The 288358-nt window shown below is 36.1% G+C and overlaps 1 long non-coding RNA gene across 1 annotated transcript; it reads right to left on the bottom strand.

Moving 5' to 3' along the window:
* Positions 1 to 99495: 99495 nt before the first annotated feature.
* Positions 99496 to 189760, bottom strand: LOC131482133 (uncharacterized). Its single transcript, XR_009246772.1, has 3 exons — positions 189657 to 189760; positions 101099 to 101154; positions 99496 to 99663 (listed from the first exon to the last, which is right to left on the bottom strand). It is a non-coding gene; the product is annotated as an uncharacterized LOC131482133 (long non-coding RNA).
* Between the last annotated feature and the right edge of the window lie 98598 nt (positions 189761 to 288358).

Raw genomic sequence — 288358 nt, forward strand, 5'->3', positions numbered from 1 at the left:
ATTCACTCCCCAAGTGAGTGCAACAGCCGGTGCTGCGCCGATTCGAAGCCAGGAGCCTGGAGCTCTTCCGGGTCTCCCACACACAGGTGCAGGGTCCCAAGGCTTTGGGCCGTCCTCGACTGCTTTCCCAGGCCACAAGCAGGGAGCTGGATGGGAAGTGGAGCTGCCAGGATTAGAACCGGCGCCCATATGGGATCCTGGGCGCATTCAAGGTGAGGACTTTAGCTGCTAGGCCACGGCGCCAGGCCCTAATTCTTCTTTCATGCTTTTATCACAGACAATCTACTTGGTCATCATTCTCAACCTCTAATCTCATAGGATGTTATTGCACTTATTCAGGATTTTTTATTTCACCTAGGAAAGAAGAATCCTTGAAGGGAATCAGTTGTTTATGTATGAATTGTCAGCCCAACATGCAATATCCTCTTCCATTCACCATATCATACTAACAATCCTCCTCATGTCTACTTTTCCACTTTTAAATTATGCTCTGTTCCTGTTTCTTCCTTGTCTTGTCTACTCCCAGCTTTATCACAAATAAGTATTCTATAAAAACCAAACTTTCTAATTTTCTTTCTCAGAAATTGATATGTATGAGTGTAGTGTTGTATCATTTGAAGACTTAAATCTCTTGATATCTTAAAGTGCTACCATATGATTTTTCTCTTTTAAAAGAGATACTTTATATCTTGATATGATATTCTATTGTACAGTTCCTCTAGATGACTATATGTTTACATATATATCTATTAATCTTGCATTTTGCATGAAGGTTGCCTTATATCAGAAAGAACATGTAATTTTTGTCCTTTGGGGATTGGCTTGGTTCATTGAGCATAGTGGTCTTTAGTTGAGACCATTATGTTACAAATGGTAGAATTTCATTCTTTTTAATGGCTGAGTAGTATTTCATCAATTAGATGTGAAGATACAATGCAGTATGCATCTGTACTTTCAAATCAAAGATGAACTCCCAATGAAACTATTAAATCTATCTTGACAATAGGATGCTGGACTCTGCCATTGTCCATACCTATAATGTCAGGATACATTTAAATGGCAGAATGATGGACTTATGACTGATTCTGAAGGACTATATTATTGTAATAATACAGGGGTAATCAATGCAGGAAGGGGGTTTGGGGAGAGGAAGAATGGGAAATCCCAGAGCCTATGAAACTGTATCATAAAATTAATAAATAAAAGCCTATCAAAATCACAGACTTGAGAATTGTGTAGTGGATTGTTATATATATATATATTTTATTTTAAAGCTTGACCACATTTAATGGATATGTTTCCATGTCAGGAAAAAATATGAGATTTTTAATGGTACATAACACATATTGTACTGCTTAGGCTTTTTGGGTAAAGCATTTTTTTGTATACTATATCACTTATTCATGAATAAAAAGCAACATTAATGAAGCATTTATTGAATACTGCACTCAGATTCTGAGGGTAAATAGTAAACAAAAAATGATAAAGTTCCCCATCTTGAAAATCTCATGTTTTGGTATTAAAATCAGCATGTGTAAAAACCTTTATAGGGGCAGACATTTGGCAAAGATGACAACATCACTGGAAGCTCTCACATTCAGCATCACCGTGCCTTCATTTAGGTTCGGCTGCATTTCCTGTCAGTTCCCTGGTAGTGCACACCCTGGTAGGTAGCAGGTAATTGTGGCTAAAGTAAATGGGTCCCTTTCAGCCATATCAGAAACTTGGATTTGGTTCTAGGCTCTTGGCTCCCTCATCCCAGCCATGCAAGTTGTGAAACTTTGGGGAGTGAAGTAGTAGGTGAAAGATTTTTCCCCACCTGTCCCTGTTTTTGTGTCTCTCTGCCCTTCAAATAAATAATTAAATTTATAAAGCAAACAGATAGATTCTCTTACTTCCCCAAGTAACTTTCATGCTAATTATACAAATGTGGTCAGCCATTTAATTATGCCATTTTTTCTCAAATACTGTATCTTTATATGTTGTTTTGAATGTAACCTATTCCTTCACATCCTAGTGAAATCTTATACATCCTTTCAAAAATGTTTCGACTTCTTTTAAAATTCTTCTTAATTTTGAATATGAAACCTTTCTTTATTCTTCCTAACCCCTTCCATAATTGAATTTGGTAATTTATTTTACCATTTTCATAGCCTCATATGTGCAAAAGTTTGGTAGAGTGTTCCTCAACCCTTGTGGCCGTTTTGTTTTACATACCCTTATATTCAAATACCTAATATAGTGCAGAAATATATCAAGAGCTTAGTGTATATTTGATTAAGTGATTAATAATTTGGTAAAAGAAAATTACCTTATTCCTGCTTTAGCATAGAAAATAATTAAACATAACAAAAATCTAAATTGATGTGAAATATAATATAGTTAATCCCCAAAGATTAACGGTTTCTTGATAAAATACATTTATCCAATTGTTCAGGAGCAGTAGGAAAGTAGTGGTATTTTTAAATAACTTTGTGGGAAAAATTATGGGAAATAAGATCCTCTAAAAAATATACGAAAAATTGATATTTAACACTAGAATCAAATTAACATTAGATGTCATATGGTTTTAATCAAATCAATCAAAATACATGTGACATTGTGCCTATTTGGGCAGAAAATTGTAGAAAGAGTAGGAATATGTAAATGATTGGACTGATTCAGAGGTGAAGAATTACAGTAAATATTTTACACAGGTAGGAATCCTGAGCCCAGCACTATAGCCTAATAGCTAAAGTCCTCACCTTGCATGCGCCAGGATCCCATATGGATGCTAGTTCATATCCTGGTTGCCCCCCTCCTCATCCACCTCCCTGCTTGCAGCCTGGGAAAGCAATGGAAGATGGACCAAAGCTTGGGTACCTGCACCCACGTGAGAGACCTGGAGAAGCTCCTGGCTCCCGGCTTTGCATCAGCTCAGCTCCAGCCACTGCTGTCGCTTGAGGAGTGAATCAGTAGTTCGAAGATCTTCCTCCCTGTCTCTCCTCCTCTCTATATCTGCCTTTCCATTAATAAATAAAATCTGTAACAAACAGGTAGGAATCTTGTAAATTACAGTATTATATAAATGGATTAAATAATTGTTTAATTTTGAATTATGGGAATAAAGTCAAGTAAAAAAAGTGATAGAGACCTAATTAAAATAAGGGACACATGCAGAACTCTGTGACATAAAATATTATGTTTGAACATGGAATGGAAATTTCTAGACAGATGTAATGTTTGATCAAACTGTAAATTTTTTTCTTTTATTAAGCAGAGCACAGCATATGTTTCCAGGATCATGGCAGGCAAAATGTTTTGTAACTTTCCCAAAACAATGCCACATGGCTTTAATGTTTTTGAAATAGTTTTGAGAACAGTGCCTTTCCCCAACCCTCAAACATTCAATGGTTATTTTAAAAAAAAAAATCTTACACATACAAAACAAGACTCATCCAAAACCTGATCTTATTCATAACAGAACAAACACATCCAAAAGAAAATAAAAACCTGATGTTGCAACTCAGATTTAGAAAATACTTACAGCCAGGACACATTATGCTTTTGAAAACAGGTGATAATGGTAACCCTTTGTTAGAGAATTTATCCTTTGGATCAACCACAAAATAGGAAGCATGAAACTCAAGACTATTGCCATAACACCATGATTTTAGACGGATCTATTTTCATTTTGAATTGAGGAGTATCCACATCAAAAAGAATCAATCAAAAAAAATAGAATTAAATTGGGCTATCAACCAAAAGGAGGTAATTCATTGTCGAGTTTTGAAATTAGTAACGATAGGCACTTAAAAGCTGCATGTTTTACAAGCATTGAAATTAACAGAGGATGAAGTGATGAATGAATAGGAGCATACCATGAAAAGTTTAATTATAATTGTCAGATCTAATGTTAATCTAACAATTGTTGGTGAAATCTAACCTGATCATTGAAACAAAATGTATATACATATGTTCAATAGCAATATAAAACAGGATAGATTAAAGAAAATAAATATAAGTTAAGATGCATTTTTAATGTCAGTCAAGAGAAAAAATTGAATATATGAATGGTAATCTAATAGATAAAAAATACATGGTATCTTATTGTAAAGCTAAAACATCAGAACTGAGGGAAGGCAAGAAATGAATAAAATATCTGAGAATTTTCTCATATTAAAATAAGTCAGAATTATCAAGAAACAAGATATATAAAAACAAGAATCATTTTTAAATCCATGACTAAACATACAATAAAAGACTCAAAAAACAAAGCAATATTTAAAGTGAAAAGATATATACTTACAAAAATGAATATTAAGTGAGCAGGAGACATCCAAGTGATAACAATGGCAACAACAACAAACAAACAAAAAAATTAGAATTATCTAGAGTACTGAAGTAAAATAATCAAACTAAAGTTGTGTTACCTGGTAAGAAGTGGTTTCTTGGTGATAAGGGTGAACTAACCAAATCTGGCAAAACCAAATCTATGGTCATAAATGTCCAGAAAGGATAATTTTATTTTATTGCATTTCATTTTATGACATCATTTCATAGGCTCTGAGGTTCCCCCAACCCCTCTCCGTGTCCTCCCCCCATGGTGGATTACTCCACCTTACTGCAGTATTACAGTTCAAATCCAGTCTTATTTCGTTCATTGCAAACATGTACCATGCAGAGTCCAGCATCTTATTGTCCAGATTAGTGCAACAGTTTCTTGGGGAGACCATCTCTGGTCTAAAGGCAGAGCTGGCAGAATATCATTCTGACCAATTCAAAGTTGTAACATATCATCAACATCTGTTTACAACATTATGGGGTTAACTGACATGGTGTTGAATGACTGGTATGTTAGAAAATGCAGGTTCTTAACCACATCCTGTGACTACTTCATTAACATTTCAGTTTTAGTTTATATACATCCAGCTTCTATCCACCTTAACATGGCTACAGGATACTATTCAGCTGTCTCGCGTCTATTTTCATTTTTGTATTTAGCAATTTATTGTATTGAAGCATAATTTTTACTGAACTTGGCAGATTTTAGGATATTCCAAACTGACTTCTAAAATCTGGCTCAGAAAGGATATTTTTAAAAATAAAGTGGTTGCTTATAGGAATTAAAAAAAAAAACAAAAACTACTGAACAAACGAAAGTGTGGAGTAAGTTTGAAGTAAACAGAAGCGTAAGTTTAATTACGGCATTTTTTTCCCCTTCCAAGCAGTGGCTGAATCTGTTTCTTGTTTGTTCATTTGTTTTTGCTTTGCTTTGTTTTTCACTCTTTTGCTTGTTAAACTCTGTTTCATGTAGATTATGCCTTTGACTACAATGTAAGTTTGAAGAGGTGATCTATTGGGGCCAGTACAGATGCCTAGCACATTAATCCTCGCTTACCTTCAAGGAAAAAGTTACCCTGTTGTTGGAAGTCCCTCAGGATTGATTCCTCACCCATACGCACAATGACCTCAATTATCAATTGAAGTATTTCTTAAATGTCTGAACACTAAACTTCATCATATAGCCCTAAATAGTTATGATATAAAGCATTGCATAATTGTGAAGTTTCAAGTGTTTATGAATTCGTACCAGCAATTAAAGTTAATATAATGCAGTGTAACATACTAATGTGTTCATTTGCTAGATTTGCATATACTAAGGATTCCTAAGAAACCATATTACTAGCTTTTAAAATGAATTAGCTGATCCTTATTCATTATGATCATATATAAGATATAATATAAATTTCTTTGTAACACTAATAATTGCAGATTTATGATGTAAAAGGTAATTTTGATAATTTGTTGTTCAACTCACTGGTCTAGAAAGGCATTTTCAAAAAATAAGACGTCTTTTAAGACACTGGCTTCAGGCGCTTCATTGGATTTTCTGAATGTTCTACCCTCTGATCTCTCGAGAGGAGTAGGAGAAATTTCTCAAAGACAAAGGGATACTAACTTTCTATTTGCTTTTGGATATAGTACAGTCCAATTTGGCTAATTTGCATCCTTTAACTAGATTCACTTCAATTTATAGTCATGTTTACTTAAGTGAAATAGATATTAAAATGTGAATAATTTTCTATAGTATGATATTCACATTTTTTTCTCTGAAATAATGAAATCCTTCCCATTGCTCATTGAAATTCCTTTTAATGCAAGGTATTTTAAAATAAAATTTCTTAACATAATTTATCATTTTCCTCATTACTAAAAAGATAATCATACAATAATATGATGATACATTCATTCCTGGTGAAGAACAATTAATTTCTGTGCTATATAAACTGAAATTTTCATCTCTACAGGAATCTTATTTTACGCAGTTAATTCAAACTAATCTTATTTAGGAAATCTAGAGTTGCTTCTCTCTTCTGTATCAGAGGCAAATCCTGACTTTTATGTCACCCTTTGCCTCAACGAAATATCCAAGAAATGAGAGTTAATTCCTCACTCTTGTCGCCCTTTTTCCAAATAAGCTTGTCATCCCTTTTTCTCACCCCTGACTTACATCAAATGGTTCCAGATCGAGTATATCTATGTCTGTAGAACTATAAAAAAATCTTACCATCATTGGATTTTAAGTTCCTCTGCATAGTCTAGCCTTTTTAAGAACATACATTTTAATTGATTACCTTTGCTTCACACATTCCAATTTCAGTTCTCTTTTAAAAAAAAACTCAGTCTAAGAAACATAATAATATCTATATATTATGGCAATACAACACTGTTGTCATTTTGGCAAGTCACTTGTCTGTCATTCTTTTCACTTTAAAATCATTTAAAAACAGTAAATCTACAAAATGACACAAATATGTGCATTTCTTTAAGATAAAATAAGTAGCAAAAGGCAGTCCTTTTCGTAAGATGGAAAAGAGGAAGTAATACTGAGGCAAGGAAACTGAATACTTTAAAATGCATTGCATTTTGAAGCTGACATTTTAATAATACTTCTTTGCCATTGCATTGTCCTGATTTTCTTTGCAGTTCCTACAAAGAGAGATTATTATCTTAATTAGAGCTGTTAGATCTGGGAAGAGAAAAATGTGTGAGCAAGCTCTTTGGTTTTCTTCTTCAAGGAAAATAAGACTCCTAAGTTATGAAGATCAAGTCAATAAAGTTCTTCACAGAAAAGATACTTTTTCAGAAACTACTTCAGTCTTTAACATAAAGCTCAAAATTGCTATACCTTTAATACTTGTGTTTGAAAGCTGGCTTTGTCTGAAGCCCAGAAATCATCCACCATTAGATCGGCCCTTAAGAACATACAGATTTAGTCCTCCATGTTGGCAGGCTACTCATCAATGAACTGAAGCAATCTTGGATCAAAAGATTTGTAAATACTGAAAGTCGCCAAGACAAAGCTTAACTTTGCAATTTGTGGAATATTTTATTGAATTCACATGAATGAACTCAGGTAGGCATTGCAGGTCATTTATAGAGGTTTAAAGTGCAATGAGAATCATGCACAGGTTATTTTGCAAATGCTTTGCCACCTTATTTTATGGAGCTGAAGATTTTTGGGTTGTGGTATCTATAGGACGTTCTGGAACCAATTTCCCATATGTACAAAAGGATCATTGTATTCTTTAGTGTTTATTACATTTAAACACATGGACCATAATTAAAGGCTGACAGAATCACTAGCATTCAAACTTAGGGATTGGACAAAAAAAAAAAAAAAGTACTGTCATTTTGTACTACTAACCTCTACTTCAATGCTCCAACATAACTTACTACCTATACTATGTAAATATACACTGCTGTATGTACACATGTGCCATATCAGGCTGTGGTTCTCTCAATATCATATTCAGGATGGTAATAAAAAGATCAAAATCATTTTAGATACCAACAGGTTACTTGCTAGTCTTAAATTCATTTAAGTTTTTGACTGTCTAATCTACTTATTTCTAAAAATATTGTTTAGGTTAAATTAAAACAATTCTTTTATATTACCAAATCTGGAATCATATTTTATTCTTACTTCATGTTTAGCTCATGAACAAAGTTGATCTTTTACCTCTCTGCTATGGATTGAATGCTTATGTTCTTCAAAATGCATAAATTTAACTTGGAATTTTCAAAGTGATGGTATTTGGAAGGACAGTCTTTGATCCTAGGCTATGAATGAGCAGCCCTCGTGAATGGGAGCAGTGTTCCTCTAAGGAGAGATTACTCACTTTCTGCTATGTGAGGCTGCAAGATGAAAGCTCTCTGCAGAGTGCCTCCCCAGAACTGAATGAGCAGGCAGTTTATTCTCCAAATCCTAGTTAGTATAGAATATGTGTGACTATTACTTTAGTCAGTCAGTCTAAAGCAATTTGGTATAACTCAAGATATTCAAAATATCAGTTTGGCCATGAAAACTTTGACTTATTTTAGAAATTTGAAATCTCTGGTAGATTCACAGAAAGCAACATAAAATGTGATCTAAAAAGCAAAATGTACAGCCTATAAACTAAATGAGACTAAAACTGTTAGCAAAAATTTTTATAAATTAGCAGTAATAAAGGAAAGACAACATATTTTATGATCTAACATCTGTAGTCTTTAATAATGTATATTTAAAATATTTAAAATATTTTACTTAAATTTTCCCACTATTAAATTTTCCATTAAATATGAACTAAAAATTAATTCATTAGATATGCAGGGCAAATAGAGATTAACTCATGATGTTCTACAATGGACCCACCATCTACAGGATTTAGCAAATTATTGTCACTATGAAGTCTTATGCATTAGACATGCATTTAGTTAACTCTTCTGTGACCTGCATTTAGTCAACTGATTGTTTGACAAAGTAATTTGTCACCATTGAAAAGTGACAGCCAATTACTTTGCTTTATAAATAAAATTTTCCCACTTTTGAGAAAAATATTTGTTGTGTGGGCATTTGAAGTGTGAGTTTTGTCACAGTGCATTGTTTAGTAAAGCCAATTTGTCTTCTGCCACGTAACTGTTTCAATATATATTCAGCATGCTTAGTTCTTTAATTGTTCATCAAGACTGTATATGTTTATTGTGTAGCTGGAATAAATATATACCTTTAAAGATACTCAAGATTTGAAAATGGCTCTGGTCCAAATGGGAAAATAAGTAAAATATAGATTGATGTAACTTGGTGTGAATATTATAAAAAATGCAAAAGGTACTTAGAAGTTTTGGTGTCCACTAAGCCTTGAAGCAGGTTTGAGAAATATTTGGGACAATCCTTGAAAAGTAACATGGTAGAAGTTGATAGAAGAGTGTACTCCAGGCAGAGGAAAGAACACCTGGAAGCCTACCCTGGTGCTCCCAAAGTTTGTGGGACACACATTCCTTGTATTACACATCTCTAAAGTAGCTGCTAGGATTTCTATTTGTGAAACTAAATCCAGCAAAATATTTGAGACTAACAAGTATCAACCATAGAGTTAAAGGCATGTCATAAGGCAGAAAAGAAGATACTCATAATTGGAGCCCAGGACTAGATATGAGGTAGCAGGTCTTTGAATAGCACATTGAATTATGAAGGAATTGTACGTTCAAATACAGTGTTAAATTTTGTCTTAGCTATGAGAATATCACTGAAACATTTCATAATATAAGCAAAAAATAATTTAACGTAAGAGCTTTGGAGGTGATACAGTATATTTTGTAGAGGGAAGCAAACCCAGAATACTGGAGTGAAATCCAGCTACCAGACATTGAGATGGTCCATATGGGAGAATGGTTTGCTAATGGCATTATAGGATTATAGAGAAGACATCTAAGATATACACCAGAATTAAAAAAAAAAAGACAAAGTGAATGTGAGTGATGAGGAAAAGCTGTATGTGCCTACAAAATGTGTTTCTTCTCAGAACATGGAGACGGTGATTCTGGATGCTTGGGTACGGTAGGAAAAGACAGTTTACTGAAAGGACAGGGATAGCAGCTGTGCTTGGAAGAAAGGATCATGGTTCCAAAGGGATGGGAGGATATTTGCAGATAATACTGATGAGTTCAACTTGGATAAGGATTCAGCATTGATTCCTCTTTTATCCATGATCTATAAGGAAGTTGTCTGTTACAGAAAATCAACAGCTGGACTCTTCCAAAAACTCCAATTCACATCAAAGATTTCCATATCTGTTTCAGATCTTAAAGAGTCACTTTCCACTGTAGGGTCTGGAAGCATGTATTGTATGTTCCAGCATACAATATTCTCTACTTCTGCACAGTACCACACACAATTTGCACAAGAAACTCTGGGCCTGACGTAGGTACACCTGACACATTTACATTACAGCTTGCCATCCAAATGAAAGTGAAAGTTTTGAGGGCTATTGAACACCAAATGTTCCTCATGAATCACATTACAAAGCACAGACTTGAGTTAAAGAATTTGATGCTAACTTACTGTGAAAATGTAGTGTTCAATGGCCCAACAAACTTGCAGTTCTACCTATAGTAAGATTTTTCTAGTGCTTGCACAATGAATTACACAAAACAGGCAATACAGACACCAGTGGAATATATACTTAAGAATATACTTAATACCTCTGAGTTAACACATCATTTCTTCTGCTTGGATTTGGTTTAATATTACACTCAGACATATTTAAAGAAAACTGAGATATCTTAAGGCTGTAAATGTTTTGGAAAAAATATAATATAATAATTAGCCACAATTTATGTACCAATTATCTGCTAAAAAATGGTTACTTTTCCACTTGAAAGCATAGGATAAAGAGAGAAAAGAGATGGAGTTTAGTCTTCATTCTAATTGTTTTCTGCTTAATTTTATCCATTTATGACTCCACTTTAAAAAACTGTTTTGTTTAGAAATGTTTGGCGGCAGTATCTCCACTGCTTCAGAACTCAGCACCAACATAATTATGCCAAGTGCCCAGATTTTGCCACACAGAAATGAGAGAAATTAGGTAATTCAAAAAGACAAATAAAACTCAATATTCAACCAAATCTGTGAAAGCAAGGTTACAGGATCATGAAGAAAAAAATCTACTTAAAATGCACAGTCACAAATGAGTGTAAGGGCAGTACAGTGCTGTAACAGGCTACTCCTTTGCCTGTTGGCACCTGCAATCTCTGTGGGCACCAGTTGTATCCTGGCTATTCCACCTCTCAATCCAATTCCTTGCCTGTGGCCTGAAAAAACTGAGGTGGCTCAAGCTCTTGGACGCCTGCACCCATGTGAGAGACCCAGAAGAGTGTTGGCTCCTGGCTTCGGATCTTTGGATCAACTCAGCTCTGGACACTGCAATCACCTGGAGAATGGACCAGCAGATGGAAGATTTCTCTCTATTTCCCTCTCTCTAAGTAAATTTACAAAAAATTAAAAAACAAATGAGTTTCAGTATTATGAGATTTGGATTAAAGGGTTACATTTTTTTCAGTCTGCTTTTTGTAACATTGAATTTGCTTCTGTGAAGATATGTACTAAATTAAACTCCAAATCATTTTTTTTACTTCACATGTATTATGAGTAATTTATGATAAGGAATAATATGTAACCATTCTCATTAATCAATGGAATTTGTGTTTATATGCCAGTCATTTAAATAGAACATTTTGAAGTAACCTGTAATTACTATTACCATAACTATATTGTGTTAACTAATGATTAGATTAAGATCAATGATGTCAAACTGATAGCCAATTTTAAAGAACATGGACTCTATTCTTTTCAAGACTTATTTTTATTGGAAAAACAGATGATATATAGAGAGAAGGAGAGACAAAGAGGAATATCATCTGTCAGCTGATTCACTCCAAGTGGCCGTAATGGCCAGAGCTGAGCCAATCCGAAGCCAGGAGCCAAGAGCTTCCTCCAGGTCTCCCACAAAGGTGCCAGATCCCTTGATCCACTACTGCTTTCCAGGCCACAAGCAGGGAGCTGTATGGGAACTGGAGCAGCTGGGATTTGAACAGATTTCCACATGGGATCCCTGGTATGCAAGGCAAGGAATTTAGCAACTAGGTACGGCGCCAGGCATGACCTTATTTTCAATGTCAGATATACATTACTGTAAAATCCACAATGTCCTTATTACTTCATAAAAAAAATAAGCAATCAAGTGAAAAGATAACAATATATTTACCTAATTATAACTACATATTTTGTATTTAAACGATTCTCTTAGAAGACTTGGATTTTTCTCTACAACATATTTCATCTTGAGGGATCAATTTTTTCTAATCTAAATTATTTATAGAGAGAATCAAGATGGAGGAATAGGGTAAGGACATGCTTAAACAGATGGAGAAACATTAGTTAGTGTGAAACAGAGGGCACATTTCAGGAATGGAGAGGACAGAACAGCAGCAGAAGGGCACCTGGAGACTGACATGGAAAAGCAACAACAACGGTGTGGCATTGCAGTGACCATTACCCAAGAGGCATTCAGTGAGTGGCAATCAGAACTGCACCAGCAGCTGAAATTCTACTAACAAGGTGGAAAGGAACATTAACTGGGAGCTCAGGAGGTGAACCCAAAGAACTGCAGGTCCTGCTGGTCTGTTTGATTTGACCAGGAGTAGAGACAGAACAGCAGGTCCTCCACAGGTTGTGAAGGAACCAGGTGGTTTTCACAGGCCAGTCTGCCTCCTAGAGCCAAATCAGGTGTCATTTTGTGTAGGGAGGCAAAGGCTATGGAACAGGACTGCACATGCACTAGCTGGGAGTGAACTCATTTCTGGCTCAGTGAACTACAACAATGTGACATCCTACAGGTTCCACCCAAGTTAGGTCCAGATAGCCCTCAGACCTGATGAGCAGCAGATCAAGAACTGTAGTAGTGGTATATCAGGCAGCATTTTGTAAAGTTTGGCAAAGGCTTTAAAACTGCAGGGACAACAGTGAGCTGTGTATGCGATGAGCAGGGAGCAAACTCACTGAGTTCAAGTGCACTGGTCACACAGGAAAATAATACCAACTTTGGCATTGTATGGGTCAAAATAGGTCCATGTGGCCCTCAGACTTAACAGTCAAGAGATTGCATTTTTTGTTTTTTACTCTAAATTATCGCAGACCAAGAAAAGCCTAAGATATTTTCATTTTTGTGACTGGCTTATTTCACTAAACATAATGGTTTCCAATTGTGTCCCTTTTCTTGCAAAATAGAATTTTATTCCTTTTTAAGACTGAGTAGTATTACATAGTATTTACATATCACATTTTCTTTATTTAGTCATTAAGTGGTATCTTGGTTGATTCCTTATCTTAGCTATTGTGACTTGACACTGCTATTAAATATGGGAATATAGAAAACTCTCCCATATGCTGATTTTATAAGGTATATATAAATTTCCAGGAGTGAGATGGTTGGGTCATATGGTATATCTGTTTTTAAGCTTCTTAAGTATCTTCATATTGTCTTTCACAATTGATGTTGTAGTTTACATTTTCTCCAGCATTATATTAGGGTACATTCCCCCACCCCCCAACATCCTTGCAAGCTATTATCATTTTCTTATTTCTGAATGACAGTCATTCTAATTGGAGTTAAGGTGAAACCATACTATGGATTTTTTAATAGTTATTTTAGATTTATTTAAGAAGAGAGAGAATATGAATCATTCATTCATCCAAAATGGCAACAATGGCTGGAGCAGTACAAATCTATATCCAAGTTTCTTCTAGTCTCCCACCTGATTGAAGGTGCCCAAGCACTTGGGCCACCCTCCACTGCTTTCCCAGGCCATAATCAGGGAGGTGGATCAAGAAGTGGAACAGCCTTGACATGAGCCAGTGCCCATGTGGGATGTCAGCCACACAGGCAGCTTGTCCTACTATTCCATGGTATCAGCCCCCTCACTGTGGTTTTAATTTGCATTTCCTTGATGGTTAGTGGTTCTCAACATTGTTGAGTTTTATTCTTTGAAAAATGTCTGTTCATGTCCTTTTCCTATTCCTTATCTGGGCTCTTTATTTTCTTGTGGTCAGCCCAGAATACTCTACCCTGCAAAGTTCTTATTCAAAAGTGAAAGTGAAATAAAGACTTCTAAAGCACGCAGAAGTTGAGACAAATTTGTAAACATCTTTACCACCTAACAAATAATTTTTAAGGATGTGCTACACACAGGAACAATGATACTTTGGAAGAATATGAAAAGCAGAAAATCTCCTAGTAAAAATACAAAGAAAATCCAAAACAAATGTTAAGAATATACATAGGAGGGCCCGGCGGCGTGGCCTAGCGGCTAAAGGCCTCACCTTGAACGCCCCGGGATCCCATATGGGCGCCAGTTCTAATCCGGGCAGCTCCACTTCCCATCCAGCTCCCTGCTTGTGGCCTGGGAAAGCAGTCGAGGACGGCCCAATGCATTGGGACACTGCACCCGCGTGGGAGACCCGGAAGAGGTTCCAGGTTCCCGGCATCGGATCGGCGCATATCGGCCCGTTGTGGCTCACTTGGGGAGTGAATCATCGGACAGAAGATCTTCCTCTCTGTCTCTCCTCCTCTGTGTATATCTGGCTGTAATAAAATGAATAAATCTTTATAAAAAAAAAAAGAATATACATAGGAAAATGTCAGGGCCAAGTCATTATTTATGAGTAAACACTTAGAATGTAAATGACCTAAACTGCCCTAGTAAAGTACACAGTTTTACAAAATAGATGATAGCACAGAGCCATTTGCTGCTTGAAAGAAATACACCTCAATAACCAAGATATACATGAGTGAAGGTGAAGAGATGGAAAAAGATGTTCAATGCTAATAGAAAGCAAAGAGGTGCAGGAGTGGCCAAGCTAATGAAAGACAAAACAGACTAACAAAAACTGTGAAGCAACGAAAGACCTAATGTCACAATTAAAGGACCAATTCAACAGGAAGAATGACCATGGTAAGGGCACATGCATTCAGCAGTGACTCCAAAGGGACACATAAGATCAGGACTTCATCACCGAGCATTCTTCGGTTGTTAGGTAAATTAGACAAATCAACAAAGACACAATACAATCTATAACATGGACCAAATGAACTCAATTGATATCTAAATAACATTTTATCACACAGATGAACACATACTTTTTGCTTCATCAAAGTAAATTTCTCTAGGATAAACCATATGCTAAGCCATAAATCAAGTCTCAACAAATTTTAAGAAAACTGTTATGTATCTTTCTGACTGCAATGAAATGAAGCAGGAGATTAATAACTTACTAAACTCTGTAAAACAGACAAACACACGGGGAGTGAAAAACATACTCCTAAATGAACAGTGGGTCACAAAAGAAAAATGGAAATCAAAACATCTCTGAACAGGAGTAAAGATGACATTTCAACATGTCAAAACACACGGGATGCAGCAAAAGCATTGCTAAGTGGGAAATTTATATTAATTAGTGCTTACATAAAGAAATTGAAAGGCATTAAATGATCTATTATTAAATCTCAAGGATCTAAAAAAGGGAAAAAAGCAACATAAACCTCAAATTATTAGAAAGAAATAATCAAGATTCAAGATTACAACTGATATAAAATATATAAAAATAACATGGAAATGAAAAGGCAATGCTTGAAAAACAGGACTAACACAATAGTGGCCCAACTGGAAGAAAATGACCCAACATCACACAAAGAAAAAGAATCAACACGAATTACTACAAATAGCTATATTCCAACAAATTGGAAAATCAAGAGGAAATGCAGATCTCTGGATCCTGACAATCTATCAACACTGAATTGTGATGATACAAGATCGAAATAGAAACCCTCCCACAATTCTATGAAGACAGCAGCATCTTCATTTCCAAAGCAAGAGAAAAGTATGGATCATATCCTTGATTAATGTAGATGCAAAAATGCTCAGGAAGCACTAGAAAACCTAGGAACACAGCAAAAGTATCATTCACGCAGCCTAGGAGAGGCTTTTCCTGGTATTCCAGGATGGCTCAACACATGTTAATCAATAGGTATAAACATTACAGTAACAAAATGAAGAATCTTAAAAATGCATTTGAATAGATGGCAGAGAAAACACTTGATAAAATACAGTGCCCTCTTAAGAAAAAAAAAAAAAACTTAAGAAAATTGGGTATAGAAGGAACATTCCTTAACACAACCAAGACAATATATGCAAACTCACAGCAGCACCACATTGAATGGGAAAAAACTGGAGACACTCTCATTAAGACGCAGAACAGGAAAAGGATGCCCACTTTCACCACTCCTATTCATGAAAACTTCCAGTCAGAACCATTAGGCATGTAAAAGAAATCAAAGGAAAACATTGTATTTCTCTTTTAAGATTTATTTATTTTCACTACAAAGTCAGATATACAGAGAGGAGGAGAGACAGAGAGGAAGATCTTCCGTCCGATGATTCACTCCCCAAGTGAGCCGCAATGGCTGGTGCTGTGCCAATCTGAAGCCGGGAACCAGGAGCTTCTTTCCGGGTCTCCCATGCAGGTGCAGGGTCCCAATGATTTGGGTCATCCTGGACTGCTTTCCCAGGCCACAAGCAGGGAGCTGGATGGGAAGTGGAGCTGCTGGGATTAGAAACCGGTGCCCATATGGGATCCCGGGGCGTTCATGGTGAGGACTTTAGCCACTAGGCCACGCCGCCAGGCCCCAAAGGAAAACATTTTCAAAGGAGGAAGTCAAATATCCATGTTTGCAGATAACATCATCTTATAGTGATGTCAACAGGCTTTACTAAGAGAGTATTGGAATTCATGAGAGGTTGGTAAAGCTGCAGGACATAAAATCAACGCACAAAAATCCTCAGGTTTTGTATACATAGATGATGAGATTTGTCTTCTAAAATTCATAGTGAAGTCTTAACTCCCAAGAAAAGTGTATCTAGAGTCTTAGAAAGTAACCAATGTCAAATAAGGTTATTAAGGGCCTTGTCCTACTCAAGTAAGATTGTGATTTTAAACAAAGGGGAGAAATATTCATTCATTCCCTCTCCCGTCTCTCTCCCCACATCCCTACTCCCTTCCTCACTATGTGAGCTAACAAGAAGGTGGCAGTCTGTAAGTCAGCAAGTAGAGATTAAAACCTGTTGGAATCTTTACCTTGGATTTTGTAACTTCCAGAACTGTGAGAGTAAATCTCCCTCCCCTCTAAGTTTTATTTATGGAGGGCTACTACTACTACTACTACTACTACTCACACACACACACACACACACACACGTATACACACATTTACACAATATAGAAACATGCTTTTAATTAGAGGCTACTCCAAAAAGCTATCATTGGCATTCCTATGTATTTCTGTGCTTGGGAAAGAAGTGCACCAACTTCTATTGATTATACAACGGAGGAATACAGATATGTTCACATATGATATAACCATTATTCTCAAGACATTTTTATTTTTTCCAGCAATGGGCTTGTGTTTCAGTTCAAATTTAACTACATTTTTATCAGAACCTGTCACTTCTAGTTTTTTACTTTCAGCTGTTTTGGTGTGTGTGTACATGGGTATGCATGTGTGATTGTGTTTTGTAGTGGAGTCTTCAATGATTAACAGAATGGGGGACTTTTTCATAATCATTAGTACTTGGATAATATTTCTGTTTGGTTTTCATTTTATTTCTTTTTATTGGAAAGCCAGATTAGTAGAGAGAAGCAGAGACAAATCATCCATCTGCTGATTCACTCCCTAAGTGGCCACAACAGCCGGAGCTGAACCAATTTGAAGCCAGGAACTAAGAGCTTCCTCTAGGTCTCCTAAGTGGGCGCAGGATCCTAAGGCTTTGGGCCATCCTCAACTGCATTCCCAGGTCACAAGCAGGGAAGCAGAGCAGCCAGGACATGAACCAGCACCCGTACGGGATCCCAGTGTGGACAAAGCAAGGACTTTAACTACTAGGCTACCACACACGGGCAAAAACTCAGATAATACTTTGAGATATTTATCCGACCATTTAATATTTTTCTATTTGGTCACCTATGTCTTTGCTCATTATTTATAATTTTTAATATTCTTTTATGATTTTTTGACAAATTATATCTTTTTTGTAAAGACCTTTTGATATTTCTTCATCTATTTTAAGGCAGTGGCTCTTTAACGTACATAGTAGCAGTAATTTTGTGAAAAGAAAATAGTTTATATTTGAGAAATCACAAAGATTTAGAATACATAAAAATAGATCAAATTGCCCTTATTCTTTAAAAATAATTCTAGAGTCAGGCTTAATGGTGCAGTAGGTTAAACTGCCTCTTGTGCAACCAATGTTTGAATTCTGGCCTAGCTTATGGTTTCTTCACTGCATATTGGCAGCTTCCTGCCAACGTATCCTGTGCAACGGTGGGATACTTCAATGTGATTCCTGGCCCCTGGCTTCACACTGGCCCAGTTCTGGCTAACCAGTGCTGCACCTATGTCCACAGATCAAACACTAGAAAATTACAAAGACATCTGAATTATTTAAAAAAAGGAAAGGAAAGGAAAAGGAAAAGAAAGGAAAATGAAAGAGAAACAGAGGGAAAGAAAGAAAAAACGTAGTCTTTGGATACATTATTCTTGTCTAGCATTCACTGTAGGCAAGGTTTATTCAGTTTTCTTCAGGAGAATTCTTTGATTGTCATTACACAAACTCCAAGAGATAGTTTGTTCTTTTTTTTTTTTTAAAGATTTATTTTATTTTTATTACAAAGTCAGATATACTGAGAGGAGGAGAGAGAGAGAGAGGAAGTGGAGCTGCCGGGACTAGAACCAGCAGCCATATGGGATCAAGGTGAGGGCCTTAGCCACTAGGCCACACTGCCGAGCCCTGATAGGCTAGTTCTTAAAGGTACATTATTTCAATTATTTTGTAATGAAATAGTAGGAAATGCATTTCTGTAGAAAAGTTTATTGACATATCAAAAGTCTGGAACAACAAGCTGAAACGTTGTAAAGATTTTTGCTTTTCTGTTTTTTTTTTTTTTTTAAGGGAAAAAGAAAAATCCTCTTGAAATAGTAGACAAAAAGGAGTTCATTGGCATGCTTATCTGGGTTTTAGATATGATTTGATCCAAGTCTTGTCAAAATCATTATGGATGTTCCTGAAATAAGATCTATTTTCTCTTAGCTGTAACAGTGAAAGGTAAGATTATGGATAGAAAAGCATGCAAAATTTTCAAAATTATATGAATTACCTCTGTAGGCTGAGGTTGAGCATGACAAAAATTTGTCTGTTTCATTGAAGGCTGAAATTTTCAGAGTATTTTAAACACTTCAAAAGTTCTTTTGCAGGTACATCTGTTCTGATAAACTTACAATCATCATGAGTAATTTTTAGTGTTTTTTTTTTCAAAGCAACCAATATAAATGAAACAATATGGATTGAGGCCAAGAAAAAAAAATGATTGAACCTATTTGATGGCTGCCAAGGGCACTGGTAGGGAGGGGCTGGGTCCACTCCAGACCAGACATGTCACTCCGGCTTCAACTCAGAGCAAGGAGGGGCTACCGGAACCTGGTGGGATTCCAGCTGACCAATGACATACCTGAATGGACATTCCTTACCTAACCAGAGCAGGAACAGCCCCTTCACCAACTCCCTAACAAGTCTGATGTTACGGCCCAGTGCCATGATTACATTACATCAATGAGCTCCAAAGAGGAAGAGGCAATTTTAATAAAACACCATTTGTTTTGTAAACAAAAAAAAATATCATGTGGAGGAATTTAAAGCTACAAGTAACAGAGAAATATGGTCTTATATAGAATTTCTGGGATTATGTATGACTAACATGAAAAAAGAGACTGCCTTTTAATTTGATTCTGGCATTTTACCAGTGGTAAAGCAATGGGTGGGAATTACAATGTCAGTTTGATCTTGAACTATACTGTTAGAGCAAACACTATTATTAGGATAGAATTAGAATATCACAAATTAAGACTTTTAATGATTAATTTTATTAGAAAGGGAGATATACAAAGAGAAGAAGATCTTCCATCTTTTGATTCACTCCTAAAGTGGCCCCAACAGCTAGAGCTGAGCTGATCCAAAGCCAGGAGTTTCCAGGTGTCCTATGTGGGTACAGGGTCCTAAGGCTTTGGGCCATCCTCTACTGCTTTCCCAGGCCACAAGCAGAGAGCTGGATGGGATGTGGAGCAGCCAGGACAGGAACCTGCATCCATATGGGATGCTGACACATGAAAGGTAAGGACTTCAACCACTAGGCTATTGTGCTGGGTGCTGACACTGAAAGAATTTAAATGGGAAGAGGGGAGTTATAACAAAACATTGTACATGTTATATTACATTGTATTTTATTGGATGAATAGCAAGTTAAACTTCAGTTCAGCTAAAAATATTTGACATTCTTCACTGCCTTTTATTTGTTCCCACACCCCCCCCCAATCACAAAGTGATATTATCCCTGCTAACCTGAAGATATTTTTATGAGCATAAAATTTGAGCAGCTGGTGTGGTGGCTCTGCAAGCTAATCCTCTGACACCAGCATCCTTTGTGGGAATCAAAATCTAATCCCAGCTGGTCCCCTTCTAATCGAGCTCTGCACTAACAGCCCAGGAAGGCAGTGGAGGATGATCCAAGGACTTGAGCCCCTGCACCCACCTGCTTTCTACTTGAACTATTAGTGTAGAGTATACCTTTGACTAAAATGTAACTTTAAAAAGATTATCTCTTGGGGTTAGTGAAGGAGCTGATAGTGTCTGTGAACTAGAGGCTTAACACAAGCCAAGAACATGGGGTATCTTGGAGCAACCAAGTCCCAGTGCTTTCTCTGCTTCATGTCTCCCTTCAGTTATAAATGAGTTGTAAATGATGGAAGATTCCCAATCCCAAGGCTGTCTCCTCCTCTCTCCCTTTGTTCAGGTTGGCTATGTTGCTCTTCCTTTTTGGCTTTCTTCAGTAATTAACATAGGGAAACCAACCCTAGAGACTCTTAGCTCCACCCAAGATAGTGATTAACAAAAGCCTGCATATCCTGGCCTCTGTAAGAAGAGCTCTGTCACTCTGGCTTTTGGGGATATAAAAGTCTGTAAGTTCCTAAAAACACTGATGGCCGCAGTATAGTTTAGTAAAATCATTTCTCTGATCGATCCTGACAGGTCAATGAACCAGCAAGTGTGGCACTGGCATCCCACAGAGGCACCACTTCCTGTCCTAGGTGCTCCATTTCTGATTCAGCTCCCTGTTAGTGGCCTGGGAAAGCAGTGGAGCCATGCACCAAGTCCTTGGACTCCTGCACCCACTTGGGAGACCAGAAGAACTTCCTGGCTTCAGATCAAATTGCCTTGGTCTTTTTGGACATTTGAGGAGGGAGCCAGCACGTGGAAGCTGTCTGTCTCTCCAATTCTAATTTTCAAATAAAATATGTATTTCTAGAAAAGTAGGTATTTTGAAATCAGTTTTCAAGGTTAATAATAGCAATGAGTGAGCTGCATGCTCAGCTCTGGGTGGGTCTGTGTACAATTAGACTATAAGATGTTGGACTCTATACTTGGCATATGCTTGCTAAGAGGGAATCTCAACTGAACTTGAACTATGGTTACGCAACAAGGTGGAGGAACCCACCATAGGGGGAGGGTGTGGGGAAGTGGGGGGAGAATCCCAGTTCCTATGAAATTACAACACAATGTAGTTAATGAATAAATTAAAAAAAAAAAAGAAAAATAAATACTATAAAAAAAAGAAACATAATTAATTCAGTGAGCCATTTGGTTGAAACTTTCTTTCACTTAATTCTATTTCTTTTTTAATCCTTTTGAAACAAAAGACACTTCACAACTCAGACATTAAGGGACTTAATAGTAAACCTATTTACCCCTCAAATTTATTCTCCCCTTTCTCAGTATTTCCAGAAGTTATTCTAAGGACTCATGTCCTAGGAGCTCCTAACCCAATCTGGCTTTAGCAACAGCACTGTTTCTGGGATTTTAATCTTCAAGCAGGTACCAGGTCAAGGCTACGACTCTCCCCATCAACCCCACATTTTCCCTCAGATTTTCCCTTTAATCATAAATAACATTTTAAGACAATGCTGTTTGAGGGCTATTTCCTGAGAATTTACCATAAAGAACTGAATCACTGAAATCCTTTCACCAGCCTGTGCTGCATGTACTGTTAACTGATCCAGCCAGGCATGAGAGTGGGACTTCTCTTTGTTTTATATTCTTAAATCCAATGCCCTTACATCTAGTTCCAAAATTTTGAACTGTCAGTGGCTCTGAGCTACTCAGGAAATGACCTCCAACTCATGCTAATAGAAAAATGCTCAGACTATCTCCAATTGCCACCTCATTCTTAAACTCACCAGTCACGTCTCTACCTTGTTCTCAGCTCAGTCAGTGCAAAATTGTGAAAAAGAGAACTGGGCATTTTCTCTCAAATTAAAAGTTGCATGGGAACATGAATCTAAACACCTAAAAATGTATGTTTCTGTGATAAGAATGGTACATAATTTCTTGAATTATTAATTTTAAATTATATTTTCATGACCTTTTTTTAAAGTATTCCCTATAATATTTCTGTTTTTGCTTTATTTTGTTTCTATTGCCCTCAAACTTTAAAAAAAAATTGCTAGTTATATTTTTAGGCTCTCAACATTTCTTATGTTGTATTACTCTAAATTAAAAGAAAAACGTCTTGACATTGATATACATTTATTTGATGTTGTCATACTATATTACCTTACATTTGCTGCAACAAATTATAGATTTGGTGATTCATAAACTCGTTCTCCTACAATTCTGAGTATTATATCTACAGTATCAAGATTTTTGGCAGTGATCTATTCCTTAGGGAAGATTAAGGGGAAAAGTTATTACTTTTCATTTCACAGCTTCTTAAAAGGTCACACATAAACCTTGGCCAAATGTTTTCTACCTCCATCTTCAAACCAACAAGGGGGTTAATTAAGTCTTCCTCTTACTGCATCATTTTGACATTATATGTTTATCGCTCTGCTCTACTCCAATAAGGACAATTGATTACCTTGAAATCTTCTGAACAGAACAATGCAATCTCTGCACTTTAAGAACATAAGCTAGTCACTTCAGCAAATTCTCCTTTACCAGGCAGTTATACATTCGTGGGTTCTGAAATATCTTTGAGGGTCTTTTTTCAGCTTACCAGAATTGCCTTTATAAGTTATTTTTATCTTCATCGTACAATAATACATTATGAGCTATTTCTAATTACAATTAGAAATCTGAAATGTAGTTTTGCTGCTTTCTTTTTAAAGATTTGAAAGGTAGAGTTGCAAAAAGGGTTGGAAAGGCAGAGAGAGAGACAGAGATGAATCCACTGGTTAGTTTCTTAAATGGATGCCATGGCTGGAGCTGGGCCAGGCCAAAACCAGGAGCCAAAGGTTCATTTGGTTTTCCCCACTTGGGTGGCAGGAGTCCAAGCACTTGTGCCATGTTAAACTACTTTCCTGGCAACATCAGTATGGAGCTGGGTAGAAACTGGATTGGTTGCAATTTGGACCAGCATCCATACTTCCTTTTGTTTCTGTTCCTTGGAAGAGAATTCTACATTATGTGGCATTTGTACATTGGTTGAGAAGGCATTGGGATGCCAGCATCCCCGTGTCCAAGCATCTCATTCAATCCTAGTTCCTCTATGTCTGAGTTTTCTGTTGATGTGCACTTCAGGAATCAGCAGGGGTGGCTCAAGTACTTGAGTTTCTGTCACTCATTAAATAGATATCAGTTAAGTTTGGGGGTCTTGTCTTCAGCCTGGCCCAATCCTTGCTGCTACACACATTTGGGAAATAACTCAGCAAATTTTAATGCTCTCTCATTCCCTCCCTCTTATAAATTAGAAAAAGTTTCACATCATTTTGTATCTTAGTTCTATTAGCAAAAGTTTCCATCTCTAAATCATACTTTAAAAATGTCATCTTGTTCATAATTTTCTAACCTTAATATGGCTTATTTTTAATATGGATCTATAGTGTTTAACATCCACTGAGTGTCCTTGGATCTGTGATTTGATATATAACATGTGCAGCTCTTGCAATTTTATCTCCTTTGTCTTATATTACCAAGACACATACCTTTTCATGTTTTAAAAATGTTTTTATTTGTTTTTATTGGAAAGTCAGATTTACATAGAGAAGGGGAAACAGAAAAATCTTCTGTCTGCTGGTTCACTCCCCAAGTGGCTGTAACAGGTAGAGCTGAGCTGATCTGGAGCTAGCAGCCTCTGAATCTCCCACACAGGTTCAGGGTCCTAGGGCTTTAGGCCATCCTCTACTGCTTTCCCAGGCTACAAGCGGGGAGCTGGATGGGAAGCGGAGTACCCGGGATGTAAACCAGCAGCCATATGGGATCTTGGCACATGCAAGACAAGGACTTTAGCCACTACACCACTGCACTGGCCCCCACATTTTCATTTTTAAATGACGCCATAGTTTGTGGATATTTTTTTTCTCCCAGCATTTTATTTGGCTTGGTTTAGATTGACATTTTAAGATTTATTTTTTAAAGATTTATTTTATTTTTACTACAAAGTCAGATATACTGAGAGAAGGGGAGACAGAGGAAGTGGAGCTGCTGGGATTAGAACCAGCAGCCATATGGGATCAAGGCGAGGACCTTAGCCACTAGGCCACGATGCCGAGCCCCCTTTTTTTTTTTTTTTTTTTAGATTTATTTTTTTATTTTTATTACAAAGTCAGATATACAGAGAGGAGGAGAGATAGAGAGGAAGTGGAGCTGCCAGGATTAGAACCAGCGACCATATGGGATCCTGGCGCATTCAAGGCGAGGACCCTCTTGGGTCACTACTCCCGCGGGAGGGCATGAAAACTTAGACGGGGGTTGGGGTGGCTAGACAGAGAGGCACTCAACAACATCCGTGAGGGCTGGAGAGTTGAGTTGGTTAGATGGAACTAAGCTTTAATACCCACTGACAAGTACAAGAGCCAAATAGGATGTGTAGCAGACTGGACTAATCTGCTACACATACTGGCAAACCAGGGTAGGGGGCGGGCCTGGTGGGGGTTACTGTGGGTCGCCCTGACTAGGCTGCAGCTCTCACTGGTTTGTGTGAGGGCCGAGTACGTGCTGGGCAGAACCAGACTGGACTGCAACACCCATTGGTTCCAGTGGAAATCAGGACTGAAAACAGAACCAACCCAGCAATTGAAACCACCAGCTGAACATGGTGATGGACTGTGCCGGGCCCTGTGCTTGCTAAAACATACAAGAATCTGGTCTGGGAATACCTCAAAGTTTCTTTTGAGATCTCTCCAATCGAACTGCTGGACTCAGAACCTTAGCCAAGAAAAGACAGAGGACAGAGCAAGTCAATCAACCACCTCAGCTATATGTTGGCAGCGAAATACTGGGCAAATGAAGACTCTATGAAGACACTGTGTCAATCAGTGGACAACCTCATCGAGTGAAGCTGGCAGTGATTCATAACTGGAGAACTATTAAAACCATTTGAGCAAGGATCTCAGAGCATGCCCCACATCCGGGACTTGGGGTGGGTGGGAAACTGGGTGGGGCTTCTCCGTCAATATCCCCCTTTAGCTCAAATACATGATGGAAACAATATGGACATAATACTATTACCCACTTCCCTATACCCCCTGAACCTTTTATTACCGTAATTAACTATGTAAAGATCGTCAACAGAAATACAATAAAAAAAAAAGCAAAAAATAAAAAAGATTTTTTATTTGAAAGGCAGAGAGACAGAGAGGGAGAAAAGCTAAATGATATCCAGTTGCCTGGCCCTCTTCCCCCAGTTCATTATGAGAATTGATGCTTTTTCAGTGTTTGTTCTCTATTCTAGCCCTTACAAGATTGGACTGGATGATGCCCACCCATAAGGCTGGGCAAATTACTCTATGTAGCCACTGATTCTAAAGACAGTCTCTTCTGAAACCATACTCAGAGAAACCTAGAAATATGTTCTGTCAGCTCTCTGGGTATTTTCTAGAAGGAATCCTTTCTAGAAGGAAGGGTATTTTCTAGAGAAATGTCATGGGTAGAAGTATTCTCTGCCTTTGTGTCTGCTTCTCATGATTTTTTTTCAAATAATCATGACATATCCCTTTGTAAGTGAACTCTCCTAATTGCTCACATTTGCATGAGTCTACCTTTCTGTACTAAGATCTTCATATTTAGAATGTACAGAATATATTTCTCATGAACATGATGTACCATGTATGGGCAATCAATTGTAGATTAAGAAAAAGTTCCCATGACAATACTAAAATATTGCACTGAGTGTAGGTTAATCAAACATCTTAGTAAGAAGCTTTGAGTGAACATACTTCTAATTAATTTTAATATAACATGTTTCTGAAAATAACTTTGGTTTTTTTATGATTGTTATCTGTGCATTATTAAAGGGAGAGACAAAGTGTGAAGTCCTTAATAGACCTGCACGTTTTGGCCAGAGCTATTAGGCAAGTAAAAGAAATCAAAGAGAAGCAAATTGGAAAGCAGGGAGTAAAGCTAGCTCTTCATAAATGACATGATTTGCTATATAAGGGAACCAAAAGACTCTTGGACTGTTGGAATTCTTAAGAGTTTGGGAAAGTTGGAGAGTGCAATCATAACATAAAAATCAAAGTCTTCGTTACACATATAATTCCATGGCTGAGAAAAGACCCATTCACAATGGCTATGAAAATTTATATTCTTTGTAATAAATTTAAGCAGAGATGATCTCTATTATGAAAATTATAAAATTTAAGAAAGAAATACATTATCAAAGCAAGGAAAAATCTTCCATGCTTCTAGAGTGGTTGAATTAACATAATCAAAATGTCCATACCATAGAAAGCAATTTGCAGATTTAATGTGATGCAAATCAAAATATCTACAACATTGTTCTCAGATCTGGAAATAATGATGTTAAAATTCATATGAAAATAAAATAGGCCATGGACAACTAAAACCGGCATAAACAACATAAACAAAGCTGGAGGGATCACAATAGCAAACTTCAAAATGTACTATAGGCATTTCTAATCAAACAGTTTTGTGTTGGCATAAGACAGTCATGAAGACCAATGAAACAGAATAAAAACCTCACAAATGGACTCTCATAGCTACAACTAATTTTTAACAAATAAATAAATCCAGGGAGACAGAACAGTCTCTTCAACAAATGGTTCTGTAAAAATTAGACCCATGTATGTAGAAGTATGAAGCAAGATCCCTTACCCATACTTTATATAAAAACCAATGATAGGACTCGCAAGATGGCCGACGTAGGAGGAAGACTGTGAGAGAGCTCACAGACAGAGAGGGCTAGAACGCGACAAAAGCGTAAGTGGAGCAGCATAGAACTACAGGGAGAAGAACGTGAAGTTCCCTGGACAGTGTGGAGCCAAAAAAATCCACACAACTCGGAAGAGCAACCAGGGAAAAACAAAGCAAAGGACAGGGAAGACGACTTTCCGCTCCTGACCTGCTGAGTCACCTCTGAGTGCAGACGCTGAAAGCCGCCGAACCCACCCAAAGACTGACCTGAAGACGCTGTGGCCGTGAGGACCGGAGGTGATTGGGACCCGCTGGCATCTGCTCACCCTGGTCACCAGGACTCGCCAGGACCTGCCCCGCTGCGGACACCAGGACCCTGAATCACCGGGACCCGCCGGCATCTGCCCACCCTGGTCGCCAACCCCCGGGACCTGCACCAGCCGCAGCCTCCAGGCTCCATTGCGACCCGCGGAGACCAGCAACGGACGCAGCAGTCGGGAGACGCACTGGCGGCCAGGATTCCCACCAGAGGAAGAGGCAGACTGCAAGAACCTGAGGTTTGAGTGAGTTGGGTGGGGACAGTGGTGGGTTGGAGGCTTCGGGAGTTGGCCCCCCAGGGGCACGGACAGAGCCTGAACACAATTGGTCTCCCCGCCCCTCCCCCCCCCCAGGCTCCAGCCTCTAGAGACACAGGGCGAGTGCCTTGAGACTGCCAAAACTGTGTCTGGGAGAAAGGCAAAAGGCACACTGGATACTCCCCTGTGCCTTTGCGGTGTGGCACTCAGCTGGGCGGTGCTATCCCACAGGAACCCAAGCACGCCTCTGGGCTGGGCAGTTCCCTGCTAGCGCAGGGGCGGTCGGTCCCCTGCAAGTGCTGGGGTGGGCGGACCTGCGCAGGAGGCGTTTCCAGAGAGCACCTGGAACACGCCCTATAGTCCCTTGCTCCGAGCCCTGTGATCCAGTAAACAGGGTGCGCGCACAGAGAGTGCCTTCACTCCCCCACGCCCTGTGGTAGCATACCTGTAGGGGACGAGCTGAGAGTGCACTTTGAATCCTCTGGACCCTGGAAGAGGCGCCCTGAGGTCCAGTGTTCTGGAGACGCACCAAAAGTGCCTTGAAAATTCCCACACCCTGCTACTCCACGCCTGCAGACTCCGATCTCTACAGGATAGTGCTTGGAGACCCCTCAGCACACTGGTGCCTAGGTCTCTCAAAAAAGAAACACTAACACAATGGGAAGAAATACCAGAAAAGGTAATGATCCAGATGAGAGTGCCAACACCCTACCAATAAAGGATCGAAAGCCAATGTCTATTTCGGAGATGCGAGATGAAGACATAGAAGATCTACCAGACAAGGAATTCAAAAAAATAATGTTAAAATATGTCAGAGACAATGAGAAGAATTGGGAGGACTTCAAGGAATTCAAGAACCACATAGCCTCAGAAATACAACAAATGAAAAGTAAAATCCTTGACTTAGAGCACAAAATTGAGAGCCTAACCAACAGAACAAATACAGCAGAAGAGAGGATCTCTAAAACGGAAGACACACAAAACGAACACACCCAGTTCATGAAACAGCTGGAGACAAGTCTGAACAAAGCCAATAAGACCATACAAGAAATGAAAGACAACCTCAGAAAATCAAATATTAGGATTATTGGCCTTCCTGAAGGAGCGGAAAAAGAATCAGGAATGCAAATGGTGCTCGACGAAATTATACAGGAAAACTTTCAAAACACTTGGAACATGAATCCAGCTCAAATCCAGGACGGTCAGAGGACTCCCAGCAGATATGACCCAAAGCGATCTTCACCCAGACATATGGTGCTCAAGTTCCACTCCAACGAAGACAAAGATAGAATCCTGAGACAAGTACGAAGCAGAGAAAAGATCACATACCGGGGAAAACCAATCAGGATCACGGCTGACTTTTCTGAAGAGACCTTACAAGCAAGAAGAGAATGGACAAAGATCTTCCAAATCCTGAATCAGAACAACTGTCAACCAAGACTATTGTACCCAGCAAAGATCTCATTCGTATTTGAGAACGAAATCAAATACTTCCACAGCAAAGAGAAATTAGAAGAATATGCCAGCACAAAACCAGCTCTACAAAATCTCCTTAGAAATGCACTAATTCCAGAAAAAAAGGAGGTGAATCATAAGCAAAGATGGCAAACAGGAAGATCTCCCCACTAAAGTCCACACAAGGAAGGGCAATAACACAGATATCAACACCCACAAAAACAAGTATGGCAGGGCAAAATCACAACCTCTCAATTTTAACTCTCAACACAAATGGCCTGAACTCACCAATCAAAAGGCATAGATTAACAGAATGGATTATCAAACAGCACCCAACTATCTGTTGCCTACAAGAGACACATCTAACCGGAAGAGATTCAAAGAAGCTGAAAGTGAAAGGTTGGAAACAGATATTTCATGCCAATGGACGAGAAAAAAAGGCTGGGGTAGCTGTCTTAATTTCAGATGATGTGGACTTCAATCTGACACACATCAAAAAGGACAGGGAAGGACATTATATATTGGTGAAGGGACTGATCCATCAGGAAGTAATTACCATTGTGAACATATATGCACCAAATTCAAACGCACCTAGCTACGTGAAGCAATTACTCACGGACTTAAGGGGAGACATAGATATGCACACAATAATAGTGGGTGATCTTAACACCCCACTAACAACTATAGACAGATCAACAAAACAAAAACTCAACAAAGAAACAACAGAACTCATACAAACAATAGAACAACTGGACTTGGTTGACATTTATAGAATTTTTTACCCTAAGGCCACAGATTATACATTTTTTTCAGCAGTGCATGGCACCTTCTCCAGGATCGACCACATGATAGGACACAAAGCAAACCTAAATAACTTCAAAAAGATAGGAATCATACCATGTACCCTCTCAGACCACCACGGAATGAAGCTGGAAATCAGCAATTCAAAATGCCCCAGGAAATACAGAAACTCTTGGAGGCTGAACAATATGCTACTAAACGAACAATGGATCAGAGAAGAAATTAAAGATGAGATCAAAAAATTTATGGAAACCAATGAAAACTCTGACACAACGTTCCAAAATTTGTGGGACACTGCCAAAGCAGTGCTACGGGGTAAACTCATCGCAATTGGAGCTCATGTCAAGGCCCAAGAGAGGCGCCAAATACAGGAACTAAACACACACCTCCAGGAACTGGAAAAACAACAGCAGAAGAGCCCCACACACAACAGGAAACAAGAAATCATCAAAACAAGGGAGGAAATCAACCAGATAGAAATAAAAAAACCATACACAAAATCAATGAATCAAAAAGCTGGTTTTTTGAGAAGATAAACAAGATAGACACTCCACTGGCCCGATTGACAAAGAAAAAACAAGAGAAGGCAAGAATTAACAGCATCAAAGATGAAAAAGGCAACATAACAACAGACACCGCATCCATTAAGGCCATAATCAGAAATTACTACAAAGCACTGTACTCCAACAAATCAGAAGATCACCAAGAAATGGAAAAGTTCTTAGACTTCTACCACTTGCCAAAACTTAGCCCAGAGGCAACAAACGACCTGAACAAACCCATAACTGAAGTAGAGATTGAATCAGTGATTAAAGACCTCCCAACAAGGAAAAGCCCAGGCCCAGACGGCTTCACTCCAGAATTCTACAAAACATTCCGAACAGAGCTGACCCCAATCCTCTACAAACTCTTCAAAACAATAGAAAAAGAGGCAACCCTTCCAAACTCATTCTATGAAGCCAACATTACCTTAATCCCAAAACCAGACAGAGAACTAACAGAGAAGGAAAACTACAGACCTATCTCTTTGATGAACATTGATGCTAAGATTCTCAACAAAATCCTAGCCAACAGAATTCAAAAACACATCAGACAGATCATTCATCCAGATCAAGTAGGATTCATCCCTGGAATGCAGGGATGGTTCAACATTCGAAAATCTATAAATGTGATACACCACATCCAAAAACTGAAAAACAAGAATCACATGATAGTATCAATTGATGCGGAAAAAGCTTTTGACAAAATCCAACATCACTTCCTACTAAAAACCCTAACCAAGGTAGGCATAGATGGAAAAATCCACAACATAATTAAAGCAATATATGAAAAACCCAACGCCAGCATCATACTGAATGGAGAAAAGCTGGAACCCTTCCCACTGAGATCTGGAACAAGACAGGGATGTCCACTTTCTCCACTACTATTCAACATAGTCCTAGAGGTACTCGCTGAGGCCATAAGACAAGAAAAAGAAATCAGAGGAATCCAAATGGGAAACGAAGAAGTCAAGCTCTCACTATACGCAGATGATATGATTCTTTATGTAGAAGAGCCAAGAGACTCAATACAGAGACTGCTAGAACTTGTACGAGAGTTTGGTAGAGTGGCAGGGTACAAAATTAATGAACAAAAATCAACAGCCATAGTGTATGCGAACAGCCCCAAGATGGAAAAAGACTTAACCAGCAAGATACCATTCAAAATAACAGAGAAAAGTATGAAATATCTGGGAATAAATCTAACCAAAAATGTAGAAGACTTATTTGAAGAAAACTACAATCTGCTTAAAAAAGAAATTGAACAAGACCTCAAAAGATGGAGTAATATCCCATGCTCCTGGATAGGTAAAATCAATATCATTAAAATGTCTATACTGCCAAAAGCAATATATACATTCAACGCAATTCCAATCAAATTGCCCAAAATATTCTTCATGGAACTGGAAACAATGATCCAAAGGTTCATCTGGAAGCACAAAAAACCACGGATAGCTAGAACTATCCTGAAGAACAGGAAGTTAGCAGGGGGAATCACAGTTCCGGACCTCTGGACATACTATAGGGCAGTGGTTATCAAAACAGCGTGGTACTGGCACAAAGATAGAGAGGAAGATCAATGGAGCAGAATAGAAACGCCAGAAGGAAACCCACACAGATACAGCCAAATAATCTTTGACAAAAAGACAAACGACAACCCAGGCAAATGGGAAGGTCTGTTCAATAAATGCTGTTGGGACAACTGGTTGATAGCCTGCAGAAACAAAAAAATAGATCCACATCTCTCACCATACACTAAGATCAGATCTAAATGGATAACAGATCTAAACCTACATCCAGAAACCTTCAAACTTTTGGAAGAAAATGTTGGAAACACACTGGAACACTTAGGGGTAGGCCCTCACTTCCTAAAAAAGACTCCAGATGCAGTAGAAATCAAGACCAAAATAAACAATTGGGACCTCATCAAACTAAGAAGCTTCTGTACAGCTAGAGAAACAATCAACAAAGTAAAAAGGCAACCCACAGAATGGGAGAAGATCTTCGCACACGACATAGGTGATAGAGGGCTAATATCCAGAATATACAAAGAGCTACAAAACAACCAAAATGTCAAAACAAACAACCCACTCAAGAAATGGGCACGGGAAATGGGCAGACACTTCACAAAGGAACAAACCCAAATGGCAAATAAACATATGAAAAAATGCTCAAGTTCCCTGGCAATAAGGGAAATCCAAATTAAAACATCAATGAGGTACCACCTAACGCCAGTAAGACTGGCCCACATGAATAAAAGCACCAACGACACTTGTTGGCGAGGTTGCGGGGAAAAGGGAACCCTACTCCACTGCTGGTGGGGCTGCAGGCTGGTACAGCCTCTATGGAAATCAGTATGGAGAATATTCAAACAACTCAAATTCAACATACCGTATGATCCAGCAATAGCACTCCTAGGAATATATCCAGAACACTTGTTCTATGAGAAACCAACATGTACTCCTATGTTCATAGCAGCACAATCAGTAATTGCAAAAACATGGAAACAACCAAAATGCCCATCAAAAGAGGATTGGATAAGAAAGCTATGGTTCACCTACTCCATGGAATACTACTCAGCTATTAAAAAAAACAAAATGCAGTTCTTTGTGGCCAAATGGGCCAAACTGGAAACCATAATGCTAAGGGAAATGAGCCAATCCCAAAAGGTTAAATACCACATGTTTGCCTTAATTTAAGATGATATGATGTTATGTATAACATGTTATGTTTTGAATGTTATATGTTGTGTATAAACTAAAATTGAAGTATAGGTGAGGTGGTCACAGAAGGTGGCTGGGAACCCGCATTTACTTTTAACATATTGGTTACTCATTACTATGTCAATTAATTCCATAATGATGTAAATTTTTGCTGATGGTATGTTGGAGCTTTCAATTGACTGGGATGATACTCTGCTGGCTCTGTCATCAGACCAGAGAGGGTATACCTAAGAAACCGTTGAACTTGACGGGACAATAAGATGCTGGACTCTATGTTTGGTATACGCTTGCAATGGGGAAATCTCAACTGAACTTGAGCTGTGGTTATGCAATAAGGTGGAGGAATCCACCATGGTGGGAGGGTTTGGGGAGGGGTGGGGAGAACCCAAGTATCTATGTAACTGTGTCACATAATACAATGTAATTACTGAAGTTAAATAATAAATAATTAAAAAAAAAAAAAAACCAATGATAAATGGATTAAGGATGTAAACATACGTACTGATGCTATCAAAGTATTAGAAGACAACATTGAAACACTCTAAGACACAGGCATGGGCAAAAACTTACTGGAAATGGCTAAGAACAGGCAATTAAAGCAAAAATAGACAAATGGGATTACATCAAGCTAAGAAGCTTCTGCACTGCAAATGAAGGCATAAATAAAGTGAAAGAGGCAGCCAACAGAATGGGAGCAAATGTTTACAAACTGTGCAACTGATAGAGGACTAAAATCCAGGATCTAGAAAGAGCTCAAGGAACTCAATAAAAGAATCTAATTAAAATGGGCCAAGGCAATTTTCAAAGGGTGAAACTTAAATGGCCCACAGACATCTAAAAAATGTTCACATCCAGTAGCCATCAGGAAAAGGCAAATAAAAATCACAGTGGGGTTTTATCTCATTCAAGTAGATTGTCTATCATATAGGAATCAGAAAACATATGCAGACAAAGATGTGGGAGGAAAAGCACCTTAGTCCAAATGCTGATAGAAATAGAAACTGATGCAATCATTATGGAAGACATTATGGAGATTACTCAGATACCTGAAAATAGATTACCATATCACCCAACCATCCCACTCCTAGGAATTGATCCAAATGGCCTTAAATCAGGATATGAATATCCCCATGTTTATAGCAGCCTAATTCACAATAGCTAAGATATGCAATCAATCTGGACATCGATTGATGACTGGATGAATACATCATGGGCTGTATATTGTATGGAAGAAAATTTGAGATCTTGTCTTTTGCAACTAAATGGAGGCGATTGGAAATTATGCTTGGTGGAATAATCTAGTCTCAAAATAAACAAATGCTCCCCTGATCTGTGATAAGTAATACACAGAGTGCAAAAATTGTCATCTATAGGAATCAAATCAGCATCCTGGAATTTATTATTTAAAGCCTATGTCTATTCTGGAGATCTAGTGGATTATTTTATTGTTCTTTTTCTAGCTTGTTTTTTGTTGATATCTTCACCTAATGGAGTTTTAATCCTGTGACTGCATAGTAAAATGAAAACATGCCATCATGAAACTAGGAAAAACAAAGAAAGAGAGTTAAGTGAGTGGGAGTGGGAGTAGGACAGACAGAGGGTAAGGTAGGAAGTATAGCTGTGCTCTTAAATCTGTGTCGTAGAATACATGTAATTTGTTTTTGTTCAATAAATTAATAATGATTCAAAGATTTTTACTTTTAAGCAGATTTATTTATTTTGCAACTCTGACAGGGAGGGAGGAAGTGAAGAAGGGGAAGTGCAGAGAGAGAGAATGAATAAACCCATGTGCTGGTTCCCTCCCAAGAGGGCCACAACATCCAATGCTAAGCCAAGCAAAAAGAAGCCAGGAGACTTCATCTGAGTCTGCTAAGTGGGTGGCAGGGGCCCCAATACTCGAGTCATATTGGAATGCTTTCCCTAGGCCTTTTTCAAAGAGGTATATCAGAAATAAAACAGCCAGGTAGACCTTATGGAATGCTGGTGTCACTGATTGTGGCTTTACTGGACATTCAACACTAGCCCCTGGTAAGGTCTTTTTAACTTATAGTTACAAATAATATTACATCTAGGAATTCTAATACTTCTAATACGCTGATATTTGTCACTTCCTCCATACATGTAAACTCTGTATTTCTTTTTATAGAACTAATTTTGTAAACGTTAGCACTCTTGGATTGCTTAACATTTCCCCAATATTTACCATTTCTGATCTGCTCAACCTTGAGGAATTTGAGCTTTGTTATTACGACATTTTATTTTTATGACACTTCTAAAATTTCATCAATTTTAATAACTTTAGTTTTCCCTTTTATTGCTAGTTTTAAAAATTACTGCATTTGATTCTTAAACATCTCTGAAGACAGCAATCTAAAGATAAAAATCATTTAATAATTTCACAAATATTATTCTACTTTTATATTTTCCACTTGATAATAAACTGGTCATCTTTTTTCTGCTGTATTCTGTTCTTTTTCAGAAGACTTAAATGTCTGATCTGAAATATTAGCAACATTTATCATTCCAAATTTGTATCATAATATTTGTACTAATTTATTTCAGCCATTTCTTTGAATGACAGATAAGAACAAGAAAATGAGGTATCTTCTATCTGTTTATTCAATCCCCAAATGGCTACAATGGACATGGCAATACCAGGCTGAAGTCAGGAGCCTGGAACTTCATCTGGGTCCCTTGCATGAACAGCAAGGGACCCAGAAACTTGAGCCATTATCCACTGCCTCCTCAGGCACACTAGTAGGGAGCAGAATTAAAAGCAGAGCAGATCACACTGGAAATAGTGTTTTGGTGCAGTATGCTGGATTAGCAGGTAGGACTTGGCAATCTGCACCACAACTCCAATGCTACTAAATATTTATGGCCATAGATCTTAATATGTATGAGTATTGTGATATCTACACATTCTTAAATATCACTTCCGTGCATGACAGCACTGCTGTTTTATCTAGTCTTCCTTCCTACCCTTACTACATAGCCACAGTGGCTGAGTAACCAATACCCAGGAGATCAGGACCTTCCTGTACCATCTGGTTTGACATCTCAGTTTTCTGCATTTATGTGCCTGCAACCCAGAGACTAATATTCCAATGTTACATGCGGAGGTGGGATCTTGGATATGCTGCTGTTTACAGGTAGTACTTCTGGCAGCCGTCTCACCATCACCAATGCTTGCTTCTATTCTCATGGCTTCATATGATCAAAAGCACTTGTAAATGACGCTTTCCCCCCACAGCAGGAAGTATCATAACCCTGTCTGTCCACACTACACTGTATGATCCTTCTGTGTGAAGTACTATTTATCATCTGTGTATCTCAGCAAACTCCTGCCAAATGTTTACCTATTCCCTGTCCTCTCCTTCTGAATGAGTGGCAGTTGTGAAAACTGTAAGAGAATAAAATAGCCTTCTCAAATCATCTTTATTTAATGTCTTAGATTGAGTCAGCATTATGCTATTTAGATACAAAGAGCCCCAAAGCAGGTTTCTAAGAAGAAAATAATTCATTTTGAGTTTTGTCCACCATGATAAAGCAACATTATGCAAAAACAAAACCCCAAGATTTAGTAGTTGGAGGGAACTACCTTATAGCTTCAATCTTCAGTCCATTTCAAAGATTGTATTTTATATTTTTCAATAGGAGGAAATAATATATAACTAACTAGAGAATTAAAAATAAGGATCAGGAAGTAACTACACGAGTTAATTTACACAGCCTCAATCTTCACAATGCAGTGTTTATTTTTTGAATCCTAATGAAATATATACGAAATATATACTATAAACTGAATTTGCTATTTCGCAGAAGTTTTGATGGGAAACTGCAGAAAATCAGGGAAAACAGAACATCTGATAATTTATTGTCTCTTTGAAAATGTTTGTTCAAAAAGTTGAGGCTCTTTGCCTCCTGTCAGTCAGTTGGGTGATCCCAGCGTGGCTAGAAGGCAAGTCTCTGCCTGTCTAGTGGAAATTGGAAGCATAGCTAATCATATCAGGAAGTCTCAAGACAGACCAGATTTTTCTAAAAAAAGAAGTTGCAAAATACATTTCAGACACACTGTGCCCAAGAGAGAAATCACACACCTATAATGAAAAAGTTTTGTCTCAACAGTAGCACCATTTATCCTTTTTATTAAAATTGATTATCTTTTTTTTTAATGTGAATGAAAAAGTTTTAGATATTTTCTTACATTGATTCCTTGGTCAAAGTACTTAGTTCTATTAGATCTTCCCGAGTTGTTCTTACCGCTGTTGATCAATAAATACATCGGAATGAAGTCAGTCATCTGAATTTCTTGGGACAAGTATTTAACAAATTGCGCAGGACAAAGGGATTTTAAATGATTTCAAAAATTGCAGTTTATCATATTCAGCAATATTGACTAGTTTCAGGGTAATATACAGTAAGCCTTTCCTCATTTCATTTTAAATCTCATCACTTAAACATAGATTTAGATTTGTTAAGGTAATTCTACTTTTTCTTAAAAACAAAATTTAACTTTGAGTTCTGCTTCATTACACTGTAATTAATTGCAATAAAAAGTCAGAATGTGGATTCAAAGTTTGGAATGTTTTTTAAACAAAAACAATTTTGAAGGGAGAGTAGTTAAGATTCTTTTATCTTCATAAGTAATACTAGATCAAAGATTATGAATATTGAAAGCTAACATCTGTGTACTGCTTAATTGAATCGTAGCCACTGTATTTATTTGTATAAAGTAATCTGCAAATAAAATACATTAATATGAAGAAGTTTTGTAATTATCTCTGCTTTACAGATACAAAAACAACCCAGAATGGTCACATGTGCTACTGCTGTCAGAATTAATCTGCATCTGATCTCAAATCTGGTGCCTCATTCGTTCTTTATCTCTGTTTTTCCTTCTACTTACTGATGTGTATGTATACAAATATACATACATATATGATAAAATGAGATTATGACTCAGATCTCTGAGGTTAAAAGCAGACAGTGTGCAATCATGGACAATTAGAATTGTGGTGCTAAATCATGATCTGGCTACCCCCTTAATGTAACAGAGGAGAGGACAAGGAAAAGAAATGTAAAACAAATGCATTGTGAAATAATGTGGCTTCCTGGATTCATGCTGCCTTAATCCTGGCTGCTGTGGTCATTCAGGGAGTGGACCAGCAAAGAGCAATCTTTCTCTCTGCACCTCTATCAGGCAAAAAAAAAAAAAAAAAAAAAAAAAAAAGACAACTAAGCTGGAGTGATCTACCTGGAATTTCCTCAAGAAGACCTAGAACAAGGGTAAGCATGTGATGACAAGTATTGAAGATAAATCCCTGAAAAAGTGACCAGAGAGTAAAATGTAAAAACAAAGCCACAAAACAAAAACAAACCATCAGCTGCATGCCAGAACTACAGATTGCTTCCATCCAATCTAGAGAGAATTCCTGAAAAATTCTCCAAATCACATGTCTGGGGATTAAACTGCTATAAAATCTTTAGATCCAGAGACAGGATCTGACATCAAGAAGGGTCAGCCCTTTCGGTATGTCTAGCCATTTATGATCCATCTTTTAGCTACTAAGCCTTCAAAGGACCAAAAAGGATGCGTGATGGTCAATGACAAGGAAGTGACCAGCACAAATCAGGAACAGAGAGAAAAAAAAAAGCAATCATATCCCTGCTTTACATCATATCATTCCCACCAGCCCAGGCTGCAGTCAGAGGAGAAGGGTAGGTCTAAGTTTGGATTTTGATTTAGTTAATTTAATTTCTCAAAGTGAACTACTGTTGCTAAGAATGAGGAAAAAAATGATTTAACTGAGTGTTCCAAAAATTCAACTTAGCTCCAAATTTTTCTAAACCATCAGTTTTATAGATTGCATTTGGAGAAGAAAATTGGGGCAGAATAGTTTCTTTCTGCTACCACTTACAACCCCACTAAACACCAACCCGGCATTAGATATCATCCAGTAATTTTGTCAATCTTGTGTTATCATATATAATTACTTATTGAAAGTACTGGATAATTTTCTGCCTTGTGCCAGGTAGTATGCAAGGCTCTGGAAAGAGAAGCATGAGATGCAAGCAAATAATAATGAAATAGACACACAATCAATATGAAGGTGTAAGCATATGTGTAGTTTGCCTGTAATACAGGAGTTTAACTTGTGTCTCTTTAGTTAAGGAATTTCTTTATATTTAGTTACAAAAGAATCCACCTTTTGTTAATGATACTAGGAAGTTGGCCATTTAATCAAGATATGGTGTTTCAATTTAATCTCTTCCCAAAGTGCCTCACCTTGAATCAGCTCCTTGGAACTGATACTGTGGTATCATAGGTTAAGCTGATCCCTGCAGGCTTAGCATTGCATAAGGGTGCTGGATTGAGTCCTAGGTGCTCCGCTTCTGTCTAGTTCCCTGCTTATGGCCTGGGAAAAAGCTCTCGGCTCCTAGTTGTGGCCTTATCACAGTGCTAGCATTTATGGCCATTTGAGGAGTGAATCAGCAGATGGAATCTCTCTCCCAAACTCTGCCTTTCAAATAAACCTCTATAATTAACTCCTTAGGGTAGATCCCCATGACTGAATTCCGATGGCTTTATAAAGAGCACCAGTTGATAGATACAGGGATGCAATGCTCAGACCGTGAAGTGCTGTGGGTAAGGTAGACCCTGCCAAAGCCTACTTCATGCTGTTTCTACTCTGAACTCCCAGACCCGTGACCAACATAAATTCAATTTCTCTATAAAGTAACCTCACATTTTTTTTAATGAAAAATACTGAGACTCAAGGAAGTGACATGGATTCTGAAAGCTCAAATTGAAGAGGAAAGAGACGAGAATTTAGTGTACAGTGTTAAGGCAGAGCTGGTAAAGTGACTGCCTGTGATACCTGGCATCCTGAGAGCCAGCTTGAATCCTGGCTGCTCTTGCGATTCAGCTGCCCATTGATGACCCGGGAAATCAGTGGAATGTGATCCTAGCACTTGGACTCCTGCATTTAGACACAGGATTTCCAAGTTGTTGGTCATTTTGAAAGTGAACCAGTGGTTGGAAGATCTGTCTAAACTTTTTCCTCTGTATTTGTGATGTTCCTGAACAAATAAATCTTTTCTATCCTTAAATTCTTTTAAACAAAAGAGCAACTATAAAATGTGTGTTGTGGTAGAAACAAGGAGGACAAAAAGAACTACAGGAAGATCTTTTAGGATTGGAGCAGAAAAAAGTTGAAGTTTGTAGAGGTTGAACCACGCAATTCCCTATAGATCTAGTGCAGGATTTTATCCTAAGAAAAAGGCACTGAGCAGCCACTGAGACCTACGTATCAAACAGTGCTACATAAAGCATAGCATGTTTCCTCTTTCCCCAGTGAAGTGGCGGTTGGACAAGATACTGTGAAGGACATTAAATCCAAATCCTTCATCTTTTTAAACGCATCGCTTTTGCCTAATAGTTTCAGAGGGTACTCAAATTATACCATGTACAAAGGTCTTTCTAATCTTTTGATAACTTCAGCAAATACGACTCTGTAGTTCTGGCATTTAAATTCATCTTTTTATTTTTTTCAAAAATGAAATGCTTTTTGTTCTTGTCCAATTTCTATCTGTTGATGAGGAACATACAAGATTAAGTCATCTAGATAGAGTGTTACATAAAGGAGAAAAGGGTGAAAGGGAGTTACTATTTTTCCTTTTTGTATATACATCTTTAAACTGGCAAGAAAGAATTTAGTGAAGTTTTTGAAGGGAAGGAAACTATGCTATTTGCAGAACTTAGGAGATTTATCAAATGAGGAGGGAGCTATTTGAGGAGTAGAAAGAAAAATGTTTGTTGTCTGGGGAGATCTTTAGAGAAGATCCTCAGAGCGCAAGGATGCATGCATCAAATGCATTGATAGCTTGGGAGTTACTAAAAATAGAATTTTGCAACTATGCAACCAAAGATAATAGTTTCGGTGTATGAATTGTCAGTAGGACAGAATTGTGTTGTATTGTCCCCGGATGTGATATTAAGCCTACTAATTTCTGTTTAATCTACATAATCAAGTTTTTAAACTCTCACCACTTGTTTAAGGCATATCTAATCTGTACAAGTTTAGGGAATATTCAATCACTGAGCTGCCCATTTATCACTGCTTAAGGAAAAAATCTTATAGAAGATTCCTAGTGTACTGTTAGAAATAAATCAACAAACTCAATTACATTCTCAGATATATAAAGCACAATCAATTCACCAGGAATGATATAACACCATTTCATGAGTGATTCACTTCTCATAATACACACACACACACACACACACACACACACACAGAGTATATTCACAATTGTTTACAGAGCTATTCAATACTTGGCAAATTAAGAAAAATAGATCAACCTCTTGAAACTTACTGTTACAGACCAAGTGCCTAGCCCCTAATGATTTTGAGAACTCGCCTTTTCTGGTAAGTCTCCTCCAGTTTAAGGAAATGAGACACTCCGGAGAGGAACACAGGGCAGATTTCATTGCCTTCATTGCATTATCACAGACTGAAAAAACTCCTTGTCAGTCTTCATATAAGAGTGCACTTTTAAATTTATATATAAAATTTAGAAGCAATGTACATATACAGTAAATTTTCAAACAATTCCATACTAATCCCTGAGAGCATATAAACTTTTCAATAAATTTGTATAGAACAAAAGAGAATGTTTGATTCTTAAATGTTAACTAGTTTGGTGGATTTAAACAAATGTTCCAATACAATGCTTATAGAACATCAGCTCTTGCAGACATTTCTATAAGGATGTTCGTCTATGTTGTCCACATAGGACAGCCTAGTTTTGATAAGAGTTTGAAGAGGCTATTTTAAAAAGTTCATCTTCATTGGGGATCCCTTGATCTGGGAAGAAGAGGTGGGGTGAACCTTCTTGAGGAGAAATCCCATTGACCCCTATTGCCTGGCTGGACTGGAAGCAGGGCTGGTCTGAACAGGATGTTAGTGCAGAATAGGTCATGTGTCTTTAATGGAAATTTACAGTTCTAACTGCCGTGTTACTGACCCTAGGCCAGCCCCTCAGTAGCATGGTTGTTTTGGAAGCTGAACTGAGTCAAGTGCTTTTTAGCCCGAGGCTTATGGCGTCTGATTCAAGAATCCTTCAACCTCTAGAGCAGTTCCATTCCTAGTGGCCTGACTCGTGGCAGAGCTGACAGGATTCTCTGAAATCCAGTTTCTGTCATGGGCAGCTGTTCGCCCAATTCTCTCACTTCCCACATCACAAACAAGTGCCATTTGAGGGTGGACTGGCCTTGCTGGGTCTCCTGGACAGCAGATAACTGTGCAAGGCCATATTGACCAGTCTCCTGTGGTTGAGCTTTCTACTTTCTCTCCTGGTCACAGTAAGAGACCACAGAGCAGGGCTTTAGGATGTCAGCCAGCTCTCTCTAAATTTTAGTGTCCTGAGCTAGAGATCTGTAGTCACAGGCATGTTAACAGTGTTTATTTCAAATGTACAAAGGGCTATGCCCATGAAGGGAGCAATGTCCTTCTAGGTAACACCAGGTTAGAATGATCACCTTGTCCGTCTATACATTTTGAGTCATCTTTCCCTTAGTTTGGTTAGAAAGAGGGGGGTGCCTATGGCAAAATAAATTTGCTGAGAAACTATAAAATTTTTCAGATTTTTTTTGGAAAGGCAGATTTATGGAGAGAAAAACAGAAAGGATCTCCCCTCTGCTGGTTCACTCCCCCAGTGGTTACAATGGCCAGAGCCAAGCAGATCCAGAGCCAGGAGATTCTTCCATGCAGGTGCAAGGTCCTGAGGTGTTGGGTGGTGCTCTATCACTTTCCCAGGCCACAAGCAGGGAACTGGATAGGAAATGGAGCAGCGGGGACATGAATTAGCACCCAGATAGGATCCTGACACAGGCAAGGTGAAGAGTTAGCCACTGAACCATCATACCAAGCCACAATTTAGCACTATGGTTATTCTCTGACAAAATTCATGACTCAAGATGACCATGTTTACCTGATCTTAGTAATTTAAGTGCCATTTAAGTTAATATAAAAGATTAATGCTCCCAAATACATGCACTCTTTTCTTTGAAGCTATATAAAAAGATTTTAGACTTTTATTGTCTTCCAAGATTGTTGATATTGTACTGTTAAAACTTCTAAGTTTTCACTCGATATTGTTAGTGAGTGAACAATCTTTGGGGGTCCTGACATGTTTCTTCATTCTCCTGTGCTCTAAGATGGGAAACTAATTGTAATCCGAAGGACTGTCAGTTTGATCTCTGGAACTTATAAAAGAAATGGCTATGTAATGGTGAAACGAATGACCGAGAGTTCCATTACTTGGGAACATACAGGGAAGAAAGAGGGGGATAGAGGAGAGGAATGACGCTCCTGTGCAAGTAGATCTGTATGGAGAGGGAAAACAAATAAGTATTTAAAAAAAGAAAGAAAAAGAAGAAAATGATCAAACCATTTCCGTAATAATGCTTGGCCACATATAAAATACCAAACAGGATAGCAAAAAGTAAGAGCTTAAATTGTGATACGAATTTGGGCGTGGTGCACTGGCCTAGTGTCTAAATCCTTGCCTTGCATACTCTGATCCAAAATGGGTACCAATTCATGTCCTGGCTGCTCCATTTCCCGTCCAGCTCCCCGTCTGTGTCCTGGGAAAAGCAGTGGAGGATAGCCCAAAAAAAGTCTTGGAACCCTGCACCCACATGAGAGACCCGGAAGTAGCTCCTGGCTCCTGGCTGTAGATTGGCTCAACTTTGGCCACTATGGCCTCTTGGGGAATGAAGTAGCAGATGTCTGTATCTCCTCCTCTCTGTAAAATCTGCCTTTCCAATAAAAATTTTTTAAATCTAAATTGGACTTTCAAGGGACTAAGGGCCATTTAACACAAGTATAACTGATCTGAAAAACAAACTTTAGCACGAATATGTCAATGACTTCACAGTTTAGGTTCTATGAAAGAACAAATTTAAAGCAGCTATGTGACTTCAACCAAAAAGTTAGTTTGCTAATGTAGCATACTTAATAACGGAGCGATCTTTTACCCATACGCCATTAAAACGAAGCTTTTTCTCACCAGACATTTAGTATGCAATACCTAACATAAAAAATGCATTGTAGGATGGAACAATGAAACAGTTTCAGTAACAACTCTTTTAATGTGTATCTTTACAGTTTTGACTACTTTTTAAATGAGTATTAATTGCTTAGACTTGTTTAATAACACGTGTTAAGGATAATTTTTCAGTTTGCTCACAAATGATTGTAAGTGCTTTTACAGAATACAAAATTGCATATGATTATAGCTCCAAACAATTTGGGCTGGAACCATGAAACTGATTAGCTAACCAGAGGCTCTGGTGACGAGGCTTTTACAAGTCCAGACTTTAGATACTAAAAAAAAAAAAAAAAAAATAGGGTATTATTCAGAGAAATTCTGGTACCCAATTCCAGTTCTTCTTGAAGAAAAAGTGTTAGTGATTAATGTGCCTGACTCTTATAATACATTTTCCAGATATCAACTTTCATTATTTGCATTGTTTTTTGAATATCGCATTCCCTTTCTAGCCCTTCATTAAAACTCAATGTCTGCATCTCCTAACCCCGTAAGTTTATTTTATGTAATGATTAGCCAGTCAATATATTTAAGAGTTTGCTTATTTTACAAAAATTCTGTTGAATATTGATTGCCTATTTTATTCATTAACTAAAATAATTCCCTAATATTGGAGGTTCTTTGTAATTCCTGACCTGAGTTAACCGAGATAGTTTCTTATTTTCAAACATCCCTAGTAGTAAATTTTTTCTTCATACACATATAGAATCAAAACAAAAATTGCAGCATCATGGAGTTCTTTGAGTGAGATCACTAAACATCTGCCACATTTTTTTTTGTCTTTACTCATATAAACCCTACAGAATTATTCAACACATGAGCCCCCTTTTCCGTAGTGCATGTATGTATGTGTGTAAATGCCCAAGTGCGTTTAAAATAATTATACAGTAGCATATTTTAAGAAATTATGAGTGGAATTAAAATTTTCTAAGTTTTGAGAAGCAATAAAGTAGTAACTCACATCAAACATAACCAAGAATGAAAATTTGAATTTCTAACTATTTGAATCTAATGAAAGAACCAAGCTATAATGATATGCAAATACACATGATTAAATGTGAAAAAAAGCAAAGGTTTTAAAAGATGAAAAACAAAGATCATAAAATATTTTAAGAAAAACACTGTCCTCATAAATATCAAGGAATAAAGCCCACATTTTTTAGCAAACTCCAAAATTGACCCTCACAGTAAAATCTCCTCATCTATGAATTGACCAAAATATAATTCCCATACCACAAATATTCATGTATTAATGTTAGCCAGTACACAAACAATAGTGATTTCTAGAAAAACAGGTAGGAATGTAATGTTACATCACACTGTATACAACTTCATTCATGATTTTATAATCCTAAGGACCACTGTATGTTCAAATACATCCAAGTGTGCAGTTGCAAAAGTGACACTAACTTACCCTAACTGCCCAGAGTCAGTTGTATGCTGAAAGACATCAATGCAAGAGTAATGATTGTTTGGCCCATACTCTTTGCTGTGTTGGAAGCAGATGCCTTGTTCAGTGGCTTCTTGACAGACTGCTGGGTTTCTTGGTGCCTGGAGAGGGAGTCTGGTTCCCCCAGGCCTACTGCTGGTAAACTGCCAGCAATCAATCTTCCTTTCCTATTTTACCATCACTTTTTATTATACTGAAGTCTTAACTTTTTCTCAAGTTTCCTATTCATTTTTTGGAAATGTTTCTTCTCTCACAGAGTTAAAGACCATTTTTTTTTTTTGCTGATTTACTTCTTTTCATTTTAATACTCTTCCTGTAGCAATTCAACACAAAAATTAAGAAATTTTTTACACATGAGATTTTTTATACATACCTAGGAACCCATAAAGCTAAGCAAATTCAAAGACTATTTTAAACATTGCTCTCTTTGCTTGATTTTCCTATCTTATTTATCAATGTAAAACAGTGACTACTGAATATTATAAAATTATAAGGTAAACAGATGTTCAAGAATTTGCATATCTAAATATTTCATCTTTCAACATCAAAATGGCTGTCTATGCATTTCAATTATACCACTTCTATTTAAAATATTTAACTTCATTCTGTCATTTTGTATTGTTATTTCTTTATATACACCATGGGAGTCAGCAGGTGATGGCAGAAGTGGTCACGTCTTTGTCAACCATTTAGCAGGCACAGATAGCATTTCTGACTCCAAGACATTGAACATTCCCCTTGCCACCAACAGATGGGCCTTTGAGAAGTAATCAATCATTTATGAGTATTTTTCTATCTCCTTCTCAAGGATGATTTAATGAATTTTTTAAGATTTTTTTTTTATTGTAAAGTCAGATATACAGAGAGGAGGAGAGATACAGAGGAAGATCTTCCGTTCAATGATTCACTCCCCAAATGGCCGCAATGATTGGAGCTGTGCCGATCTAAAACCGGGAGCCTGGAGCTTCTTCTAGGTCTTCCATGCAGCTGCAAGGTCCTAAAGCTTTTGGACTGCTTTCCCAGGCCACAAGCGGGGAGCTGGATTGGAAGCAGGACCGCCAGGATTAGAATCTGCACCCAAATGGGATCCTGGCATGTGCAGGTTGAGGACTTTAGCTGCTAGGCTACTGGGTCTGGCCCCAGAATTATTTTTAAAGGAGCAAGTCACTAATTGTTTTGTTACTCCTTTGTGTTTTCCTTTGCTCTACCTGTTGCCTCTCAAGAAAGCAGAATGTTCTAGTCCTTAGGGAAAGTGTGTGGCAGAACGTAACTAGCAGTAATCCATAAGCTTTATTTCCACACTCATTTGGAAATTCTGAACCTATAAATGGGAATGATGCTTGAAAAGAGACTTCCTGCAGATAAGAAACATACCATAAATTTCACTAATTTGGGAGGCTTAGAAAATTCAGTAACTCCAGGGAAAAAATAACAATCAGTTCTTTTATGCAGTACTCCCAAGCAAACTTTGGACAGAAAATGACCATATTGTGCCTCCAAGAGAGACAGAAGCACATCCAGAATTATCAAGGTTATCATAAATCCCTGAATCCCAAACTTGACACGTATCAATGAAACAAGATCCTGAAATTTCTTGAATGTGTATCTATTCACTCTAACTTCTCTAAAGTAGTTATGTAACTTCCTCTACTTGGAAGGTAGAGCACTGCCTAGAGAAAGATTTCCCATCCCTTGTCATACTCCCTAAATACATGCAATAGCAACATTGGGCTGGGCCTAATCCAAGAACACAGAATTTCACCTGTCTTCTCAAGTGGATTCCAGGGGCCCAAGGATGTGAGCCATCATCTGCCACCACACAGGATACATGAGTAGAAAAGCTGACTCAGAATAGCAGACATTCGGTCTGGCACTCTGATATGCTACAAGTGAAACCCAAACAGTGGCCTGATCTCCTGTAATGGAAGACCAATTCTGTGGCAATTAAAACTTCCAATATTAGAAATCAAATTTCTAATCAAATGAAAGTTCATATTCTTCTGTTCCATGTAATGAACTAATATTCAGAGTGGGGGCTGTATGTTAACTGGAATATCAAGTCAGGTCAGTTGTGGAGATAGTTGCAGTAATGGCCTTGATTTATTTGTTTCTACTACATTTGCCCTTGAGAACTTCCTTTATGAATTCTTTGTCAGGCTAAGTGGCTTGTATTGTCCAGTGACAGTAAGACAAGCTGGAATAACAGCCGACTTGAGAAGTGTGTGCCTGTGCTTGGGTTTTGCCTCTTATCACTCACTTTTGTAAATCTGGGCCATCCATGTACAAGTGGCTAGGACAGCCTATTGTACAACATAAGACTGAATTGAGAAGAGGTGCACTAACTTAGAGGGGTTCAACTCACATCAGCTATGAAGATGAATGCTACCACCTTGCATCATCCAGTCTCAACTGCCTGGAGTATAAAAACTGCTGAAGCCGCAAGAAGTATCCAGTCAATACACAGAAGGTGAAAAAGTATATTATTCGCCTTTGAAGTCATCATATTTGAAGCAGTTTTCATGCAGCAAAGCTAACTGATGAAATATTTTATCGTTACTGGAAAGGATGGTTAATTATTGATAGTTCTTGTCATTTTCAAATATGCAGGCTTAACTGGTAAATTATGTGGCCACCCTAATTAAAAACCAAGATCTGAGATCCCAAGATGCAATCAAGAGCAATTTGGAAAGTGTGGAGTTTGAACAGTCCCTGTACGAAGCTCTCCTCTTCATGAATTAAGAACTAATTAAGAGGTGGATGTGGATATCAGAAACATCAAAAAGTATTTTTAGAATTGTCAATAGCCAATTCCTTACTTTGCAAAATGTGGCTTAGGAAGTTGGAAGCAATGTTCTGGCTAACCCCTCACCCCAGAATTAAATTTACCCATCATGTTGAGAAACTATAGAATCACAGAGCTATAAAGTAAATAAAAAGAAAATCGAAGAGAAGACACAGCTCATGTTTAGTTTTTCATCAAGAAAATTAATCCACTTAACTCTTTGTCCAACTAAAACTAAAAAGAATTATAGTTAGAGATAGACCTTAATATATACTACTCAGTACACAGAAAACTAATTTTATCACACATCTGTTATACCTCCTAAAAAGAACACCTCCTTTTGAGGCAAAAACATTGGAAAATTCCATAAAGTGAACAATGGAAATGCTAAATAGACAACCTATATAACAGCAGTTTTACATACAGGACTTGTTCTTGCTTTAATCTGATCTATTGGCTTACACAGTCCTCATTCTTGCTTACACAGGACTAGCTCAGTGCTCTTTCCAGTCCATGATGTTTGCCTTAACCTTAATGATCTTGAACTTCATTGGTTTTCTTTAATCCAAAACAACTGCATGAAACCACTAGCACCTCAGATGATCAATTTCCAAAGCTTTGAAAATAGAAATAAAAAAAAATTGTTACTTGAACATCAAGTTTCTTCTTTGCTTAATATCACAGCCCGTTTGTTTCTTCTTTCCTCACACCTTTTAATCTACTTTTCAGCCTCTTTTTTTTTTTTACCAAAACCAGACTAGAATTCGCACAATCACTCGATTCTTGAACCAGCAATGCTAACAAACCGCAGTCACTCTTCTTCCCCAATATCAGAGCAGCATCCATTATCATTGGTATTTCATTCTATCTTGAAGCCTTCTATGCGTAATGACTATGCAATTAATTATTTTCTAACTTATATCTGTGACTTCTCACTTTGTATGTTTAAGCTGTTTTGTCCCATCCTTAAATATTACTATTTCTTAAAGTTTTGTCACGGGATATCTCTCTTCTAAGCAGGCTTAAGCAATTCCCTTTATGCTTATATAGCCTTACATTGAAAATCTCCAGATTTATTCATCTTTCTAGACTGCTGGGCTTCTAGTTCCTATTAATTAAGTTTCATGACCCTCTAAAGTTCCCCAGTTCACAGGCACACATTACCATGCAGTGTGTTAAGCTGTTGCTGGAGACACACCCCCACTGTGATGTCTGGGTCTGAGCTCTTCCTCTGCTTCCAGTCCAACCTAAAGCTGAAACAGCTCAGAAGGCAGCTGAAGATGGCTCCTACTGTGGAGTTCATATTACTGATATAGGAGGCTGAGAGCACCCAGTCCCTGACTTAGCCTTGTTGCTGTGGACAACTGGCTGGTGAACAAGTTAATCTGTTGCTCTTCCTTGCAAATCAAATTAAATAAACATTTTAAAATTGTACAAATTGACTAATACTCTAGGAATTAAATACTCCTTTCATAATTTCACTCAATTTGAAATTAAAAATATGGCCAAAGGGCCCAGCATGGTAGCCTAGCAGCTAAGGTTCTTACCATGAACGCCCCGGGATCCCATATGGGCACCAATTCTGATTCCGGTGGCCCTGCTTCCCTTCCAGCTCCCTGCTTGTGGCCTGGGAAAGCAGTGAAGGATGGCTGAAAGCTTTGGGATCCTGCACCTGTGTGGGAGACCTGGAAGATGCTCCAGGCTCCTGGCTTCAGATTGGCTCAGCTCCAGACAAGCGGCCACTTGAGAAGTGAAATCATCGGACGGAAGATCTTCCTCTCTTCCTCTCTATATCTTATTTGCAATAAAAATAATTTCTTAAAAAGAACATTTTATCTCTTTTTACATTTGTGTTTAAAACAACCCGACGTCTAAGTCCATTCATTTTGCTTTTAAGGTTAGATCCTTTTCCATTCTATATATGAAACACTCAATGGATAATCAGTTGATTCCATTTCCTAGTGATTGTGAATTATCTCAATGAATATGAGAGTATTTCTGAAATGCTGATTTAATTTCCTTTGTATTTACACCCAAAAGTAGGATAAACAGCTCTCAAGATGGACCAACTTGCTCTTTGATGAACCTCCATACAGATCACATTGCCCCTGACAGTGTAGATTCATTGCCATTTCTCCAAATACTCACCAGCATTTATTAAGCTTTTTTCTTTTTATATCATTCTAACAATAACTCCTTACAATTCGGATTTGTACTTGCCTAATTGCTTATGATAGTTGACATTATTTTTCATGTATTTGCTGCCATTTTTCATCTTTTGAGAAATGTCAATTCATATCTTCCCATTACTTACACTGAATAGTTTGGGAGTCTGTCTTTAGTTTTCAAAGTCTATGTATGTATTTAAGATGAATCTTGTCAGAACAACTCTTTGCAAGTATTTAATTTTATCATTTAGTTTTTCTATGACTGCCTGACTCGTAACACTCTAATTCAATATCAATTACAAAGTATTACTTCAAAGTTTTAAACTGTTCAAGTGATTCTAAGTGGAGTGCTATGATTCTGTAACATAAGATTCTTAGCCTGTACACAACTCCCCCTTCATTGTATTCATGACCTATGGCCAGTAGAATGTAGATACCTAAAGTATTTTGTATACATAAGGATCTTAACCAGAATTATTTTAATTAAGAGGAAGAGTCTTGCATTGCCTACCTTAATTTAACAGGACCCCCGCTGAAGGGAAATTATGCACAGTAGAGTGGTTAAGATAGTGTGCATTTGTTTGTTTACAAGTTCAGCGAATTAAAATACTATGCCAGTGATGTACATTTAAGAAAGAAACTGTGGACATCTTCTAAGATCCCAGAACTGCTTTAATTTGATAACAGGTAAAAACAACCACAAACAACTTTTAGTATTGAAACTTTATGGGAAAAAATTTTCCCAACAATCAGAAGACCCTTGCTAGTAGAATCTTTCATTGTCTAGCCTCCAAAAGTAAACATCCTAAACTTAACTTGGTTGCAGTTCTTGGAGATCCTGAATGAAGGACCCAGCTACTTTTTGTCTACATTAATTTAGGCTCCTGAGTTTCTTTTAACTTCCAATTCATCACAGCAATATAACACTGACTATTTTTCTATTAGCAAGTGGGTCTGAATAAGCCAGATGTGCTTGCAAAACAAGCAATCATTAATGTCATGGATTTAACACAAGTTTATTTTTGTCCATATTCACTAGTTTGGACAATCTGCACCACATATTGATCTTAAACAGTAGGGTCAACTATTCTATTTATATAAAACTCATAATATGCACAGACAAAAATTAGCAGTACAGTTGTTAAAAATAAGTTATCTCTAGATAACTTTATATTTCACATGGGAATTAGAAGTAAGCACAATAAAAGTTAAGATTTGCCATAAGTTAGTCCGGTAAGACAGTAGTATATGTGTTACATTGGGAAGTGTAGAATTGATCAACGAAATCCTTTCACTGCACACACAAAATCTCACGAAATAGAAATGTTCACATTGATATGAACATTATACTATATAAATATCTACTTAATTTTTATTTTTCAGTTAAAAATAAAATTTGTTTTTCTATAGCTGCTTTCAGCTACTTAAGTGAACACGTGGAGTAAGTAATCACACGTTTAACCATACCCACCATTATTCCATTAAAGAATAATAACACAAAAGGGAACGAAGATGATGGTGCAATTTTAATGATCTGACATGAAGAGCAGTTTTGTTTTAGATGACAAAACACAAAGATATGAAGGGGTAAGTGGAGGCCAAAAGTGCCAAAGGGAAGTAGCAGCAGAGTTGAGGAATCTGGGTCTGAGTGGTCTCGGAAACACTATGCCTTAATTTTAAGAAGCTGTTCCTAGAGAGTTGGATGTTTATGATTGAGATTTGCAAAAGTGACATCTGTTATTGGTCATCAAAACTTGGACAGCATGGTTGTGATAACCACGAGGGAATGGAGTGTAACATTTTTTAAGTTTAGGAAGTCACAATGTATTTGTATGGAACCATGTGATATTTCAATACACATGTCAACACTGTTTAATATGTTCACATTAACATTCTGATACAAGCTAGTGCTCTAATTATGCTGTCTAATCAATCATCAGTTTTCTGTGACATCAGTTCCTTGAATGTGTCATCCTTTTTTATGCCCCAAGTGCCATTCTCTTTCTTCTTTTGAAAGCTTAGACTTCCCAGGGAGCTCTAATGCATAAAGTGACTTCTTGTAATTGAAAAAAAAAAAAAAAAACAATGAGTGGCTTCTCTACATTGACTTCTCTGAAAACAGGGTTTTGTTTATTAACATTTTGAAAATCCCATTATTTTTATCTTTTATAAACATTATGAGTATTCAGACTTAGCCTATTGTCTCATTGAGTATCAACAGTTCTAAGAAAAGCATCTGGATTATAGTAACTGATAGTTACTAAAAAAGTAAAAGTCGACTAAAATATGCACCAAAGAAGCTTTCAGAAGACAATCTAGAGGAACAACTGACTATGTATAGGTGAGTATAAAGACGATGACAATTTTCCTTGAGCCTTTTGATCTGTACAACTAGGTCGATCATGGCAGCACTCCTCAAAATAGAAACAGATGATTTGGTATATATTAAGATTAAGCCATTGAGATACAGAAAACAAGAATTAAGTGTATTTTATAAGATTTGATATATGCAAGTTATTTCCTGAGAGCAAAGGAATAAATTAAAAATTAACCTAAAAGCAATAGGTTGGAGTATGAAAAACAATGTAAGAATCTGAGACTGAGAATAAACCTACTCTTTCAAAAAGATTGAAGAAAAAGATAAAACTCTAAAGCAATAAGAGTTGGAGACAATTGTGAGGCTTAAATGTATTTGATATAGTGCATAAGAGACCAAAGAACGGCGGGGCCGGGAGGAATTCACTCTGCATCGACTGCTAACCTAAGTTAGAAAGTGGAGAAAATCTTTGCATCTCTCAATGTGAGACAGATGAAGTCTGATGATGAAGAAACAACTGCTGGCTACTTGGAAAAGTTTGGAACAATATTATCAGTGCATGAAAACTACAATGATCGCAAGACATGTCTGATGGCCACACTGTCAAAAGTGATATAACAAATAGTCATTTTAAAATAATTTATCTCCAGACTTCAAGTAGTTTGTTATTTAAGCTAAAGTGTAATGTAAATTTTATTTGAAGAATACTGAACAAAAAGTCCAAGCAGAGTTGGGACATTTAATTCAAGTTGATTATTGTGGATACCTGCAACTAACTATAATATCATTATCATTTTACATGGCTGACATTTCCATCATGTATCTTATACCATGATGCTTCCCAAAACAGGTGAGGAAAGGGGTGATACTCAAACCTCCTCCCAAACACGGACCTCAGTGACAATTCACTTGAACCTCGCCCCACACACCAACCCATATGCCTCACAATATAAAGGAATGATTTTGAACATTGTTGGGCACAGTGCATTCTCAACTGTTCCCACATGACCTCTCAATTTACTTTTACTTTTCATGAAAGTAAGTTTTGTTCCTATGCTGATTCTGTTTTTTGCTTCTTGTCCTCAAGTTCTTCGTGATGGAGACAAGAAACTGGGCAGTAGTGGTCTCACAATAATTTCAACTTGATCTCAGTCATTCACAGTTCATTCCTAAAATGCCCCATTTAGACGTTTTTTTAAAAGATTTATTCATTTTATTACAGCCAGATATACAGAGAGGAGAAGAGACAGAGAGGAAGATCTTCCGTCTAATGATTCACTCCCCAAGTGAGCCGCAACGGGCCGGTACGTGCCAATCCGAAGCCGGGAACCAGGAACCTCCTCTGGGTCTCCCACGCGGGTGCAGGGTCCCAATGCATTGGGCCATCCTCAACTGCTTTCCCAAACCACAAGCAAGGAGCTGGATGGGAAGTGGAGCTGCCGGGATTAGAACCGGCGCCCATATGGGATCCCGGGGCTTTCAAGGCGAGGACTTTAGCTGCTAGGCCATGCCGCCAGGCCCCCCCATTTAGACTTTTAAAGATGAAGTAATTGGAGGCTATGAGGTTAAAAAAAAAAAAGCATAAACCAACTTTCTGGGATGTCCAAGAGAATAAAGGGGGTAAAGAGACAAAGAGAGAGGCGAATGATGTTGGAGTGGAGAGAACTGATATGAACCTATTATGTTCCAAGACTGGATCATTTTCCCTGGAAACAGCCTGCTTGTGGACAATGACATTTTAGAAGGGAGGCTTCTCCCAACTAGCCACTGTTATACTTAATGAAATAAGTTAATCCCCAAAAGACAAATACCATCTGTTCTCTCTAATATAAGGAAACTATCATGCAAATTGGCATATGCAGTGACTGAGTAATGGAGATGACCATATCCAGACGTGAGGACACAATGCAACATGCATCTCTACTTCCAAGTCTGGGATGGACTCCCAGTGAAACTGTCGGACATGTCTAGACAACGGGATGATGGATTGTCTGACACTGTACCAGCAATGTTGGGGCACACTTAAATAATAGACTGATGGAATTATAACTCCTTATGAAGGACTATGCTACTGTGATGATATGGGGAAAATCAGTCGGGGGTGGGAATTGTGGGGGAGGGTATCCCAGACTCTACAAAACTGTACCATAAAATTCAAAATTAATAAAATTAAAATTAAAAAATAAAAATAGTAATAATAAACAAATCTTACAAAGGACAGAGGGGGCATAACAATGGAGTAGGGTTAAAGATTGTCTTCAGCCTTCAAGTTTCTCTGGCAGATAGAAGTAGTAGACAGAATGATTCTCTGGGTTAGATTATAGATTACTCCTTTACCTGAAACATGGAAATACATATGACTGAGGTTAACATGTATAGATTTTATCTCAGATATTATAACTTGTAATTAACAACAATTTAGTAGTATCTACCATGGATACAGGAATATGAAATGATGAAATATACATGTACAGTTCATTTGAGAGTATGGTTTTGAGAAAAATGCATAAAGTATCCTCTGTGCTGTTGGTTTATTATATGTGTATCCCCAGCATAAAGTAATCCAACCTGCGTAACTCAAAGGTGGTGTGAAGATTGAGCAAAGTAAACAGTCTAAGAAGTGTGAGGGCTTTACAAACTGTAACACTGTCAGATTAAAATTTTCTATATATTATAAAATATTAGAAGTTATGAAGCAAAGATGGACAGAGGGAGGAATTTTGCTTTCAATTTCAAAATTCCAAAATTCATGTGTTACATTCTAAAATGTTTATTGAGAAATGAGAGAGAAAGAGAATGAATGAATGAATATATTTCCATTTCTTATTCATTCTCCAAATGCATGCGGGTGGGGGAGCAGGAAAGAGACTCCTTTGGTTCACTTCCCAAGTGCCCACAGATGCCAGGATTGGGCGAGCTTGAAGTCAGAAGCTGAATAATCAATCCATAACTTCCATATTGATGGGAGGAGTCCAGCAACCTGAACCATCACTACTTCATTCCAAGTTCTATTTGGAAATACTAGAACTTAGGCACTCGGATGTGGTACATACGTATCTTAACCCACGTTTTTCTCTCTTTCAAATAAATCAATCTTAAATAACTCACCTAGAAGATACTAACAGGAATAGCATATGGTTAATCTCTCTGAGCTGCTGTATATACTGTTATCCTGAACTTTGCCTCTACAAGTGCTGCTGAGCCCAGAGCCCAGGATGAATACAATCAGTCCAGTGTTAGGAAGACAATAGATGTCAGAACTTCAACAGGCCTAAGAACAATCCTTTAATTGAAATTGACGCACATCACACTGAGTTGGCAAAAGATTGGTCATAAAATGGTTAGTGAGGAGGAAATTCAGAATTTTTTTAGCTAAAAAAAGAGTACATAAATCACCAATACACAGTGAATGGTGAAATGATGCTTTTGAGGCATTAAATTACTGAGTATTCGGGCAGAACTAAGAAGAGTGATCTTTAGGTGTAGCCCTAACACTTACTTCACATGATTCAGAATATGCATTTACTATCATTAATGTGAAAAAATACTGATAATGGAAAGGATGCCAGTTAAACATTTTAAGAGAAGCTTTAAAAAATTACAGGAATCAAATTACACTTCAAATAATTCAGATTTGATCACTAAATAGAAGTAGCTATAAGATGTAGTTTATACCAAGTTATGCAATTTTTCCATTAACTATAATGACTATTTTTCTGAATAGTTTATCAAAATTATGAATAGGAAATTAGAAAATGAACTAAAGGCTAATCAAGATATAAGGAAATATTTTAGTAATTTATCTGATGACAAGCATTTTGGGATCCTAATTCACTGTCATTTCACCTATAGAATAAAGAAATAAAAATGCATATTCTACATCCTCTATTATTAATTTTTCTGTTTTATTAAAAATTACAGAACTTGTAGAACTATAGAAATCACTTCATGTGCAGGAAAGAAAACTTTCCCTGGTAGATATTGGCTAAAATGTCAGATACACTTCTGAACATGTGGCATACACAAAACTCGATTAATAGCGGACAAAGAAACGCCAATTTTTTTGCTGACACTGAACTAGAATTACTCAACCAAGACCATCTCAAAATTTAAAATGTTGAAAAATTCATGACTGTATTTGTATCACAGTTTATTGCTTGCAGATGAAAATTTGACACTTTTCAATAAATCAGACAAAAACAAAATTGCTGTACAATACTGCATGACTCCACTTAAGTGAAAGACTTAGTACAGTCAAAATCAGACAAAAAACAGAATGACAATTTTCCAGGGTCTAGGCAGGTGAATTTGGGGACATCCTGTACAGGGGCCATATAAGGCCTGCAAAATTATTTGGTCAGGTTTGCAGGCAGGATTTGAAATTCAATAAATCTAAGCAGACTAATTTTTAAATCAATATGTTTGTAAGGGAAATGAATGACAAAATAAATATTCAACGGCCAGTGGCAGAACAAAGTTCCCCACCTCTGTGAGAAAGGGGATTGATTGTTTCTTAAGTACAGAATTTTAGGTTTACAAGATTAAGAGTTCTGGAGGTAAATGGCAGTGATGTCATAGTGGGAATTTATTCAGTATCACTGAATATTGAGCTTACACCATTTGTATGCCTTTTGTAAAAACCAATTTGGACATTATCTTTTGGATTTTAGATGTAATTAAATATCTGCAATTATATACAGTATTTGCAATTTACAAGGTTAGTGAACTTGTACCCCATCTACTGTGGCTGTGGGGTCTTAATCTGACCAAAGGCATGTTTTTTTCTGAGGAATTATCACTAGCCAAAGAGGATATGCCCAATTGTCTATCTGTAATGTTATCTGCCATAAGTGAGTCATTGACAGCTCACTACCCTCTTAACATGGAGAAAATCTGGATCTTCCTTCAAAGTGGAAGTCACCCTGTGCTTCAACTGGCACAGCAGGTGTTTCTGTAAGTGAGATCTTAAACAAGTCTGCAACTAAAATCACATGGTTACTATTCTTTTCCTTGTATCAGATATTTTTCCCCTCACTCCTTTACTCTGAAAGTGTTTGCATAAGTAACTTACTCAACTGTTGTCTCTGACTAGCGACACAATCCCTAAAAACACACTCAGTGTTTAATTAAACAATTGCTGGAAACTCAGGATTTGAAAAAAAACTCAGGACCTGAAAAATAGAGGTCTGTTTCATTAGACCTCATTTTCAGGAAAACATTGGAAGTCTGGATATTTCAGACCATGAAAACAGATTGTAACCATTCGTGAAATCCTGCCTAACACAGAAGCCAGGCCAGCTGCATGGCACAGAAAATAACCATGGAACCGATATGAACAATGTATTAATTTTATTGTAAGTAGGTTGGCTGAAAAAGTAAAAGAAACCTCATTCTCCCCCTCCTCCCAAAAAAGGCTTATGAGCATATGGGAGTATCAGGGCATAGCTCATAATGGTGAATGGTGATTTGCTGAAAGATGATTGCATAGCTGTTTCCAATAACCTTTGCCAGACAACATTAAACTGAATCCATCATAGCTATTTGAGCTCTAAAATGGTGAGAGGAATAGCATAGGCTACACTACACTGGCAAGAATCCAATGAAGAAATTGATGAAAAAGTAGCTTCTTGTTTGGCATGCCAGCTTTCATAACATGAAATTATGAAAGAGATATTAACCAGAAGGCCATAAGCTGTCAGACCACGCGAACAAGCTGGCAGGTGAAAAAAAATTGCTATTAGAGCTATTAGAGATTTGGAATTGTTATTTCATGATCTGGAACTACCAACACAAAAAGAGGCGAGGATGAAATGCAACATATTCAACAGATAATATTGCCCAATTTAAAAGTAGAATATGATTTTTTAACAAAATGTACTGAGGTCATCCACTCCTGTTTGGATCTACCACATGGGATGGAAGAGGCCCAAACCCTTCCTTGCAGTATCCAAGGTCATTGGAACAGTAAGCTTCCTTCAGGACTAGGGAGAGGAGCTTTCTCTGGTCTTCACTTAGTTCCAACTTTGGATCCCCACCCTATCTTGCAATGACCCTCAGGGTCACTCAGGAGCCCCCTACCCCAAAATACACACTCACACGTGCACACGCACACACACAAATTGGAATAGACAGAACAACAAGGAAAGCTTGGAACCAGACAGGAAACGATCAGCATGGACTCACAAACACCTTACTAGGTAGGACACAAAGATTAGTTACTCCTCACTAAGGTATTGAAGATTTCTCTGCACACCCCTCCTAAAACTGTTCTGCACTTCAATTGTTGACATATGCCTTGTTAGAGTTATAAGCCAGTTTAGACTATCCCAAAATCTACCAAGTTCAGCAAAAGCTTCAACACTATAAACCGCTGAATGCTAAAATAAAAATATTCACAAGACAGCTGAATAGTACCCTATGGCCGTTTTAAGGTGTATAGCAGCCGGTTCTGTGTATAAACTAAAATTGAAATGTCAATGAAGTAGTCACAGGATGTGGTTAAGAACTTGCATTTTTAACATATTTGTTAACTCAACACCATGTCAATTCCATAATGTTGTAAATTGATGTTGATGTTATGTTGTGGTTTTTACTTGATCAGGATGATATTCTGCCAGCTCTGCTTTCAGACCAGAGATGGTCTCCCCAAGAAACTGTTGAATTTATCTGGGCAATAAGATGCTGAACTCTATGCTTCCAATGAAAGAATCTTGACTGAATTTGAACTGTAATACTGCAATAAGGTGGAGGAATCCACCATGGGGGGAGGGTATGGGGAGGAGTTGGGGGATTCCCAGAGCCTATGAGACCATGTCACATAATGCAATGTAATCAATAAAAAAAAAATAAAGCAAAAAAAGTAGAATATGATTTTTTAACAAAATGTACTGTTCCTGGATACAACTGTAAGATTAAAATGTGAACAATTTACAAATTATTTTATGTAAACAATTTAGATGGCAATATTACTTAAATAGTACACACTGCAGAATATTTGCTATCAAGCTTTTTTCATTAATAACATGTAATATGTGCATTCCACTAAATGAACTATAAATGGCAGTTACATCCTGACAAATATAGCAAATTCCAGGAAGAAATACAAAATTAGGAAATACTGAATCTTTTAAAATATGTAGTATCCCAAAATTAAGATTCTCAACCAAACTGAGAATAGATAAAATAATGGAACATCTAAAACATAAATTTAGGCTAATAACTTTGACACAATATTTGGAAAATTGATTTTTTTATTACACTGTGGGAAAACTAAGTTTCATGTTTTTCAAAAATTCACATATTTCTTTGAGTAAAGAGCTCCCATCTGATCTACACATCTGGAAATGGGGTAATTTATCTGCAGGTGAATTATAGGAAGCCCTGTATATTGCATATCGATGTTCATGTCACATTTTAGGATTAATTTTGCCATGAACATAAGATCAATGTTTACTTTTTACTGATATTGCCAAGTAAATTCAAGTAGTTTCAAATATGGCACATAAATGGCATTAAAATCCAATGTCACCTCTTTTTTGATTAAATAGACAATAAAACCGGACAATATTCATTAATTCTTGTGACATAGTAGTTTTTTGCTTACTGTATATTTTGAGAATACTACATGTAGAATACTGCTCACATGTTTCTAAGTTTATAAAATAAAACATTTCAAGTGCAACATGAAGTAACAATACACTATATAGTATTTCGTCACAGATATTTCGATAGTGACATATTGGAATTAACCCACTTTAAAAAATCTGTCAAAATAGTGCTATTCTACATACCACAGAATCCATTATAAAAGTACTGAAATTGGTCTTGTTTTGATGATAGGATTTTAAAAATGATACTGGACAAATCATGTATTATTTGTGTTTGCAATAAGAAAATTTGCAGTTGTGCTCTCCCTCAGCAGTGTGAACACCCAAAACATAATAAATGTGACTTAACTTATTAGCATTGTTAGTGAACAAAAGATTAGGGCACAGCATCAACTAAACATCTGATGATTCCCAATGACTAATTATAATGTTCTTTCTATCCCTTGGAGCATTAATCTGATACCACTAAATCATTTTCTCCATGTATCTCCTTTGTTTAATTCAAAATTCAAATTGAAAAAAAAATGAATGTCTAAGAAACAGAGCTGATAAACAAAAGATGATAGACAAGTCTAAGCTGTTATGTTTCTGCCTTCCAAATCATTCCCCCCCTGAAGAATAGTGGATATTTGGAATGTGAAACAGCTATTTCTAATCATCTTTCCAAGATCTAGCATTTTCTCATTAGAAATCATGTGTCACTGAAGACCTAGCCAAACCCACAAAAACAAATCAGATATTTTGGAAAAATATCCATGACCAAAACTAACAGGAGAATATAAACTTCATGAGGGCAGAGATGTTTAAGTATTTTCTGATTTTGTTAATATCTGCAACCCAAATAGTTTTAAAAATTCTAGTATATGGCGGGATGTGAAAATAATTTTGGTAATACTTGGGCTCAGACGCAGCACACTGAACAGCCAAGGAACTATAATTGCTCTTCCTCTCCTCAAAGGAAGTGAGAAAGCCAAGAAAAGATGGCTCCTCAGTTCTCTTCCCTACTTCTGTAATGGATGTCCTACATCACCCAGGAACACAAGCATGCTCTCCTGAGTTACTCCCAGAGCTTACACTATACTGGTCTTTGTCCAGTCTTGTTTCTCCTCTTCCATCCAACCCTTAGTCAGGCTTAGCATAAAAACACAGCTTTGAATCTTCATTTGCAGAAGCCTGCTTGTTACGTCAAATTTTGATTAACTAAAGTTGTTCCACTTTCCACTTGTTCAACTGTCTTTTATGATGGTTGCCAGCCATCAGTCTTGTTACATGCAAGAAAAGGATGTTTTGTCTCCTCTACATCTTACAAATGAATTACTTATTTACATTTGAGTTGCATTCAGACAGTATCTAAAAACTGAACAAATTCTTGAGAAAAGTGGATTAGAGTTATCAGGGTTCGGAGGAAGTAAGAATGAGGATATCGTTTTGGAAATGGTGGTTGTATAACAATGAATGTGATGAATGGCACCAAATTAAAAGCATAGGAAAATTATATATTACTAATAGTAAAATTTCTGAAGGATTTATAACTAATCTGGAAATAAACATCTGAAAACAGATAAAATTACTCAACAGACTGAAGAAAACAACAGCATTTATGATCATAATGTGTCTATGTTTCACACATACTAGAGATGATGTGTTTTCCAGGTGAGAGTTACACAATGAAAATGAACATATCTTCAGCGGATGACCCTATGGAGCCATCATTCCTGACAAATAACATTGCTAGTAGCCTCAAAAGTTCCCTCTTTTGAAGGTGTGCTGAGGATGGCTCACAAAATCTTATAAGAGCAGCTTGATCAATTTCAGGTATTTTTTTATTACTTAGATGCTAAGCAGACACTGTTAAAAATTAAATTATATATTCAATTAAATATTTAAAAAGTTGATATATAATTAAAAATCATCTTATTTTACTCTTGTGCTCTTGGAATTATTACCTATGAATAATAGAAATCCTGGGTTGTTATATGCTACTTTATTTCTGATTCTGTGTTCAATGACTCCATAATGGCCTTAAGTATAGAAATTAAGAATATTTTAAATAAGGGCTTTTTTTCCCCCTACAGAGAGACTGTCAGATACAGGAGGGTAATTCAAAACGTACGTTGAAATGTATGTTATCAGTGATGTAGGGTACCTTTCTTTCCGCATCCACACCAGCAGGGAATAGATTTCTCAATGTAGGCCAATCTCAGGGGGGCTAGGTACAATCTCAATGTGGTTTTTCTTTATATTTCTATGATAGCCAGAGAACCTGAGCATTTATTCATATGTCTATTATCCATTTAAATTTGTACTTTTGAAAATTGCCTGCTAATTTCCTTTGCATGTTCCCACCCCCAAGGGTTGTTTTACTGTCATTGAGTTTCTGGAGATCCTTTGCAAATTCCCTATCTGTTGAGTAATGTGCAAAGACTTTCTTGCTTACTATTGGTTGCTTCACTTTTTTGATTGTTTCCTTTGCTGTACAGAACATTCTTAGTTTGATATAGTCCTATTTGTTTATTTTGACTTTGGCTGTCTGTGCTGTTAGTGGGAGTGTAGGCTAGCACAGTCACTATGAAGTCAATATGGAGAATGCCAAGACAACTGAAAACAGGTATGTCATATGATCCAGTTATCAGACTTCTGAGAATATATCCAAAGAAAATGGAATCACATATGAAGTAATAAGCTAGCTATAAACCTATATTTACAGCAGCACAATCTATAATAGCAAAGCACAATCTATACTAGCAAAGGCATGGAAACAACCCAGATGCCCATCAAAAGAGGAATGGATAAATAAATGGAGTACATCTATTCTATGGAATACTACCCAGCCATTAAAAAGGAAATCCTACCATTTGCAATAAAATGGTCCCAACCAGAAACTATTATGCTCCATGAAATAAGCCAATACACAAAGGACAAAAAACATGCTGATATAAGGCAACATTAATGCAAAATACATGAGCAATAGAGAAACATGTATGTACACATACTCATCTAGAGGAACCGTGTTAGCATGCTGAGAAGTGAAAATTCGTTGCACTATGAATCTCTACTTCCAAATAAAAGATGGACTCCCAATGAACTTATTGATTATATCTTAACAGGATGTTGGACTCTCTACCATTGTCTATACCTATAATGTCAGAATACAATTCATTAGCAAAATAGTGAACTTGTGACTACTGCTGAGACCATTACTATTGTAATAGTATAGAGAAAAGCAGTGGGTGGGAGGGAATGTGGGAAGAATGGAAGTGGAAATCCCTGATCCTGTGGAACTGTATCATGAAAAAAATTAAAACAAAAAGAAAATATACATTATCTCTTCATTCCAACTTCCAAGAATTTTTTTTCAAGTTTCCTCTTCTTTCCATATTTTTGTTGCTCAGGCACCTTCCCACCCATTCACTATACCTTAGTGGGAAACAATATATTTCATATCTAAACTGTAGCTTACTCTTGTTTTAAAATTCCTTGAATTTCACACAAGTGAAATTGTATATTATTATGCACCTTTTTACATTCGAGATTTTTCCACTAATATCAGTATTTTTATGATCATTGCAGATTATATATTTCTATTTTTCTAAGATTCTTATACCAATAGTGAAATTACTTGCGACTTCATGTTACTTCGAATTACGCTGTTGCATGTTGCTTGAATGGAGACTTCAACAAGGACTCCTATTGTGGATACAGGGACCCAGATGCTCAAGTCACTGCCTGCTGCCTTTAGCTTTGCATTAGGCTGGATCAGGAGCGAGGCCAGTATTAGCACCCAAGCCTGTAAGTGTGGGATGCGCACATTCCAGGTTGGATCTTGACAACTATGACAAATCCTTGCTCCTGAATTCTTGTTATTGTCTAAAAGTGTAATGTTCAAATGATGTATAGGTAGAATTTTGAATGTGGCAGTTTTGCAAATATGCACCGTGCACATTTCAGTATATGAAAGCTGCGACAGCTCCAATTTCTAAAACATAATATACCCAATTGTTTTTAAGTTTCAGCAATTCTAGACAACTTAAAATGATAGCTCAGGGTCCAGTGTGATAGCCTAGTGGGTAAAGTCCTTGTCTTGCATGTGCCAGGATCCCATATGGATGCCGGTTCTAATCCCGGCAGCTCTACTTCCCATCCAGCTCCCTGCTTGTGGCCTGGGAAAGCAATCAAGGACAGCCCAAAGCTTTGGGGACCCTGTACCTGCGTGGGAGACCTGGAAGAGACTCTGGGCTCCTGGCTCCTGGCTTTGGATCAACTCAGCTCTGGGTGTTGTGGCCACTTCAGGAGGGAATCATCGGATGGAATATCTTCCTGTCTCTCATCTCCCTATATTTGACTTTCAAATAAAAAAATAAATCTTTTAAAAAATGACATCTCCTTGTAGGTGTAATTTGATGAGTAATGATGTAGAGCATAATTTCATGTGATTATTATCCAGCTGTATATCTTCATTTGTAAAGTCTCTGCTGATGTCTCTAACTCAATTCTTTCAAATTGGGTTAACTGCCTATCTCTGGTTTATGTGAGTTCTTTATAATTGTTAATGCAATTCCTTTGTGAAATACATGCATTATAAATACTTCCTGTGTGAGGATCGGCCTTTCTTTTTATAAAAGTGTTTTTGTGAAAAAATCCAAATTTGATGATTGTTAAAAACTTCTTTCATAGTTAGTGTATTTATCCAAGTAGTCCTTCACTTCCTGAATGTTAAGATATGTACATTCTTGGGCCCAGTGGCGTGGCCTAGCAGCTGAAGTCCTCGCCTTGAACCCACCGGGAACCCATATGGGCGCCGGTTCTTATCCCGGCAGCTCCACTTCCCATTCAGCTCCCTGCTTGTGGCCTGGGAAAGCAGTTGAGGACAGCCCAATGCTTTGGGACCCTGCACCCACGTGGGAGACCTAGAAGAGGTTCCAGGTTCCCGGCTTCGGATTGGCGCATACCGGCCATTGCGGCTCACTTGGGGAGTGAGTCATCAGACGGAAGATCTTCCTCTCTGTCTCTCCTCCTCTCTGTATATCTGACTTTGCAATAAAAATAAATAAATCTTAAAAAAAAAGATATGTACATTCTTGATAATAGGATGCTGGACTGTTTGGCATTGTCTGTCCCAGCAATGTTAGGATACACTTAAACAACAGAATGATGGACTTATGAAGGACTATACTGCTATAATAATTTGGGGGAATCAGGCAAGGGGAAAGAATTTGGGGAGGGGGTAGGGAAATCCCTGACCCTATGGAATTTTACTATAAAATTCGAAAAAAAGATACATTCCATTGTCCTTTAGAAGCTGTTTCACCTTATATGTTGAGTCTTCTTCATGTTTTGAGTTTTCTGAGGCAGTTGCTAAAGTTATTTTTTCCACGTGTCCACCCAACAGGTCTAACATCACATTTTTACATTTTACATGTTTTTCATAGCTGTTATGGCCATTTTGGAAATGAACCAACAGATGGAATGGTTCTAATTCTGCCTTTCCAATGAAAATAAATTTTTTTAAGATTTATTTTCATTGGAAAGTCAGATACACAGAGAGCAGAAGAGAGAGAGGAAGATCGTCCATCCGCTAACTCACTCCCCAAGCGGCTGCAATGGTTTGAGCTGTACAGATCCAAAGCCAGGAGCCCAGAGTCTCTTCCAGGTCTCCCATACAGGTGCATGGTCCCAAGACCTTGGGCCATCCTTGAATGCTTTTCCAGGCCACAAGAAGGGAACTGGATGGGAAGCAGGGCCACAGGGATTAGAACTAGCGCCGATATGGGATCCTGGCACGTGCAAGGCAAAGATTTTAGCTGCTAGGTTATGGCACCGAGCCCAATAAATTTCTAATGTTCATTTGCTGATTTGCCTCCCAAATGGCTGCAACAGCTAGGCCTGGGCCAGGCCAAAGACAGGGGCTCCATCAAAATCTCCCACATGAATGGCAGAGGCCCAATCATTCAGTCCATTTCCCACTATTTCCCATGCATGTTAACTGATAGATAAATTCAAAGTGGAACATCAGACACACAAAATAGTATGGATACTGGATGCTAGTATCATAGCTTGTGGCTTAGCCCATTATCGCACAAAGGGAGGTCTGTTGTGTTAACAAGTCCTAAAAGTACAACCCTAACTCCCCTTGGGAAGCCTCTCTAGCCTGAAGAGTGCTATGGAGAGAAAGTTAGTGCAAGATAGTTTAGCAATCAGCTTTTAAATTTAATCCTTTCTATCTTCCAGAAGGAGGATGTCATAGAGTGTGGTGGTCCTATCTAATATCCAAGCTTTCCATAATCCTCTTTAGTATCATTGATGTAAAATGACTCTCATTATCTAAATCAAGTTACCTTTCAAGGCCAAATAGATACAACTGTTTTCAAATATCAGTCCTTCTACATTAGGCATTTCTGTAAAGTATAACCAAATACTTTCAAATCTCCTTAATCCAGAGGGCCTTCCTTATTTATTAATTATCCTGACTTGTAACACAATCCCCACACACCTGCTTTACTTGAAAACCTCCCACAAGACCCATCAACATTCCTTTCAAATGTAGAAATAAAAATTGTTTTAAATGTGGAAAAAAGAAACAATTACAGGTTTCCCAACATCCAAATTTCCTGGAGATTGCATCACACACAGCTTGGGGACACAAGTGGCTCTCATTATGCAATATAGACATTTCCCTCATAAGTACAACATCATGTTATAACATTACAGTGCACTCTTAGAGATTCAATGATTTGGCCAAAGAAGATCCAAAGGTTAGTTAGTTTTTGCAAACAATCAAGATCCAACACTAGCAACTGGAACACACGTGAAACCTTTACATATGTTTTTTACCAAAAGATTACAAACCCTAGAAATCTCAGAAAACGTTTCAATCTAAAAGACAAAACCTTTAGTTATCCTCTTTAATAAACAGGGTACTTCTGTGTTCAAATTTGTTTAAATAAATTTTAAATCTGGATTGAGAGCATGAAATTCACACGTCAGAGCTGACCATTTGCTACGTCCTCAGCCACCTTCACATAATGATCAAGCAATTGAATGAAATGTTTTTAAACCCCTTTCTGCTGATTTCCATTGGTCTTTTGTCTACTCTGAATCACAGGACCCGTTTCCTCTATCTGGGCTCGTTTCTCTCACAGGAGAATGAACACACAGATTGGGACTCCACAACTGCTTCACATCTAGGACACGTCTGTCACACAGACACACTTGACTGGCCTCTGAAAATACCCAGCCTTGAAAGCAGCACTGGGAGACCAATTTTTCCTACCTTGGCTTGAGCAAGAACGAATGGTTGCCACCATGTCTGCTTTTTCTTTGCATCACCGCCGGTGTCTTCTAAGTGTCTTTCTTGGGCCTTTTTGTGTTTTCCTGTGGCTTTCATGGCGATGTAAGGCACCTGAATAGAGCAAACCACCAGACCTCATACTTGGATCTTGCCCCAGAAAATTCTTAACTCAGAAACTTACAGATGGCCTCCTAATTTGTTCTAGTCCTAGACTGATGAGGCTACTTCTTTTTTTAGAAGTATTGGAACTTGGAACCCCTCCACTTTTACCCCAATCAAACAGCCTGTACCCTTTGGATAATTTGTCAGGGAAAAATGAGATCTAACAACCACCAAATTGTTCTCTTTAGTTCTCCCCATAAATTATGTCCACACCTGTTTCCATTCAATCTCTTTAACTGCCTCTTCTACAGTCGGAGCCATGATTTTTTTTTGTTTGCTTTTCTCTTTTCACAAAAAAACAAACTTTTTATGTTTCCCTAAACAGTTCCTCAATTGATTTCTTCATTTTACCCATCAGTCTTGTGTAATTTCTCTGTGATATCAGGGCAGCTCTTAATTATATAATTAGAAATCTTTGATGCACCAGATTCCCTGAATCTATTTCAGAGTACTTTCTCAGTTAACCTCTAACTCACTAGAGAAGCAGAGAGGAATTTTTTTCCTCTGTTGAAGTGCAAGTGCCTTGGAGACATTTTGTAACCTGGAAGCAGACTCTTTGCTTCATTTCAGTATTAACTCTGAGAGTTTACATTCATGTCTTATCCCTGGGATCATCACTACACACAAGATCTACATTTGGTAATTTCTGTTTGGCTGATAAATTGCTCCCACCCCTTCCCAGGAGGATGCTCTTAAAGATTTCAGGGGATGTTAGTCTTACATTTTTATGACCCCCGCATAATCCTACTTCCCCAATCCTATGGCATTCCCTTAATTTTCTTGTCCTCCATTCTAATCTTTATCTGAGCCAAAGTTAGGTCAAAAATCAAAGAAGCTCATGAACTGGGTCTCTAGGCCAAACAAAACAGCAGTACTTGACAACTGTGGTCATTGCATTTGCCTGTCTTCATTCCTGGTCTGAGGGATCAAAACCCCCAACTTTCTCCCCAGTGGATCATGTGTAGGAATGTCAGAGGGAGACTCTTCACGCCCTTGTTTCTTAGGCCCAAAATCGTTTTCCATTTTCAACCTGTCTCTGTCCAGGTTTCCCCAGGTGCTCAGTCTCCCAGTGGAGACTGAATTTTACCCACTAGAGTGGAAGATTCTTGCATATTCCAAGACCTACTTCCTCAATCTCCAGTAGCTTCCCTCATGGGAAAATAAAACCACAGATTGAGACCCCACAATTGCTTCACATTTAAGATGCATCTTAGTCACATACACACTTGGCCTCTGAAATACACCCAACCTGGAAGGACTACAATTTCATTAAGAGTTCAATTTTTCCTACCTTGGCTGGTGTCCGATATACCTCACTGCCGCTGTGTCTGTCGTGTTCGTTTGTTGTACAGCCTCTCGGGTGTCTTCCAGATATCCGTCTCAGGCCTTCTGTGGTTTTTTGTGACTTCAGCAGTGATAAGGTACATTGGAATAGAGAAATCCATGAGAAACTGGGTGGGACTCCCCCTCCCCCATATTTGGGGTGCTCCCAGGAGGCAGAGTTCCAGGACAAGCTCTCAAATTGTGAGAAACACCCTCACGCATCACCTAAAAGCTTAGGCTCAGGCAGCGCTGTGAAAGCAAGACTTTATTAGGCTCTTGCAAGACCAGGTGCCTAATGGACCAGCACACCTGATACAGGCTGTTTCAAGCTATTTATTTCCTAGGACACAGGGCCCTCCCCCTTTCTTCATTGGCTGGTTACAATCTTGCCATATTTGTTGCAGCTGTTTTGCCTGCTAACCTCTTGCTTGCCTTTAAAGATTTCAGGTGCATGTAACCTAGCTATTGTATTAGCTGCTTGTAAGCAGCTTGCTTTGAAAATGAACCAAGTGTTAGCTTCTAAAAAAAACGAAACATTTCATGTCTTTAAATGAATTACAATATTAAGTCATTTAATTCATGATATTAAGTTGTTTGATTCATGAGGAAAATGCAATTTCACTTATTGAAGCCATCTTTAATTTTTTGTAATGTTGTTATTATTATTATTTTAATCTTGATGCCTACAGAACCCCATAATCCCAGGTGGTACTCCATCCAGCTGAAGACTGGTCTAACCCTACTTAGTTAACAAGATTAGATGAAGATTATGTTTAGGCTGCTATGCCTACAGACAGTAAGATTTTTTTGCAGCTTTTCACAAAAATAGATGTTTTGTACATATTTTTTTAAATTTATCTTTATTCTATGTATTTGGATGCATATCTTAATCATTAGGTTACAGGATTTTAGGTTCTGAAGAACGAGAGGAAGCCAATTAAAGCAGGTAAGATTTCATTTTAGAGGGACACAATGGAGGTGTGGAGAGTTGGGCAGAGCCGGTCCAGACCAGAGCGTTGGGGGTTTGAAGCTGCTTCACCTGTTAGCCCAGCAGGCAGAGTCTCAAGCTGCTTGGGGGACGTGCAGATCTCCACATGGCCCGTAACAATATGGGTGGGGAAGGTACAGAAAGGTAGCCTAGTGGCTAAAGACCTCTCCCTGTATGTGCCAGGATCCCATATGGGCTCTGGTTCGAATCCCAGCAGCCCCACTTCCCATTCAACTTCCTGCTTGTGGACTGGGAAAGCAGTCAAGGACAGCCCAAAGCCTTGGGCCCCTGCACTTATGTGGGAAACCCGGAAGAAGCTCTGGGCTCCTGGCTTCGGATTGGCGCAGCTTCGGTCTTTGCAACCACTTGGGGAGTGAAATCAACGGAGGGTAGATCTTCCTCTCTGACTCTTCTCCTCTCTGTGTATCTGACTTTCCAATAAAAAAGAATAAGGAAAAGAAAAGAAAAGATCCTTGATAAACTGTACAAAACATTATTTAGGCAGCTGGGAGTGTTCTAGGTACCAGGCTTCTCAGAGCAATTAGCATTCCAATAGTCTTTAGGTTATCTGAGTCCAGTTTCATTAGGCTTCAGTAGCATAATACATTGTAGCATTACTGTATTAAATGGTCTAATTGCTCTAAGTATATAAATGTAATTAGTTTTAAGCTACATAGCTATGATCCTGTTATATTGATCATTCTAGAAATAATTAGTAATTTACAAATTTCTTGAATTGTATTTGTAAGCACTAATGTAATGAAGAATAAAGAATATTTTTACTTCTTCTCTTTCAATGTCTATGCCAATTATTTTTTCCAGTTATTACTTTGATACAATGATTCATTAAAAGGCTAAAGAAAAATGATAAGAACAGGTATCTCTTCATTATTTGGGAGCACTAATACTGAAATATAATACTGAAATACTGAAAAGTATTCAGTATTGCACCAACAATATGTTCCTCATTACAATAGAGGATTTGTCTTCTATCCAATATTTTCCGCAAGTTTTTGTTGTGAATCGATTAAGATAATACTTTTTCCTTTTACTCATATAACATATTGATTTACTATGATTGGATTTGAGTGTTAAATTGTTTCTAGGGTTTATGTTCACTTTGATAGATGACAAGCTAGCAAGAAGTTGTTAAAAAATTTTCCTATCTAACTTCATGTAAATACAAGGGTGTGATTTAATATTCCAACATTATCTTTTTCAAGTTTTAATGCTTGTTAATATGCTATGAATTTCACATTTTCTCTTCCTCATATTTGCAAAAGAATTTGTGTATTGTATTCATTCTGTATTTAGTTGAATTTATCAGCAAATTGATTAACCTTTTCTAAATGTTTGTGCCAATGAGTTGAATTCTTAAATGAATATGTAAGAGTTTCATCAACTCTTTCATATGAAGACTTGGGAAATTTTCTTAATATCCCTTTGCATTTTCTAGGATCTATATGGTGGTCTTTGTTTCACTTCTAAGAACAACACATTTAGGAGTTGTCTTCTCTTTTTTCTAGAGAGGTTTAGCCAATAGTTAAACATCTTCAATCATATTTTCCAAACAGAAAATTCTTCACATCGCTATTTTCTTTTAATGATTCTTGTATTTCATTTCATTGAATTTTGCAGTTACTTTTATTATCTCATCCCATTTGCCTATTTTTGAGCCTACTATGTTTTCTTTAACTTTGAAATTTGAAAATTGATTTTTGGTTAAAATTTTTGCACAATGCATACCTAAATCAACGCATTTAAAATGTGTCATAAGAAATAAAAGAAGATGTAAGAGCAGGCAATTAGTCTGATGGTGAAAACATTTAGTTCCCACACTGGAATGCCAGAGTTCAATTCCGAGCTCTCACTCCCGACTCCAGCTGCCCAGCAGTACTCCAGCTGCCCTGGGAAGCAGCATCCATGGCTCAAGTAATTGTGTTTTTATTACTGACCTGGGAAACGTGCATTGCATCCCCAGCTGCTTACTCTCCCCTCAGCTCCGTTGCAGCCACTGCACGCATCTGAAAAAAACAAAAAACAAACACACACAGCGGATGAACTGCTATCTCTCTGTCATTATGCCTGTCAAATAAAATAAAAAAGGAAGAGTAGGTGTTGAGCTTTAAAAAAAAATTTTATTATGCCTCCTTCCTGCTTGGCTTTGGCAGAAACTAAAACCTCTTCTTTCAGGCTGCCAGTTCCTGATGCTCGTTTGCTTTTGGTTCTTTGTAGTTTCCTACATGTATGTGAGATTGAGGAGTAAGTCATGGCTTCGGGAGGAACTTTGAGATAACCTCCTGGAAGGCCCTGTTTGACTTCTTCCTTTCTTGGATTCACTTGCTTGATTTCCATTCTGTTCGCCTAAAATTCTGTTCCATGAAATCTTAAGCGCAGAAGCTTTTTGCTTGAGGTGTAGCTTTTATTCTCACTAGGCTGGGAATGTCATCAGAAGAGAGCTTGCTTTCCTGGATGTCAGACAGTCGACTGACGATGTATAGCACTGGATCCCCTGAAGTTTATTCCTGATTTGGATAGTTCTGTAATACTTTCATAATTTTTTTTGTTCCTCGAGTTAATATTTATTAGTTTTGAATTGTTATTTTAGTAGAAACTAGTTCATCTCTTTTGTAACAGGAACTCATTGATTTCCTTTTAGTATTATTACAATCTCATTCACTTCCTAAATCTCAAACTTGAATTTATTTTTCAAGCACTTACATGTTGATAAGTCATAGGGAACATATATTAAGAAATCAATTTCAAGAAAATGCTCAAAATATGTTTAATTTTAATGCATTCAGTTACTATGGGATATGTATGTAGTTAAATTTGTCAATTCTTCTAAAAGAATGGCTTAAAATTCATATCTTATAGAAGCTCAGTCTTTGGAATTTATGAGCTGAGATGTAATTTTCAAAAGACCACCAAAGGACAACAGGTGTTTTTCAGCATTTAGGATTTTTGCTGTCTCCTTTGTTTCTGATCCTTAATGTTTATAATGCATCAGAAATGATCCCAAGCAAGTGGACTGATATAAAAAAACAGGATACCACAAATAAGTTTGCTAAATACATCATAACTACTTAACATCAGTCATATCTATAAGCAAATTTATTGTATTTATTTGTCTTATATAAAAAATGAAAAAAAAAAAAAAACACATTTCAGCACCAAAAATGCAGGCCTCTAACACTTCTTTACATCTTAAAAAAGCCAATAGTTGTAGTCAAATTTTTTTATGTAGTAACTGCACTGTCAAACCTAAACATTCTTCTTTTTCAAGACCACAAAGAAAGCAAAAAAAAGTGAAAAAACTGGGCCCGGCAACATGGCCTAGCAGCTAAAGTTCTCGCCTTGAAAGCCCCGGGATCCCATATGGACGCCGGTTCTTATCCCGGCAGCTCCACTTCCCATCCAGCTCCCTGCTTGTGGCCTGGGAAAGCAGTCGAGGACGGCCCAAAGCTTTGGGACCTTGCGCCCGCGTGGGAGACCTGGAAGAGGTTTCTGGTCCCGGCTTCGGATTGGCGCGCACCGGCCCGTTGCGGCTCACTTGGGGAGTGAATCATCGGACGGAAGATCTTCCTCTCTGTCTCTCCTCCTCTCTGTATATCCGGCTTTCCAATAATAATAATAAAATCTTTAAAAAAAAGTGAAAAAACTTAGTTTTCGAAAAATCTTATCTTGGTATAACTCCAAATTGACTTGTCACCCAGACTTTTCTCTCATTGCTACAAAATTGCTGCAGAAGCTTCAAAACTAAAAACATTTCACATGTTTTCGGGTAGAAAGACAAAAATATCCATAACCTGAAATTCCAGAAGTCATTGTTTCTGATCGACTCTAGCCACAAAAAGCATCCTGATTTAGTTATAGAAATCAGAAGTATCAAATGGCTACATTTCAAGTGATATTGTTCATATAAAAACCTTTCTTCTTGAAGATGACTTCAACGCTTCCCTCCAAAACACAGCTTTGGGTAGATACACATATGCTTGCCTTGAAGGAAAGTGGCAGGATAACTTCTACTGGGAGGCCACAGGAATGTTGTCCACTGAATGGCTCATTCTAGTATTTTTCACCTTCAGACCCTAAGGTCTCTATCACCAGTCACATTACAGATATGGTTTTAATTGAAACACATTCTCACACTACGAATCCTACAAGTAAGTTTAACATGATCCAATCAAATTCAGATTAATATTCCAGACAAACAGGAAAATAAAAAGGAAAAATTACCCCACTCTTATAGCCCATAAGGTAAACATTGAGACATTCTAGTAAAAGTGGGGCAGATTTCATTTTAGTTAAGCTGTTTTCCTTCTTTCATGCATATTAAGCTTTTTGCACTGTGCACAACAAAAGATCCACACAACAAAAATGCAGGTAATAACCAATATGCAATTCTCTCCTGTGTTCTTTTTCTTTGATGTGTACAGGTTGGACTAAGGGATGCAGAAGCTCATGGTAAGGTTATTTCGAGGCACTTTTGAGCTGCTTATTAGCAGGTCCTTATTAACAGCGTTTTATTACCAGCCTTCTCAGGCGGTTGTGACATGTTTTGAAGATAACTCTTTTGTTCCATCGAAACCATAATGCCTACTTTCATCTGCAGTGAATTTTAAAAAAAGAAGAAAAGGCCAATTAAGTTATAAAATACTTCAAAAGTTCCTGCTATACATCACTAGCTTTTACACCTTCGACAATATTAAATTATAGAGACTTTAGTGAAAAATTATATTTTGCTTTGAAATCAGTCTGGCAGCGGTAATATGTGCCTTCAGTAATGATAGGCACCAGAAAAGTAAGCAATGAAAGAACATTAGAGAGACCAGTATTTACTATAAGTATGTTAATTAAATGAAAGATCAAATATTGATGTGTTAAACAATTTAATGACAACTTACCATGTACAACCAGTTCACCAGGTATTATGGAATCTTATTTTCTTTTTATTGGTTAATTTAACTATTGTATAAGGCTAACTACATTCCACTGACTGCTTTACAAGTGTTTTGTAGAATATTACCTTTAATTCATACAATGGAGAAAGTGCTATTATTGAAAGACTACCTAGTGTTATACGGCAATTTCAAAATATCACCTGTATGCAAAAGCAGACAGTTTACATTGTGCTTCCTGTCTAGGCCATTAGCCTCCAGGCTGCATTAATTTAAAGGGTAATATATGTATTTTTGAATCTTCTTTAGTAAACCTTGCCATCTGTTTCCTTTCTGAATCTCAAGTAATATGCATTTTTTTCCCATTAATCTATATGACTCTTTAACATGGTCAGGCTTCTTACTGCCACCTCCACAGAAATTTTATCGACTTTTCTCCCCTTGTAATAGTGCTTTGGTTGCTCGATTCTCTACTACTAAAGTATGTTTAATTTGGCATGATTCTTCTAAATGTGTTTATTTTTCACTTGGTTGGAAAGACACAAATATACAAAGAGAGGAAGAAATAGACATCTTCCATGTGCTGATTCATCCCCCAAAGCCCTGTTTCGCTCTCCTTCTGCCAGCAGCTGGGGGTTGGCCAAGTCAAAACCAGCAGTCCAGAGCTCCATTTATGGGTGTTCACCTAGCAACCAGGGCTCAAGTACTTGAATCATTTGGCCTTCCGCCTCCAAGGATGCTTTAGCTACAAGCTGGAGCAGAAAAGGCGAAGCTGGGATTCTAAACCAGCCACTTCGTGCATGGGATGTGAATGTGCCAAATGTCAACCTTACTGACACTGACAGTTACTATAGCTGATACATTCCTTCTTTTCACTGAAAGTTTATAAATAGAATAACTTAATTCATGGGTATACTTTATATGACCCTATTTTATAGATTCTAGTCTTAGTACCTCTTACCTATATTGCCACACCTACACTGCCTTCAACCCACACCTATATTGCCATCAATATTTAACCAGTCAGTTGCAATCAGCCATCCGTAGTCATAAATCAGTGTTATTTCAGCCTGGCAGACAGTTAAGGGGGACACTTTGTTAACTTTAGTTTGGTTTGTAAATTAGTCTCAGCTGTCTATATCAGAAAGCTGACGAGCACACTTTTCTAAATTGGATAAAGCAGTGATCCGGGCATCACAGCTGCTGGGCTGCTTTTCCTATTTCTCTTCTTCATTCTTATTGCCCTTCTTTATAGATTTATTAAGCTAAAATTGCTGCACATCAAATGGTGCTCATTTAACATACTCTTTTTTTTGTCTCTGACACATATCTGCCAAATGATCAACCTTATCAGTCCCTTTGTTGTGAATCCCTCCCAACACAATTCCTTTGTGTCTAGCCAATCACTGACCTACTTTCTATATGTGGATATATACATATTATATGATATATGATATTTTCTAGAATGCATCCCAAACAGACTATGCTACTTCCTGTTTGGTACATTCACTTAACCAAACTTCCTTGGATTTATTCATATTATTGTAACAATTATTAGCTAACTTTAATTTTGGGTACATGCCTTTTGCATAAACATGCCATAATTGGCTTATCCATTCATCTGAAGATAGCCAGTAGTGATGATTTTAGCTTTTAGTTAATAGAAAGTAATGTGCAATAAACATTTGCATGTATTTGGGGGATCACATACAATTTTTAGTATTTATTCATTTATAAATTTTGAAAACCAGAGTTACAGAGAAATGTGGGGAAGGGAAGAGAGAGAGAGAAGGAGATACAGAGAGGGGTCTTTCAAAATTGGTTCAGTTCCCAAATGCCACGTGGCTGAACTTAAGCTGGAAACCAAGAGCTTTTTCTTGGTCTGCCATGTGGTTGCAGGAGCCCAAAGCGTTGGGCCACCCTCTGCTGCTTTTCCAGCCATTAGAAGGGATGTGGATTGTTAGTGTTGCATCCAGGACCCAGATGACTGCCCAAAGTGTGGCGGCTTAGTTCGCCAATACCATTGGCAGTGGCCCTTGGGAATTACTTTTTTGAAAAACAGCATCAACTAATACCATAGATATTTTATGCTGTATCTAACATTTCAACCAGCTACAATATTTTCTAAGGTTATTTTTTGTAATTTTGACTCACATTTAGAATCAGAGTTCTTAAGTTCATCCTGTTCAATTTAAGCGGCAAGAGAAGAGTTGCAGATGTTTTCCTGTTGAGGAAAGAATTATAGTTTATTATCATTTTTCTTTGAATGTTCTGTTTTCTAGAATGACTCATTATAGAACACTTTGAAACAGGTAATTGTTAAATTTGATTTTGTCAACAAGCTAAAGAGTATTGATTCAAAGGATGGACTCTGTGGCAAGACTTGCATATTCTGAATCATGTGTCAACCAGTTAGTTGTTATATGAACTTGACCTATTACTTAACCTCTCCATACTTCAGTTTTTAATTAAGGGAAAACAATTAAATCATTACGTAGCTTCTAGGGTTATTATAATTTTCAAAATACAGTAGTATATGAGTCACATAAATGGTGTATTGTGACCATGACATGAATAGTAGGGATTTTGTGTTTCAAATTTTTTAACTGAGTTATCCTGTATTAAAAATATACACTGCTCAGCCAAGTGTGGTGGCCTGGTGGCTGGAGTCCTTGCCTTGCAGGCGACAGGATCCTGTGTCCCGGCTGCTTTGCTTCCCATCCAGCTCCCTGCTTGTGGTCTGGGAAAGCACTTGAGGGTAGCCCAGAGCATTGGGACCATGAACCTGCATGGGAGATGCGGAGCAAGCTTCTGACTCCTGGCTTCATTAAGATTGGTTTAGTTCCACCCTTTGGGGCACTTGAAGCATGAAGCAGCAGATGTATCTTCCTCTCTCTGTCTTCGTCTCTCTGTAGATCTCACTTTCCATTAAGTAAAAAAAAAAAAAAATCTTAAAAAAATATATACACACACAGTTTTCATGTGTTAAAATAGAAGTAAATAATAGTACTTAATTACATATTTTATCTAATGAGATACTGTTTGTTACATAGCTTACAAGTATATGGTCAATAGGTTAAAGCCATTTTTATTATTTGTATTACATTATTCATTCCTCTTTAAAAATAGTTGTATTTATGTGTTTCATTTATCTGAAACATGAAGACAGAAAGCGATCTTCTAGCTGCTCATTTTCTCCCCAAATGTTCAAAACATCTAAGATGGAGCCAAGCCAAAGTCAGGACCCTAAAACTCATCCCAGCTCTCCAGCTATGTATGTCATCACCATTCATCTCCAAGGGTGTGCATTAGCAGGAGGCTGGAATAGAAGAGTTGGGACTCAAAGACTGGGCATCTAAAAAGGATAAATCATATAAAGCCACAATGTGATTACTATGCCAAATGCTCACCTGATATACTTTTTATTCTTACAATTATATTTGAAGAATGAATATTCATCCAATTTTTCACAATTTATGTTAGCCAATACTAATGGGAAAATATAAAATTTTTTTGAAGAATTATATAATTATATAATTATATAATAAGAATTATAGATAATTTTTAAATGAAAAATTGCTTAATAGTATTTCATTGTGTTCAATATCACATTTTCTTTATCTGACCATCAATGAACAGATATCTAGGTTTATTATCTATCTTAGCTAATGGGAATTGGTGTCTATAAACTTGGGAATGCAGATATCTCTTTCTTATGCCAATTTCAATTCCTTTGGATGCATTTCCATAAGTAAAGAAGTTGGGTCGTGTGTGTGTGTGTGTGTGTGTGTGTGTGTGTGTAAGTGTAACTTAGCCATTAAAAAGAATGAAATACAGAGATTTACAGCAAAATGGCTGGCAAACAGATCATTTTGCAAGTGAAACAGCCATACACAGAAGACAGGCATGCTTTCTTTCATGCATATAGGACATAAAAATTGCGTATCTGTCATATAAGTTGGTATATAGACCATTATTAATATTATCTCCAGTAAAAAATAAAAATGAAAGATTGCCTAAGTAATCGATGGCTACATTTTCCTTGGGCTAAAGTAAGAGTTAGGAGAAGCTCTCTGGAATGAGCTGTACAGATCTTCCCTGTTCTCAACGAGTCGTATGTTCACAGAGTGGCTGAATGAGAAATCATACCTTGAGATTATTCTCTTTGGCACATAAAATCACAGCAGGTTTTCTTCCTATGTGGCAGCATATTCACCTTTTTAGTATGTATTATTTGTGCGAGAAAACGAAACACCACAGTTAAATTCCAGCAAATCACTGGTATTTTGTGAGCAAGTGATTACAGCACTATTGACTGCTACATTCTCACAACGATTCATCTATGCAACTCAGCACATAGCTCGCAGGTGAAAAGACACATTTCTGGAAGCTGAGTCATTGCATGCCACCTCTGTGTGCCAGGATTGCTTGCACTGTATCTATAAAGTTTTTCCACTAATTTTCTTTCACTATTTATCTTTCATGCTTTTGGTCTTTGACATCAATAAATATGCCCAGCAGCAAGTCCATAAGTAGAAGGAACTCTCCTTAATACTTGTGAACTGGCTTAATCTTCTGGCTCCTTAAATCATTGTTTGTAATTTCCAGAAGTACAAATTCCTTTTTGCTGCTGTGTTATGAATACTACTACATTTTTACTGTCGACTCCGCTACTCCCTGAATAGCCTGCTGCTGGTTAATTTTGCTGTGCCATGCTGCAATCCCATTCACTTGCTCTGTGCTTCCTGAAACCTCTACCTGATGACTTCCTCAATGACCTGTACCCAGAGATAAATTTACACAATTTTACCAGAACTTCTTCACAAGTTTAGATTCTTTTTTTATTTGAAACACAGTGAAGTGTTTGAGTATGACTTGATCCACAACTTCATTTCTTACAGTTCTAGAGGCTGGCTGTGCCAGATAGGGTACAAGCATGGTCAAGTTTTTGGTAAAGGTCTCCTTTCTGGTTTGCAAATATTTTCTGATTGAATTGTTATTGGTGGAGAATACAGAAAGGATGGAAACTCTCTCATCTTTCTTCTTAAAAGTCCTTTTTGTTTGCATTCTAGCCCAAAGAAAGTGGTGAAGTTTTTTCATTTGAATACTCCACTGCCAGGATAATCAGATTACGTTATGGTAAAACAGGTAAAGAACTGAGTTATATGCTTGAATATTATCCATTATTTTGCTTTTGTAGCATAGGTTTAAGTGCAGATAATATATGGCCAGTTTCATAATATAGCTATTATAATTAGCATTTTAACATTAATTTTAAAATTAATTTGGAAGGTTGAGACAGAATAAAATAAAATGGAAAGAAGGAGGTGTCTCATTCACTGCTTAAAACCCCACATGTCTGCAACAGTTAGGGCTGCACAGCAGGCTGTACCGCTTGCATTGTGAAATCCATCAGTCTCTCCACAACCAATACATTCTCTCCTGCCTGAAGTATTCTTTAGACTCCTCCATCACAATCAATCATTCCTATAGACCTTTTTTTGTCTAGATTTTAGCTTTAAAATTTCATTTTGGGGGCTAGCTCTGTGGCATAGGGAGTAACCTTGCTCTCTGTGGTGCCAGCAGCCCATAAGTGAACCAATTTGAGTCTCAGCTGCTCCAACTCCAATCCAGTTCTCTGCTAATGTCCTAGGAAAGCAGTACGAGAGAATCCAAGTGCTTCGGCCTCTGTATGCAAGGAGACTTGGGAGAAGTTCCTGGCTCCCCGCTTTATACCTGTCCAGCTCTAGCCATTGCATTGTTCATCTCCACATGGGCACGGAAAGCAACCCAAATTTCATCGAGTAGGTAGCAGGAACCTACTTATGTGAGTCATCACTGATGGCTCTCAGGCTTTACACTACAGGAAGCTGGAGAAATACCTGGAACCAGCAATCAAGTCCAGGTACTGTGAGTTAGATGTGGACATCGTAAATGTCAGGCTGTAAGAATATCATCCCAACATTCTCGTACCATTTTATAATGAATCTCAGTTCACTCCACACCTTTACCTTCACACTCACATTCACACTCCACAACCATCTACATTTAGTCATCCCTTGTTATCTATGCAGAACTGGTTCCAGAACTCAGTGGACATCAAAATTGGCAGAAGGTCCCAATCCTTATAGAAGTTTACGCACTCTTTAATAAAACTACATATAATTTTATAAAAATTATTTTTATAATTTCCCTTTTTTGTAAGTATAGAAACTCCCCCCTTTCCTTCTTTCTCCTCCCATCAATTTCTTCCATATTATTAAAATAGCATAGTCCTTTAGTAACAGTTACAAGATTAACATTCTGCTATTTAAGTGCATCATGGCATTGTAGGTATGGACAAAGGTGGAAAATTTAGTCTCATATTAACACGGTATATTTCACTGGGAGTCCTTCCTTTATTTGGGAGTGGTGATGTCTACTACTATATATTTTCACTTCCTGGTATGCTAGTCTCCATGAAACAGTGCATATAACATACATAGATCATCTTGGGTGTTACAAATAATCTCTGAATGACTTAAAATAGCTTATAGAAAGTAAATTCTGTGTAACTAGGTTAAACTATATTGTTTAGAGAAAAAAAAATCCCGAAGAAAAGGCAATACATGTTCAGTATTTTAAAAAATATTTTTGACTTATAGTTGGCTGAATCATTAAATGGGGAGTCCACAGTTTTAGAGCGTCAGCTATCTGGATTCTATCTCTGATTTTCAGCTCGTACGCAATTCATACAAACAACATTGTATATTATATAGCCTTTGATTTGATTTCTCTAATTTAGTATAATAATGATAAATGTGATTGTATGCACTAATTTTCTTCTTTTTGTTAAGCAGTATTTCTTTAAAATAATGTACCACACTCTCGTTGGTTTTTAATAGTCTAATTCTGGTGTGTATGAGACTTAGTCTATAGGTCAAAGTTTTCCATCAAATATTTGAGGCCAGTATTTTCTGAAATTTTCTTCCCATTTTCTGTCTTTTCTCTTTTTCAGAAACCCTCCATCACATGCATACATTAAAATATCTAAATTTGCTCCAAGATCTCTAGGTATGTCAGCTAAATGCTATAGCTGTAATCACTTGCAATTGACCTATGATAATCTTTGTCCCTCAGCAAACAACTTAAAATTTCATAAATACTTATCAATGTTATTATGTTTAAGTATGCTGAGCTTATAACCTTAAAGCATTTCTACAACACTTTAATTTATACTGTATACTGTCTTACATCATGACCAGCTACAAACATGTCTCTTTCTTTTGTATTAGATTAGTTTCCTAAAGTCAAATATGTTCTGTTACTCATGTATTTCCCCATTTTCTATTAAAGTAGCTTTCAAAATGAAACACCTGACAGTAAAAATAAAAAATAACTACTGAATATGTATATTCCACTAACCCTTCAACATTGGTCAAAATGGTCCTTTGAAACAACACAAAATAAATTTACACATTATTAAATACTTAAAAGTCTATAAACTGTTCAACGGGCAAATATATTATTCAATCTGCAGGAAGATGTGAGATCTTCAAATATGTGGTTTGCAAATATACACCAAGAAGAGGTAGAGTTTCAGATTAATACTTTTTTTTTAAGAGTTCAGCTTAAGCATGAGGACAGGTAGGAAAAGGGAACATTGTGGCAAACAATGAATTTAAAACAGCATAAATGACTATTTTTTAGAGAATTTCTGCTTCACATGTCCCAACTACATAAATATGGAAAACTGACAAATTCCAAGTATATTCCAGTGTTCTTTCTTGCCTCTGGTCCTTTATTTTTTTTTTTCACAGTGATAATTGTGGTCTGCAAGCACAAGAGGCAAAATATGCAGATATGACAGAACCATGATTTAAATAAGGACATAACTACTTAGCCAATTGTGGTTTCACAAACATGTATTTATAATTTTAATCTGTAATACTATATTTTTACAAAACCTAAAGGCAACTCTGAATGAAAATTTTTTTCCCACCTGCAAAAATGTATTTTGGGTACAATGAAGATTTGGCATATAAAAATGTCACAGATCCAAATACAGAAGTACATATCCACCTAAATCTTAATAAGTAAGACCACACTAAAAACTAATTTGTGTAGTTTTCTGATAACTATTAGAGAATCTTCCCAGGCACTGTAGCTTGTTAACAGGTGTTATATTTCCCAGCCAGCTGTCAATACCAGCTGTCACCACTGTAGTTACAAAATATACACAAAAATATTGCAGATACATTCCCCAGATACCCTTCACCATAACAATTTGAAGTTAGACAATGGCAATTTTGCTTACCTGTCATCCTATTTGTTCCAAATGGAGATGTTCAAGATCCACATTATTTAAAGTTGATATTTTTCCCAGTAATTGTTACTGTTAACAAAAACAGGCAAAATGTATTTGTAGACAGATCAAAAGATGTTCCTTGCTCCGTAAACAAAAGCTTTTAATGAGTTCTTCCATGGGTTAAATCATGGGGAAAAGTATCACAAAATTGCAATTATTTTCACCGTGTGATTTCTTTCTTTTTCAGTTATAGACTTTTCTTTGATCGCTGCTTCTTTTACAGGGATGAAAGTCAACTCCATCCTCGCCTTTTATCAATCCTCAAGAGAGTAACTTTGGGATAGACATACTAAGAAATAATTAAATATAGAACTCTGGTGAATTTGTTGCCCTTCTAGCAATTTAAGTTACAAAGAACCAGTTAGGATCTTAAACCTCAAGACGATTTTATTATTTAACACTGACTCACATATTGTCCAACCTGCTAATTTTCCCGGAGCTCTTTGCATTTTTGTTAACTCTCCCACAAGGAGTTTCTTCCGGTATATCTTTCAACAGGAGAGTGCTCATCTTTCTGAATTCTTGACATTTAAACTAAACATTATGTCTAGTATTACTCTACCAATCAGAATATCCTCTAACCAAATCATTAAATTCATGTCTCCCAAAGGGAGAGACTGGAAAGTAATATTGGTATAAGTGATGTAAATGATAAATGCATACCAAAGTCAAGTTCTTTGTACAAATTCTGGCTCCTGAGAGTCGAGTTCTGTTTGATTGGTCATTCAGGATGCACAAAGTTTCAACAACGATATTTGAACAGAATACCTTCCAAGCAAGATCTTAGCAAATAGTCCCATCTACTTCTGGAGTTAAGGTCTTTTCCAAGTTAGACCATTCTTTGAAAGACTTCATTCAGGGAACAAAAATAGGTTTGCTAAAAGTATTTTGACCTTTATCTTACTCTATCTGATAATTATATATCAGAGATCTATGTAATCACACATCTGGAAGAGATTTGAAAACTACTTTAATGTTTTTTGTTGTTGTTGTTGCTTAGTCTCCCAGTGATTGAAAAATAAGTAGTCTCTGAAATGACAAGCTATGTTTCTGGTTTTGACATTCACTGTTAGAAATGAGGAAAAAAATTAAATCCTCCTTTTTCATTTAAACACGTAAATATGCCACATTTTATTTGATTTGTTCTCAAGGTAAAACTATATAGATTGGGCCCAGCACGATAGCATAGTGGTTAAAGTCCTCGCCGTGCACGCACCGGGATCCCATATGGTCATCAGCAAACCTGCTTCTTATCCCAGCAAACCTGCTTCCCATCCAGCTCCCTGCTTGTGGCCTGGGAAAGCAATAGAGGACTGCCCAAAGCCTTGGAACCCTGCACCCGCGTGGGAGACCTGGCTCCTGGCTCCTGGCTCCTGGCTTTGGATTGGTTCAGCTGCAGCCATTGCGGTCACTCGGGGAGTGAACCTTTGGACGGAAGATCTTCCTCTCTGTCTCTCCTCCTCTCTGTGTATCTGACTTTCCAGTAAAAATAAATAAATCTTTAAAAATAAACTGTATGGATTTACTTCCTTTTCACTGGACAAAAAAAAAGAGAGAGGAACCATTTAGTTATCTCATACATTGATCACTTAAATTTTCTTATCTCCATAACAAAATGGGTTTATATAATTGGTCAAGATCTCAAAACCTTAAAAAGTATCACAATTACCCTTTAAAATGCAGGGTAACTGCAATTATCTCACTGCTAAGCCCTATGTTGTGTCATTGCTGGAACCCTGTAGCCTGGACTCCCATAGAGACAGAGCAGAGGCAAAAATAAAGCTACATAGGAAATTTCAGGCACTGATGTAAAATATAGTCATTTTAATTTAATAGTTCTATTAGAAGCAGCACATCTGAGAATAATGCTAGAGCCATACAGATATTAAATTACCATAGTATATATACATGGATTAAATTTTGTATGTTCAAGCCAAACAATACTGCCCATATCACAACACAGCTCCTAGTACAAAACCATCAGTTTGTTGCACACGCAGTGCTATTCGAAGAGTATGCAACGGGAAAAATTCCTTTAAGAAACTGTGTTTATAAATATTACAATATGTGTCAGTATAGTATATATACATTTATACAGTATTTATTATTTTCATAATTAGCAGAAAAATCTCTGCCTTCGCTCACACCATGCAAGTGATTTACTCCAAACCCATGAACATGCATAACATGTTTGCGAAAAATGAAATAAAAAGATGACTATTTTGGTATTGAATGAGAAATTCCTGCATTTTTCTTACAGTGTACTTTACATGACTATTTTAGAGGCCCCTTGTAATTTCCCTTTTTAGCTTCACTTTGGTTTCAAGTTGGATTAATATAGTCCTTTGTCCTGAAGTTGTCTTAGCATTGTTTCATCATCTGTTATTTTACAGCAACGTTATGATACACATAAATTATTTACATCAAATAGCATGCCTTTGCATTGTTTAGTCTGCCCAAATATTGTAAATGCTCAAACATGCTCACTAAGCCAAGTTATCTAGATATTCAGTAATGTCTATCAATCCATCAGAGAGGTGAGCATTTTGGTGCAGTGGGGGAAGGCACCACCTGAGATGCTCATATGTCATGCCAATGGACCAACTCAAGTGCAAGCATCTCTTCCTGTAATACAACTTTGTCCTAATTCATCCAGGAAAAAGTAGATGATGATTCAAGTGCTTGAAACCCTGTCATCCATGGGGGAGACCAGGACAGAATTCTTAGCTTCTACCTCATTCCTGCTCTGTTCTAGCTCTTCTAGGCATTTGAACCTGCATGGCAGACCAGGAGGTAGCTCCTGGATCCTAGCTTTGGATCAACTCAGCTCTGGCCATTGCAGCCACTTGGGGAGTGAATCAGCTGACGGAAGATTTTCCTCTCTGTCTCTCCACCTCTGTGTATATCTGCCTTTCCAATAAAAATAAAGTAAACATTTTTAAAAAAAAACCTCAGAAAAAAGAAACTGATGTGTAACTAGGAAATCACCTAATCTGAATTAGAGCTTTAGTATGAGCATATGATTAGAAAATAAAGGAGGTAAATAAATAAGTAAATTGTGCATCAAAGTCTTTCAGCAATACCTATTTGAATGACAGATGTGAGATCAGTCTAAAAATAGCTTATGTTTTAAAATAACACAAAAATAGAGGACAAAGTTTAAGAATAGGAACAAACAAACGAATAAAAGACATGGAAGAGTATTACTTACACTTTAGTTATTTAAACACATTTCATTAAGCCAAAAATGGTATAAAGCACTAGAAGCAAGCAGCATAAAGTTAATGCAAGTACTTTTCCTCCGTGTAAATTTGTTCATATGGCCTGCATTTCAACTGAAATTATATTTACTTTTGGTCTTCACTGTACTCCTTCTTGAAATCTGAATATACCAAGACCTGTGAATGGCATTTCATTTTCTTCACTCCAATTTCTAATTAAATGGTAATGAGTCTCAGGGTTTAAGTCTGCCAGCAGGCCCTGAGGTCACCAAGAGTGAGGCAAATGGTGTCCTTCAGCCATAGGAACCACCTGTGTCAAGCTGGTGAGGAATGTCCGTTCATTGAATACAGATCCCTGAGTTATAGAGGTAACTGAAGCGGAGAAACAGAGGACATCTTTCAGCAATCCACCCTCCCCCCCCAGCCAACCACCAACACTGTAATTGGCTAGATGACATGTCTGTTTCACTTGACCTTCTGGTCATGTTCCACATGCATTCCCCTTGACCTTCTAGCCACGTCAGAGACTGCACTCTACGTGCAGGCCTGGGAGTTGTTCCTCAGGCCATGGGAAGGTAAGCTCTAAGCCATGCCCACCAGGTAGCAGACAGAATCAGGAGTGACTGCCCACAAAAGAGGTGGGACAACAGAGTGGGGGGGGAAATAAATGAATTTATAATTTTTATAAAACACAAGAGTATTGTTACCAAAAAAAATTAAAGCTAATTTTTTGTTCAAGGCCAGCATAAATAGAAAAATCAGTAATGAAAAAATGTAAAATTCTACACTAGATCCTGAGAACATTCAAGAAATGTCTATTAAGTAACTACTCAGAAGTCTACTGAAGTTTTAAGATGAGGTTGGCAAATAAATAACCAATTACAATGTCATAATTAATGAAAAACAATGTGATAAAAGAGGGGAAAATGACTATAATAGTTTTCTTTTAAAAGACACAAACTAGACTATAGCACATGTCACTGATAAACTGCTTTCACATTGTCATTAACTCTATGTTGCGTGTCTTGCAACTCTCAGAAACTGAATCTCTTTGCCAGGAGAGAAAACCCACTTTAGTATAGCCTGGCAGGACAGAAATTACAGCATAATTAACATTTTCTCTCTTTCCCCCAAAGGCAGACCTCCATTGGTGACTAAGAGGAGTCAAGAGCGAAAGACCCAGACCGACTTCCTTCATGTGCACAATGATTTAACATGCAGACCTCATATCATTTCCCAAGTTCTCTGCAGCTTTATGTTCCAGTAACTTACCATGATTGCTAATTTGATAATCCTCCTTTCATGCAACACTGCCTTCCTTGTCTCACCACTTTCAAATGGTTCTTGAATTTCCCAAATATGTCATCTTCTTCCAATCTTCATTTAAAAATGTTTGTTACTTTTTAAATTTATTTTAAGGGTCACATGCGCAAAGAGTGAGACAAGGGTGCCCCCATCTGTCCTATTACATTACAGATGTCATCAATAGTCACAACCAGGCTGGAGCCTAAGCGAGCACCTAAGATCACAGGTAGGTGTGTGTGTGTGTGTGTGTGTGTGTGTGTGTGTGTCACAAACCTAACTGTGGGACCATACACCACTGTGGAAGCGGGAAGCAGAAGCCAGAGGCATGAGTCACACTGATATGCTCAATGTGGGATGCTGGCATATTTACTGTAGGGCTCAACGTCCAATGCTAATCTTCATTTGATGTCTGCTTCTGAGGAAAATAAACTGAATGCATCTTGCAACCCCATAATTTGATAGTGAGGAATTCAATATTAAAATGAGCAGGCACCATGATTTAGAACCACAATAAATATTCATATGCTACAAAGTTCTCTATCTCTGCTTCTGTTTGTCTTGCATTCTGGATCCACCAACATTTGTCTGACTGATGTGCAGTGAAGAAATTCTGGGTCAAGCACCTCATCCTTTAGGGATTTAGAAATGGTAACTCACAAAAAGGTGAATCTGGTTGATTTTTGAAGTAATTTTAGAAGTTGGTTAAATTTTTACTAGTTTTACAAGTTCTCCTAAAAACAAGAGAAATTTTCTTGATTCAAAGATTTTTTTAAACAAGTACTATAATTTTGATCTTGTCGCTAAATCATCAAAGCCCTGTAACTTTCAGTATTTACTGACACCAAAGATATATTTTGTTATCTCAAAGAGTAACACACGTATTAGCCTAATGTCACAAAGCTTTAAATGGCGAAACTACTCTTTGCATGGAAGAAGCATAAATTACAACCATTAAGCTCTACAAAGTGCAATTATGAATATCAATTAGTTCAATGGCATAGACGTTAGAACACAATAATTTGCAGTAATGTATAAAATTGAACAGTGTTCTCAACATTCTTACATTTTCCTTCATAATTCTACATGAAAATATGAAAAGAGGAATGCAAATATTCAGAGTTACTTTATAAGGAGAGAAGTGAGATTTACCCAGCAAAATATCTTGTCAGCATACCAGAGACCTAGAACAGATACTCCGGAGGTCTGCGATGTGTGAAAATACACCACGTTTGGATTTAAAAATCAATTTCTCCAGTGGATATTTTAATACATAGTCAATTCATATTTCTTAGATTCCACATGATTCCGTTAATGAAGAAGCAAAATTACTAGTAGGAAAGATGTTCTTGTACAAATTATCATAAGTAAGAAAACTAAGATCACAAATATGACTGCATTCAAATATGACAGAACCCAGGAGCATTTCATGAGGTGATCAAACGGATTTCATTAAAATTAATGAGTCTCACCTCAGAGTTGAAAGAACTGAAGTTGTGTCTGTGTCTGGTAAAGCTATACATGAGTTCATCTATTCTTTCCCAACTCATGAAATAGTAACAGTTGCCAGGGTTAAAGCAGCGATGCAGTTAATCACATGGAAATGCATCCCCACACACATTCACACTGTCATCTTTGGACTCACTCTACCATAGACAGACAATTCATCTCTCAACTATGTGAGCCAAGGGCTAAACCATTAATTGAAAGGAAAAAAAAATTATAATGAACATTAACAATATTGCCAGTATTTCTTCCCTAAAATTTTTCATAAGAAGAAAGAATTTATGTTATAAAATGTTTTGGCCTCTTCAAAAACCAAACATACTGAAATAGAATTTCCAATAATGCACTATATATGTTCAAGGTCTCTCTGCTTTAGCATATTCATAGTTAGTGTTTCAGTTCGAATTTAGGCATGATACAATGTAAGTGATCTTCAAAAACTTTGTGGGAAATGTATATTATGGAAATAAAGTCTTGTATTACAAATTTTTACATCAAAATAGACCTTGGACCCTGCGCAATAGCCTAGCAGCCGAAGTCGTTGCCTTGCATGTGCCAGGATCCCATATGGGCAATGGCTTTGTGTCCCAGTGGCCCTTTTTCCCATCCAGTTCCCTGCTCGTGGACTGGTAAAACAGTTGAGGAAGATCCAAAGCCTTGGGCCTCTGCACCTATGTGGGAGACTCAGAAGAGGCTCCAGGCTCCTGGCTTCATTTTGGCTCAGTTCCGGCCATTGCACAGCTTGGGGAGTGAATCAGCAGACGGAAGATCTTCCTCTCTGTCTTCCTCTCTGTGTATCTGACTTTCCAATAAAAAAATCAAAAAATAAATCTTTAAAAACAATAGACCTTTTTTCAGTTCCAACTTACTGTGAACTTTTCAAAGTATCTTCCCACATCATAATCCAATAATAAAATGAAAATATGCAATGTTTTATATTCTACATATAATATTTTGCTCATCATTCCATCAATTTAATCTTTGAAACCTCAGTACTATTTTGTCCATTCTGGAAAATGTTGTGCCTAGAAGCATTTCTCTTCTCCTACAAAAGTTTGGGCACAGCACATATTAAAACAAAGTAGTGAAGATTGAAATGGATAAGCTGGTGAATAATACAATTCAAAAGAGTATTAAACATTGTTATGAGCACACTTCAATCTAAATAGTAGAAATTCTTAATGAGAATTTGCATAAATTAGATAATATCTCTGTCAAGCCAGATATTTAGTTCAGCAGTTAAGCTGTCATGCTACACCTAAATAACAGAATGTCGGACTTGTGACTGTTGCTGAAGTCTATACTGTTGTAACAATATAGAGACAAAAAATGGCGGGGTGAGGGGGTAGGGCTGAAGTGTGTGCAGGGGGAATCCCAGTGCCTATGGAATCTTATCATGAAAAATTTTTTAAAAATTAAAACTTTTATAAAAGAAAATTCCACACACTAAAATTGTACTTTAAGAGAATTAAATATATGCTTTATATGATATGTTTAAGCTAATTTATTAGAAAAAATGATAATGTGAATATGTAGTAGTAATGTTTAGAAATATAAAAAACTTGTGCTATTTGAAGTGTGAATCATAGAATGTTATTGCTGAAGGGCATATTAGACATCAAATAACCTTCGCATATAATTTTACATGAATTATTCCGTAGAAAAGTGCTGAGTATGAACTCCATTGGAATTGGTACATTTATAGTTTTACAAATTCTGAGTTTGTTGGGCCTTAGATCACAGTTTATAATCTACTTGTTTAATCTGATTACTTCTGATTCAGTAAAGGAGAATAAATTAGTCTTTAATAGACCTAATGAGCCAATTTACTTTGTGTTTTGTATTGACACTAGAGGCCCAAGGAAGAGTTAGTTATTCATCTTTATTACTAGTTTGCTTATGCAAGTATTCATTCATATTCATGACAGCACAATATGATATGACAAATACATGCAAAGTTAACATATAAGTAATATAAGAAATAGTAGAAAGAAATAGTATATTATTCAAAATTACAAATGATAGGCACCCAGCATTACATTGTCACAGGCTTACCTTTTAAGAATTTCTCTATTAACCGAGATGATAGAATTTATCATGGCAACAAAAGAAGTTGCAATTGAAACTATGGCCTTATTCGACCATGAGCAAAGAACTAGTTAAATGGCAGATCTATAAACACTTTCCCTTCCGCACAATGAGCTGTTTTCCACAAATTCATTATTTCTTTCATGGGGGAAAAATCTTTTCCACAAGCATTTACATCATTTCTTTACCTTATTTGCATATTCCAGAGAAGCACTTGATGATTATACCTGACAAGCTTACATTCTAGTTGGCAGACGGTATATAAATAAGAAATGTGTTAACATTACTAAATATCACTTCTCTGTAAGTACATATTCACATAGAAAAAAACGAATGTAAGAAATTGCAAAGTATGTAGGATTAATCATATTTTGTAAAAGAAAATTTTAAATCAGGTTTTAAAACTAACAGCAATGAAAGAGTGGGAGAATATCTTGGGTTAAGCCCACAAAAGAAAAAAATGAGTAATTCTGCTTAGAGCTTAGTAAACATGATGTCAGTGATGAGAATATTGGTGAAGCAATTAGAGAACTTGAATTGTACTAAGAGAGCCTTCTCTTTGATAGAATAGAATTACCAAAGCCAAGCAAGGAAATTATATAAACAATTATTATGTCTATCATACATAAATGTGAATCATCACTTGGGTGTCCCTAGCCCTTTTTTTTTCTCTTCTGGAAGGCAGACATTGATACAAGTCAACACTGAATGTTGGATCAAGGACAGGAAACAATAAGAGTTAAATGGAAAGAATCTGCATTTTTAAATTTCCTAATGTAGGGCATTTTTCTCAGTCCCAGAAAATTCACATATGTGCCAACTCATCAGGTCAGTATATAAAAAAAATCTTTTCTTCTGGTAGTTTAGCCTGAACACTAATAAAGAAATTGACACCCAGAAATGGGGCTATGCATCAGTAAAAATGAAAAATATGCTACACTATCTTGGTATCTGAACAGTAAACCAAGAAATGGTATATCATGTGCTGACATGCTTCTGACACTTGTCCTGTAGAAAGAACATTTGGTCTACTATAGTGAAAATTAAATGTCACATAAAGTGCCATTGAACTTGTAGCTGCAGGGGAAGAGGCTAGAAAAACACAGAATTATGTTCCTTGGTACTTTTAGCAACATCTATAAGAAGGAGACAGTGAACTTGATACTTTGTCAGAAAAGGTGGAAGTAAAGTTCTGTGGGCTCTGGCCTGTAATCTAAAAAGAAGACTCCAGAGATGGAAATGTCAATATTTCTGTATTCCACACAAAGGAAATACGATTCTCCCGTGGCTCATTTCCTGGCCAACTCTGTAATCCCAGATTAAGTTCGGGAAGCATCTTTCCTTTTGAAATTACTGTTTCATTTGGTAACTACTGCTGAATTGAGGAAGACAGGGGTGGGAAACTGCAAAGTGAAAGTAACCATAGTCCAATATAACACAACTACTTCTCTCAGTGAGAAAAGAATATATATTAGCTGAAAGGAGGAGGAACGGGCTAGGTTATGAATGGTGATGATGTGCAAAGTCAATTACCTGGCTTATTTTTTCCTGATTAAATTGCAATATTTTTGAACTACAATAATTGTATATATTTGTGGAGTATAAAGTGTTACGTGTTGTGATTATGTGTGTTGAAATCAAAGTAATTAGCATAGCCATCACCTCAAGCAACTTTAAATGTTTCAACCACTATGTTAAGAAGCTGCCTGAGACATATGCATGTTATTTTGAGTCCCTGGGTTCAAGTCCCAATTCCACTTCAAATTCGTTTTCTACTAATGTGCACTGTAAAACACAAAGGGTGATCATTCTATAATGGGGATCTTGTCACTTGCGAGGGGAACTGGAATTGAATTCCTGGCTCCAGAATTTGCTTGCCCCATCTTAAGCTGTTGGTAGACATTGGGGAATGAAGAGCAGATGGGAAACCCCGCTATATCTCTGTCTCTATCTTTCAGATAGATAAGATATATATTTTTGAAAAAGTTAATCACTATGGCTGTGGTAAACACTGACTTGTGAACTTTCCTATGTAAATGCAGATTTTAAATTTGTGAGTTAAAATTTTATGCTGCAAAAAAATTAAGTTAAAGAATATACAGCAAACATGCCTTTGAGGCATTGATATCAGCATACCAGTCACAGAAATAATCTTTGCCATTAGCACTCTATAAATCTTTTATGATAATTTTTGTTGAGCTAATTTTAATTGTTTTAGTTTGCCCTTGTACAATATATATATTAACCAGTAAAATTAACATACTTATTAAGTCTAATATTATGTGAAATCAATATGTAACTTTTAAAAACAAGCTTATATCATATTATAATTAAATATTAAAATATTATTATTCAGTAATTTCCTTGGTGACAATATATGGAAATGATACTATATTAATTGATCTGCACAGAATAATCATCAACTTTAAATCAATTCTGCATCTCCAGTTTCAGTTTAACTGTCATCCTAAATCCACAGGTCATTTTCTAAAACTTATTATATAGTTAAAATATTTTTCATCCTAACAAAACTAGATAATGCATTTCAGATTTTAATATCATGATGAATTGCCTGAAATTTTTATCCATATGACCAATATAATTGGTACTTTAAATATTTATTTATTTATTTGAAGGAATTAGGGAATGACAAGACAGGTGTGAGAGAGAGAAATGGACAAAGAGTTTTTATTCATTGATTTACTGCCCAACTGGCTGCAAGGTCAGGTTCCGGGCTGAAGGTAGGAGAACGAAGCTTCATGCAAGACTGTCATGCAGGTGAAAAGGACCCTAAAGAGCTGAGCCAACTTCTGTTGCTTTTCCCAGGCCTTTAGCCGTGAGGTAGATTGGAAGTGCAGCAGTTACCACACAAACTCGTACCAATTTGGCAAGCCAGTGTTTCAGGTGGCTGCTGTACCAGTTACTTAATCTCAGCCCCTGAAGACTGCATAGTTGCATATTAACCCTTAGTTATATTATTAATCATTAATCACATTAAGATAGTATGTTTATATTATACACATGAAATTATACTGACAAATTTGATGTATGACAATGATAGCACCTAACTATTTAGAAGTCATTTTAACTTATTTCATAACATTATAAAGTCAGAATATCCTTATAATGGCACAGAGAAACTTACCTAAAAAGCAAATACATGATCAGCTATCAAAATGAGCAACGCTTATTTCTATGGAACCTAAAGAATGTTGATGATTTCCTCTTTCTCTTGGAAAACTCAGAAGAGGATTCTTTCTCTCATTCTGTCTTCAAAGACAGTGAAAACTCATAAACAAATTTAAAGTTGCATTTTAATGTGTTAATACATATTATACTCAACAAGAGCTTATATCTCTGAATTTATTTACCTACTGTGAGGGCCAATTTTCTGTATTTACTTAATGTGATCCAACTACAATCACAAATTATGTTAAGAATTTTTTACCTTTATAAGGATTTTCTTTAGTCAACACATTGCAGCTCTATCCCAATTATTTTTTCAATGAAAACTGCTCCTGTGAAACTAAAGCAAGAGCAAAATATGGCATATAACAAAAAAGATTTCTATTTGAGCTATGAAACTGTTTCATAAAATAATAGTAGGAAACAGCCACAGGTGTGCGAGCCAAGAAAATCATTTACAAATAAGAATGAGCCAATGTTTTGAATCTGAAACACAAAACAAAACACTGTTTTCTTTGTAGCAATAATAAATTGAATTCTAAATACAAATTTAGATATTTAATTCAGGGTTAGGGTAGCGATCAATACACAATTAGATTTTGTCCTGAGAGACAGTTTGACAAAAATTACTATACAAATTTGGGGGAACCTTGGAGAAACAAAAATGATGTAAAATTCAGTGATTTATTTTTATTAGATTTGCCTGAATGATGTGCCAGTTTTATTTTTATATTAACTTGGCTATTCCCAACTGAAGTACAAGTATGTCAGACTAATTACTAAAATTTTTGAATGCTCTCTATTTAACTTCAGAAATAAAATAAATAGCTAGCAGAAGTAAAACATAAGATTGAAGTGAAAGGCATAAACAGCCCTAGACTGTATTTTATGAGCCAGTGGACAGACTTGATGCTTTGTATTTCTAACACTTGTGTAGCCAGCCAAATTCCAATGATATTGGACTTACATAAATGAAAGACTTCATATAGTGACATTGTATGAGAATGTCAGAAAACAGTTTTACAGCTTATTGAACAGGAATTTTCAGTTTCATAATGCCATTCTGATTTCTTTCCCATGAGGTCCATATTTAAATAATATATGATGATAGTGAAAAAGAGCCTTACCAATCTACTTGGCAATACTATTCCTATTAGCTGTGCAACTCAGAATGTAAGTGAAAATGCTGTCTAACCAAGTCAAAAATCAAGCTGAAACAACAGCTCAATGAAGATGATGATTCTATTAGCAATTACCTGTCACCTTGCTGTTTTATGCCAGGATTTGCCCTTCCAGAGGAGGCAAGTTGGGCCTCACCCCCCATGTTCCAAAGTTCACTTCCTTTATTTTTCCACCTAGCTCATCAGCAGCACAATTCCTTGTTTATCTCTATTAGTGACTTGTTTATCTCTGTTAGGTCACTCACTGAACATTCTGTCTCAGTTTCTAATGCTAATGTTTAACTTCCAAGTCTAATCTTCACATTTAAGGCACACATGACAGAAAATGGTCGCCTGTTCAAAGTCAGATGCAGGCCACAGGTAAGTGCATGCCCTAAAATGGGATTCAAGATCATGAGGGTGTATGATTCCAGGATTCCCACAATCCAAAATGAAGTCTACATGGCAGAACACATGTTCCAAATAGTGACCAAGCTTTCTGCAGCAAACATCCTGCAGAGGGATTCACAGAGGAATCCGACAGGCACTCCAAGACAAGGATACAGAGCAAGAACAACATTGCTTGGCTGAAGATTCAACATTTTTCATGGGATATTAATTTTTCTCAAAAATTCTTTCAAGATACTTAGACTGTACAAGTTATATATATTGTTGAAGATAAATCAACTTTTGTCTTCTTTAAGGTATATAACAAATAACTGTCATAGACCTAAAATTTTAGCTGACATTAATCAGAAGAACACCTTAATTCAGATTAAAAGATTTTTGTACTACCTTACAAGTGAAATTCTATCCATTCAACATCATATATTCCCTATGACTGTACCATCACTGTATATTGGAAGACAGTGATGATAACTTTTAAATTTAGGCATCCCTTTATATAGTTCTACCCTTATTTCTGTATGCCTATACAAATTCCTTAACCTTTTAAATTCTTATTCTCTACTTAGGAGAAAAGAGTAGTAACACATTAAACTGTTCTCATTTTTCTAACAAAAAATGCATATGTATGAACAATATCATTCAATAAATAATTAGATAGTAAATGTAAGATCTGTTATGACATGTTCTAAATATTGGCAGTATTTAGTAAATCATGATTATTTATCATTACTATGTGGCTCGTCCTGATGCTATCATAATCTAGGACAAATAGCTCTTTTTGACACATTTCCTTGATTATATTTTATAATTGCAATGATTTAATTTATTATGCACTATTAATTCTGAGTCTGAAGTTAACATTTGACAAAATATTTCATAGTACATTTGGTTTCATCCACAATACAAAAGTTTGTATTCTAATAAAATATTCTCATTTATGGATATCACTCTGATAGGTAAAAGAAAATATTTTATAACTTGTGAAATATTTCTCAAATTTTAGTTAGCCATTGATTTTTTTATCAATAATTATATAAATTAGCTATGTGCTTCCTTATATTATCTTGTCATAAATTTTTTGAAATAACACAAAATTTTAATTTAAAAATCATCCTTAAATATAATTTAAATATATATTTTAAAATTCACTGAATAAGTGAAATGATAAACTTTCTGATTACTATTTATAGTCCTTTTCTATTTTGCCATGAACTAAGACGTTTTTAGTTTTTACTTGTTGAAATCTGTTTAGTGAGACATCAAGCCTTTGATAATAAATTCAAAACATATTACAAAAAATAATAAAGACAGAGACTGAGGAAGAAAGAAGGAGAGAAATGGCAGAGAAGAAAGGAAGGGAGAGAAGATGGAGGAAGAAAAGAAATATCTTTATATTGTTAGAATTGTACATAAGAACTACATTGAATCGGTTCTCTTTATATTAGCATCACATTAGCACAAAAAAGTAAAGTATCAGATAATACAAAAATAGTAATTGTCTATGGCGAAGAGATAGTTATTATTTCTTTAACAGTTTGTGATAAAATTTGTGGAACTGCTTTGAAAACAGCATGTTTATTTTTCTTTATAACATGGAGAAAGTAACTTCAAATATTCTTTTAAGCACAGCAAGAAGCTTGAAACGTTTGTGTTCATAGACTGAAACACAGTCTTGTGTACACTGGGTGAGGATGCAGAGAGGCGTCTCGTTACAGAAAGCCCATCTGATTTTGGACTTTCAAATTGAAAGTGAAAGTGGTTTGCTTCTCTGTTAGGATTAGTAAATGTGGCATTGCTTTTCCATTAGGATTAGCTGTCAACCATCAGCTGTAAAACTGAAAAAATTGCCGCTCTACTCTGAGCAAACCCAGAAGATAATGCCAGGAAGTTTCTGTGAGATTGTATTCAGGTATGTAGAGCCATGAAACTTTACACAGAGACAAAGTGAGTGCTGAGTGTGGAATTTCTGCTTTTCAGTCCCAGTGAATCTATTCTGTTTTAATTTATTTCATCTAATGAAGGACTCTTAGCAATTTTTAGTTCCATTAATTTAAATGTTATTCCTACAGAGATAGGATGTCTTTGCTAAGTCAGGAAAATAAAATCCCCGAATCAAAGATATCATTTATGCTTACCCTTCTTAGATTTAACATTCTGAATTAATTTGAAATAGTCAGCATATGGCTAAAAAAGAACATGATTCTAGCATCATGCTAAATTGTTCATAGGCATATCAAACACACAGATAATTGTACATATCTAAACATATTTACACATACATCTGTATACATATGTAAATATGTATTGATACAACTTTTCATGCTAGTGTTTATTCAGGAAAGCTATGTGGAATAATTAGAATTTTCAATACTTGGTGTGAAGAAGTAAAGAGAAAATAAAGATGAATAGAACACTCAGGGGATTAAATGGGATTTTATTTTCCTACAAAGAACACTGGCCCAAGCCTTAGAGATAGGGTTGATAAGTAAGGTAGTGGAAAAATAGAGTAAAACCCACTTTGTAGAACATATTTAAAATCCCAATCAGCAGGACAGCCATGTGCAACCACTTCCATTAGGTCTGTTGAAGTTAAAACAGAAATTTATGCTTAAATTATTAAGGAAATCCTCCCTCAGATGTGGGAGATATTAGTCAACGAGCTGAATATAAATAAATGCTGTTGAAAGGAAATGTTCTTACATCCATCAACTTTTTTAAAAATGTGAACACTCTTCAATGTAACAGATTTACCTCTTTGAACCATGCCCTACCTCTCACTGGAGAAAAAAAAATGATTTCTACCTTAGAAAATCCTCAAAAATATCAGAAAACAATCACCTAGAGAGGGGAAAACTTCAATGACAAATATTAAAGTCCTACAACTGAACAAGAAGACATAAAAATTATTACGTTAAAAAGTGTACCTATTAGACGTAAGCAGAGTACACAGTACCACTTACCACATCCACACCCCATACCAGAGGATCAGTTGGAGTCCCAGCTGCTCCACTTTGGATCCAGCTTCCTGTTCATGTACCTGGGAGGGAGCAGATGATGATAACCCAAATGCTGAGCCCTCTGCCATCCATGAGGGAGGCTCAGATGAGCTGCAACTTCTTGGCTAGTTCTCTTTGCTGCAGGCATCAGGAAAGTGAACCAGTGGATTAAAAAGATTTTTCGCTGTCTCTCACTATTACTCTGCTTTTCAAACAGATGAAAATAAGCACATATGCATTTATAAAAATGCACTTCTTACCAATGAGACTGTATCTATCTATCTATCTATCTATCTATCTATCTTAGTTTGTCTGAATTTGAAGTGAAGTACTAACACTGATGTTTTCATTGTTGATGCGAATCATCTATCAAATACATATATCTGGTTAATATCTCCTATATGATATTTCACAATGGATGCTTATTTTTGAACCTCAGTGGGTCTCATAATGAGGTAAGTTAAACATGATTTCAAAAATCACACCTCAGCTATAGACAGTAAATACTTCTCAAATAACGGTTGGTATCCCAAACCTCTAGCACAACTGGATATGTGTAAAAGGCATCAGAACCCTTTCTAAATTCAGATGCAACTTCTGCTAGAGTGAGATGATTACTTACAGCAAAGCACTATGGGACGAAAGCAGCTTCAGGTAAGCAGCATGTCACATCACTTGTTTAGCTTGCTAAAATCTCTAGGTACTGTGACTAACAAAAAGGGGGTAGAAAAATCTCTCTTGAAAGTTTTTCCTTCAACCTGGACCTTTTTATGTTCTGCAAAGATTAATTTCCTCTTGGTTGTTTCTATAAACACCTACAGGTTTTTTTAGTTGCCTCAATGATTGGGGCAATAAAAGCAGCAATAGTTTGCAGCATAAAGAATAAGCTTATTATTCCTGATATGATACATGATATTAGAAAATTATGCAAGCTGTTTTCTATTTTGTTTGTTAATGCATACTTCTACATAACCCAAGAACCTTCCTTTAGGCAAACTTATTTTTCAGTACAAATAATGCTTGCTTTTTCTCTCACACTAATGGAGATCTGAATTTACTGAAATGTCTAAAATTTCTTTTCACATGCTCAAAATTATGTTTATCTGGCATAGGTATAAAATGGTGTCAACAGGAAAATCCATAATGTTGATGATAAATTGTCATTTTCATTTATTGATGTACTTCTAATGCAATCCAAGAAAGTTTAAATAATTGACCTAAGTTCTTTAACTTGCAAAAAGTCCTTGAAATATTGGTCTGATGCTGAATTGTCCATTGAATTTACCTGCATGGGTGCTTAGTTTTCTTTGTTGTTCTGAGTTTTATCTAAGACCTTCTATGACACTGACCAATAAAGTTAGGTATCTCTGATCTAACATCCAAGCAAGGTATTTGCTGTCATTGCTGAAAATACTCTGAAGCTTCCTGAAGTTTTAGTTGCAGCAAATGATTTCAATGGCTGCTAGAAATGACTGGAAATCATCTACTCCCCTTTTATATGTTTTTATTACCCCAACATCCTCACTTTATCTAAAAGAGAAACGAAAAGGTACAAGGGTGAGCCACTATGTACCTGCTCATGGGGGAAGGTGGAATTAAAGCCACAGCCAGCCAAGAGTTGGCAGGTTCCTAAAAAACCAATGGAAACTGAATGAGGTTCTTAACTTTCTTCCATTCCCTTTGTTCCAGTTTCCCTGCAGTTGGTATTGCTAATGATGCATTTAAAACAGAACAATAACTTTATCAAATAATTGCTACTAATTAGAAGGTCCTCGCTATGCATAGTTTTCCAATTCTTTCCTTCAATAATTTCTTCATTTCTAGTTGTTCTTTTAGGTGACCCTATTAGCAGCCATGGCTGAAAAATTCACAGTTAGGAGTCTTGTTCAACCAAATTAAGTGCCATTTACCTTCTGAGACGAAATTAGCTGTTTAGATAAATATATTAATTAGTGTGTGTTTGTGTTACTGTAATCATACTCAGGATCCCTTGGCTCAGATATATCATGTTCCAAAAATGAATAAATAAATAAAAACCTTTTAAATACTTCTCTTAAACTTTTCAGAAAGCTTTTGAACACACCTCTAATTTTCCAATCTATAAAAATAATTTATGATATGCACCTTTCCAAATTTACTATGGACTTAACAACATTATATCACTTCCTGCTTTGAAGTAATAAAAGGAGACCATGGTCTCAGAAGGATTTTATACTCCACATCCAAAGCAGAGTTTCACTCAGTACCTTTATTTCCTTGAACTCTGGTGACTGACATTACTAACATAAGCCACAATGATGGCCTCAAGGATGTGGGGAAGACATGCCATTGGCACTGCACAAAATTATGCAAAGTATATAAAGATGGATTTGGCCTCATCCTTGCCTTTGATAGAGAAAAAAAACAATAAAGTGAAATAGATGTGAAAAATGCATTGAGGGGAAGAAAGATGATATTTCACAGGAACATGAATAAGCACTGCAGATTTGCATAGGTATGTGAGAGGAACAAGAAGGTAACAGCATTCAAATGCCATGAAAAGTAAAAAGTTTATGTAGAAAAAATGGCAACAAGCCTTTCTGTCTAGAATGTCTGCCCTGGGCCGCTGATCATGTGCAATAATCACAGCGAAGACAGCAGTTAAACGCAGACAACAACAGCTTTAGTACTCAGTGAGAGAATCTTACCCGGTTTGGGGCAGAAAGCTGTGATTGGGGAGAAGAACCTAAATGATCCTCTAATTTCCTTTGGCGTTGCAGAGAAACCATTTTCTGGCAAATGCTCATATTTGCTTCACTTGTCATCCTTTATTCACTGGGTCATTCAATCATTTGAAAATAACTTATTTGGGGTCTACAAAAAAATAACAGTTACGCAATCTCATTACCAGAGCACACAGGGAAAATCCAGACATAAGTTTGTTAAGGTCTACAGGACTGAATAAGAAGATACATCAATAACTGTGCAATTAATTTTGACAAAAGTGGAGACTCAGAGGAAAAGTCATCCAAACTACCAAAAGTGGTCTTGACTCAAATAAGTCTTCTCTGATTAATTTCACATGTCTTCTTATAGAGATATACACATGAATAGAAAAAAGTTATCGTAGGTTAATTAAATAACATCCTATCTCATCCTTGTTGAGTCCCATTGGATCACTGTATTGTATTTTAGCTGGAACCAAGTTATTTCTTTAAATGCAGTTTGAGACAGGTCAGGAGAAAAGTTTATATTATCTTAACATGTTAGTTTATCAATCACATTGTTCCATAAAAGTATTTTGAGACAAAGAAAATTTGGTTTTACAACTGTATTTTCATTCGAAAGGCATTTTGCAGAAAGAGAAAGAGACAGAAAGATTAAACTCTTCCACATTCACTGGTTCACTTCCTGGGACATGAACCGGCAACCATGTGGGAATCCAGAGCCACAGGGAAAGGACTAACCTGCTGTGTCACTGTGCTAGCCTCAGGAATTTGAATCTTGAGAGCATTAAGTTGTCAAAATATAATGTGCCTATTCAATCTAAATCAGAATAATTATGCAGTGACTGAACCTGAAAGGCAGGGAAGCATGAAGGTCCAGAAGGTATGACATAGAGGAGACGGTGTCATGGAACACAAAAAAGAGGGATTTAATGAAAATCAAACAATGCTTTGCACTGATCATACTTAGAACTAAGGACAGGTACCAGTTCAATTATCCCTTGACAACATCTGCTTTGCATGTCAATGCCCCAGTGATATCTATTGTCAAATACTCCTATGCTTCATCTACTACAAACCTATATGAAACCAGTGGTTCCTCTGGCACCTCTGGTTAAATACCTGATTCTATCCAAATTTACATGGAAATTTAATTATTCAGACAAAATCCATTTTAATTTACTACTGTCTTTCTGCTTAGGTCTGCTTTTCTTTCCTGAAATTTTCATTTGGTTGACGCAATTACAAAGTAACGCTTCTACAGCAACTGGATTTAGTTGCACAATTTATCCAATGTTTTCCTTCTGGAGAATGGCTCATTTCCTTGTTTCACAGTCCATTGAAGCCGTTTGTGGTCACCAAGTCTCATTTATCTTATTTTGAGGTGACGGTGGGTCTCACACATTTAGAGAAGAAGATAAGGATTTAAAGCAACTGGGGACAAAGATCTCACATTGGATGGGCATGTGACGTCCAACAGCAGATTTGGCAAAAAGGAAAGAGGACATCTTTGGAAGTGATCAAGATGAAGAAAATAGCATTTTCTATGACCTCACAAATAATGGACATATTCTCCAATTCTTGTATTAGTAATGAACTGACAAACACCAACATCATTCAACATGCTGGGTTTCATGTGTGTGATTGGGTCCCTCATGTCTTTCCAAATCTCCAACTTCCATCTCTTAATAGTTTTCTCCTTTCATCTCTCCATTTTACGTGGTTTCTGATTGCATCTCTTTGGTATAATATTTTAAACTTAGCACTTATTCCAGGCTTTTAATCTTCAAAGCTCTTAGAGAACATTGCCTAATTAATCCTCCTCACAGTTCTGCAAAAGAAAGTCATTATTAAAAATACTTTGTACATGTGAGGAAAACAAGGGAGAGGGTAAATGGCTCCCCAAAAATCACAATCAGGGAGGCCCAGCCTGGGAAAGCAGTTGAAGATGATCCAAAGCCTTTGGACCCTGCGCTCCTGTGGGAGAGCCAGAAAAAGCTTCTGGTTCCTGTCTTCAGATCGGCTTACTTCCAGGTATCACAACCACTTTGAGAGTGACTCATCGAATGGAAGACTTTTCTGTCTCTCCTCTGTAAATCTGACTTTCAAATAAAAATGATTTTATCTTTAAAAAAAAAATCCTGATTCACATGACAGCATTTGATTCATAATACTACAACAAGGTGGAGGAATCCACTTGGGGGAAGGGCACCGGAAGGGGTTGGAGGAATCCCAGAGCTTATGAAACTGTGTCACAAAATGAAATTAAAAAGAAAAAAATCCTGATTCAGATTGAATACTGATTTTCCCCTTTGTTATCTATAATACGATCAAATGCATCAATGTCTCTCTAAATGATATCTTTATGCCTTAAATAAAATAAGACACATTTTCTGGGAGACTGTAAGGATACTATGAATATGCATACAAAATGATAAGCACGGCAAGTATATAATTGTTTCAATTGTTTCTTTTCTAATCTTTATTATTCCAAAAAAAAAGTGGGTTTTTTTTTGCACTTTCATTTAAAGGCAAAGTTTTTCAATGTATTATTATATGAGTTTTGACAAAGGTAAACATCTTCTGGAACAAGAAGAACATTTTAATCGTTTCTGAAGGTTTATACTGATAAATTCAAGCCAATATAGCTCCTGAGGCAAGAGTGTTCTGATTATCATGACTAGTCTGAATATCTTAAAATGGAATCATTCAATGTTTTCCTTGTCTCTTTTCACTCACTGTTTTTTGTTGTTGTTGTTTCATCCCAGATGGCCCCGATGGTACCTCACTATGGCTTTTGCACTTTAATAACACTGTTGGATATATTTTGTCCTTTTATTTGTATTTAAAATTCTTCTTTTGTGGATATTTTGATTGTTTCTAATTTGGAACTATTTTTAGTTGGTTTTCTATATAAAATTATTGTTAAACAATTTTGATGAACAAATACTATTATTAAACTTTTGAAAACATTTACAAATGGAGTTCCTGAGTCATAATGTAAGTTCCACTTTGTAAAGTAGTTTTCCATTCTGTAACATTATGTAACATTTAAAATAGTGTCAGTCATGAATAAAAGCCTTGCTGTTTTACAGTATTACCAACATTTGGCAACCCAAGTGTTTTTTCTTCTTTTCTGATGAAATTTCATTTAAATTTTAATATTTTATTTTATTTATTTAAATCTTTATTTTCCATGATGTGGTGTTTTGGATGCAGGGATTTTCCCCTCCCTCGTTTCTCTTCCCCTTTCTCCCTCCCCATCTCTCAGCGCCCCCTCCACTATTTTCCCTCACATTCTACAATAGTATAGAGCTTCAGCAAAACAAGTCCAACATTTTGCTGTGTGTTTCATGACACTGTAGCTGTAGGCAATGGTAGAAAGACTAGTGTCATATTGTAAAAGAATACTTGTTTTATTAGGTGTCCCCCTTTTCTTTGAAGTAGAGGTGCATACTTCAACATTATCTTCTCACTATGCTAGTCTCCGTTATATAGTTCATCTATAAGAATATGCGTATGTACATATTTAACTCTATAACTGTTTTCTGTTTTGCATGAAGATTTCTTTATACAGAGAGAACATAGCACAGAATGAACTTCGTGTGTTCTGTAGGTACAGTTCCAAGAAGACAATTACACTTCCCTCACGCCCCTCCACTTTCTGCAGCAGTTTTTGCAAAGACATAATTTTAATCCATTCCATATCCACAGACTTGATTTACCACTAATCATAATATTCAATAAGTAAAAATTGGAAGATCAGAGTTCCTCTGAAATATAAACAAAGGCTAAAATAAATAATTGTATCCCAAAGTAACCATTTGCTTTCCATACACATTTTTTTCTTATAATAGTTGGTGCATATCAGATAAAAATATAATACTTGTCTTTTTAAAACTGGCTTATTTCATTCAGCATAATGGTATCCAATTATGTCAATTTAATTGCAAATATATACTTTCCTTCATTTTATGGCTGAATAATATTCCATAGTGTATATATAACTCTGACTAATAGAGTCATCAATTGATGGACATTTGGGTTTATTCCCTATCTCAGCTACTGTGAATTGAGTTGCAATAAATATGAGGGCACAAATGATATTCTCAAATGCTGATTTCATTTCCATTGGGTAAAATTCCAGGTAATTTTATTTTCATTTCTTTTTAAGGATTTACTTATTTTTATTTCAAAGGCAGATCCATAGAAATAAGCAGAGACAGAGAGGGAAAAGGAAAGGTCTTCCATCTGATAGTTTACTCCCCAAATAGCTCAACAGGTAGAAATGAGCTGATCTGAAGGCAGGAGGCAGAAGTCTCTTCTGGGTCTTCTATGTGGCTGCAGGGTCGCAAGGATTTACGCCATCCTCTGCTGCTTTATCAGGCCATCTGTACACAGCTGGATGGAAAGTGGAGCAGCCGTGACATGGACTGCCCACATATGAAATGTCAGCACTTCAACTATTAGCCTGTTGAATCGCGGTACCCATCCTAAAAATAGCATTTTAAATTTTGCTCATTCCTCAAACAACTGAAAACCTGCATACCATATGATCCAGCAATAGCACTTCTAGGAATATACCCAGAACACCTGTTACACGAGAAACCAACATGCACCCCTATGTTCATAGTAGCACAATCAGTAATTGCAAAAACTTGGAAGCAACTGAAATGCCCATCAACAGAAGACTGGATAAGAAAACTATGATTCATCTACTCCATGGAATACTACTCAGCTATGTAAAAAGACGAAATGCATTTCTTCGTGGTCAAATGGGCCCAACTGGAAACCATTTTGCTAAGGGAAATGAGCTAATCCCAAAAGATTAGACACGATATGTTTGCCTTAATTTAAGTTGAAACGATGTCATTCCTAAAAATAGCACCTGTAAATTGTAACATTATTACACCCTCAAACAGCCTGTATTGTAAGCAATAAGATATTGTGATGTAACCAATGAACCAATAATCAATGAGAGACAGACTGCTTATGATCTATATCAAAGAACTGAAAAATCTGATAAGCTTTTAATACCCTATGTCATCCCACAATGGATCGGGAGAGCAGAGACATCTTCCACCTTCTTAGAGTGTGTGAGGAAGATGTTAAGTAAAATCTATCAAGATTGTAACAGGTATAGACAGCAGACTCGAATTTGCATTAGTCATTAGCAAAAACTATAAAGACATACAGTGGGATCCAATAGCGATCCTGACAGCCTCTTAACAGGAGGTCATATGCACAGAGCAGGAGGGGACCCCAGAGTGGAGCAGGAGGACAGGAGGAGGCTTATATCTCAACCCCAAAGACTTCTGGATCCTCACCAAGGACTATCAGTGTGGGCACCAAGGACTATATCCCAACAGCCAAGGAGATCATAGGGAATGGGAGTGCCTTCAAAGGCCGAGAACTCTGAAGTCAACCATTCCCTATCAGATCTCCCACATGGGATGGAAGAAGCCCAGAACCCTCCTCACAGGGATTAATGGCATTGGAACAACAGTCAGGAAACCTGAGCAGTCCTCAGAAACAGAAGAACAGTTAACTTCCTTTGGGATTCAGGAGAGGAGCCTTCTCTGGTCCTTACTTAGCTCCAACTATGGATCCCCACCTTCTCTTGCAATGAACATCAGGGTCACTCTGGAGCCCCCAAAATTAGATCAGATAGAGAGAAATCAATAAGGAAAGCTTAGAACAGACAAGAAGTCAGCTTGGACTCCCATACACTATACTAGGTAGGACACAAAGATCAGTTACTCCTCACTAAGGTACTGAAGATTTCTCTGCACACCCCTCCTAAAACTGTTCGGCTCCTCAATCGTTAACATATGGCTTGTTAGCGTTATAAACTTGTTTAGACTATCCTAAAATTCATGAAGCTCAGTAAAAATCACACTTGAATACTATAAGTTGCTAAATATAAAGAAAAAGAAAAAAAAAGTGGAGCAGCCAGGACTTGAACTAGTGTCCATATGAGACAATAACACTGCAGGTGGAGGTTTAATTGGCCTGCTATAAAACAAAGCAAGTCCTGGTTCCTGTGTGAAAAGTCAGGTCAGTATCCATATTCAAGTAAACTTGGTATTAGGACAGCAAGATTATATTTTGACAAAATTCTGCCATTTCAGTTTAACCATTAAAAGTTTCTCTTAGGAGACAGATATCTTGGTGAAGCAGATGAAAGTGTTGCCTAAGACATATTTATCCCGTATTCAAATTTTATGCAACTCCTGCTTGCAATCTGTGTGCCAGAGACCAGTGTGATGGGCCAACCCTCCACCTGAAAGCATCAGCATCCCATAGGGGCACCAATTCATGTCCTGGCTGCCCCACTTCTGATCCAGCTCCCTGCTTACAGCCTTGGAAAGCATCATAGGATGGTCCTAAGCCTTGGGATCCTACACCTGTGTCAGACACCTAGAAGAAGCTCCTGGATACTGGCTTTGAATTGGCTCAGCTCCAGCTGCTGCAGCCATCTGCAGAGTGAACCAGCAAACGAAAGATATTCCTCTCTCTGTCTCTCCTTCTTTCTATAAAATCTGACTTTCCTATAACAGTAAATAAATCTTAAAAGACAAAAAAAATCATTTAGTCATTCCATTGGCTATATATCAGTAACTTACTGAATTTTTTTGGGGGGGGCGGGCATTTCTCTGGTAACTAAAGATTTTGTGTCACATATACTCCAATTCTTTTCCTTGAAAAGTATTGTCATTGTATCCTTAGCTACAGTATTTATTATTCCTCAGTATGTTTTCTTTTTCATTTTGAAAAGATAATAAAACATTAAAATTTTTCACTTTTTTTTACCTTTCTAGAAGTTATCAGAAGAGTGTTCTTTTATCAGAATTCAGAAAATATATAAATGCTCCTCCTGTCTGAAGTCTTAGAATTCTCAGTGTTTCTCATATAAAACTGGCAAGAACTATCAATTGCCTCCTTTATAATAGAAGCAACATTGAATTTTTTTCTGTGAGCAATACTTTAATATGATATTCAGGTGTCAGTACAAAATCAAGTGAATCAAGTTCATGCCAGGACTTTAGCACAATTAATTCTACCTATCTTTCTGCCTACCACTTGTCATTTATTTACTATTGGCCTTAGAAAATACTGAGTTTTTAAATAACATAATGAAATGTATAAATATGTATCAAGCATATGTATATATTTGTATCTATATATATATATATATGTATGTATGTATGTATACGTATAGGCTTGTCAGTGAATAGGAGCTACTTCAAGTAATACAGAATGTTAGCAGCTTCCGTTCTTATGTAACATACAAGGGATATCTGATGTATCAATGCTCCCAAAGTAATACACCTGAAAATAGGAGAAAAAGCTCAAGCTTTATTGGCTATTCTAACATAAAATTCAGTCCGCATCATTGTTCTTGCTCTTGCTCCTGGCCATTACTATGCATTTTATACTTTCAGGTATTTATGTTGGTAACAAATCACAGAAATATAGAGGCAAGAATATGTGCTGGGGACAAATGCTCCATTGTCGATGCTCAGCAATAGATAGCCCAAGGGTGAGAAACTCTGAAAAGGTACATTGACAGGTTTTGAGATTATCATAGGGAAAAAGGAGTGCAATAATCTAAGGCTTGAAATTCTTGGTCTTTTCAAAGACACCTATGGATTGTGTTAATTGTGCAGGAGAAAGTACGTCCTATACCTTTAAAAAAGTCATTTAAGATCCCAACATGGTAGCCTAGTACCTAAGGTCCTTGCCATGAAGGATCCCATAAGGGCGCCGGTTCTAATTCTGGCAGCCCTATTTCCCATCCAGTTTCCTTCTTGTGGCCTGGGAAAGCAGTTGAGGACGGTCCAAAGCCTTGGGACCCTGCATCTGCCTGGGAGACCTGGAAGTGGCTCCTGGCTCCTGGTTCTTGGCTTTGGATCAGTGCAGCTCCAGCAGCTTGGGAAGTGAATCATCTGGTAGAAGATCTTCTTCTCTGTCTTTCCTCTTCTCTGTATATCTGACTTTCCAATAAAGATAAAATAAACCTTTGAAAAAAAGTCATTTAAAAAAAGCAAAATAAGATGAGGCTATATGCATTAAAGCAGAAGATGTATTCCAGGGGATGCATTCAGTAGATTAACAGTGACCATTATAACTCTGAATTTAAAGAGATGCAAATTGAGCATTTCTAATCATCATCCGGGGGGGGGGGGGGGTTCAAAAGGTACTAGAAAAATCAGAAAAGAGGTTTCTTTGTTTAATCAAATTTTTCAGGAAAAGAAGGAATTATTTCAACTTCTCAGCAATGATCTCTATAAGCATTGGGGGAAAGGCAGGGAAAAAAACCATAAAACAATCATTATCTATTGTGCTAAGCAAACAAACAGTAGGCACTTCATGGAACTTGAGACAATATGAGTTTATGAAGAGTATGGTTGGTTAAGTGGCTTGCGTCAGTCATAGACAGACAAATATGCATATCTCATTTATATGTGTAACATGAAAAGTTGATCTCAAATGACAGGAATAGTACAGTGTCATGTGGTGGTTATCAAGGTCTTGGGAAATTAGTGGGATGGATGATGTTGGTCAAAAGCTAAGTGTGGGGCCCGGTGGCGTGGCCTAGCAGCTAAAGTCCTTGCCTTGAACGCCCCAGGATCCCATATGGATGCCAGTTCTAATCCCGGCAGCTCTACTTCCCATCCAGCTCCCTGCTTGTGGCCTGGGAAGGCAGTCAAGGACGGCCCAAAGCTTTGGGACCCTGCATCTGCCTGGGAGACCTGGAAGTGGCTCCTGGTTCCCGGCTTCAGATCGGCGCAGCATCGGCCCGTTGCGGCTCACTTGGGGAGTGAATCAATCGGACGGAAGATCTTCCTCTCTGTCTCTCCTCCTCTCTGTATATCTGACTTTGTAATAATAATAATAAAAAAGCTAAGTGTGTTTATTAAATGACTAACTCCATGAGTTGAACCAATCACCTCATCTAAACTTAAATACCTCCTGAAGTCCCTATCCTCAACGATCATCATAATCAAGGATAAGGTTTCAAAGTACAAGTTTTGGAATGACATACTAAGTCCACAACACCAGACCTTAAAGTCTAAAATAGAACTCTGTAATGTGCACTCATGGTTACACATTTTTGTTCAAAACAAAACAAAAACCTGTTTCTTTAAAAAAAAAATAGTAAAGCATGTTTCTGGGCCCTTGCTTGCTAAACATGGAGATCCCAGATGATCCCTGGCTCTTGTTTTGGCTGCTCCACTTCCCATCCAGCTCCCTGCTTATGGCCTGGAAAAGCAATCGAGAATGTCCCATAGTCTTGGGACCCTGCATCCGTATGAGAAACCCAAACGAAGCTCCTGGCTTTGAAACAGCTCAGCAACAGCCATCATGGCCACTTGGTGAGCAAGCAAGTGAACGGAAGACCTTTCTGTCTGTATCTCCTTCTCTCTGTAACTCTGTCTTTCCAATAAAATAAGATAAATCATTTTTTAAAAATTATGATGCTTTTTTGATTTTTTATTTATTAAAAAGGCAGCGTAATAGAGGAGACAGAAATAGAAATTTTCTATCCTCTGGCTCACTTCTGAAAACTAGTTATGCCAACTCTGGAAGTGCTGATGCAGTGTGCGAAAAGCAGTGCTTCTTAATTCCCACTGCAATAGTAGCAGTCGAAAATCAATATGAGGGCCTGGTGCGATAGCATAGTGGTTAAAGTCTTCACCTGAAACACGCCGGGATCCCAGACAGGCACCAGTTTTAATTCAGGACAGCCCAAAGAATAGGGACCCTGCACCCGCGTGGGAGACCCAGAAGAGACTCCGGGCTCCTGGCTTCAGATTGGCTCAACTCCAGCCATTGCAGTCACTTGGGAAGTGAACCATCGGACAGAGATCTTCCTCTCTGTCTCTCTTCCTCCCTGTGTATCTGCCTTTCTAATAAAAACAAATAAATCTTTAAAAAAAGAAAGAAAATCAATATGAAATTAAAAATATGGCCAAAGGGCCTGGCATGGTAGCCTAGCAGCGAAGGTTCTTGCCATGAACACGCTGGGATCTCATATGGGCACCAGTTCTAATCCTGGTGGTCCGGCTTCCCTTCCAGTTCCCTGCTTGTGACCTGGGAAAGCAGTCGAGGATGGCCCAAAGCCTTGGAACTCTGCACCCGCATGGGAGACCAGGAAGAAGCTCCTGGCTTCTGGCTTTGGATTGGTGTAGCTCTGGCCATTGCAGCCACTTGGGGAGTGAATCAACTGAGGAAAGATCTTCTCTGTCTCTCCTCCTTTCTGTATATCTGAGTTTGCAATAAAAACAAATAAATCTTTTTTTAAAAAAATGGCCATATTTGCCTCTTGGGATGTATAAATATTATAATTAAACAGTTATATTATAAAGGCATTTTCATGTGTTTTACTTCAATGAATGGTATGTCTTAAATTATATAACATATGAACAGATATTTTATATATACTTGTATGTGTATACAGGAACTTCAATGAAAACAAAATTAAATTTAGGATATTTAGCCTAGCAATGAAGATGACCGCATTCCATATCAAACGGATTTAATGTGTGGCTCCAGTGCCTGAATCCGGGTTTCTGCTAAAGCCGACCCAAGGAGGCAGTGATAACTGCTTCATACACAGGTCCTTGCGAGCAGCCAGGGCTTACAGATTGAGTTTCCAGCTGCAGGCTTCAGCCCCAGGCCAGGTCTTAGCACTTGCAGCATGTGTAGAAGTGAATCACTTGATAGAAACGTCCTCTTTCTCACATCTCCCAACAATTATTTACTTAATTTAAGCTAATGTACATATGATACAACACATTTTAAAATCCTTACAGAGAGTTTTTCAAAAGGTCATTGAAATGCATACTATTACAAAAAGTATGTGCAAATTTCAAAGTTTTTACACCGAGAGATGCTAATCCTTTCATTCCATTTGTTGTAAACTTCTTCAATATCGCCAAATTTAAATTCGGCTTGTTTCCTTTGATAAACTAACTTTTGCATGTGATGTTTCCCTTTTCTAACGCTTTTAGAAATTCAATGTTAAGATTGCTTACATAGGGAAAAAAGTTTGAACTTACATAATAATATATAATAACACGTAGTAATGTATGGAGATATATATAGCAATATATGGTGATGTATAATAAGAAATCTAAAAATCTATGATATATAGTAAAATACAGTAAGATATAGTAATATAAGATAAGCAATCAAGTGATAGTATTGCAGTTCCAAAAAAGTTCTCCAGAATAATAAAACAATTGTTAGTTTACATTCCGTCGTAAACAGAATAGCAACCCCCCAAACATGTTCCCATCTTTGTCCCTGGGGTTTGTGACAACATTAGGGCATGCAGCAAAAGAAAATCCAAATCACCTAAAGCTGACTGTGAATCTGCTGACTGTGAGCTGAGGGAATTATTTTAGGTTATCAGGATAAGCCTATGATATTGTTTAAGTCACTGAATCTGTGACTTAAATAGAAAACTAAAACAATTTCTTAACTACCCATTTCCAACATTCAGAAAGAGTAATTCTATTCATACGTATGCATGGTATTTGAATTTCACAAAACTAAGATTTCTTTTTCCTTGAAAGTTTCTTGTTAGAAAGAGTTTTCAAAAACTTCATTAAAAAAGCAAATCACGAAAATATATGCCCGGGTTTTCCAGAGAAATATTTTGATATAGCGAGACCTAGAGATCAGTACTTGATTATTTTTCTAAGAGAGTACATCTTGATCTCGGGCTGCTGACTCCATTATTAGGATTGAAAGGGAGGGAAACTCTCAGGTCTCCCCGAGAGTCTCCTTAATTGGATAAGTCACAGGTTGGTTCGTCTGTCACAACAGCTTTCCAGAGAATCAAGGCTCTTATTACCCAGAGTCTGTTCAGTAAGAACCGTGGCCAGCAATCAAATACAAACACTTTCTGACAGTGGTAATTAATAATACGGATCTGTTTATTGGCGTGTAAAATTGTCAGGGCATGTTTTTCCTATTGCAAAAAGCACTTTTTAAATAAACAAACACAAGAGTGCCATGAAATTTCATACCATATGTCATGATTTGGGGGAAGAGGATTTCACAATTCATAAAAAATAAATTCAGCTTGTATTCAGTGCACAAAGCAAATGCGGACAGGCAAAAAGAAATTTCATATTCTTTTTCACAGTTTCATCTCCCATCTTGCCAAAGGGAGAAGAATATGCCAAGCAACAAGAATATTTTTTTATACACAACAAAGCAATCTTCTCACTAAAAATTAACATCTCCCCTCATGAATAATTCTGTCTTTACACAATGGTCTTTGCCTTCAGATTTAGAATGAAATGAGATAAACCATCATTAGCCTATGTATTCAAAATGATTCACTGACCAATCATAGCAGTGCACGTCAATGAACATTCCAGAAACAGAGTGAGGCCTGGTTTGGGGACTGAGTCCAGTGAACTCATTTACAGATATTTGTGCCTGGTAGATATTGTTTTTTAGTCACCTAAAACAGTACTGCCACCCCTTCCCTGTTCCCCTCTCATTAAGTGTAATTTTACTCAATAACAAAGACTAATAAAGCAGAACCTTTTCATGAACTCTGAATTTCTGTGAATGCCTTTGGCATTTTCTCATTGACCAGTTACAATAACAATTGCACAGCCATAGTGAGAAATTGTAGAGTGGCTGGAAAAGGTAATTATTTCTTTTTTATTACTATTATGGTGGTTCAATTAAGGGAAATGCAGAGGCATAACTTCTGCAGATTTAGTATAGACTCCTGTGGAAGGTCATTTTGCTTTATCTTATCTAGAAATTCATTGGGTATATCATAATCTATTATGGCACAGGTAATAAGAATTGTGTAAAAGGAAATTGTTTCATTAATAGGCTTTTAAACAGGTTTTTAAAAAAACACAGCTGTGTGGTGAAATACCTTGTGAAATCCTACAAAAAGCATCTTGGAATCTAATATGTGAATACCTATGTATCATTTAGATACTGTATGTACAACTCAGATGTTTTTATCTACTTATAGAAATAACAGTCCTCTGTTATCAAGGCACATTATAAGATCACCAGCAATGCTGATAGCCATGAATATTACTGAATTCTATAATCCTATGTTTTCTACTATCAACACATAATAATGGTAAAATTCATAGTACATATTAGGCATGATAGGACATTACCAAGAAAATAAACTAATAACAAAATAGAGTAGTATAACGGTATTTTTAATGAAATTGCCGGCTTCACTACTCTTACAAGTTGGGTCCATTATTATGTAAAATAGAGGCTACTTGATGCAGACAAAGCCACATGGACACAGTCAATCTGATAATCAATATGGCTACCAAGCGACTGATGAATGGGTAATGAATACAGTGCAGATATTTGGGCAAATTCAAGGAGAGGTAATGATACAGCAAAAAATTATAGTATTCCAACTACTGCACAAATTGTAATTTAAGAATTATTTTTATTGAAGTTTCCCATTTAGTATTTTTAGATTTGACTATGGAGAGCTGAAATGGCATAAAGCAAAACTGTGATAAGGGGAGAATTTTAATCTGTCCTACAGATGAAACAACAGAGATTCTGAGTTTACATAATTTGTAAGAAGTCAAAATCAACCTGGTCTGAGCATATATGCCTCACAATAAGAACTCAGAATGAGGTGATGAATATTAAATTAGCCTTATTTGTTCAGTCATAGTACATGCATACGCATATTATTGCATCATCTTATACTTTATCATTACACACAACTAATTTTTCAATGCTCAATAAAATTTTTAGAATAAACAAATAAGCAGAATGATAGGGAAAGTAGCAACTGTCTTAAGATGCTTGCTTAGGATCCATGAAAACAATTTGTTACTTTAAAAGATCAGTTCCACAAACCCATACTGCATGCTATTGATAATACTCAGTTAATGATTAATACTGCTATCTGGTAGCTTGCAGATTCTGATTTCTCAATATTTATTTTTAAAAGAATTTGCCTTTCTGTTTAGTCAAGTAATATGTGGGAAACCATGTTGCAATTCATTTTCTCAGTTCTTTGAGTGCTGAAACGGCAGTTTATAGTGGCATATGTGAGTACTGGACTTGATTCTCATTATCACCTGCTAATTACCTACTGTGAAGAACCTGTAAGCTGATAATGACACATTGTAAAACATTGATCAAAGAAGCTTTCCCTGGCTCACAGAGGTAACAAGGTTTATGTCTTTGTCTTCAGTGACAAGTTCTCCACAGAAAGTCAAGAGTGGGAAGGTGGTCACAGCCAGGTAGTTCTATAAAACCGCCCTCATCCTCTTATGCATGTGTATATACATGAAGTCTTTCATCATTCTCACCTATAAGATCATGAAGGAGGAAAAAATATCACCTTCATATGGAATCACTAAAATGTGAAGTAATTAAATAGCCATAACCTAGGAAAATGTTGTTCTTTTTAATTACCCAATGATACTGAGAATCTCTCTATGTAGTATTGACGTCTGTTACAGGTTGTATATATTTCTAAGCTAACATGTATTAGAAGGTCCACGAGGCTGTACCAAAACACAATTCTACTGAAGCATATTCACAGTTTTTGTTATTTGACTTTGAACACAGTAGCAACTATGAACTATTTTACTATTTTTTATGATTATATAACAGAGGGGACAATACCATGATACAGCAAGTTTAGCAGTTACCAACAACTTCAGCATCCCATAGCTGAGTGCTTTTTGCAGGTTCAAGCTGCTCTGTGTCTTCCTCAGCTCCCTGCTAATGCGCGTGGGAAAGCAGCAGAGGATGGTCCATAGCCACCCAAGTGGAACACCCAGATGATGTTCCAGGCTCCTGCTTTGTCCTGGCTTTGTCCTGGCTTTTTTCCTGGTGTTGTGGACACTTGGGGAGTGAACTAACAGGGGAAGCTATTCCTCTTTCTGTCTTGTTCTTCCTCTGTGTCACACAACATCTAAAATAAAATAAATGTAAGAAAGTAAAGCATATTTTAAAAGACTATTAAGCAAGAAAATAGGAAACTCAGATGCAAATGTGATCAAAATTTTAATTCCCAATTTGACTGTAAGTCTGTTACCTAATTCTAGACTGACAGAGTTTACGGTAGTGAAAAAGCTCTAGTAATGTATTAGTTAACCAATAAGCAAAAAATATTGTGTTTTTTTTCAATCCTCTTTGTGATATTTTCATAATACATTATTCAATTACCAATAGCAAAGCTATTTCTATACTAACCATATATGGGAAAATGGAAGTAAACTGAAAAGTGAATTGCTAAAATTTTTCACTTTCATGAGTGAAGAATACCAAAATGTTGTAAAAAGCAAAAATCCCCATTCAGAGTAAGATTAAGAATACTTTGAATGTCTATGTACTATGTCGCACACGACATAGGTGATAGAGGGCTAATCTCCAGAATATACAAAGAGCTACAAAACAACCAAAATGTCAAAACAAACAAGGCACTCAAGAAATGGGCACGGGAAATGGGCAAACACTTCACAAAGGAACAAACCCAAATGGCAAATAAACATATGAAAAAATGCTCAAGTTCCCTGGCAATAAGGGAAATCCAAATTAAAACATCAATGAGGTACCACCTAACGCCAGTAAGACTGGCCCACATGAATAAAAGCACCAACAACACTTGTTGGCGAGGTTGTGGGGAAAAGGGAACCCTACTCCACTGCTGGTGGGGCTGCAGGCTGGTACAGCCTCTATGGAAATCAGTATGGAGAATATTCAAACAACTGAAAATCAACATACCGTATGATCCAGCAATAGCACTCCTAGGAATATATCCAGAACACCTGTTACACGAGAAACCAACATGCTCTCCTATGTTCACAGCAGCACAATCAGTAATTGCAAAAACATGGAAGCAACCAAAATGCCCATCAACAGAGGATTGGATAAGAAAGCTATGGTTCATCTACTCCATGGAATACTACTCAGCTATTAAAAAAAACAAAATGCAGTTCTTTGTGGCCAAATGGGCCAAACTGGAAACCATAATGCTAAGGGAAATGAGCCAATCCCAAAAGGTTAAATACCACATGTTTGCCTTAATTTAAGATGATATGATGTTATGTATAACATGTTATGTTATGTATGTTATATGTTCTGTATAAACTAAAATTGAAATGTAAGTGAGGTGGTCACAGAAGGTGGCTAGGAACTCGCATTTACTTTTAACATATTGGTTACTCATTACTATGTCAATTAATTCCATAATGATGTAAATTTTTGCTGATGGTATGTTGGAGCTTTCAATTGACTGGGATGATACTCTGCTGGCTCTGTTTTCAGACCAGAAAGGGTATACCTAAGAAGCCGTTGAACTTGACTGGACAATAAGATGCTGGACTCTATGTTTGGTATACGCTTGCAATGGGGGAATCTCAACTGAACTTGAGCTGTGGTTATGCAACAAGGTGGAGGAATCCACCATGGTGGGAGGGTTTGGGGAGGGGTGGGGAGAACCCAAGTACCTATGAAACTGTGTCACATAATACAATGTAATTAATGAATTTAAAATAATAAATAAAAAAAAACAAAAAAAAACAAAAAAAAAGAATACTTTGAATGAAAAGGGGGGGAGGACAAAACAAATGTTTCCTACTTCCCAGCTACGGGGCGGTTGTGACCCACTGGACACCAGTACACTCCTGCTGTCACTCAGATAAGCTTGTGTGCTGAAACATTAGTCATACAAAGGCGAAGTTTCTGAACCTGGAAACATTGTACAAGATGGAAATGTCCAAGCATGTAAATAAACTGATGGCTTATCCACACTAGATTTTAAACAAACCCATGGTGTTTAAAAACACCCAGGTGTTGGTAGACCTGAGTTGTATGGAAAATCAAGGGGATACGTATTGCTTTGCTCTTATGTTCCTCTATACATATGACTCCCTCTTTTATGAAGGTAATTTTATTCATATCTCATCCAAAGTTTGTAGGATTTCCCTTATTGTTTTTGACCTAGGAATCAGTTTCATCAGTCATCTTTTTTATCTCTCATCTGGAAATCTGTGGCTGTTCCCTATAGTTTCATACATCTAAGGGCATCAAAATACAGCTAAAACTATCTACGTCCGTGCATTGTAATTGTCCGCATACTTTGACATCAGCATGGAGGGCAGGTTAAAATGCAGCTCTGCTTGATCCATCAGACAACTCTGATTCAGGAGGCTTAGAGTTTTTAATGGGAATGCTTTCTTCTAGCAGGTTCACAAGTGATGCCCAGGAGGTAGAGTGTGGAGTGTACAGCAGAAAGCACTGCTTTAGAAAAGTACCATTTTCCTAAGAAGGGAAAGTACAACTCTAACCCATCATCCTATTAACTGAGATTCAGATCCCTTGAGGCATCATATCTAGTTGATAATGGCATGGAACCGTAATGGTATAAAAACAATTTATACCAAAATGTATTGAAATTCTCATCAAAGTAATAATGAGTCAAAGTAATCCTGAATATTCTATAATATTCTGTAGCAATCCTCTTAGTTATAGATACCAGTATATAAAAGAAGATGTCAATACCATCATGTCTAATAGTTTTGTCAATATTTCCTTGAAAATTTCGACATCCCCTGTTAGGTATCAAAAATCCTAATACTTTAGTGTAAATACATTTATACTAGCACAATTACATGAATCTTCTTTTAGCGTCTCTATTTAAGACACTGACATAAGCATCAGTATTACATCAGAAATGTATTGTCAATGTAGGTGTACAGGGGCCAGCCTTGTGACACAGTGGGTTAAGCTTCCCCCTGCCATGCTCGTATTCCATAGGAATGCCATTTCTGGTCTTAGCTGCTCAGTTTTTGATCTAGTTCTTCACTAATATGCCTAGGAAGGCAGTAGAAGACAACTTAAATACTTGGTTCCGTGTAACTCACATAAAAGAGGATGCTCCAGGCTCCTAGCTTTAGCCCAGCACAGCCCTGGCCATTTTGCCATTTTGCCATTTGGCTGGTGAACTGGTGGATGGGAGCGCTCTCTCATTCTCTTTTTTGTAAGCATACCGTCTCTCCTCCTGTCTCCCTTCCTCTATCAATAACTCTTCCTTTAAAAATATGAAAAATATAGATCATTATGCTAGGTTAGATTTCAACACATCAGTAGACTTGGAGTTTGGAATGAAATCACCTTACATATTAGTTGGCTGATGAGATCTGAATTGTAGACCAATTTACAAGACTTTAGTCTTATTGCCTATATCCTGCTAATGCTAGGGCAGTATTTATTTAAAACATATGATTTTAATTATATTGAGAGTAGCAATTTATTGAAATAGAATTATGTATTTTATATCATATAAATTAATCTACATTCACATTATTAAACATTAATTTTAAATAAACATATTTAAAATACATAACTGCATTTGATGCATATGTAATTATACTCTTAAGTCATTCAATACAAGTTTAAATTATATTTTCATCAGGATCAATGAGGGTGCATGCATTATGTGAGTATTTACCTAAGTAATTTCTTCATGGTAAACATTCCATTGAACAAGCAATAATGAACAGAACAGAATAAAAACATTTTCCTAATTTATTTGCAGAACAAGGATCAGAGCTACCTTGCTCTGCAGATACATCAATGACATTTCTGTTAAATATTGAAAGATTGAAAATTTTAGAAAGCTTGGCATCTATAACAAAGAAGGTATGTTGGACACTGTTTTGTGCACCCACACCTGCAGTCACAGAATGTGATACTTCATCTGTCAGTCCTTTTAAAGACCATCTCAAATAGAAAAAACAGTCTTTTCTAAGATTACACTCCTCCCAGGGGAAATTGTGTGAAGCAATGGAAAAACTCTAAGGGGTAAATATGCTAATAAAGGGTATATGTGTGTATATATATTCAAAAGAATAAAGGTTGGGAAATTTAGCCCAATGTAAAAAATAAATCTTGAAGGGTCTTTTAAGGTCCTCATGTAGTCATTTCAGGCTTCCACAGGCCTGCCCTGTACTTCTGCTTTTCCCTTTGTTCAGCTCATCTTCCTTTTATTTCCTTCCATAGGCACTGATCCAAGGCACTGCCTACACTGATCTATTCACTAAATCCATTGCCACAGCAGCTTTCAGAAGAACCGAGCCTCCAATGCCAAAAAAACATCAGAAGCAACATTTAAGAGAAGCACAATCATTTCTATGAAGTCCACATATTGATTATCTGCTATTTAAGATTTTCTGTGGCATATTATTTTCATCTCACGTTTTTCACAAATATATATACATATATAAACAAAATTTTGACATCCATCATGCCTGACAGAACATTGGGTTGCAGAGTCCACACTATGTAGTAGTTGACAGTATGTCATTATTTGGATTTAAGTTGAGTCAAGAGTATAAGGAGAAAAGGAAAGAAGGAATTCCTCGAGTTTTGTGTTTCCTGTAACTCAATCTTTCAAAAAAAATTGCTTCTTGGTTGGTTGCAAACTTTCCTTTTTAGAAAGACTTACTTATTATTTATTTTAAAAGCACAGCGAAACAGAGGGAACAAATGATAAATTAAATGGAAAGGCAGAGTGAAAGTGGAGGCAGGAAATGACAGAGAAGCAGAAAGGGAGCGAGACTAAGAGATATCCCACCGATAGCCTCATTCCCAAATGCCACAACAGCCAGGTACGGGAATTACTGAAGTGTGGAGCCAGGAACTTCATCACAGTCTCCCACGCGAGTGGCACTGGTCCCACATTCTTAGGATATCTCTTGCCTTTCACGTACATTAGAAGGAAGCAAGATCAGAAGCAAGGCCACCTGGCTTACCCAGCTCTCCCATACAAGATGCTGACTTTTTAAGGACAGACTTAACCTGCTACAACACAACAATCTTGTTTCCACACTTTCTCTTGCATATTTTCTGTCCTATACCTGCTGCCATTCTACTAATCAATTACAGTCTTCTTCATTTTTACATAAAATAAACTAGCAAATGTTTCAATAGCAAAACACCCTGGCTTTACCCTGTGACTGACCTAACAGCATAGATAGAAGAAATAGAGGGTTCTGCTTTCATGGAATTTGTGTTCTTATGGTGGAAAGTATTTAAAAATAATAAATCCATGAAAACATTACTTTGGATGAAAAATGATTGCTGTGATGAGATTATACCAAGTATGTGTAATTCAGAGTAACAGAAAGAAGGGGAACAATATTCATTGGACACCATAGCAGTTATGTGATCTTTATCTCTGTTCTGTAATCAAGGTTGGCTTCTTTTAGTCTCGTATTACACAGGCTCTTCTTGTTAATACAGTTAAGTGAACAGGCTGTTCTCATGGTCTGGGTTTCCCTCTTATCTCACTTAACTTTTTCTATGGCATGTTAATATTGCTGACCTTAACAACCAGGTTAAATAATTCCTATTAAAAAATTCATAAACAAAACCAAAAAAAAATTTGTGGCCACATTGCCATAAATTATAGCAAACAATTTGATTGAATTAGTTGTTGCTAAATTACTTGATATGGCTGTAAGCTACAAGACTGAAACAGTTTTATCCGTTTTCACTTAACTTTTCATTTCTAATTCTTCTGCAATGCATGGAATATAATGGGAACTCCTCGCTCCATGTTATATATTTGTGTTCAATGTTTCGGATACAAGACGATTGCCAGATTTCAATAAGCTGATAGTTTAGAATGAATGATCTACACACAAAATTCACCATAAATCAGATGTTCTGTTACAGTTTTAACAATGAATACATTTCTGTGTATAACGATTCTGGGCTTTTATGCATTTTAACCATTCTTAAACATGCATTTGTATGCTCTGATGTATGCATTATTATGGAATATAATTGTTCAAGTCACAAATTTAAAATATATATATATATATATATATATATATATACGCTAATGATATCGGTTGAATAATATCACCATAATATAAAGTTTGGACTTATATTTTTAGCTCATTAGTTATCTATTTCATTGGGTATTTTAAGTAGCAATGGCTCACATAATTAAAGACATATAAGTTTTACCCTTAAAATTTTAAGCACCATTTTTACTATGAGAAAGCATAAATTACTCCTCTTTATTTTTCATCTTGTCTTAAGGTTCCAAAGAATAAAATAAACTTTGAAACTCTCTAGTTCTATGTGTATGCAAAATGGATAAAATACATGGGATATCCAATACAAATATAAGAAAGCAATTTAATCTATCCTGTTCTTTTTCAATGGTATAGTGACTAAATAGCCCAAATACCATGTCAGAGATGAAATATTTTAATTATTCAAGATATTGCTTTACCAGCTGAGACCAAAAAATAATTCCTTCTTTAGTACACACTCCATACACATGATTTATATTTTGCTCAGGATTTATCTTGGAATCATTATGGCAGTTAACTGTGTTTCTGTAAGTGCCCAGTGAAAAAGCTCCAGGAGGTTTACAAAATGCTGAATTTACTGATATGCAGCAAGAAGAAAAGCGAGAATTTTATGAAACTTACATAAATAACTCATGAAGATAAAGAATATTAGAGCACTATAGATTTAGAAAATACAGGTATTTAGAGTAGTAAATTTCCCTTAGAGAATTCTGTTGAGAATGCTGACTAACTGTCTTAACCAAGTCAGCCATTTAATGGCAGAGGTAAACCAAAACCTCACACCTCTAAAATTATAGTCAGTAATATTATGGCACTACACAACAATTTAATCACACCACAAATATTGCTAAAGTAGTTTTGGAAAATAGTTTCTCTTCTTACTATAAAATGAGTAATTTTGAGAAAATTAATAGTTCTTTGGATATATAAAAATATTCTGTTGAAATTATTTTTTTCTTAATGGCAGTGTACATTGTTTTATCTTCTCTCACTTAAGAGTAAATATACTTAGAATTTATGTGAAACATCACTTTTAAAATCATGTGCTTGTCTGATATCCACATCATTCCCAAAATCCACTTAGAATTTTCAGGGTAATTTCATGCAGAAATTTTGAAATCCAAAGAGTATATCATTCAATATGCCTTACCAATAATAGCTAACTTTCTTTCCTTTCACCAAAGCCTTTGTCAACATATTCCCATTCGTGCCTACCTTAACAATAGCAAACTTTCACAGTATTTTGAATCTTGAAAATTAGAGCCCATACTTGGAACAAATACTTGTAGAGTTTTTGATTACTTTCTTGCAGTTTATCGGGATTGATATCTTCAGAACAAAAAGGTGGCATGGTGTCTTAAGCATTTATCCATTGAGAAGATATCATTCAAAAACCCGTTATCCTCTCCACTGACCTGAGAAAACTGTTTACAGCACTAAATTCAACAACGCAGGTGGATTAATAGATGTGTTTTTCTCTCTTTGGAAATTCAGTTCAAGTTTTATTTTCCAGGCATGAATCAGTTTGATATCATTAGCTTACTTAAGTTTTCTTTTGACAATACAATCCCTTGAAAGTTCTAGATTTTGGTCATTTTATTTCATAATAATTTTAAATGCACAAAATAAAAGTGTGAGGTGTTAATACAAAGAATTCCCATGTAGCCTTCATCCCTCTTCCCATATTACTCATTTGTCACAAATAATGGACCATACCAACTTTCCCAGTTTTTTAAAATAATACAACTCCTGGTATCCCTCCCACTTACTATAGCCATATTCCACTGCTTTCTTATATGCATTAGTGGCGAGCTGGGTCAAAAATAGAGCAGCTCGAATTCGCATAGTCACCCATGGGAGACCAGTAACACTGCAGGTGGAAATTTAATTCACTACGCCACAATGTTGCTCTCATTTTTAAATTTTTTAGATAATGGGCTCTCCTATCCATTAGTTTCCTTCTTAAATACCCTCAATATATCAAGGATAGAGGACAGAAAAGCTAGGCAGGTATCAGGAATTCAGTGCTAGTTTTCTACCTAAATGATAGACATTCATGTACCAGAGTCCCCAAGATCAAAAAGCTGGAATCAGCTTCTGGGACTGGACAGTGTAAGCTCTGAGCAGCCCAGTCAGTGTTTGAAGACTAAACCAAATGTTTGTCCTTATTGCCAAATCTTAACTGACCTTTTATGACATGGTTTTGCCTTTGTGATATAAGCAGATGAAGAATTCTTCTCTATGAAAAAACATGGATAGCTTAGCATGATTTTTCTTAGTGCTGACACTTTTCTTTTTTATTATTTAGTAGACTTCCTATTAGTCTTGGGCAGTGAGCCTCAGATTTCCTTGACAAAGACATTTAATGACAGAGGGGAGTTGTACATTGTCTGAGGATTGGGGGGCAAAGCCTGAGGCAACTTATGGCTTAATTAAAGTGTCTCTGAGGTCTCATGCATTTTGTTTAAAAGCGAGGCAATTTTTTTAATCACAATCATGTTTTATCTTTAGGTGTAAGGCCAAATTTTCGTAGACTCTGTAGCATATAAGAATCTTCAATATAAAAATGGTTTTAAATAATTAACATTGATTACATTCCAAGATTTGCCACATTTATTTTTTTATTTCAAGAACTGGTAAATATATAAATCATAATCTACAACATCTGCAATGTATTGCCCTTTATAAATTAAAATAAAGGCTCATTGGAAAACTTTCAATCAATATTTCATTTTGAGAAACTATTGAATTTTAGCTGACATGCAATAAAATTTACAAATCTAAAGTGTACATTTTAATGAATTTAAAAAATCAACTCCTTGGTATTATAACTATGAAAATAATTATATAAATAAACTTTTTCATAACCTTAAAAGTCTCCTTCATGCAATTCTATAACTACTATGACTCCTAACTGCAGTCTACCAATTTGAATCCCTAGAGCAAAAACTAAATTTGCCAAATTAGATATCATGTATAAACATCTTTTTACAGTGTGTAGTCTTTTCATTTTCTTTTTACCCTCCATTTCATGGCTTTAATAACATCTACTATTACCTAGTTTTTTTTCTTTTCCTAGGCTTCATAGGATTTCTTTACTTCATTGGATAATTTTTTATCTACATTAATCCACTGTTGTTTATATCATTACAAACACACTATCTAAAATATAATGAGCATCCTGCAAGTCTCATTTGGTCATTTTAGCTATTACTTTTCCTCAAGAGTAACTTGCCACTCAAAAAGAGTTCAAACCATTAACTGTTCATGTCTTATTTGATATTTATATAAAAATATTAAGGTATATAGTCTTTCATGTCCAGCATATTTCCATCAATGTTGCAATTATGAGATTTTAAAAACTGTTTAAATTGCAGTTTGTTCGTAGTTGTTGCAGTGTAATATTCTATTGTGTAAACATAACTACTGCTTGAATGCTGCAGGACATTTGTATGCACCTGATGTTCTCATGTTCAGTGCTTGTACGAAAATTCTAGTACATATCTTTCCAGCATCTTTGTAATAAGGCACCTTCATACAGTTTCTTCATGGTCCTTCTGTCTGATTTGTCAGGTTTTCTGAATCTGTGAGGTCATAGGTTTCATCATATTTAAAAAAATTTAAGTTTTCTCAAATAATATTCTATGACTTCCTCTAATTCCATTACTTAAGAGAGTTGTATTATTTGCCCATTAAACCACCTAGGGTTGTCCTAAAGCCATTGGCACTCTTAAAAATTATTTTCTCTTTATGCTTCTTTTTGAAGTTCAGCTTCAAGTTCATTATACCTTCTTCTGACTAGCTTGCATTCAGACCTATCTAAAACATTTTTCAACTTTCTTCTCAATACAATAGATTTACATCACTTACAATGCTTATCTGAGTTAATTTTGGAACTAGGAAAAAATAAGTCAACTGTTTATTTAATCTAAATAAATTGTGGAAAATAAAAACTTATCAGAGTTTGCAGCTTTATTCAGCTATAAATAGCCTTGCATTTAGATTGGTATATTGTATCTACTCAAAATAGGAATATAATTTTTATGAGGGAATGTAAATGATTTGGTAAAGTTATATCAAAGAAAACCTGATCTAATATTGAGATGTTGTAGAAACTTAAAAGAAAAAGCTAAGAAAAACTACATTAAAAATGTCATTTACTGATGTAGAGGTAAATACTGAAAATCAGCTAAGCATTGTAAGTGATTACCGCAAGGACTGGAAAATGGGAATCACTGTGAGATTGGAAATCTGCAATCTAATCTTGACACCATGTACCAAAATAACTGATCTTAAAAAGCCTAACTGCAATACTAAAACACTACATATAGTATAAAAGTCATACTGGGGAAGGAAACTCGATTCAGTAAACTCTTCACTTCCACTTGCATAATGTAAGAGTTTCCAAAATTCAGTCATTTATTTCTTATAACTCACAGCATATTTAGATATCACAAGACATAGCTATTATAACTCAGAATTACGCTTAGGAAAACGGTGCTTAACACTGATCCCTGGGTCACATCCCTAATTTAAGGAAAATAATCAACTCTGAGCCAAGAATCCAATATATTCTGCCAAAAGTTGTGAAATTATGACAAACTTGTTATTTCACACTTAGGATCAAATCTCAAAGTCATTATAATCCCTAACAATAATATAGGATGTACTTAAGTTAAATCAATATTTATTCAGCAATCCGTATAAGCTCATCAAAGTGTATGTACGCACAACCTTAATACAGCATCAGTTATAATAACAGAAAACAGAAAATACATTATTTACTTTAGAATATATGAAGTGTGACACATTCCAACAATGGATTATCCTGTATCAAAAGAAATCTAAAGCTCCCTAAAAAAATTAAGCACAGATTGGTTTTCTTTTCCTTTTTACTTATAAAATGTAAAAAATGAAAATCATCAAATTGGTAAATTATTTAAGTTTTTTACTTTGGTTGATTGTGACTTGTGGGAAGTTTAGAACTAGAATGCCCAAGTGTTCCATAAAATGTTATTTTTATATCATTTGTAATTAGATGTATGCTTTATGCAATATCATTCAGCTATTCTCTTTTATGTGTATATTTTTCACTTTGTGTATATGTTTTAGAGCTGGAATTCTGAATCTATTAGTTGCAATTACAATATTCACAAGTAGGCCGGCATCAGATGGGCTAAGCACAAGAAAAAAGAAAGTAATTTAAAATTATATAAAACTATAGACAGGTGGTAAGTTCTAATACATGCCTGGAAGAAAGGCAATATTTGATATCTGCTGGAGATTTGCCAAACGCTTGAAGCATACTCATTTTCTCAGATGATTAATCTTAAGAAACTCAAATATTAGGGGTAAAAAGTACAACTATAATTGTTAGGGTGAGGCCCATCCATAAATTATTAAGAGGAAAAATAAAAGCAGCTATAAAGAAAGATGCTATTTACCAAATACTAACAATTTGACAATCAGATACTGTCTTCTGAAGACCAAAATATGGATAAAGATTTCCAGTACATCCTCAACAGACCAAGAAAAAATAATTACTAATGCATTATTTTATATCCAAGATACTTTAGCAAGAAACACAATCAAAATTTTAAGTATTTATAAGTTTACTTTCAAAGAGGGAGATAGATTGTGTGTGTGTGTGTGTGTGTGTGTTAGTTGCTTATTCTGTCTCCATGAGTTACAAGTAAAGGACAACAATTTAAATATTTTAATAAAGATGTGAAGAAATGTGTCATATGGAGAAATAGCAAGCAAATCCTCTGGATGCAAGCACCTGCATCCCATATGAACTTTGACCCAGACCTTTGCTTATGGCCTGGGAAAGCAGTGCAAGACGGTTCATTCTTGAGCCCCTGTACCCAATTGGGAGATCAGAAAGCAGCTTCTGTCTCCCTATTTCAGATTAGCCCATTTCTGGCAGTGGTGGCAATTTGGGGAGTGAACCATGGAATAGAAAACCTCTCTCTGAGTCTCTGTACAACCTGCCTTTCATGTAAATAAATCTTAATAAATAGTTTCAAAAATGATGTGGGAAAAAGTTTCTCATTAAAATACCTAGAAGAGTCAATCTATTACAAAATAGTCCAATGATGTAATTATTTCACCACATAGAAATCACTTATATATGTTAATAGTGGCTCATCCTTATTACAAATCAAAGAATGGCAAAGTATAACCAAAGTAGGAAATCATTTTGTATCAAAATCACAGAGACTGAGAGCCTTGACAACACTCGTACAGAATAATAGACAATAATAGCAGTCATACACACATTGGTGCCAGGAGTAAGGACAGACAGAAGCATTCAGGCACAAAAACAGAGTTATGAAGTGAAGTGTATTTCTTTTTTTTTTTTTTATCAGTAATTCCGAATGTTTGCAAATGAGACAGACAGACAGAGTTGGTACACAACAACCACAACAAAGAGAAAGCAGCAAGCACACTCAAGTTTCCAAGAGTAGACATGTTCAGGGATGAAATTTTATGTATTCATACACAAAGGTGCAAAAGTGAGTGATGAACTCCTGCTACATATACTACCATAACAGAATTTTAATATTACATACTTGAATCAAAAATAAGTCATTGAAATATATACACTTTCACCTGTAGACATGTAAAAATGTGAGATCAAATCCATTTACTGATATATGCAAACACACAAGCGGGAAACTTGTTAAAAAAAAAACAAGAGGGAAACAATCTACAATAAAACTAATTTTTGCCAAATTGGGACAAATGATTCCCTCTGGAAGGGAGACAGATAAGCAGAAAAGGGCCTCCTATGAGAGGTGAAGTCTGAAATTTCTGATTTATTTACTTTGTAAAATGTAAGCAATCTTGTTCCTGTGCTTGAAATTGGACTTTAATATCATTTATATACTTTATTGTATTTATTAGTATTTTATTATAAATGTATGTTACCAATGGGAAGATTTTTGTTTTCTTTTCATGTAGATACTTTATTAAGTCCCACCATTTAATATGTGCTGATGTGGTAAAATGGCTTCACTTTTCCTTTTCTTCAAAATTAATTCAGAGTGCTCTTTCCTTTATTCAGCTATCTGGGCTATTTATAACATGCTTCCTTTGCATTGCACCACTAGCTCATTTGAAAGCACAGAGTACGTGATATCGAAAACAGTTTTCATTTTCCAAAGCAATCTTTTAAAGAGAAAAGAACTGGGCCCAATTCAGCAAACCAGCAGTTAAATTCCTCGCCTTGCATGTGCTAGGATTCTATATGGGCGCCAGTTCTAATCCCAGCAAATCTGCTTCCCATCCAGCACCCTGCTTGTGGCCTGGGAAAGCTGTCAAGGACAACTCAAAGCCTTGGGACCCTGCACCCACATGGGAGACCCAGAAGAAGCTCCTGGCTTTGGATCAGCTCAGCTCTGGCCATTGTGGCCACTTGGGGAGCGAACCATAAAATGGAAGATCTTCCTCACTGTCTCTCTCTCTCTCCTCCACTCTGTATATCTGACTTTCCAAAAAAAATATATAATTCTTTAAAAAAAACCTTGTTAGCCATACTGTACCCCCTTACTTTGCAAATCATGCGTGGTTTTTCTATGCTGAATGTTCACATTTTATTGTCATTGTTTATCCCCAAAGGAAAAGGGGTATAATCCAGAGTCATGCTAGATGTTGTAAATGAGTTTTTATTTGGTCTCTTCATTATTCATTGATTAGATTTGCCCTCTCCTTTCTGCTAACAGCTGCAAAACAATGATAAAATCAAAACTTTCATTGATAAAAATTAAAACAGAGCAAAGCAAGGTAAGCAAAATTCCTTCTGGGCCATCTACTTCTCTAATAATTGCTCATCTTTAGGTGTTATTGACATTTTACTTTAAAATATCCTATTACTATATATAACTTAAAACAAATGAAACCTGAAATTATTTTAATTGATGACTAAATTGAGAAGTCTAAAACATAAAATGTGTATGCTGACATTTATTTTATATATGGCTACTTCATGGGACTATACTATTCCTCTTGATCCTCTTTGTTACTTTGTACATGATCTTATTCTATACTGGCAAAATCTCTCTCATTCTCTGCAATAAATTTTTTGTCTTTGTGCTATGCTCAAATCTTCAATAATAAAAATATCCTTGGGAGGGGCTGGTGCTGTGACATAGCAGGCGAAGCGTTTGCAGTGCTGGCATACCATTTGAGCATGGTTCAAGTGCTGGCTGCTCTACTTTCAATCCAGCTCTCTGCTTATGGCCCAGCAAAGCAGCAGGAAGTGTCCCATGACCTTGGGTTCCTGCTTCCACAGGGGAGACCCAGAAGAAACTCCTGGCTTGGGTTGGCCCTGCTCTAGCAGTTATGGCCATTTGGGGAGTAAAGCAGAAGACAGATCTCTGGCTCTGTCTCTCCTTTTTCTGTAACTCCACCTTTCGAGTAAAAATTAAATCTTAAAAAAATAAAAGAAGTGGAACCCTTTCTTTATCTATGATTTTGGTGATTTGTTATTAAACAATGATGTTCGCTATCGGCTTATTGTGGTTGATTCTATCCATTGGGATGCTTTGTTACAATAATGATGATAACAACTAATCTTTATTGTGAAACCCAACAATACATCAATTATAAAAGTAACAATTTTATTTGCATTGTCTCGGTGCCTATTGTAAACTAATGACATATTGTAAAAGCTAAATGCTGAGAACTGAATAGTTTTACTTAGCTTAATAAGTGGTAGATGTAGAACTCAACATGAGTAAAAAAAAATCATGGTCTTATTTATTTTGCTGTCATGTAACATCTTAAAAGCTTCAAAACATTACAAAATCAATTTCCAAAGCATGTACATGTAAGTAAACTGAAGTGCTAATCCTGCAAATAATACGCCTTAAAATAATTTTAAGAATAAAAAGATTAATTCCACATAATTTTCCTTTTTCAATTTTATCATTTTAAAAAACTGTGTCTCTACACTTCACCTCTGTCTCTTGTTGATTACATTTCCATACAATAGAGTTGTAAACTTTGGGGCACTTGAAGTCTATAACCTTTGAGCTAGGTTCATTGCCTTGCCTGTGGGCCACTGTGGTTTTGACAATCATAAGTAATATGATTATACCACATAGTCATAAAGTTTTGGGCCTCTTTCATTTTGAATTGAAGTTATTCTAGCATTCAGTTTTTTACAAATATTCAGGCATAGTGGCTAAATCCTCACCTTGCATGCACCAGGATTTCATATGGGCACCGGTTGGTATCCCGGCTGCTCCATTTTCCATCCAGTTCCCTGCTTGTGGCCTGGGAAAGCAGTGGAGGATAGCGCAAGAACTTGGAATCCTGCACTTGTGAGGAAGACCCAGAAGAAGCTCCTGGCACCTGGCTTTGGATCAGCTCAGCTCCGGCCTTGTGGCCACTTGTGGAGTAAACCAGCAGATGAAGGATCTCTGTCTGTCTGTCCTTATCTCTGTATATCTATCTTTTCAATCAAATAAATATTTAAAATAAAAACCTCACTAACAAAAAGCAAATATTCAGGCCTTACCCTTATATTTTGTCCTTCACTATTATATTTTTGCCAATTTAAAATTGCACTTATTTATCACAGATTTTGGGGATTAGAAAGGGATATTAACAAGTAAAACCCTTTTTCTTTAGCCAGTAATTTGGAGGCACCAGGAAGAAATCTGAGGTGGGAGGAACATTTTACATTTTGAAAAGTTAGAGAAAGAAAATCAAATGATGGGTATATTTTGGCTCAGAAATTTTTTTTTCCTTTTTAAAATTTCTTCTTTTTTTATTAGTATGATTTTATGATACAGTTCCATAGGCCCTGGGATTTCCCTTATCCCCTCCCCATACCCCTCCCCACCACTGAGTTCCCTATATCATTACTATAATATAGTTCTTCATACACAGTCACATGTCCATCATTGCGGGCATGTACAATGGCAGACACTCCTGCATCCTATTGTCAACATATAGGAAACAGTTTCATTGGGAGTCCATCTTTGTCTGGAAGTAGAGACGCATACTACATTGCATCCTTACATCTGGATATGATAGTCTCCATTACACAGTTACTATACATCCCCTTAAAAGCAAAGCCACGAAATAAACAGCAGGAAGAAAAAAAAAATTAACACCACCACGAAGTTATATAACATGCTTTTGAATGACTAATGTGTCGGTGCAGAAATGAAAAAAGAAACTCAAGAACCTTCTTGAAGAAAATAATGCTACTGTATGATCTGTGAGTCATGGAAGAATTTAATCCAAAGAAAGTGATTTGAAAAGATGAAACTAACAAAATGAAATCAAAACCCATGAGATAGAGTTTCTGCTGATCTTTGTTGGTGAGATGTGTCTTCTGTAAACAACAAATAGATGGGTTTTGTTTTTTAATCCAATCTACTAATCTATGAGTTGATTGGTGAATTTAATCCATTTACATTCAGGGTTAATACAAATATGTGGTAATTTGGTTCTGTCATTTTAGCAACGGGTTGTTTGATTTAGTCTTCTGTTGTCATTTTACTGGGATGTTCTTCGTATCTGCCTTTGGTTTTGATTGGCACTATTCCTTTTCTCTGTCAAGAGAACTCCTTTAAGTATCATTTGTAGGGCAGCACCAGAAGAGGCATATTCTTTTAACTTTTCTTTACTGTGGAAATATTCTATTTTCAAAAACAAAGGAAAGTTATGCTGGATATGTTATCCTGGGCCGACAATTTTTTGCTTTTAGAATCTGGGATATGTCACTCCATTCTCTTCTGGCCTGTAGAGTTTCCTGTGAGAGGTCTCCTGTGAGTTTAATTGGCATTCTTTTATATGTCAGTTGATTCTTTTCACATGCACATTTTAGAATCTTTTCTGTATGTTCGATTGAAGAGAGCTTGATTATAATGTGTCATGGTGAAAATCGCTTTTGGTCAAGCCTGTTGGGAGTTCTGTGCCCCGCCTGGATGCTGTTTCCCAACTCTTTCTCTAGATTAGGGAAATTTCCCTTACTATTTCATTAAATACATTTGTAAACTCAGCTTCTCTTTCTGCAGCTTCTGGGACTCCCATAACTCTTATATTTGGCCTTTTAATAGTGTCTTTCAATTCTTGAATACTTCTTTTTTTGGCCTGATCCAGCTCTGCTTCCAGCTTTTTGTTTGATTCCCCCTGGTGACAGGAAATATCTTCTAATTTTGAGATTCTTTCTTCTTCCTCCCTCATTCTGTTTTGGAGACTCTCCACTGTACTTTTAGTTTGCTCCACTGTATTCTTCATTTCTGATACATCAGCTTTTATTTGATTCATTTCCAGTGTGATATATTCCTTAAATTCCTTGAATGCCTGCTTTATGTGCTTCTCGTTGATAAGAAGTTTTATAACAAGCGTTTTGAGTTATGTATCCCCCATTTTCTCAATGTCTTCCTCAATTAACTCTGAAGTTGACAAAGCGTTTTTGTTCCTTTGCATGGCAGTCTTCAGTAATATTCATTTTGCCTTTGTGTGTTGTTTTGCTCTTGGTCATTGTACTTCTGGTTATCAGATTTTTCTCCTTGGAGCAGGTTTTTTTAATCTGTGTAACTCACAGGTCTACAGTTCAATTTTACTTATTGCAGTTGGTACAGAACTCTTTGTTTGCAGTCAGTTGTGCCACTCACTCCACAAGTTCCAGGTCTGGATTCTTATGTTAGATTTCCACCATGGTCTCTGGAGCCCCAGCTCCTGGCTCACCAGTCTCCACCTCCTGTGATCCCGTGCTGAGGCTGTATTGTTGTCTGTACAACCTTTCCCCTACTTTCGGTGGGAACAGGTCCCAGGATTAGGGAGGCACCAAGTGTCCTATATAGCTAGGTTGGTGGTGGTGCTGATCTTGCCAGAACTGGTTGGCTATTAGGTCTGAGGGACACATGGACCTATTTTGACCCGTGCAATGCCATAGTCAGTATTATTTTCCTGTGGGACCAGTGCAATGCACTGAGTTCAGTGAGTTCTCCCCCAACTCAGCACATACACAGCTGAGCGTTGTCCCCTGCAGGCTTAAATTATTTGCCACACTGTAAGAAATGGCGCCGATGTGCCATGACTAGAGTTCTTAATCTACTGGCCATCTGGTCTGAGTACTACCAGAACCTGTTTGGGTGGAGCCTGTCAGAAGCTACGTTGTTGCAATTTACTGAGCCATAAATGAAATCACTCCCAACTCAGTGCACATGCAGTCCTGCCTCATAACCCTTACATCCTTATATGAAATGACACCTAATTTGGCTCTAGAAGGCTGTGAAATCCACCCTGTTCCCACACTGCCCATCTGGGACCTGCCACTCTGTCTCTGCTCCTGGTCAAATCAAACAGACCAGCAGGAGGGACAGTTGTCTGGGTTCCCCTCTGGAGCTCCCAGATAACATTTCTTCCAGCCTTGTTGCTGGTGGATTTCCATCTGCCCATGGGGTTCAGATCACTGTTTGCTGAATGCTGCTGGGGTATCAGGCACTGCAACACCACACCATAGTTTTTGTTGCTTTCCTGTGTCTGTCAGTCTCCAGGTACTCCTCTGCCATTGTTCTGTCCTCTCCTGTTTCCTGGAATGTGCCCTCTCTGCTTCACACTAGCTAATCTTTTTCCATCTGTTTAAACATGTCCTTACCCTATTCCTCCATCTTGATTCTCGGCTCAGAATTTTTGAAATCCTTGCATAGTTGTTTGTTTTCTTTTCCACAATACAAACTTCCAGTGCTCCTTTGGAAATCCTCTTCTGTGCCTAGATCTCATTTTCTGCACCACAATAAATATATCTATTTTGCAATGCTTATTGATTATAATATACTTGAGGGTGAGAAAATAAGATTCTGAAATTTTAAGCAGATCTACGGGTCTCAGTGAAAGAGGCTGACATTTTCTTCAAGAGGTTCTGAAATCACAAAGGGAAAGGATTCCCAGCCTTACTAGATGCTGTCTGCTGTAACACGTAGGGCACACATGGAGGAGTTGGCCTCAGATGATCTCCAAGGGTGTGTACACATGTGGGGAGTTAAAGAGATGCAGGACATTCCAACAGAGATAACTTTTCCACAGACTGGTTCTGTTGGTTTGAGCAGTTCAAACAAATTAGACAAAGGATATCCTCCCGTAAAAATAAACATTTCTCTTAAAACCTCTCAGTGTTCATCGCTCCTTGACCTTAGCTGCTAACTCCAAATTCTAGTGCTCATCAGGATAAATGCTAAAACAACAAATTTTAAAACCACACAAAAACCCTGGCATACAAATCTCATTTAACTCTGAACAAATTATGCTATTTCAGCCACATGGAGAACTCCACAGAAAATAAATCAAGGAGTGCGCTGTGTGCCAAATCAACAAGGCTTTAAAAAATCTGGTTAAACGTATCCTATCGTTTCCAGCATAACTAGTCCTGATCTAATATCCTAATGATAAGGAAAAAGGGCCATTGTATGTCAAGTGGAAAAGAGCAGGCTGGCATAGCCTTCCCATGGGGTTCTTCTGTCTCTGCCTAGCAGTTACGGATTTAACTATGATCCACAGTACCCCCTTGATTCTGTGACCTCCACAATAGACATCAGACATGTCTCATTTTGGTGTTCATTAATCCGTGATTATTTCTCACTAGTTCAATGGTTTTCAGTAATCTCAAATTCTGGTAGTAGTTTCTCAAATAACGCATAATATAAGTGTGTTGTGGCTTTGATTAACTTGATATTCATATGAAAATCAAGATGATTTTGAACACACTCGTGAGTAAATGAATTAGAATAAATTATACCTACATTAGATATTCATCAAAGAATAAAGAAATTATTTTTCAGCCATTATTAATCATTCATGTCTCTTCAGTTAATGTGGAATTAAACCCAGTATTAATTTGCACAAGAATAACTTTGAGGTAATTAATTATAATTTTTATAAGAAAAACATTTTCAGAATCATTGCTGTATGAGATAAGAGAAGAATATATCTTCAGCTATGAAAGACATATTTTTAAGATGTATTTAGCTAATCATCAAATCATTCTGTAATTTCCTAAAGATTAACAGAAACATACTTTTAATCTGAGTTCATTAATAACAACATCAGTATAAGAAAGTATTATCTCTTTCTCTCTTTTCTCTTTCCCTCTCTCTCTTTAAAAGAGGAAGAAAATAAAATTTTTCTCTTTTGCTAAAATTAAAATAATATCCATTTAAGTGTGTGCTTATTTGAAAGAGCCATTACCTAATAGGATAATATGTATTAAAAAGGAAATCAACTTGTGGATTTTTTGGTTAATGCTTTGAATAATCCTAATGATAGTTTATAAGCATTTTTAAAAAATATTTTTAGATAAAATTTTATATGTGTTATTATTGGCTATTCTATGTGAAATATTGCAATACAACTTTTTCCTTTTAATATGCATTAGCATATTTATATTTCTTTGCCATCTTTTATTATTCTCATGGATTTGTTAAACTACATCAAAGATTATAGAAAAGTACAGTTAAATGAGAACATACAATAATTTTTTTACTTTCTGCTGTATATTGTTCATATGTAAACATTGCACATATACAAACATATATACATATGTGTGTTTATACACATACACTATTTGTTTTAAAAGTGGTTACATGGGGCTGGGATTGTGTCGTATAATGTAAAGACACTTTCTGTAACACCAACATCTGTATGGCACATGTTTGTGTCTGCCCTGCTCCCCTTCCCATCCAGCTCCCAGGTAATGATCTGAGAAAGCAGTATAGGATGTCCCCAATGCTTAGGTCATCACACCCATGTGGGAGATCTTCATGAAATCCCTGGCTCCTGACATTAACCTGGATGACCCTGGCCACTGTGGCCACCTGGGGAATAAGCCAGGAGATGGAAGCTATCTTTCCCTCTCCCTATCTCTCCTTTTCTCTCTATAACTGACTTAAAAATATACATCTTTTAAAGCAAAGCAATAGAGACTGAGAGTGCTATACATTCACCTGTTAAGGAACAACAGGGCAGACTGCACCTGGAATCTTAAGTTCACAAACTGCTGGTGCCAGAGACTAAATAAAACCTCTTGAAGGCAATGGTCTGTGAGTGGGCAAAAGTCCAAGACCAAGGCCAAGACCTGCAAGTAAGGGTTGCCAGTTGGGCAACAGTCCAAGGACAAAAAACTGTGTGTTTAAGAACACCCTTGAGACAGCCACATACTGACTTCTGTACTTGAATCAAACTGTTGCTTTGTAATTAGTAAGCACTGGCTGGTTACAGTGAGCCTTCTGGGAAGACCTTCTCCCTCAGAGAAGGGGACATCTTTCTGGCTGCCCACTTTCGTAGCCTTTATCAGATGTCTGTCTTATTTCTTATTTTCTCAATTGCATGTTGCCCCTTTTGCAGCCCTCTCTATATTGCAAAGAGGGTGAGAGTGAAAGTGAGGATGGAAGGAAGACTGAAAGGAAATATTAATACCAAATACTGTGATTTTAGTGAAAAATACAAAATAAGATAAAGGTTTGCTATTGTGTATGATTAACACAATATATATGCCAAACTTCATACAAAATAATGTTATCCAAATATGGAAAAAATGGTATTTCTCTTTCTGTTTCTAGTTTACTAATGTCCAATCCCATCCATTTTGTTTTAAAATGACAAGATTTCATTATTTTGTCTGATAAGGTAACACTGCAATGTGTGTATATACAACATTTTCCATTGCCCATCATCTATTGAATGCCTCACTTGATTCAATGTCTTTGTTATTATTTATTGGCTTGTTTTAAACAGGAAAGTGCAGCTTCCTTTTTCAAATGCTGACTTCATTTTCTTCTGATATATTTTCAGAAGCAACATAACTGGTTCATAAGGTAGATCTGTTTTTAGTTTTTTTTAAAGGCTGTCTATACTCTGTCATAATTGCTTTACTAATTTATATTTCTACCACATGTACATGAAGATTTCTTATCCTTCATATCTTTTCTACAACTTATTTATTTAGACTTTAATAAAAACTATTCTAACTGTAGTGAGGTGTAAAATACTTCCCCTATACTTTCCATCTATTACTTTTTAAAGAAGACTGACTGATTTATTTATGTGAAAGTCATTGTTACACAGAGACAGGGACAAAGAGAGAGTTCTTCCATCCACTAGTGCACTTGTCAGATTACCACAATGGCCAGGGCTGAGCCATAGCAAAACCATGAACCCAGAGTTTCAGCCCAGTCCCCCAAGTGGGTTTCAAGAGTGCAGACACTTGGAGCATCTGCTGCTGTTTGTAGGTCATTAGCAATGAACATCATGCTAAGTGGAGCAGTTTAAACACAAACCAGTGTTATACAGAATGCCAGCATTGCAGGTGGTAGCTTTACCTGATACTCTACAATACTGGCACCTGAGTTTATTACGTTTATGACGTTTGACAATTTGTTTTCTTCCTGAGAATAAGATTTGGTCATTGGAAAACTTAGGAATATAGTATTTTGGCTTATAATGAATAGAATACAAAATCAACTAATAGCTTAAACATACTACGCATATGAACTATGCTCAATATGTCCTGCTTTCAAACTACTGTATGCTGTATGCATTAATTCCATCGATTTGTCATTTCTTGTAATGATATCAAGGCATAAATTTAATACTTCCAAATGATGAAATTAATAGGTTGTTGATATTTTACTGTAATATACCTTTTCATTTCTTGGCTATTTTATATCCCTCATTACCACAAGTTACCAGTTTTGTTTCTGCTACAATACATACTGATTGTCTTGCTACCAGAATTATAGGCATAATTTAAATACTAAATAAACAAAGGGAATGAAATGAGAAAAGATTACCACAATTAAATCCATGTTAATAGACTTGACATTCTAAATAAAAGTAAATTACCATAGATGTTTGCTATTGAATTTAGTGTAGGTCTAACAACATCAACAAAAACTTCATTATACATTTAAATTGCTTCTCAAGTAGTCTCTTCTTATTTCTTTTGAAGAAACATACTTGCAATTTTATACATATTATGTACATATTTAATGCAAAATGTTTTTTGACATGCATTTTGAAGAACAGAGTTTGAACCTAAAAAATAAAAGAACATTTACACATTTTTATATTAAATAAAACTTGCAAGTGATCCATTTTCTGTACTTCATTTTTAGAGTCAGGATGACAGAAATAGGGAGGAAAACATGATAGATGTGGACAGAGAACTCACATCACTTTTACCCCTCAAATATTCAAATGAAATGGGTCTGAGCCAGGCTGATGCCAAGGGCTGGGAACTCAGTCCACGTCTCTCCCATGTGGATGGCAGGAGCACAGTTGCCTGGGCCATCACTATTGCCTTTAGGGGTTTGCATGGGCAGGAGCTGGGCACCAGAACTACAAATACAGCCCGTCGGTTCCAATGTTAGATATATGCATGTTTTATATGGATTTATGTAACCAACTTGTTCTCATATCCTGACAGTTCTAGTCTTGTTAATGTCTGCAAAGAAAGGAATCCTCCCAAACCTTTCTCAATAAGACACTACATGAAGTCTCCTGAACTCAGCTGCAGGATACATGGATACACATTATTTCATAGACAAAGGTTTAACATATTTTGATACAATATACTAAGAAGAATATGAACTTCGAACTAAGTTATGCATGACTCTAGCACTTAAAGCTTTTAAAAGGGTAAAAATCTGTGTTTTTCTTACATTCAGATTATTTCTACCGCCTTACCAACATTATTCTTGCCAAATGTCTCTTACATTTCATACTTTTAGATTTCAAATATTCATTTTAAGGAAGTTCAGTGAAGAAGAACATTGGTCAACACCTCAACAGACAAATAAACAAAATAAAAACATCAGCAACATATAGAAGTAATGAAAAAAGAACCTAGCCAATTCTGGAGCTTCAAATATAAAAGAGTGAATTTAAAAATTCGAAAGGGAAAATTAGCACCATCATATGGAAAAATAAATCAATTTAAGCACAGATCATTTGAAATTATAAAATTAATGGTCTCAAAAATAGTGATAAAGTTTATTACATTTATGGAAACTTGGGTAGTTAACCAATCTACACATTATGAAAGTTTCAGAAAAAAAAAAGAAATGGAAAAAGAATTAATGTTGGAAAACTTCCTAAATCTTGGAAAGTTTATGAACTTTGAGAATAATGAAGTTCAAAGTCTCAAACAGGGTCAACCACAAACCTTTCATATTGAAACATTATAATGAAATCATATAGAGTAGAAACAAATTTTAAAAGTAGAAAAAGAGAGCCCAGCGTGGTGGCCTAGTGGCTAAAGTCCTCGCCTTGAATGCGCTGGGATCCCATATGGTCGCCAGTTTGTATCCCAGCAGCCCCACTTCCCATCCAGCTCCCTGTTTATGGCCTGGGAGAAAAGTCAAGGACAGCCCAAAGCCTTGGGACCTTGTACCCATGTGGAAGACCCAGAGGAAGCTCCTGGCTCCTGGCTTCTGATCAGCTCAGGTCCAGCTGTTATAGTCATTTGGGGAGTAAATCAGTGGACCGAAGATCTTCCTCTCTGTCTCTCCTCCTCTTTGTATATCTGACTTTCCAATAAAAATAAATGAATCTTTAAAAGTAGAAAAAGAAAAGTGCACCATAAAAGTTCATCACATACTAGAATATCACTGCATGATGATCAGTAGACTGATCAGCAGAAAACCTGCACACCAAGAGATTATATTTTGAAAGTGCTAAAATTTCCAACCAAAAATAGTACATCTAACAAAGCTGTTCTTTATAAATTAAGGATATTAGTTGCAGCTGTGTGGTTTAATTTCTGAGGTTTCCATTTTGCTTCATTGGTCTAAGTGCCTATATGTGCTAATATCAAGCTGATTTGATTAAAATTTCCCTCTGGTATGCCTTGAAAGCTGGTATTTTGATGTCTTTGGCAAAAAAACGAGATAAAATCAATCTCTGGATAAAAGTCTCTTCACCAAATCTTACAGGAAAAAGAGCACATGGAAAAATGGATAAACAGTGATAAACAAACATTCACACAGTTAAGTACTGTTCATTTTTTAAAAAGAAGTGAATTCTACAATTTGTGAAAACATGATTGCAGCTGAACATTACTCTAGGGATGACATAAATAAAAATACTGCATTGTATCCTAGATATTTTTTCAGAAGATTGGTCTTCAGTGTTCTCATTACCCAAAATAGATAGATAGATAGATAGATAGATACTTTTTGTTTTGCTCAAAATGACTTGCCATAAAAGTTGTTTAATTGAATGCTTTGTTATTTTTAGCTACCGTATTCTTAATTAGTAAATAATAGGTTAATGTCTCTTTTTAATGTAAGAAACAGTTTCTACCTAAAATAGAATGCTGTGTAGGCAAGGAAAGGTTTTCCTACGTTCTCTTTTAGGAAATCTATGTAATTACATATGCTGTATTAAACGTCAAAGGACTGTGTTCCCTACTTACTTATGTGAAATATTTTTAAACTATCACTCTGCTTAAATATCCTGAAGTAAAATAGAAATTAAATTTCATTGTATAAAAGATTTGTTTATTGGAAAGGCACATATACAGAGAGAAGGAGAGACAAAGATCCGTCCGCTGGTTCACTTCCCACGTGGCCATAACAGCCGAAGAGTTCATCCGAAGCCAGGTCTCCCATGCAAGTGCAGGATACCAAGGCTTTGGCCATGCTCTACTGTTTCCCTGGACCAGAAGCAGAGAACAGGATGGGAAGTGGAGCAGCTGGGATATGAACCAGCACCCATATGGGAGCGTTGTGCATGCAAGGCAATGATTTAGCCACTAGGCTAATGTGTCGGGCCCTCATTTTATTTTTTCTATCTTGACAATGTAATGCTTGCAAATTCCAGAAAATGTTTCTCTTTTTCTTTTTACGTTCATTTATTTATGTAGGTAGTTGCTTATCTCTATGAAAAAGGCAGAATGACAGAAAGAGAGACAAAGAATCAAAAACCGAAAAGGAAAGATCTTCCATCTGCTGCTTCACTTCTCAAATGCCTGCATCGCGAGGCTGCCCAGAGGGAGGCAGGAGTCAGAAGCTCCGTGTAGTTGACCACGCCCTTGGGCTTTCTGTCATTTCCGGCCACTCAGGTTGTGTGTAAGCAGGAAGGTGTTAGCAGGAAGCCGGACGCCAAAGCTAAGCGGGACTCAATCCCCAGCACTCTCACAAGGATGTGAGTGTTCCAAGTGGTGGCTTAATCTATTTTGCTAAAACAGCTGGCCTTTTTTCTTTTCTCTCTCTTTTTCTTTCAATGATTGCCACTGCAGGAAAAAAAATCTAATTGTTTTCTTTTATTTTTCGATAATAAAAAAACAAGAGGTTGTCAACTTTCAACTACTTTTAGGTGTGTGCTTGGTTTCAGGAGGGAGAAAAAAAACTTTGATTAAAAAAAAAAAAACCCTGCACCTTATTATCCCTGGAGTGAGAAAATGCCACCTCATAGAAATCTAAAGGTTTTTCAATTAAGTCAAGTAATTAGATTTTGGAACACACATCCAGTGAACTTTCACGAAACAATTTAAACAGTGAAAACCATGGCACTTCCACAAAAGTTACAAATACATACAAAACAAAATAGGAAACATTTAGTGAATGCACCTATGTCAAATGTGCTTCACAATACAACACAGAAATTTACAATCTCCAAATTACTCACAGCATATCTCTTGATGAATTTCACAATGGAATTACACTTCGGGAAGTGACAAGGAGTAGCTGTATGTTCTCCTATATCTGATCATGCACGCCTGAGCGTATCCTTCATCCACCTACGAAACGGTAATCAAATGCCTGTTCTCACAAAACCACACCATCGCCTTTATAATTCTAAAAATAAAATCAATCATTTTCTTAGGAGTGCAGTAGAAAACAGTACTGAAAAATTAGTGAGAGTACATCTTTGTGGAGATAAGATAAATTTTATGGACTTTTTAGTCACTTATTGCCTAAGAAGTAAAATAAGAAATACCTGTTGTACTTAAATCATTACTAAAGCAAGAGCTATTTTTTAAAATATTATTTTTCCAATTATATCAACATTAGCAATGTTTTATTTTTATTGTCATTTTTTTTTTAGATGCACTTTCTGTGTTTATGTACCTTTTTGTCCTTTCTTACAAAGAATGTAGTGGAATAAAAAAAAAAATCCTGTGTTTATATTTAATCATCCTTCCTAGTTCAAATACTGTACAGCCTTACTATCACAGAGAATCGATATTGCCAATAACAGGAGCCATTTGATAAAACAGAAACACACTCATTGTTATAGCCTAGTGGTCTTGTCATCACGACACACAAGTGCCACCTGTGTATGTAACTCCTAATCAAGTTAGACAGCTCATCAGATACCCGGGGTTATGGACAATGCACTATAAGGGGCTGCAGATAATCTCTGTATATTTCCTAACCCCTCCCCACTAACAGACTAAATGGGCACTGAAAATTCCCAGTTATTTTCTTTTGTGTTTCTTAGAAACCAAAAAATGTATCAAAGCCAGCAATACATCAAATGCCATTGTAAAATGACACCTTGCACTTTCAGTTTCAGCAGAGATGTAGGAAGTGAGAGGATCAAGATCAATATCATGTGTACAATGTTGTGGAATATGCTTTTACATTATAAATTTCCAAACTTAAGAGGGAGGGCCCCAAGTATTTTGAGAAAGAAAAGCAGGAAAATGTACCACAAATGGTTATTTTTAATTATCCTTAGGTAAATGCTTCGCTTTTATTAAGACAATGAGACAGGGTCTCATCAAAGAATTTTTTAAAAAATGATTTCACATGATGCAAAATATTTTTAAAAGATTATTTTTTAAATATGATTTCATATGATGCAGACATAAAATATTGATCCTGAGAGTGTTAAGATAAATGCATGGAAGAAGGGGTGACATTATGGTGCTTGCAATACCTGCATTTCACATGGAGTACTGCTTCCTGTCCCAGCTACTCAGGCCCCGCCCAAATTCCTGCTAATGCATTAAATAACAATAAACGACAGCTTGAGAACTTATTATCCTGCCACCCAAACATTGGCAAGACAAAGGTAGAATTCCTGATGCAGGGCTTTAACCTAACCCTATGCTATCTATTACGGCCATTTAAAAAGTCTATCAGCAGATAGAAAATCAATCTCTCTCTCTTATTTTGTCTCTCCTCTTTCTGTTGCTTTATCTTTTCAATTATTTTTTAAATAGTAAATGAATAGAGGAAAATTTCCATGTCTCCCAGCAGTTCCCTTTTACCTAGCCAACACTCAGAGACAGGTGGCTTTATGATTATAGTTTTTCCTTAGAGAATTCTTTCAACTGGACACGCTCTACCCTGAAAGTAGATGTTTCAGTGTATCTTAACTAAACTATACTCTGTGGTCCCAGATGTCAATTAATTTGCCATGACTGGGCAACAAGATGTTACCACTGCAAAGCAAAATGACCTTCTCTTAAAGAATAAAACATATCTTTGGAGCTTATCATTTATGATCTATAAGGTCTAGATGCCAAAAAATTCAAGGTCAAATAACAGGTAAGGGCCATGGACCAGATTCATCAGTAAGATCGGTTCTCTTGGCCTAGTATTGTTAAGCTGCCAATTGTGATGATAGCATGCCATATCTGAGCACTGGTTTGAGTTCTAGCCACTCCATATCTGATCCAGCTCCTGGCCAATATGACTGGGAAAGCAGTGAAAGATATACAAAACATTTTGGTCTTTGTCACTCACAGGGGACATCCATGTGGAGTTCCTGGCTCCTAGATACAGCCCAGCTTAGCCTTTGATTTTCCAGCCATTTGGGAGATGAAATGGTGGAAGGAAGATCTCTTCTTGTCAATCTCTCTCTCTTTGTTACTCTGCCATTCGAAGATCAGTTCTCCTGTAAGACTACCTGTTCCAGCAAGAAGGGGCTAGAATGTTAAATGAATTTGTATTCAAAAATTCATCTGTTTATTTTTTTCCCATAAAGAATAACATACTTGGAATAAAAGAATCTTGAGTTTGTACTTTGACTATCAAATCCACTGTAGGTATTATGATTTCTATGAATATACTGTTCTAAAATTCAGAGATTACCCTACTGTAAAGTAAGTTAGAGGCTTGATTCTTGATAAGGATTTACAGTGAATATTGAAGGCCAGGAGATTATAGGGAAAGACTTTGGTCACAACTGTATAATCTCAGGATTCAATTGCTCTATACTACACTCTTCTCTAACCCAGGTAGTTGAAAGAAGCTCAGAACCAATATTCAAAAAACTTCTAATTTTCCAATGACTTTTCAAAAGTCAAGGTTAAAATAAAGAGTGGTTAGTGTGTATTCACATCAATAAGAATGGTGTTGAGAACATGATGAAAAGACAATAAGATCTCAGTAGTTTCTGAGCTCTTTCTCCTGAGAGCTCCCAGGAAGCATTGAAGATGTAAAGCTGTGAAGAATCTTGGTGCTAAATTTGAATCTAAAAGCTGCTGAGAGGCCCAAGACATTAGTCAATCCTTCCTCCTACAGCGATGGCTCTTCTAGATCTCTTTCTGGTCAGGGAGGCCTAAGCCTTAGGTTAGAGGACAGAGTATGAGGGAGAGAAAAACCTAGAATGGAAGTTCCTGAGTGTAGAGTGATAAAGAACTCACTGGAAGGTACACTTACCACTCCCCCTGAGCTTCAATCTCACCTACCATATCTTGATATTATTCCAGAAGTTTTCCTGTTCTGGGACCCTGATGACTGGATACTAGCCTTTTTTCTTTCTTTTTTTTTTTTATTAATTCATTAATTACATTGTATTATGTGACACAGTTTCATAGGTACTTGGATTCTCCCCACCCCTCCCCAAACCTTCCCACCATGGTGGATTCCTCCACCTTGTTGCATAACCATAGTTCAAGTTCAGTTGAGAATCCCCCATTGCAAGCATATACCAAACATAGAGTCCAGCATCTTATTGTCCAGTCAAGTTCATCGGTTTCTTAGGTATACCCTCTCTGGTCTGAAAACAGAGCCATCAGAGTATCATCCTGATCAATTAAAAGCTCCAACATACCATCAGCGAAAATTTCCATCACCATGGAATTAATTGACATAGTAATGAGTAACCAATATGTTAAGAGTAAATGCAAGTTCTTAACCACCTTCTGTGACCACCTCACTTACATTTCAATTTTGGTTTATATACAACATATAACATACATAACATAATATGTTATACATAACATCATATCATCTTCAATTAAGGCAAACATGTGGTATTTAACCTTTTGGGATTGGCTCATTTCCCTTAGCATTATGGTTTCCAGTTTGGCCCATTTGGCCACAAAGAACTGCATTTTGTTTTGTTTAATAGCTGAGTAGTATTCCATGGAGTAGATGAACCATAACTTTCTTATCCAATCCTCTGTTGATGGGCATTTTGGGTGCTTCCATGTTTTTGCAATTACTGATTGTGCTGCTATGAACATAGGAGTGCATGTTGGTTTCTCATAAAACAAGTGTTCTGGATATATTCCTAGGAGTGCTATTGCTGGATCATACGGTATGTTGATTTTCAGTTGTTTGAATGTTCTCCATACTGATTTCCATAGAGGCTGTACTCTGCAAGATCTAGGGGTAGGGTCCCTACTTCCTAAGAAGGACACCAAAAGCAGTAGAAATCGAGACCAGAATAAACAAATGGGACCTCATCAAACTGAGAAGCTTCTGTTCAGCAAAGGAAACAATCAATAAAGTAAAAAAGCAGCCCACAGAATGGGAGAAGATCTTTGCGCACTACGTAGGCGATAGAGGGCTAATCTCCAGAATATACAAAGAACTACAAAACAGCCAAAACACCAAAACAAACAAGCTACTCAAGAAGTGGGCACGGGAAATGGGCAAACACTTCACAAAGGAACAAACCCAAATGGCAAATAAACATATGAAAAAATGCTCAAGTTCCCTGGCAATAAGGGAAATCCAAATTAAAACATCAGTGAGGTACCACCTAACGCCAGTAAGACTGGCCCACATAAATAAAAGCACCAACAACATTTGTTGGCGAGGCTGTGGGGAAAAGGGAACCCTACTCCACTGCTGGTGGGGCTGCAGGTTGGTACAGCCTCTATGATACTAGCCTTTTTTAAAAGGATGACATTATTGAAGCATATTTTTAAAAAATTTCTTTATTTTAATTGGAAAGTCAGATATACAGAGAGGAGGAGAGACAGAGAGGAAGATCTTCATCCAATGATTCACTCCCCAAGCGGCCGCAATGACCGGTGCTACGCCAATCCGAAGCCAGGAGACAGTAACTTCTTTCAGGGTCTCCCACTCGGGTGCAGGATCCTAAGGCCTTGAGCTGTCCCCAGCCGCTTTCCCAGGCCACAAGCAGGGAGCTGGATGGGAAGTGGAGCTGCCGGGATCAGAACTGGCACCCACATGGGATCCTGGCATACCCAAGGTGAGGACCTTAACCACTACTCTACCGCACCAGGCCCAATTGAAGCATATATTATACACCTTAAAATCACCAAATTTAAGTGTACATTTCAGTTAAAATTTTTTTTTTTAGTTATTTTACCAATTTGCTCAAGGGTCACCATTAATCAGTTTTATAACATCTTAATAACCTCATAAGATTTCTCATGCAAGTTACTGTTAATAGCAGCCACCCCCTCGCCCCCCATAGCACCATTCTGCTTACTGTATAACTTTTTAGAGGTTAGATTTTGGATAATATTTGATAACACAATGAAATATTTTAAACACTGGGAAGTCATCTGTAGAGCATTGAGAACAGTATTTAAGATATTTGTGTTAGAATATTCCCTGATGGCATACAGATGAGAGATTAGAAATGAAAACATGGGCTTTAAGAAATTAATAGTGACAGTGCCTCAAAAACTCAGATGCAAAGAATGAGTGTTGCAAGAGTACAGCTGCAGATAATGGAGCAGAGCTCTTAAGACTGAGTGGGTCCTTCCATGCTGTGGGTTCCACAGAACACTTTAGACAAGGAAAAGGGAAAACCATTCCGTAAACTCTCATTCTCTGTGGTTAGGGAATAGGCATTATACAGGGGGAAAATGTACTTCCGTATTTTCTGGGAACTGTATGCACAGGAGCATAAGCAAATGAAAGCAATTATCTGTAAATGGTGTCATAGTGATCAAAGTATTTTTAACCATGCACTTAATGTGCGGCAACCTGGGAAACTGGAGAAGCCAGATTAAAAACAACCACCTGAACACATTAGGAGGCAAAGCAAGCTAACCTGCCATGAATATTACGTATCCTCCTAACTGAATGTTAATAAAAACTATGGCCAACCTCAACCATTCCTGACACGGACTTGTCTATTAATTGAGACTTAATAATTCCTTTGTATCAAAGGTTAGGGTACTCTAAAAAAAAAAAAAAGCTTTAGTAGGCTATTTATAACCAGGTATGGTATTCATACCTTATCATCCTCTGGTCATTAAACAATAAAAGAAGACCTGTGTGAGACAATGGTAAGTGGGCAATACGTTGTACAGGGTTGTCCTGAACTAAAAGAAAACTGGGCGCTTCAGAAAAAGCGGCCTTTCTCAGTTGTGGCATATGCAGTGTACTGCATGCTTGGTGTTCCGGTTGTTTGCTCTTTCTTCTCCAGATCACCTGATGCTTTTCTGTACTCTGAAGGACTTTCAAAATTTTTGAATATTTAAATTACAAAGTACTAGTAATAAATAAGGAAATTATGACAAATTGATTACTTAATACAAGTAGTTTTGGCATCTTCAATATTTATGCATAAAATACACAAATACAAAGCTATGATATATTCTGTGAGTATTTTACTACTGTGTTAATGATCTGCTTGATTTGGCACCTTGGGCTTTTCTTCCAGTTTTAACGTAAGGCAGTTATAACCTGCTCCAATCTATACCAAGACCTTTTATCCAGACTAAATCTAAGGAGAGGCAAATATTGCACCATTTCATTTTCATTCTCAGCTTCTAAATTCATGGCTTTTATTCATAATTCAATTGTAGCTTTGAGTAGTGTAACGTACCTGAAAGTAAAATAATGTCCTTGTGATAGTGTTTAAGTGTCTTGACTCAGAAAATTAGAAATATCAGAGTCTGAAGTAGTTTTAAAGTATTTTCATATATATATATATATATATACACACACACATATATCTAAACACTGCAATATCATTCTTAATTTTTTCCAAATAAAGTTATATCTCAGATAATAGCTTTTGGAGATGGTTAAAACATATTTTACAAAACTAGCTAGATATAACTGACATTTTAAAGCTATTGTCAAAGTATAGTAGTCATGTAACATTCACAGAAACTTTATTCATTGGAACAATTATCGTTAATTCGTTCATTATTTGGGTTGACTCCTCCTTTCACATTTTGGTTCATAATAGTAAGACAATTTACATTTTGTTAATTATCCACAAGTAAGGATCTTCAGGAAGAGTGGAAAATATTTAAATATTTAATGCTACCTCTGTATTCTTTGTTCGACATATTAAAACCAATCAACATTTTTGTAAAAAGAATCTTGCTGCACAGCTCTGAGATGACCATTATTTAATACTTTAGGATTATTGGAAGTTGTAATAAGCTTAGAGTCAATGTCATCTATTACTGTGTCAGGAATTTGAATTATACAATTCATATTAATGATGGTGATAATAGATGGTTGCTTTAATTTAAGGTAATTGCATAAAATTTATAAGTCCTATTTTTAATACTTATTTATAATTCACAAATTGTCCCACTGAATCTTTAAAACAACCCAATGGTAAGTACATTATCTGTTACATAGACAATAGTATTTATTGAGGCCTAATTATTTGTGTAGTTCTCACCAACTCAATGATATAATTAGCAATTTCTACAATAAGGACTGGCATTGTGGTATAGTATGCTAAGCCACTACCTACAAAGCCAGGATCCCATATACGCATCTGTTTGAATTGCAACTGTTCCACTTCTGATCTGGGCCCTGATAAATGACCTGGGAACATCATTAATGAGGGCCCAAGCATCTGGTCCTGTGCCACTCAAATGGAAGATAAGCATGAAGTTAGTGATTTCTGGCTGGCCCAGTGCTGGTCATTGCAGCCATCTGGAGAAGTGAACCAATAGATGGGCGATATCTCTCTCTCTGTCTCTCTCTCTCTCCCATTTTTTCCCTCCTCCCTCTGTTTTTCCCTGTCTGTAACTATGACCTTCAAATAAATAAAATTAAAATAATAAAACCTCAAATTCAGAATAATAAAGTTACTTGTCTATATTTCCATATACAGTAGTTTTGGAAACATAACTCATTTATAATTTAAGAGCTCATGTTCTTTATCACAATTTTATGTTTTATCATAGGCTTTAAAGTGTGTAAGTGAATCAAGATACTACAATGGAAAAAAATTAGAATCTTATCTAATTGGCTAATTGAAATTTTTAATGCTGATACATGTTATGTTCCAAGATGTAGAAAAGGCAAGTATTCAAGATACTTTGAAGCCATAAGTCTTAAGAAATAGAAGGTTTTTTTTTTAGATAGATACATTCTTGAAATACAAGCTTCTGAACATTTGAAGTTTAAGGTAAAGTTGTTGGTATTATCAGAGAAATGGCATGGTCACATTCATGTTTTATAAAATTTACATTTATTCATGACCTTTCTAGAATTAATTTATTTATTTTTAGTTTTTAGTTATCAGATCTTTCTCCCGCCCTCCTTCTGTCCTTTCTTGGCTTTCATCAGCATCAGAAAGCAAGAAAAGAATGATAAAAGTTCAAGAAATGCTAATAGTACTAAATGGACAGCACTTTCTCCTCAGTGAGATTAAAAATTAAATGTGAGAGGGATAAAACAAAAGCTAATTTCTAGGTTTTTGGTATAAGTAACTTGGTATCTGATGGTGCCCTTCACCAAGAGAGGGAAAATGAAAAGACGAGCAGGGCTGAGGAAGAAATGAATGCATACGGGGATCATGTAATGACTGTGCTGTTTACTACGACTCTAAGTTTCATGTAATATCTGTGCACATCATCACTTAACTCTATGCCTTAATAAAAACAAATTAAGGTTATCAGTCTTACTTTTTTCAGACTTATCTGGTAGATTCTTGCCAATGACAGAAAGAAGAGGAGGAGACCATAAAAGGATCATAAAGGTAAGTAGATCACAACTACTAATCGTTGCTTAGTGATATCATCTTTTGAAAATAGTATGCATTAAAGAAACTCAAACATACTTTTTAGCCTTATGATTTTTTTTTAAAAAGTAACTTGAAAAGAACAAGTCACAAATAAAATGATACCAAACAAATTTACTTAGGGTGATCATTAATGTGTTCTGCTTCTGTGTATAGATTTGCAGTTATGAACTATTGCAACTCAAATTTAAATTTTATACTATTTCTCAATGAAAGAAATTCTGAATATAAAAAGTGAATGGATATCATATTAGATGTTAATGTCATACAGAACACAAAACTATAAAGCAGATATTTAAGACCATGATCTTTGCAAAGTTAACATGCATTCATCCAAACAAATTGCACAGGAGAGTTTGAAGCATCTGAATTAAATAATGAAAATTCTTAGAAACTTAGACTTTTTAGAAAACATGGCTCTATGATAATTTTTGCGGACAACTTTAGGACTGCTTCTGTGACTCAATACACATTTACAGCAGACGAATGGTCTCTTTCTCTCCTGCTCTCTGTAAATCTGCCTTTCCAATAAAAAGAAATAAATCATTTAAATAATCTAAATTAAGGAACCTTGAACGGGGTTATTAAAAATGGAGCACCCTGAGACAGAACCTAAAAGACAGTCTGTTGGTAAGCTGTAGACATGTTGAGTCTGCAGGGTTTCCTAACACATGAAGTAACTCAAATAGTTTGATTATTCGGTGTAACTGATTCAAAGCCTTGTCGTTTCTTCTGGCCACAGCTAACTTTATATTTCACATTTCCATAACCATCAGTACTCAATGTCATAATTAAGGAAGAATTTTTCTCAAAAAATAAAAGAAATTTTCAGTAACATGATGGAAAATTCCATTCTTTGTTCTTTAGTATGTATGGACATATTCTCAGCAATTTCAACCTGTTCTTTGCTCTTTTATGAAAATAGCATGTCTGAGAAAACTTTCTTAAGAAATTAAGACTATTTCAGTTCATAATTTGAGATCATACAATCTCTAAGCAAGCTCTTACATTAGCACTTTAATCAGAACATGTCTCTACTAAACAAAATTTTGTTATTAATATGTAAATGCATGCTGTAAGGCAGATAACACTTTTTCCCAAACCACATTCAATTAATATGCCAATAATTTTAGGCAATTCTTTTGTAATCAGTATTAGTGTTTTGCATGGCAATTTTTAAAACATTTCTTAGATTCTAACAATAAATAATTCAATATTATCATTAATTATCATGATGCAACTGCAAAACATATAGACGGAATAAAATAAAATGTCATAGCCAATATTGCATAAATATAGTGATATTACAAATGCCATTAGTCATGATCCCAAATTCATTGTTAAATTAGAGAAGCATATAACTATTTAAATATGGAAAAGTTAAATTTAACATGGTTCCAATCCATCATATATAATTGCATAATTAGGCTCTCTTTTTACCAGTCAAAATAAAACAACAACAAAATAACAAAAATTTTGAAAGTTCGACCTTGCAGAAGGTAAACTGTTCAGCCTCTTAAGTATCACCTTAAAGCTGAATATCATTTTAAGAAAAGTGATTTGTTAATACAATACGCAATGTCATCATCATAGGTATAAAATTTTTTTCAATTAATATTTGAATTTCTTCATATATTGTAAAACATGACATTCTAACCTATCCTAGCACTTTCCGTTATTGTCTTAAAAATTGTTAATCATATAAAATATTACATTTGTTTCATAGACACAATTCTAAGAAAATAATCACACTTGCCTCCCTTATTGTCTTCCTTTTCCTTTCCTGCCATTTTGCAATAGCATACTTTTAGTTTATGTTATATTTGCAGACATAATCCTCCACTAACCATAATATTCCAAGTAAAATGTAGAAAGATCATTGTTCCACATGAATATAGTCAAAGGCTATAAACAATAATTAAGTCATAATATTTCAATTTATTTTCAGATTTCTGAGGAATCTTCATATTGCCTTCCATAATGGTTGTACTAGTTTACTCCTATTAACAGTGTATTTAGGGTACCTTTTTTCTCCTCATTCTTTCCAGCATTTTTTTTTGACAACAGCCATTTTAACTGGTATAAGTTCAAACCTAAATTTGCGAAAGATACCCATTGTCAGCCTGGAGGGCACAACAGAGGGAAAGGAGGGAACTTGGGGGAAGGGGAAGGGACACCCCAGCGCCAACTAAACTGTATCAAAAAAACAATACAATTTTTTAATTAAAGAAAAACTGATTGTGGTTTTTCCTGATGGCTTGTGATCCTAGGCATTTATTTCATATGTGTGTGGCCATTTTTATTTCATTCTTTGAAAAACACCATTCAGTCTTAACTGTATTGTGTGTTTTATTGTTGTTAAGCTGCTTATATACCATTGATATTATTTTTTGTCAGATTCATAATTAGCAGCTATTTTCTCCCATGCTGTTGGTTGCCTTTTCACTATGCTGAGTGCTTGCTTTGTTATGCAGAAGCTTCTTAGCTTGATGCAATGCCATTGTTCTATTTTTGTTTTTATTACCTATGGTTCTGGGGTCTCTTCCCATGCCAATGACTTACAGATTTTCCCCATTATTACTCCTAGTAATTTGATTGTATCAGGTCTTTGACTCACTGAGTTGTCTTTCAAATAGGGCTGGGAGTAGGGGTTTTATTTCATCCTTCAGCATTCAGAGATCCACAGGATGGTAAGGACTTTCATGTGTCATCATGATTACCAACGCTCTCTTACCTAAGGGCTTCTCCTGGGAAATAGGTTAGTACTCCATTTCCCTAAACTAATATTCAATGTGAACTTATATCATACAAAATTACAAGAAGTATTGTACTGAACATTTCTAAAATTCACAATCAGTACTTATGCTATCAGTAATAAGTGGAACAATGTGGCCTTTTTATAATGAAGCAAAGATTCCACACTCACTTAACTTTCAACATAATTCATCTTTCTAGCAATAGTGCACAAGAAATCTATTTCAGATGTTAAAAAGTACAGACATTTAAAACAGAAAAGTTGATTCTTCAATTAAAGACAGTATTCTTCATCTTGGATATATTTTACATTTAAACACATGTTTCAGACTAGTACTTCACCAATGTCGGTAGAACTTTGTTATGGTATTATTTTTGCCACTCATATGACCAACATCGAATATACCTCCAGCCAAAAACACATCACTTTCAAAAGCTTATATTGACATTCTACTATTTGCCATAATTGTACTTAGAAAAGTACTGTAGTCCCTGAAGACATTACTCTGTACTTTTTATGTGCACATATTATTTTTAGCTTTAGCAGGAGAAGAGGAGGGTTTACTTTTCCATAAGAAGAAATAAAAAGTAAGAGCAGAACAAAATCTTGTGGATATGAGACTCACAGTCCTACAGCCACACAATTTATTTTTATTGGTAGTAGAGGCAGCATCTGTGATTTACCCAATGAAATGAAATCAAATAAAAAACAAAAACAGATAGACAAACCATCCTGCACTATTTCCCACCTAACGTATACACACTATATCTCAAATTAAACCTTGCCGCTTTTTAAAAAATCCTGATGTAGGGAAGCAAAATTGTACCTTTACTGAAAGATTTTCATTTTCATTTTATTTCAAAGTAGCACTTGATTTTGATTTGTTTGCTTGTTCATTTTTAATTAAAAGATTATATTGGAAGTTTTTATCTTATACATAGTAATCTTTAGATATGTACATATTGTGTAATAGTTAAATCTAGCTAATCAGCAAATGCATTACTTCACATAGTTACCATTTACATAGAAGGAACATTCCTTAACATGATCAACGCAGTATATGATAAACCCACAGCCAGCATCATCTTGAATGCAGACAAGCTGAAAGCATTTCCACTAAGATCCCAAGGCAGACAAGGATGTCCTGGACGTTTTAGTTAGAGCCATACATCAAAAAACAAACAACCAAACAAAATGTAAAATAAAATGGATAGAAATTGGAAAGAAAAAATCAAATTATCCCTGTTTGTAAATGCCATCCTAAATATAGGAAACCCAAAGGCTCCACTAACAGAGTATTTGAACTGAGAGGAAGTTTTTGTAAAATTGCAGGATATAAGATCAACATACAAAAATAAATATCTTTTTAAGATACAGATAATGCCAGGGCAAAAAAGAACCTATCTGATCAATATCATTCATGATCACTACAAAATATATGAATACCTTGGAATAAATATCAAAAAGGATATAAAAGATATCTACAATGAAAATCAGAAAACATTAAAGAAATATGACACAAAAAATGGAGCAATTTTCTGCGATCATAGACTGAAAGAATAACTACCAACCAAGTGTCCTTACTAGCCAAAATGATTTATAACTCAAGGTAATGCAAAACACAATACATGTTCTCAGATCTAGAAATAATGAAACTAGAAGCACAAGAGATTCCCAAATGGCTTAAGCAATCTTAAACAGCAAAAAACAAAAACAAAAAACAGTCAGAGGCATCACAATACCAAAATTCAAGGCATACTATAGCACAGTTGTTACCAAAACAGTCTGGTATTGGCACAAAAATGGACACAAAAACCAACAGAACTGAATAGAAATCCCAGACGTCAATCCACAAGCCTACAAGAATGAATCTTTAACAGACAGGTTAAAATCAATCCCTAGAGAAAGAGCGGTCTCTATCATACACAACAAGTTAACTCAAACTTGATTAAAGCTCTAAATCTACAACCAGATACTGTTAGAGAAATACATTAGGGAAACTCTACAAACAATGATCACAGCCAAAAACCCCTTGGAAAATATCCCAGAAACATAGAGTAAAAAGACAAACGGGATTGCAGCAAGCTAAGAGGCTTCTTTACCAAGAGGGAACGCTAAATACATATGTTGGATAAAATATTTACAAACTACGTACCTGATGAAGGATTAGTATACTGAATCTATAAAGAGCTCAAGAAATTCAACAAAACAAAACAAATAAGTTAATAAATGAGCAATGAACATGAATGGGCGATGGATGAAACTCAAATGACCAACAGATATAAGAAAAATGCTTATGATTACTACATTTTCAGGGATTTGCAAATAAAAACCACAGTGGTGTTTTACCTCATGCCAGCTAGAATGGCTGTCATGCAGAAACCAGAAAATAATCAATCCTGGTTAAGGTGTGAAAAATATATGCCCTACTAACTTGCTAATGGTTATATAAACTAGTACAACCATTATGGAGCAAAGGGGATTCCTGAGGAACATGAAAATAGATCTACCCAGGCCTGGAAATTCATTCAAAGGAAATGGAGTCAGTTATATGAAAGAGTTTTCTGTTTCCCCATAATTATTGAAGCTCATATCACGATAGCTAAGATATAGGAATTAGCCAGATGTCTACCAGCTGACTGAATAAATCAAATGTGTTATACACACTCCATGGAATACTGAATGAAATCATTTGCAATAAAATGGATGCAACTTTAGTAAAACAAGCCAGTTCAAAACACAAATACGTTTTCCATGATTTGTGGTAATTAATATACACAGTACAAAAAAGCAATGTAAATTAACAAAATTGACAATATATAAATATTAGTTTATAACCCTTGTTACATTCTCGAAGAAAAGTGGGGTTAGTTTTAGTACTTATTTTTTTGTTGAATTCTTTACCTAGTGAAGGGGTAAGCCTATGTTTATAAAATAAACTGAAAGTATTTCAGTGTAAAGGTTAAAAGAAGAAAGAAGAAAAGATTGAAGATCAGGGGTGGGGGATATTATATATGAAATACATAAATGTGTTTATATTGGTAATATAAATAGAAAAATAAAATTATTTCACTTTAAATAATTTTAAAAGAGAAAAGAGATGGCAGATTTTTTAAAAATTTTTCTAAAATTAAATGGAGGCAGGGATAGTGAGTATTCCCATCAGCTTGTTTAAATACCCAAAGACCTGGGGCAAGCTTAATATGGAAGCCAAGCACCACAAACTCACCCTACGTTTCCAAGTGCAGTGCCAGGGACCCAAACAACTGGAGTCATCATCACTGACACCAAGGGTCCACATTAGCACAATAAGAGTCCAAAATGGAGACAGAGCTCAGGTATTCCTGTATAGGACAGTAGTGATTGCAATCTTATCCATTAGGTCCATTTTCTGCTCCTACTGTTTTCATTCCTGTACTGAAAACACTCTTCCATGCTGTAAATTTTTAAAGAATATAATTTGTCATCATAACCTGTGGTTACCTTGTTGTCTAAGGCACCTTTTTAATTTTATTCCATAATTTACCTATAATTATGTGTCTTTTGAGCGACACGTCCTCTTACATATCAATTGCTCATGCTGCAGTAACCACCACTCCACTTTGTCCACTTTTAAAACTCTGCATGCCAGTGATATTATTTACTGTCTTTTGTGCCTAGATATTTTACATAACATAAAGGAAACTCCTCACCTGACTCCATGACATGATCCTTTGATGTTTCTTCTTTTATATTTATCTACTTCTGATTTTGCTTAAGGACTTATCTTCCTCCTCCTGGGTTTCAGTGAAAAATCTATCCCAAAAATTTAAAATATTCCTCCTACATAATGTCATATACTCAAAATTTTTATCTACAAAAGAGGCCTCAAGACTCAACTCTGAAAACCCAGTTCTTCCTAAACATGTGTCCTGAATGTGTTAGTGTTCTTCAATTGAATGTTTTCAAAGAATAAACTTTTAAGATTCAGTTTTGTAAACCCTATCCTTTTCTCTGGTTTCTTCATATTGAATTACATCACCATAGATTCAAATTATTACAGGAGACTCTGAATGCAGTGCCGTCTAACTTCTCAGTTGCGAATTTTAAAACATTTCCAAGCCTTACTTACTTTTCTCTCCTCTGTATGTCCCAAATTCATATACTTTCTTTTTTTTTTTAAATTCTTAATACTTTCATATCATGTTTCTAAAGACTGGGTAAAAAATAATTCAGTTGTAAGCATAGACTTTTAGATGCCTTATTTTAGTGCCCTGTAGTTTCATTATTTTTTTTTTAAACTATAAAGTGAAATATCTTGCACAGGACCAAAAAGACCCCATTCAATCTGTCCCTTACTTCATGTTCAGGCTCTTTTAACTGCCAATTCCCTTCTGTCCCCAGGGCCAACTCAGGGTGGCACTCTGCAGTTCCGTCAAGTCATCAGTGATTTCTCAAAGCACAAGAACTTATAACTTGTAATAACTCCTCTAAGAAAATCTAGTTTCAACTTATGTTTAGAATCTCAACTCAAGCACAATGTGCTCAGAACTAACTTGATATAATTACAATAGTATATTTGTTTATATAGTTTTATAATTGGTTTTCACCATTAAATTAAGCCCCCTAATAACAAGACTATTTAACTGTTAAAGGAAGTAACTAACAAATGAGGTGGTTCAAGGCTAATGTGAGTCACTTACAAAAGTCCCATTAATTGCCTATTTTTAGACACTTGCTAGCACAACAGCATCTAGAAAAAGTTTTTACAAATACACACATATTGAAATAAATAGTAAGTGGTGAAAATAATTTGACCAGTGTATTCATGATGATCCTTTTCCCTGAGTAAACAAACAGGGAAAAATCACAACTTTCCATATGTTCTTTGTAATATAACAAATAAGTCAGAATCGATGAATGCATTTCTTTTGTGCTCTTGTGTTGTCCTCCCTCGAGATGCTTCACCTTCTAAGAAGAAAAATTCTGTTACCTTGATTATCATTTGATATTTTCATTTAAATAATTATAGGTATGAGTTACGTAGTGACAGATTAATTTTCCAGCTTCTGGCTTCAGGAACTGGATCCCTCTACTTCTGGGTTTGATACAAAAGTGGAATTTCCACAACATAATAGATTTTAAATTTGTGATATTAGTGCAAACTAATGATGTATCAACCTTTCAGTAAATAAAGTACTTCCCCTAGTGTTTTGTCTATACATTATTGCATGCTTAGATCCATTTCTCTGTGTAGACTGTAAGCACATTTTTTAAATTTGTCTATTTATTTGTTTAAATAGGCTCACTCACCAATGCCAGTAAGAATCAGGTTTGGCTAGACTGAAGCCAGGATTCAGAATGCAGTCCAGATCTTCCACAAGGATGGCAGGGCATAAAGTGCTGTCCCCCAGAGTAGACATTAGCAGGAAGCTTGAATCAAGACCAGAGCTAGGACTAGAACCCAGGAGGCCTGTTAGGGCTATAGAAGGCTTCCCGAAAGGCCGATGCATGCCCCATAGGGACATTTTAAGATAAATTTATTTTATTTACCTTTTATACTCTCTTTACTTCAAAATATAGCTTAGTTTTAAATATACACTAGTTAATCTGTATTTGTTGAAATGTTACAAATTAATTATAAGGAATTCTCCTCTCTACATTGATTAGGGCCAAGACAAAAGGTTGGAGTCACATGCTTTGCATCTTTCTATTCCAGAAAATTGTTCTATCTTGGGAATGATTTCTCCTTATATTGAGTCACACAGCAGAGCCCTAAAGCACCTCCTGAATTTTTATTACAATCATGCTCTCCTATTCCACCACACAATTCCTCAGTTTTCTCAGATTTCAATATCCTATTCCCTTTTCTCAAACAGATTTCAATATCCTATTCCCCTTCTATCCAAACACTTGTTCATAAGAAATCTTAACCAGGATATGAAAAATAACATTCTTATCCCAGAGATGCTGTATACATCCCTTTCTTGTATTTTTAATCCGAATATACTTGCATTTTCACATACATCTTCACTACCTATGGTTATTGAAATTTTTGCTTCTCATGTGTCTTTTCTTCTGTTTCAATCATTGCAGCCTATCATATGTCATTAGCTTCATAATTCCAATTTAATCACTCGGAACTACTGCACAAAATATTCTTTCCCTAGTACACAGGATGTTCTTTAGTTATTGATTTCTTGTTATTATTTTTGTTTGTTTGACTCTACTTTGCTGGTTTAAACCCCTGTATAGCTTCAGTTCTTTTTTTTTTTTTAATCAACTATCACTCCTGAAATATTATGATTAACAAAAGTAATGAAACTGAATTATCATCTCACCAACAAAGGTAGTGTACAATATTCAGAAAGTGCTTGAATTGGTCACAAATGGCTTGGGATCCAGCTCAAAAAAACAAGTGTTCCAAAAAGTACCTGTGAGAGATGGCTAGCCATCTCAAAGTTGATTGAAATAAGCTGAATCTCAATCTGTAGATAATAGGTAACATTTAAAGTTAACAGGAAGTCAGTGATGTTTGGTCAAGAGATTAGAAAATTTCAGTTACATAATCTAAAAACAATGACTTCTGCAGTGACTGCAAAATCATGCAAAATCAATAGTGATAGGATATGAAGGTAGCAAAATCATACTTCATGCAAAGTAGAAGTTAAATCTATAAAAGGGCTGTCATGGGGTCTATCACAGTAGCCTCGCAGCTAAAGGCCTTGATTGCATGGACCAGGATCCCATATGGGCGCCAGTTCTAATCCCAGCAGTTCCACTTCCCATCCAGTTCCCTGCTTGTGGCCTGGGAAAGTAGCCGAGGACGGCCTAAAGCCTTGGGACCCTGCACCCATGTGGGAGACCCGGAAGAGGCTCCTGACTCCTGGCTTTAGATCAGCGCAGCTCTGGCCAATGCTGCTGCTTGGGGAGTGAATCAAAGGAGGGAAGATTTTCCTGTCTCTTCTCTTCTCTGTATATCTGCCTATCCAATAAAAATAATTTTTTTATTTTAAAAAAGGCATCCTGTAGCTGTGATTCCCAAATTTTACTGTTTATAATAAACTCAGTGAGACTCTTTAAAAATGCTGAGAACAATACCTCACCGTTAAGTTTATGATTCTGTACATCTGCTGTGGGGATGCCATTTTTGGTAAGTGTCACTAATCAATGTGATGTATACGCAAGTCTGAGAATAACTATATTATAGGAAGCAACATTCGGGTCACCTTTTCCCTTCAATATGTAGAGCCCTACTTCTGTTTTTTTTTTTTTTCTCTTTTGCCATAATCAGTCATTTCAGCAGAAATCTCTAAGCTGAGAGCATTTTCCTGTTTACTGTAGTAGAAACCATTTCTCATGGGTTAAAAATACAGTCTCTAGTGGGCCACCTCTCTCTCAGTTGGAGATGTTTTGCATTGTCTTGCTGTCAATCATTCTTTCTGTAGTAATCGCCTATCAATTTCACCTCTCCTGTCAAGCGATTTTTATGGCATCCACGATTTATGTGACAGGAACTGCTTTCCAGGGCAAATCATCAGTTCTGAACACTGTTTACAGGACTAGGATCCATCTCAATGCCATGCTAGCAATGATTATCCTGGATGCTATTGAGAAGCAGTTTGAACAGCTTGAGATTCAGTGGCAATTCTCCCCACACAATCATCAGACAAACTCAGCATGTTAGATTTCTCTCACCAAAGGGGGTGAACAAATAAACATCTCAAAGTTCAAAAGAGTTTAGTTTATACTTCAAATGCCATTAGAAATGTTTTTTGCCTCATAGACGTACAACTGATAAATTAAGAGAGTATATATATACAAATATATGAAAAATATTTTCAAACTTTTATATGCTTTGTCTAATAAGTCATTCAATCAAGGTAATTAACACATCCACACATCACATGATACCTTGTGTGTGATGTAATCACTTTTGCAATAACACTTCAAAACTCAAGCTTTAATAAGCTAAATCAGACTTAAATGCTTTGGTGATCAATATTTGGATAAACCATTTACACAGATCTTGAAAGCAGGTTTCCAGGAAGAAATTAATTTTCCAGTGGTTTCATCAACAAAATCAAAATGCTGGTTTGAGGGAGTTTGCTACACCAATATCATTGTTCCCTGTAATTTATTTCATTCCCATTTACTCAGAAATAACAAATGTTTCATGCTCTTGGCTGTTATAGCATACCTGATGAAAATCAATACACACAGAGCTCTATAGTTTCCAATGGGAAAGGATTTGAGAATCACTCAACATGCTTTTAGTTGCTTTAAATCCACTTCTACAAGCAACATTTTGCTATATTTTATTATTAATCCAATGCTGAGACATATTTCTTTAATTGTAGATTCACAATCATTTACAATAAAAGGAGACTGCTGAAATGCAAATAGCACCAATTAATAAATATTCTGCATTAAGTTATCTTTTCCTTTAGCAAAAAGTTATGTAAAGTGACCTTTAATATACTGTCACAATTCACGTTCCCGTACCTTACAAGATATGCTTTTGTTTTTGTTTTCTTTTGCTGTTGACTAATGCAGCTGCTAATCTAAGCACACTACTTGAATTGAAACGTCATTTTTTCAAAATTACAGCGATGCGGAGAAATCCAGTCATTACACCCATATCTCCACAACACTACAAGCTTCCAAGTGTCTATTTAAACCATGCTTATAAAAAGTATCAATTTGGGGGACAGACATTTGGCCTATCACTTAAGACATTTCATCATTTCATGTCACAGTACCTGGGTTCAATACCTACCTCTTTTCTCCACCTTTCTACTAATGAAGACTCCATGAAACAGAAGTGATATCACAAGTAAATGGGTATCTGTAGAACATTTTTATTGATTTTTACTGATTTTCTACTTCGAGATTTTGCCTACAGCTTAAGTAATGGTGGGTATTTGAGATATGAACCAACAGGCATCAGGGCACTGTCTCTTTGTCTTTGCCTCTCAAACAATCAAATAAATATATCTTTCCATATTCCTTATGCTTTGAACATTGCTGGCTTCCTTCATTGAGCTGCCTAGTTTACTTCTCTCAGTCCCTGCATGGAGGTTGTTGCTGTGCACTCTGCTACGCTGGAACAGAAGGCAACTCTCCTTCATCCTGCCGAATGACCTCCGTCCTTCTCGTGTTTTGTCTGTCCACAATCCTCATCATGTAAGTCGAGAGAGCTTTACAAAGGCAGAACCCTTGTAAGCAGGAAAAGACAGGTTCAGAAAAATATTCATAATATTTGAACTGTTCAGCAAAAAGGTGCACAATAGATATCATACTTTTCAGAGAGACATCTTGACATTGAATTGGCAGGTATCTATGTAGAGCAATAAAACTGCTTTAAAATGTTGACTGTTGACAGAATAAGAAATATGTAAATAAAAATATCAACAAAATCCATAGCCATCTCTAGAATGCATGGTGTTTCACAATGTCAGTTGAATGTTTTCCAAAAGTTCAAGTCAAATAAATGCAAGATTTTTGTTGTTTCCCATGTAGGAAACACATAAACATACTTGAAGTATGAAAAGAAAATGCACAGATGTTGACATTGCCTTGGTAATAATGGAGTTGCAAGGACCTTTCTAATTCTGCCTGGATGTTTTCAAAATCTTACATAGGCATAGTTTCAGCCATTAGAAGATGATTTTCAATAAATTTCTCAGAGTTAGCATGAGGACATGGGCTGAATATCAAGCATATATTCACACCTGAAATTGTGTAGTGACATACATAGTATTTTTTTTTTCAAAATAAGAAACCTAAAATCTAAGCTAGATTGAAAATACTAAAGATTGCTAGGGTTCCTAAATTTTCCTATTTTAATAAATCCACTCAACTGAAAAAATGAACCAAGATGAAGCACGGTAATCTAATTTCCTTTGATTATTTGGCTTGTTTTTTAGTAAACCTCTTTGCCAAAAATTTAATGATTTCAGAATTAAGGTGAAGCTATGTTATATAGAAGAGATGCAAATGGAGAGGAGAAAGAAAATACAGACAGTAATGATAATTCAAAGTGTGGTGTATTTCCAACATAGAAATCTACTCCTTTAGAGTCTTCATCACACTTCTGAAAAGCTTCTAAAAACATGAAGTATCACAAAGTGTCCTATGGAGAACTGAAAATCATGTGATTCAATTTTCACTCATTGATTTAGCCCTCTGGTACCCACCCTGTCACTCCATTAGCTGATTACTGGCGTGGTTAATTAGCAATTCTCTCTTAACATGATGCTTAAAGAAATGAACAATCAGCAATGCAGCCTAAGCCATTTATGCTAAACTACTCTATAGGTGTCACTTCTTTTATACAAAGCTTTTCATAGCCACATACCCTTAGAAAGACTAATTAGAATCACTGAAGGAAATATGTTCAGCCAGATGAGGTAGAAAATAAATCCACAGAAAAGATCATTTACTAGTTGGGGAGTTTTTGTAATCAAATGCTTTCCTTAAATACAGAAAGAATATATTTCTGTAGAAGTCATTAAGTAGAAGTAGTGTATTATTTTTCACTTCAATTTCTTGTGTAATAATACATGTAAATACTCAAATAATAATGTGCAGTAAATATGAAATATTCTAATTTATATCTTTATGTCTAAATTGTAAAATGCACATAAAAGTCACAAATATATATATATATATATATTTGTTAACCTAGAAGCTTGCTATAAATAATCTTGAAGTGATTATCAGAATTAGTTTCAAACTACAGATTACCATTAAAGAGAAAAGCATGGCCAGAGTAGGTCTTTGATATCTGAAGAAGGATCCAAACATTTCCTCTAGGTCTTCCACGTGATTGGAGAGACCCAAAACTTTAGGCCATCTTCTGCTATTTTCCAGGTACATCAGCACAGAGCTGGAACACGAATGGAGTAGCAAAATCAGCAGTGGCTCAATAGGCTAATCGTCTGCTGTCAGCTGCCAGCATCCCTTATGGTCACTGTTTCATACCCTGGCTACTTCACTTGTAATCCAGCTTCCTGTTTATTGTATGGGTAAACAGCAGATGATGACCAACATCCTTGGGCCCTGCATCACATGGGAGACCCAGAATCTCCTAGCTCCCAGCTTCAATAGGTCGAGCTCCAGCTATTGTAGCCATTTGGGGAATGAATCAGCAATGGAAGATATTTCTCTGTCTCTCCTTCTCTCTATAACTCTACTTCTCAAATAAGAATAAAATAGAAAAAAAAGATGTGGACTCAAACTGGCACTCATTTGAGATAATGGTGCTACAAGCAGCAATGCAATCTACCATAAAAGAGCTTGGGCACAATAAAAAATTTCTTAAAAGTACATGATCTGTGTGCCTATTGTGTAATCTGATCCAACCGTATATTTGCTCATTACTTTTGTTTGTTACATAGGATTTCTAGATCTTTGCTAATGTCAAGTTTGTCTCCACCCAGTGTTCTGCCAAATGTTACTTTTTCTACTTACATTATTGTACACATCATCATGATAATTCAACTCTCTTCAGCACTCTATTTTGCAATTTATTTGGGTCAATTACTGTTTGGACAGTGAAATTGACGATGAAATCTGCAGAATACCTTTTGGAAGTTCACATTCTTGGGAGTACTAGAACACAAAGTATAAAAAAAATCCAACTTGGAGTGAGCATGATAGTAGAGCTGGCTAATCTTCAACCTGCAGTGCTGGTATCCAAGTACTGTGCTGCAGTACATGGGTACTGGTGTGTGTCCCACCTGCACCACCTCTGATCCTGTCCCCTGCATATCGTCTGGGAAAGCAGTTGAGAATGGATCACATCTTTGGGTCCCTGCACCTCTATGGGACACCTGGCAGAAACATCTGGCTTCAAATTGGCTCAGCTCTGGCCATAGTGGCCATTTGGGGATTGAACCAACAGAGGGAAGATATTTCTTTGTGTCACCTTACTGTAAATCTAACCATTCAAACAGAAATAATAAATGCTTTAAGAAGAAAATAAAAGATGTATTTTGGATTAAACACTTTGGTAACTGATACCTAATATCTGAGCCATTGCCTGATGTCCCTCACTGTGTATTAGCAGGAAAGAGTAAGTGAGCACAGATCTGGGACAAGAACGAGGTACTCCAGTGGGGGGCAGTGAACATGTATCAAGCATCAGGATAATCCCTGCAAAACACTCACCCCACACATTCTTAATTACTTCTTATACTAGTGGTAACACCTCTTCATCACTTATAATTGTATTCACATTGTACTCTATTTTGTAGATCTCAAAGTTCCTGTTATGTATTTTCTATTTACTCGGGATTTATCAACTTCATTTTTCCTATTAATAAAAGCTAAATTTTACTCAGCATGTATCTGAATATCAATCCTTACCATGGAATATTAATATGTCCCTAAAAATATCAGGTCCCAAAATCTGGAACCTATAATTATTACCAAAATTGGAAAGAACTCTTAAAGATGTGATCAAGTTAAGGACCCTGAGAAGCAAAGTCATTCTGGATTTCAGGGTAGGACTAAATTTTATCATATGTATCCTTCTATGAAATGTGAGCTACTGAGAATGACAGGTCAACGAAAGACACGGGCAAAGAGTGGAGTAGAGCCATGAGGCAGGGGATCCTAGCACTCATCAGGAAGCACGGAATCTCTCCAAGAGTCCCTGCTGGAGCTTCATTTCTTCCTGACATGAATCTTGAGACAACATTTTTTCTGTTGTTTTAGGAAGGAAGCTTTTTTAAACATTTATTTATTTTTATTGGAAAGATAGACTTATAGAGAGGAGAGAGAGAAAGATCTTCTGGCCACTAATTTCTCCCCCACGTGGCTGCAACAACCTGAAGCTAATCTGATTCACAGCTAGGAGCCAGGAGCTGCTTCTGTGTCTCCCACAGGGATACATGGTCCCAAAGCTTTGGGCCATCCAAAGCTTTTGTCACAAGCAGGGAGCTGGATGGGAACTGGAACATCCAGGACACACACCCATAGGATCCCAGGGCAAGCAAGGTGAGGATTTTGCCAGTAGGCTATCATACCGGCCCACTGTACATATCTTTACAGGAAGAAACAAATATCATTTTCGTTTTCCTGGACATCTTTGCAGTTAAATGGGGTTGAGAGAACAATTACGGACTCTGAGTCTAAAACAGAAACCTGCTGGCAAATTATGGGGAAGTTAATATTTTTCTCATATAGACAACTTCCTTTTCTTTTTCCTCTCCTTCTTCTTACTTCTCATAGATGTGGTAATAACAAGTGCTCACCTTCATGAGGATTGTTCTTTTCAAATGCTCTATCCCCCATTTTTTACTTTATCTAGTTTTCGGAGGACAAGTAAAGGACAGAAGAGATGGTTTGGTCCTGATAATCAGCTGGAGCCTTTGTTTTATTTGCTCTTCATGCTGGCCAGTCTTGGCCTGACATTGATGTAACCCCCACTGGCCACGGTTCTTGCCACAGCTACTGTTTCTCTATGCTCAGTAGTGTCTGATGTGGCTAATACAAGAGGACATGGAATCAGAAGATGCCTGTTCATTTGTAGAACCCAGATGCCTGCTCTGTCTTCCCTGAACTCATGCGTGCCTTTGACACAAGGCCATACCTGCCATGCTATACCCTTAGGTGTTTGTTTCACTTACTTGCTGTAATTACTCAATTCCATTGAGGGAGCATCTACACATTGTCTTGGCTTAGCAGCTTGTCATGAGCCAGAAAAGTAGGCAACTCATTTAAACATTTTCTTACTAGCTATCTTTGTGTTTTTCTATATTTATAAGCAGAAATGAGCTTTAGCACATCTGTTTAGACTCAGCTCTTGACTTTGAAGTTACATTTTATCACTTTATTTGTAAACTCAATGAGTCATTGATTTCCGTATTATTCTCCCTGACTTGATAGAGGAGATTCAATAAAAGGTTAAGTTATTTTCTACTTATTTCATAAGTGGAAGTGGAGGGAGCCAGGTTTGAGTCTGCCTCTCTCATATCTGCAGGTCCTGCAGGCACGAGATTAAGAGAATGTATTTGCACTAGTCTTCTTTTACCCAAAACATCTCACCTTAAGGCATAGGGTCCACATTCAGAATGTTAATAGAGAAAAAGATGGATGAGTAGATAAGTGACAGCACTGTTAAGAACAATATTGAAAGGCGTGGAGGGAAGCGTACAACAGTTTTTCCTACATGCACTTCATTTAGAAGTCTTCTAATTACTTCTCATGAAATTTTGTTTCCGTGTATAGACATAAAGCAGTTTATCCTTCGATTTCTCTTTGTGTGACATGTCTGCTTTTCAGTGACTGTGCTTGAACTTGAGAAGTCTAGTCTGCAAAAATTGAAATCTTGGATTAGATGCAAGTGTGTGTGTGTGTGCGTGTGCGCACCATCTCAGACTGTCAGTACTGTTGCTCCTCACAGCATAACCCTCGATTTTTAAATAGGGGGTAAGATGGAGGACTTTCAAGGTAAATACAGAAAACAGAAGCTAAGGGTGCATTGGTCACCTTGAGACTGAGATTGATATGGTAAGTCGAAAGCTTTTCCAAAGAGAGTTTGTGACTGTTCCCCCTTTCAACAGCAGTGTTACTTTGCATGTGCAGAGATCAGGTGGGGGTTCTCAGTAGGATGACTCTCGATGATCATAGTGCTTCAACTGAAGCAGCTGCCAAAGAACATCATCTCATCTACATTATGGCATTTGCAAGTAGGAGATCCAAAACACTCAATGACAGCTTTCTTCAAGTTAAGAATAATAGGAGTTTATTTTCCCTCATGTCCCATATCCCATGAGGGAAAATACAGGACAATATGAATTAATATATAACTGAGTGTCACAGTACCTGAGATAAAGAGCTATGGAATCAGAGTTGGATTTTGTTTGTCACAAATAAGCCTTGTAGTCATGGGAAACTTACGAAATGCATTGAGAATCAACGCTGTTATGTAGAATGATTACAGCTTCCTTGTTAGCTAGCCCCATGATGGCTTTGTTAAGTATGCCAGAGATACATATACATATGCATATACATATACACATTTCATACATTACATATGCATATATTTGTATATTGTTTCTTTCATTACTCATTTTTCTACCTATTATCAGTTCTGTGAGAGACTTAAAGCACTAGTACATTTATTTTAAGGAATGGCAATAGTTGCGGCTGGCAAGTTCAAAATCCACAGGGCAGATCCCAGACTAGAAAATCAGGGGAGAGTTGTTACTGTCAGTCTGACTTTTACACAGCGTTGTGCTACAATTTGGGCAGAGCTTTTATACTGTGTTCTTGAGAATTCCTTCTGAGTTCTGAAGGAGAACCCATTACATTTCTCTTATCTAGTTGCTATTTGCTGGAAATCTTCATTTATCTTTAGCTTTTAGATCCTTGCCTTCATCTTCATGAGATGATATAATTGGGCCATGTATCCATATACAACTTTACTATTTTTAAAAGATACTAGTCATATTAAATGAAGTCCTATTCCAATGATCTCATCCTAATTATATCTGCAACATTCCTATTTCCAAATTAGATTACTTTATAAGGTACTGAAAGGAGTTCGATATATGAATTTGGGAATCCCAAATTCAAATCTTCATTTCCTTGTGAGGCAAAGTGTTCAGGAAATGAGAACTACTATTTTCATACATGAGAGATACTTAAGGAAGACTGAACGTTCCTTAAGAATGCAATATATATATATATATATCATATATATTCCTTAAAAAGTGATATATATATATCACATTTCCATTGCATGCACACATATGAGTATACGTGTGTATATGTACATGTGTGTGCATGAAATTTACTTTCGTCTTTATTTTTATAACACCTATAAATTAAAAGATAAGAAGACATAACTGAAAGAATATAACATCATAAATAAGAAGGTGGATTAGTGCTAGAAGCAGTAATTAATAAACTAAAATCAACAGAGAAACTCCAGGAAAAGTAGATATCTATAGATTTGGAGAGTGTTTTTGCTTTTTGCCAATCCATGAGCTTACACATTTATGTCTCACTCAGCAGGATAATTCAGCTTTGAAAGTCTTCAGGACAAACCTTGAAAGCTGCTGATTGAAAAGCCTGTGAAAAGGAGGTTTGAATTTTCCCTTGAGGAAAAGCAAGATGTGGAAGAAAATGGAAGCGACATGAAGATGTTTGAAAGACTACACCCTGTAAATTCTCGTGTTATGCTGCCAACATTCTGGTGACTTCCAGCAGGAGCTACACATTTTTCTCACACCAAAAGGAAACAAAACACAGAAAGAAAAAGAAACAAAGATAATCAACCCCTGCAGGACAAACTTAGTCACATTCACTTTTGCTTAAAACTGCACTCTTGCATTTTAACATTCATGTTAAAATTTTCACATCAAGTCTATTCAACCCCAAAGGGCAAGAATATTGGTGGGTTTTGGTCTTCTGCTTTGAATTCACTCTGATGCTGCTTGTTCTTCTCTATCCTGCATTCACAACTCAACTTTCCATTTGCTTTAAATGCAAACTGAATTCAACCCCTCATTATCATGTGAATATGAATGATCTTTAAGAAGTTTATAGAAAAAGCACTTGGCAAAAACACTACGAATGAATTTCAAAAAAAAATTATAACAAATACTTTTTATTCCATTCTCATCAAACTTTCTGAAATATCGATAAAACTGTCTATTGAAATAATATTGCATTTCCCAACTTCAACTTATCTTTATTTGCAATCAATATCTTTATTGCTCCCAAGCATATCACAAAGCTTTGTCCTGCTTACTCCTGCTATAACACAGAAAAAAAAAGAGAAAAATACCTCTTACTCACTAATGCCCCGAAACTTCATCTGCCATTCCTTTGTGATCGATTGCTGAATAGCAATGTCTTCTTCCCCATTATGCCATGGAACTTTGAAGCTCATATCAACAAATAGATACTATTTCTACATCTTCAGATTTGCTTTGTCAAGCAGAATGCTCTGAAAGTGAGGCTATGTCAATTACAAATCCAAGCTTCAAGAGATCTTGCATGTTTCTCTTCTATAGCCTAACATCACCATATGAATAAACCTATTAGATGATGAGAAACATCTGGCTCAATCATTTCCATTGCTCCAGTTGACAACTCACTCAGCATCAGATATATGAAAGAGGCTATCTCAGATCTGCCATGCTCAACAGTTGAAAACTAATGCATTGTGTGAGCCTTGTCCAGGCCAGCCAATCCCAGCTGAGATGAACAGCAGCACATAGATGATATCACTTACATAAGATGAGAGTCATTGACCAAGGTCAGAGCTGTTATCACTTGAAGAAAATTCTAGAAAGAGCCTGTAGAGATGTAATTGAAGGATGTTCCAGGAAGATTCAGTCATCAGTGTTACAAGGACAATACTGAAAGAATGAATATCACATTTACAAGGAGTTTTGGCAGTTCACATCTGTGATATAGTAGTAGCCAATTTGATTTGGAACAGTTGATTCTGGGCATATTTTAAAGCTAATAAATATTTTAAATATGTTGTTATAAAACAATAAGATCTACTACTGGGGGGTTCTGAACTCAATAATAATCCCAAAGTATTTGTCCTGAAAACCTGAAAGGATAGAAACACATTTACGGAATTGGAAAGGATTATCATAATGTTGCTTATATTAAGTTTGAAATATATATTAATTTTAAAAAATATAAAACATAGAAAATGCCTAATATTCAGAAAAATTATACAAATACATTTAACATTTAGAAGGTTTTGAATGCTATAAAATAGGTTGGTGTCTCCACAGCAGTGAGAAAAGTCACAACAGAGAGCAGCTCCTAAGACTGAACATTCATCCCAGTAAATGTCAGAGGATGAAGGATGAAAGGCAGATCACACATAGAGCAAGTTGCTGAATGGACACAACCAGGCTAGGTAGAAGCAGAACCAAATTGAAGATGTGTCAAAGAAGCTCAGTGGGAAAAACAGTTCCTCCATAGTCCATAGCAATCACCTGGCTATCCTGTCTTGAAAATTTGCTTAAGCTCTGTTTCTCTGGCCCAGTGCCCTTATTTTGTGTGACATCTTCTGGTTGCAAATAAATTCATGCTCACTGTACAAAACATTGGAGAAGCAACAAAGACGATGATGATTTTTTAAAAAAGAAAATAGCAAAGCCAAACAGGGCTTCCATTATTAACTGCTGGAAGCTCCATTTCATTTTTTTAAAAAACATATTTTTATCATTTTTATTGTTACTACATGAATCAGCAAGTAGGAAAACATCACTGATATATGTTAATTACATTATTGAGAGTTGTATTTTTAAATTTTTAAAAATGCTTTGATAACATATATTGTCTGTTTCGAAACATTGTGTAATTAGTTACTTTATCCCTAAAACGATTATTATTTTAACATTTTCCTAATACCTTTGCCATGTGATAATGTATTAGAATTTTATTTACTTACAATGATTAATCAAACTTTACTATAATAAATACTTCATTAAATTAGTGATTCTTCCACTTTTCAAAATTATAAATCCTTCAAGTAAATGAATTTTTTTTCTACGTAAAAGGCACTCGATAAATATGTGTGTGATGATGTAAGAAATTATTCTGTAACTCAGAAAATAGACTATAGTTTAAAATTTGCAGTATGCATCTCAGCAATGGTACGTTATTTACATGAAGAAAAATCCATTTTTACCCAACCTATTTGTATGGTAAGTTCTATGGAAAGGTATCCATGATCAATATTAAGATTTTTTCCTTAGGAAAATAAAAGTTTCAAGTATCTTGACTTTCAGAATCTTCCCAAATATTTGACAATTTTATATACTGATTTTTCCAAAAGAACCTAGAGAGATTCTGTATTGCAATTGATGACATAGATATACACATACAGCCAATTAAAAGAGAAAACAGAGGTCATGACAATTAAACTCTCCATGCTTTTGTAGTTATTTTTAAGCATATGAGTTCTGTTAATCTTCACATTGGCTTTTCCAAGGCAATCACAGTCCCCCGCCTCACATCATGCTATGTTCCTTCCACCGACTTTTCATCCCTGATTTTTACCTTGAACCTGGCAACCATCTCTTGACAGCTGTAATCTAGAATATAGGATAAAAGCAAGAAGGGGGTGCAGAAACAGGACAGAGAATCTAAAACTTTATTTACTAGAGCTTCCGTTTCAGAGCAGGTTCCAGAGAGACTTACTATGTGACATATCATCAGGGGACCAGATCACACATCAACCAAGAATAATTCTAGAAATGATTCTGAGTCCCAGTTTTAAGCCTACAGCGTGAAGATGCATGTTGCCTGCGCAGAAAGGTCCTCTCGCTCTCTTTATGACATCCTGGCCATTCCCCTAATCCTGTTATCCAACCCCTACATAACCTTGCCTCAGTCAGCTCTTCAGGAAACTATAGCTTTCAGTGCTTCCATTACCTGCCAATAGTAAATAAAGTTTTCCTTTGAGCAGCACCATTTGAGCTGATTATTCGGTGGTTCCCCCAACTGAAAGGATCCACTAACATAGTGGTAGCAACATGCATTTTCATAAGCACCTACCATGCATATAGCCAACTCATCTTTGAAAAAGTCCAGAAGACACAGTGAAGAAAGGGCAGTCTATTCATGGCAATGAGGGGAAAACTGCATCTCCATATGCAAAAGATTGTCCTTTCACTCGATGAAAAAATCTATGCAAAACAAGTGGTAATCTATGCATAAGATCCCACACTACAAGATGACCAGAAGATAACATAGAAATGTTGAAGACAATAGCATAATACAAGATATTTGGGGAGGGGGTGCAATATTCTGTAAGCATATGCAATAAAAGTTAAAATAGATAAATGACATTACACCAAACTAAAATTTCTATACACCAAATGAAACAATTGACAAATAAAAGCAAATAGAAGAGACAACTGAATAATGGAGTAAAGTATTTGTAACTATTTATCTGATGAAGCATCAATATTAAGAGTATATTCAAAATATTCCAAAACGTAAAAGCAATCTAGTCAATAGGCAAAGGGTCTAAATCAATATTTATCATAAAAAGCACAAATGAATAAACACATACAAAATGCTCAATATTAACAGCCATTGGAGAAACGCAAATCAAAACAAAAATGAAGTGTCATTTCACTTCAGATAGAATGACTACAATCAAAAAGATAAAATATAACAAATATTGGGAAGGGTGTGGTGAACAGGAAAGACTTCTACACTATGGCATGGATGCACGCCTACTATAGCCATTACAGAAAACAATGTGGAGGTCCCTATAATAGGCCAATCATTTCATTTTCTGATATATATTTAAATGAAATTACATGAGTGCAGTAAATAAACACCTGTACTCTCATGTTCACTGCAGCATCATCAGCAAAAGCCAAATCAGCCTAAATGCCCACTGAAAAATGAATAGTAAAGAAAGTATGATGTGTACACACATGTAATTGAATATTATTCTGCCATAAAGATAGAATCCTATTATAGAAAAATGGATAAAACTGAATATTATGTTAAGTGAAAGAAGATACATACACAAACATATTTTCTCATTTGTGAATGTTAGAAATTGTCATTCCGAAAATGGAAAAACAACTACTCAAAATTAGTAACCACTATTAGAACAGCTGGACCTGTTGGGGGAAGACAGGTCTCAAAATACAGATAACAATAACAAGTTCCAGTTTGTTATATAATAGTGGTGTGATTATGATTCATAGCAATATGTTACGTATTGTGTTAGAATGATAACATTATAGTCCAAAAAGTTATAAGTATTGCGTATTAATCAAATAATTTCATAACTGAAATGACTTCATGGAACGAAAGGGAGGGTTGACACATTAATCTAAGAGTACAGATGGTTGTGCCTCATAACCAAATCAGAGTTCATATGACCTGTGGGTGTTACTTCAAGCATTACTAATGTGCTCTGATTCTCTATGTGTGTTGGCTGAATTATTTTTCAGGGTTTTTCTACAAGAAGAAGACAGGTCATGACAACTCCTAGTCCACAAAGCTTTTTCAAGTCTTTTATAATTCATAAAGAATGTCTGATTTCTTTTTTTCCAGTATGTCAAATCTGAGAAAACATCTGTGTTGAGTACTAGTCAAATAGAGTATTTTGTCTTGGTTCAAGTAACATATCTTGGAGGAATACAGTAGTGTGGAAATCCAGATTTGGTCATTCGTCTATTCTTGAACAAAACAGAAGTGTCTACTGATTGGCACCTTCAAAGTACACTGCATTACAAGCAAGAACACAGTATTGTTTACAAAGCTAATAGGAAAGATCTCCGGGTAGGCAAAATTTTTAAAAATGCAAAGGAAAAGGCATACACAAATACCTATGTGTGTGGATGGATAGATGGATAGATGGATGGATAGATAGAGAGACAGATAGATAACGTGGAACTGTTTTAGAATACCCACTTGAAACTAAAAATAAACCATTGATATCTTCATCCTATATGTCTGTATCTATTTATAGATTTACAGAACTAGAAAGAGAAATATCTTTTTGTTTTCTTGTACCTCTTCCATTATCTGCAGTATACTGTAGCCTGATCATTACACTTTAAAGCAAGCAAGAAAGAATTCACCAGAAGAATTCTTTGAGTTCTAGGTTTCTGTAGAGGTCATTTCCTACAAAAACTTAAAATATATTTTAGATTATATGAAAGGGAGAGGGACAGAGAGAGTGCAATAGAGAGGAGAGAAAGGGAGAGACTAGATCTTTCATCTGCTGATTTACTCTCAACAGCCTGGACAAGAGCCAGGACCCAGGAATTCCTTACTGTTCTCCTAAGGGTGACAGAAACCCAAGTACTCCAGCTGCCAAGTGCTGCTTCCCAAATCACAGGAAGCTGCAAGAGAAACAGACACACAAATTGCACTGGCACTAAGGATAGGGGATTCAGGTGTCCAAGTAGCAACTCAAGCAGTTGCACACCAATGTCCACACCTTCTAAAATATTAGTGTTTTCTTTAAGCTGAATGCCCTCAGTGTCTATCTGAGTTATTTCTATTTTCTGGAGAAGCATTCATTGTATTTAAATATTCAATAAATAAAAAAGCAACAGAATGACAAGTTAAACATAGTCATCTGCATTTAATCACGCACAATTCGACTAGAAGGATAATGAATGCTGAAATTTTAACATATACTTAAAGATAGTCAATATTTGTTCACAAATTTATCTGTGTTTTTCATCTTTTGGAGTATTTTTCTAGATATTAATGCTTTTTATGTTAAATATCTATTATATTTATTACCAGTGTGCTAGCTCATTAATCTTTGCAGTTATCTTTGCAGTTATATTTATTAATACACTTCTTCAATTTAGTGCTTATGTTATGTCACTTTTCCTTTATGGTTAATAAACTATGCAATTTTGATATATGAATTTATTTGTGAGTCTATATGTGACTGATCGGTTAGTACATACTCCATTTGCCCTTCAAACTTTTAAATCTTCCAATGACAGGTTTTAAATTGTAAACTCCTATTTTTAGAATTTTTATCTATTTTTTGAGAGGCAAACAGGGGAGAAACAGGTAGTGATGGGGAGAGAGGGAGAGAGAGAGAGAGAGAGAGAGAGAGAGAGAGAGAGAGAGAGAGAAACTCCAAAATATAGGTTCACTCTCCAGTGCTCCAAAATGGCCAGATCTGATTTAGTCCAAAACCAAGAGCCAATCCAGGTCTTCCACACAAGTGAAAAGAACAAAATCACTGGAGCTATTGCCACTTTCTCCTGCATTCTATATAATAGGAAGCTGGAATCAGACTACAGAATCAACAGAACAGCGATAATCCAATAAGATGCAGACATCTTAACCAAAAAACCAGACACGTACTCCTATATTATGAACTTCTACAACTGATTTCTTGCCTTACGTAGCATAATAAACCTACAGTATCTATTACTTGAACAGAGTTCATCACTTACTAGCACTATGTTGGCATTCTTTTCCTTTACATTCAAATACATGATTAAGAATCTTCAGATGTTCAGTATGTTCTGGCAGGAGAAAGAACACAGCTTTCTTGTACTGAAGTAGTTTTGTGTCTAGCAGAAGGAACATGAGCAATCACACAGATTTTTTATATATTCATGTAGTTAAAATTCAATCCCCTATAAATACTGAGGGATGACTGTATATTAAACAGCTTCTTTAAGCTTAAAACCCCTCTGATTATCAAAAGTAAAAAACAAAGAACAAGTTTATCCTTCTATACGTATTGTAAGAAATTGTTTCTCATTTTTTCTAACATATATTCCCAATAGCTTTCCATTTCTTAATATTTGTCATTTACAAAATATCACCTAAGATGATGATTATACAGTTACAACAATATTTCAGTTAATTACTGACCATGAACAGATGATAGCCCCATAAGATTATGTCACTTATTGACATTATAGCTGTCTTAATTTCTCTGAGAACACTGTATTTTGCTCCCATCAAGACAAAAATCATTGAGCAATATATTGTTCAGCACAGCTTTTTGTTGTTAAGCAACACATGATTGTACTCATACTATTTTATTATAAATATATTAAATTTCCAGATTACTTTTCTTACCTAACTGCAATTTTATAACCATAAACATGACTGTATTCTCACTATTTCATTATAAATATATTAAAATTCCAGATTACTTTTCTTAACAAACTCCAATTTTATAACTATAAATTATATCAACTATTCCTAATTAATCATAGAAAGATTATCTCATTGACATTTTCCAGACTTCCTGGTAATAGTTTCTCTGATGTATATTATTAGTTTTGACACTTTATGATTGGACTATAATTCTCTGAGCAATATTTTTTGGAAAGATTTTTGAGCTTCCGTACAGTTCAGAATGCAATTATAATAAAATTTCACAGAAATAATGAGTGTATCAAGTCTTGCTCATAATTGGGTTAATTCCTAATGAATCACTCCATCAAAAATGAATGGGTTTTAACTAGGCATATGTCACCAGTTGAGGCACAGAACAATTTTAGGAAGGGTGTGCAGAGAAATCTTCAATACCCTAGTGAGGAGTAACTTCTTTTCGTGTCCTACCTAGTAAGGTATATGTGAGTACCTGCTTACCGTTTTCTGCCTGGTTCTAAGCCTTCCTTGTTGTTCTCTGTCTATTCTAATTTTTTTGTTGTTGTTTGTTGGTTTTGTTTTGTTTTGTTTTGTTTTGGGGGTAGCTTCGGGGTGACTCTGATAGTCATTACTTTTAATTGGTCAGAATGATATTCTGCCAGCTCTGCCTTTAGACCAGGGATGGTCTCCCCAAGCAACTGTTGAATTGATCTGGACAATAAGATGCTGGACTCTATACATGGTACATGCTTGCAATGAAAGAAGCATGACTCGATTTGAACTGTAATATTGCAATAAGGTGGAGGAATCCACCATGGGGGGAGGGCACGGGGAAGGGTTTGGGGAACCTCAGAGCCTATGAAACGATGTCATAAAATGAAATGCAATAAAAAAAGAATGGGTTTGCATTAACACGGATCTGGCTTACTGAGAAGGAGAAAACATGGAGTGACTGATTTTACGTCAATTTTTATTGATTCACTTCTAAGCTAAAGATATTGCAATGTAAAGATAAGGACAAAACTAAGATTAGTACTAAAAATAAATACATCTCAAATCAAAAGCATAATTACATGCTAAAAGGGATATTGCAGTAGAAGAAATGAGTGATGATGCTGGATAGAAAGGGAAAAATTGTCAAAATGATATGATTGAATGTTCACTAGGTATAAGTAGTCAATTTGCTCTATCCAGAGACAGATTGCCATTAGTTCCACACACAGACATTTTATCCCAAGGAAATGGAATAGTATCTTCTATTTGGAAGAGCATGGATGCTGAGAGAAGACTGGAATATGCTTTCTCAGAAAAATAGGAAGAAAAATATTTAGATGGGTGTGAAGATAGGGATCTTGTGTTGCGTAGGGTAGTGTGCATGTAGACTAAGGCAATGGTTCCAAAACTGAAGTCAAATGACCCATGTAAGGCAGGTCCAAGGATTTTGCAGAGTTTCAGAGCTCCAGGCTTTCCTTTGGCCTTCCTTCTGTAAATGCAAAGTACTGGGTGCTGGGATTTCCTCCATATATTCCAATGCAGCTACAACACATAGGCAGATATAATAGTACACTGAACGCCTCTTTAAGGCAGACATTTTTTAATTGCAAAAAACAAAAACAATGTCAGTCTATTACTATATTTGTGTATTAGAAAAGGTAGGTATTGGTATGATTTTTATGTGATTCGTCATCCAGGGATTTTTTTGTTGTTGTTGCTGTTGAAAGGTTAGTACTCAGAGGGGCAGTGAAGTGGTGGCACTTCTAAGAGGTGGAATTTGTGCAAGATAATTAATTTATCAAGGGTGCTATCCTTGAAAGGGATTACTGAAACCCTAGTTAGTTCCTGTCTGAGTGAATTAGTGTAGAAGAGAAAGTTGGACTCCTCTTGCCTACTGATGTTCTGATTGATGAAGTGAGTGCTCTCTTTTGTGTGTTCCTGCCATAATGCCTTTGTACCAAGAAGTAAAATGGCCAGGGAAACCCACAGCAGTGCCAGTGCCATACTGCTTGCACTTTGAGCCTCCAATTCACTGAGCTAAATCAACCTTTTCCTTTATAAGGTACTCAGCCCCAGCTTTTGTTATCATCATAGAAAACAGACTCATACAGGGACTTGTCATAAAAAATGTTATTTAAGAAAATATATCTATTGTTGCTGCCTCAAAAGGAATCAATGTGTACAGAATGTAAACTTTTTATTTATTACAAAAGCAAATGTGCCACTCCTGAGTACACATATAGACTAATTTGACGTGATTATTTTAGAAACCATGGACACAAGTTCCAAAAATAACACCAGTCACTTTTGTACTGGAAATTTATACATTTAAGTAAAATCTCTGTACCAAGAAGAGAAGAATAACTAGATGGCTTGAAATTTATCAAGGAAAAAGTTATTGATCTTAGAAAAAAACACTTACATTAATTTTTCATAACAAAATCTTAGTCTTTATTTAACATGCTTTTCTGACATTTCTGCATAAGAAGATTTCACACCCTTTTCTTTCTTGATCTCAGGGGATAATGGGTTCTCATTCACTTTAGAGTTACTCATTTTTCCAGGTGTCTCCCAGGTTTGTATATTATTAAAACTTATACATGCTTTTCTATACAATGCTTATTATACTTTGTCTTAACTAAAAACTAAAAATGATAAATTAATTTTTGCTCTCATACACAGCTTTTACATCGGATACAACAAATTTTCATGGCCTTTATTGCTAGTCTAATTCAATTTGGTTTTTAGTTCCTCTATTTGCCAAAACATGCTTTATGATTTCAGTGATTAGAACTGTGTCTCAACATCCACCCTATTCTCACCTTTTCCACATAAATAAAACACACGCTCCTATCTTTCCTTTCTGTTGTTTGGATGATGAGACCTTTGTTTCTGTGTGGTAGGCAAATAACTGGTTACACTGAAGTTACTGCTGCAGATGCCATTCTTGAGAAGGCAGAATCACAAGTCTGATGAAGGGCAGCAAGTAAGACGGGACATTCATTTCCAAGCATCACAGAACCTGAGATGATCCTACTGAGATTCCTCACACTGGCCATGAATTTAACTTATATGTTTCTTCATATTTATGTTTTCACATTACTGAATCATAGTGTCTGCTATTATTCTGATGAAAACAGTTGTATATTTATTGCCAATAGATACAGTAATAAATACGGTATAGCAATAATGTTATAGACACAAAAAGTACATTGAATACTGCAATTAATGATATGTAGGTTAGTTATACTAAAAATGTGGACTCAAGTGTTCTTTGCAGTAAGTTTACATTATTAACTTTAACTTAAAAGAACAAGGATCAAAATGAAAACAAGTACTTTTATGTTTCAGGAAAAACTGTGAATGATTTAAAAATGACCACTCATCCTATTAATCTCTACCTATCATTGTTTGTTTTCAAGCTTTCTATAGCTCTTAAATTATAAACATAGGATTGTAATGCAAATGATTGCCATTCATAGAAATGCAAATAAACTGAAATGTGTCTAGTAAAAAAATAATGAACTATTTCTTTGTAGATATCTTACATCTATTTGTAAACTAGTGTTCTAGCTTGTCCAAATACATGTGTTCTTCATATTGACTTTGACTTCTTGCGGTTTCCTCATTAAATGAAGAGTTAAATGAAGTTTCTGGCAGGGGTTGATAGATACCATGGCACAATAAATTCATTTGGCACTTGCAATGCTGGTATCCCATATGAGAGAGCTGTTCCAAGATCCAGCTACCACACTTATAACTCAGCTTCTTATAAGTGTGGTTTGAAGATAGCAAATCATAGCCCAGTTGTTTAGTATTTATCATTATTATGGGAGACCAGGATAGAGTTCCAGCTCCTGGCTCTGGCTGGGTCCAGATCTGGCTGTTGTTGTCCTCTGGGGTTTGAAACATCAGGAGATGATTTCTCTGCCACTCCTGCTGTCTCTGTTCCTTTGCTTTTCACAAAAACGAACAAATAAAACTTAAAGAAATTATTGGCAAATGTCTATATTTCTGTAATGTCTATGCTTTTTATTTTAAAAAAATTTCCTCTGGTTATACTGTGCCGAAACTTGTTCTATCTTCTTTCAGTCAGTTCAAAATATAGTATTTTTTTAAGATTTATTTACTTTATTGGAAAGGCAGATGTACAGAGAGGAGGAGAGACAGAAAGGAAGATTTTCCTTCCAATGATTCACTCCCCAAGTGGGCACAACGGCCAGTGCTGTGCCAATCCGAAGCCAGGAGCCAGGAACTCCTTTCCGGGTCTCCCACACGGGTTCAGGGTCCCAAGACTTTGGGCAGTCCTCAACTGCTTTCACAGGCCACAAGCAGGGAGCTGCATGGGAAATGGGGCTGCCAGGATTAGAACCAGCACCCATATGGGATCCCGGCACATTCAAGGCGAGGACCTGAACCATTACACTATTGCACTGGGCCCCAAAATGTAATATTTTATAAAAGTCAGAAAACAGTGTGTGTGTGTGTGTGTGTATAGATATAGATATAGATATAGATATAGATATAGATATAGATATAGATATATAGATATATTTAAGACATTATGTAGCTTCTGGCAATATTATTTTGGGAAATAATTTTTAACAGCAAAGTGTAGGAAGTGAAGGACTGATGTGGCATAATATGGTGATACAGTCTTCCTGTATCACCACCATCACACATGGTCACTGATTTGAATTCCAGCTGCTCCATTTCTGATCCAGATTCATGCTAATGCACCTGGGGAAACAGCAACAGTTGGCTAAAGCATATGGGCTGCTACTTCCTTGCAGGACACCCAGAGGAAAAAAACTGGCTCCTGGCTTTTGCCTGGCTCAGCCCCTGAGAGGGCTATTTTGAGAGAGAATCAGCAAATGCATTCACATATATAGGAATATATTCATTTCTTTCTATTTATTTCTTCATCACTCTCTCTCTCTCTTTCTCTTTCACCTTTTCTTTTACCCTGTATTTCCAATATACAAATCTTTTAAACATGTAGAAGAGTATTAATCTAAAGAATTTTGTCTAGTAAAATACATTTAAATGTGTCAGAATTTATTATGTCATCATTATTTTTCTCACTTTACTGCACACAGGTAAAATATTTAACAGAGGTTACTAGTTGGCCAGGGATCAAATTCACAAAAATTGAAATTTAACAAAATGATTACATGATCAACATGATTTCTGACTGGGTAAAATTAACTGCATTCATATAATTGCACTAACAGATTCACCTTAGTACTATAATTATTCTCTTCCAAGAAACACTGTGCTTCAAGAGGTTATTTGTTAGCAGCTACCATCTGTCAAACATAATCCCCTTTTCCCATCTTGCTGAGCAATAGCCAGAGACTTAGCTGCCAAAATAGATTACATCTTCCGTCTCCCTTACCAGGAGGGTTGCCATGTCTGCTACGTTTTTACAAATGGAATGAAAGCATATATATATAGTGTGTGTGTGCTTCACTCAAGCCCCCCACCCAACCAAAAGAGGGGACATTTTTCTCCCATGCATTTGCTTTGCTTTCCAATAGCTGCAACCCAGATTTGGTGACTATTTCACCATGATATGTAGTACAGTTGGTAATGGTTAAAAAAAGAGAGAGAGAGACTATAGTAATCCCAGTTTCCAGGTAACCATGTGAAACATTACTGTTTCCTATATTACAATTGTTTCACCAGAAAGAAATACGTCTCACCCTCCTTATGTTCTTTATATTTGCTTTCTGAATTATGAAAGACTTGTTTAAGGCTAAATAAAGGAGGATGGACATATTATGGGTTTATCTTATTATGCCAGTAGCCTAGAATGGGTGTTAAACAAAAAAATTCAATAAATGCTTCTCAAATTAATAAATAACTGAAGAAATGTTGAATTACAACTGCATGAGAAATACATTGATGGGGTTATATACCAGAGTTTTCTTCATTTCTATTGCAATATCAATAGCACTCACTTATGTACAAAACATTTTTTAGCATTTTAGTGCACTAAATAATATTTACCATTCTGTTAGGTTGGTAGTATCATTATTAAGCTTACAATTGAGCTCACTTCCAAAGCTGGAAATTGAGGCTAAGATGTTAAGTTACTTTTCAAAGTGAAAGGACATTTGCAGTAGTTACAGGATTTTTTTAAGATTTATTTTATTTACTTGAAAGGCAGAGTTATGGAGAGTAGAGGCAGAGACAGAGAGACACATGGAGAGAGGGAGGGAGGGAAAGAAGACAGAGAGAGAGAGAGAGAGAATTTTCCATCTACTAGTTCACTCTACACGGCTACAATGATCAGGGTGGAGCAGACCAAAGCCAGGAGTTTCATCCTAGTTGGGGAGTAGAGAGAGAAGGTGCTTCAAGGACTTGGGAATACTTTTGCTGCTTTCCAGGCATATCAACGGGAGCCGGATTGGAAGTACAGTAAATGGGACTTGAACAAGCACCTATATGGGATATTGGCATTGCAGGCAGAAGCCTAACTTGTTATATCACAATTCCAGCCATGTGATAGTTATTGGATTAAAAAAATTCTGTATTAATCTAAATCCATCCAGCGCATAAAAATTAAAACAAATGTGTATTTGTTTTTAACAAAATTTAGGTGATCCATTCATCCCAATGTTTCTCAAAGGTTGAATTTTTGAAGAGAATGAATTTAAGAAAGTTCTCACATTCCAATATGTAAAAGTTTTGTAAAATGAATTACCATGAGGCTAATCCTTCCGCTCATCTTGTTTATCAATCTCATAGAGTACTGAACAGTGCTTCCTTCTGGAGGCATTTATGTTCACATCTTTTCAAAGTATAAAATTATTATTTTAACAATTGAAACATCCAAACAACCACAATGATTATATTCTCAAAAGACTTACTCTTCGTAGGTAGACATACTACAATTCGGACAACGTTAACTTTTTCTGAATCTTGTTTTGAAAGCCTTAGTTGATCTGTTTCATGATAACATGAAGCATGACTATTACTAATTTATAATGGAAATAAAGAATAAATACTTCAGTCAGAGATAATCTATTTAACATGCTTTGTAGTATATTACTTCTACAGCATTTGGAGCAAAATAGGCATTTTCCTTTTTGAGTTTATCCTGTTACATCTTTTGACTAAAAAATGGTTCTTTTTTCTCACATATATACAAAATGTTTCATCATACCTTGAAACAGCCTTTAATTAATTTTCCTACCTAATCTATTACCTTTATACACTTACTTCATCAATGCAACATTTAATGTGCATATTTCAACTCTCCACATGGATATTTAGAAATTTCAACATTTCCCATTTGAATTGCTGTTTCAGCCTGATTCTAGAGCTTCCCTCCAACCAGACAGGTGTACAATGGTGAAGTATTACTCCCAGCATTGCAGAGCCCAGGAGACTGCTGGGTTATTATTGGTTTTAATTATCACTCCCATAAGCTGCAATATTCTTTACTTTCGGCGAGGCAGCACTCCACAGAGTGTGAAATCCTTCCCTGCTTTTGAAAATACCCAAGAAATGAACTGAATCACTTCCAACCTGCTGTAACAACTGAACACCCACTGATAAGTATAAGCAAGGGGCAAATTTATCATCACCAATAGAAAACAGGCTTTTTGAAAGTGAGCTTTGAGACATCTAGCTTGCTGCTGACTACCAGCAGTGATCAGCAAAACCAAATCCACTTTCATTTAAATGTACAAGCATTTTATTTTCCCTGATTGGTATTCAAGTCAATAAAAAAAAGCACAGTACTTTTTTATGTCTCCACTTTATTTACGGCTGTAAAATTTAAGCTCTAAAATATCAAGATAAATATTTCTCATAGTTATAGCCATTAATTTTCAGTCCTACTCCCCTCCATGATGTCTGTTTCTTTCCTTCCCTCAGAAACTCCAAATACAAATCAAATCTAAGGATTTTGAAATAGGCTCCATTTAGTCTCTCTTCCAGGGGCCTTACCCACACAATCCCAATTTCTTTGCCTCTTAAGGTTGGCTTATATAAACATGCAACATAAAGATATGTGCTATTCAGACTGAAATCCATTCACAGTGATTCATTTCTCAATTCCACCTCAGGGTTTCAGTAGGCTCATTGGCTCCTATTCTAAGAACACAGCAAATTCCCTTCTAGCTCCATGCTTTGAATTTCAAACCTGCAGTGGAAAGGACCATATTTTGAAAAGAGTATGGAAAGAAGTGAAGATTATATGAAAGAGTTTTGAGATATTTGCTATATCCTCACATTTTTAAGTTACTTAAACAATATGAAAAATTAATGTACTCTAAAGAAAGTAAATTTCAAAACATTTTTAAACATTGTAAGTTCATTAGTCCAAAATCCTCAGGACCTAAGACAAAAGAAATTTTCATTTATGTTAATCTTATTGAATATTTAGACATTTTCTCCTGACATAGTTTTATTCCTAAGTCCAGGAGTTATGACTGATTTATTACTCTATTAAAAATTCTGTAAATATCTGCAACATAGCAGGTGGCCAATGATATGGCAAAAATGTATGAACTCAAGACTGTCATTTGCTGATGTTCAATGTTACATTTCTTGTGTGTGGCTGCAATTTTTAAATCTTGTAGTCCTTGATATTATAGGTATGAAAAGCACAAGGTAAATCAGATCAGAGGAAAACAATAACTGTGAAATCAGTTTCTTTTGGTTTGGCTGTCTTGTTTCTACCTATGTTAGAAATGGAAAAACCTGTTGTGTTTTATAAATGGCCAAGGAGCTTCAAACCTAGGAAACAGGAGATTGTACAGCATTTCTACTCACAAAAATACCCTACATATTTTCAAATTCTAAAGTTAGTGGTTTCTCCACTGGGAATATCAGTAACCAGAACTCTTGAAGCAAAGTATACACATTTTAATTACATGATTATTCTTAAAGTGACTAACAAGTACATTGTACATAATTTCCCACTCCCTGTTCCAAGCTCTGTATTCTTCGGAAGTAATGTTTTAACATAGACTATAGTACCACACAGTATCACATGTAAACATAGAAACTGCATATATTTCCTAGGGAAAACGAAAGTAGAAGGAGAAGAGGAACCCAAATATAACTAAATAACATCAAAGGGAACAATGAAATAAGTGCATCACAGAATATTTAGAATAGTTCAATAATTTAAACAAAGTCTGATATATCTTAAAAAGTTAATGGAACTGCATACTAGGTAAAGGTTTGCAATTCTGCATCCCAAGCATTTCAGAATAACGCCAAATCCCTTTACCAGCAGTCTGATATATTTTACTGTTACTCACCATGTAAAACTAAACATGCAAATATTCTCCTTATTATGGCATGTCAGGTCACCTGGAACCTTGTCATTTGGGGCTATTATGATCAGAGCCAGAGCCAATTTCCCCCAAACCATATTTTTATGTTGAAGAGCATTAAGAAGGAGGAGTCAAAATGACAAGACACTAAGAGTATGAACAGAATGAACATCCAGCAAAGAAGTTTAAGGGAATATGACTGCAATAAAAACTGGTAAAACTGCCCAGTGATTTAGACAGTGAATTGTCTTTAAGTTTTAAACACTGTGAGACAGGGTGTGTGAATCTCTTTTCTAATTCTGAGGTATTTCTTGAAAGAAATGGGAATATGACTAGATTGCATTTTCTCTTAAAGTACTTTCAAATTTGGTCTAGGTGAAATAAAATGGCATGAAAATGTCAGCTGAGCCCACGAAGATTTAAGGGAGGCTGCCCTGAGATTTACATGATGGCAGGTATCAGTAACCTACGCAGTTCATTTCACTCTCTGATTTCATCTTCAAAGGAGATGGGAAGGGGGGCTATTTCAGACATGACTTATGGAGATAAGAATAAGAACCCTTCTTGCCTTGATAGCCATGATACTAAAGATCCATTTAAGTGGAGTCACTTAGTAGGATTTCTAAGGGAACCTATTTTTGGAAACATTTGAAAACACAACTCACTCCAAGTACAGATTGCATTTTCTTTAGTTCAATTATTCAATAAGTTTTGTGTTGCTATTGTTGTTCACTTCAGTATAATTTGCACACAAAACTTTATGTTGCTAATGTAACCATTTTAAGAGTTACAACAACAGGAACTCTCCACATATTGTTATCATTGTATGATAGCAAAAAACAGAAACAAAAATTATTATCAGTGCTGGAGGGGGTGTGTGACAAGGAAAAACTTTGTATCACTTATAGGTTTTATCACCTTTGGCTCACTCAAGAGGAAATGAAAATTCAAAATTGAGGAATGATGAAAATAGAAAGATACACAGTCCAGTGGTTTTGAAGATGTCCTCATATTTTTTTCACTAGGGATTGTATGGACATGGGAGGTAGATGGAGCCAAATACAATAATACTTCAAAAATTACCTGTGAAACACAATTAGAAATGTCCTAGATGTTAGAAATGTTACATGGAATTGACCTTGAAAAATGAAAATTTGGAGATTGGGATATAAACATTAGAAACGAGATCTAGTGAGAATCCTCATCATTTTTACACCTACTTTCTCTGTTTCATGAAGGCTCTTCAAAGACTCATGGCCTAGAACAGTCCTTCCCTCATTTGCACACAGCCCTTTACTATCCTGCTGCCCTCACAGATGATAGTCTCACAAACCACTGAGTGCTCCACTCACATTCATCTGTGAGTTCCTGCAAAGCACAAACTCTACCTTGACATTATTCTAACCTATCTTCCCCAGTACCAGTATGATGAATTCTTAATGGATTAAAACACTTTAGCATTCTTTTGTGATTACATTTAATGAAATGCAGTCCATCTCACTAGCCATACAAATGTCTTCTCATAATTAAAAAGATAAAAACTCAAGACTTAGTCAACTAAAGTTATCAATTTTAGCACTAAGGATTCACAAAAGTTTAAAATAAAAAAATAGTATCTGTTTAACAAATTAAGAAATACATTTTCTGATACAACTGCTTTTAGTTTCTTTGAGAACCAAAAATGCACAGGAAGACAGATCTGGAGAGATTCTGTCTGCTGTTTCATTCCCCAGATACTCACCAAGACGGCAGCTGGGTCAAATGAAGCCAGGAGCAGGTAGCTTAGTACCGTTCTCCCACAGGAATGCAGGAAACCAACAAGCTATCACCAGTTTTCCACAATCTGCAATGTCAGAAAGCTGGAATCATGATCAAGACTAGGAAATGAACTCTGATAGTCAAATGTAGGTAACTGGAATTTTAAAAGGTAGGTCAAATGCTGACTTACTGCTCTATTTATTTTTTTAAAAGCAGATACTATTTTTATTTTAGAAGGCAGGTATTTAGCAAACCAGTTAGGATGTTATCTGGGGTGTCTGCATCTCAGGGTATTTGGGTTCTAGCCCTGGCTCCAATCTGAACTCCAGATTTCTGATTATATGCAGCCTAGGAGGCAGCAGATGGTATCTCAGATTTTGGGATCCTGCCACATAGAGACTAGAATAGTTCCATTATGGGCATTCAAGAAGTAAGCAGTGAATGAGAGTTCTCTCTCACTCTAGCCTGTGTCTCTGTCACTAATACATTTATTTTTATCCTTAATAAAACAATGTAACATGTATTTCCCATATAATTAGAAATTCTTTATAAATGTATAAGCATCATACAATATAATGCTGCATTATAATTTTGCACTAACTTTTTTTAAAGATCAATTTATTTATTTGAGTTACACAGACATACATACAGAGATCATCCCTCTACAGGCTCACTCCTCGGATATACACAATGGCCAGAGCTGAACCAGGTGGAACTAAGGAGCTTTGTCCAGATCTCACACACGGGTGCAGGAGACCAGGCACTTATGCCATCTTCTGATGCTTTTCCTAGGCCATTAGCAAGGAGCTAGATCAAAAGTGGAACATCCAGGACTTAAACCCATGGATGCTGACATCTCACACTACAGCTTTAACCTCTTAGCCAAATGGGCCTCCCACCGTTCTCAAGTTATTATAAATAATACCGTCATGACTTTCAGAAGCAAAAATTGGTAGAATAACACAGAAAACCTGGAGGGACTAACATGGTAGAGAGATGATGGCCAAGATAAGAGGATTATTTCATTTGTTTGACATAGTTACATTGCTGAAATTTTGCCTGGATTCAAAAGGAAAATGGAATAATGTCCAGAAAAGAAACACTCTCTCAGTTAACACAGAAAATTATAAATAAAAAAACATTAGCATACTTATTTCTTATCCAATATGTAGAGTAGCAAGTAAAAACCATTGGGAATATTAACACAATTTCTAATTAAAGTCAATACTAAAACGTTAGTATATGGAAAGTCATTTAATAAGATTTTAGTAGGGACGAGTGTTTTCAGATATTGACAAGAACCAAATTTCCTGAGTCAAGATTACATTATATGATTGGGCATGTTTTATCTGCTCTAAACTCATTCCAATAAAAGAAAATAATAAAAAAAGTTTCTCTACAAATTATTTATGTAACGTGAATGAGTACACAAAAACTTTATGCGTGCAAATCATGGCACATAAAATATTTATTTATACACATATGTAAGTATATCAGATATGATATAAAATTTAGAGTTGCAGCAAAGCTTAGTTTTTAAAACTGTGGATTGCAGAAGTATACGATGTGAGTTTGAATTCAGTCCTGCTAATGTATTAGCTGAATGTCTTTGGATAAGTCAGTTTCTCTCTGCTGTTCTTTCTTCAGCTAAACAATAATATTTACTGTCTGTTACATAAAAATCTCTGTATTTATTCAACTGATTCAACTGAATTGATGTTGCTATTACTACATAGCTAGCATCAGAGAGTGACCAACATGAAAAATAAATGGTAAAAAGACAAAGGAAGAATTTCGGTAACAGTGTCTACCTTTATTCAAGGACTCCAAATGCTCATATATTAAATACATTTCTGTATATGCACCAAGTAAAAAAGTATTTTTTCTTTTTCCTGTCATCTGAAATGTTGCAATAGATAAAAAAAATTTGTACTTTAAGAATGTAAGTAAAATGTCCAACATTTCAGAAAAGAAATCTCAAGGTAATTCAGAACCATAAAATACAATTGCTAAATTGGAATTTGACCAATCGTTTTGAGATCAGGTTTTACCATCACTATAACTAGTAGAGTATCAGTGCTCTTTAATTCCATGTGGCAATGGAACTTAAACTACGAAACAAGATGACTAGGAAATGAAAAAGCACATGTCAAGAGGGGTATAAAGGACAAAACTGATGCAAAGTAAAGCCAGAACTTGAATGGAAATCAATTATCTTCGAAAATGTGAAAACATGAAATACCAAGATCTAAAAAGAGTAAATTAAAGGTAAACATTCTTTACCAATACAGACATTTCTTGGGATTCATAAGCCCATAAGTATGGAAAATGTTATGTTTTCTGTGAGCAGTTTTCTATTTATATAAGTCAGCATTTGCAACCATTGATACTACTGACACATTGGGTTGGGTAATTGTTATGAGGTGGGAGGCTTTCCTTTGCTTTAGAAAATGTCTTGAATCTTCTGGATCTCTTTCCTTAGGATGCCCGGAGAACCGGCCCAAGGCATGCCAAACAAAAACAGACAGACATTTCCATACTTTCGCAAGGGTGTGGGGAATAACTTTCGCTGAGAGTCATTCACCTTAACAAATAAGAGAATGATAAAAAAAAAAAAATCAGCTTTGTGTAATAGCCAAGCAACTGTAGTTCAGTTGTTAAGGCAACATTAATTTTCTTTATAATACTTCCAATTAATATTCATACAGTCTCCTTTAAATTTTATCTGACTGAACCACACTACAGTTACAGCAGTTATGCTGCACCTTATGACACCTACATCTGACGTCACAACACCTGGGTTCTAGTTCTGGCTTCATTTCCAATTTCAGCTTCCTGCAAATGTGCACCCTGAGAAGCAGCAATGATGGTTCAAGTATCCAAGTCCCTGCACACATGTGGGAGAGTAGGAATGAATTCTGAGCTCCTGGTTTTAGTGTGGTCCAATTCTGCTAATTTGAGGAGTGAACTGATGTTTGGAAAGCTGGGAAGATTCATTCTCATTCTCTCTCTCTCTCTCTCTCTCTCTCTCTCTTCCTCCCCTTTACCCTCCCTCCTTTCCTCCCTCCCTCCCTCTCCCATCTGCTTTCAAATTAAACTAATGTAAACAATCTACTTTTCTTATAATCAAAAGTTCACACTATCCATTATATAATTTTTTTAATCTTTGCATCTTTCAGGAATATTTCTTTTTAAGATTCACTTGTTTAAAAGTCGAGAGAGAAGATAGAGGAGAGAGAGATTGAAATTGATCCCCCCTCCCCTCCGCTTCATTCCACAAGTGGCAGGGTCCCAAACACTAGGGTCACCTCTTACTGCGTTTCCGAAGCTATCAGCAGGGAGTTGGAAAACAAGCACGGCATCTGAGACTCAAACAGGCACTCATATTGGACACTCGTGCAAGTGGCGACTTCACCCACTGCATCACAAGGGCAGGCCTCAAGGAAGACTTTATCTTACACATGTATTTTTCTCTCTCATCTCCTTTTCCCCATTGAATACTGTTACATATTAGACTTCAGTCTCTCTAACATTTTGCAGTAGAAAATACTTGTTCATCCATTGTGAGTTGGAAAACAGTAGAACCAGAATATGACAAAATATCCATTTCCCTTTTTCTAAACTCTGCCTGGAAACTGAAACATCACAACTTTCCTAGATGGTGTATTGCATTGTCCAGTCATATCAAATTTGAAGACAAGTAAATACCCCCATAATTTCCACTTGCTATGACACTTTTTGCACATGACATATATTTCTATAGCTCTTGAAATAAAAGGGCTATGTTAATTTGGAGACAACCTATAATTTTATAATAGATAATAGCCTTAAGACATTCTCACAGTGCAGAGGTCAGAAGCATTGCTCAATGCAGAAGCATTGATCAACAAAACCAGACACCTAACTAACTAACAGGACTGGAAGCCTGACCACAACAGTCAGTAGAGACAATTCGTGTAAACAAGTCAAGAACCAGGCAACTCTCACACCTGACTTGTAAAACCCACACAGGACTCCAAACAGAATTCTGCTAACTTTCATCTATGATTCTATTCTGTCCAGATAGTTTGGACCCTGACAGTTACTCAATGTAAACATTGTACAGCACATATATAATGGTCTCAATTAAAAACCTTATTTTACTTTGTTCAGAAAAAGAAACACACAACACAAATGAAGTCCTGGAATTTTATTAGTTAATACTACATCATCAACTAAAATTGTGTAGAAATATACAATAATGATTCTTTAACTCCAAGCAAGAATAAAAACGATATGTTTTCACAATGATTTTTCTTAAAATTTATTCTCCGGTAGGATTCTTTTACCAACATCAGCACAATTCCTACCTTTATTATCCTGTAGCTATATGACACTGTCCTTGTCACTCAGGGTTATTCCTGCTGATCACATTTATTTCTCAACTTTTTTTAATCCTGTGTTGCTTTATAGTGTCATAACGTTTGAACAAATTGTATGACAGACTTTTTCACAAATTGATCAACATATTTTTATAGGCAAATTATCACACTGTCTGCTTGAACAGCACAAATAATGAATTAACAATTAAATACGGAAATTTATATGCTAGTATTTTATTTTATAATCTATAATCCATTACAACATTTTATTATGCTTTATCTACTCCCAACAAAAAGTCTGAGGATTTGATACAGCTATCATAGACATAATAAACAAATGATAAAAATACAAATAGAACATCCATTTATGGAGACAAAATTTAAAAGATGAATACAAAGCTGCTAATTTGAAAGCCTCTAAGGCTGCAAAAATAATTTCAGGAGAAAATTATTTTTATTTGCATTACTTGTGCTCATTTTAGTTTCTGGTCTAGCAATGGCCAATGTTCGCTGTATAAACAAATAATCAACATAGTTGTTTTTCAGATTTATTCTTGCATATTTCTTTTTTATTATTGACACAAAAACTGTGTGTATTTATGAAGTATTAGAAGATATTTTGATAGATGTTTCCCTTGTGTAATATTGAATCAGGGTAACTCTATCTATCCCCTCAAAAATTAATACTCTTCTGGTGAAAATATTCAAAATCAATTACCATGATTTTTTAAAAGGGAAATATATAGAACATTATCGCGATCCATTGTCATTCTAGTATGCAATATAAAGCCAATTTTAAAAGCGGTCAATAGGGGCAGTAACTTGGACTTGCAGTTAAGACGTTGGTTAGGACATTTGAGTTTCATACTTCAGTGTTTATGTCAAGTCCAAATTATGCTCCAAATTCCAACTTCCTGGTAATTCATACCCTGGAAAGCAGCAAATACAGCTCAAGTAACTGCGTTCCTGCCACCTGTGTGTGGGTTCAGGATCTAGTTAGTGGCTCCCAGTTTCAGCCGGGTCCAAAGCTGCTATGGTTATTTGAGGAGTAAAACAGCAGGTAGAAGCTCCTCCTAACCACCTTTCTCATTCTTTCTCTCTTTGCTTTGTAAATAAAATATTTTTTAAATGTTTTCAGTGAGAGGTAAATCAAAACAGATATTTCTTAAAGGATTATATACATAATGCTAACATATACATGAAAAAATAATCAATGCAAACTAATTCTTCAATCAAGGACAAATGTTCATAATACATTCAGCTGTTATTCTAAAATGTAATTACTTCAATCTGCATATTGGGCTGAGATTGTAGTACAGCAGGTCAAGTTGTGGCCTGTGATGCTACTAGTGTTGGAATTCTAGCTGATCCACCCCAAAGTTGCCCCCTGATAAGGGGTCTGGGAAAACAGCAGAAAATGGCCAGTGCCTGGCCCCTGCTATCCTTGTAAGGGACTCAGATGTAGTCTCCTGGTTTTGGCCTGACCCACTCCTACAGTCTGTGATTATTTGGGAAATGAACCAGTAGGAACAGGATTTTTGCTACCTTTCCCACTGCTGTAACTCTCAAGTGAAAATAAATTATTCATTTTTAAAATGTGCATATTAATGTGTAGAACATTAGAAATTTATTTAGGACATACATTTTTTAAAAATAAATTTTAGGAGAATAAACTTGTATTAATGGCATATGAATTTGTGAATGTATTGATGCCATTAGTATCTTTTAGTAATATCTACTATTATTAACTAAAATATAGAATAAAAATGTAGAATTTTAAAATTAATAAGATTGCTTATGACATATGAATTTGTGATTGTATTGATGACATTACTATTTTTTAGTAATACCTATTATCATTAATCAAAATATATAAATTAAAATGATATGGGCCTGACACAGTAGCCGAACAGGTACCAGTTCCTTGTGTTGAACACACCAGATCCCATATGGGCGCTGGTTCTAATCCCTGTGGCCCCACTTTCCATCCAGCTCCCTGCTTGTGGCCTGGGAAAGCAGTTGAGGACTGACCAAAACCTTGGGATCCTGCCAACCACATTGGAGACCAGGAAGAAGTTCCTGACTCCTGGCTCCAAATTTGTGCAGCACCAACCATTGTGGTCACCTGGGGAGTGAATCATTGGATGGAAGATCTTCCTCTCTGTCTCTCCTCCTCTCTGTATATCTGACTTTGCAATAAAGAAAAAAAAATCTTAAAAAATTAATCTTTAAATGATAGAATTTTGTAATTAATAAGATTTGTGGCTCTGGAGGATTGTTTTACAAATACTGATTTAAAAAACAAAGGCATCTAACAAAATATAGTTTCATAGTTCGTAGGAATCATAGAGCTCATTATCTAGAGTCTGGCTTCGTTTGTCAGCCTCTCACGATCTTTTCTGTGTTTGTTCTCTCAAAAAGTACAGAGTAGATTCTTATCTATGCTTTCCAAATCTCACTTATGTTTATAAACTTACAGGGGAGTGCATGGTGAATGTGTGTACGTGTGTGTATATATATACACATATATATACACACAATATATGTGTGCATACTACATAATATACTATATACTATATATACATATATATTTGATATATCATATAGTGTATACTATATATATATATATATATGCACACATATATGTATATGGAGAGATGTGTGTTGTAATTACTTAAACCACACCGCCACTCCTTAAACAACACTCTCTGGGACTTCTGTATAACTGACCTAGAATGGTGGCATTTCAAAATCACCTTGAGAATATGGATTACAAGCCTGTGCTGGCAACCACTGGTGCGGTTATCAATTTCAATCTTAACTATGAGAGAAGTCTATAATTCAGAGATTAATTATTAAAATCAGAAAACAGAATTCAGTATTGAACGCAGAAAACAGAAAATAAAACAAAATTCATCCTAAGTCTATATTGTCTACTTGGAAACAATAGTTGGACAGACTTCAATTGACAAGACACTTTACGGAGTACATTCTCTTCTTTCTGTTAAGACTAATGATGAGATCTCACTTCCACAGAATGAAAACAGACAATATTATAGTTTTCAATAAAGCCAACTCAAGTCAACACATACTGATGAGGTAAAACACTTTTCTCCAACAGATGGATTTTGACGATCTTGTTAGAAACTCTGCAGGAAAGACCTTTGGTGACTTAATCTATAGCTGGTTTCTCACAAAAACAGCCAATAAATAAACCATCATGAAGTCGGATTGTAAAACTGAGTATTACCCTTTTGTGATTCTACTCAAACCAATTCATAGTAAATTGTCCACAAATGCACTGGTAAAATATACAGGGATTATCAAAGACTATTCCTTGCAATAAGAATTTAGAAACTAATATGTAGTTTTGTCCTTTCCTCTTTAATAACAACAAAATTTATCAAGATAGGTAAATCACCTTATTATGCTTATATTTTTATCTTTTGTCTGATAAGGAAGTCAAAATACACACAAAATTGTACATATTTATGCTGCAATGTTTTATGATAATGTTATATTAGACATTCTTTCTGATAAGGGAATTAAAAGAGGCACACAAAATTATACATGTTTATGTTGTAATAATTTAAGAGAGTAATATATTGGGCATTCTGACACAGAATGATTTAAAAATAAGAATAGGGCATGGATCACAGTCTTGAGAAGCAGTACAAATCAAAGTCAAATATCCATCGATGCTGATAATTGAGCACTAAATAGAATATGCCACAGAAAATTATAAAAAAATTCTAGGGATAAATAAACATTTTGCTTAGAATTCCAGGCAAGCTTTGTCTGTGCTATTACTTAAAAATGAATAGGCTTGTCACATGCAAAGTTTGGCGATGAGGGTACTTATTTGAGCGGAAATTCTATTAGTGAGAATTCTCCAGAACGATGAGATATATTTATCTTCATCTGTTGACATAAAGCAACCTCTGTTGACTTGTGCTGTGTGTGTGTGTGTGAGTTTGTGTGGACAATTGGATTTAAGTCCTAGACCAGCAACATATAGCAATATCTCTAATCTTATCCCACACGTATATAGATATGGATTTATTTATATGCATATATACACATATAAATATTAATCTATCAACATGTAACCGCTTCTGATACTATAAATTTATATTTCTATTATAATCTTTGATTATTCAATTTATGCATGTGTTTGTATATATAAACAATAAGATATATAACTCAATCTATCAACATATAACATCCTCTCTAGTCTTTTCCCATAGAAGTAAATCTAAGGTTGTATATTTCTTGACCTCTATTGCCAACTCACTCTAATTACTGAAGCCTTTTAGGCTTTCTTCAGGGCAGCATCACGGCATTCCTCTGTTTACATTGGTGAGTCTTAGTGTGTGTGAAGAAATTTAGAAATTTACTACAAGGAACAAGTTTGTTCAATTTTGGAAGCTGAGAAGTCCCAATTTTTGTTGTTGGCAAGCTTGAAAACCAGAAAAAAAAAACCACCAAGTACAGTTTCAATGAGAGCCTGGTGATGTGAGAATCAAGTCAACCATTCACTAAAGTTCCAGACTGAGGGAACAACTGTCATAGCACAATAATCAAACAGGCAAGGTTCCACCTTACACTGCCTGTAATTTGTTGCCTACATTGAAAGTAGTAAGAACTTGATGGTCAAGTAAGTTTGTATTACAGGAGGTAGTCTTGATAAGAGCTGAGGGTAGAAATTGAGTCAAGGGATAGAATTTGAAATTATTCCTAACATCACAACAAGGAATAATACAAGTATTGTCAGATTAAGTGCTGAAAGAGAGTACAATGGCAGCTGGCTACAGCATGTAAAGCCAGTCACCTGCAATGCAGGTAATCCCACATGGGAACTGCGTTCTGGCCCAGACTGTGGCAGCCATTTGGAGACTGAACCAACACATGAGTAGATGAAAGAGTCAGTCTCTCTCTCTCTCTCTCTCTCTCTCTGTTTTTCAAATAAATAAATCTTAAAGACAAAATAATAGATAGAGATCAAGGAATTAAAGGGTTTTTTTTTCTTATCAAGGAATTGAAATGAAACAATTCAAGATGTAGGGTTAAGAAAAAAGTCTAGAGAAGAACAGGGAGAGAACAAGGGGAACAGCAGGATGATGTGAGGTACAAGATGCTTTAATGACCATGAAGGATGATTGGAAAAAAACTAAACAACGACATTTTGTTGGCATTTTGTTTTTGGCATTTAATATGCTTTCAAAATTGATACTATTTCATAAAATATTATTTGTTTACATAAACAAAGATGATCAGTTCTTTTTAAAAAAGAAATGTGCACTCAGGAAATGTAATCCTCTTTAATAGATTTATTTATGAATGAATTTACATCTAATCCAAATTTTAATCAAGTCAAATAGACCATATATGAGTGAAGATAAAAGAAACTTAAAATCATAAAAAAGGATTATTTTAATCCAGGGTTGTATTAGGTTTAATATTTAAAATTTTCAGTTGATTCTGTTGGGAGGTCAAAAATGTTTTGTGATGTTTAAGAAATAAAATAAGTTTCTATTAATTTGTTATCTGGAAAATCACATCAAATACCTAAAAATACATTTACTTTCTGAAAGGGTCCATAATGAACTCTTAAGGAAATATCAAAATAAGGAAGACTATGAAAAGATACTACATTGGAAGATAAATCAAACTGATCTCCAGTTCTGAATGTATCAAACAATTTCTTATTGAAATATTCTAATTACTCATAAATATGTATTTTGCATTGCTAATCCAAATATTTTCCTTCATTTGAAAATGTATACTATTTTCTTGAAAAGCAGGCAATGAAAAAGAGAGATCTGGTACATTTCACAGTGCCCACAATAGCTACATCTGAAGGAGACTGGAACCAGAACTCAAGTTGGGTCTCCTACTGAGTGGCAGAATCTCCAGCTGCTTTAGTACCTTGCTTTCCATGGTCCACAGTGGCAGGAAGCCAGCTACAGAAGCAGAGGAAGGATTCAAATACAGGCATTGATACATGGGAGATGTATCAATGTATCAAGTGGTATCCAATCACTATGACAAATTCCCAACTTTTAATACGTCAGCTTACATATTAATATATGTATGCACATCCATCCATGCTTACAAACATATGCATATACTTACAAATATGCCAATATTTACAAATATATTTTAAACAGTATCTACACTGATCATCATGCATTCTATTTTTTCCCTGGAAATTTAAAAAAATTGTCTTTCCTGATAATACAATAATCTTGAATAAAATTAACCTTACAGATTGCTAGGAATATTTGTTAATTTATCTACATCAGCTACAGTTGTAAACTGCATTAATATAAATTCTATATGACTGATTATACAATACTGTGTCACCAGGTTTAGATGAGTACAATGTATGATTTGCATAGCACTGCCAAAATTTAGGACCATAATTTGAAAATTTTATCTAAATATTTGTAATGTTGAGAATGGAATTATTTCAGTGCACATCAGATCTTCTGCCACTTTGTTCTCCCAGTCAGAAATGATTATATATATATATATATATTTTTTTTTTTTTTGCAAAATGTAATTTCCATGCCTCTTGTAATACATACTACAGGATAAGAATTTGTGTTTTGTACTGTTTTGCGTTGTCCTCAGTGAATATATAAACTGCTTTTTCTTACTACAATCTAGTCATATTAAATCTATCAGAAATATATTTTTCCATTTTGTTCTTTTTGAAAACAAATTAAGCTACACAGAGTAGTATCCAATAGTTTTCGAGAAGAAAAATAAAATTATCGGAAGAAACATCATGCCAAAAAATCATATATAAAATACAAATATATATATTCAAAATATATTTATTGAAGTATCTTACTTTAATGTAAAAGTGTAATTGAGAAAGGCAGCGGTATGATAAAAATTAGTTCTAAATTATGTTGATCAGATTTAGCATTTAAAAATGTGTTAGAATAAAAGTGTTTTTATTTGGAACTAATTCTACTTTAACAGCAACGACAAAGCCCCCTGAGGCAGAAAGCTCAGTCCTCCTTGCAACTACTTCACTAACCACATGGAGTGTGAAAATCCACTTGTACCATGTCAGATTCACTCACGGACTCTCTGCTTAAGTACCATAGATGAACAGATTGAGCACCTATTTTGGAATTGTGTTTAATTGTCAGATAGTATACTGAGTTCATGTATATAGCACATCACAAAACACACCACCCACAACTGCCAGTTTAAGACACATCACAAGGCATGGCCCATTAAGAAGAACATAGAGTAGTTACTGAACTCCTGAAAACTCAAAAATGGTAAAGATAATATTGCATTACTTGTTTTTTCCCATTTTTCCTTACTAGTAACAATAATGAAAGTAAAACACAGAAAGACAATCAAAGCATTATGGCGATTTGTAAAAAAAAAAAAAAAAACAATTAGTATCACTCCTGCCAAATAATACATGCCTTCCACGGACGCTTGTTATCTTGTGGTCCAGACAGTCCATACACTTCATGCATCCATTGTGCTGTCTGCTTTTCCTAGTCAGCCTCAAGTGCAGTTCTAATTGTGCTCATTGATCAACAATTATTGCCTCCTAACTTAAAAAATGCACATGAAATATATAAAATTGTGATTTCTATAGACTTTAATACTATAAACAATCTTCAGTGACCCTTTTCATCACTTTGATCTGAAGTCATTCTTCCACTTTTATTTCTATAAAAGATGTTGTCCTTTCATTTTGAATCATACTATTAAAAAGATATCTTAGTTTGCAGTTGATTTTGTCTCCATCTTCAACCTTCTCCATTAGTTACCTGATTCCAAAAACTATTTATTCAGCATTGCAAAGCTAACATCTCTAGTCTATAATACACTTTATCATCAATTTTGTGTCCACAAAGGCAGAGTTTAAATTGTGGCACTTTTTTTGCCACTGTGTAAATCAGAATATTATTTGATGCCACCTCAGGGTTATAGTGAGAGTCAAATGAGATCACATGAAGAAAGTTTTCAGCATGGAATCAGGCATAAAATGTTAAAGTGAAGAATACAATTCACAGTATTGGGTACACATTCAACAAACACTATGCCTTGTAAGAATTTTGAAAGTCACTGAAGTTTTAGAAATAATTCACAGTTGTGAATGAAATTTAATTCATTTTTATTTGTGGAAATTGTTAAAATACAATATAGGATGATAGCTTACCTTTTTTTTTTCAATATTTCTTACAAAGGGCACCAAGTTAATGATTCAATCTAAGAAAAGAGAAAATTTATCATCTGTTTATTTGGGCAGACCTAAAAACACTAAAAGATCAGTTAGAAATAGATGTATTTGGTATATTTTCTAATATTGTCAATAATTCAGGTAGTTTCAATTTCATAATAATCCAGGTTAAGTAGAGTTTTTGAAGACTAAGAGAGGATAAGTTGATGTAAGATCCAAAATCTAAAGAAGAGTTTCTCTATTTCAGTTAAGATTTATTTTTAGAATGGTCAATATTTTTAAGTTAGAGCTTGTTATCCTAACTTATTTGCAAACAAAAGTGGTAGGAAAAAAACACCGTTTTGAAAGAGATTTCTAAATCCCTTCAAGTTGCATCTTCTCTTTTTATTAGAAATTTGAAATCTTTCATGAAGGAATTACAGCAAATACATTTCAACATATCATTTCTGAAATACAAAGAGACCTTATAACTTAATCCATTATGCTGAAACAGACTGAACTTCCCCAATATTTGAACATGAAAAACTATGTTTTGTCAAATACAAAATACAATAAAAACATCCCACAGAGTCAAGCACTAGGGAATAATGCCTATTCAGTTCAGGCTTTCACTTTCATTTCTAAAAACATTCTCCATCCTTCCCCACAACTACAATGCTTTTTTCCTAAGTTGTCAAATCCAGAGGCAGATACAGTATAGCCTTAATGTTTCAGTACTTTCATAATAAAATATTTTATATTAGACATTTTCCCCCACAACATCATTAAATTTGCTGCAGAATTGCTGTGGGCTTAATACAAATTTAGGAAGCAAAGGGAAAACATATTACTCCATGTACTGTTCCATCAACTGTCAACCACAGGCATGAAAGCGGATGGGAAAATGCCTTTTTCTTTGTCAAACTAAACTCAGTTCACTCAGAAAATGTCCTTACAGTCTCAATACTTTAAACTTTACATTTCATATATTAATTAAAATGGTTATTTATAATATATGCTGATTTATGGCAATCTCAACAGAAGATGAAAAGGCTACTGTTTACGATCAAGTGTTCCAAAGAACAACAGCAAAAAGAGAGGTTAATAGGCACTTTACAAAACAAACAAAAAAGGCTTCATTTTCAAGAAAGACTGTGAAATTCCTGGTTAAACAAAAATAAAATGGGTTTCTTTATTACAAGGTAAACAGAACCTTTAATATGCTAATTTCTATTTTGACACTTAAAGGTATAAAATAATTATTTTTGTCAAGGGAACACTGAGAAGCTTTTCCTTCCTAGTTAGTTTGCATTTATTTATTGGTCAAATAATCATTTATTGGGCATTTTACCATGTCTTTTCTGCTTCTTGCATTGTTGCATGACAAAGGAAGAAAGCAGCATCTGAATTGGATAGCCAGAGGATCTCTGTGGGCCTGGGTCATTGGCTCAGTTGTGAAAAGCCTTGATAAAGGACTCCACACAGGAGCAGCAAAAGCATTTTGGTGTTGCTATGGCTAACACAGAATGGCCCATATGGAATGTAAGAGATGAGGTTGAAGAAATAGGTAGACAGATCATATAAGATGAAAGATACTCTATAAAACTGGAAGATGTTTGGCTTTTAACAAAACAAATTACTAGCAATAGCAATAATAAAAAGATAAATAAACATAAGTTCTATGCGGGCAGGTAAGTACTTTTAGCCAGAGTCCAGATTACTGCCCACGGTATCTTCTGATGTTGTCTAATTATAACCCAGAGAGTGGTAGTTGATAACCAGAACACAGAAATTTAGTGGCAAAAAAAAAAATAGTAATCTGTATTTTGTTAATGGCTTATCTATATCCTATAGTACAAAATTTTAAAAAGAATTGGTTTCAGTGAGAAAACATACTTTGCTATAGTTTAAGAATTATGATAATCCTGCATTTCTAAAATTACTGAGTCTAGAGAGATTGCTTACATTTTATATGCTTCACTGTTATTTTGCTAATGAATTAAATGTTATAGTGACTTTTCACATACTTGGAGAGTATCAAGAATTTTAGAATACTTACATTACAGAGAACAAAAGGCTACACAGTTGTTAAACTCTGGAAGGAAATTAGAATTTTTCAAGAACACAAATTTTTCTAAATTGTGAGTTCTTAGGAATAGTGTGCCTTATGTGAATTAAAAAATATATATTAAATTATAGTCTCCTTTATATTAACAAAGTTTGATATTTTAAATATGCAGATTCATATGGTAATTTTCATGACTACAATTTGCTATGTAAATATGTAATATAGAGGTAGAGAAAATATTTAATTGCATAGTAATTTCCTTCCATATTTGGTGTAAACATCTTTAGCTAAAATTACAATATAATCATATGTACATAATTTTATCTAACTAGCAATTATAACATAATTATTACCATGTTTGTGGTGAAAGTGATATATGAAAAGATATTTTCAATAGTTTCAGGATCACGAGTCTGCTTTCCATGTTAATTGCAGCTAATTCCAAAGATTGATTACAAACACAGTTTTAACTCCTAACTTTATCTACTTAATGCTTATTCAAAAAAATTACAATCCTTTTAACCAATAGAAAATCATGTCTTTGGAAACAGAAAATAGTTATCTACTAAAGTATATTAGAATAAAAAGCAATTTTTTTAGATAAAAATCGTTTCAGATATGCTTTGTTACCACAAGAGCTTGTTTTACTTTTTATTTTTAGATTTAAAATGTACAATCCATTTATTGCAACATCAAGCTAAGATATTTTAAGGTTAGTCCTGATTCCAAATGTGATCATAAATTATGATTATCATTTTTAATTACATGAATGCTTCTTTTGAACAAGTGAGATAAATCACACATCTGCTAACCTAATTAAAATCAGAGAGGTAATTTCAGAGTCAAAGAAGGTCTTAGATCACGAAAAATAGTAAGCATGAGATAAATGACATAAAATTTTTAATTGTAAAATTTTTGATTTACATTTACTTATCACTGGGATTTTAAATGACAGGAAGTTCTAGGTAGATTTTCACCTACCAACACTATTAAGTAGTTCTTTTACTAAGTCATGTCATTCAACTCTGGAGATTCTTAGCATCGACCCTGAACACAGATGAAATAAATTTTTGGATTTGGGAATAAAAATCCCCACTTCAATAGCTGATGTGAAGATCAAATGGAAAAAATGCATTATACCTATTAAGACATTTTGGATATTTTAGAAGCTCTATTCATTTTTTATTATTAAATAAAATAACTGGGTATCAGGTCTAATGACAATCTGTTTTTGAAACAGTTTCTTTGCTCCTGAGAAGTCATGGATCTTGCAACAACTCTAGCAGGACTTCCTGTAGAATATTCTGTGAAAACAGAGACATTGCTGAAACTTTACTGTCCTACACACACACACACACATACATACATAATTGAAGTTTGTGGGGAAATGTGTTTGTTGTGATGTAAAACATTTTTTTAACTTATACATAGTTTTATTTTCATAATACACATTTTCCACCAACTTTTTGTAGATCTCTTTACCCATGGATTTCAAAATTTTGCATCAAAGGAAAGTTCTTTTAATTCCATTTTTCCATGAATTGTTTGAAATACCCTTGTGCATATTTTTCATGCAGATCACAGACATCATATTGTTGATGACTGCATTGTATTCTTAAGATACTCATTCCCATTTCCCCAAATAACTAACTTCTCAAAGGGCCTTAAAGATGAGATTCACATATGTGTGCCCAAATAAAAATCTTAGAGCAAAGAACATTCTTCTGCAATAGAATCTCAAAGAGAAAAATTTGCAAAGTGGGTGAATGTGTATGTGCCTGTATATGTATGTGTATGAGTATATGAGTGTGTATTTTCATTTTTGTATAAATAACTGCAATAAAAATCAATTCTTGATAAAACAGATATATTTACTACATATTTTTCTCAAGGATTACTTTTGTATTTGGAAGTCAGAGTTACTGGGGTTGGGGGAGACAGAGATATTTCATCTGCTGGTTCCCAAGTATGGCAACATCCAGGACTGGGACAGGTCAAAGCTAGAAGCTGGAGCTTCATGCAGATCTCCCATGTGGGTGCAGGAGGCTCAACACTGAAGTCACCTTCCACTGCTTTCCCATTCATTTTTTAAAATTTACCTAGTTAGTTATCTACTTGAAAAGCATAGTAACTGAGAGAAGAGGAAGGAGAGAAGGAAGAAGGAAGAAGGAAGAAAGAGAATAAGAGAGAATTCTTTTATCTGCTGGTTCACTCCTGGGTCGCCCATGTATGGGCGCAGGGATTGAAGTATTTGAGCCATCACCCACTGCTTTGCAAGTACATTGCCATAAGCCTGGACATAAATGAAACAGCAAGAACTCCAAATAAATCTCCAGTAGTGGATACCAAACTCACAAGGTACAGCCTAACCCACTGAGTCACAATACGACTTCCTCAGTGCAATTACTCTATCTTCATATTTTTCATTCTGAAAAATCATTATTAGTAACCTGAAAACATCATACGATGAGACAACTAAGTTCTGAAATACATTATATATTGAACTTGAAAATCAAACTGATAGTGACGTCTTGTGCTGAATTTGACTTCCTTTAGAAAGACATTTCTATTAAAAAGTGAGTATAGCTGACAAAAGGAAGCACAGTAAATGTGTTTGGAAATTGCAATCCCTTTTCAAAACATACAGTAGGAAATGAAAAGAAGAAAATCATCTTGGGAAACTTATTATACCCGGTAATATCTAAAGGATAAAAAGGTTCTCCTCCTGTCAAAGAATGTCATAGTAAATGTCTTGGATAAAACTTAAGAATGAGTTGAGAATGAGTAAATAAAATTATAATCACATGATCACAGTTTTTCCCAAGCTCTCAAAAATAGATATTTTGATTATCTATAAATTGATGCATGCAAAACTGCAGAAAATTTCTTAACCAGTTCTTAGGAAAATTCTTTCTAGTTGAATAGTTATAACTTCTAAAATCTAAATAAAATATAATTTAACTATTAGGCCATATTAATTTCAGTGGCCTGGGAGATTTTTCCTTTTGGACAGACATAACAGCACAACTTCATACATCGACTCCTATTCCTTAAGGTAAAGTAGTATCGATCCCAAGAAAATGCAAACAATACAATTCTCATTCTGTAGAATATGAATACAAAGTAATAACAAATATATAAACCAACAGGATCAGAACAAAGACCTTCTCCAGCCATTTTATAAGGCCAACCACGCTTTTTTTCTATTGAAATCGAGTTGTAAAGCACTACTAACGCTTTTTTATTTGTGACTGAATATTATAATGCAATTTTTTCCTAGGTAAAAACTCATAGCGCACATCCACAAAATACAACTCATATTCAACCCACAAAATCTTATGTTCTTACACCTGTGACTGTTACTCAGAGAGGAAATTAACCCACTGTATAGACTGGAGCCAAGGAGTCATTCTTAATAGGAAAAAATTAGTAGGAATTCACAGGAGGCGAATGGTGATGCTTCGTATACCTTTTTAAAGACTTGGAACTATATTTTCAGCATAACACACACAGCTCTGTCCATCTGAAACTATGCTAGAGGATGGGCTCGAACATTACATTCAGAATTTTTCAGCATTAGTCAGTGTTTCGGATTTCTAGGTTGTCTCAGTATCCAAACACACTACTGCCAAACTATTTTGTTCTATGTATGGTAATTTGCATTTTCAGATTATGAATCTCATTTTGCCCGAGTTTGCAGGATTTTCTAGCTTCTGTGTGTAAAATCTGGTTATGTGCTTTCTGTGGACTTTGAAGTAGCTTCATTTTATCAATGGCTACAAATTATGTGAACACTCCAGCTACTTTTCCATCCAATTAAAATTATTAAATGAGCATATTGTCTTCCAAATAAAATACTATACTAGTTCCCATATACTCATGATTTTCAAAGAAGCCTTTCAACACATTAAGGTCACCTAAAATAATAGTAGTAACTAAACACTAAAAGTGCTTTAGGGAATTTTTTCCTTATGTGCATTTCAAAATATACTTATGTAACATACAAAAAACATCTCATATTCTTAATATTTCCTAAAAACTAATGACTGTAATGTTTTTAAATAAATTTTCAAATTATTGTGCTTTGGGCCCGGCACGATAGCATAGTGGTTAAGGTCCTCGGCTTGAATGCCTGGGATCCCATCTGAGCGCCAGTTCTAATTCCGGTAGCCCTGCTTCCCATCCAGCTCCCTGCTTGTGGCCTGGGAAAGCAGAGGACGGCACAAAGCCTTGGGACCCTGCACTCATGTGGGACACAGGATGAAGCTCCAGGGTCCTGGGTTTGGATTGGCGCAGCTCTGGCTGTTGAGGCAACTTAGTGAGTGAATCAACAGATGGAAGACTTTCCTCTTTGTTTCTCCTCTCTGTATATCTGACTTTGCAATAAAAATAAGTAAATCTTTAAAAAATAACAGAAGATAATGCTACTTTTTAAATTTCCACAAAGCACAATAATTTTCTTAATGTTTAAATTTAATTTTATTTTTTATTGGAAAGCCAGATATACAGAGAGGAGACAGAGAGGAAGATCTTCGTCTGATGATTTACTCCCCAATCGGCCGCAACAGCCGGAGCTGAGCCAATCAGAAGCCAGGAGCCAGGAGCTTCTTCCGGGTCTCCCACGCAGGTGCAGGGTCTCAAGGCTTTGGGCCATCCTCGATTGCTTTCCCAGGCCACAAGCAGGGAGCTGGATGGGAAGTGGTGACTCCAGGATTAGAACTGGTGCCCATATGGGATCCTGGTACATGCAAGGTGAGGACTTAATAGCTAGCCCATCATACTGGGCCCTATCATTTGTTTTTTAAATTTATTTGGAAGTCCATATAAAACACTATACTCATTTTTAATCAACATGTTAATGAAAACAATTCACTTAATTTTTCTCCTTCGAGATGTATTTTAAGGCAAGTGTTATACTGAAAGCATCACTCCGTAACCTGTTATTTGTTATTAGTGTAATGATACTTTTCAGTGCCTAATAAGCTTTTATTATGGAAAATCAAAATGTGAACCAGAATGGAATCCTGTGTTCAAAAAGGTAGACATCTTTTTTTTTCCCCCCATTAAAGATGTAATCATGTCCTCTCCCTGTCAGAAGGCCTGTGTTTGCAACCTCTCTCCTCTCTTGATTCTAACTTTCTGAGAGGGTGACTCCGGGGTGGCAATAAACAACGACCCAAGTGACTGGGCTCCTGCCACCTGGACGGCATTCTCCCCTGTTTACATGGTCTCCGCCGTTGCAGGTGTTTAGGGAGGGAACACTGTCTGCTGCAGTACCTCTCTCCCTCTCCTGCTCTCTCCCTCTTTCAGTTTCTCCCTATCTTACTCTCTCGCAGTGCCCCCCACACACAAACACACAAAGAAGTCAACTAAAGTTGTGGAATTTTTATTGTTTGTTCTATTAAAATTTTTGAAATATCCTATTTGTTTTTTTAAAAAAAGTGTATCATCAACCAGTGCATCCTAATTGTACAAATATCCTATTTGGAAAAAAAATGCATCATCAATTCCTGAGAAAAACAAAATATTCAACACCAATATGCAAAAATGTAAGAATCTAGATGCCAGTGCAGTGTTTCAGCATGCTAATCCTCCACATGCAGTGCCAACATGCCAGTTTGTATCCCGACTGCCTCACTTCTGATCCTGCTCCCTACTAGTGGCCTGAGAAAGCAGCAGAAGATGAGCCAGGGCCTGAGACCTTGCACCCATGTGAGAGACCCTGAAGAAGCTCCTGGCTCCTGGCTTTGGATCAACTCAACACTGGCAGAAGGGACATTTTGGAAAGTAAACCAGCAGATGGATGAACTCTCTCTCTCCTTCTCTCTCTGTAAATCTGTGTCTCAAATAAAAATAATAAACATTTAATGATTTATAAAAAATCTATATCATTTTAAAATTCACCAAAAATAAGTAACTAATATGATCAGAAAATCCAGAAAGAAATTAAAATATAAAAAAATGAACACAACAATATATCATTGTTAATGTTTGAAATGTTTATGATGGCTTGAATGAAAGTAGAATGAAGGTTTCAAGCAGAAGACATGCAATCAGTTTTTAAGTTCAATCTTAATCCTAACTACACCAGAAACACAAAAATGTTCAAAAAGATTTATAAGCATTTATCTAAAATTGATTTTAAATAAATAATCAATTATCTGTTAATTTTTTGGAAATTACAAAACACACAAATAGATATTAGCACTATTAAAGTTACATTCCACAATAATACCTAATAATCATAGAGTATATGGTAGTACATCTGTGTTAATTGATGAAAGAACAAAAAGTACGCTACGTGTGATCTTCATTTCACTATGTGAAATTATGCCAAAAATAAAAGAAAACCCTGCAGCATGTAGATTTTGCTAATGTTTCAAAGATGAATCATCCATTTGTTCAGTTTACTCTGACTGCACATTCAAATTTTTCATTAGTCGATTGTTGGCAGGGTTATTGAATTGGCTGCCACAAAATCAACGCACTTGTCTCATGTAACCCTTATTTGGCTTAATAATGTCTCAAAGGACAGGAGTAGTGATGCTGGCAACTTCATTCCAGCACATTCTCACAACTGTTCTATTTTATTATTAGTTACTGTGTCTAATGTATAAGCTTAATTATAGATGTAGTTGCACATTATAAGAAACAAACATAATATATTTAAGATTTGATACTTTCTGCAGTTATTGGTCTTAAAATATATTTCAAATTATAATTACTATAGCATGCTTTCGCTTTTGGAAAAAAATAACCTAAAAACAGCCCTCAACTCTATCTCCAGGACAGCCTCCCAGTAGCCCCCCACCAGCATCTAGTAGGGACTTTGTCAGTCCGGACTGCTTTACAAGCAGGTCCTCAGTTACCTACACAGCGACAGGTGTTTAGCTGAGCAGTTAAGATGTCTGCATCCCACATGAGAATATTTGGGTTCAATGCGAGCTTCAATTTTCGACCCTGGTTTCCTGCTAAAGTAAACTCCAGGGGCAGCCAACAAATGAGGATGATTGGCTCTGGTAACTCACATGATCTGGGATTTGAGGAGTGAACAAGTAGAACAGAGCTACCCTAATTCTCACTATTTTTTATAAAGCAAGTTACATATTCATTTAGCTCTTTACAAAAACCTGTTCAAATATTTTTTGAGTATAATGTTATGAACATCTTTTATCAACTACTATGTTAAAGCTTAGAACATTTCTTTTGCGGAAAGCATTTTAATAAGCATTTTAAGTTTGCACTAAAAGTATTCTACTTTAGTGTTGCAATTTGACATAACTTAAAAGAAAATATATTCCCAAATCAAACGAGTTTCTTATTTTTTTTTGGATAAAATGTGAGACATTTATAATATAAATTTAGTCACCACATATTTGTTATTCCAATTTACCAGCATTAGTAGACAAAGGGTAGCAGCACTCATTCATCAGTATGGAATACTGATGATTGTCATTATTTTAAAATTCTGAGCGTATTAATAATATTCAAGTAGTAGACAGATGGTTAATTTTTGTTATTTATTTATTTTTTTATTTTTGCCTAAATTGAGAACTGCACAAAAAAATATAACTCTAAAAATCTCCACCAGTGCTTTTGAATGGCTACGACTTTGACTTAGATTTGACAACTGAAAACTTCAGTGTTTCGTGAAAGAGCCATGACTGAAACAGCCCAAAATTCAAGAAGCTGTGTATTAGAACAAGACTGCTAGCAATTGCCAAACATTTCTAACAGTAAGTATATCATGGTAGGGAATTATTTAACTGCTTGCTGCTTCCTTCTCAGTACCAATATGGCTTATTTTTTCACTCAAAAATTTTGAGAATTGAACTTGTGTATCTTACCCATAATAAAAATGCAATAGAGATATACTAATACTTCCCCTTTTTAAATGGATGTATAAAGCATAGGAAAATATATCTAATTCTTACATTAAAAAGAACACAGATTTAAATAGTGAGTAATTTCTTATGAGACTCCCTGATATACTCATAGTTTTGTTTTTCCTATTATTTTCCCTGGAATTACTCAGAAACGCATTTCCTTTAAGCAAGTTCCAATGGCTGTCAGTATGATTTAATGCTTTCTACAGAATCTTTCATATAGAGTATGGCTGCCTAAATTACTTTGGACCTAATTTTAGATAAACTGCCATAGCAAGTGTTGAATAAATGCATGAGTAAGCAAAATAAAGCAAAACAGATATTTAATGTTTGTGACTGGTGTTATCTTTGTAGAGTGTTTAAATATATATATATATATATACAGTTTAAGTTGGTTAATTAGTTCCCCCCCATCTCAACCAAAATTCATGTTTACAAGCATTACATTACACTCATCATCTCTCTAAAAGGCTTGTCACTGCATTACCTCTGGCTTGAGAGAGACGCAGTTCAGATCAATTTCAGATAAATTTCCTTGCAAGATACCACCACATCTTTCAACACAATAATATTGAAATACCAGGTAAAATTCCACTTTAAATATAGTTGGCACTGTACAATGTTTCAGCAGAACAGTTCTATGATATACACAACGTGGTCTTGCCAATTGAAACTACTGTTACCAAAGTACATTCAGGTTGTACACATTAGTTATTAAGCTCGGTGAATATCTTAAAAACTAAACTGTCTTCCATACAATGACGTTACAAGAAGCAAATGAAAGAAATGGCAGTGTTCTACAAACTGCAGCTGAATTTTAAATACAGGTAAGCGTGCAGTAAGAATCAAAGTATGAACTACATGTGCAGAAGGACTGATGCCCATCCACCTTCTTTCCTTTCCCTCACATAATTAGCAGTGGTCTCCTGGTAGACCTGTTGCTATATGTGTATTATGAAGTGATTTTCTTTTCATAGTAGCATTTTAAAAATCATTGAGTGTTTAAATAACCTTTAGTCAGTGCATGTGCATAGATTCCTCTTCATCCATAGCGAATTTGATTTAGTTTGCCTTAGGACATGACTCACATAACGGCTGCTGAAATCTCTAGTTCATACCCAACAGTACAAATGCTTCTAATGAAATGTATACAAATTTCAAATGCAACTTGACCTCAGGATAAAATCAATAGTACACCCAAATGCTAAATGAGATCAAAGAAAAAAAAGACAGACGAATCAATGAAGTGATGAAATCTGGCTAAATGTAAAAATTATCAATCATAAGCAACAAACTCATCATTAAATTAATAAGAGGAAAGTTGAGTATTTAAAAGAAAGAAAAAATAATGCTCCATTAATGAAAAGGCATAGCTCTTCTGTGTAAAACTGATCATTTGCAACTTTTTCCTATTCTCATAATTACAAAAAAGCCTTTGTTGATACAAGAATCATTTGAAATTCTTCACAGGTCTCTGTATTCATAACCATTACTGATTTAGATGAATTCAAACAGTGAAGACCTTTCCATATAACTTTGAGAAAATATTCTGATTCCCTGAAACTTCAATGCCTAGGAAAAGGTTATTTATGGATAAAGATAACTGGATTGGGTATTGAAGTGCAACTATACTATGAAGTTAAAAAAAACAAATATGTAAAAGTCTGGACTCCTTGGCTTGAAAACAATGTTTTTGCCAACACTGCTTTGGATTTTACTAAAGGTGTAAGTCATTCTATTCTAACCAGATAGTTTTCTTCCCAAGGTCAGCTTTAGCCAAAGAGATTTGGATTTTCCACATAAACTTAGAAAGTGGTTTCTCCTAACATGTTAACCAATCCTATTTTTGGTTCAGTCGCTTATGGCTTAATTCTCTCTGTCCCCTAATTTCTCAATTTTCTATCTCCATAGGTTTCTACTAACCAAAAACATTTTTAACATTTTACTCAAAAGGTAGCATCTATTAATTCTCAAAACTATTGCAAGTGACATGCAGGTCCTTCTTACAGTTATAATAAAGCATTCCTGGGCCCAGCGGCGTGGTCTAGTGGTTAAGGTCCTCGCCTTGAATGCACCAGGATCCCTTATGGGCGCGGGTTCTAATCCCGGTAGCTCCACTTCCCATCCAGCTCCGTGCTTGTGGCCTGGGAAAGCGGTCGAGGATGGCCCAAAGCCTTGGGACCCTATACCCATGTGGGAGACCTGGAGGAAGTTCCTGGCTCCTGGCTCCTGATCAGCACAGCACTGGGCATTGTGCACACTTAGGGAGTGAATCATTGGACAGAAGATCTTCCTCTCTATCTCTCCTGCTCTCTATATATCTGACTTTGTAATAAAAATAAATAAATCTTTAAAAAAAAAGAATGAAGCATTCCTGCAGCTTACTTCTTTGCTGTGCAGTAGTTTGTTAGAAACAGGATACAGGCCACCCAGGCCCACTGAATCAAAACCTCCCTTGTAATAAAATCTCTGGGTGACTTGAATAAACATTAAAATTTGCAACACTGGTTTCAGAGCTAGTGCTCTGGTGACATACTGGAATCCTGTAGGGAAAGGCCAGTACTAGTCCTGAGTGCCGTGCTTTCAAATTATCTTCCTGTTGACGCAGCTGAAAAAAGCAAGGGATGATGACCAAAGTATGTGGGGCCCTGCCACTTGTAAATGGAGATCCATATTCTGTTCCCATTCCAGGAATCTGGCGTCTGTGACCTTTGCAATAGTGAAAGAGCAAATGAAAAAACTGTTTGTCTCCCCCCTCTTTCTTTGCCTCTTTGATTTACAAACAAATAGCTAAAAATCTTTAAATTTAAACACAATGAGGTTAACATAGTTTACTTCCTTGGGAAAGCAGAGTGACTCTTATTTTTTACTTCCTTAACTTGTGCAGTTAAGATGAGTTGAACAGAATGAGTGAGGCTGAATCAATGAAAGTCATTCTCTTCCAACTGTACAGGATACGGAAGGAAAGGGTTATAATAACACATGGCATGGAAACTCACTGCATACCAAATAGTTCAGCTCTCCAAAACAGAGGTCCAACACACAGTGCTGTTTTCTCACTGATAACTCACACTGTCATTGTAACACATAAATACCATAAACAGAGAATGTAATATTTTCCTACAAAATTAATTTTCAAAAACCAAGCTTCATTTTGCCAAAACTTATAGAAATGTTACATTTCACTACTGACTGTATAGAGACCATGTGTGTCAAAAGTTAAATACGTTGGTGAGCCCAGAACACCTCAAATACAAGCAAGCAATTTGTCAAGAGAGAAATGTTCACCAGAAAACTGGAAAATGCATATACATATCACACTTATACATATTCCTTAGTGTAAATACCTACTCCTTAAATAACATATGTTGATGTGTCACTGTGTTTGAGAACTGTCTCATTTACAGTGTTAGGCATTTTCAATGGACATACAATATTTAAGGAAAAGTCTATTTCAAAATAGAGTTCAGGTTCTGAGATTGAAATGTTGACTTCTGTACCATCTGCAACACTGATTCCATCTGCAAAGCAATAGCAAAAGCACAATAAAGGTGCAAAAAGCATCATACTATACTAATGCGTGTAAGGCATTTCCACCACAATGCTAATAAGAGACTATATTTCAAAACATAGCACTCTGTGTTAGTAAGGCTATATGCTGCCATTCTTAAAATAAATATGTGGTTTCCACAGCACCTTTCATAAGGTTTTCATATAATACAAACATGCTTCATAATCCAGTATACTATTTTTAATGTTGCTTCGCCATGTATGCTTACATAACTTTTATATTTGTATAATAATGCAATGTAAGAAATAATTGCCCATAAAAAACACTGAAGCAAACTCGAAACACAATAATAATGATGATGATGATGATGAACTGATATCAGAATTGTGGAATAGTGAGTAAAACCACTGCATGCAATGTCAGCAACCCATGCAGGTATAATGCATGTCCCAGCTGCTCTATTTCTGATACAGATCCCTGCTAAAGGACTGGGAAAAGTCATGGTAGATGGGCCAGTGATTTGGGCCCCTGCTAGCCATTTGGGAGGCCTAGGTGGAGCCAGTGGTTTGTGACCTTGGCTAGGCCAGGTGCTGGCTGTCATGGCCATCTAGTGAGCGAACCAGTAAATGGAACAGCTGTCCGTCCCTCTCTCTTCGTAATTCTTTAAAAAAAAAAAAGAAAGAAAAGAAAAACTATAATCAAAATTAATACAACTTTTTTCTTTATGGAAGTGCACTTGAATTATCATTTAAATTATATGCTTTAACTGTTAGCAGTGTTGTTTAATATATTTCTTTAGAAGCTTCCTAAGGATGATGTTTTTCCTGAACTGTCTATGCAACCAGAAAAGAAATGATTGGCCGTATTTTATTCCCTTAAAATTTGAACTTTTCTCTCTCCCTGAGTAGTACATTTCTATCACAATTCCCAGGAGAGAGTTGACTAAATATTTAGACTTATGGCAGACTTCCCCCTGTACACAGACTAACCCAAAATATTGTAAATCAATACTGACTCTTCTGAAATGTATAGGGCCAGGGAAGACTGCTCTTGCTGGGAAAAATAAGCCTTATTTTTTGTTCAAGTGATATTCTTAAATTTCTGCCACAGATTTTCTCAAAATATCTAAATTCTTCAATAGCACAGAAGTTCATAAAATCATATATATCTATATACATAAGCACCTCAAGCGTGGTTAATTAAAAGGGGTAATTTAAGTAGGACATTTTCTAAGCACTTACTCAAGGTAATTGGTTCCTCTTTGTTTTAGTTGCAGAATACTGATAATGCACTACAAATTCATATACAAAAGAAGGTCATGAGTCCTAAGGCGATTTGTTTAGCATTACAAATATGGGTCAGACAGACCAAAGACAGGTTCCTTCATCTTGGGATTTAGCTAATGATTGATTCTCTCTTGTACTGTTTGCTCCTCAGCAATAACACTTTGATTTTGGATTATAGACTCATGTGAACTTCCTAATTCCTGAATGGAAGAAGATACTTCTGGGCATGACTGAACATCAGTTTTATTCACCTCTAGTAACACTGACCCTTGACAAATTACCAAGGAAATATTTTGTGTTGATGTTATAAGACCTAGAGAACTGGAAATTTAGAGTTCCAAAACAAAAAATGAGGTCTGATATTTTAATAGAAAAAACAAGTTGGAATATTACTTCTTTAAGTAGGTAAAAAAGAAAAAAGGGCCCAGCACTGTAGCTTAGTGGCTAAAATCCTTGCTTGGCATGCGCCAGGATCCCATATGGACGCCTGTTCTAATCCCGGGGGCCAAGCGACCAAGCTTCCCATCCAGCTCCCTGACTGTGGCCTGGGAAAGCAGTCGAGGACAGCCCAAACCCTTAGGACCCTGCACCCACATGGGAGACCAGAGGAGGCTTCGGATTGGCACAGCTCCAGCTGTTGTGGCTGCTTAGGGAGTAAGTCAACAGATGGAGGATCTTCTTCTGTCTCTCTTCTTCACTGTATATCTGACTTTCCAATAAAAATAAAATAAATCTTAAAAAAAAAAAGAACAAGGAAAAAACCCTTTATTGGTTAGCATTTTACAACAAAACATAACAAATGGGGCCATACAGAGAAAGGCTCCATCAGGTCCTACCCACTGGTCTGGTGGTTGCAGGTCTAAGATTTCAAGTGCCTAAATTTAAAGAAAAGAGAAATAGGAGCTACTGCATTAAACCCTGCAAAGAGGGATAGAGCAGTAAGCTAACATCAAAGAAAATATCTGTCTTAATTTCTCAGGATTACTTGATCATAAAAGATGATCATATGATTTGTTTCCTGCAAAAGATGCTAGTTGTCCATGAAGTTTGCAGGGCCCAAAGTAGACAGATCCTAAAGAACCAAAATTAGAGGTTATTTAAAATTCTATATGTCCTGTGCCATTAATCTATAATATTATATGCAAATGTTAGTTTCAAACTTAATGTATGAAACATATTTCTTAAATATAATGTTACAAATGTACAAAATTCCAATATCCATATTTGGACAACCATACCCCAGATTAATTCCAAAAGTTTTCCATCTATACACTTTTTATACTCTAGAAAATTTTTTTTAATTATTTATTATTTAACTTCATTAATTACATTGTATTATGTGACACAGTTACATAGATACTTGGGTTCTCCCCACCCCTCCCCAAACCCTCCCACCATGGTGGATTCCTCCACCTTGTTGCATAACCACAGCTCAAGTTCAGTTGAGATTCCCCCATTGCAAGCGTGTACCAAACATAGAGTCCAGCATCTTATTGTCCAGTCAAGTTCAACGGCTTCTTAGGTATACCCTCTCTGGCCTGAAGACAGAGCCAGCAGAGTATCATCCCAGTCAACCGAAAGCTCCAACATACCATCAGCAAAAATTTACATCATTATGGAATTAATTGACATAATAATGAGTAACCAATATGTTAAAAGTAAATGCGAGTTCCCAGCCACCTTCGGTGACCACCTCACCTATACTTCAATTTTAGTTTATACACAACATATAACATTCAAAACATAACATGTTATACATAACATCATATCATCTTAAATTAAGGCAAACATGTGGTATTTAACCTTAGAAAATTTTTCAAAAAATGAAGACTAGAAAGAACCTCTAGTCATTGCGAAAGACAGATATATAACAATGGATTCATTTTTAAATTTTATTTGCAAAATTCAGATATATGATTGCTGAATTTACTATATGTTTTAGTGCATTTCAGTCCTCCTGATAAAGTATAGCATGGCAGTGTTACACAATTATTGCCGCAACGTCATACTACTGGCGAAATATACTGGATGGAAAATGTTTGTGTCTTTCTATAATGATCAAAACTGCCACAAGCAATACCCATATACCAGTTTCAATACCTGACATTTTGACATGTTGATGGATCCAAGAAGCAAGTGCTAGTACTCAATGGCAAATCAAGGTTTTAAGAAGCTCATGGCATTTGTGTCAAGTGCAGTCTAATGCAAAGCGAGATGGGGCAAAGGTAGGGCAGGGACAATAGCAAAGAAAATTAAGATCTATGTGAATTACTGACTCCAAAGTTCAGAAGAGAGAGATGTGATAATAAAAAGATTGAAAGAATGATACGACATTCAAAGTACACTGTAATAAAACATGCAACATTTTTATTCCCTGTGGGTCATTTTTCCCATGCTCTTTTCCTTTCCTCTATACATTAGAAATCTTTTTCATATTCCAATCTGTGTTCTGTGTCTGATTTCTTTTTGCCCTCAAATTATGTTCCTCTTCTGCCTAATCTTTCAGTCAGACAGAAATTTATATCCTTACTCATCCCTGAAAGTAACACTTAGGGGAAAGTGATTGTTCCTCAAGATCATTGAGAAGCATGATGGGCACTCTGACAATCCGCCCTTATAGATAATGGTTTTTCACAAATCACTTTATAAATTACGCTGATAATGAAGACAATGTTCAGAGATCATTACGAAAAAGAAAATCTATATATTCCTATTGCAATTCTAAGAAAAACACTAACATAGAATAGGAAATACGATAAAATCATTACTGTTACCTAGAAACGAGTGCTTCTTAGTAGCCTTTGGAAAACACATTTTAGCCCTGTGAGGAATTTAAATCAGAATGTGGATTTTGACATCTTACTTCTAAACACCGTATGGATATTAAATGTATGCCAGAAGACACAAAAGTACTACTTCATCCTGAGTAGCAATAGAGGTTGCTCAGGAGAAACGTCAACATAATATCAAAGGGTGAAATACTGGATGAGAATAGGAGAGAAGCCCCCTCAAAACTGGCAAGAAATAAGAATTTGATGACCTGGAGAGAAAAGTCAGTGATACTCTTTTCAGTGATTCTAAGGCAGGAGTAGCTATTTGTATTAATCTTCAATTGTTCTACTCACTCACAATTAGATATGAGCAGGAATTTATAAAGAAAGCAGTGGAATATCTCCCCGATGGATGAAGATTTGTTTTCACATAGCTGAGATTTATGTCATTACAATGACTCCAAAGTTCAGATTAAAATGATTGTAGTTATGTTGTACATTTGGCTTTTGACAGGCTTGTAAGTGGCCTGAAGACACAAAACATTATGCCTTCCCCTCGCCAGTATTGTCCACTGTCACATAGGCAAATGCTTGGTAAAGGAAGGAAAAACAACTTACAAGGAGTATTTTTATATAAGTGATAAACATCATTTTTCTAAAAGTAGTATTTGCCATATACCACATTGGCCTAATAAATTGAGTGATATATAGGTCAATATGTAACTTAAATTATTTGTAACACAATCCTTTAATTTATTTTTCATGCTTGATAAATAAGGCTCAACTATGCCAATTTGCTCAACTGCTCTGAACTTTAAAATTTGTCATTTATCACTTATTAATAGCTGTCTATGCAGATTTTATAAAATTATGTAAACCCTTAAATCTGATAAATACATATTTATGTATAAATTTATGTTTATATAAATACATAAAATATAGATTCTTTATGCAAAGTTTGACATACTTTAGGAGTGTAATAGTAGTAATTTTTTATTATTGTTAGAGATAATTTTCTTATCCTAAAGGGGTAAACAATTTATATATATGTATAGGTTAGTATGTACATTCAAGTCATTAAAGGAAGAGTTTTGATGTACGAAACCTAACAAAAGAGGTTTATTTTAAAAAATAGTACATTGAATTAAAATTTTTCCAAGTTAGATATCTTTTTATTGACATAAAGAGAAGTAATTCCAAGTATTTCATACAGTTTTACAAGCATAATACTTTCATCCCTTTTCTCCTCTCCATAGCTCCCACCCTCCTCCTCCTTCTTCTCTTTCCTTTCCTTTAAATTTGGGGGATCACAAGCTTAATGTTAAATTTTAAAAATCAATAGATATTAATAGAAGAACCAAAGTTCCTCAGGAGTGTACACAAGAGTTATAAATAATAATCAACTCTCAAGATATTTTGAGATAAAATATTTTATAGATATTACACTGAAATATTTATAATTAAATCTCCATATATTTTGAGATTTAATATGTATGAGTCAATTTATGTAGTCTATATATTATTTATGTAGTTTATATATATTACTATAAATTAGAGAAAACATATTACAAATGTTTTGCGGGAATGGCTTATTCCTCAAGCCTAATGGTCTCCCAATGTATAAATTGTGTTATAAAATGCAGAACTTCATTCTTTCCATGGATTGGTAGAAGTCCATCTTGTACACATATCAAATTTTCCCTATTAGTCATTAGCTGATGGACACTGAAATATAGTCAATATTTTAGCACTTGTGAATTGTGTTGCCATAAATATTGGGAATGAGATAATTCTTTCAAATGTTGATTTCCTTTCCTTTCCTTTCCATAAACATTCAGGAATGGATGTCTGGGTCTGATGAAAGATCTATTTTCAATAGTCTAAGGTATCTCTACAGTCCTCCATACTGTTGTGCTACAGTGTAGTCCATACTGTAATCCAGTGTTGGACTCCATACTGTAGTCCAGTGTTGCTGGTAATGTAAACTAGCTGTCTTCCACATAATCTATTAATACGGCATTCTGTTTTGTGAAGTTTATTAATTCAAAATTGTTACTCTTTTCAAATACTGCAATAACAACTTTTAAATTCTTATTTATCTGTCACAATAAGGTAAGTATATGAACACAAACTTATTTCTTGGTAAAGTTAGACTTTCACACACACACATATACACACATACAAACATATACACACACTACCTGCCTTAAAAATATGACCATTTTGTGATCTTCAAAAAGTCCTTAAATATGACAACTGTAATATTTTTATCAATTGAATCATATTTAACAATTTTTTGATAATGTTGTGAAGCACAAATTGGGTAATTTATAGGAAAGTACACTGTAACATAAGAAAACTACTGTCTGTTGAAGCCTTATGGATTCCTTAAATTTGCAACTCTGAATTTTGAACCTAGAGAATGCCTCAATTACAAAGTCTAGTAGGTTTGCCTTTATTTTTTTTTAAAGATTTATCTATTTTTTTTTTATTACAAAGTCAGATATACTGAGAGGAGGAGAGACAGAGAGGAAGTGGAGCTGCCGGGATTAGAACCAGCGGCCACATGGGATCAAGGCGAGGACCTCAGGCACTAGGCCATGCTGCCGAGCCCATTTATTTTTTAACTTCCATACAGAAATCCCTCCCATTGTGCAGCCTCCTTCACTCTTAGTTTCTAAGTACTTGGCAAAAATCTCAGCTATTTTACATTATTTGACCCTTATCTCCATATTAAATAGGGTTTTACTGACTATATGGGAAAAATGTTTTTATAAAAATTTAAACAAAGCTCTATAGTCTGTATATATTTCCCAAAAGTATTTTTTGCTATTAGTTTTACATTAAATTGAAACTCATGTTGCTACAAAAAGGAATGACTAACACTTACACCAGCTTAAAATATTCTGTGCTCACGTTATGAGAATACTTGAGATGAATTCAAGACTCCCTCCCACCTCCACTTTCTCTGTGTAGAAATATTCTCAATGTCATTTTTTAATTGAAAAGAAACAAATATTCTTGTTTTAACCTGTATAGAACTATGGCGCACTATGAATGCTGTTCCAAAATAATCAGGATCTCTCTCTCATCTCACATCTCCAGACACACAAAAATACATCTCCTGTTTGAAATACTTTCAGCAACTCATGAAGAATGCAAAGTAAAACTTCTAAAAAGATTACTCAGTTGTCTTTGGCAAGTTTAACTTCCTGGGCCAAGAAATATATGCAAAACCACAAGGAACAGTAATCCCCAGAAACCAAATCATTTCACCTAAGAACTGGCAATTGTTGACATGGTAATAACTTGCAAGAGTGTTTGTAGCTTTACATGCTATTATTACTAATACAAATGACTACAATGTAATAAGGGGTTGCCTAGATGAAAAAAGAAAAGTTCTGGAATAATTACAAATAAGTAACACATGAACCTGTGCTGCCAAAGGTAATTCCGCTTCATGAAAATCATTTTTGAGATATGCAGTAAATTATAAAACAACTAATTATTATCTAATCCTATCCTCCTAAGAATGATCATTCCAAAACCACCCAGAGGCACACGCAGTCATCAGCCAAAAATTGATTATTCACAGGTGGATAGCCCACACTGCAGTTCCCAATCACAGCAGATTTCCTTGCTCAGCTGCTTCACACCACCTAAGGCAAACTCTGCTTTGCAGCACAGCATTTCTGCAGCCCAGACAGGCTGCCCTACTCTTTGCAAATTATGCAAGGTTTTGAACAACCCAGTCCTCAGGCCCCAGGTTTGCAGAGTCCAATCAACCTCTCCTGGCCTCCTGTTACCTTTGCAGTCTCAGGTGGCTCTCCTAGGTCTACAGGTGAGTGCATGCCTCCAAAACATTTCTACTTTGCCTTCCATTAGCAGTCTTACTTGCTCCCTAAAGAGCCCTGTGCACAAACATAAATTTCATTCTAATCCCTTCTCATCCTTCCTTCATAGCACAGTACCTCAGGAGATTGGGAGAATCTAAACTGATTCAGAACCGTGTGTAATTCTGATAAGCAATTTTTAGCAGCAACCCTGAAAAGAGCTATGAGTACAAAAACTGCAAAATGGAAATCAAAAGCCTTCATACCATTCTAATCAGTAAAATATGGATGGATATGCATTTTGCAGGGGTCTTAACATTTGTACAATCAGCACACATTCAAGAACTTAGTACAAGTATAATCATGCATGTCTATAACTTGTAAAACTAATGCTCCACTTAAGACCTCATTAAGGTAAGAACAATACATGTCTGTTAACCCTAGGATACCTAGTGCAGAATAGAGCTCAAGAAATAACAATTAATTTAAAAAGAACTATTCATACAAAGAAATGTTTTAGGTTGTCTTTTGTTTAGAGTTTGAGAGAAATCCTAATTTTACCCAGTGGAAGAAAAAAATCAATTGATGTCTGTATCCATTTACATTGCTTAAATGATAAACACTGCAGAATACAATTCCTCAAGATTATTTTGTCAGTTTTTCATTCGCTTGAAATCCAATTTGATTCACCAACTGCAATAGAAACTAAATATTTCATAAATATAATAATAAATTTACATTTGCTAATGTTCTTTTTGAATGTTTTCATTAATGGTGGTTTGTGGTTATATTCTTTCTGAGCCTCCTTTTAAAATGTTTATTCATTTGTTTTGAAAGTCACAGATATGGAGGAATGTGGGTAGAGAATCTTCATCTGTTGCTTCATTCCCCATATGGCCACAAAGGCCAGGTTGAAGCCAAGGGGAAGGGTTCAGGGGTTCCTCCACTGCTTTTCCAGGGTACTACTAGAGAGATGGATTGGAAGTGGAGCAGTGAGTTCATGGACAGGTGCTCATATGAGATGTCAGTCTTAGGGCACGGTCTTACAATGCCAGCCCCTTTTCGAATCTTACAAGCTTTCTTTCTTTCTTCCATCTATTCATTCATAATTTATTAAAAGTCAGTTCCAGGCCAAGCATCAAGCAGACAAAACACTCCCTATAGCCAGTTTATGATTGTCACAAAACAACTTATTAGAATAAAAATGATGTTTTCTGACACATCAGAAAAGGTTTCTCTGAATATGTGACAGTTGAGTTGATACATAGCAGACACTACTTTGAATTTGTCAGAGGACAGATACTAGAGAAATATTTTTATGTAACTGATGTATAAAAAGTGGAACTCAATAATGTGAAAAGTAGGACACAAAAACTAAACATACGTGTGAATTTGGGCAGAGCAAGCAACAGCAGTATGAAACTTCAGATGTAGACTCTTACAAGAGGTATACAGAAGAGAGTTGGGGAAGTTCATGGGAATTACAGGTTGATGAAAGGCCACACAGTAGAGCAATTTAATAGCCGAAAGTATCCAATGATTTAAACGAAGTCTGTGAAGAGAACATACAAGAAGATGGAAAAGTGGCACCAAGCGAGGCTCAGGAGACAGGACAAGTTAGATCATGTTAGGCCATGTGGGCCACATCAGCTAGAACAGCACTGGCTACTCAAACAAGTTTCAGTATGTCAACAGCTTAATATAATGAAGTTTATTTTTTATTTACTTGACAGTCCAATTCAGCTATGTGATTGTTGTGGATGGCTTTTTGCCTGAAATGATTCAGGACCCAAGTTTCATTTGTCTTATGATTCTGTCCACCCTATGTCCTAAAAGTTATCTATATCCATGCAAAAAAAGAGACTGGAGACACCCCAGAGACTTCTTTAAAGGTCTGGATTTAAAAGAAAAAAGAATTACTCCACTCATATTTTTCAATGAAAAAGTAAAAAGGGAAGAAAATGTAATCCTATGATAGGTGGTTGCCTTGGCAGGTCAATGCTATATTGTTGATTTAGAACATTACATTTCACGGCTTCAGTACTAAATTTCTCCAATATTAAGCTGGTTGAGAAAAACTAGACTACCTAGCAGCAGGAGGCAGGGAGATGGAAGAAAATTAGGATACTGTATGTTATGGCACACACACACAATAAAGACAGGAAAAATAGTTCAAGTGCAAATGTAAGTATGTCAAATACTGCTGAAAATAAAGAGTAGACTTAAAAAAATGACCACTTGACTTAAGGGTATTGATTCCTAGTGAGAAAACTTTCAAGTATGAAATGGCAGGAAGTCAATTTGAAACAAATTGATAAAGCAGTACAAAAGATATTAATACAAGCAACTCTTTTGAAATGTTTCACTATTAAAACTGAGAAGGAAACAGAGCAGTGAACAGAGAGTCTTTAAGAGATGAATTCTTTCCATTGTTTACTTAATGCTTTTGTTCCAATTTTTTTTAAGGTTACAATGATTTAAAGTTTTTAATGGAAAGGCCCAGGAGAAAGTTTTAATATATGAGAGAGTAGAAATAATTGATAAGATCTGGTTTTTGAGCAGGCCTCTCTCTCTTTCTCTTTCTTTCTCTCTCTCTTTCACACACACACACACTCACAGAGAGAGAGAGAGAGAGAGAGAGAGAGAGAGAGAGAGAGAGAGAGAAAACATGGGTAGAGAAAAGTGGCAGTGGGTGAAAAGGGAGAATACTATCCACATGATTACACTTAGAAAGAAGGACAAAATAGAATATAAGATTATTACAAAAACTTATGAAAAGAATGTGGGACTTTTTTTTTCATTTAACAGGCACACTATCCTTCTCTCCTTCTGTAGACTAGGAGGTACATCCACTGGCTGCAAATTAGCATTGAGAGTGGAAATGCAGCAAGGCTAGATGGGAAAAAGTTTGAGACAATCTTCATGTATGTTGAAGACTAAATGGACCAAAGGAATATAAAAGGACTTTTCAGCAATATGAAGATTCCAACTGTGACAGGTAATTATTAATTTATAATGATTGGGGGAGGGTTTGAGGAGGGGTGGGGAGAACCCAAGTACCTATGTAACTGTGTCACATAATACAATGTAATTAATGAAATAAAATAATAAATAATTAAAAGAAAAAAGAAAAAAATATTCTACAAAAATACTTATAGGTTGTGAAAATAGTTGAAGTCAAATTGGGGCATCCTAAATGATTTCCATCATTAGTGTTTTATAATTTACATTGTAGAGATCATTCACTTAATGGTTAAATTTATCCCTAAATTTTTTATTTTGTTATTGTTACATATAACATTTCCTTTCTGGTTTCTCTGTCACACATGTCATTATTTATATGTGAAAATTCTGCAATTTTTCATATATTAGCTTTGTGTCCCAAAACTTTCCTGAAGTGATTTATCAATTCTAACAGCTTTTCTGGCATTCAAGATTTTCCATGTATATCACATCATCTGCAAACACATACATTTTAAATTATAAATTTCAAATTTTGATGTTATTTATTTTTCTCTTCTTTGTAACTGTTGATGCTACTTTCAATACTACATTAAATAACAGTGGTGAAAGTGAACATCCTTGACTTGTTCCAGTTTTGAAATCATTTCAGCTTTTCTCCATTCAGTATGATATTGTCAATTACAACCCTAATAATTTTGAGGTATTTCTATTCTTTAGCAAATTTGCTAAGGGTTTTTATCATCAAATGCTGTCGAATCTTATCAAATGATTTCTCTGCATCTACTGAGATTAAAAATTTGGTTTTTGTTCTTCATTATGGCTATGTCATTTATGAAATATAATGATTTTTAAATGCTGAACCAGCCTTACCATCTCTGGAAAAAATACCACTGGATTGTCATGTATGATCATTTTTGATGTGGTACTAGATTTCATTGCCAGAGAGTTAAGTAAAAATACAAAAGGGCAACAAAATTTAAAGTGTTACTATGAGTACAGTATAAAATTATGCACTTTATTGTGCTTCATTTTATTTCACTATCAATTTTTTTCTAGAAATTGAATGTTTGCAGCAACCCTATAAATCCACCCACAGATTATTTCTTCATATTGTTATACTTTTGGCAATTCTCATAATAGATCAAAAATCTTCACCATTATTTTATCAATTATGGTGATCTGTGATCAATGATATTTGGTGTTACTAATGTGACTGTTTATGAGCCATATGTAAGACCTGCATAAGAAGGTAAATTTCTGATGGTTGTCTGCAGCAGGCCTCCTTATACAAAAGACACGACAATATTGGGCCCGGTGAGATGGCCTAGCAGCTAAAGTTCTTGACTTGAACGCCAGGATCCCAGATGAGCACAGATTCTAATCCCAGCAGCCCTGCTTCCCATCCAGCTCCCTGCTTGTGGCCTGGGAAAGCAGTCGAGCATAGTCAAAGCCTTGGGACCCTGCACCCGCATGGGAGACCTGGAGGAAATTTCAGGCTCTTGGCTTTGGATTGGCATAGCTGTTAAGGACACTCGGTAAGCAAATTATCGAACGGAAGATCTTCCTCTCTGTCTCTCCTCCTCTTTGTATATCTGATTTTCCAATAAAAATAAGTAAATCTTTTTTAAAAAGATAAAAAAATATTGAAGGAATTTAGGTAGAAGGAAGAGTCATATTTTTTCATTTTAAAGAAGTTATAAATGATTAATCTCAGGGCAGGAAGCATGCAGAAAGATGAGAGCTAGGCCTCTTGTGCCAAATAGTTAGCCATGGTAGGAATACAAAAGAAAATTAAATGTGTTACTCTAGTGAACACACAAATGAAAACGGGGCAAAATAACCCCCTTGCTGATATTGAGAAATTTTCAGTAGTATTGATAGAAAGTCAAATCAGTCACAACAGGCCCTTATTTTCTTCAGTTCTTTTGATGGCTCCAAGAGACAACGAAGCTGCAAATGCAAAGTGTGAGGACAGGATGAAGTTCAAGGTGAAAACAGCCAATGCTGATGTAGGATTTGCAGGGATTTATCCAAAAGATCTAGTTATAATTATTGATGAAGGCGTCATTAAGCAACAGATGTTTAGTGTACACAAAACAGCGTTATATTAGAAACATTTTCTAGGACTTTGTTAAATAGGAAAAAGAAGTCAATACCTGGCTTCAAACTTCAAAGGATGATACACTCCTGGGAGGGGCTAATGCTGAGGGTGACTTCAAACTCAAGTCAGTGCTCATTAACCATTCTAAAAGTCCTGAGGCCTTTAAGGACTTCAGTAATCTACTCTGCACTGCTCTATAAATGGAACAACAAAGCCTGGATGATAGCACATCTGTTCACAACATAGGTAAATGAGTAAATTAAACACACTTTGAACCCAATGTTCACACACACACACACACACACACACAAATCCTTTCAAAATATTATTGATTTTGACAAATTTGCCTGACTACTCAAGAGTTTTGGTAGAGACATATAACAAAAGCAATGCTGTTTTTATTCCTGTTAACACAACATTTATTCTGCAGCCTATGGATCAAGGAATAAGTTTGACCTTCAGTCCTTTATTATTTCAGAAATACATTTCATACGGCTGTGGCCGCCACAGATAGGAATTCTTATGATAGATCTTGGCAAGGTATTTCAAAAATATTCAAGGGTGGACTTCTCATTCTATATGCGTTTATGAGCCTTTGTGATTCACAGGAGGAGATCAAAATAATCAATGTTAAAATGAACCTGTAAGTAGTTGACATCAACCCTCATGAATGACATGGAGTTGTTTAAGATTTCAGAGGATAAAGTAGAATCTTCACTTTTACTCACTTCTATAAGGCCAACGCTTTTCAAATGAGGTGGATATAGCAAGAAAACTAGAATGATATTGTGGAGTCTGAAGAAGTTTTCAAAACGCTGCCACCTCACGCTAAAACTTTAACAGATGAGGATTTGCTTCTTAAGGTTGAAAAAAGAAAGTGATCTTTGACATGAATGTCATAAAAATATTGTGATCAATGTGAAAATGACAACAAAGAATTTAGAGTGCTATAAACTTAGTTGACAAAGCAAGAGTTTGAGAGACTTACTTTAATTTTAAGAGTTCTGTGAATGAAACCTTATTAATAACATCACATGCTATAAAGAGATCTTTCATAAAATAAACAAATGGTGCAGCAAATATCATTGTTGTATTATTTTTAAAAACTGCTTCTCCAATGCCACCTTGAGCATCCAGCACCCTGATCAATGTGTGGCCATCAGCATCATAGCAAGACCCTCCATCAGCAATGCCATAATCTACTGAAGGCTAAAGTGATCATAATAATCTTTAGCATATTTCAATGTTAATAATATGTATGTTGTTTAAAATGAAATATACACGAGACAGCTAAATGGTACCTTATAGCCATTTTAAGGTATATAGCAGCCGGTCCTGTATATAAACTAAAATTGAAATGTTAATGAGCTAATCAGAGGTTGTGGTTAAGAACTTGCTTTTTTATATATATATATAACATACTGGTTACTCAAAACCATGTCAATTCCATAATGTTGCAAATTGCTGTTGATGTTGTATTGGGACTCTTAATTGACTGGGATGATATTCTACCAGCTCTAACTTCGCACCAGAAATGGTCTCCCCAAGAAACTGTTCAACCCATCTGGACAATAAGTAGCTGGACTCTATGCTTGGTATACGTTTGCAATGAATCTTGATTGAATTTGAACTGTAATACTGCATCAAGGTGGAGGAATCCACCAGGGGGGAGGGGCGTGGGGCGAGATGGGGGGATACCCAGAGCCTATGAAACTGTCACATAATGCAAAATAATTAATAAAAAAATGTATGTTGTTTTCCTATATAGTTCCATTTAACATACAATAGAACAAAGTATACTAGAAGTATAATTTTCACATGATCACAATACCCCATCATCATTAATTTTAATATTAGCTTTATTGCAGTAGTCTGAAACTGAACACACAATATGTCTGAGATATGCCTGAAAAGGGGTTTGAACTCTGAACTAGGTAACAAAAAGAACACAAAATCTGAAAGAAAGCAGTGGCTTAAATGGAAAAGAGATCCAAACAAGATCAAGGAGTAAAAAGGAGAAACTGTGCTACAATGTAGAATGTAGCCACAATGTAGTGGCTAAGCAAGGCAATAAATGAATTAAGCCCTTCAAAATTATAGTAGTTTAGGGGGATCCTGATGATACCCTTCATGAGGCGGCAAGAGAGGTAAAGTTATGCACTGAAGAAATTCATGAGATATGAAATAAAAATATTGGAAAACCAGAGAAGACGGGGCTTGTCAAGTAAATCCATTGCTATGTTGACCCTGCTGTCCATAGAACCAAGTCAAATTCTGTGAAATGTCTAAACTGTCAGTAGGCTTAGGTTCACAAGAGTCTGCTCAACTGCACAGATGGCAGGAACATAAAGCCAACCTTGTCATGACAGCCTCTCAGTGAGCTGTGGTCACTATAGAAAGATACCAGCATATTTGATAATGTTATCACTTCAACTATGGAATGATCTCTCTAAATAGAACAATAGTTCAATTACTTCTACTTTAAAGGTTTTGTTAAATAACATGAATAAAGTATCCATTTCTCCTCATGTTCAGCATTTTATGAGTGTAACAAAATCAAAAGGCCATGTGACATCTCTATTGATTAATATAACTTACAATTCAGGTACTGCAACCTTTTTATCAGAAAATCAATGGCAGTTAGTCAATGAATACAAGATAAAATTATTCAATGATTTGATACATATTATTAATGGAAATTTAGTTTAAAAGTTTGTATACAAAAAGACTCATTAAATGAATATAAAGATTTTTTAGGAGCTGTTATTCAGCAAGTGTTGGTTGAGCACTTACTTTTCTAAAGAAAATATTTATTTTCTTTAGAAAAGTATTTTGAAAGTATTTTGAGAAAGTACTTTAGAAAGTATTTTGAGAAAGTACTTTAGAAAGTATTTTGAGAAAGTACTTTAGAAAGTATTTTGAGAAGCAGAGTGACAGCAATTGAATGGGATTATGTGCACCGCACCCCCCCACATGCCCACACACACATACACACATATACACAGAGAGAGTGAGAAAGAGAACACTTCTGTACACTACTTCATTCCCCAAATGGATGCAACCACCCTGGCCTGGAACAGGCTGGAAGCTAGAACCAGGAATTCACCCAAGTCTTCTACATGGTAACAGGGGCCCACACACTTGGTCCATATTCTGCTGCATTGCAGTTGCATTTACAAGAAGCTTGGTCAGCAGCAGAGGCTCTGAAATCACATCAGTGCTCCATTTGAAAATGGCAGCTTAATCTACCACAAACAACACCGACTCCAAGGATAAGTATTTGTCAAATAAACAACACAGTATCTATTTCTCATGTTCTTTGCCATCACCTCTTTATTGGTGTTAAGTCATTAACATCTGAAAGTCAAAATGATCTGCTGGAAAAATCCTCTATATAGTTCTCTTTTAGGAATAGGAATGCATATTGCAAGATGCCTTCACTTTCAAATATGCTAGTCTCCATTCAGAAACTCAACAACATATGAAAAAAAAATGTTCAGGTTCTTTAGCTATTAGGGAAACATAAATTTAAAAAAAATGATAATCCACCTAACTCCAGTGAGACTGGCCTACATTCAGAACTTACTAACGACATCTGCAGGTATGGATGTGATGAAAATGTACCCTACTCCACTGCTGGTGGGAGTGCAGGCTAGTGCAAGCACTATGGAAGCCAGTACAGAGAGTGCTAACATAACTGAAAATTGACCTGCTGTAAGACCCAGGTTTCCTACTCCTGAGAATATATCCAAAGGAAGGGAAATCTGAGTATGAGAAAGTGACCAGCAATCCTATATTTATATTAGCACAATCCATATTAGCAAAGACACAGAAACAACCCAGATGCCCTTCAAAACAGGAAGGGATTAAAAAAAAAAACCTGTGGAACATCTACTCAATAGAATACCACTCAGCCATTAGAAAAAATGAGTTTCTACTATTTGAAAAAAAAACTGGTGCTAACTGGACATCATTATACTCAGTGAAATAAGCTAATCCCAAAATATACGTTCTCTTAGACATAAGGCAACACTCATGTGAAATACAAGATAAATACATACATAGGTAAATATGTATATACATATATTCTCATAGATAAAGTGTACAATGCAGAGTAAGATACTGGAAAGTAAAGACATATTGCAGTATGCATCTGCTTTGCAACATTTTAATATTTTCCTCCACATTGATGATTAATTAGTTTTCTTGAGTTACCAATACTCCAACTATTGTTCTGATTAACTAGTATTGGATAGCTTCAGTCATGTTAAATGTTAAATTTTTGCATAGATGGGTTGCTGTAATTAAACAAAATTTACAGCCAATTTAAAGCGGTAGTTACTGATATGCATGATCATTATTATAGTGCTGGGTAATTAGTCATAACTATTAAGTAGTCAACTGAAAGAATTTCAATTAGCATTTACTTTACAAAATATACTATTGCCATGGTCAGTTTTGAGTCCGAATGTTCTATACAAAACAAGAGCTCTTCCTTTAAAATTAAGGTAATTATTATTATACCCACATTTGTGAAATCAACTTGATCAGGATTGAGTGGGGAAAGGAGCTTTCTATTTAAGGTTTTTTTTTTTTATTGCAAAGTCAGTATACAGAGAGGAGGAGAGACAGAAAGGAAGATCTTCTGTCTGATGATTCACTTCCTAAGTGGCCACAACAACTGGAGCTGAGCCAATCCGAAGCTAGGAGCCATGAGCCTCCTCCGGGTCTCCCATGCAGGTGCAGGGTCCCAAAGTTTTGGGCCATCCTTGACTGCTTTCCCAGGCTACAAGCAAGGAGCTGGATGGGAAGCGGGGCTGCCAGGATTAGAATCCCACATGGGATTCCAGGCATGCAAGGCGAGGACTTTAACCACTACACTATCACACCGGTCCCAGAAAAGAGCATTTTCAAGAGTGATTAGTAGAGTATGATAGAACATTCTCTGGTGACCACACTGCATACATATCGCTAGAAGCAAAGGTAAAATAAGATTTGGCTGGGGCCATGTTTTGCAATGCCAGCATCCCATATGGGTACCTATTCAATCCCCAGCTGCTAGAAAACAGAGGAAGATGGCCTAGTACTTGATTCCCTGAACTCACATGGTAGACAAAGACAAATATTCTGGCTAGTGTCTTCAACCCAGCCCATCCCTACAGTCGCAGCCATTTGGGGAGTGAAACAGCAGGTAGAAGATTTGTCTCAACCCCACTCCCACCATCTCCTCTCTCTTCCTCTCTGAATAACTCTTCACATAACAAAATGAATATTTTAAAAAAAGAAAGAAAATATACCTGTGTAACAGATGCAATCTTTCAGAAGACATGGGCATGGTGACAGCCTTTAAGCTTATCTTGTTTGACAGATACAACCATAGCTTGGTACTGGGAGATATACAAAGCAGACACTGAAATCTCACAAAAGCAAACTGAAGAGCTGTGATCCATCATTTGTTGATAAGAGTTCAGCATGTACAAGCAAACATCCCAGAACAAGAGGTTGGATATAGAACTTGAGAAACAAGAAAATTTACACAACAAAAAAATTGGGATGAAATATTGCATAATCTGACACAATATTAATGCAAGATATGGTCAGTGAATGAAATCTGGAGAAGTTTAAGAACAAACAAGAAGATGATATGTTATTTATTATCATGATCAAAAATTCTAGAGTGACATTGTTTGTTCTGGGATGGCTAACAGTACATGATTAAAATCCACAATATGGTAAAAACACCAAACAGAATTCGCAAGCACGCTAGTAGTAACAAATGATGAATCTTGGGGATTATTAAATATGAAAGAATTAAGAATAGCACTTAAGGTAGGATTTCAAGATGCTAAATATGACTTGTTTGTAAAGAAGAGGGAAGCATTAAGAAGAACAGGCTTTTGAGAAAAGATAATAAAGCAATTCAATAATGTCTATCTGTGTTGAAGATGATGTCAGTGCATCATGGAAATTTTTAAAGGGATTTTGGATTAGATAACAGGCTTTCAAATGGAGATACACATTTGGGGGTCTTTTACATGAGAGCGATAGATGGAAGCCATATAAATGAATACAAAGTCAATAGAAAGAGAAGGCAAAAAGGCTAAAAAAATTCAGAATCACCTATAAGAAAATAAAACAAAACAAAAAAACCTGTGTAGACATGCTTGAAGAATTAAAGCCATGGAAATATATTGCTGAGGCTGGCATTATGGTGCAATGGCTTAAGCCATTGTCAGTAATGCTGGCATCCCAAAGGTACCTTGGTTTGAATCCTGGCTGCTGCACTTTCGATCCAACATGCTCCCCTCCTCTACATCTGGTTAAGCACTGTAAGATGGTCCATCTCACTGGGCCTGACACACCTTTTAGAGACCCAGATAGAGGTCCAGACTCCTGGCTTCAGCCTGGCCCAGCCTCAGCCATAATGACCATGTAGGGAGTAAACCCATGAATGGAACAGCATGTGTACTCTTTCTCTAACCTATCTTGTATGAAAATAATTTTTTTTCAAAATAAACTTGGCAAAGACTCCAAAGAGTAATATTCAAATATTAATCTAACAGACCAGTTTTAATACCTACATGAATTTGGATTTTCTTTTAAACATCAGAGCTTCTATCACTGTTGCACTTTATTAGTCAAAATATTTTCTCACACAGGTCAAGAGGTTTAGCACTTCCACAATTATTTGTTTAAAAAGAGTTGGAAGCATCTCTACATCTTTTTAAAGCTGATTATTTGTGGCCCAGCATAATAGCCTTGTGCCTAAATCCTCACCTTGCATCTGTCGGTATCCCATGTGGGTGCCACTATGTTTCCTGGCTGCCACCTTTCCAAGCCAGCTCCCTGTTTGTGGCCTGGGAAAGCAATACTTGGGATCTTGCAACCATGTGGGAGATGTGGAAGAAGATCCTGGCTCCTGGTTTCTGATCAGCTCAGCTCTGGCCATTGCAGCCACTTGGGGAGTAAACCCACAGAGGGAGGATCTTTCTGTCTCTCCATTTGTTTATATGCCTTTCTAATATAAATAAATAAATATTTTAAAAGTTAAAATATATTTTTTCAAACCATTTAAAAATATTTATTTGAAAGAATTAACAAAGAGAGGGACAGAGAGACAGAAACAGAGAGAAGAAAGACTCATCCATATCCTGGTTCACTCCTAAAATAGCCACAATAGCTGGGACTGAGCCAGACCGATGCCAGAAGCTTCTGCTGGGTCTCTTACCTGCATGCAAGATCCCAAGCACTTAGGCCATCTTCCACTGCTTTTCCCATGCATATCATATACACAAAGTGGAATAACCAGGACTCAAACTGGCACTCTTATGGCATTCTGGCATCACAAATGGCAGCTTTACCAGCTCTGTCACAGTACTGGCCTCAACGTTTCAGTGTTTGGTCATTTTTAAAATTCTTGTCTACCTTTATGTTTTCTTTTGTATTTTCCTTTGGTCATTTTTAAAATTCTTGTCTACCTTTATGTTTTCTTTTGTATACTTATATTAAATGTATTTAGCGAAATATGGATCCATGGGAAAGATGAATTTTAATATCAATTCCATTTCCTTTATTATCTCTGGTAAGTGATATTAGAAAGAACCTAGTAATATGGTGCCTATTGCTAGTATTATTGCTTATCTTGTGTTTCCCCTTGGTGTCTCTGAAAGTAGAGCACAAATATTAATGGGAATTGCTATATTTTAATAGGATATTCTTTTGATCAGATACTCATGTCTACAAACTCAAATCAACTCAATTATATGTCCTAAAAAGCTATTTACAGCTTTAAACATAATGCAAATAAGAAAAGTTAATTTAAAACTTCAGAGTTACTCAACAGTAATAAGAATTCCCTGAATTGGAGATGAATTTCTTGTCTAATAAAAATGAATTACCCATCATTTCAAATCTATGCTAATTCTAATAACAGTATTATGCCATAAAAATGAACTTAAAACTTATGAACATTATCATTGGAGGCATCAAGAAAATTGGTTGTTAACTTCCTATACAGTTCAAATGCCTTTTATTGTTGCCATAATCTATTCTAACAAAATGAGTCATTTTAATGATATTGTATAAAAATTCAACCACTGAAAAAGATTCAACTTAAATTTAATTAATCATTCAGCATTCTAGAAATATTCATAATGGCATAAAGTATTATAGAGGTGCTTTCATCTTCATTGTAAGAATTGATTTTCCATACCCAATGAAATATATCGAAACTGAGAAAGAGAATATTTCTAAAGATGAGATTTTCTAGAAAAGGCAGGAAGGAAAATCATGTATTATTTTGTTGAAAGCCTTGCCTGCATTTAAGGTGATTAATTTATCTTTTTAAAAATTCAGTTTATTTACATAAATAAGCTGACATACTTCATAATATGCCTTAGCGGCACAATGAACTTTCCCACCCTAAGGTCCCTCCTGCTGTGTTCCCCAGTCCCTTTATCCCTTCTTCTATTATTTTAAATCTCATAATGGTGCCATTATAAAGATTTCAACAGCATGTAGAAAAAAACAAACAACTACTATCGCTCAAGTATATAGACATAATATATACATAAACCATAATCAAATTTCAACATGTCAAATTTGCTCAATAGATTATACCTTTTGTACTCTGTGTATTAATTACCACAGTTTAATGAAACTATATTTACCTTTTTGGGAGTAGCATATTTCACTAAGGTATCCATTTTGTTGCAAAAGACAGAATTTCATTCTTTTATGATTGAGTGATATGTTTGTGTGAGAGAGACCTTCTTTATCCTGTTGTCTCTTGGGTGACAGCTGGGTTGATTCTATACCTTGCCTATTGTGAGTTGAGAATTAAGCTGCAATATATACTATAACTCTCTCATATGCTGCTTTTATTTCATATGGTTAAATCCTCAGGAATGAAAAGACTAAGTCATTTGGTAGATCTATTTTCAGATTTCTGAGGAACCCACAAACTTTCCTCCTTAATTAATGTACTAATTTTCATTCCCACTAACAGGGTTTTAAAATAAATCTTTCCTCACATCTCCATCAGGTGTCCTCTTCGCGTAGTTGGTAGTTTCTTTCCCAGTGCACAACTTCTTAGATTGAAGTAATCTCATTTGTTTAATCTTTGTTTTTATTGCTCATACCTCTTGGATCTGAACTCTGTTCATCATATTTCCAATTCTAAATGCTCAATTTGACATTCTGCAGTTAGTTTATGTTGTCTTACTCTGTGTTAGATTATAAATCGCTGAGAAAGCTAAGATTTTTCACTGTTTTAAAAATGATATATAATATAGTCTACTTATATTAGAGGACAGAACAAATTGATCAGCTACCTCACCCAAGTGTTGGCTGTGAATATCTGGGCAGAGACTCTAAGGTGGACTACGTGAATCGGTGGATTCTGGAGTGGCGAGACTGGCCATCATTCAGAACTGTTGAACTATTGAAACCTCTTGAGCAGGACCCTCAGAATATCCCCCACATCAGGACCCCTGGGGTGGTATTGGGCAGCTGTCCTCCATCCCAGGGTGCAGAGGTGTTTGGAAAGCTGGGTGTGACTTCTCTCCTTGTCTCCACCTTTCCCCCAGATACAGGAAGAAAAAAAAATGTGGAAGTGGTGATCTCACCCACCTTCCTATAGCCCTTGACCCTTATCACCTAATCAACTATCATGAAAAATAAATATAATTAATAATCTTTAATTGCAAACAATGAAAAAGTAACAAGAAATTATATATTTAATTTTTCTCTACTATCAGGGGATGAGAATGACCTTTACAGGATATTCAAAATGATGTTTGCAAATAGCCATGTGTTAAGCAGTAGATGTATAAACCCATACACATACTCCTTGCTCATGGCTTACAGTCTACTTAGCAGGCATACTATTAAATATTTAGATTTTTAAAGGACACACATAGGTTAGAAAATTATTTTTACACAGATAGACATGGCAATACTATCAGATAGAAAAACAAGAGTTATAGTATACAAAGTATATCAATTCAGTATGCTATTTCATAATTATATGTCTTTAAAACATACTTGGCTGCAGGGCACTCACTCTGAGTAAAGCAGATGATTTATTCTGTGTTTGTTTAAGCCTAGACCTCTGATCTTCCAACTTGGCACGCAGAATGAAGAACAGCAGCAGCTACCAAACGATAAGGGGATAGTACTGTGCGGATTTCAAGAGAGAACCAGGGCAGGATAGAACAAATAAATCCTCAGGTCGTGTGGATTTGCAGAAAGCAATGTGCGGTTCAAGAAGATTGTAGGATGCTATTTTTCCGCAACTTCAATAATTTTTAACCATATATACTTCTATCTTTTTTTGCTGAACCATAGCCCTCTCACATGCTTGTTTGGGGGCTTGTTTTGTACAGTGAATCTTCAAGCAATGAGCAAATGAATTGATGACACAAAGAATAGTATGGTAAACAAAAATAAAGCCCACAAATATCTTTATAGAATTTATTAGTTATTAGCACGTTTTGATGTTTCTGAATAAAGTTGTAACATATTGCAGATCTGAATCTCGGTAGATAAGTGATGCAAAACATCTTTTCAAAGATGTCTTCATTCCCATTTAAAAACATAAATACATTAGGTTACATGACAGAATTTCTTTTAAATGGAAATGAATTTGCTAATCATATGACCATAAAATTGGGAGTATTTTCTTGGATTACTCAAGTGTGCCCACTATGACTATAAGGATTCCTAAAGTGTTAGCTACAAGAACTTAATATGCCCCTTAGGGTACTTAAATTCTTTATAAGAATGCCTGATTTGAGTTCTTATTCTGTTTCTGATTCTAGTGTTCTGTTAATGACACCCCAAGAGGTAGCAGATGATGTTTTAAGGTTTAGTTTCCCTTTCACTCTGAAGATCTGGATTGGGTGCTTGCTTCTGCCTGGTCCAATAAGAGTTGTTGCGAGCATTGGGAGAATGAATCAGTGGATGGAACATCTCTCTCCATCTGTCTGTCTCAGTTTTATTTGTTTGTTTGTTTTTTGTTTGTTTGTTTGTTTTTTGCTCTATTCATCTCTTTTTCCCTCTCTCTCTCCCTCTCCAGTGAAGAGCAAGAAAGCAAGAAAGAGAAGGAGGAAGGGAGGGAAAGAGTGAGGGAAGGCAGGCAGGAAGGAAGGAAGGAAAGAGAGGGAGGGAGAGAGTGAGGGAAGGCAGGCAGGAAGGAAGGAAGGAAAGAGAGGGAGGGAGAGAGATTGGGGGAAAGGGAAGGAAAGGGAAAAGGAAGGCAGTGAGGAAGGAGAGCAAGCAAGAAAGAGTGAAGGGAGTGAGGGAGGCAGGGGTGAGAGAGAGGGAAAGCAAGAAAGAGAAAGAAAGAAAGAAAGAGAAAGAAAGAAAGAAAGAAAGAAAGAAAGAAAGAAAGAAAGAAAGAAAGAAAGAAAGAAAGAAAGAAAGAAAGAAAGAAAGAAAGGCAAACAAATGTCAGAAATGTGCTGTGTAAGAAACTGGTTTGCCATCAAATACATTTCAAGCTGGAGGAGACAGCACTAATTAAGGGATACAAGCAATCCTCCAAAGCTGGAAAGCACCAAGAAGTCAATTTTCCCTAAAGCCTCTCCAAAGAATGCAGAACTGCTGCAATCTTGACCCCAGCCTAGTGAGACCCTTGCTGAACTTCTTGCCTATAGGACAACAAATTGTATGACATTTAGTTCCACAGATTTAATTCCATATTTCTCCCTGTTCACTAACAAATTTATAACATGCATTCATTAGCAAATTTTGAATCATGCTGAACCGGGGTATATGGTACCTCTCAGTATATTTATTAATTTCCACAGGTATTTTCATTGGCCAAAATTCGTATAAGGCTCTGTATTATTTATTACCAACTCTCTATCAATCATCTTAGTTTAGGAATGCTTATTGCTAAGTTTATCTGTACAAGAGAAACATGAAATCAATAAATCTATCTGGTATTACTGTTAGGTATGTGTGAAGATATACTATTACCACCAAAAAGGAGATTTGCTGGTTAATTTGCATAAATGGCTGCAAGTGTAGGGGGACACTGTGGGCCCAATGACTGTTCAATAAATTTGTGAATATAAGCATATATACTATATATATATTTTTTTATTTTTATACATCATTTGTATATGGAATTAAGCAACCAAAATTAGAGCTACATGTGCTTAAATCACACCCTTCCCACTTCTTCCCAAATTTAGCTAAAATATTTCTCCATAGAACTCATCAGAATTCATTTACCCTACTAAACAATATTATCTTTAAACAGTAATTAATAAATGCTGGTTATAACAATTTTCATTTGATGAGATGTTAATCTGGAAAACATATATAGGTACAAACTTAAAAATGATTCTTTAGCTACATAAATGAAGAATTTTAGAATGGAAAAGATGATAATTATTCCCTAATGAGGAAATGAATGGAAGAAATGAAGTACCAAGGAAGATGTTGCACTGTAGATTTATTTCACTTCCAGCATTTCCTTTCCATTATCCTGTCTTTATTGAAATTTAGACCTAGTTTATAATGTAGATAGGTACACACTAGGTGTAAATTTGGGAGTTTTATCATCACAGAGTAAAACTTTACTAGAGAGATCAGATAATCCAGTACCCTGCATTTATAGAAAAAAATCAATTCCTTGTGGATGAAGATAACTAAATGCTAGGTTGAGGTTTGTTGTACTTTAAATTAGCAAGACAATTTCTATATTAAATAATTAAAGTATGTTATCATTATATGCCAGTGGAGCTGAAAAAAATGAGCTAAATTGTGTTTGCATTTGCATTGTATCTTTATTTATCAAGTTTTACACTTTACATTACAAAGAATTGCACTGAACCTATGCATATAGAAGTATCTTTAAGCAGGGCAAGGACAGCATGTGCCCAATATCCTTCATATTTAGGAATTGAGATGTAAACATTGTAATAGCTATTGGTTAGTTAATTGATATACCTTCCCTCCTTTGATCTGGAACCTTGACATTCTTATGTTTGCCACAATCTAAACAAGATATTAGACTTAATCCTTTAATTAATATATGTAAAGCCTTCAAAATACTACACAGAATTGTTTCACTGTCCTAACAATTCCCTGTCCTTCACATGATCATCCCTACCTCTTTTTTTATATTTATTTTTATTACAAAGCCAGATATATATATAGGAGAGATAGAGAGGAAGATCTTCATCTGATGATTCACTCCCCAAGTGACTGCAATGGCCGGTGCTGCGCCGATCTGAAGCCGGGAATCAGGAACCTCTTCCAGGTCTCCCACGTGGGTGCAGGGTCCCAAGGTTTGGGCCATTCTCAACTGCTTTCCCAGGCCACAAGCAGGGAGTTGGATGGGAAGTGGAGCTGCCGGGATTAGAACCGGTACACAAATGGGATCCCGGGGCGTTCAAGGCGAGGACTTTAGCCACTAGGCCATGGCGCCAGGCCCCATCCCTACCCCTCTTGACTTCAGTACTTGGCATCCATTGAATCTGGACTGTTTTCATATTTTTTTCCATTTCCAGAATGTTGTATATTTAGACTCACACTAGTACGAAACTTCTTTTAGTTAACAATATGCATTTCAGATCTCTCTCTGTGCTTTGTGACTTGATAGCAATTTCCTTTTGATGCTGAATTTCATTATATAGATTATCACATTTTTCTACATTCACTTTCTAAAGGATATCATGATTATATCCTTTCTTTGGCAATATTTATAAGTTATATAAACATTGGTGGCTAGGTTTTTGTGTTATTTTTTTTCCAGCTCAGCTGGATAGAAACCTAGTTGTATGATTGTTGGATACTCTCCTAAGCCTATTTTGACTTTCATCATCTGTCTTCAAAACTGAGAATAACACTTATATCCCCATCATCAATGAATGAGGGAGTGTTGCTCCACTTCCACTGCAGAGTTTACTATTGTCAATATTACACTTTTCTCCTTTAAGCTATTCAATAGGTCTGTACAGATATAGCATTAATATTTTAACTTGTTATACATAACATCATATCAAATTAAGGCAAACATGTGGTATTTATGTATAACAAGTTATGTTATGAATGTTATATGTTGTGTATAAACCAAAATTGAAATGTCAATGAGGTGGTCACAGAAGGTGGATAAGAAATCGCATTTACTTTTACCATATTGGTTACTCATTACTATGTCAATTAATTCCATAATGATGTAAATTTTTGCTGATGGTATGTTGGAGCTTTTAATTGATCGGGATGATACTCTGCTGGCTCTGTCTTCAGACCAGAGAGGGTATACCTAAGAAGCTGTTGAACTTGACTAGTCAATAAGATGCTGGACTCTATGTTTGGTATATGCTTGCAATGGGGGAATCTCAACTGAACTTGAACTGTGGTTATGCAACAAGGTGGAGGAATCCACCATGGTGGGAGGGTTTGGGGAGGGGTGGGGAGAATCCCAGTACCTATGAAACTGTGTCACATAATACAATGTAATTAATGAATTTAAAATAAAATTTAAAAAAATATTTTAACTTGAAGTTCATGAAAGACTTGATTCTGAGTATTTTGTATGGTCATCTGTCATCTGTAAATGTTAATTTGTTGAGGGTGTCAGACCCTTTGCTAATTTTAAAAAGTGAGTTGAGATAGGCATTTGCACAATGGTGAAGATGCCCCTTCAAGGCCTACATCCCACATCACAGTCCATGGATTTGACTCCTGGGTCCTCTTCCAAATTCAGCCCACCTGTAATGTTCAGCCCGACAGGCACCAGGGGATGACTCAAGTCTGTGTCCCTACTACCAACATGGGAGATCTGCTTCTGGGCTTCTAGAGAAATGTTTATTATTTAAAAAAAAATACTTCGTGAAGTTTAACAGTTTTAATTCCAAATTGAAGTTAGTTTTTAATTCCCCATTTCTCCAGAATTCAAGTATCTTGTATCTAGAAGCAAAGGATCTTGTAGTTCTTCACATGCTATTTTTTCAATTAAAATCTTTCCTTGGTATATATTCAGATAATTTTTTAAGAATTTGAAAAGTTAACTCTTATATGTACATAAAATAAATCATTTTTATCCATTGATTCTAATGATTCATAAAACAAATATGGGAGATACTATGCCTGCACATGATGAAAATTGGGAATGAGGTGGGTCTCAGATACCTCTTCGGTTAACATAACAGTGAGCTTGTTTTTTCAGCTGAAGAAGAGTAAGAATGGTGATTGAACCCTTCACTAGGATGAAGAGTTTTCAGGTGTCTCTTTTCCATCAGACCAAATCACACTTTTAACATACTGTAAGCATAATCTGAGTTGCCATGGTGTTTCTTTTATGGAAATATGAAAAATTCAAGATCAGGGAGCCTGGTGCAATGGCTCAATGGCTAATCCTCCCCCCATGCAAATGCCAAGACCCCCATATGTGTGCCAGTTCATGTCCTGACACCCCCACTTCCCATTTACTCCTTGCTTTCGTCCCCCAAACCCTGGGATACCTGTACCCACATTGGAGACCCAGAGAGCTCCTGGCTTTCTTTCAGCTCAGCTCCAGCGTTTGCAGCCATGTGGGGGAGTATACCAGCACACAGAAGCTCTTTCTGTCTCTCATTCTATCTGTAAAACTCCTTTTCCAATTAAAATAAACATATCTTTCTAAAAGTTAAGATCAGTAAAATAATAAAGTCCAGCATCAAAGAAAGGTATTTGTAATGTGCTACATGGTTGAGGGATAAGGAAAACTTTGAACATCTTTCCACTGAGGCACTGAAAGCATTTTGGCAAGGTAATTTGTTTTTTTCCTCCCAGTGTAGGCAATCAGTGTTTGCTAATTGGTGCTAAAGATGTTAGCCCTTCCAGCCTACAAAGACAGAAGTAGTGGCGTTATGTCCTTCAGTGATTACAACTCAAAGAGATGAACCTGAGGTCTGTAGGAAAGACATTTCCTGATTATCAGACTGAATAGTGGCTCAGGAAGGATTTTCATCCATTTCAAAAAACAGGAGAAACATTTTAAATTACAAGTTTTCTAAAGTAAATGCTCCACATGAAAGCAGGTCAATATCTATCATTAGAAAGAGGCTTGAATAAGATTTAGCCAAATTAAAAGCTCTGACATGGGCAACGAATTAATTTTAAATCCAGGTTCTTTGTTACAGAGGTAGAAATATTAGACATTGGTATTGTGTGCAAATAGGAACTGAATTTATTTGGTAAGGGGGAGTAAACACGCATTCTCACATGAGTGCAAGCCACTTGGCTCAGAGAAACAACACAACCTGAGTGCGTCAGAGATACCAACAAGGAGAAACGACAAAAATGAATAATTGTTACCTGTTTTGGAAGGTCTGGCTGAGAACAGGCAGGCGGGGAGTAGAAAAGTTCCACCCAAGCACTGAAAAGATGGAACAGTACCTCTAAGGTAGGTCCCAGGCAGAAGAAAAAAGACCTCTCTCGCACTTTCTTCTTTTAATTTCATGTGAGCACTGGTCCGGGAGGGTGTGTGGACTGAGACGCCATGACTGCAACCTCGAACTCTGCAGACCTAACTAATTGTGTGCCTATCCAGTATCAGGACCAGGAAGTTCCAACCCCCGGTTCAGACTTGAGATATGTAACTTACAGAAGTGTAGACATACTAGATAATATAACACCAGATAGCATATATGTGAAAGGCAAAACACACTGAGAGAAATAGACCAAGAGAGGTTTTCCTTCCACAGATTCATTTCCCAATTGCTGCAACCTCCGGAAATGGGCTATCCAGAGTCAGGAGCCAGGACCTTCCTCCAAGTCTCCCCTGTGAGTGCAGAGGCACAAGCACTTGGGCCATCCTCTGCCTTTGCAAGCCGTTAGCAGTTAGCTAGATCCAGAGTGGATTAGTTGGGACTCAAATAGGAGCTCTCACGGGATGCTCATGCTGCCAGCGGCAGCTTTATTTGCTGTGCCACAGAGCTAAACAATCTGTTAACCTCAGGAAGCAGTCTGTTCTATAGTCCACACACATTATTTGCAGCTTCTCAGTACTTTGTGGAAAACTCCACTTCACGAACTGAAACTTGGTTGATCAGATACCAGCACCATCATCGTTTGGGGAATGGTTAGATAAACAGACTCTCAGAAACAACCTCAGAAGCTTAAGGAATCTGTATGTTAGTGACATGCACGGGTTGGAACTGTGCACCTTAAAGTCCTAGAAGGACTGCAGGGATTGTCTGCCTTTTCCTGCTTGATCTCTGTTGCATGTTTCCTGTGAGTTCAAATACCACCAGCTCTTTGCCTCTGACCCATGAAATCACAGCTAGTTAATCCAATATTATTTTGTGCCAGTGGGGAATAATGCATTCCTTGGAACACGAGAGCAACTGATCTCTTTTGCAATTATTTTATTTTCCCCCATTGGATTAAACAAAGACAAGAAACAGAGCATTTCATGTTTCTAACATAATGGAGGGAAAAAAAGTAAAATATATTTTGCCTGGCCCATTTATAGTAACCTTTGCAAAGGAACTCTGTGCCCTCATACCTTGTTAAGGATTACTCATGATTTTTGCATTTATACACTTGACAAGAATAGATGAAACTGTACTTTGTTACCATGAAATGGGAATTTTTTTTTAAAAAAAGCAATTTGGTTATGGGTATCTTTTTTTCTTGCCCATATTTTGATCGGAAATTTCTGGTGTTTGTTTTTAGTGTAACGTATTTGTTTGAAAGGCAGAATGAAAGTGGGTAAAAAGAAGATAGGGGACGAGAGAGAAAGTTACTGGTTTACTCTCCAAGTGCCTGCCAGGGAAAGGGCTAGGCCAAGCTAAAAACAGGAGCACATAACACCACTTGGGTCTCCCCACATGAGTGTCAGGGACGTAAACTTGGCCAATCCCCAGCTGCCATCCAGGCATACAAGCAAAAAGAACAATTAAAAGCAGAGCCAAGGGTCTGGCACCGTGGCGTAGTGGCTAAAGTCCTCGCCCTGAACACACCAGGATACCATATGGGCGCCGGTTCTAATCCCGGCAGCTCCACTTCCCATCCAGCTCCCTGCTTGTGGCCTGGAAAAGCAGTCGAGAACGGCCCAAAGCTTTGGGACCCTGCACCCGCGTGGGAGACCTGGATGAGGTTCCTGGTTCCTGGCTTCAGATCGGCGCAGCACCAGCCGTTGCGCTCAGAGGGAAGATCTTCATCTCTGTCTCTCCTCTTCTATGTATATCTGCCTTTCCAATAAAAATAAATAAATCTTTAAAAAAAAAAAAAGCAGAGCCAAGACTCAGAGCCAGGCAGTGTGAGATGAGATCCCAGGCTGCAGCATCATTGCTACGCCATAGCACCACCCCTGATTATCTTCCCTATTTTTGACAGTTTTTTCTTTTTAAAAATTACAAAGAATGATGAAATGTTTGATCACTTTATAATAAATAATCTAATTTATTCCTGTGTCAAAACATTTGGAGAATTCAGAAGTTGATTTATTGGAGTACCAATCTTTCTCACTGAGAGTTGGAGGAAGCACCAACCTATTAACCAAAGATCCTAGTTTCTATTCCCTGATGTATTCAGTGGCAGGTTGAACCTGTTTTCAATCACTTTGTTATTGTAGGACTCATTTTTCTTATTTCTAGCTTAAGAGATCCAGGAAGAAGTTGCTTTCTAAGTGACTTCTAGATTAACAATTTCATCTTTCCATGAATATGAATTTCCTTTTTAGTCAGAATATTAGCTTTTTCCCTACAAGTTATTCCTCCATATTTTCCACATTTTCCTACCAGTAATGTTTTTCAACTTGTGTAGACTGAATTGAATATTGGCTGGCATTTTCATGGGTTTTCCTTATATACCATATAATGTTTGTTTAGTACTTTAACCAAGCTCCTCAGACACTTTAATATTGAAGGCTTAGCTCAGGTGTACAGGTGATGAATGAAGTTGCTACAAAGCAATTTCACTTTCTGCAGCACCTACCCCCAAGAGTATATGCGCTTCAAATATTTCCACACTCTAAGACAAACATAGCACATGCTGCATCCCAGTTGCCATATGAGAACAGAACTGGGGTATGTAACTCTGAAGAGGCAGGGAAAGTATATCAGCTAAACAAGTTGTAGTAATTGGAACAATAGATACTTAAAGACACTAAAGCCTAAACTAGGAAACTTGAGAACATTTACTTATCTGGGTAAAGATATTTTATCATTGTAATTAAATAAGAGATTCTGAGATGAAGCAATTAGTTTGACTATAGCTTCACAAATAGTACTGTAATATAGAGCAAAGTAATATAACACAGACACGATGGAGAAGGCAATGTCAAGATATTGGCAGATATTGGAGTGATGTGATCATAAATACAGAAATTTCAGGGCAGGCATGAGAAGAAGCTGGAAGCTGCAAGAACAAATTCATGTGGAGCTCCCAAAGGGAGCACAGCCCTGCTTAGTTTCATATTTCTAGTTTACAGGATGGTGAGGAAATGCATTCCTATTGTTTTATGACATTAATTTGTACTAAATTATTGCAACCACCTTAGAAAATTCATATATTGCTCATTTATAATGCATATTATTTAAATATGTTTAAAACATAATTTAAGCATTTTAAATATACCTCATTTTATATACATATATTTATATTTAAATCTATTCCCTTCAAAAACAGAGGTGGCAAAGTTTCAATTAATCTCAAAATACTTGGGGCCAGCACCGCAGTGCAACAGCTTAAGCTGAGGCCTGTGATGGCATCCCATATAAGCACTGGTTAAAACACTGACTACTCTACTTCCAATCCAGCTCCCTGAAAATGTGCTTTGAAAAGCAGCAGAAGTTGGCCAAAGACCTGTACAATTCCTGTGAAGACTTAGATGAGTTTCCTGTTTCCTGGCCTCTGGCTTCAGTCTTGCCTGTGTCAGCCTCTGTGGCCCTTGAATGGAGACATCTCTCACTCTCCTTTCTCTTTCTTAACTCTCTCTCAAGCTTTATCTTTCAAAGAAATCAAAATAAAGTGAAATAATTAATAATCAGTGGATCAAATTTAAATAGCATTTAAAAAATAGTTTGAATCGCAAACATCATACAAATATCATATTTCTTTATAAAAAGGTAAGTGGAACAAAACTGGAAACTGAAGATTTCCTGGGCTTATTTGCATATCAGAGCAGAAGTAGCCATGGGAACCTGAACAGTTTCTGGTTAAAAGACACACAACTCTGTAATGAAAGGAAAAGAAAATATGTAAATTCTGCACTCCGGATTGAAGTTGATACAGAATTCTGACTTCCTGTGTGACAAAGTACCACTGACTTTTGATGAGAATAATGACGATGTGATCCTTGGAGCAGAGTCTCTAGCATAATTGAACAATGGTTAATGAATTTTTGTAATATCATTAAGTATTGTCAACAATCTTAAGAAAGCTTAGTTTTAGTACCTATTTTGAAGGTGGAAAGAAAATAGGACAGAGACTGTTTAAATAACTTCACCTAAATGATACAGCAGTCAAGTAATGAAACCTTAACTCAAAACTAGTAACATGAACTCCATAATACATTCTCTGGACTACTATGTTATATGATAGCACCTACTAATAGAAGTTGCACAATAAATTTTTGTTATGGGAATAAGACTTATTTGGCCTTCAAAATTCTGGAAGCATCCTTGAACATTCTCAAAGCTGGTTTTGCTGTTGGATAATTTGCTTTTCCTGCAGCCTTGTGCTATTGCAGCTGGGAAGGAAGCAAATTATGACCCAAGTACTGGGTCCTTGCCACCCATGAAGACAAACTGATGGTGTCCAGCTTCCAGACTTTGGCTTCTTGCTCTTGCTCTCCCTTTCTCACTGTCATTTCATGTCTCCAATAAATAAATAAATAAGCAAACAAGCAAACAAACAAACAAACAAACCAAAAAAACAGTCTGAGACAAAAACAAAACAAAACAAAACAAAACAGTAAAGGCCAGGCACGGTGGCCTAGCAGCTAAAGCTAAAGTCCTCACCTTCAATGCGCCAGGATCGCATATGGGTGTCGGTTCTGATCATGGAAGCTCCACTTCCCATCCAGCTCCCTGCTTGTGGCCTGGGAAAGCAGTTGAGAATGGCCCAAAACCTTGAGACCCTGCACCCGCGTGGGAGACCTGGAGGAAGTTCCTTGCTCCTGGCTTGGGATCGGCGCAACACCAGCCGTTGCAGTCACTTGGGGAGTGAATCATTGGACGAAAGATCTTCCTCTCTGTCTGCTCCTCTCTGTATATCTGACTTTACAATAAAAATAAATAAATCTTTAAAAAAAACTGGTAAAACAGTGAGTAGATTTCCCCTATTAAAATTTCAGTTGGGAGTCTGCCCTTTCTTTTCCTATATATCTCTTTTGTAATAAGTGATTTAAAACTTCAGACATGTTATAGTAATATATTCAGTAAATATAGTTATACAATAAATATCATGTAAAAATGTAGATATTATTTTTACGGAGCAGATTCAAAGTCTATCATTTTTAACTTAATATATTATTTTGGTTTCTTTTAAACTTTCTGACTTCTGAACTTAGGGTTTTGGGGTTGTTATTTTTTGTTTATTTCCTATTCATTTTCTTTTCAAATAGTGTTCTGACTTATAGAAACTGAAAAAATGAACTTTGTTAAGTAGCTGAGACCCAGATAGACCTGTAAAGCCCAGTTGAAACTTCTCTCCTGGAAATGTCTAAGACGTCAGTCAATTGTTTGATTGTCCACGATTTTACACCTATTCTTTTTTGAAACTTATTTATTTGTATTGGAAAGTCACATATGCAGAGTGAAAGGGAGAGATAAACATCTTCCATCCGCTCGTTCATTGCCAGGTCCCCATTATTTTCTGAAGATTACAAGGACTTAAAGGGTCCAGTTTAAAGTCCATCTCAAAATTGTTCCTCAAGGTTAATCATTTTAGACTAATCATTTTTTCTTTCAACAGTAAACTTACAATCATGTATCCTCTATATAAAGAGAGAATATATATTTTATATTTTTCTCTCTGCTCATCATACATTACCCATATCGATATTGAAAATATAATTGTACAGTTATTTTGCAACTACACTTACACATAAATTTTGTGTAACTAGATTCACAAATATCATTACAATGTACATATTTTTACATATTACATATATATCTGAAAGGATTTCTTTGCTCAGTTACTCTGTGGAAGCTAGTATGCAAATTGAATTATCCAAATATCTATGATCACTGATTTACCAGTTTCCAATGATCAAATTCACCTTCAATTTTTTGGGAGGTGGGTTACTCCTGAAGACAGAATTCTTTCTTGCACATTATGCATCAAACATAATCTTTGCCAGATTTCTGTTCTAGCAGTTCCTTTGACCTGTCTCTCCAATGGCAGTTTGCTCCTGTCAACCATCTTGGGTATTACACAAATATACCAGAGTAGGTGTTCTCCCTTCACTGTCAGTGTAATAACATCTTCCGTTGTTACCAGAACCTTATAATTCCCCAGAGTAAAGACTGCCTTTCCTAGTTTTCTGGTGTGTTTCTATTGACTTTGATTTGACCAACTGGGTTTGGGTGAGACATATTCAGACATTTCTAGGAATAAATATCTTTCCTTCATCCTCTTTCCTGGGACATAGTTAAAATGCAGAACAACTGAAGAGCTATCTGAATCATGTAGATAAAAGCAACTTCCTATAAATAATAAGAGCCAAATAACAGGAATTTGTTTAATTATGCTTGTGGTGTCACCATTCTAACCCCAGACTTCCTATTCACAGACATGAGTAGAAATCAACTGTGTTTTCATTTAAATTTTATTTTGGTTCCTGCTAGAGTGACTGCTCCACTATCCAACACAGGTTCTAGTACATGTTGACCTGCCACTGCCTGCTGTAGTCCCAGGTCCCATAGTGATTCACCTTCTGTTTCTCAATCCCCACTCTCCTAATATAAGTTATGTGATATTGCCGTACTGCACAGGACATCCTCATCACAGTGAGGAGCCTTTGTGACCTCTCTTCCACACCTAATTCTCTATGTGCTAGTAGGTAGCATACAGTGGAAAGATCCTCAGAGAAAAATCCCTTGGAGAGTTAATGAGAGCCATTCTTTCAGTTTTGCTGCATGCTAACTTCTCTCCATAGGAAATTCAGGGCCTGGAATGTGATCACTGTGTACTTTGAAACACTGATCATTTTCAGTTACTCTCTTTTTCTCTCATCCTCTAACCTGTTCTCCACCTCCCTCCCCCATTCAAAGGGCTTATCATCCTATTATCAAATTACTACTGGAATACATTTTGAGTCTCTGTTAGAAGTGTCTATATTTAACCTGTATGAAAATTATTCAGTTTTTCAAATATTTTATGTTATTTGGTAAACGGAGAGAGAAAGAGAGAGAAAATCAATCAAACATTCACTGATTTGCTCCCTAAATGCCTTCAACAGCTAACACTAGGCCAGGATGAAGCAAGGAACCTAGATATTAATTTGTATTTATTTGTGTCTCTGATTTGAGTGGCAGGGATCATGTGGGTCTCTAAAATTAACTACTGAAAGGATTGTACTACCTACATTTTATAAAGAATATGAATAAAATGATGAATAAAAGCCACATAAGTAGGAAACAGATTCACTAAGTTAGGTTTGAACTATTGAAAATATCTTAAAATTATACAATACATCTAACCTTTGTCTTAAATCTGTTCTGGAGATATTTATTTCAGTAAATCACTCAATCTAAGTTTCAATTTCTGATTCCAAAATACAAAAATATTTTACAGGCTTATTATTAGGATCAAATGAATAAAATACATGACAGGAATCTGAAAATGGAAGAAGAAACATCTATTATTACAGAATCCAAATTTCTTATCTTGTATAATTTTACAATGTCAATTTCTCTCATTTTCCTATTGATTTCCAATCTGAATGTTTTGTTTTATGGTATGGTAAGTCAACAAGTATGCCAGAAATAACATAGTCTATCAGTAAACATTAACATTTAGTATGCACCACGAATTTTAAGATAAATGAGAATTTCGCCTTTCAAAAGCTCAAATCCCATAGAGTGTTAAATAACTTTAAAAAGAGATAAATTTTGTAGGTTAAAGGATTTAATTATAAAACTAAATGTAGAATGCTAGTGGGGGCTAAAGTTTTTGAGGAGACATTTTGAAAAATGTTTTACAGATTCCCAAGTGAAGAAAGATGTATTTTGCTTAACAATACTTATGACCTGAGTAGTAGAATCCCGAGGACAATTTGTTCATATAAAGGGAGAAGGAGTTAGAAAATGAGTTAAAAATAAAAAGAGAAGAAAAGGAAGGGAGGGATGAAGAGAGTAAACAAGAGAAAGGAAGAGAAAGAAAAGAGAGAGAAAGGGGTGGCATGTCACCTAGTAAGTAGACACCAGCTATGATAGAAAGCCTAGGATGGATATGCAGCCCTGGATCCTTGACTCTAGCTCTCTGTTGATGTGGCCTCTGAGAGGTCACAATGGTGACTCAAATGGTTGCATTCCTACTATCCAGCTGGGAGACCTGGATCTTTTCCATCATTTGGTTTATTTCCCAACTGGTTGCCAGAGCCAAGATCAGGGCAGGTCAAAGTTAGGAGCAAAGAATTCCATCTGGTTCTCACACATTGGTAGTGCAAGTTCGAGTATTTGGGCTATCTTTCACGGCCTTCCATTAGCAGGAAGCTGGATTGGAAAGTGAAGCAGCTCAGACTCTAACAAGTACTCCAATGAGGAACGGCTGTATCACAAGAAGCAGTTCAATTACTGCACTACCTTGCCAGCCCCTCTGGCCTCTCCTTAGACTTCGTTTTATATTCCCTTTGTCTTCTTGTCAGATCTCCTTGCATAGTGCATGTTTACATGAAGCTCTAGGTGTTACTGTCCTTAGTACAGCAAACTGTGCTAAGTGTTTTTCTCATGATTAACTACAGCGAAAACTTGGAGAGGCCTTGTTTCATCTTAGTTTATGTCACATGTCTAACCATGGTGATTACTGTAACAATCAGCATGATTTCTTTGAGTGTTATGCCCGCCACCGGCTGCTGAATCATGGGTTATAGGGGAATCTTTAAACAGAAACAGTTTCTTTCCCATAAGAGATTTTATGCACACTTGTATGCCATCATTTGTTTCAACTTCCCACTCACTGATGCAAGAGAGAAATTTCAGTCAGTAATTTTGTTCATTTGCTTATCTCCATATCATAGGCAGGTGACTAACACCACAGAAATTTATTTTCTGAAAACCACAGGATCTGTAAGTCTGAGGTCACACTGACCACAGCCTTGATCTCTTCTAGAGGCCTCGCTTCTTGGATTTTTAGATGTCCATGGACTTCTCCCTGAAAATGTCCTTATTGGGCCCAGCGTGATAGCCTAGCAGCTAAAGTCGTCGCCTTGAACGCGCCTGGATCCCATATGGGCACTGGTTCTAATCCTGGCAACTCCACTTCCCATCCAGCTCCCTGCTTGTGGCCTGGAAAAGCAGTTGAGAATGGCCCAAAGCCTTGGGACCCCGCACCTGCATGGGAGACCCAGAAGAGGCTCCTGGCTCCTGCTTCAGATTGGCTCAGCTCCAGCTATTGTAGCCACTTGAGGAGTGAATCAATGGACAGAAGATATTCCTCTCTGTCTCTCCTCCTCTCTGTATATCTGACTTTGCAATAAAAATAAAACTAATCTTAAAAAATTATCTTTAGCTCTCTTCCTATTCATGCTAGGTAGATTGGATTAGAACCCACCTATGGGATCGCACTTTAAATCAACCACATTTTTGAAGACCTGATCTGTGCGCACATTCAGCTACTATTGATTGATAGAAATAGACGTGATTCAGCCCATTACACTGGCTTAGCTAAGGGTGTTATCTCACTATTAAGCCATAGGGGAGTTAGTCTCCAAGAAATCATGTATATATACCTATGTACATATATACACACATATATTCATATGAATATATCTGTGCATATAAATACATACACAAACTAAAACCAGAACTGGTGGTAATGGTGAAGGAGAAGGGTGCTGTAGAAGCAATAGAAATGGCCATTTGTTCTCTCAAAACATTTATGTGTTAGTAATGAATCTAGTTAGCAAATCCTGGCATCATCCCTGAATGATTATTACTTAAAATTTTAGCATTTCATGTGAATATTGCAATGTAGGTATTGCCAGTGTCAGTTTACTGATTCTTTCCTGCTGTAGACTTTGCAATTCATATGGCCTTTTATTTTTCTTTGGCATGATACAAAATAAACTTTTTTAAGATTGCCACGGTAATAAGATTTATTTTCAACCAGTTTCTTTATCATTTTCCTAGATAGTTTTGATTGTGTTACTAATTCTGTGAGAGCTGTGTCACATGGATATACTTTTCCTAACACCTTCTGTTTGATTTCTCAGATTAATCCAAGAGTGTGTTCCAAAGAAGCACAAGGTTCATGATGAGAACAGCCAGAACAAGGCTTAGCTTTAGATAACATTCTCTTCCTTCTCACGGCGGCAGGAGGCAGATAGGAATCCAGGTTTCATTTTCTACACAGAGAGGGGCTGGCATTTTAGTTTTCTTATATCAAGTCTTCTTTTTAAATTTGAACGGATCACAGACACACACTCACAAACACTGAGATATGTCAACATGAAGTCACATTTCCATTTTATTGCATTTGACCTACAGAATCTAAGTTGCGAATATTTACGAATGGATGGGATCAGATATGATAAAGAAAAGCCTTAGTAAAATAAAGAACGAAATACAAACATCATTTCAATAATAATAGAAAGCCAATTATGCAGTTGATTTACCAAAATAAATCTCCTTATCTTTGGGTTAACTGTTAAGTCACTAACAGTGACTTAGTAGACTTAGTAGACTAAGAAATGTTTAGAAATGTCCTCCTCTAATAGATGATAAAATATGATGAAGCTTCAAAAAAAGTTAATCCTATTTATCCACAAACCTTTGAAACCTCTTCATATATCCTACATAAAACTTTCATATAATGCATTGTGTAAAAATGATATAAAAGAAGCAATTCTCTGTACATATATATTCTACTTATAGTGATGAGTACTTATGTTCATACACTGTATGTGTATGTAAAAGGTTGCATAACAATTATCCACATGTTCCTCACATCTCTGTGATTGTTTTTGTCTTTTGTTCTGGACGATATTTTCAACAGTGTTGGTACAAAACACAACTTGTATCTACATAGGAGGCAAAACAAGAATTGTTTGCTACCAAGCAAGAGTAAAAGTTATATCTTCCTTTGAGGATGTTTAAATTGATTTATTGGCAGCCGATTATAATTTGTTTCTTGGGATGTAAATCCTCTACAAATACTGTGTGATCTTGGGCTGTCCTACATTATCTCCATAAGACTGAGAGAGGGAAGGAAACCAATAGGAATATGCAACACATGCCTCCTGTTGTGCCATGAGTAGTAAAGTATTTTGTGGATATGACGCAGGAGTCTTAATGTCTTCTGCCGGCATCGTTAACATTGTGGCAACCTAATGTGTTAGCTGTCCCATAACAGGAAATTCAAATCCTCTCAGTTTTGGTATATTGATAGCATTGTTTACCTTAGTAGTTACATATGCCTACAAACATACAGTCCTACAGCTACTTCTTAAAACTTTAGACAGTAAATGGATTTTTTTTTTACTAAATGTAGTTTTAATATCACACTGTAAACCTTATTTTTCCCATGAAATCTTCATTGCTGGTACATTCTTAATCAATTACTTATATTTTTATGCAGGATTTTGCTATCAAAGAGGGATTGAATTAATTCTACTTCATAATATTGACTTGGAGTATGTCATTTGAATTTACTTGTGAAGCGGTGTGGCATTTTATTTTACTGTATACTTCATAAAGCACATTGTCAACTTTTATGTATACCATAGGATAGTTGTTGAATTTTTAAGAAGAATTTTATTACTAAAATATTTCCTTGATATTTATACAAATAAGTAATGTGCATATATGGCAATTTAGAGTTTCAAAAAAAGTCTCACATATTATCAAATATCATTGACTTCATTCTAATATTGTTGCATAAAAGGAATATTATAGTTGGCTAAAAAAGACTGCATAACCACTTCTTCTGATTTCTTGACTTTATGTATGCCCTTTGAGCTAGCTTGTTTAATTTCAAAGTTTGTACTTCTCACAAATAATAAACAATGTTGGTGTTTTTTTTCCCATCTCATTTTACCTCTAGGTTTTCTCCCAGGAAAGTTCAAAGCCATTATTCAATTTAAGAAATGTTTCAAGAAAAAAATCCTATAAATATCTGACTAGGTATTATGAGCTTTCTAGAAAGAGAGAAGCAGTTTTCTTTGTATGCACAGGTAAAGAAAAATGTCAAAATTATGTACATAAAAGGAATATTAATACAACATTAGAGCAAATTTGAAGTCAAAATGAGAATTTTATATGAAAACTTGTCATGTTATAAATCATGTACATTTTCTACAGTAATTATTATTATTCTTTTAATTTCACTTGATAATGCTTTTCATAACCACTACAAGATTTCAAAAGGAGAACAGACATCAGCACAATTATCAAGAAATAATAGGTCTTAGAATATATTAGGTAGGTTTTTGCTCTTAGCTGTTAAAGAAGACAGGATGAATTAACTTTTCATTTTTTCACTGTGATATCTCAGTGAGCATTCAGTTATTTGACTGAAAGTGATTCTCTCTTCTGTTTATTAACTGCATGTGCAAGTGTGGATATAAACATGTGCATGCTTGTAGGTGGAGATAAGGGGATACAAGAGGGCTGACATTGTAGCAGAGGGATCTGGGCTGTTTGCCTGAAATGCCCACAAGCCATACAAGTACTGGTTAGAGTCCTGCCTGGTTGTAGCACTTCCAAACTGGCCCCTTGCTAATGCACCCGGAAAAGCAATGGAACATGGCCCAAGACCTTAGACTCCTATGCCCACGTGGGAGACTCAAATGGAGTTCCAGATGGCCGTTTGGGGAGTGAAACAGCAGCTCGATGATCTCTCTTAATTGCCTCTCAGTCTTTCTGTGACTACCTTTTAAATGAAGGAGTTGTTTTTAAAAATGAAGGATACAGCAGAGTTTGGACATTCAATATGTTTTACTAGTTAAGATGGGCATCACTTTTCTATTAATAATTGGGTATCATTTTTCCCAAGAGACTTTCGTATTTTCTTTTTGTCACCCATGTGTTGGTTACTCAGTGGCGCATTTATTCATGGTGCTGTCATTTGTTGTTGTGGCTGTTCTAACTCATACCAGTTGTTGACCTGGTTTCATGGCTTCTCAATTATGGAAATGTATAGTGATGGAGTACTGGGGTCTATCATATACAGATGTGGGGGTATAATGGAACATGCATCCTGCTTCCAGACGAAAGATGGATTCCCCATGAAACTGTTGGACATGTGTAGACAGTGGGATGCTGGACTGTCTGACATTGTCTGTGCCAACAATGTTGGGGTACACTTAAATAAGAGACTGAAAGAATTATGATTCCTTATGAAGAACTACCCATTGTAGTAAAATGGGAAAAATCTGTCGGGGGTGAGAGTGTGGGGTGAATTCCAGCCTATACGAAATTGTACCACAGAATTCAAAATTCAAAATAAAAATACATTAAAAAGATGATTATTCTGAATCACAATCAGAAAACACTTAAGCATTATGCTGAGCAGGTCTCTATGTATGCTGAAGGCAGAGTAAAGGTCAAATAAGTATCTACCAAAACAATCATCCATATATTACCACATTGGAACATATCCAAGGTTTTCAGCAAATGAGAAGGTCCAGTTCCAATATATGCCCTGCAAAGTCAGACAATATATCTTGGTATTTGTCCTGAAGACTGGGTTTGAATCCAGTGGTCTAGCTTGGGAGTCCCCAAGAAAGCTCATCTGAGGTGACCTCAGACTGGACTGTTGTGTGTGCCAATCAGCGCATTGTCTGGATTGGTCCATCTCCCACACCTGTCAACTGGCATAATGGTGGATCCAGCTGCCTTGTCAGTTATGTCTCATGTTCCATCTATTATGAGAACAGCAGGTGCTATATCCAAGTCCAGTTTAGCCCACCCCAGGCCCAGTTCTCATGTATACAAGTGGGTGATGTGGCTTACTCAGGATGACCTATCTGGTTTAACACCAAACCCAGTTTCTGTACATGCCAGCAGGTACTGCAGCGTAGGCTAACCCTATGCACTCCTAACCCCTGTTCTCTTATAAACCAGGAGGTATTGCAGCCTGTGCACAACCATCCCACACAATGTTCTGTCTCCTACAGTAACCCAGCGGGTGCTGTGGCTGAGCCCATCCAGGGTGGTAACCACTCTGGCCTGTGGGTGCTGCAGCCTATTGCAGCTTAGCCTATCCCCAACCCTGACTCTCATGTGAACATGCAGATGCTATGGCCCAGCCCAGCCTGGCCAGCCTCCAGACAAGGGCCAAATGCATTGCAACGGGTGCTGCAGCATTGACTGACTCTGGTCCGCCTTCAACCCTAGCTTTTGAATTCACCAACAGGGGCTGTGGCCCAGCAGGGGTGTCCCTTAATTTCCCCAAACAGATATACTTCCAACCCTGGTTTTTGCATGTGCTGGTGGTTGCTGAACCCTAGCCCAGCCCAGCCTGACCCCAGCCTGGGCTTTTATGTAAAATGGCAGTTACTGTGGCCTAGTCCAACCTGGCCACACCCTGTTCTGGCTTTATTGTGTGCTAATAAGTGCTACCACCTGACCTAACCTGATCTACCCCAGGATCCGGACCACACGTAGGCTGATGAGTGTTGCAGTCCTGCCTGGCCTGACCTACCCACAGCCCCAGCCCTTGGACTCACCAGTGGGAGATGTGGCCTAGAAGAGTCCCCATGATTCTTTTGCCAGATCAGTTCCCAGCTCTGAATCTCACACAGTCTAGTGAGTTTTTTTTTTTAATTTTTTTTTTATTATTGGAAACGCAGATATACAGAGAGAAGGAGAGACAGAGAGGAAGATCTTCCATCCAATGGTTCACTCCCCAAGTGACCCCAGCAGCCAGATATGAGCCAATCCAAAGCCAGGAGCCTGGAGCTCTTCTGGGTCTCCCAAGCAGGTGCAGGGTCCCAAGGCTTTGGGCTGTCCTCGACTGCTTTCCCAGGCCACAAGCAGGGAGCTGGATGGGAAGTGGGGCTGTCGGGATTAGAACCGGCACCCATATGGGATCCTGGTGCATTCAAGGCAAGGACTTTAGCTGCTAGGCTATTGTGTCAGGCCCTCTTGTGAGTTCTGAGTACCATTCTGGTATGGTCCACCCATTCTGGCATTTGGGTGGACCAACCTGGGTGCTATGGCCTGTTACAGCCCAACCTGTCCCTGCCTGGTTCATGCATGCTCAGGCAGATGTAATATAATTCTTATGCTAATCACCCAGGTTGTCTGAGGTGTAAAACTTTTATACCTTCTCCCTATGCAGTCAGGGAGCATAATTTCCCAAATCATCAGTGTGTTCATCACATTGAAATTGGGCTTTTTTCAATTTCTCTGTCCCGAGTTTTAACTGGAATGTCTGCATATAGACAAAATTGATGAGGTTATTGACCGTATGACTGGACTTGCTTTCTGCTTTCCCTGCTTTCTGTATAGGTCAGACTGGCCCAAAGTCTCAATCTTCAGGAGTGGGTGAAGTTAAAGCCAGAAACTAAAGACTTCATCTGTGTCCCCACATGGTGACATGGTTCCCAGCATTTGGATCACCTTCCACTGTCTTCTCAGATACATTAGCATGAAGCTGTATAGAAAGCTGACCAGTGGCTACTGAAACTGGTGCACTGACAGGGAATGCCAGGATCTGAAGCAGTGGCTTAATTCATTGCATTCGACACTGACCTCCAAACTCTCAGTGTGTTAATCACATTGCTTGGCCTTCCTGCTGACAAACAGTAACTACTGTGAAACTATCCAGTACCTAGCATGAATCAGCCCATTATTGTAAGAGAGTTGTTTCCATCTCTCAGGAAACTCTAGGGGTTTTAGAATCTGCCAGAATGCAAACCCAAACATTAGAAGGCTCTTTGTTATACCATGTTTCACATCCTTTCTCTTTTCTCAAATATCATATTCAAAAGGTCTTCACTGATCATCTCTATAATAAACAATTTGTTTTTAAAAATGCAAGCTCTTAACCACATCCTGTGACTACTTCATTGACATTTCAATTTTAGTTTATATACAACCGGGTTCTATACACCTTAAAATGGCTATAGGTTACTATTCAGCTGTCTCGTGTCTATTTTCATTGTAGTATTTAGTTTTTTATTGCATTGTTGGTTACTCAATACTAAGTCAACTAATTCCATAATGTTATAAATTGTTGCTGATGTCATGTTGGGGCTTTTAATTGATCGGGATGATACTCTGCTGGCTCTACCTTCAGACCAGAGATGATCTCCCAAAGAAACCATTGAACTTATCTGGACAGTAAGATGCTGGACTCTATGCTTGGTATATGCTTGCAATGAAAGAATCTCAACTGAATTTGAACTGTGGCAATGCAGAAAGAATCCATCATAGGGGGAGGGTTTGGGAAGGGGAGGGGGAAATCCCAGTACCTATAAAACTGTCTCACATAATGCAATGTAATTAATAAAAAAAATTAAAAAAACAATTTGGTTCCATATTTTTTCTCATTTGATTACTTATTCTTTTAAAACTTCTATTTCTGCCTGGCACTATAGCTGAAAAATTGTTTTAAAGATTTATTTCTATTGCAAAGTCACATATATATGTGTGTGTGTGTATATATGTATGTGTGTATACATATACATACATATATGTATATGTGTGTATATGGTGTATATGTGCATATATGTGTGTATATGTATGTATATATATATATATGTGTGCGTGTACATATATACACATAAAGAGGAAGAGAGACAGAGAGGAAGATCTTCTGTCTGTTGATTCATTTCCCGATGTTAACAGCCGGAGTTGAGCTAATCCAAAGTCAGGAGCCAGGTGCTCTTCTGGGTCTCCTTCATGGGTGCAGGGTTCCAAGGCTTTGAGCCGTTTTCAACTGCTTTCCTAGGCCACAAGCAGGGAGCTGGATAGGAAGCGGGGCTTCCAGGGTACCAGTACCCATATGGGATCCTGGCGCATTCAAGGCAAGGACTGTAGCCACTAGTCTACTGCACTGGGCCCTAGCTGAACCATTTATATCTTCTTCCTCTATGAATTTCTTGAAAATTAGCATTGTCTCTACCACATATGAGTTCCATAATTGGCATTTTCTTCATTTTATTATCTGAAATTGAAGATCATTTCAAAAGTTCATGATACGAGTAGAAATTGTGACACGGTAGGCTAAACTGCTCCTTCAGACACTCCCTTGTTGGAATCTTTGAGAGCCTGTCCTACTGATTTTTCCAATTCAGCTTCCTACCACTGCGTAACCTGAGAAGTGTCAGATGATGGTACACTTATTTGGGCTCCTACACCATGTGAGAGATCTGGATGGAGCTACTGACTATTTCTGTCTGCATCTTTTCTTCTTTCATCTCTGTCCATCAACTCTCCTGCCATTAAATAAACAAATGAAGCTTTTTAAAAAGTTCATGAAAAATACAATTAATGTTTATTTCCTGCAAAAATCCAGGGATCATTTAAAATTGTCTATGAATCTTTTGGAAACTTTTCATGCATCCCACTTTTATCCAACTAACTAGTGTGGGAGAGAAAAATCAATGCAAAATGTCCTATTTTCTTCACTTAGGAAAGGTTTTCACTTTTTCCTTATTTTTTCTTTAGTCATCTATTTGTTTGTTAAATTATCTGTTGAGTATCTTCATATGTTTTTTGCTCTGGTAGAGATTTCTGTACTTTTACAAATCTCCAAGATATATTGGTATTTCACAGAGAATAATGTGAACTGTGCCTGCAGTCCAGTTTAAGCCTGACAATCTGTTAAATCACACCTCAGTAAAGCACTAATTCATACTCTCACTGGTATTCAATGTTATTGAAAAAGGAAGATCAGAAGATTGCAAAGAGGGGATGAAATATCATGGAAGAAACTTCTGGGGAATACATACAGATACAATATTAAATTTGACAGTGACTGGTAGGGGATTATTTGCCATGGTGGAAAACCATCTGATAACTTATGGAGACAATTACATTTAACATGGGGGGGGGCAGTTTTACTAAGACATTAGAAAACAGGAAAAAATGAAAATTTGTAGTGTCATAGAGAAAAATGACAGATAACATCCATGGCAACTTTGAGTCAAAGAGAATAAAGTATGAGAATGAAAGGATATAGTTAGTCTGAAAGATATTTCCTGAGTGATCCGTGCTGTTAAGAATTTGTTAGCTAAGCAATGTTCTAAATGTTAGTGAGTTATAATCCAAATAAATTTGAAATGAAATAGGGGAGGGAATTCATAAAATGACAGGTAATGAATGATTCAATTATGTCTCAGTTACAGCTTGTCCCTTAGAAATGGAAAGGACAGGTAAAATTGAGAAGAAAGATGTATACTACAGGAAAATTTTCAGTTATATTTTCTTCTTCCTAATGTCTGTTTCAATTTCTCCTTCTTTTTTGATAAGAATTTACTCAATTTCTGAAAATACAGTTTAGTTTTCTTTGAGACATTGTGTTTGATTTTACTTGATCACATAATGATAGCAGGCAAAAAGAAAGACTTTAAAAGTTGTAACAGAAACACAGAAAAATTCTCCTTATATGCTTTATAAAAGATATTCTATTAAGCCAACAGATGATCTCAACGTCTCTCCTATACTTACAAAATCATTGTCTCTGTATGCTTCCAAGGTTTGAAGTATCATGAGAAAAAAAATGGGATTCTAAGAAATTTCCCAAATTTATACAAACATTTCATTGTGATCAATCACAGTGTACAAGTGGACAGTCATCTACAAAAATGGCCTATGTATTGGTCTTTCTTGTGCTCCTTGCACTCCACTCGAGAGGGGTATATAGAACACCTCTTTTCATATGTACACAAATTACATAGCCACGATATCTATCCATTATGTAAGATCCATTCTTGATTCATTCATTGGCATGTGGAAATAAATGGAAATAACAGAGTGAGGAATTGCATAGGATCCTTTCTAGTAAGTAGGAAAATCACTTTAAAAAGCAACCTGTGAGTTTATTTTGTATGCAAGTGAATTAGAGTTATATAAGTTACTTATTTATGTTTTTGGCAAGTTTGAAGAAAAGCACATGCATTGAGTGTATGCCAACAGTTAGGCAAAGTGAATTTTATATATAGTTTCACTTAATATCCCTAGTTCATAATATTAACTAATATTAATATTCTATTAATAAATACATAGAATACAAATAAGATATTTTTCAAATTACAAGGTGAGAAATTATGGACCAGTGTTTGAATCAAGTCACATGACTTTAAAGATAATGTTCATTTCTATTTGCTTTGTGATTCATTTAAAATATGAATTAAATTCATAAGAGATAAAATAAGAATATGCTTATGGTTCACAGAAATAGAAATGATTAATACAGTTTGAGATTATTGAATAATTCTCAGGAGTGGGGGTGTTAGTGTATGTAACACAGATCTTAAACTAGTTGATTTGAGAACAGCATTCCATGCACAGTAGCAAAGATTGAGTGGTACCGAAATGCCTTTGGTCTCAGCGCAATAGCTTCATGGCTAAATCCTCACCTTGCTGGTAGGGGATTATTTTGCCATGGTGGGATCCCATATGGGTGCTGGTTCATATGCCAGCTGCTGCCCTTCCCATCAAATGCCCTGCTTGTGGCCTGGGACAGTAGCAAAGAATGGCCCAAAGCCTTGGGACCCTGCACCCATGTGGAGACCTGGAAGAAGCTTCTGGCTCCTGGCTTCAGATCGGCTCAGGTTGGGCTATTGCTGCCACCTGAGTGAGCCAGTGGAAGGAGGATCTTTTTCTCTGTCTTTCTCCTCTCTGTATATCAGCCTTTCCAATTTAAAAAGAAAGAAAGAAGTAAACGCCTTCTTTTTGGAACAAAAGCAACAGTTTCACTGGTCATGTCAGTAAGTACTGGTAACACCAAATGGTGCCATAGTAAAGACTGGGAATTTGCAATTTACATTATAGGAAATACACATTTCTTAGCAGAAGGGTAACCATTCCATGTAAATTGAGGAAATAAAAACTCTATTTGTGTGTCAATCATCAAGTACTGTGTTCAGCTTTTTCCCTTAAGCTTCCTATGCATGATTTGAGAGTTCTTTTATATTATTTATAAACAAAAACATTTAAATATATTATTAACATAAGCATATAGCAGATTACTTTTTATTATATGCTGTATTTTTATAATAATCCTGAAAGCTTTATTGAAGTGGTGAAGTTTTGGGGAAAAAGAGGTGTCTGATGCAACAGCCATTTAATTGACAATTGTAGATTTCCACCTTCATTTCTCTGTCCATGAATTATTTGAAATTCAGTAAAATTAAAGCCTATCTGTATGAATTTTTGCACTTACTCATGTGCCTAACTTTGCATTTTAGGAGCTACGTGATTTGACTTAGGAGCATGTCATCTTGTTCACCCTATATGTGATGAATCTTTGCTTAACAGTTACTACCTGGATTACAACATTGACCCGTTGAAGATTCCCTCACATTCCTGAGGAATACATTAGCAGTTTGAGCTCTATTTCAACACCTGTTGAGTCACTACTTCCTGTCTTCCGCGTAGATTAGGGAGTCAGTAAATTTACATCCAAAAACATTTACATTTTCCCCTAATATGTCATTCTACAGAAGTCTGGCAGAGTTCACATACTGACTTCTCAGTGTTGCAAAAACATTTCATCTCCCCGGGATTATTTGCTGCAGCTGAAATGAGGTCAGGAAGTCCCTTGAACTCATCTTGATATGCCAATTATTCAGATTTCTCTTCTAATGCTGTGTGAGAAGATGCAATTAGCAGTACCGGGAAAGACAACATTTCAGGGGTCGTTTTTTCCAGTTTCCTAACCAGGGTAATTAGTACTATACTGAACTTATATGAAACTCCTTCCAATGACCTTTACCACTAAAGTCCTAACACTTTTCATTTAATGTCTTACCCTCCGATTCCTACCTGAGAAATCATAGGCACCAATGCCTCACAGTGCATTGTTATTGCTTACAGTGTCAAATGAAAAACTTTTCTCTCAACCTCATGTTTTTAACCTTCATCCTGCTTTGTTGACCAGCAGATATAAGTGAATACTGAACAGTTTGCTCCCTAGCATTAACAAGGGTCAAGTGATGTTTCAAAAGCAGTAGTAGATTGCCAAATTATTTGCTTTACTCCAATGATTTTCTGTGTAACAGGAATGCAAAGAAAGCAAAAATCATGCAATTCAACCTAGTTTTTGTTTTACTGAATATTTTGGAAACTGAACCCTTTTCAATGTGTTACTACGAATCAAAAATACTATTTGCATTTTCACATGTGTTTAAAATTTTACATTTGAGTTTTACAGGTTGCTTAATTTAAACAGAGAGCATACATCTACCTACTCATGTAAAGGAATGACTGTGCGGTAGGCAGCAGGGTCAGGACAACCACCCCAACCCAACCAAGGGATTGTGTGATTATAATGAAGCCTATGAACCTGAAGCATCTAAAATGAACTATCCAGATGGCTTCATTGTAGTCAAGTGAACATTTACAATTAAAGAAATTTCTCCAACCGGAGCTAGAGAATATATGGCAGAAGCAAAAAATAAATAAAAATAAGAGAAAACTTGGACAGCTGTTTCCAGTTTTGAACACAGGAAGAACAACATGACAAGAGATACAGGTGGTTTCAAGGAGATGAGAGAGGCTCACAGCTGGTAAGGAAACAAATATAAAAGAGGCTCTAGCCTTGCAATGCCTATCAGTGAACTCTGTGGACAACCTGCATGCAACTGAAAGTGGATTGTGTCCACAATGTAGAGAGGACAAAGTTCTACAGACAGCTGGGCTTCAGCCTTGCAGAAGACTCAAGAATTTACAATCCGTAAAGCTGAAATTAAACAAAAAGATGGTGATTTTTTTCAAAGATAAAATATTGTGTCTTTGTTACAATAGCAATAGAACGTTAATGAGGATTTTTGTATCTGGAATTGGACCATCATGCTTGAATTATCACCTGCTGGTTCTCATGGTTCCCATTCCTAGGAAGCTGATCCAAGGAACAGAGCTGGGAGCCCAATGCAATATTCCCAAATGGGTTGTGCTTGTCCTAAGAGGTATCATGGTCACTCCTCTGAATGCCCTCCCTGGTAATTCTAGTTATAATTTCATTACGAACCATTATCCTGCTTTCCACAGTTGCTTCATCATTCTACATTTCAACCAACAGTGTATAAGAATTTTTTCCATCTAGAAGTGTCCCAACATTTTGTTGCTCACACAACAGCCAAGGTAAGTAGGGCCCAAAGTTAGGAACTAAAAATACATTGCCAGTCTCTCAAACAGGCTTCAGAGAACAAATCACTTGAGCCATGACTACTATTTTCTGGCATCTGCATTATGGTAATTGTGGAATCAGAAGCCAGAGATGGGAACTGAAAACAGGCTACACCAACGTTTGATGTGGCACACTAAGTAGTATTTTCATCACTACACTGAATGTTTTCTGGCCAATATCAACCTAGTTTGAATATCTACCAAAATGATGTCAGTGACATTCCCACATTCCATCTCTACCCTTTTATGTTGTAATTTCTATAATTATATCTTTATAAATAGCCTGCCCATTAACAAAGATGTATAATTGTTGTTTTATTAATTTCTCATAAGACTCAAAGTAAAAATTAGATTAAAAAGTAAAATGATGTAGATTTTCATATTTAATTATTTTTACCTCCCCTGAGAATATTGTTGCTTCTTATAAAGTTAACTTTATTCGCTTTTTTTTCTTAACTTTTGCTTAAGTTGTTAACTGGTGTTTCCATTTTGTTCTAAAGGATTATCATTATTTCATGTAGGATACATTTTATTACAAACAAACTTCCTTAGCATTTGTTTGTCCTGGAATGTCTTAAGTTTTCTATTTTTGAAAGACAGTTTTATTGGATATGAAATTATTAGTTGACAGATTTTTTTCTCCCATATATGAACAAATATCTTTCCACTCTTTTCTGATTTCTGAGGACATATCAACTGCTAATGTAATAAATTAAATTCATAATTGTACATGATAAATTGTCTAATTTTTAACATTATCTATTTTGCTTTTCAAAGTTTGATTTTAATGTGTTGATTTGCATATCAACACATTAATTTGTTTAATTGGCTTGAACTACGTTGAGTTTCTTGAATATACATGCTCACACCATTCATAAAATTCAGGAATATTTGGCCTTATTTTTTCAAACATATTTTCTTCCTCCTTTCTTTCTTCTTTGCAATTCCCATCATGAGTATCTTATGCATAATACACTGATGTGATTAAGATCATCCTTTATTTTTCTTTTCCATAGACTAAGAAAAAAACAATCACTGACTCTTCAATTTATAGATTCTTCTTTCTGCTCAAATCTGCTGTTGAATACCTGTAATAAATTTTCATTTCAGTTCTATATTTTTCAATCACGTAATTTCCTCTTCATTCTTTTTATTTAGTTACTTTTTTTGTATATACTACTTGTTCATGAGACATTCTACTCATTTTTGATAATTCTTTGTGTTTTTCTTTAGTCTTTGAGCTCATTTAAAATCACCTAAGTGGTTGGTGCTGTGGCTAAACACACTAATCCTTCACCTTCAAATGCTGGAATCCCATAGGGATGCCGGTTCATGTCCCAATTGTTCCACTTCCAATCCAAATCCCTGTATGTGGCCAGGGAAAGCTGTAGAGGATGGCCCCAGTGCTTGGGATCTTGTGCCCATGTGGGAGATCTTCAGGGCCCTTGTCTTCAGGATTGGCTCAGCTCCAGCTGTTGAGGCTATTTAGGGAATATATCAGTAGTCTTACTTGGTCTTTCCTGTCTGTTAATATGTCTTTCAAATCAAAATAAAATAAATCTGGGCCTGGCCCAATGACCTAGTGGCTCAAGTCCTTGCTTTAAACGTGCTGGGATCCCATATGGGTGCCAGTTCTAATCCTGGCAGCCCCACTTCCCATCCGGCTTCCTGCTTGTGGCCTGGGAAAGCAGTCGAGGACAGTCAAAGCTTTGGGATCCTGCACCAACGTGGGAGACCTGGAGGAAGTCCCTGGCTCCTGGCTTCGGATCGGCATAACAACGGCTGTTGCAGTCACTTGGGGAGTGAATCAATGGAAAGAAGATCTTACTCTCTATCTCTCCTCCTCTCTGTATATCCAACTTTGCAATAAAAATAAATAAATCTTTAAAAATAAATAAAATAAGATAAATCTTTAAAAATATCAATTAAAGATCTTTGGCTAATATATTAAAAGAGTTTCTATTTATTTTTTATTTATTTTATTTTACTTATTAGATGTAAATGGATACTATGTTTTTATTTTGCATGCTTTTTAACGCAACTAAAATTTACATGATAAATGGAAAGAAGTTAATAATTGGACATTGTGAAGATTGTAATGTGTTAACTCTGTAAGTCAGAATCTCTTACATCCCCAGAGAATTTCGTTGTTCCTTACTAAGACCAACAGATGTCCATTTTTCAAAATAACATCTCCAAACTATTTTAAGATACTATTTATGCTGTTTATAGATCTTTGTTAAACTGAGTATGAAAAGGACGAAATAGTTGTCTGACTCTTCACAACACTTCACAGATGTCATGAGAGAGTCACCTTAGACTGATGATAAAACAATGGCCATCATCTGCACTGACCAATGTCCCTCTAGGAAAATGAAAATGTATCTTTTTATTTCTTGGAAGATGAAGTCATTGTGTGCTTCCACCTGGCACCTTCAAAATATACCTGTAATGCAGTTTGCTGTCTGGGAAGTTGTCTGCTGCCCAGGTATTGTGGAATGCTAAATGAAATTTCAAAATTTACCAACCCACTTCTTCATTAAAGGAGTCTCCAAGATGCCTTACATTTTTGACTGAGTCCCAGAATTCTGAAGATTTTTTTTCACAAGAGCTTTTTTCTACTCAAAAGTTATTTTGCTGTAGAGACCAACTTTCAGATCTTACTATGATGTATTTACTGATGTCACAAAAACATATGCTGTGCTTCCAGAATTAATTTTTGAGTTGTATCTACTTTCTAAAAGGCTCTTCCTTGCTTATAACATTTTTATACCCTCATTTGTCATGAGAAATTATACTGGATAAGCTAAATGGAAATACTTAATCTAAAGGCCTTTACTGTTATATCTACAGATGTTTAGCTTTGTCATACATTATAACTTGCATATATTTAAGAGGTTTTAAGGGCCAGGTATTGTGTCACAGTGGGTTAACCCACGGCTGATATACCCACATTTCTTATCTGACTATAGGTTTCTAGACCTGGTTTCTCTTCTTCTGATCCAGCTTTGTGCTAATATTCATGGGAGGTAGAGAATTATGGGGCCATTAATACCCATGTCAGACACCTGGATGGATTTCTGAGCTCCTGGTTATGACTTGTATAGCCCTGGCTAATGTGGGGAAGTGAAATAGCAGATGGGGAGTGAAACAGCAGATGGAAAAATGTTCTCTTGTTTATACTCTCTCTGTAACACTTTGACACTGAGGAACATAAAATAAAATTAAACATAAAATATAATAAACTTAAAATACAATAGAAATTCAAACTACATATGTTTTAAACACTTTATTAGGTCTTCTCTCAGTTATGTCTCCATTCTACGTTACATTTTTGAATAGGTAAAAATTCTACTACACTCCATAGTGCAAAAGTGGAAGTAAACTAGCCCCAATGGCTATCCTATATTTTATGGGAATAATTCTTGGAAAAATTCTGCATTTGAAATATGCTTACATAGAGGACTGTCTCCACAGAAGATAAAAAAAAAAAACCAAGAAATTCTAAGTATTGCACAAAGGATTTGAATTCAATATGAAGATTGATTCTCCAACAGGAGTTTAAAGTATTAAAGAAGATTTTATGAAGGCTTAATAAATTTTAAAGCTCCATAAAGAAATTTTAAAACATTTCCTCTTTGAGAGATCTTCTAATTTTAAAACTCTGGTAAGCACACAAGCTGTTTTAGAAATCCAAGCTCACAGGATTACTTTCCCATAGGACAGATGCAAAAGCATCTGTGGCCAGCTGTTCCCACAGACACTCCTTCTTGTAGGGTGAGACAGTCTGCAGCCAACACCAGTCAGGGATATTTTAAACGTGGATATTTTAATGTTAAAAAAGCACAAAACATTTCTAAGTCAAATCCATATTTAAGTTTCTGCACATATATATACAAAAACTTCAAGAGAAACTAATAGGAAATCTTCCACTATCGTATCTAATGTATGTAACCAGGTAAAGAAATTACTTTTTACTTTAGCAAAATGGAGCACAGGGTCAAATGAATTAAGGCTACTAGACATACTTTGTGATCCAGTGCTTTAAAATACTATAATATCTCATTTACTAATCATTGTGAAATTAATAAAAATGTAAAAAATAGAAAATATCTAAAATAGTTATCAGCATAGTAATTTAGATTTGCAAAGGGTCTTTTTTTGTATCAAAATTGTAATCACACTGAACATTGTATCCTGATTTTTCTAATGATAATGCAGCATTTTATCTTTTAAAATCCATGTATTTAATTATGAAATGCAGAGTTACTGGGTTGGGGTTGGAGGAGGAGAGAGAGCAAAAGAAAAAGAGAGATTTTCCATCCAGTGAGTCACTTCTAAAGTTCTGAAAGAGCCAGGTCTTCCACATGAATGTAGGGGTTCTAAGCACTTGAATCACTTTCCCTGCTTCCAAGGACACATTCGCAGAAGCTGGATTGGAAGCAGGGCCGCTGGGATTCAACACAGCATTCTGATATGGGAGTCAGGAACCTTAGGTAATGACTTAACTACCTGTGCTACAACGCCGAGCCCATTTAATGTTTAGGGAAATTTGCATGTAGATGCATTAAAAGTAACATAATTGGCTAAATGTACACTATTGGATGGAGAATACTCAAATAAAGTGAATATACATTTGTGTTAACTAAATATCACAATATATCTAACTTAAGTAATTAGGAAAATCGGGTATTCAAGTATCTTTTTATTGCATTTAATTATTTTTTACATATAAATTATTGCTGAGATGTACTGTCTTCCATCTTAAATTATGCATGGTGGATCACTTTCAATTTTATAATTTTGGTCTTTTGATTTGTTTTCTATGTCAACTCTTGGTTCCATAAACATTTACTTTTATGGTCCATATTTGTAAGTTTTTGAACTAGAACTTGTATTACAGCATTTTTATATGCTTTTAATTATCCATTATGACAACCTTAAAATAATTTGCTCTGCAATCTTAGTGGTCTTAGAGTACTTTCTGGGAGAGTGGCAGAGTAGGGTAAGATATCAATATCTTCATTTATTTGTTTGCAAACAGTAATGAAATATTATCTCCCTATAATCATTTATTTTTGCCCAACTTCTAAAAAGCAATGTGTGTTTTCAATAATGTATTCATGCTTTTATTGATGGAATACAATTAAGGAAACATGTCACATGGTACTACTAATAATATTAATAATTGCTACACAAGTGTTAACTCCGTTATAACTTTTCTGATAATAATATTGTCAATTTTGAAATAAATCAGTCTATGCCTTTTCTTATTTAACTACATTTCATTACAGGTTTCAGATATGTCTTGTAAGACCACAGGTGTTTGTTTCATTTTAAAGTCGTTTTTGAACATTTATTTTCTTACAAGTGGGTGAAGCTCATTTATTTTTTACATTATCATGACATATTCATGAGAAATACTTTCTGGAATGATATAATGAAGACATCCATATGCTCCCCCAAAACAAAAAAGAAAGCTAGCAAATTGTCAGAATAAAGTCTTTCACAATTTTAAAACTTAGTCAAAACTTTGTAAAAAAAAATATATAACCAGAGTTTATTAAAGAAAAACAATTATATCTCATTAGTAATGAGCTTTTGTCAGGTATTTAGCTTCTCTATCCTTTCCCTATGGTAACCACAATGGCTGCGGAGGGCAGCCTCCTAATAACTACTGGAGAAGTCAGAATATGTTTGTTGCTCTACAATTGTTCCATCCCTCAAAAAACTGTCACTGTTTGACCCATCTGACATCTCTCTGGTGAAACTCCATCCATAGGACAAGTTTTATTTGACCAGACTTAGTCTCAGTGCGAAAAGTTCTATCCTCAGAATGTTGAAAATAATCAACAGCAATTATGTAGCATTGCAGTTGCCTGAGGCAGTGAAACCAGTTGGGAAAAATGAGTTTGGCCCCAAAAACCTTAAAAAGAAAACATTACAAAAGGAACAAGATGTCCAGTAGGAACTTAGAATTGCCGTGTTTTATTCTGGGGATCTATTCGACTACACAAATGTTCAGAGCTTTACAGATGCCTGAGAAAGACCTGAGATGGCACCAATTCTTCCACTTCCGCTGATATTGAGAATTTGTACAATGTGAGTGGAGGCTAGATCATGATTTTACGCCAGTTGTAAGAGCATTAAATATTTGCTGCAACATACATGCAGAGATCCTCAAGAGAAGACAGGAGACCTGGGTTTAAGGAATTTAAAGAAATATTGCATAGTTGTTAATTGGCTACAAAGCTAACTACATGGTGACGTCAGTGTCTGCACATGTTAAAAAATACAGACTTTACAGGCACAGTTCATCAAAGTCCTTCTACAAGCAAACACAACAAAAACAGCAACAGCAGAGATTATGAACAGAACAGCAGAATTGATTTCGGCAGTCATATTATATTATGCAACATATCTAGTTTTCCCAAACAACACAATTATGAGACACAAAGGTGACAGGAAATTCTACAGATCTACATTATAAATAAAGGAAAAGAGGCATTCTACAGCAACTGACCTACAGGAAGCCAAGATTTTGCATTTACCAGGCAATTAATATGTCATTTATGTGACATTCATTGAAATGTGTGCCTAAAGAACTCAAGGGATGTATAAAAACAATTTTCACAATAAAGCAATTGCAAAAAGGGAAATGCCAACTATCAAAAAGAACAGAACTAAATACAAACCCTGGAGTAGAAAGTTACAATGAAAATGAAATATAAAAGCATTCAGTAGAGAATCCCAAACATAAAATTTAAAAAGACACAAGAAAAAATCAGAAACTGTTTTGGTAGATAAATTTCGATTCTTCAGTCTAAAGAGCAGAGGGAAAAAAGTGATTAAAACTTAATAGGAGCCTCACAGACTTGTAGAGCACATTCAAGCATACCAACATATGCAAAGAAGAGTCACTGATTAGAAGAAAGACACAGGGCCATATGTAATATTTTCATAAAAAAACAATTTTTGGAAACTTCCCAGATTTTATGAACAAAATTATTAAGCTAACTTACTCAAAAGGCTCAAAGAAGTCGAAGTGAAATAAATAAAAAGACAGTTATTACAGGCCTACTTCTGACAGCCAAATTTAAAGAATCCTAAAAGCGTAAAGAAAGTCACTCATCATAGAAATGGAATCTTTTCCTGCAGGGCTTGGGTCACCTGGCTCAGGTCCATGGGCCAGCCCACGAGGTGGATGCAAAGTTCATGAGCCCCAGCGGTGGGAGATCCAGCCGGGTTTGAATTGCCTGCCCTGGGTCACTGTGTTGACCTATGAGGTTGGTTCTGGGTTTGTGAGCCCTGGGGGCATAGGATCCTGCAGGGCTGGGGTTGCCTGGATCAGGATCACTGTGCCTGCCTGAGGCACACCAACTTAGATTCTGGAATCATTGCTAGAAGTCTGATTATCTGGTGAAACCAATGGTTATAACTTTTTATCCAAAATGGCCCCCTGGAGCCAAAAAAAAAAAAAAAAACAAATCCGGGGCTTCATTGCCTGACAGATACTGTCATGATCTGAGTACAATGTCTCTATGATCTCACATGGGACTTTATTCTCCAGTCTTGCATTAATGAAATTAACAGGGTAAAAAGTTATTCTGATTGTAGCTTTTTGAGGTAGAGTTTTTGGAGAGTTATTAGAATAGACCAGGTCAAGAGAGTCAGATCTCCATGAGTTAATTCTGGTAAGATTAGAAAAGGAAGGGCAGTGGCTGTCTAAATCTACATCATGGAATTTGGACTCAGAGCTTCAAGAATCATGAACCAAAATAAACTTGTCTTCTTTAGGAAATAGTATGCCTCCCTTATTTCATTATAACTCTAAAACATGGATGAAATGCAGATACCAAAATCAAATCATTGGGTGATAGGCAAGTAATTGTTCCCTAAAACTTCTGTGTCCTAAGCTCAAGAAAATGTACATGCTAGGCAACAGCGAATGGAGTAATGAAGGCTACAGACACTGTTTAATTTCCTAATCCATAGACTTAACATGAGGAGATTTTATTACAAATTATTTCGATAGTTTCAATGAAATTACAATAGTTCTTTACAGATGGAAAACAAAAACAGAAAAAAAAAAAAAAACAGAATTAGACAACACCTGACTAGAGAAGAATGGATAGCAAGTAGCTATCTCTTCGAACACAGAGGAGAGGGCACAAAGGGATGGGCAGCTTGTAATAGTTGAAGAAACCAGGAAAGTGAATTTTCCTAGCGCCCTTATAAAGGGGCACAGCCTCACCCACAGCTTGATGTCTGTCAGTGATATCTGTGTTGAACTTACAACACACAAAAGCTGTATAATTCTTGTCTTGCATTTTCAACTACGAAGGTGTTCTTTTTTTTCTTTTTACTTTAGCAGCAGGAAGCTATCACACGAGACCACACATGAGCTATACCAATGGCAGACACAGTACAAGGCACCTAACCTAACTTAACCCTCGTGTGTTGTGTGCACTATTGATATATTAGGGCATTCATTTCTCACTTCTCAAAATACACTTCAGCGCTTGCACAGGATGGTCACCAGCTACCATTCACTATATTCACTAATTTTTAACACAGAAAAGTTGCTATCTTTAAATCCTCAGTCTTTAAGCTTCATGTGACATTTTAAAAAATCTGTTTAAATAAAAAAATCAATCATGAGTCAAAACATGTTTCTGTTATTGACCAAATATGAAGTGACCTGAACCATTTGTTTTTATTTTATTTGAAAGGTGTGTAACACAGAGAAAAGGAGAGAGATTTTCCATCAGCTGCCCCACCCTCGGCAGGAACACAACAGCTAGGATCAAGAAACACTATTTGAGTCTCCTGAATTGATTGCAGAGGCCCAAAAACCTAAGTCATCAGAGAGAGCTGGATGAGAAGCAGCTGTGCTATGAATCAGGCAGCCAGGCTCTCCTCTATGGGTTCAAGTGTCTTAAGCAGTGGTTTAACACATCCCACTCCTGATTGCCTGAATCAAATTCTCAATTGATGCACTCTCCGTTTGCTTCAAAACAACTCTTTACCTGCCCTACAGTTCTCCATATGCTCCACCAAATCAGAAATAAATTTTGTTATACCTTTGTGGTATGTGTGTATGGTCATTTGTGTGCCTCATCATTTGGAAATATAAAAAATGTTTTAAGATAATAATTTTATCCCAAACTTGATTTAGTAACACACAATTTGACCTCCCGGGACAATATCATGAATATTTGAGAGGCCAGTGTGTCATAATAGGATCAGGAGAAATGGAATTGATACTAGGAAAAATTGATTCAGCTAGTAGCTATATGGCCAAGTAAGATACAGCTAGTGGAATACACCCAGGAAAAAGAAAGAAATATTATGATGAGAAACAGTAGATAATATTACAAACAAACAACTAAATGATTCTGCATAAAGAAATGTACATAACTTCACAATAATGTATATCAAAACATTTTGCAAAACATTTATTCAGAAATTCATGCGGCAACCGATGACATAGGAAGGGAGTTATCCATTGGGCAGGACCCTATCTACAAATTCAGTAAATTCTTAATATATTTCTCTGTATGAAGAGGAGAATGAAATAAAATATATGGGTTTGCATATCAAGAAAAAAAATAAAGAACTCGATTCCTAAGTAACTAACCTGGAGGAATATAAACAAAAAGGAGGAGGAGGATGTGATGCTGAACCATCATCTCATTCATTTAAACTGTCTTCTTCTTTGTCACTGATACCAAAGCATAGGTTTTGCAAATTCAATGAGTTTTATCTGTCATTGTTCCACAGACTCAGAAATATAGAGTCTTGGGTCCAGGAAAATAAGCATAGGAAAAGGATGATAACCAATACACTATGAATTCTGAGTATATACTAACACTAGATTTTCCTAAGCTGCTTTCAATGCAGTGCCAAGTTCTTTGTTTTCATAAGGGGTTTGAAACTGATTATTCAAAACATACTAATTTGCTTAATGAAATACTTACATCTTCTTCTACATTATACAATAAAATATTTCATAATTATATGATGTCTTACAATTTGAAAAAGCACATCCAAGTACAGATTTGAAATCATTTTATGCTCTCTTCAATATAAGAAAGTATAATGTTACAATAATAAAGTGATAAAAATTAAATGTACATAATTTTCTTTTTTATTTACTTCATTTGTGACTGTAGTTAATTGTTATTATTATTATTTGTAAATATATATATATATAGGTACATTGTGGAAAATATGAAAAATATAAAGTGAAGATTAAATAATCCCAAACTTATAAATCAGGATTTGAAGGACATCTGAAGTATAGCTAATATATTTTGTATGTAAATATTAAAGTGTTATTATGTTTGGGGGGTATTAAAAAAGGTTTCAAAAGTCCAATTTTATGGGAGCCATTTTCCTCAGCTAAAGAAGGAAAATAGCATTCCTAGTTTTTACTGTTGGCATCTGAAAATAAGGGCCAACCAGTTTTGTTTGTTGTTATCTTGAAGATTTGTAAGACACTGCTGACATTTCCATGAAAGGACGGGGACCACTAACACTTGTAATATGGAAGATAGTTCTGCTACATGGATAATTCCCTATTTTCTGTCATTCTGTTTTAACTTCCTATGCCTTAGATTCCTAACCAGAAAACAGAGACTATAATAAAAGTCTAGTCAAAATGCCAAGATCACTGTCTTAAGAATCACTGAACTGAAAAGTCTTTGAAGTACCTTATAATTCCGTTATTCATTGGACTATGCATATAATACTATAGTTCTTTAATTTTTAAAGCTGTGGCTTTTCATTTTTAATCCATATTCCCTAACATCTTCTACTCAGCAAAGTTCCTGTCAGAGTAAGAGAGCTGCACTTCACACCTTTTTTGTGCCATGTCTAGTACCTGACAAACAGTCGAGTGATAGATGATTTTAAAGTTGTTGAAATCAAAACTGATTAGTAACTTAATTATATACCAGGATTCTTACCATTAAAAATGGCATTTTTATTATAAATACTTGGGCTTTCCCCCAGTTTTAAACCTTTCTCAAATCTAGTTATATTGTTTTGTGAAAACTTAGCTCAAACTTTGTGCTGCATTTTTGAGACTGTTTATATTTTTGCTCTCAATTTTTAGAAGTCAATAAAATATTATTCTAAAATATCAACTTTTACTACAGTGGACATTGAAGTTAAGGTTGAAAGTCAGAGCTTGAAATACTCCCCTCAATACATACCCTTCTTTCGTCAGCTTATAAATTTATACAAAATTTCTTTATTCAGCACCCAGGTGAATACTTCAGAATGTGTGCACAAAATCAATGTAGTAGTCTTATTTTTCTTGTACTTAAATAAAAATAAAAAAGTAAATTCTCCCACAGTGCCAAAATGCTTCTAGCATTTATTTGCCCCCACATCACTCTAAAGCAGCTAAATTTCTAAAAGCGAAAATCCTAAAGTGAAAGAAAACTCAATATAAATTTGCAAAAGAATTAGTTTTTTTGTTACAATAATGTTTGTGGATTATGTATTATGGATTTGTTTGATGCCATCACTATATGCTAAATGCAAAATCTAAGTTAGAAATTCTTAGTTCTAATTTTTATCAATACTGTCACCATCTTCTACCTTTGTTTCTCATCCTCCCTCCACAAACCAGGAGAGACAAGCACAGTAACCAGGCTGATGCTCAGCACTGGTGTGAAATGTGCTAATTTTCTGAGGGCTGACATGCATATGAACTTTGCTGAGATCCATTAAGAAGTTGTAAGTAAACTACATTAAGGAAATCAAGTGGACGTGCAGAAGGGGACTGCTTTCAATTTAGATGTCCTATTGCATGCACTCAGCGTGGTACCCTGGGAACAGTCTTCCATCTGTTATCCTATAAAGTCAATAACAACACTTTCTGGATCTGATCTACTTTCAGTCCTTTGGGGCAGAATTTACTTGGAATTTACTAGGATGAGAAGGAGCAATATACCAGGGAGTGGGTTTTGAGTTTGCCACTGATTTTTTTTTTTTTTTTTTTTAGGCCTTTCCTTGTCAGAAATAAAACCAAGTCAAGCCCTTTCAAAAATACCTGCCTGGTTGTTCAATGCTGGAATTTAGTTAGCTTTTATGTGACTTTATAGAATGAGTATATATATATATATATATATTTCAATTTAGTTGGTTGTAAAATGTAGTATTGATATGTCCACAGAACAATAATCCCAGACCCACAAATAAATTCTTCTACCACATCTCATTTGTCCTTATGTTAGTTTAACCTAATAAACTTTAGAGCTGTTCCTTGATATTGGCTCTTAGATGAAGTTAAGGTTTTTGCTGAAATGAGAATAAGCTAACACCAATGACATATCATCCCTACGTTCTGTTCTTTGTAAAACTTCCCTAATTGTATCTAATCTACCGTCAACCTTCTTGCTGCTTCGTATGCTAGGAAACAAAACCAATTACAAGCCTTATTAAAGCTTGATACAATATAAATGTTACTTTTTATTTTACTTATTATTATCATTTTATAATACAGTCCCATAGGCCCTGGGATTTCCCTTATCCCTTCCTAATTCTCTCCCCCCTCACTGAGCTCCCCTATAGAAATGCTATTTTATAGGTGCCATCTTTTGCTCCTATGCCACTTTAGATTTAGTTTTACTCACTCTGGGCCATATGATGTCCTATCACAGAGAAAAAATGAAACAGAAAGGATATTCATTGAAATGTACTACAGAAAAACAAGGATGCAATTTGCTGCCCAGCATGTCCTCCAATATTCACAAACAAGAACTTGTCATAGCCATCTGTAGCTCTGTTTGCAAGAACACGCACACAGGCCAGAAACCAAAGGAAGTCTGAATTAATGAAAGTGTGGGAGAGCAGTTTGCAAGAAATATGTTTTTTTGCAAACATGGGCAAGTCTGTTTTCAAGTACGAAGGAACTTGGAATCAACAAAAGTTTCCCGTACTCTGAGTTTTTATTATTTTTTCTGAAACACGCCCTGATAACTGATGATGATATACTAGCACTTGTAGAGGTATTATTTGTATATGCTTTGCTAATGTTTTAATGATAATGCAATAATGAAACAACAAACAGAACATTTACTCTGTGAAAGGTGTGGGTTAATCCCATATTTTATCATTTTAATTTTGGAAAGTGAACATGCGTTATTTTTTATGTTACAGATAAAATCAATGAGGCTGCTACCCAGAGTCACACAGGAGGCAATCACAGGCAGAGATACTCCTTCGATCTAGTAAGCAATTATGTCACACCTCTTGAAGCCTAGAATTGAATCACAAGAGAACTAATACTGCATGTTAAGGGGATTTTAGAAATGAAATTACCATTACCTACATTTTTACTCAGTAAAAGGCACAGGATATATGTTGCTCATGAAATGTTCACTATATCTGGAGTATAATAGATGTCTTGAAAAAATCATCTCAAGACACAAACTTTAAATCTAGTATTGTTTGTGCAGGATCACAAAATTCACTGATTCATCATTTGAATTTCTGGAACGACCCAAAATCTTTACCATAATCTTCAAGAAACTAAATTATCCTCTTTATTGCTAATGATATTTTCTGCTCTGTTCTTGGCTCATTTTTTCAAAGTCACATAGTTCATGGTCTGCCTAGCCTATGATCTATGAAACAAAGTAATCTACATGGAACTAGTCACATTGTCTAAAAGAATGTCCTTGGTGCAAAAATTGTCTCTTTCAATTCTGGGACTTTTTTCAAATATCAACTTCTCTGTGAAACATTCTCTAGCCACCTTTATCTAAAACTGTCATCCTATTCCAAGGTAATTATTACTTACTTCCCCTGTTTTATTTTACTCACTAGCATTCACCATGCTCTTAACATAATGTTTTCTTGTATAATTTACTCTTTGTTCTCTGCTGCCTCTCTTTCTCTGTGATAATAATGAGATTCTGTGCTCCTTCTATGTAACAGTGCCTGTCACATATTAAATGTCTAATATTTGCTGCATGTGAAAACTAACAAATATATGGCTGTAAAATCTCTCTTACTTAATTGTCTTGCTAGATACTGTGCTATCGTGAACATATTTAAAACTTTGGATTTTGCGTTAAACAGCCCCACTCTGATCCTGCTGGAGGGTCACATCTTTGCATAATCCAACCATAAGCTATCCCCTTTTCTCCACTGTAACCCCCTTACATAATCTGGGATATATTTATTCCAGAAAAGTATTAACCAAACTAACTTTTCTCACAATCATCCTCATTTCTTGAAATAGAACTATGTCCCCAACTGGGATCCTTCTGAAGCCAATGAGTATAAGGAGAGCCTCATAACTCCTGCAATAGGAAACATCCAACGCTTGGGCTGGTCAAGTCCCAAGTAATCACTTGGTCTGACCCTGCCAAGGTAACTGTAAGTGGGACACAAAATTCAACAAATCTATAGCAAGCTAATTTTTAAGTTTACAATTTCATATGGGTTGCAAATGATGTTGTAAATATCCAATGGCTTTTGGCAGGAAAAAAACTGCCAATAATATTAATAAGTGTGACTTTTTTACAAAATAACCTATAGAAAATACTATAAAGGGCCCAGTGCAGCAGCCTAGCAGCTGAATTCCTCATCTTGAACAAGCCAGGATCCCATATGCGCGCCGGTTATAATCCTGCCACCCCCACTTGTCTTCCAGCTCCCTGTTTGTGGTCTGGGAAGGCAGTCAAGGATGGCCCAAAGCCTTGGGACCTGCAGCGGTATGGAAGACCTGAAGAAATTCCAGGCTCCTGGCTTTGGACTGGCTCATCTCCAGCCATTGCGGCCATTTGGGGAGTGAATCATTGAACAGAAGATCTTACTCTCTGTCTCTCTTCCTCTCTGTATATCTGACTTTGCAACAAAAATAAATAAACTTAAGAAAAAGAAAATACTGTATATACTCAATAAATGCAAACACTGTCTATGTGTCAATTGCAAATAAAGGAATTCGTGTGTAGACAGCACTTATTTAAAGCATAAATACTCCAAAGAATATTTTCCTGTGGACATGATAAATAAAGCTGTTCTCCAATAAAGCTAAATTAAACAAAGATCAAACACAAAATAATAAGGTGCTATTCCAAGTTGCATTCTTTCTAGATGGTTTTTTTAACTATTCATCATTTAGGAATCTTGGCAAAAATTACAAAGCATGAATTTATTTCAGTAACATGCATGATTTCTTTTCACAATGGACCACTGATTTAAGACTGTACATCTATCTTCATCCTAAAGTCATTTTTAAATGTGTTCTAGAGTCAGTACTGTTTGTATTTTTGTAAAAGACTAACTAACTTACAGCTGCTGTTGTAACTTAAGCATGAACAAAATCCCCATGTCCTTAATAAAAATATTTTCCTGGTATCCTGGAATTATATGCTTGTGCATTTAAATTTTGATTATAACTGACTCTTAGTTTTTCTTTTATTCTTGTATGTCTATGCTCCTAAGGAGAATATTTTCTAAGTAGTTTTGCATCGAAATTAAACCCAAAGTACTTCAATAAAAAGAGAGAGAGAGTAGAAAATCATGTTTATGCTTGACTCGTTACCACAATATGTTGAGAAACGTCACAGGATACCCTTTTTCAATCACATTCAGCATTTTTTGGCATTGTGTTAATTTGAATAACCTTCCTGAAATGGTTGATATAAGTATCAAAGAAAAACAAAGTTCTTTCTTACTGCTGTTTAAATTAGTAAAAGGACATAGATTAACAAATCCTAATTTTTAAAAATAATTGATTTTACTTATTTGAAGGAGAGAATCATACAGAAGGGAGATACAGCTAGAGAAAAAGATCTGCTATCAGTTCATTTCCCAAATGGCTGTGTCATCCATGCAGGGCAAGACCAGAAGAATTCACCTGGGTCTCCCATGTGAATTGCAGGGCCCAAGCACTAAGCCTTTTCCCACTGCCTTGCTAGACTGTGGCTTAATCAGTTGTACCATAACCCTGGCTATTTTCAAATATTTTAAAGTGATACATAAAATTGAAGAAAAATATGACTCACATTCAGATGACTTCATTAAAGGTACTTTAAAATATGTTATATATGTTAATTGGGAGAATATCATGAACGTTTTTATTCAAATCCCCAAATCTGGGAACTGTTTCCACAAACAATAGCACTCTTTAACAATAAAATAACTAAAGTGAATATTTAGAAACTACAGAAAAACAGCAGTTATGAATATTAGCTGTAAAATTGCTCACAATTCCCCCTAACAACTGAAAGAGGTGCTAAAATCACCAACAAACAATTGCATCCCAAAAGCTACTTACTGTAGCACTTTTCCTTATGCAGATGATTTCACAATGTTCTTTTCTTCTGGAAATGCATTCCTTGTGGATTCAACTTTACTAGTATAGCGCATCTGCTTTATGGACTACTGTTTCTTCATTAAACATTTAACATATGTATTTTGGACGTTAGAGTAATATTGAGAGATGAGAGAGGAAGAGAATCAGAGGGAAGGTGAAGAGAGAGAGAGAGAGAGAGTGTCTTCCATTCACTTTTCGCTCCTCAAATTAACAAACAGCCAGGGCTCGAGGTGGCTAAAGGGAACCCAGAACTCCATTCAGATCTTCTTGCATGTGGGTGGCAGGGGACCCAAACCTTTGAGCTACCATCTGGTTCCTTTCTCAGTGCACACTAACAGGATACTGGATTGGAAAGAGGTAGCACTTCATCCCAGGTACTTTGACAAAGGATGCAGCTTAACCCAGTATGCCGTAACACCTTTCTAAATATACTGTTTCTTTTTGCCTTCTTCTGCAATCTTGGAAATAGATCCCTAATGATTAGTTCTAACTTTTGCAGTCTTTCTACGGGAATGTCCACAGTGCAAGTTTTCAAGGTAAGACAAAACCTGGTATAAATTACTAGGCTTGATAAATTGTTTTGAACAAAGAGCTCAATACAAATCATGATCTTCTATTCACAAGAAATTTATAATGAGCAACAAATGAAGGTAATGTATCATCAGGTGTCACAAGAAAAAATTTGATAAATGCCCTTGCTTATTTATTACGGTATAAATTAGCTATGACCTTTTCTACAAGTTCGTGCCTGTTATCTCCCAGCGATGTTAAGGTATAGATGATCTTAAAATATTTTTTTCAAAGATGATCATTCCGGCTTATAACTGAATACTGTTGTAACATGTCAGGGACAGCTTATTCTATAATGACATCATAGTTGTAAAATCAACAATAGTCTTCTTGTCTGAAGTCAGTTTGTCACAAAAGCACTGAGAATCAGATTTTCTTTTTTTGCAATTACAAGGTGATTTTTTGCTGAAATACTGTGAGGGAAACTGCACTGGCAATCTAGGAAGCAGCTGCAAGACACCACCAATTGAGCTCCTGGCTGATGTCGTGAAGCTCTTTGAAGCAGAGGCAGGCCTTCAGAATTATGAATCAAGACAAGGGCATTGAGACATTGCATTCCCTTTTGCACTAGTCCCAGGGTGCAAGCATGAGGTGAGGGGCGTGGCTTTGGAGGAAGCTCTTCACTCTAGGGTTGGCCAGTTCCTGGAGAGGGACTCAAGTGTGAGCCATCAGGAGCTAACAAAACCTGCTTGGCAGTTTGATTACTGAGTGCTTTGGCACTGAAAAGATGATCTGGGTTTTGGTGCTGGAGTATTAACTACATACTCATGCAAACCACGTTTTTCCAAATCAATATTTTGCAAACATTTTATTGAACTAAGTAAAAAATCTTGAAATCACATTTTCTTGCAACCATTTATGTAACGACTAAATGTAATTTCAAAAAGGAAAATCATTGAACAGCAAAACTATGTAGGTTAATAATAAGAAAACATACTACCTAAACAAACCTTACTACTTTATGTGTGTGTACACTTGGATTGAAAATATGGACATATTTCTTACTTTCCAATAGAAGTGCTACTAAGAAAAATGTAACTAACCTCAAAGTTAGCATCTTTCCAATATTTGCTAAGAGAAAGTAGGATAGCTTTCTCCAAAGCACATACTCTTGTCTCAAACTATTTATCAGAACAGGATAATTTCTGACTAAACATTGTATAGATTAAAAATAAAAGTCAACATGATCAAAGTTATCTTCATATTCAGTTTCTTGAAAGATTCATTAATAATTTCTGTTTACTTAGATGAGGAAGCCTTATTAGGAATAATACTCGTTTACTGCACCAACAATTTGATGAGATCTGTGATTCACATTTCCTGAAGAACAACATTAAAAATTGCACACATTTTATTTTGTTCACTTGAAGATAGTAAAATATTTGCATTTTTCCATTTGGTAAATATTATCATATCAACAGTACTGAATCTTTATATATTACTTTAACAAAATAAAGGGAGGAATTTTAAGCTTGTGTGGCTGTCTGCACATCTCTATTTATAGAATCAAAGGGGTCATTGCTTATCTTGTCCTGCACATTGCCAAGCTAATGCAAGCATGTACTTCGTTTGAAGTTCGTGGGGTCTCAGTACATGGATGTTATTTTTGTCCAGTACAGAAAAAATAACAGAAATCAATTTGTAGCCAATAATGTTTACTGAATATCTTCTTAGATCATATTTTTATAGTGCTTCTTAAAGTCAATAATCAATTATGCCTAGTTGGGGAAAATGTAACCTAAGAACAAAGTCTTTCAATTTTTGTTAGAGAATTAGCATCCTATTGTGTGAAGAACCAGTCTGCCTTTCATCTGAGTTTGATGCGTCTATGTATTATTGCAAGCAGTTGTCTTGATGTTTTGTGTTATTTATTGGTTTAGAACATTTCTGCTAACTCAGATACTGTTATCATGTCCAAGTAAAATATTGGAGGGTCTGCAAAATTGTTCTAAGTCAATTGGTGGGAAAAAACACAGGCAGACTTAATCTTGTTTAAATATTCAACGCTGATGACTTTTTCCAGGTAGATGCGGCTGCAAGGATACAATATGGCAAAAAGACACAAATTAAGAAGTGTGTTCTCCAGGCCTGTTGGGGAACTAAGGGGACATGCCATCTGGGCTGGAGTTCCCACTGGTGATTGTGAGAGCCAGACTGGGGCCAGCAGATTGGGTTGGACATGGTTGCAGTCTCCTTCATCATGGGTAAAGACTGAGTCTGGGAGCACCAGACTGTGTTACACTCCAGCACGCACTGGTACTTGTGAGAGCCAACATGGGTGTAAAATGGATTGGGCTAGGCAGGTTTCAGTTTCTGCTGAACCATGTGAGAGCTGTGTCTGGGTGTGGACCAGGTGTGGTTGGGCTGTAACATCCAATAGTAAGAGCCGGAATAGGTGTAGGCCAGTTGGGCGGGGACACTGTTCCTACCAGGACAAGAGGTGGACAGAGTTAACCTGGCTCAACAACCTACTGGTGTACACAACATCTGCCATTAGGATAAGAACTGATAGAGGAGCTGGGGAACTCCTTTGTCAGGATGCAGTCATGGCAGATGAGTGCAAGAATCAAGGCAAGGAGTAGCCCAGGCCAGGCCAGGTTACAGTACCCATTGACATACATGTGGGTCATGTTTAGGGGCAGGCCAGGATGGGCCAGATCATAACATCCATTGGAAGATCTGAGAACCAGGACAGGATACAGGAAGGGCTGGATCAGCCCACAACACCAGCCAGTTTACATTAGGGTCAGGATCGGGGGATAGCTGGGCCTGGCTAAGCTGTAGTACCTATCAGCATGAGCTAGAGTTGGGGGCAGGCTGGACCATGCCAGGTTACAGCACCCACTGATGGATGACAATGTGAGGTGAGACATGCCAGTCTGGTGGAGATGCATGCTGGGTCTGTGAGCCCTGGTGGCACCTGGCGCGCAGCTCATCTGGCCAGGATCCTTGGCCTGCCTGTATGGTAGGTACCAGGTCAGTGAGCCCCTGCAGCATGGGGCCCAGGCTGCCTGGCCCAGGTCCTTGGCCTGCCTACTCAGTGCGTTCTGGGTTCATGAGCTCCGGGGGCAGGGGTTCCAGTGGGACCTGGGTCACCTGACCCACCTGTACAGAGGGTGCCAGGTCCATGAGCACCTGGGGTGGGATGTCCTGCAGGACCCAGGTCACCCTGCCCAAACCTTTCGGTCCACCTGTGAGAACTGGCCCTCCTCAGTGGAAAAGATGGAGTAGTGACCCAAATCCACATGGAGGACATGGCAGTTCGCTGAGGCCTTCAGAGGACTTCTGGTACTATGCCAGAGGAAGAAGGGCAGAATAAATTGGACAATTACCCCAGCCAAACGATGACAGCAACTATCTGGGTGAATGGAGACTCTAGGGTAGACTTTGTCAGCCAATGGATATTGAAACTGTTCCCTCTTCTTTGGATCAGTGAGATCACCAACATTTCAGAACTATCCAAACTACCTGGGCAGAACCCTCAGAGCATGCTCCACGGCAGGTCGCTGAATTAATACAGGATGCCCATGCCTCACCCCTGGGTTTGGGGCAGTTGGGAGGCTAGGTATGGCTTCTCCCCTTGTACTTTCCCTCTCCCCCCAGAAACAGGAAAAAGAAATGAAAAATTTGGAAACAATGATCACACTCACTTTCCCCTAGCCCTTGATTATTCCCACTCTGATTAACTATATAAACACCATCTAAAGTAAGAAGAAAATTTAACAAAGTGTGTTCTCACTAATTAACTGATGCAGAAATATGATACCGATTCTTGCATATTCCTTACTCCTAGACACTAGCCTGGAGACCTATTTTTTTGAGTAATTGTGTAAAAAATTAGATATAGAGCTACTACATATTATGTATAATTAACCATGTGCTAAAGTGCTTATTTTTATTTACATCAAAACATAAACCCCCCTCACACAAGTGTCTGGATTATACCATCACTTTAAAGGAGGAAGTATATTCTAATAAATGCAAATGAAAGAATTTTTGAAAAAAAATCTTTGTTAGTCCATGTGTGCTATATGTGAACTGGCTAAACTATTGAACTTTTACAAAACTCAATTTCACATATTCAAAATAGACAGAAATCATGATGAGTGTTATGGAAGAAAAACATGTGTCAACCATCTGTTTATAATTCAAAAGGTACTATTCAAATTATATAGTGAAAGTTAAGTAAGAATTTTATATGATTTCACTAAAATCTCACAATTTAGTGAAAATGAAGTTTGGGTAATGAAAATAGGAACATACCCTGGTAAGTACAATTCTCTTATTGTGCATGTCTCTAAACATAGCTGTGAGCTATTTTCTC

Source organism: Ochotona princeps, chromosome 15 (assembly GCF_030435755.1).
Source record: "Ochotona princeps isolate mOchPri1 chromosome 15, mOchPri1.hap1, whole genome shotgun sequence".
Taxonomy (NCBI): Eukaryota; Metazoa; Chordata; class Mammalia; order Lagomorpha; family Ochotonidae; genus Ochotona; species Ochotona princeps.